The sequence below is a fragment of the Onychomys torridus genome, chromosome 12, assembly GCF_903995425.1.
Source record: "Onychomys torridus chromosome 12, mOncTor1.1, whole genome shotgun sequence".
NCBI classification, from domain to species: Eukaryota; Metazoa; Chordata; class Mammalia; order Rodentia; family Cricetidae; genus Onychomys; species Onychomys torridus.
Window position 1 is genome coordinate 15,941,946 of NC_050454.1, and position 260,773 is coordinate 16,202,718.

The window sequence follows — 260,773 nt, forward strand, 5'->3', positions numbered from 1 at the left end:
TTTTTTCCTTGGCAACATTTATTGAGAGGTCTGGAAACAATTTAGAGATCCCTAAAAAGTTAAGCATAGATTACCATATGATTCACTTATTATTCCTTAGGCATAAGCTCAAAAGAATTGAAAAGGGTACTCAAACAGTACTTTTACACACCAATGTTCCTAACAGCACTGTTTACATTAGCCAAAAGGTAGAAACAACCCAAATAACCTCAGTGAACAAGTGGAGAAAATGTGGTATACGCCCACACAAAGGAATACTTTTTGGCCAATAAAAAGAAGGAAGTGCCATCACGTCAACAAATATCAAAATATAATGCTGATTTTTAAAAAGACAGATACAAAGGTCTTACACTGTATGGTTACATTCATATGAAATATCCAAAGTTTGTAAAAGATATGTAGAGTTAGCAGATTATTGGTTGACCTGGGGAAAGGGAGGAATGGAGAGTGACTATTTAATGGATTCAGGGAATATAGAGGGAGGAGGGACTGTTCAACATTGTGAGTACATTAAAAGTCACCGAACTGTGTACTTTAAAATGGCAGGTGAACGTTAGTTACCTGAGTACAAATTGTAAAATGGGGGCTGGAGAGACGGCTCTGTGGTTAAGAGCCCTTGCTGCTCTTACAATCCACAGTTTGGTTCCCAACGTTCATAAGACAACACACAACCATCTGTAGCCCCAGTTCCAGAGGCTCTGATGCCCTCTTCTGACCTCCAAGGGCACTTGGCATGCATGCAGTACCCCTACATACATGTAGGCAAAACATCTATACACATGAAACATTTTTTAATGTAAAAAAGAAGAAGAAGAAGAAGGAGGAGGAGGAGGAGGAGGAGGAGAAGTCCTCTTTTGGATCCACTTTGCCATGCATGCCTTCAGCTAGTCATTCATTTAGGAATGTTTGTTGGACACCTACTCTGTCCTGAGGATGCAGATGGACAGAAGTAAAATGGACAGTGAAAGTGTACCATCAGGAGTTTGGAGATGATCTCTGAATAAACCTTGCCTGCTGTCTGCAGGTTCAAGGCCACATCTAGAAGTCACCCTTGCCTCACCCCTTCTCAAGAGACCCATCTAATTCCTTGCCATGTCCTGTCGATCCTACCTCCAAAACACAGGTATTCTGCCACCTCCTCCTGTCACTGGTGTGTCCCACCTCCACAAGGGTTGCAGCAGTCTCTAGTGTGTGCCTGCTATTCCCAATAATCCATGTGGTAATGTCACTCGAGTCTTGCTAGTCACTTCCAAAAGCCCTTTCAATGGTCTCCTGTTGCCCTTCAAACAGTGGCTCTCAACCTTCCTAATGCTGTGACCCTTTAATACAGTTCCTCATGTTGTGGTGACCCCCAACCATAAAATTATTTTCACTGCTACTTCATAACTGTAATTTTGCTAGTGTTGTGAATCGTAATGTAAATATCTGCAGTGCAGGATACCTAATATGCCACCCCTGTGTCATTTGACCGCCTACTGGGGATCTCAACCCACAGATTGAGAACCACTGCCTCAGAATAACAAACCCCTCCAGGACCTACAGCCCTGTGTCTGCCCTCTGGACCTCATCCAGATCCTCATCCCTCTCTGGCCAGCTCAGCTTCTGTCACTCATACCATTATTTCCTGGGACCCACCCCCAGAGCAGCTCCTACTTCCTGTTCTTTCCAGGCCTCTGGTTGGCACATTCTAATCCTCCTGGAGCTCTCCTGTGTCCCCATCCACAGCGAACCATAAGACAATGTCCCCCTCCCCTCCCTGAGCCCTCTAATTCCCTAGTTCTCTATCCCTGCTTTGCCTGCACTGACCACAGTCTGCACTTTTCATTCTGGCTGTTCACGGGTTCTGCATTCATAAGTTCAACCAACTGTGAGTTTAGAACGTGCTGTAAAAAGATCACCAACTATACTGACTGGGCATAGGATCAGTTACTCCTTGTTATTGTTCCCTAAAGATGACAGTGTAGCAAAGCATTTGCATTGCATTAGGAATCATTAGTAATGTAGTGCTGACGTGAAGAAGATAAGAGGTACACACAGGTTCTGTGCAAATGCAAAGCTATTTTACATGAGGCACTTGAACAACCCTGCAGTTTGTTGTTTGTGAGGACCATGGGGGTGTTCTGGGAACCAATCCCCAAGGATACTGAAGGACAACTGTATTTTGTTGTATTTGTTATCTGTTGCTCCACCACGAATATGTTTCCCTTTTTCTTACCATTTCCAGAGCCTGAGGCAGGACCTGAACCACGGGAGTTTCCAAGTGCTGCGTGGGTGAACAGCCCTATGAAGTCCTGTTGAGGCACTTTAGAAATTTCTAAAGCAGGTGGGGAACATGGCTTCCTCAAAGCACTGGGCAACTTCAAGCTCACAACCCACATAGGGGAAGGTGAGCCATGTACCTCTTCTCTGTGAGTCTATTTCCTATCTGCAAAACAAAGTTTGTGAGGAAAACTGAGCTTCTCTCTGTTATAAGCATTGCAGTCCTTGGGATTCTGAAGTCCAGAGCCAAAGAATACCACAAGTCACTGTAAGTGTAGCAGCTTACAACCATGCTCCAGGGAAAGGTTTCCCCAATGTAACAACTCTGCTGAGGCAGGGGAGGTTTCCCCCAATGAAATTGTTACAGTTCTGTTCAGTTCCTCCCGGAATACAACAACTCAACCAAAGTGTTACAGCCTTGCTCCACTCTACCCGGGCTCCGTCTCTGCTCTGGTGAAAGAAGGTCGACACCCAAACCTCATTCAAGAGATGTATTGAAAGGAAAGAATCCACCACGATAGTTGCCTCTGTCAGGGTAGAAAAAGGCAGAAGCTCTGGCTTATATGGGGCTTCTTAGGGGCGAAGTTTTTCTAGGGAGATTTTCAGGGTGGGAATTGGTCAGATTTCAATCGCTTAAGCTTGGACAAGCTCAGATTGGCTACAGTTCCTGATCAGGGAATTGGCTGGTTTTCTGCTCAGTTGGTCAGGGGCATATTTGGCTCTGGTTTCAGGGTCAAACTGTTTCTTTCACTGGCCCTTTTTTAACCTTTTGGCTCTAATTTCAGGGCCAGGGCATATTTCTTTCACTGGCTTTGATTTTAGGGCTAAAGTGTGTTTCTTTGGCACTGGTTTCAGGGTCAGGGTGTTTCTTTGGTTCTGGGTTCAGGGCTAAAGTGTTTCTTTCACTGGCTCGGGCCTCAGGGCCAGGGTGGATTTCTTTCACTAGCTCTGATTTCAGGGCCAGGGTGGGTTTCCTTAGCTGGCCATTTTACCATACACCTGTGTTAGTGTTATGTCCTTGTGACAAAATGCCCGCAGAATCGTCTTAAGGAAGGGATTGTTTGTGTCAGCTCAGTGTTTCTGGTGGGGAGGGCACAGAGAAGCACAATAATTCTCACCACATTGACCAGGAAGCAGAGATGCCCGAACTAGCTGACTTGTTTCCTTTCTTTCCTTATTCAATCTGGATCCTCAGTCTTTGGGAAGCCTATATTCAAGGTGAGTCTCTCCCAGACCCCCTTACTTAACCATCTCTGGAAACATCTTCACAGATGTGCCCACAAAGATGCTTTCCTAATTACCCAGTTAGCTTTAACTATCAGCTTGTCACAATCTACAATTATCTAGGAAGAGAATCTTTACTGAGTTGTCTATATGATATTGGCCGACGGGCATGTCTGTGGGAGATTGTCTTCATTGTTAATTGGCGCAGGAGGGCCCAGCCCTTTACTGAGTTGTCTATATGATATTGGCCGACGGGCATGTCTGTGGGAGATTGTCTTCATTGTTAATTGGCGCAGGAGGGCCCAGCCCACCACGAAAGACACCATTCCCTAGGCAGATGGTCCTTGTCTTAGTGAGGGTTCCTAGTGCTGTGGTAAAACACCATGACCAAAAGCAACTTGGAGAGGAAAGACTTTATTTCCTTTGTCAGAAGTAATACCACGTGGAATAGCAACCAGGCTTACCTTCAGGTTTTCTGCCTTGACTTTTCTCCATGGTGGACTGTAACCTGGAACTGTAAGCTGTCTTAGTTAGGGTTTCTGTTCCGTGACCACAGCAACTCTCATAAGGAAAGCATTTCATTGAGGTGGCTTCATTACCGTTTCAGAGGTCCAGTCAGTCCGTTGTCATCACGACTGGGAGCATGGTGATTTGCAGGCAGATGTGGTGCTGGAGTAGTAGCTCAGAGTCCTACATCTTACAGGCAGCCAGCAGTCAACTGAGACACTGGGTGATATGCTGAGCATAGGAAATCTCAAAGCCCACCCCCCAAAGTAACACACTTCCTCTCAAAAGGCCATATCCACTCCACCAAAGCCACACCTCCTAATAGTGCCACTCCCCATGAGCTTATGGGCACCAGTTCCCTTCAAATTACCCTAAGCCAAATAAATCCTTGGGAATTTATCAGAGTAACAGAAATGAAACTAGAACACTAAATTTCTAGGTACTTCTCGAGTCAATCAAGTTGACATTCAAGATTGACCATCAGATCTGGGAATATAGCTCAGTAATATAACAAGCTTTGGGTTTTGATCCCCAGCACCACAGGAAACTGGCCATAGCAGTATACACTTACAATCCCAGCCCTCAGGTGGAGGAAGGAGGATCAGAAGTTCAAGGTCATCCACGGCTATGGATGAGTTTAAGACTATGAATGAGACTGTCCTGTCAGAAAAAAATAAATCATCAATCTCACCTTGGTGGTGGGAATGTAGTGTGGTCCCACTGCTTTGGACAACTGTGTATATCAACTATGCTTTAAAGTGTTTGCTGCAGATTTTTTTTTTCCTTAGTAGCTATTATGGGCTGAAATGTGTCCCCTCTCCAATTCATATGTGGAATTCCTATCTCAATATCTCAAAATATGACTGCCTTTGGAGGCTTTAAAGAAATAATTAATAAAGGTTAAATAAGGTTATTGGGGTAGGCCCTGCCTATATAAATGGGGTGCTTTTAAAAAAAAAAAAGTAGAACACAAATACACACAGAAGAAAGGCCATGTGGAGACAATGAGAGAAGATAGTATTGATAAGGGGGAAGAGAGAGAGAGAGAGAGAGAGAGAGAGAGAGCCTCAGAAGAGCTCAACCCTGTCAGCATCTTGATTTTGAACTTGTAGACTTCTAAGCCATGTAGTCCCAGGTTCTCTGTTATGGGAGTTCTGGTGAACTAAGAATAGCCTAACTGTCCTTGAATAGAGGATGGATAAATAAATGGTAGCATATTCTGAAATTTAAAAACAAACAAACAAACAAAAAACCAAAACCAAACCAAAAAACCCCCCAAAAAAAAACAAAAACAAAGTACTGTTTCATGCCAGAACATGGATGAATCTCAGAACTCTGATGCTGAGAGGAAGCAAGCAGACCCAAGGGAATTCTAACTGTTAACCTGAAGTTCAAGAGGCAAGGGAGATCTGTGATGATAGAATAAAAGCAAGTGGGATGGAGCAGAGAGGGAGGCATTGTGGGAGAGATCGTGATTAAATGATGGTTGCCTGCTGACTTATTGCATAAAAAGTCATTTATTAATTGAGCTGAATTAATTGCCTGGGCTGTTATAGTAGCATTTGTACAGTGACATTTTAAAAGTCTAAGCAAGAAAAGGCTTGGTGAATCTTCTAATCATTAGGACACCTTGTAACTTAAGTGTCTTCTAAGACTGGATCAAGTTCCTGGTCTATGAAGCCTTGAAATTCAATTGTCAGAAATGAGAAAGAGAAAGGGAGGAGGGAGTGTTATATTGCATTTTCCTCTAAACTGAAGCATATCACTCTGGGGGGAGGGAAGCTCACCAAGACTCAGAAAGTTCTAAAGGGAGGCCCTTTAAGACTCAGGAAGTAAACTCAGAAGTATCAGGAAGTCCCTAAAACCTAGCAGTTGCACAAGGTCCCTCTTTTGCCAAAGTTACATAAGCCATAAAGACAGCTGAGGAGAGGAGAGTCCAGCCTGTGGAGTTGCCTGCAGGTGTGCAGAAAGCTCCAGGCTTCCATGAATCATCACCCACACTGGAGTGGGCTTTCAGTGAGATGCAGCTGTCTGTAAGTGATCCCACATTCTTATAAGTAACCCCAATAAACTCATTGGCTCACCAAGTTAAACTTTGGCAGTATCCTTGCTTTGGTTTGTTGTCAATTACCTATCTAGAGTGAGTACACATTAATACATGTCTCCCCAGGAATAATGTCACACAACAGGGAGGGAGGATAAGAGAGAGGGAGGGAGGGAGGTAAGGAGGGAGGGAGGGGAGAAGGAGGGAAGAAAGAAAGGAAGAAAGGAGGGGAGGAGAGGGAAGGAAGAAGGGAAGGGAGGGAAGGAAGGAGGGGAGGGAAGAAAGGAAAGAAGGAGGGAGGGAGGGAAAGAGGGAAGGAAGGAGGGGAGGAGGGGAGGAAGGGAGGAGGAAGGAAAGGAGGGAGGGAGGGAAGAAAGGAGGGAGGGAGACAACCATCCAGCCCTATGCCTGAGAGCTGAGAGCCAGGTAACCAGAGGGCAAGGGACTGAGAAGAAAGAATAAAAATCTCCAAGAAAACAGACCATTTCATTCTGCAATTGAAACAAGCTAAAATGCAATGTATGGCTCTTCCGGGAATGTTTAGCAATTCTAAGCTTCACTCTCCTTGAAATATTAGGAGGCGAGCACAGGGCAAGTGCGCCCCTCCTCCATTAGGGCCTGCAATGGGAACCATTCATTTGTCAGCACCAGCCCCTTCGGGCCCAGTTAGAGAAACTCCTATCCTGTGCTGGATTGTGAATCTGACCCCACCTTACATTCATGTAGCTAAGCCCCTCCATCATGTCGGCTGGCATGAAGACCAACACAGTGACCATTTTGTGACAGTCAGCATGATGGGAATTGGCTCAGATAAAAAGAAGTGTGTGTGTGTGTGGGGGGGGGGGGGGTCAGGGAGAAATACTATCTAGACACAAAGGAATGTGTTCTGCCTGCTTCTGTGTATATAAGGCCCATGAGCCAAAAGGAACGGACTTTTAATGGAAGAGCATGAGGATCACTGAAAGGGGTCCCTTGGAAGGCTGGTGAAGTTCTCTTCTGCTGTCTGCATTTAGATGCATGGGTGTGCTCATACTGTGCAAATGCCTCACACCCACCCACAGACTATACTGAACAAATACTCTATTTCAATAAAGTTCACAATTTGAAAGAAAAAAGGAATAAGATGGAGGTGAGAAAAAAAAATCAGTTCTGAATAGAGAAATGTAAAAAGGCACCAGGTCTCAAAAGAGAAACAGCTAAGACATTTTTTTTTGGTAACATGTAGGCCTGGGTGAGAGGGCCAACCAAAAGAAATTGGGCCATCTGACATTGCGTAGTAACCACAGTTTCAGGGGCTGCTTTATAAGGCTTTGATCCCACCCATCACATTTACCTTGACTGGCTGATAGCAGACCCTCACTCACTATCGTTTTATATCCCACCACCTCAGGACTCAGTTTCCCCTCTCTATAATCCCACAACTTTCTGTATAGACCGTGGACCTTAACAAGGACAGTGATAAAGTCACAGAGACAGAAAGGATAACAGTGTATTCCAGGGGCTGGAAGGACAGACAAACAGGGATTTGTTTAATACATAGTTTCCAAATGAGCATTGTGTTACTGTACCCGGGACAACAATCACTTATGCACTCCAGATACAGCACCAAGGACAGACCAGAGTAACAATTTTAGCCACAGATGAAAGGTTTGGGGATTTAGTTTTTCTGGGGAGGGGTTACTCAGCTGCATCACCAAAAGCTTTATCCAGCAGATGTAATGACTCAAAAAAGCCACATCATCGAGGTCCTCATGCCCAGTCAACCCTCCACCTTCTATGTAGTGTAGTGCTTCCCAAGATCAAGTGCAGGTGGATCAGAATTGCATGCAGCCATGGCTGCAGGTGTGAGGCCGGACTCTGAGGCGTGGATCTGCTGACCCACATACACCACACACACACACACTTCCTTCTACCATGGAATGTTTGTGGGACCCATATCATGAAGGTCTCCTTTTGGGAACCATAGAAGCTGTGGTTTCAAAACACAAAGCATACCTCTAGGTGACGCAACTCCACAAGGAGGGTGTCTCCGTTTCTTTCCTGAGTACTGCGATGAAATACTCCTGAGGAACGAAACTTAAGAGAGAACTGGGCTTACAGTTCCAAGTTACAATTTGGAGCTGAAAAGAACCGGTCATATTATATCCACAGTCAAGAGCAGAGCACAAAGGGTCAGAGTGCCTGCTAGTGCTCTGTTCTCTCTTTCCCATTCAGTCCGTGAAATGGTGCCACCTACATTCTGGGTGGAGCTTTTCACCTCAATTAACTCAATTAAGAAAATCCTTCAGAGGCACACCCTCAGGCCAACCTAAGCTTGACAACTTCTCACTGAAACTCCCTTCCCAGGTGATTTTACCTTGTGTCAACAAGCAAACTAATCACCACGATAAGACCCTCTGGAGATGACTAGCCGTGATGATTGCCCAACCACGTGGGTATTCCTCATGCCGCTAGATTGTGTGCCTAGAAATGGCTGCTGAAAATGGAGAGGTAACTTTTCAATAGAACCGGGAAAACTGAGTATCTGCACAAACGCATGAGATTGGACACCTGTTTTATAGCATCGATGAAGATGAACTCAAAATGGATCAAAGCCTAAATAAAGGCCAGCAAGATGGCTCAGCAAGTAAAGGAGACCAAGCCAGACAACCTGTGTTCAGTTCCTGAGACCCACATAGTTGAAGGAGAGAACTGACCTCCCACACCACTGTGGCACATGTGCATTTCCATGTACCCAAGAAAGCAAGAATACACACACAGACACACACACAGACACACACACACACACACACACACACACACACACACACTATATATATATATATAAATGTAATTTTTAAAAACTTAAGGGAAAGCTTCATAACATTAAATTGATTTCTTAGATACAAAGTAAAAAGTTCAGGAAATAAAAGAGACATTAGACTATGTCAGAATTTGAAACTTATATGCATTAAAGGACTCAGTCAACAAAGTGATCATCTTCAGAATATGAGAAAATGCTTGTAAATGATGTGTTTAATAATGAAGTGTTATCTGGGACATAAAAATAACCCAGCCACAAATAAATAAATAACTAAATAACTAAATAAATAACTAACTAAATAAAAATAAACCCTATGGAGGCCAGCAAGTTGGCTCAGTGAGTAGGGCACTATCCTCGCAGCCTAGTGACCTGAGTTAGCTCACACAGTGGAGAGACCAGACTCCTGCAAGTTGTCACTCTGACCTTTACACAGACTGTGCTCGGGCTCTAAAAGCAATGGAAACAGTGGCATAGATTGACCTGAGAGTACTGAGATCTCTCTTGCAGTTCCTTCCTCCCCGCCCCTTCAGAACCCCACCCTAAAATAGCCACTGAAAGGATACGTTACCTTGTATGGATTGACAAAGAAACAGTTCCTGTAAAGGGCTCTGGCTCCCTGTAGTCAGCGCTCAGTTTTTGTTGTTGTTTTCCTAAATAGAAGTGTGGCCAAAATTGCCAGCACTGTCACAAAGCGGTTTTCCTGAAGCAGTTTCTGTGTTGTATCTTTGTTCAGAATTCCAGAACACAACTAAATAATAAATAAAGAAATAATAAAATCAAACCTGGCTTTCAAATGAGTGAAAATCTGAGATACACATTATAAAATGCACACCAATTTTCTCACTGCTGTTAATCATGAGGAAAACACAAACTGAATCACAATGAGATACCACTTCACATCTAAGGTGGCTGCTATCACACACACACACACACACACACACACACACACACACACGAAGAGAGAGGGGGGAAGGAAGGAAGGAGGGGAAATTATTGGCAAAAATGTGAAGAAATCCATATACATGGCTGTGGTATTGTCAAATGGTATAGTTGGGATCTATATACACTTCTGTCATGTACAATGGCGGAACCCTTTTGGAAACTAGTCCTCAAACATTTAATTACCAAGGGCTGGGGGACACTTCAGTGGTGAAACATAAACCAAAAACTGAGCCTAAGACCCAGCACTGCCCAAAAATGTAATTATCATGTGACCCAGCAAGTTCTTGAAAAGGCCTGTGTAGCCCATGTTCACAGCAGCATTATGCACAATATCAGAGAGGAAGAAGCAGCCCATGGTTCTATCAACAGATGAATGGACAAAAGTGTGCACTAGTGGGGAACAGTAGCCAATTGTAAACAGGGAGAGGGTTCTGATATGCTCTCAACATAAATGAAACCTGAAGACAGTAATGACTAAAGCAAGCCAGTCTTGGGCTAGAGAGATGGCTTAGCAGTTCAGAGTATATATGCCTCTTGCAGAAAACTAGGGTTCTGTTCCCAGCACCCAGGTCAGGCAGTTCACAACCACTTTTAACTATGGTTCTAGGGGATCAGATGCCATCTTCTGGCTTCCACAGACCTCTTAACTTATGTGCACCCCCCCACAATTAATTAATTAATTAATTAAAAATAAATATTTGAAACTAAAAGAAAAACACTGTGATTCATTCTCCCTACATGAGGTACCTGGAAGAGCCGACTTCAGCAGCAGATAGTAGAATGGTACATATCAGTAGGGGAAGGAGAACTGCCTTTTGTTCAGTAAAATGTTTCAGTTGTGCAAGATGAGTCTGGAGATGGGTTGCACAGCAATGCAAATGTACTTAACACTACTAAGTGTACACCCCAAAGTGATTAAGATGAAAAATCTGATGTTATGTACACAGTACTGAAACTTTTCAATTTAAGCTAAGAAAAAAAAGTGAGAGCACTTGCCTAGCAAGCACAAGGCCCTGGGTTCGATCCTCAGCTCAAAAAAAAAAAAAAAAGAAAGAAAGAAAAGAAAAGGAAAAAAAAGTGAGAATTCAGGAGCCTTGAGCCACTGCCTGGTCTAGGATTCTGAGAGTTCTGTCATCAATAGTCATCTCTTACTCATTAGGGTGTTTCCATACCCCACCCACACTCTTTGAGGGGGTGACGGAGGAGCGACAGGGTGGGGGAACTCCTGAGAAACAAGGCCTTGGCCATTTCTGAGCTAAGAGATCTACATGGCGCTCTTTCCTGCACTGTGAATGAGGCCTGACGGTGAAGGTGACCCATTCCTCCCTTTCTCTCTCTGGGGGGCTCGGGAGAAGGGACTGATCTAACCTGGACACCTGACAGACCATGCTGGACAGAATTCTGAAGCTGCCCGCCCCCAAAGTTCAACCTAGAAGGTAGAACCTGCCAAGGCTGGATTTTTAGGCTATACATCACAAACTTCTGGCCTGGAACTGTGGATGGTAGCTTCTCACCATAGGTCCCCAGTAACCCTGACAGGAAGAAACAAAAGAGAAAAAACAAACAAATTAATTAATAAGAACCCAGTGGTGGAGGAGCATCCAGGATAGGGGTAACACATCATTGAAGCTGTCAGCAGACCTTTGCCTCAAGCTCCATGATGTCAACAAACAACACACTCCACAAACAAATAAACAAGCTTCTTCCCTTTGGCCCAGCAGAAGAGAAGAAGGTTGCTATGGCTGTGCAGGAAGAAGGTGCAGGTTTGAACATTGCTCATCTGCAGTATCGGGGAGGCCTGGAAGATTTTGAGCCAGTCTCGATCCAACGGTAAAGCTGAGCAGAGAACCCTGGCATGTTTTGCAGACTTCTCACTGGGGTCTAGAGGAACACATTCTCCCAGAGGTGTAGGAGAGTGTGTTACCAAGTTCATTCCTCAGTTTCCCAAACTTAACTCACTCCAGAAGCTCCAGCTGAATGGTGTCTACTTTCTCGTCACCTGACCTAGCTGTCCGGGTGCCCAGGGACTCCCTTTGGAGACCCTTTCACACATTCTCAACAGCTTTTACAATTAGACTTGAATTATCTGTCCTGTGCCCAAGCATCCATCTGCCCAGATACCTGAACCTGAGTGCTATCATTATCATTCACTCTATTTACATCCTAGACTCCTCCGAGTTCTGCTACAGAGAGCTGAGGCCACTCTGCAGACCCTGGAATTGGAGGGCTACAGGACTGAGAACCCCAGCCCAGTACCATCCTGCTTCTCTTGAACCGATGCTCCTAGCCCACCTCATTCATTTGCTATGAGAAACTATGTCTCTACAGTCCATCCTGAAGCACCTGCTGTACCACACTGCCAGGATGAACCCACTGACTGTGGCGCGGTACCCTGCCCTTCAAGAGAGCTGTGAGAAAATGAGCTCCATCCTCCCATGGAAATTTGCCCAGCTTTATCCTAAAGATAGACTTTGTTTCAGATACACTGAGGGTTACGAGGCAGCTGGAGACTGTCTGCTTCTCCCCTGACCTTGGATGTTAAAAGCACTTTGTGACTGGAGACTGATTCCCATCACCGTTAGCAGGAAATATGAAAAGGTTGCTTCTGGGTACTGGAACGCTGAGACACAGGGCATGTGACTTCATGCATTGCTCAGTGTTGGGGGAGGGTGACGCAAGAGGTTCAGATCAGAGAGCAGAAAGGAGACACAGGAGTCCGGGCACAGGAACAGGGGTCTTGTGGAGTCAGAAGCACAATTCTGGGGAGCTGGAGAGATGGCTCAGTAGTTAGGAGCACTTGCTGCTCTTGCAGAGGGGCCAAGTTTCCAGCAAGGTGGCTGACAACCATCTGTAACTCCAGCTCTAGGGGTTCTGAATTTTTCTGAACTCTGGGGGCACACACGCATATGTTCATAAACAGACATGCATAACTTTAAAAATATATGCATATATTTATATACAATGTAATTTTAAAAAACAAATATGATTTTGGAGGGCTGAAGAGATGACTCAGCAGTCAAGAGCAAAGACTCCTCTTGTAGAAAACCAGGATTTGGTTCCCAGCAACCATGTTGGGCAGTTCACAATCACCTGGAAGTCGGGCTTCAAGGGAGCAGATGCCCTCTTCTGGCCTCCATGAGTACCTATGCTCATGTGCACATGCCCCTACAAAGACACATGCACATATATGCGTAATTAAAATATAAAAATAAGTCCTTTTTTTGGTCTTTTTGAGACAGGGCCTCACTGTGTTGATTTGGCCAGCCTGGGAACTTGCTTTGGCCTTGGACTCATAGCTATCCACCTGCCTCTGCCTCTCGAGTGCTGGGATTAAAGGGAAGAGCCACCACCGCCTGGCTAAAAATACATCTTTTTTAAAAAGAAAAAAAATGCATTCTGGATGTCTAAAATTGGGTTCTGGCTGGACAGGAGCATAAGGGTTTTACCCTTCCTGTGGTTTGGATGTGAAATATCCCCCATGGTCCTCAACACTTGGTCCCCATCAGGTGGTGCTATTTTAGAAGACTGTGGAACCTTTAGAAGGTGGAGCCTTCTTGGAGGAAGTGGGTTGCTAGGGATGGACCTTCAGGTTTTATGTCCAGCCCTCCTCTTGTCCACGCTCTGGTTTCTGACTGCCTTAGTTAGGGTTTCTATTGCTGTGAAGAAACATCACAACCAAAGGGTTTGTTTGACTTACATATCCCCAAGCCCATTAAGAGAAGCCAAGACAGGAACCCAAACCAGGCAGGAACCTGGAGGCAGCAGCTGATGCACAGGCCAAGGAGAGGTGCTGCTTACTGGCTTGCTCAGCCTGCTTTCTTATAGCACTCAGGACCATCAGCCTAGAGAGGTGCCATCCACAATGGGCTGAGCCCTCTAACATCAATCACCAATTAAGAAAACGCCCTTCAGACCTGCCTACAGCCCTATCTGATACAGTTATTTTCTCCATGGAGGCCCCCTCCTCTCAGATGACTCCACCTTTTGTCAAGTGGACATAAAATTAGCCAGCACCCTGGCTGAAAGCGCCATGTGACCAGCTCCCTCCCACACCTGTCCCCACAGCTTCCCCATCCTGATGGATGGCATCCCTTCAAACTGTAAGGCAGTTCGTCCCCCTAAGTCATTGATTGGCAGTAACAAGAGGAGCGGCTTGTACTCCCGGCATGGTTGTTGTGACACAGTGGTCAGAACCTGGGAACCTCAATGCTAACTCTTTAGTGTGCTCTGTGAACCATCAAACTAGTTTCCGTTTAAAAGTCAGGAAAGTTCTGTGACTGTAGGAAGGCAAGGGTGCAGAGTGCTGCTCAATGACACTGACGTCAAGAACCCACGGCATCAAAATCAACTGCAGCCCCTTGAATCATCTCTTTCCATTCTCTGCTCCTGCTCGTCTGGGTGTGTTACATCCTCAGTATGTGACTGTCTAAGTGTGTTAATGAGCACAGAGGTGTCAACTGAAAGTGAGCAATGCAGACCTGCCGTCCAATAGGAAGAGCTTGCCTGAGACTAGCAGAAGGCTGCAATCCAGGAGCGCCAGGCAATGAGGAACCACAAGTACGCCATCAAAGAGGGCTGAGCGAGAGCAAGGATGAAACCGTAGAAATAAATAGGCTGCAAGCCACACTCCTGTGTAGCCCTGTGCTTGGGGGCTCCCAGTCTTTGGTCTGGCTTCCCATACACAAAGGCCTCCAATAGATGGACAAACACTCTCCCAGTCCAAATCAGGGGTTCTTAAACTTCATACACCCATGACCCTATTTTTATCAAGGAATTTTTACAAAGCCCAAGTATGCAAATATATAAAACAGGTACACAAATCAAGCACTCCCCGATAACCAAACAGTAAAAAAAAAAAAAAAAAGAAGTTTATTTTTAAGAAGTTGTTTGTTATACGTTTAATTTTACCATTTCTTAAAGATTAGTGCAACATTTCATACTAATGAGTTAGACAGGGTTATTTATTTTTACATAAACAAATCTTAGCTGAAAATTTGTCACTGCAAGACAAAGTCTTCAACATTTTTCAAGGTTGATCAATATTTTTATTTTAAGATCATCAATGCTGGGAAAGTTGCTTTGCATAAATACATAATATAAAATGGCAGAAGTATCTTTGGGGCCATTTCAGAAATGGTTGGAAATTCTGTCCTAATCCCAAGTCAAATGCATTTAATGATTTTATGAAATGTAAGTCAATAATTCAAGCAGCAATTTTAAAACAACCATTTAACACAATACAATTCGAAGAGATACCCACCTGCTACTTATATGCTGAGGAATGACAATGGGAAAATACTAGAAGTCTTGGCTTTCTGTAATTAAATCTCTATGTTTCTACAAAAATAGAAAACTTTGTATGTAAAAACACTGCTTTTTGCCTGGCAGTGGTGGCACACACTTTTAATCCCAGCACTTGAGAAGCAGAGGAAGGTGGATCTTTGTGTTCCAGGCCAGCCTGGTCTACAGAGCAAGTTCCAGGACAGCCAGGGCTACACAGAGAAACCCTGTCTGGAAGAGGGAAAAAACAAACAAACAAACAAACAAACAAACAAAAGCAGAGCAAACCGACCAAGTAATCTTCCTTCCCACCAGAAGAGAATCCTGACAGATCCTTCCAAAAACCTTCGTGCACAAAGACACCTTAGGGCATCCCTGTCAGGGTCTTGTGACTATGGCAGGCCTGAGGACAGCATGGTTGGGCATTCAGTCATTAGTGATTCACTATCGGACATTGATTGGACATTCATCATAGACCATTTGCAAGTCATCCACCTGACACTCCATTAAGGAAACATCACGTTACAGGACCCAGTGTTCGAGTTGGCAAATGCAGTTGAGAACTGTCCTTGCTGCCCTTGACCTCCCGCTCTCCTGGCCTGGTCTTCCTCTCCACCCACTCATCTTGCCTCCTGCTGGGACAGTGTTCTCAACCTTCCTAAGGCTGTGACCCTTTAATACAGTTCTTCATGTGGTGGTGACCCCCAACCATACAATTTTCATTGCTGCTTCATAACTGTCATTTTGCTACTGTTATGAATCGTACTGTACAGGTGTTTTCCGAACGCCTTAGGTGACCCCTGTGAAAGGATTGTTTGACCCCTCAAGGGGTCATGACCCACAGGTTGAGAACCACTGTGCTATGTGGCTACTTAAGCTGATGCTCCCCCCTGGACTCATTCTTTAGTTTAAGTTAGAAAATGGTCTTCCTATGTGGCTAGAGTCCCCCCAGACTTGGTCATCACCCTTGAGCCGGGGCTGTGGGACTCTTTGGAAATCTAGACCCCACGTGACAATGAGCACCTGGGAAAGTTGTCTTCCTCCTGGTTACATCTGTGTCTTGAGAACTATTTCCACAATGCGTCTGTATTCCTTCCCTTTTCCTTTTCTCAGGATTTCCCTCTTGGATGGCTTTACCTACAAGCCCACACCCCCATTCTATCTAGCTCATAAAAAATAATCACTGTCTTGATAAAACTAAATCCATAATTGACCAGTTTTCCTCCTTAATAATAACATTCACATGACTAAAGACAGTAAGGTGTGTATTTAAAGCCCTGTGTCAGAATCTAAGCTATCTATATATCCTCCACCTGTGGGGTCGCTCTGCTGTTATAGTGATATTTAATGACTGACAGTCTCTTCCTATCTGTGATGCTAAAGCCAATACCTTGCTCCCACCAAATACCTCCTCGGAGTCTTGGTATTCTGAGAGGTGGGTTCCTGGGGGCTTTCAGGATGGGATAAGTGTCTTGGCCTCTGAATTTGTGGCTGTCTTGTCTATACAGATGTAAATGCATCTCACTGGCACTTTGTGTTTCTCTCTATCCGGTGCTGACACAAGCATGATGCCACTCAACCCACAGGGTCCACACTAACTCCCAAAGTCAGTGAAATGGAACTGTTGTAGACACACAGTTGGGAATGTAGAATAAGAGACCAGCCCTGCTGATGTGGGGAATGAATGCCCTTGAAGTGTGTGTATGGGAGCATGTGTGTGTATGTGTCTTTGAGAGGTCAGCAGCTGTGTGTGTGTGTGTGTGTGTGTGTGTGTACATGTAGGTCATGGTGTGAATCAATATCTTGCCTTCTATTTGGAGAAGTCTCAAAAGTCATGTCACTGGGGTGTGGACAAAGTGACACAGATTCATCTAATCAGCCTCCTGGGTTTGTGCTTGGAGCAAGCATCACACCTGACAAGCATGTTGCCAGGTCTGGACAGCAGAGTTTCCAACATCCTGCATAACCAGGCAGTTCTTTGATTCAACCTTGGCTGGAAAGCTAGTCATGCAACTTCCTGCCCATCTTTTTTTTTTTTTTTAAGACTGGTTCTCCAACTTTCCTGTGATGCCTTTAATTTCCAGAACATGCACACAAATATACATCAACACCAAGGAGTGAGACTTAACTCACCTTCCCCATCCAATGAGCTAGACTTAGTGACTCATTCTCACGCATGAAATATGGTGACGCATTGATGTGTGACTTGGGAGACTAGATGCTAGCAGGCATTGCCCTGTCTTCCCCATTCCTCCTCTCCCTTTGGGACTCTTCACTCTGGAGGAAACGAACTGCTATATAGGATTTATAGAAAGGTTCATCTACAGGAGAATGAAGCCCCTTGCCCACCGCCAAGGGAATAATGAGATGTCCTGCTAACTAACATCCAAGTAAAAGTGGAAATACTCCTCCAGCCCCAAACTTCTGAAGGTCAAACCCACCCACCACCCCGAGAATAGTCTAATAAGAGCCCTCAAACCAGAACTACACAGCTAGCCTGCAGAAACTGGGGTTATAAACGTGTTATATTCACCCTCTAAATGTTGGGCTAATTCATTTGCTAAGAAGCATCAATAGTTAATCAACTTCTGGATTCTGTGAGCCACTGAGAGCCTTCCAGTGAATTCCCTCTCTGCTGAAGTTTGCTGCGGTTAGGCTTGTTTTCTGTTCCCTTCTCATTCTCCTCTCTCCGCTGATGAGGCTGCTGCCAGCCTCAAGTCTCACCCATAGCCCCCATCTCTCACCCCTAAACCAGGTGGGCCACCCCAGGCTTCTTACCATCCCTCCAGCTCTGGAGGCTTCACCTTTCTCATCAAGCAGACAGTCTAGATCTTCCCTTCGTTGTAAAGGCATCTTCGGCACTCTCCTGCAGCCTGCTCTGGCATTACGTCACCTCACCTGCCTCCCGAGAGACCTCACCATCTGCCCTCTTCCCTCATCATTGACTCACTGCTCCCTTGGGGGCTTCTCATAATCTCAGTGAGCTAAATCACCTTGTCTTGGTGCCCTGGGACCTGTCCTTTCTTGGTCTGTCTGTCATTCTGAGCACCGTTCCCCACAACCGCCGTCTGGAAGGTCTTCCTCCACCATTTCCTCAATAATGCCTCCTGGGTCTGTCCTCCTGGGCCGCTCTGGCTCTACTTCTCAGGTAATTCATTCTCTCACTTCCCAAATGAAGCTGCCTGCCTTCACCGCTTTTCCAGAGCTGCCTTGACCTCGGAGGCTCCAGCTCTCACTCAGGAGGTTTCCTGCACTTCCTGTCTTGAACACAGAGCCACATTTCTTTCTGCTCAGCCACTCTAATTAGCTCTGTCACTGCGGCTGGCCTTCGCTAGCTTCTCCTCTGACTCTTCTCTGTCTATTAATGGCCTCATCCTTCCGGAAGCAAGCTCAGGTTCCCAGCCATCTCTGACATTCTGCCTCCTTCACCCCTACTTTCCTCAATCGCAGAGCCCCACCAACTCCTTATCAGAACCTCCCACTTCCCTTTCCAGTCCCTTAGGCCCCATCACCTCGAATCCTGACTTCTGTAGGTACCTCTTTGTTATGGTGTCCCCCTTCTGTGCTCCCTCAGCTAATCTCCCCCACATTCAGGCTTCTGAGCAGTATTCTTAAGCAATAGTCTCCATCCTATTTACAGCCTCCCTTAAGAACCTTCCATTACAGTCAACAGTTATTGGGTTCCTACTGTGCGTGTATTATTTGTGATTCTTTGCATGCAACCTATTGAGACCAACTTGTGCCAATTTAAACTGAAAAGGAGGAGTGGATTATATGCGTGTGGGGAGGGCGCCTGGGTTTCAAGGGCAGGAAAGCAGCCAAACCTTTAGAATCCAGAGCTCTCAGACTCCATAGTGAACTATCGCTTGCTCTCTCTCTCTCTCTCTCTCTCTCTCTCTCTCTCTCTCTCTCTCTCTCCCTCTCCCTCTCCCTCTCCCTCTCCCTCTCCCTCTCCCTCTCCCTCTCCCTCTCCCTCTCTCTCCTCTCCTCTCTCTCTCTCTCCTTTTCTAGTTATTTCTGGTCTTCAGTCTCTTACAGAGAGATCACTCCTCACAGAGGCTGAGAAGTGACCACTCAGGTGGACTAGAGTCCTTCAGTCCTGGTTCCTAATGTGTACGTCCGTCCATGTTCTCCTCTGGAATCATCTATCTGTAAATGCTGCAAAGCCAAGGAAAGTGATGTGTGGGTTCTTACAAACAAGCTTTGGGATGGGTGGGGTGAGGATAAACCCTCTGGATGAGAAAGTAGCAGGGATGTCATCCATCTCTCCATCACTCATCTCCGGCTATCCTTTCTCTAAAGAGGTCTGTCCCTCCTATATACATGTCAAAGGGCGCCTGATAAATGTGGCCAGCCAGGAAGATTGCCTCTTCTCTCTCAAATTCATACTCTGAAATTTGTTTTTACATTTTATTTATTTATTTCAGGGAGCATGAGTGTGAAGGTCAGAAGATAAATTCCTTCCAGTACATAAGTCCTAGGGAGTGGAACTCAGGCTGTTGGGCTGGGCAAATCTCCCTGGTCTCCAAATTTGTATTTTGAAAAAAATCCTAGAGATCAACTCTAATCGATGTAGCTTGGGACCTGTCTTCAGCCCTTGGAATACCAGCTCTAGACAGACAACCTGGGTCTAAATCTGGACTCGGTTGCTTATTGGCCATGTGACTATTGGCACCAAGTCTCAGTGTCTGTATCTACAGGATCAGTCTCGCAGATATGGTGCCTAGCACAAAGAAAAGCTCCACAAGCATGCCAAGGGCAAAGACAATGAACATGATGGTCACAACCATGGAGAGCAGGAGGGAGAGGAGAGGAGAGGAGCACTTACTAGTATTATTATTTTTGAATTGTGTGTGGGGATCGTGTTTTGCCCATATGTGTGTCTGTGCACCACTGTGGGGGTCAGAATCTGAATCAATGGCATCAGATCCTCTGGAACTGGAGTTACAAATGGCTGCCGGCCCCCATGTGAGTGCTGGGAATTGAACTCAGGTCCTCTGGAGAAGCAGCCAGTGCTCTTAACCACTGAGCCACCTTTCCAGCCCCTGAGAGTCACATTTCTTGAACCACATGCTTGACAGATTTATTAATTTCCTAGGATTTCTGTAGCAAAACACCACAGACTGAGTGGCTCGGGGGATAAATTGACTGTCACTGTGCCTTCTAAGGTCTGCCTCTCTTCTAGCTCCTGGTAGTCTCGGGCATCCCTTGGCTTATGAATGTGTCTTCCTTACAATCTCACATCATCTTATCTTGGTCTGTGTCTATTTCAGTGTCCAGGTGTCCCCTCTTCATAAGGACACCACTCATATTGGATGAGCACCCACTCTAAATGACCTCATCTTAACTGGCCACCTGCAAAGACCAAATAAGGCTACAGTCACATGTGCTGTGATATCATCACTGTTTGGGTGGGGGACATAGCCTAGTCCAGAATAGATGGATGGGTCAGTATTGGCCAAGTCAGTAGTAAATGTCCTCTGTTTCAGTTCCCAGGACCGAACAGAATGATCGTTCTAGCTCAGTTCAGTTGCTCATCCCGAGTTCTTTCAAAGGTGGCTGAGGAGCACAAAATAATTGCAGATGACAGTGAGCATGTGTCAGAAAGTTCTGGGATACTGACTCACCCACTGGACAGACATCTTAGGCACTGTCTGCTCCAGTGCAGAGTGCCGACCGTGCCCTGGCTAGGTTATTGAAGATGAATGGGAAGGTTCTGGCCATGTGTTGAGACAGAGACATTCACCCCCATGATTTACTACAGCGGATTCTTTGGAACATGTGCTCCAGGGGAAGCCAGCCAGCCAATGCACTATGGGACCAGGAAAGAAGGTGGAGACATTCTGTATCAATGGGGAAAGGTGAAAAGAGGAAATGACAGTTGAGTCCAGTTTAGAGAAAAGAGGAATATTTGGATGCGTTAAGAAGATGTAGGAGTGAGAGGGAGGAGAAGAAGTCCCATGTCTCTGTAGTAAAATGAGAAGTGACAAGAAACTCTCTGAGAGCTGCTGGCCCCCAAGCACTGTTTTGGGAACCAGGTATATACTGTTTCTGCTCTCTTTGCCTCGTGGTTTAGTACTTAACCTTTGATAGACATAGAGGGGTTTTCGTGCTACCTGGAGGCAAGGTACCACAGGACACAGAGGTAAGAAAGATTCACACTGCCTTCCCTCATTAAGTGCTCAGGATTTATCTGGGAGAGATGGCAAGGGTGCAGTTGGAAGCCAGGTATACAAATGACCTTTAAAGATGCTCATGCAGGCAGGAGTCTGATACGGACCTCTGAAGGGGTATGAGCTCTCCTTGCACAGCTCTGAAAAAGCTCAGCTCCCTACAAGGGAGAATTCAGAATCAGACTTAGCAGTGGTTGACGATTAACCCTTTACCGCCCAGAGTCTGTGACAAGGAGTGGGCCGGGAATGGATTTCAGCTTCCTAAATGCCGAACGTGCTGCCTTTGTAGCAATCAGTTATTGCATTTCTTTCTTCCTCCTGCCTCCACATTTCCAGCAGTTTCGGCACAAGACTTCCTCTTCCCTCCCACCTGGTTGAGCCCTGGGAGGCAGACAGAGGCCATGCTTGCTGCATGGTGACTTTACCATGGGCCCCTAGAACATGAGCAAGTCGCCATTCTTTGTCTTCTCTCCTGTGGACATCCCAGGCATCTTCTGTGCTTCCCAGGCTCCAGGTGGGTAACAGCAAGTGCAAGCCAGTGTTTTCTGGGACATCAGAATCCTGCTTCACGGGGTCACTAAGAGGAGGAGGACGGCTGGAGCTGCAGAGCAGAAGCCCAGGACTCTGGCCCACCTTTTATCAGCCTGGATCCTTTGGCTATATGTTACCTCTTGGTGGTTCAGCTGCTGTTCATAAAACAGTAACAACACTGACCTGACTCACCTCAAAAGAGGCAGTACTTGGCCTGGCCGGGTGGCAGCGGCAGCGGTGGTGGTGGTGGTGGTGGTGGTGATGATGGTGATGATGGTGGTGCACGCCTTTGATCCCACCACTCGGGAGGCAGAGGCAGGCGGATCTCTGTGAGTTCAAGGCCAGTCTGGTCTACAGAGTGAGTTCCAGGAAAGGCACCAAAGCTACACAGAGAAACCTTGTCTCAAAAAACAATGCAGCTTGGTACCTTTAGATCTGCAGTGTGCTATACTAAGGGGGGATGTGCTAGATGATTTATTTATTCATTTATTTCGTTTTCAGACAGGGTCTCACTATGTAGCCCCAGGTGGCCTAGAATTTACAGAGATCTGCCTGCCTCTGTCTGTGCAGTGCTGGGATTAAATATGTGTGTCATCACAGCCAACATGATACAAAGCTACATACAAATGCTCCACTGCTTGCTGTCAGATCCTGAGCAACTAATCGTGAACTGAAATATTGTAACGTTGCTTCAGAGAGGGTGCAGTGAGCAAGAACACGCCCTATGCAAACCTGAGGACATGAGTTTGAATCCTTAGCACTTACGTCAAAAAGCCAAGCATGACTATGGGTGCCTGTAACCACAGCATTGAGGGTAGAGACGAGACAGGTGGATCCTGGGAGCTAGTGGGCCAATCAGCCTGGTCAAAACAGCAATCTTTCTATTCCGTGAGAGACCCTGACTCATGGGAATAAGCTACCAAGTGACAGAGGAAACCATCCAACATCTTCCCCTAGCCTCTGGATGAGTGTGTGTGTAGGTATTTGCATCTGCACACTCACATGCACAACACACCCATATACCTGTAACACACAGGGGGGAGGGGCAGGGAGAAAGAGAGATGCATGTAATCTACCCCCATGAATCAAACTTTGTAACTTACAACACTGTGTGGGTAGTTCCTTTCAAGACCGTGAGGCGCCACAGGCAAGCCTCACAAGAGAGTCCAATACTCCATCTTGCTCCAAAAATTCGAGTCTCCTGAATGAGTATTGCCATCATGTCACAGTAAAGTTGAAAACTTGCAGGTCAAAACATCACAAGTCAAAGCCATCTATCTGTACCACTCTTTGAAAAATAAAATAGCAAAAGCAGTACATGACCGGTGTGGTGCAACTCCGGAGGTAGAGACAAGAGAAGAGAGGGTTAACAGCCAGCCTGAACTATGGAGTGAAACCCTGTCTCAAAAACAAACACATTGAGGCTGGAGAGATGGCTCCGTGGGTCAAAACGGTTGTTATTCTTGCAGAGGACCCGGATTCAGGTCCCAACACCTACATGGTGGCTCACAATCATCCGTAATTCCAATTTCAGTGGATCTGATGTCCTCTTCTGACCTTCACACGTGCTGGCAAAACACTTATACACATACAATTTAAAAATTAAACAAACAAACAAAACAACATGCCAGAGGCACATGAGCCACAGAGAAGGATGGGGGGAAGGTATGTCAGGTCCCCTTTCTTCTTCCCAGTTGCATGCCGGCAAAGCCATGCTTCTGAAGTGGTCCCAGTTCTGTGTCCTTACAGGATTTCCAGATACCTTCTGTGTACAGAAAAGAGACTATGTAATAGGGGTCTTTTCACCCAAATGTAATGCATCTCTTTTGTGTACCTGGTCTTCTTCATTCAGCATTTCGAAGAGCTTTTCACTTTAGCACAAATAAGCTCTTTTTAATGGCTGCATGAGACTCTAGGGTATGATTCTCAGCCTATAGGTCCCAACCCCTAACCAGTCCTCGATATCCAAAAATATTTACATTATGATTCATAACAGTAGCAAAATTAGCTATGAAGTAACAACGAAAAAGAATTTTATGGTTGGAGGTTACCACAACATGAGGAACTGTATTAAGGGGTCACAGCTTTAGGAAGGTTGGGGACCACTGCTCTAGGGCATGGATGTGTTGTGATGGGTTTACCAATTCCCTCCAGTTGAACATGAGATTGCCATTATCTTACATCCCAGGTAGGAAGTGCAGAGGTTCCACAGTCAGCCCTGACAGTAAACATTTCCTCATTTGATCCTCTTAGGAATCCTTGGAACTCCAAACTCTGGGACCGTGGGAGCCGGATGTAGCCCGCATTTCTGGCCTCAGGATGGGCGGAGCAGGGAGACTTGTTGGCACCCACGGGTTGAGGTCTCCTGGAGCACAGGAAGCTTAGAAGGAAACAAAACTCGGGAAGTCATCAAGGGTCTTTGTGTCTTGAAATCGGTCTTGCTGACTGCCTCTCGACCCAGGCGGGAGCGCTCAACCTGTGTCCCATAGAATAACCTGGGAGCTGTCTCCAATTTCAGAGCCAGACCACACTCCAGGCCCATCTAATTAAACCAGGATCTCTGGGGGCAGCCCTGGGTCTCCACAGCCTGACAGTATTGCAGTTATTCTCTTAAAAAAAAAAAAAAAAAAAAAAAAAAACCACAGCATGGAACCTTGGAAGTAATAACAGCACGGTCAGCCTGCGGCCCTTTGTTTTCTTCGTTTGTTCAACCCTATGAGAGAGAGCTCTGATGTCCCCACGGCCTACAAGCCAGAATGCATTTAACCACCCCGTGTACAAGACCACGTACACGGAACGGTTCTTATTTGATTCCTGGCTAAGTTTTTATTTGGTCCCCTTTTTTGACTCTTACTCAAAATTGTTTATGTAAATTGGTAAGAAGCTTTTAGCAGGCAATTTGGCAATCTGTTTCAAGAGCCATAAAACGGCTCAGAATGGTTGGCTTAGATATTCCATTTTTGGAAGCTATCCTAAAGAAATAAGATAAATATGAAGAAAACGCTATGTGTGTGAGATGGTCATTGCACCATTATTTATGTTAATTGAAAATTGTAGAAATCCAACATCCACTGATAACAGAAGTGGGTGAGCTGTGATATATCTATTTGGTAGAATATTAAGTAATCATCAATATTACAGCCATGAAGACAAAGTAATAATGTGGAAAATGCTTGTGTTATAAAATTAAATAAAAACACAGGGCCTAAGACCATGGATATACTATAATTTGAAGTACATGCAGAGGAAACAAAATACAAAGGAAAAATTAGGAGAAAGAGCTAAATGCTCACATAGATTATTCTAGAATAATAGTTTTTTTTTTCCTTTGCCTTACTTTTAAAGTTTTTATAATATAGTGGTTCAACTATTTAGGTAGAAACAAACAGTGAAAAAAAATCACCATGTATATCTCCTCATGTGTCTAAGACTGGGGACATTGAGATGTCAATGATATTAGCTTATGATATACAGTCCTGAGGCCACTGTGTGGGTCCCAGTGTCTCAGGCTGCCCACAACAGGCCGGGTAATAATGGATCCAAGTTCAGACGGTCTCTGCCTCTGCCCCATCTTCATGGCACGAAATCAAACAACTCATTCCTCCTCAACTTGCTTCTCTAGTTTCCTTTGATGACACTGAGAACAGAATCCGGGAACCTTGTATATGTAACAAAGGTGCTCTACCGTTGAGGTACATCTCTGGCCCCTGTCATCCTTTTAACAGCAGAGGAAGGGAAAGGATTCTTGAAACACAGTCTCATACTGTAGCCTGGGGCTGGCCTGGAACTCACTATGCTAAACCGGACTGACCTCAGATTCACAGCAACCCTCTGACTGAGGCTGCTGAAGGCTGGGATTACAAGTGTGAGCCACCAGTCTAGGTGGAAATGCCAGAACCTTCCAGTACTAACATAAGAGACCACGGTATTGATGATAACACTAGTGAACTCCCTGTGTTCCGATCCACTAATTGGGAGACTGAGGCAGCCTACTGGGACATGAGTGGGGGCAGGCTGCTTTTGCTCCTCATTTCTCCGGAGCTCCAGAGCTGCTGCGTCTCCTCCTGTATATCTTGAACAGCAAAACTGAATGAGTGTGAGGCAAATCACATGCCTCTGGCGATTCCTCTCAGTGCCCCTCTCATGGAGTCCTGATAGAGCCTCCGAACTGTACAGGAGGGCCAAACAGGAAACCCGCCTCCACCCCCACCCGACTTTTCATCTTGATAAAGCGATTTTCCTCAACAGGCAGAGGATGAGGAGTCATAAATCAGTGACAACACAGCTCCTTGGGGTCTGAGCAGAACTCTGCTAGACAGAGCTGGCTCTTCTGTGGATGCTTCAGGCCCGGAGCTAGAGAATTACAGAGGAGGAAGGCCTGGGTGGTGAGAAGCAGGATAGCTCTAATGGGAAGGAAAATTGAAACCCCAGGGTTTAAAGAGCGCAATAAAGGTGATGATAGGGAGCTGAAGTCTACAGATGCACCGCACTGCCCCAGTCATCTGGCAGGAGGCACGGAGCTGCTAGGATTAGTGCATTTTCCACATGACTGAAGTTTAACTGTTGATGTGAGGGGACCTGACCTTTTAAACCTATTAAAATGCATTTTCATCTTCATAAGTGTCTATGCAGGACGTAATTCAGTCCTTCAGGGAAAGGAACCAAGAGATTTCTCATTATATATTTACTTGAGTGATTATTTGTGAGATACTGGTATTCTCCACTGCACCGTGTGTTCAGGGAGGCCGGGGATGCCGTGGGAGCCCCTCCAACTTGTCAGAGAAGGCCCTTGATGAGTGAGGAGAGGCCCTTGGCTGTAACACACTAGATTTGTCTGATCAGAAGCAATTTGCTAAGCTACACAGAAATGGAGCTGCACCCGAGGGCTGCAGTTTTGAGTGTGGGGAGTAGGAGGATTGTGGATTGACCTGCCGTGTTGGAGCCTGGGAAGCCCAGGAGGTGTCTCACGTCTGCTTTGGACCCTTCCCATCTTTATCTCATGTTTTGTTTGTTGGCTTGGTTTGTTTGTTTTTAAGACAGGGCTTCTCTGTATAACAGTACAGGAACTCGTCTTATAGACCCGGCTCGCCTCTGTCTCCTGGGATTAAAGGCATGCACCACCACTGCCCAGCAGCTCTTCTCTTCTCTTTGCCTCTCATTGCTGACTATCGTTTCTGGCTCTGCAGAACAGAGCAGACTTCATCTTTCAGCCTGCTGGTCCTCAGTTTCTGGAAAGAGGCTGCCGCTCCCCCCACCCCCACCCCGGTGGTTTCAGTCTCTGGACTTCCAGGGACTGGACTCCAGTGGGCGCAAATTGGAACCAATCAGATCCCAGCTCAGGAAACTATGGAGATGGAGTGCAAGGATTCCCTTAGACACAGACGCTTTGTTGCCTTTACATACAACTGACTGCCTTGAGAGGCAGATGCGCCCCTGCACACAGAAAGCAGGATGAGAAAGGCACATATGTGTATGGATGGCTAGGGGAGGCAGGAGCTGTGGGTGAGGTGGGCCTTGGCATGGGCATCTGCAGTGGCAGCCGTGTCTTGGCACTACAGTAATGGCATCAGACAGGACGACCCATGGGACTGAGTGATCAGTGACCCCAGGAAACGCCTGCAAATTGCTCTCTTGGAAAAGCCCCAAAGTCAGCTTTGTGTTTGCCTATGTGTTTTTCTCCAGCAGAGCTGGGTGAAGGTCATGGCCTGCCTGCTCTTGGGGGCAATGTTCTGCAGGTTGCCTTTCTGCAAAATTAATCAGCGAATCAAAGGTCAGAGCTGCCTTCTCCCCGGCAATTGCTGCTCCTCCAAAGGAGCTTTTTCTTCTCCACTGTGGCAGCGTGTCTTAACTCTCCCACAGCCTCGGAACCCACATCAGTTACTGCCGCACCTCTGCCCCTGGTGACTACCCTGGGAGCTCCCGTGCCTACAAAAACACCCCGTGTGTTCCTTTTGCTGTTGCCAAGATGGTGTACCAATGTATTTTGAGCCAATTTTATTGTGTCGTAGACGGCCTCTCTTCCTCAGCAAGGGACATGTGTCTTCATACATGCTCCCCGTCACAGATTCCTTGAGTTCTTTTTAATGTTTGACTTTGAACAACCTCTCAGGCACAAGCAATATGAAAGCCCCATCTGTAATATTGTCACAAGACTAAAAAAGATCCCCCATAGTGTCTACATGATAGAGCAGCCTGCTCATGACATTTGTTTTGTGATAATACTTCATATTCTGAATATTCCCCTGGTCCATAGGTCAGACTAGGGAAGTACTCAGAACGTGCAGGGAAGGGAGGAGGGCAGAGAGAAGGGGAAGACGCTGTGAGGCCACAGCCTTGGGGAGCAGTTTCTAATTATCTAGTAATAAGCCAGCTCTGCTTACCTAGAGAGGTCCACAGCTCTCAAATAATCATTTTGACAGGTTCAAAAAAATGTTAGACTCGTTAGGAAAAAGTATCTTTGCCACCTCATGACCAACCCTACAGATATGAAAGAGGCCCGTAGGGAAATTTCTAGAATGCATTGGAAAGGGCTTTCGGAAGACAACACAAAACATCAACCACCTCAAATGGTTGAAGAAATGAATAGACTGATCACTAATTCATATAACAAGAAGCAAAGGCCTAAGGCATTTTGCGAACTGGTCAGTTTTGGGTGTTTAACAATACCACCAAAGAGCAAGTTCTATCCTGTCTTGTTTTTTGTTGTCTTCCGTTCACTAGCCTGCATTGCTCATAGTCAGCAAACACCTCACTATCTCCAGGCATCACATCCTCAACACATAAGCTTCCATCTTGGTATTCATCTTGTCTCTTCTTTAAGACCAAAAACAAAGCAAAACTTCTTATTATGGTGTGGTGATTTGAATTAGAACAACCCCCTAACTGGTTCATATGTTTGGATGCTTGGTCTGCAGGTGGTGGAACTGTTTGGGAGGGATTAGAAGGTGTGGCCTTGTTGGAAGAGGTGTGTCCCTGAGGGTGGGCTTTGAGGTTTCAAAAGCCCAAGCCATTGCCATTTCCAGTTAGTATGATCTCTCTCTCTCTCTCTCTCTCTCTCTCTCTCTCTCTCTCTCTCTCTTTGTGTGTGTGTGTGTGTGTGTGTGTGTGTGTGTGTGTGTGTGTGTCTTTGTTTCTCTGGAACCTTTAGAGATGGGGCTTAGAAGGAGGAAGTAGGTTGCAGTGGAGTAGGTCTTGAAAATTATAGCTCACTCAGCTTCCAACTTAGCTCTCCAGGCTTCCTGAGCTATGAGAATGTGGCCAGAGCAAACCTCCCTCCCTGAGGCTGTTTCTCTCTGGCAGTTTGTCATAGCAATAAGAAAAGTTAAGTGACCCGCTTCCCTTGGAATAATCCACAAAGCAAATGGCTGTTACTGCCTCACTGAACAAGAATTTAGTCAAGTGTCTTTCCCCAAACTAATTACTAACAAATTGAGTAGTATTTTGAATAAACTAAGGTTGTTGATTAGGTGGGGGCAATCCACTCCTAAAATATAGACTGCTGTCTGAATAGTACACACATTCTACTAGCCAGGAGATAACAGAGGAGGACACTATTGGTCAGAGAAGAAATAATGCCTGGAACAGAGATAAGTACATAGGTGTGTGTGTGTGTGTGTGTGTGTGTGTGTGTGTGTGTGTGTGTGGCACAGGGAACTGAGCATAAGACCTCACACATTCCAGTTAAAAATTTATACCACCCAGTTACATTCCCACCCCTCGGTACAGAGCTCTTGATTCTAATCTATTTTATTTTGCTTAAATCCCAGGACATTTGACTCACCGACCCCTACTGAGATAATCATCGTTAAGCCACACCTAATAAAAGCCCAGATTCAATACAGAAAACTGCTGAGGAGAGACAGCAGTCAACAAAGAGTTTCTAGAAGGAGCTACATAATTGGTCCGTAGCTTCAGGATGAAGTGACTCGTTTTTATGAACTCAGTTTAATGGTCTAACTGTGTCCTACATCGAAACACCACAGCAGCTCTTCAGGAACTCAGGCTCCATCAACCACATAAGCTGGTTCCAACTCCACTCCCCTTTTCAGTTAGCACCAGGCCACAGAGAGAAAGACCATATAATATTTGAAGTCAAAATGTATGCATCTTTACCTATACATCTGACTATATCTATCTGCCCCCCTTTTGTAACTGTCTGCATTCCATGGGAGCTGCGATGTGCTCTGTGACATTTCCATTAGAGGACCGAATGACTCCCTCCCATGGGATGACGTTTGTCACATTGCCAGCTCTGTTCTGCCACATGTGTTTTCCCTCCAGTTTGACAAGCAGGATCTCTCTATTGCAAGGAGCAAAAACCAGCCATGACTAATGCATGAGGAAAGGGAATGTCTTTGGAGGACACGGGGTAACCATAGAATCAAGGTATGCTCCATAGCTCTGGATACAGGAACTAATGGGGGCTACCCGGAATAATTAACTTTGTATGAAGACACCCCTGCTGTCAGGGTTCATGAGTCAGGGAAGAAAGTCTGTTTGGCTGAGCTTAGGTTCAAGACTTTCTTTTAGCCCCCGGTGAGAGAGGATGGCTGTGACCAGCTACAAATGCAGTGAGGGCAGTTATTCCTTGGTTGAAATTGGGATCACCATCATAGTGGAGCAGATGTTAGGTAGGCAGACACTCCCATCCCACCCTCTCACCCCCACCCCTATACCACCCACTCCCATCTCCACTCTGACCCCGGCAAAGCAATGGCTCCTGGACCTGGAAGTCATACACAATTGAGCAAGCACAGTATTGGAGAATAAAATAATAAAACATTTATTTTATTTCTCACATCTTTCTAAACTTGCTTGATGGAGTCCGGCATAGTAGTACACATCTATGATCCTTAGGTATGTACCACCTCCACTTGGGAGGCTGAGGCAGGAGGATTATGAAAAGGTCTAGACTAGACTACATAGTCATACCTGGTCTCAAAAAAAAAAAATCCAGTCAGTAATAAACAAATAAATTAAAAACCTGCCCATAGGAAGAAATCTACGGTCCTGTTTCAGAATGTGAAACTCCGCTCTCTTCTCCATAACAAAACCGCCTGTAATCACTCTAAGGTGCAAACTCAAGCCTAAATTCAGTCATAGAATTATAACAGGTAATCCTGTTAGCATTTTGCTCTTCATTCAGAGATGACTCCTCCTCCATTCACCAAGTGGGATGAGCCACAGGCAAGCTGTCTGCCTTGGCTCCCTTCTCTCTTCTGCTTGCAAGCACAGAAAGAAAGAATGGGAAGGAGGAGACAGTGTTTGTTTGACTGGTACTGTCCTCAAATGGCCTTGTGTTCTCATAGCACAAGGGATACTCAAACCTGGCTCTCTTGTGGATACACCTTCATGCACTTGGAACCATTCTGTTTGTCACTGACGTGTAAAAATTGTACATATTTGTGAGACAAAGAGTGTATGCCATACACACACTATTTAATGCATAATGATCAATTCAGAGTTAATTGCCATAACCACCTCCTCAAACATTTTTCATTTCTTATTGAGAGCACTCCAGTCCTCCCTTCTAGCTGTTCCATAGACCCTTGACCATTTTGATGGCACTGGTATTAACTCACATGTAGCCTCCCCTGTCACACAGAGGATTCTCAGTACTTGGTAAGACACTGTAGCCTCTCTGTTTGGCTGTCAGCTCGTTTCAACTCCTGGCTCATTAGAATTCATTTGTTTACTCTTTTGAGAGGGTTCTATTTAGTCTTCAATTGTCATCCTCCTGCCTTAGTTTCCCAAGTGCTGGGATCACAGTACATCCAGCTCTCCCGGCTGTTTGAAATAGACAATGACTTGTGAAGCCGCCCTACTGTGCTAAAGACTACTAGAACATGCTCCATTTATTTACCTGTAACCCTGTGCCCAGTAAGCAACCTTTCTCTACTCTCTCTTTCCTCTTATCTTTCTCAGCCTATCCATTCTCTTCATGTATGCTATCAACTTTTTTAACTTTTGCACATGACCAATATCACAATGACACCGCTCTGTCTGGGGCTGGCTTGTTTCACTTAACATGGTGCCCGACAGGCTCATCCATGTTGCTGAAAATGACAGGCTTTTACTCTTCTTACAGTCACACGGTATTCCACTGAGTGTGTACATTATGTTTTCTTTTATTCACCCATTGATTGATGGTCTCTTAAGTCGCTTGTGTATCTTGGCTATTGGAGTTACGTTGCAGTGAGCATGGGAATGAGGCTGTCTTTTTGACACACCAATTTCACATTCATGGGCTGTACACCTGTGAATGTGATGGATGCATCATTGGGTTGTTTTATCTTATTTTGTTTCTTTAGGAACGTCCATACTGCTTTTTGTAACGGCTTTGCTAATTCTGCTGGTGTATGCGAGTTGTCTCTCTGCATCGTTGCTGTTGGTTTTTGGTTTTCGTCTTTTTGATGACTATCGTTCTTACTAAGGTGTCATGATATCTCACGATGGTTTTGCTTTGCTTTCCTCGGATGGTTAGTGGTGCTTAGCATTTTCCATCTACCTGTTGGCCATTTATGTGTTTTCTTTTGATGATGCCTATTCAGATCATTTGCCCATTGTTTAATTAGATTGTTTGCTTTTTAACTGCTGGGATGTTTGAGTTGCTTATATATTCTGGATATTAATCCCTTGCTGGATGAACAGTTTGCAAATATTTCCTCCTAGTTGGTGGGCTGCCTCTTCACTCTGTTGATTATTCCCTTTGCTGTGAAGAAGCTTGGTCGCTTGATGTGAGTCCATTTGTCTGTTTTGGTTTTTGCCACCTGTGCTCTTTGGGTCAAAGAACAACTTTGCTCATTCCAGTGTTTTGAAATGGCCCCTGTGTTTCCTTTTTTGAGTTTCCTCCACTATGTCTTGGACCACAAAACTGCTCCTGCCCTCCACTCCTGTTCTCCAGTTATAAGGGTGGCATATTGACTTTTCCTAAGTTGCTGGAGAGATGGTTCAGCTGTTAAGAGCACTGGCTGTTCTTCCAGAGGACCTGGGTTCAATTCCCAGCACCCACATGGTGACTCACACCTATCTGTAATTTCAGTTCTAGAGGCTCCAACACTCTCATACAGACATACATGTAGGTAAAAACACCAATACACATGAATGAAATAAAAATAAATATTTTTTTAAAAATTATCTTAAAATAATTCTTCTATTCACTTTTATATTCCATAGGATAAGAACAATTCAAGAACTGCAAATTTTTAAAAACATCTTGGCCAATAAATGACAACAGTTGTTGTTTTCATTCTTTATTTCTTTAATTATAAATGAGAATAGACATTTTTCAGATGTCCCATCAATGTGTCCAATAATAAAAAATAATTGATAGAGTTCTGAGCAGGGGATGTGGTTCAGTGGTAGAGGACCTGCCTAGCACAGGCAAGGCCCTGTGTTCTGTTCCCATCATCGCAAACAGCATCAAAGTAAATAAAAAACAAAACACAGCTAGTATGCCACGGTAGGTGCATATGCTAGCTCCTTAATCCTCCTGTGGATCCTCTGTTATAGGTATTATCATTATTCATCACCATGATTAGTGTCATCATCGTCATCTCACCTGCCAGATGAGCCCCAGAAGGATAAATTGAGGTGTCCAAGGTGACCACTAGTGGGCGTGGCTCCTACCAGCGTCTTCCTCCTGTTCTGTTCACTTGGCATTGCCTTGCTGCCTTCTCCTCCATCTTTCCTTCCTCTCCTTCCCCTCTTCCTGTAGTCTTCACTTTCCCAGGGAGCACTCCAATTTTCCCAGCTGTGGTCAACCTGTCCAGTCCGGGTCTACACACATAGCAAATGCCTAACAGACAACGGCAAGAGGCAAGGCTCAAGTGTAACTCTGCCTGAGACCCAGGAGAGGCTCGTCTGATAGAGAAATAAGGATTAACTTACCCATAGGACAAGTGATATTCCAGGCATGCTCACAGTTCTCTTGCTATAGTTCTTGATCTCAGGTTAAAATGACGTGCCCAAGTTCACGCAGCTGAGATGCCAACTCCCAAGTATGTGCTGTGTGCCCGTTTCTCTTCACCATCTTGGTTGCTGCCCCAGGTTTGAGGCATTCACAGCATGAGAAGCAGCTTTTGGCTTCTTCCAGGGGCCTCCTGAAGCTGGGTGCTCTTAGAAGACTCCTCCTCTCTGGTTAACTGAAGTGTTCCTATAGCAACAGCAACACTAAAAACCAGAATAGCAGGTACAGATTTCACACCTACAGACTCAGGTGTACAAACATATAAACTTCATTTTCTTATAACTCAAGTTAATTTCTGACCTCAGGCCTTTATTCTGCTTAATTCAAGAAATGTTATTCCAGGCGCTCTCAAGCACATTCAACAAAGTCCAGTCTTTCTCAGCCAGTTTTGACTTAAGAGTTACCAACTTTTGCTCACCTTCCCGGGGAATGGGGTTGTAAGGTGAAAGGGGATATCAGGCTGAAGTTCTTGGGGCCTTAGAGGTTGGCTGGGGTGATTATAGTGGTTTGAAAGAAAATGGCCCCCATGAGCGGCACTGTTGGGAGGGGTGTCTTTGTTGGAGGAAGTGCATCACTGTGGGGGCGGGCTTTGAGGTCTCTTTTGCTCAAGCTTTGCTCTGTGGGATACAGACCACTTCCTGTTGCCCATGAGATCAAGATGTAGCTCCTTCTCCACTCTCCGCTCCTTCTCCAGCACCACGTCTGCCTGCATGCTACCATGGCCTGCATGATAATAACGGACTAAACCTCTGAAACTGAAAGCCACCCAATTAAAAGTTTTCCTTTGTAAGAGTTTCCGTGGTCATGGTGTCTCTTCACAGCAATAGAACATTCAGACAGTGATGTACAGGTGCCTATGAATGGAGCCTTCATTGTCCTGGTGGTGGGTTATGGTCATATCCCAGCAAGACTCCCTGTGGGGACAGTCCTTGCCACGTGTCTCTTGGTTTGATCCTCTTGTCTTTCCTAACTGAACTCTGTCTTTCTTCCTCAGCATTCTTGCTCAATTCACAGGCACAAGGAGTACCTCCCAAGCCACTCCCAGGGTGGATAAAACCCGGAAGTGCTTTCTGTCTCCATGACTTTAGGCCAAAATAAGGTAGAAAAGAGGAAAATGAATAGTCAAGATCTGAAACACTGGGCCACAGAGCTGGCTCAGTGTATGAAGGTGCCTGCCACCAAGCCTGATGACCTGAATTCAGTCCCCATGACCCCCAAAGCAGAAGGAAAGAACCAGTTCCATTAAGCTGTCACATGTGTGACTCACCTCCACAAATGTGGTATGGCATAAAAATAGATAAATGATCATCATAAATCTTTTTAAAAAGATCTCAAGTATTGCTTTGTGTGATGGTTAGCGCCTTCACTAGATTGAGAGATACCTAGGGTATTAATGAAGCACACTTCTGGCTGAGTCCCTGACGGCATTGCCGCAGATAGCTTGTCTACAGAAAAGCGACCGTCAGGTAAAACCCTGATCTGAATGATGAAGGCGCGGTGATATGCGGAAGACATCTGCTAATGCGCATGCTCACTTGCTCTCTTTGCTTCCTGGCCACCACTAGGGGGCAGCTTACTCTCCCATGTCCTCCGGCTGCCAATGCTCATCACAAGCCAGTAGCGATGGGGCCAGCTGATCACAGGCTGGAACTGTACATCCAAAGAAACCCTTTTGCCTTTTCAATTGCTTCTCTCCACTCCAGCATTTTGTCACAGCAATGAAGAGCTAACCATAGATTGTATCAGTATACCTCGTCTTCCCAAAAGCAATGCTATTTCTTATTTCCAAGTTTAAATCCACCAGCACTCCTCTTTTGTTACCTTCTTGCCAGCTTTCTGCTTTATTAGCATGCCTAAAGAAACACTGAAAACTTTGTCCTCACCCGGGAACTTCGCAATGTTTGGGCTCCATCATAAACGGGCCAACAACTTTGGGCTCCATCACGAACGGGCCAACCTGTAACCAGGTCATCCAGTGCCAGCCATCTTCACCCACCTCAGCCATGGCTTACTGACACCAGGGCCTATGACTTTTGTCACAGACCACCTCAGCCTCTGGCTGGCTCCATGCTTCACTTCTTCCATTCTTGAATCCCATCAAACCCACCAATGAGCTGGCGCCTTTTTTATTTGGTTTTTTGTTTGTTTGTTTGTTTGTTTGCTTGCTTGCTTGCTTTCTGTACTTAGATGTCTGTTTGTTTTAAAAGTTGGTTGACTAGCCTTGGATCCTTTTTTGGAAATAGTGAGGCCTAGAGTAAGCTTGTAACAAAGGACTCTATTATAGTCTGTTTCCATTTCAATGGCTAGAACTACATATTATGCAAGTGGTGAATGCTCCATGGTCTCGAGATTGCCTTCATTTAGATGCCTTCCTTGTTTGAAGTCTCTGATGTCTGTCTGCCCTTCTTAGTCAGTTAGGTGAAAGAAAGAAAAAGAATAATAGTGTTTTGTTGTCTATGACATCCCAGGCTCTGTGTTGAGTGTGAGTCTACGTCATCTTATTGGGACATTGCAGATGTATAGGGTCCTAGATGGAAGCCAAGCCAGGTTTACCCTAAGACTACAAAAGAACATCCAACAAGGATATAGGGGTTGGTTTCGGCCAAATGTAGAAAGGGAAATGCTTTTCTGTACTTGAGGTGAGAATCCACCCGGAAAAGAGGAATTTTCCACTAATTCATTCAACAAATATTTGTGGAGCTTTTCCATTCCATGCAACACTGTGCTATGCACAGGAGATACAGCTGCTGCCAGGACTTGGCTGGAGCATTTCCTGGGGCTGGGAGGGATTATGGGGAGGAATTTGGAGAAAGCTTCAATTTCACCAGCTAAGAAAGTAAAGCCCAAGAAATCAGCTTTGTGACTTTTTTTAAGTCTCTCCTTTTACCCCCAAGCTAATGGGGCTGAGAGAGGGTGAAGATGTTTCCTATTGGTCCCAGGGGAGATAAGACATTGCTTTAAGTTCACTGACTCAGTAATGAGTTTTCTCCACAGACCTCTCAGCTCCAGTCCACCATATGTCGTAAAAGAGCTTTGGGATTCCCGTGCACTGCTGTCAACACTTGGGGCCTTGGTATTTATTAACTTGAGCTCCGTTTTATTTGTGTGTGTGTCTTTTAAAAGTGGTTGGGCTAAAGGGGTTACAAGCCCCTATAAATCTTGAACTACCTGCCGTCCCCCACTATTGGCTCGGAATATCTTAAAAATCTAATTTTAGCATGCATACAAATTCCCTTTCTGGAGTACCGGCTCTCGCCAAACCTGTTTCCCCTGTGTCCCTGAAGGAGACAGCACACTAAGAACATTCAGGTGTGCATCCTGCATCAGGTCTCTTCACTGGTGAGGGGACATGCCCACTGTCTCCCTCATTGCTGACCATCAAGGTGGACATATGTCAGCCCCCCTGGGTAGCCATTTCCAACTCTGACATCCTCTTTCCAGCCCCTGTGTGAATTCATTTATATTTCCCTCAGGTCCCACTCTTGAAGTAATGTGCTCCAGGAGTTTATTACCCATTTCTTTTATTTGTTCTAACTGTTCCTTGATCATCTTCCCCTCCAGCGAGTACTTGGCTAGTGTGAGTCGGTGTTCACCTTCTCCTGAGTTATTGATGAGCTTGCCGACTCCCACCCTGCCCTTGTCCAGTCTCTGAGTGTTCTGAACCTCGGCAGCTTGTCTTCTCCCAGCCACACTAGCTTGTTTTTTCTCTCCTCCTTCTCCAACATCAGGGCCATGCATGGGTGCAGTTATTTTGGGTAGTTCCCACCCCTTGCTGACAACTGGCATGTTTTCTGAGCATTTGGAACAGAGTAGAATTTCAAACTTATGTACTGGAAGTTGGAAATAATTCCAAACACTCATTCCTGGGTTTTGATAGAGACAACACAGGGTTTGGATTTTTTTTTTTTCCGGAGACAGAATTTCTCTATATAACAGCTCTGATTGTCTTGGAACTCACTTTGTAGACCAGGCTGGCCTCAAACACACAGAGATCCATCTGCCTCTCTCTTCCAAGTGTTGGGGTTAAAGATGTGAATCACCACTGGCAGATTTTTTTTTTTAAATGTGCACTGGTGTTTTGCCTTCATGAATGTCTGTATGAGGGTATTGAGTACCCTGGAACTGGAGTTATAGACAGTTGTGAGCTGCCATGTGGGTGCTAGGAATTGAACCCAGGTCTTGGAAGAACAGCCAGTTTTCTTAACCTCTGAGCCATCTCTCGAGCCCCCAGATTTAATTATTCTTAAGCATACTTTACAAACCATGTATACCATGCCCTCTTTCAGTGAAATTATACGAACTTGGTTGATAACAATAAAAATTAACATTTAGTACACTTTTAAAATGTCCCAGGTTCAGCTTGGGTATTTCTCTTAATCCTTTCTTAAGGATTAATGCTTATTAGTACCAAATTTAGGAGATGAGGAAATCGGGAAACAGAATAAGAAGCTTGACCAGCGCACGCCTGGCAAACGGTGGTGCCTAGATGGAATTCCAGGCGGGCTAGTATTCACAGCCGTGGTGTTCTGAGCACTCAACCCTGGATCGGTGTGAGAATCACCTGGAAGCTTTGGAAAAAGTGAGACTTTCCTCATCTGCACATTTAAAAAAGGATTCATTTTCCCTCTAAACCTGTAATCCAGGCACCCAGAGACACTGTGTTGGGAGGACCCAGATCTGGAGACTCACCTGGACGACATAGTGAAATCTTGTCTTTAAAAAAAAAAAAAAAGTAACAGCTGGCCAGTGGTGGTAGTGCACAAAAAGACAATACCAACAACAATCTATGAATTACATCACTCTATTTACACTAATTTCCTGCTTTGCTTAAGTTCTGGAGTCACCAACCCCATTCTAGTGTTTGGTTACAGGAGAATTTGTTTGTTATAAAATCTCTCTGTGTGTCAAGGGTGAGAAGCTCAGAGCACAGTGCCACGGCTGGCCTTGATCATGTGGCTCTCCTGACACAGCCTCCCGAGAGCTAGGATCACATGCCTGCCTCATGGTAGTGACTTCAAAGTATACAGTTTCATGTGGCATTGGACATAGTCACCTTGTGTGGCTGTCAGCCCTCCACCTTCTATCCTCTTTCTTCATTCCAAACTGAAAGCTCTATCTGTTAAACCATAGCTCCTAGAGGAGACTAAACTTGCATTGCCCTTTGTTTTTGGTCACTAAGCCTTTTTTTTTTTTTTTTTTTTTTTTTTAATTTTTTAAAATTTTTTCGAGAGGGTTTCTCTGTGTAACAGCCTTAGCTGTCCTGGAACTCGCTCTATAAACCAGGCTGGCCTCGAACTCACAGAGATCTGCCTGCCTCTGCCTCCTGAGTGCTGGGAGTAAAGGCATGCACCACTGCTGTCAGGTGAGCTATTCTTAATAAAAGAGACTTCCTTCCTCCTTCCTCCCGTTGACTCAAATGTTTAAATGACCCTCTCCTAGAAAGAAAGCTTTATCAAAAGCCTAACAGAGAGGTCTAAGTTGGTTCCGAGTACTGGCTCTTCTCTTTCCTCATGGAGCATCACCAATGTCTTTCTTCTCTCCTCTGCATCTTTTTGGTGGCCCAAGGTGACCGCACACTCCTCCAGGGAGCTTCCCCTAGGGATCCCTGAGGTCTCCCTCTCCCATGAACTTATTTAGTTTCTTGCCTGGGACAGCGACTCTGGCACTCACGTGTAGTTTAGTTCATGGATGCACCTCACATCCCCAGGGAGACGAGCATCCCTAAGTGCTACTTAGCCTCTGCCGGCATCCTCTCCAGCACAGCACAGAGCTGAGCAAATAACAGGGTTGTAGAAATTCTTATTTAATTGAAAAGAAGAAGCTTGCCCTCCTCCCACCCCACCAAAATCAGGGCTTCTTTGAGACAAAAGCTACCTGCATTGTTGCCAAGATGCCATTCTCTTTTATATCCCACCCCCATCCACTTCCCCGACTGGGGCACCCTGGAAACCAGGTGGCAGGGGCGCAAGCTCCCCCAAGCCAACCAGCCTTTCCTTATTTTTTATTTGGCTCCCACACTCCTCCTTTCTAAGTACTATGTTGAGTCTCTTATTCTTTGTTTGTTTTGTATCTGTTTTGGGAGACAGGGGTTCTCTGTGTAGCCCTGGCTATCCTGGAACTCACTCTGTAGACCAGGCTGGCCTCAAACTCACAGAGATCCACATGCCTCTGGCTCCTGAGCGCTGGGATTAAAGGCGTGCGCCACCACCGCCCAGCAAGTCTCATCCTTTTTTTCTTCTCCATCTTATTTTGGACCCATCTGTCTTCTGCAAGCTGCTGGGCAGCCACTGGGGCTGTCACACTAGCCGTATAACTGTCCCTCTTCCTCCAGTCTGTACATTGTCACCTCTCTCACATGATCAGCCTCTGTCCCAAACCTCAAGACTTCTGTCATCCCCACCACCCATGATCCAGCAGCATCCTGTCTCATCCTTTTCCGTGTATCCAGTCAATAATACTGTAGGGAAAGCTTCCTTTCCGTAGGTTGGGAACTAGGTCCCTGTATCATCATGTATGACACATTTTGTCAGTCTCTTGTTTCCCCAGTGTGAGAATCCAGGGCCATGGGACAACAGAGATAGATAGATAGATAGATAGATAGATAGATAGATAGATAGATAGATAGACAGACAGACACAGAGTCATTTGATTCTGAGAATGGAATTTCTCTGGACCTCTCAACCACTTGGGGGATGGGGTCCACCCATCCCGCAGGAGGCTCTCTTTCTGGTTCCCCCTTGTTCTCTGCTTGCAACCTCTAAGGACAGGCGCACAACCCTTCTTGATGAAAATCTTGGATCCTCTTAGTGAGATGTGCCTCTCTGTGTGACCTCCAGCAACACCTGTCCTGTCCTAACCCGGTCCTGGGAACACATCACACACACTGGAGAGCACTGGACAACTTTCTCTGGGCCCAAAGAGCCTGTGGGAGACCCCATGCCCTGGCCTGTAGTTGTGTGGTCCTCTTGGTTTGTCATGATACCAGGAAGTTTGGTGTGGCCCCTAAGCCAACCTGGCTTTCAGCCTGCCTTCTGGTCATGACATCTCTCCCGTGATTCTGACTTACACTCAGACCAAATCTACATCCAGTGCCAGGACAGTGGGAAAGAGGAAGGCAGAGAGGTGCTTGGGAGGACGTGTGAAGAGAAATGGCACCCTGGTATCAACACAAGGACAAGGCTTTGATCAACATTCCACATTTATACTGTAATGTAGATCTCTACTACAACTCACTTAAATCACCAACATAGGTGTTATCTAAGAAGGAACCAGTGATCTCACAAGGAAACATCTTGATTCAAGTCTCCGCTCTGAAAGAATCAGTTATATCACTGAGCCTCAGTTTCCCTACTTGCAAAATGGGGACAGTTAATACTTACATGCACTAAATCATTATTCCATGCTTCTTTAGCCAAGTGCTTTTCTGTGGGTGTGGACTGCAGCATTGATCGGGCAGATTCTGCCTTCACAGCGTGTAGATGGAGGTGATATGTCACATGGCAATAGTCAATGACAGACACAGAAGTGAGGAAATGACCCATGTGGGCACTTTGCAGGAGAGCTCTCCAGATGGGAAACATCAAACACAAAGAAAGGCTCTTTGGAGAGAGTCTCAGGTCTTTGAGCAACAGCAGAGAGGGTGGTGTGTGGTGAGGCTGAAGAGAAGCTGGGGGAGGGGTCATGGGGGGGTACATGGTGTTAGAAGGAGCCGCCCACTCCTGGGCCTGGTAAGAATATGGCCTAGATCCCCCTCTAGAAGGATGCGGGTCCATAGAAGGGTTTTTGAGCAGAGGAATGAGGGGGACTTAGGAGGGCTCTGGATGGAAAGTAGCCCAAGGCACAAACATGGAAACAGGAAGAACAAACATCTGGGGGTGAGGAAAATGGCTGGGACCGGGAAGCTGGTAGAGAGGGTGGTAAAAATGGTGAGAGTCAGAAATGAAGACACAGCAGAGTTTACTGATAGTTTGCATGTGGGGTACGAAGTGACTTTGACCTTGAGGAATTAGAAGAATGGGGACTTTTGTTGGTTGGTTGTTTTCTTGTGGTTGTGATGGACCCCCTGGGCTCTGCTCATGCTGAGCAAGTACTCTACCACTGAACTGCATCCTCAGCCCTAGGGAAATGGAGATTTCATTTACTACAGTGGTGTCAAAGGGAGGCACTCATCTGAAGATGTGTTGGTCAGGGTAAGTGTGGGTCGCTCAGAAGGCATTTCTGTAGAGCATTTGTTCTTAACCTTCCTAATGCTGGGACCCTTTGATAGAGTTCCTCATGTTGTGGTGACCCCCAACCATAGGATTATTTTCGCTGCTACTTCATAACTCTAATTTTGCTACTGTTATGAATCAGAATGTAAACACCTGTGTTTTCTGATGGTCTTAGGTGACCCCTGGGAAAGGGTCATTTGACCCCCCCCAAAGGGTCACACCCCACAGGTTGAGAACCACTGCTGTAGAGGCAGGAATGGCAGTCAGTTATATTTTCAGAGTGGGGTCAGAGCTGCATTCGTGAGCCTGAATGCCAGCAACACAGAGATGGTGTTTGTAGACAGGGCACTAGAAAGATGCGCTAATGGTTCCATCGTGCCTGTCTCCTGGTACACGCACGTGCAGGTCAAAGAACCAGCAGGCAGAAGATACCTTTATAAACTGTCAAGTGCTAGGCACATTGCAAGAATAAACGGTATGACTCTGACCAAAAGAGCATCTTCTAGAGCGAGATTGAAAGACATATGGGCAAATGTAGGAGAGCATCGTGGAATCCTGTGAGCCTGAGAAACCAGTTGTCAACCCTCTCCTTGTAGCCTTGAGGTCTAGGAGGATATAAAAGGCTTGTTCAAGGTCACTCAGCTCCTCAGTGACCTAGCCATCCTGGGGCGGAGGAGGAGGACTGTTGCTGTGATGCTGTTTCCATACACCACACACCTGCTCACGTTTACTGCTTCAGCTCTCTCGGAATCTGTTAACCAGGGCCAAGTAATTCTTCAAACACAAATCTAATTATATCGCCTTGTGCTTTTATACATGCTATTTCCTCTGCCTGGAATACTCTGCTTCCTCCTACTTCTCTGTCTGGCAAATTCCTGCCCCATCTTTCATTCCCAGTGAGAATGGCCCTTTTCAGGGAAGTTGTCCTTAGCTTGCCTGGTAGAGCTGGGCATTGGCCCTCCCAATGCCAGCCAGGCACTCACCCCGTGGTTTCTCTTGCAATTTCTAGAATTTTGCTCCCTTCCCTGCCTGCCTGGGAGGGTCTTCCCATAACCTCTCCACCTCATATAGTGAGTGGCACTTAAATTTAGGGGAAGGAAGGAAGGAAGATCCCTCATGGTAGTTGAGGACAATGGCAGAGCTGTCATTTAGTGACACCCCAGTTCCTCTGACCTGAGTGTGTTTTTGGTTCACAAAATGACAGTGACTTCTGAGATGGGAATTTGCTTTTTTTCCCCTTTGTCATCCCACAGCACAATGAGCAGGCAATCCTGGGACCAGGAAACAATTTGGACGTTATAAGTGATTGCTGCTTTTTTGTTTTCAATTTTCTTTTCCTATCAGTATACAGCCGGCTGTTGTTTGCCTTTTGCTGTAAGACAAGATTTGTTCTAGTGCTAAGGCTATGCACAGGCATTTACACGCGCGCGCGCGCGCGCACACACACACACACACACACACACACAGAGGCACGCACACATGCACAGTATGTGTCTCCTAGGAGAAGCTGTACTGTATGTTGTTTTTTCAGAGGGAGTTCCGTCACCCAGAAGAGAGGGAAGGGACAGCCATGGCCTCTTAACTTTGGCACCCATGAACCTGAAAATGTGTACTCTTTAATCTCTTGGAATCTTAGCTCTAGAGAACCCTGACATTTCTACATCAAGAGTGAACACTAAGAACTCCTGTCCTCCCCCCTCCATGTTCACTGCTATTTGGCTTGTTTGTTTTGGATAATTTGGTATTAATTACTGTATTTACATTCAGCTTAATTAACAGTGTTTGGGTAAGTGGAGGATGGCTCCTACCAGAAGTAATTATCGCAGAGGTTGTTGCAAAGGTCTAAGGAAGTGGCAGAAGCCGCCCATGATAGAACCAATGCTTCAGGTTGTATTCCAAGTAAATAATTCTAAGATTTTCTCCAGGCTGGGTTTGCAAATGCCAGGGGATGCCTGGAGCAGTGGTGAGCCAGGCTCATGAGGAAACTGTCCCTTCCTTAGTGTCCAGCTTCTGGAGCTCTCTGGTATTGAGAGCCCTTGAATAATCACTGATAATCAATACAGCACAGTAGGATGCAATTAGGATTAATTAGCTCAGGGTTGCAAGCAGGCTTGCTCCCCAGCCTGTGTCTCCAAGTGTCTCTCCTTGGCTCTTCCCTAAAGAGGATGGTTTCCTTTCCTGTTTCCTCAGACAAGGGTGTTGCCTCTTCTCTTCCTGTGCCACCCACCCTCAGCCCATTCCTAAGATATAGAGGGAAAGCCAAGAGGGAATTCGGGATGGTGGTGGTAAGAGAAAACAGTTCAAACAGTGGGAAGAGAGAAGGCTGGTGAGAGGCTGTGTGAAGGATGGAGGCTTTGGATGCTTTTCAAGAGAGAATTGTGGCACACAGAACCATCCAGAAGGCATTTGTCTACTCTCCCAGTCAGACAAATGAGAAGTTCTCCTCATTCTATGCAGTTTATGGAACTAAAAAAAATATTCCTTTGTGTAGTGGGTAGTTGTTCCAGCTTTGACCTGGAAGTACTGCCCTTTGTGAGGCTTGTGGTAACTGTCACGCCTACCTATGACCTGCCCCTGGGGCGGGGCCAAGACAGGATCTCTTAAGACCTGAGATCTCCATGTGCTGGCTCTCTTGGTGCCTGTGCAGGATCTCACAAATGAGAAGTTCTCCTCATTCCATGAAGTTATGGAACTAAAAAATATTCCTTCATTTTAATCAAAATATATTTCTAGGGGTTGGAGAGATGGCTCAGCAATTAAGAGCCCTTGCTGTTCTTGTAGAAGACCTGAGTATGGTTCCTAGTACCCACATCAGGTGACTCACAACCGTCTCTAACTCCAGATCCAGGGGATCCAATGCCCTCTTCTTGTCTCCATGGGCACCTGAATACACATGACATACACCCACACAGACACACAAACATACATATAACATAAAAATAAGTCTTGGGGTTGGGGATTTAGCTCAGTGGTAGAGCGCTTGCCTAGCAAGCACAAGGCCCTGGGTTCGATCCTCAGCTCTAAAGAGAGAGAGAGAGAGAGAGAGAGAGAGAGAGAGAGAGAGAGAGAGAGAGAGATGGTTTATATTCCACTTACTTGTATCTTTGCAATGGCGAAAACAATCCTCTAGATCAGTAATTCTCAACCTTCCTAAGGCTGTGACCCTTTAATGCAGGTCCTCATATTGTGGTGACCCCAACCATAAAATTATTTTCACTGTTACTTCATAACTGCAATTTTGCTACTGTTATGAATCATAATGTAAATATCTGTGTTTTCCCATGGCCCCTATGAAAGGGTCGGTTGCCCCTCACAGGTTAAGAACCCCTGCTCTAGAGATTGGGAGTGTGTGGGAGGGTTGGGGCAGGGCTTACAGTGTAGAGGAGGTCCAGATTGGGCATTAGGAGAACTGACCACCCCAGCTGGAGATTCCGCAAAGCGGCTTCCACTCTGCAGACCCTTTTGTCTTTGTGAGGTTTGATCTGTGTAACACGCATTGCTTTTTCTGAAGTGATCTCTGTATTAGACGCGTCTATGCCCAGACTAGCTTCCTCCCCTCCTCTTCTTTGCATCTCTCTTTGGGCCCAGAATAGGCTTTATCTTTGTGAGTTCCTCTTTATTCAGCACATTACGAGTTTCAGCATTTCTGTTGCCCTAGAAAGTCTTTATCTCTGCGATCTGGCACTGTTTCCCTTTTCAGAGCACCTCACAAAGGGCTTTCTTCCAGCACGCCCTTTCTCTTCCATCACCTTGGGGGTGCCGAGAGGGAGTGCTTCCCCAGACTCTACTGCCTCCATTCTTCTGCTTTTTACAGGGTTTCCTTTACCCAGCATTTTGTGACGCGAAGTGCCTCACCTGGAGCTTGTTCCAATTTTCCAGAAAGTCTTCTAATGTTTTTATTCCCCAAAAATGTTATTTCGCGGTTCTCTCTGATTCTGTCTTAGGAGCACACTTCTCTTGTTTTTTTTATTTTTCAGGTCCTTTGTCTTTCCCTCTCTTTCACTTCCTTAGGTCACCTCATTTTATAATTAAAGTACCCCTTTTGTTCAGCAGAGGGCTCTCTTTCCATCCGTGCGTGCAGCCGTGGCAGCTAAGGTTTGACGCTTGCTCTCCACGACTTTGCCTGCCGACTTCTAGCCACCAGAAACACTAGATCACTTAAACTTGGAAACAATCCCACCCTGCTTGGCGAGGTTGTGCTAAGGGTCCCTCCGCTGCGGAGATCACTCCGCCCCTCGGGGATCGTGCGTCCCTTGGATACCCTCTTAGGGTTTCTGATGCAATTTCACTCCCTAGACCCCCTGCTGGTTCTTCATTCAAGGTTCGGTGTGGTACACGATACCAACCCCAATTTACAGGCTGAGGGAACTGAGGCTTGGAGAGCCTCTCTCAAGGTCGTGTAGCGCGTGAGGTTAACCAACAACCCTCCAGTTCTGGCTTTTCGGTCCAGCTCAGCAGCCTAGCATCTCTCTGTTACTGGAGTTTATTACAGATCTCCTGGGTTTGGTACGCGGTCCTTTTCTCATTCAAATTTCAAATCCACAGGCAGGGAAATTTGTCTCCCTAGCTAAAAGGGTTGGGGAATTGGGGAGCCATGGGTATGGGGGGGGGGTTCTTCAGGCTCCAAGTTGGAGTTGGTTTGAGATGGGGGCGGCAGAGCACGGTAAGGTGGGACCTGACAAAAGATGGCAAGGGCTCAGAGACCTAGGACAGAGGCAGCTTCTGTCCACTGTTCCCAACAGCACGCAGGCCTGGGGCCGGAGCCCTGCTAGGGGGGAAATGGGGATGCAGGGCGCCCCCTCGCGCTCTCCAGAGCTCCTTGGGGCTGGCGGGTGAAGCACTAGCAGTGGCAGGTCCTCTCCATCCCCCTCCTCCTTTTCTCTCCGGCTCCCCTCCTTCTCTCCCCTTGCTCCCAACTCCTCCCCCACCGCTCCCCCTCCCCTTCTGCTCCCTCGCTCTCCTCCTCCCCTCTCTCTCCGGCGCGCGGGGTCTGGAGCTAGTTGGAGCGCGGGGGTTGGTGCTGGAGCCCAGCTCCGCCGAGCCCGGCGGGTCGGCCGCGCATCCAGCGGTTGTTGGAGCAGCCCGAGCGCAGCGGGCCCGACCGGAGACGGGGACTGCATCGGAGCTCTGAGCCCACAGCCGGGATCCTTCTTGTTCGGCCGCCCCATTCCCAGACGGGCCACCAGCTCTCGGGTTCGTCACCGTGGTCTGCACCGCCGGGAGCCCAGGGCCGCGGGGAACCCGGCACCTGCGCGTGCTGCCGGGAGGTGAGTCCGGGAGCTCCCGGCGCTTTTTCCCCCTCGCCGGCTGGGGCTGCAAGTTGCAAACTTCAGCAACTCGGATGGGTAAGGGGGTGGGAGTCCGGGGGCGCTGGTAAGTTGGAGGCAGGTTGGAGAGGCTGCAGGGGGCAGGAGAGCGGGTCCCTGGGCTTCAGCGCTTTCCAGGGCCACCTCAGCTGGGGCGCCTTCGGTACTGCTGCGCTCGTGCCACCCGCCTGCTCCGGGTTCTGGATCCACTGGGCTGCGATTCGCGCGTCTGGGCTGCAACCGCGGCGGAGACTCGGAGCCCCGGCCTGGAGGAGGAGGGGGGAGGACCGACGATGGAAAGGCTAGGAGAGAACGGGACAGAGGCGCGGAGACTGGGCGGAGATGGAGGCTGAGCCGAGGGCTGGCGGGCAAACCTGGCAGAGGGAGAGTGCGGGAGGCGAGGCGCGTGGGAACGCGTGGCCGGCTCAGAGTGTGAAATCTCCCGCGCAGGGACGTCCCCGCGCCGCCACCACTAACTCGGCCCTCACCGGATTCTTCCCAGCCCCCCCCCCCCCCCGCCGCCATAGGATACCCTAGTCTTGACTGGGCCCTACGTAGCCCAGACTCTGTCCTCCAAGGCCCTGGATGGAGCAGCCCCGGGCCCCTCGCTCCGGCCTCGGCCAGTGAAGTGGGTGCGGCGGCGGGAACCCGGGACTAGAGGGGCGATTTCCTGATTTATTTTTCTCATGGTAATTTGTCTTTGTGATTGGGGCTGCCCATTCACTTTCCGCTCACGTCGTGCGGGAGATCCAGCGCGGAGGGAGGGAGCGGGGGGCGCTTGGGCACAGCGAGGGATGCGGACTGGAAAGGGGATACCGGGACCCGAGTCCGGCGGGCGGGAGCGGAGACAGAAGTATCAGGAGGACCACCGCGGAGAAAGAAAGCGAGACTGGACAGGATCGGCCAGACGCTGTGGGCTTCCGTTGCCTGCCTCAAACTTTAAAGAACCAGACGACCACCTGAAGCGCCGATCTCGCCCCTTTTGGTCCCCTTACCCAGGCCTGGTTCTAGGTCGTCTCGCCCTGCTTGCGCCAGACAAGAGTGGGCCTTGCGTTTGGATCCAAAGCGGTGGCCTCGGGACCTTGCCCCCCAGGCCTGTGGTCCTCTCCCGGCTTTCGGTGGGAGAGGAAGAGAACCCGCAGAGCTCATCTGGGCAGCCCAACCTTCTTGGGCCGCGCGTTCTTGATCAACCAAATAGGACTGGGGTGTTTGAAGCTTACCTGTGTCTAGAACCGACAAGATCCTACTTTCTCTGGCCCCGACTCCGATCTGTTTGCTCCACCCTTTAAATAAATCCAACCTCCTTCCTCCCTTCTCAGCTCTCCCGTTGCCCACCCCCACCGTGAACCAACTTGGACCGCATTTTCTGTTCTACCATCTTCTCCATCCTCACTCTCCCCTTGTCTTTTAGCCCATCCATTTTCAGTCTTCCTAACCCTCCCCCCACCACCACCCCCCCCACTCCCCGCTTTTTTTCCTTGGCGTTTATAAGTGGTTTCTCATCTTTCCGGAGCCCACGACCTTGGGGAAGGGATGGAGGAGAACCCGAGCTTTAGAATGGGACCTCATCATTACGGGAGGGGGGTGGCCAAGGGAGCAAAGTAAGAGGCTTGGGTAAAAAAAAAACATCCTGTCTCCAATGGAGCTTCTCTTCCCAGTGTAGAGAGAAGGATAAAATGAGAGTGTGTGTGGGGGGGGTGTCGTTTCTGAGCAGCGAGAACCTTCTGACCTTCTGGGCTTTAGAGGAGGAAAGACTACCTGTACTGTAACAAATCAAGAAAGGTACCAGGTGTGTGTGTGTGTGTGTGTGTGTGTGTGTGTGTGTGTGTGTGTACACGCGCGCATCCTTTCTGCTTATCACCAGCTGCCACCACCAGTTTGGGAAGGAATGGCAGATTCTTCATCTCTATGTCTCCATCAGTGGGAGTCACAAGTATTTCTAAAGCACCTATGGTGTGCAACACTCAGTACTAGTGCTGATTCAAACCAACCAACCAGCCAGGAGGCACGGGGCAGAATTTCTGCCCAGTGAGGCTTGGTGCCCAGGGAGGCTTAGGTTTCCCTGAGAAAAACTAGCTTGGCGACTCCAGTGGAACAGAACTGGGACCCTTCCTCATCAGATGACTGTTTCCAAGGAGGATCCTATAGGGGCAGGGCCTGACAGGAGGAGGTAGTTCCCTTATTTCAAGAGCTGGACTAAAAGGCAGCGGAAACTGGGAGGCCAGCTGATGCCCCCTTCACATTGGGATTGGAAGAATCCTGGCTTGAAAGCCCTTATGTCCATCTACTGCTTCTTTTGTTTATTTGGTTAGGGTTAGGGTTTGGTTTTTTGTTTTGTTTTGTTTTTTTGTTTTTCTTTTTTTTTAGATTTATTTCTTTTACTTTATTTGTATGAGTGTTTTACCTTCATGCATGTATGTGTACCATGTGTGTGCCTGTTGGATCCCCTGGAACTAGGATTGTGGATGGTTGTGAGCCACTATGAGGGTGCTGGCAATTGAATCCAGGTTCTCTGCAAGAGCAACAAGTGACTATAACCACTGAGCCATCTCTCCAGCAACACCCCCGCCTGCCCGCCTTGAGACAACATCTTTGTAACCTAGGCTGACCTCAAACTTGGCACTCCTCCTTCCCGGCCTCCTGATGGCTGGGATTGCAGGTATGAGTCAATATGACCGACTTCATCACTTCTTACCAAGGTTCAAGATGAGAGAGAGCTTGGAGATTGTTGGTGTTGGGGAGATCAGAAACACAGACCCTGCAGAATGTAAGGTAACAACATTTTGATCAGGTAGACAATTAGAGTGGATTGGCTGAGGACCACTGGGTGTTTAAAGTCAAACTGTTTGAATGAAGTGATCCAAACAAACACAACTTACAGCTTTGGAGCTACCTGACTCCTTGTATCTATAGGCTCCCCAAAGTTAAGATTTCAAGACATGAGAAGATCTGCTCTGGAGGGGCATGCTGTTATGTTTCTCTGTACCCTGGGGATCCACTGGAATATTCCTCAGCCCTGCCCCACCTTCATCATCTTGGATCCCAGCTTCCTGTCACTTTTACCGTTCTTCTGAGAGATGATGATTCTTAGGTGAGGGGTTCTGAGCACTGTGCACCCATTGACACAAGGTTCCAAAGATGGAGCTGAGGCTGAGACTCAAGCTCCCATCCAATCTTCCCACTGTAGTCTAGTGGATGTAAACTAATTGTCTACTTTCCTTGGAGTAAAGAATCTATGGCTTTCCTTTTCCTCTAATATAGAAAAACCTTCAGAAGTATGATGAGGGAAGACTAGAGGTTCACATTAGTTCTTCAGGAATCCCAAGGAATATCCAGAAAGCCTTGAGCCCTGAGTATGGTTCTAAAAGGGGGAAGGAAATCCTTAGAAGCAGGGAAGGAATGCTGGCCATTTGTAGAAAGTCAACCCAACGAGTCTCAAGGAAGGTTGCTGTATGGAGTGTGTGAATTTGGAACGAAGATGCATTGGGTCTAGTTCTTTGGAACTCTGACTGAAACATTCCTATCCTTGGTGTTGGTTCCACACTATATCCCACAGGGACTCAATCAGATACTACGGTCAACCAATTCATTGCTGCCATGGAGCTCCGAGCTGATAGAATGGACCTCATTCTATAGATAGAAGATGAAAGTACACACTACCTTCTATAGTGTCTCAAAGGACCCCAGGGCCAGAGTCTAAAATCCACCACTCACGCCCCAGTAGCTAGTAGCCTGATGTATCTCATCATCCTCAAATGTTAACTTTGTTGTTTTCTGGGTACAGGGTAGATGAGACCAACAGAGGCGAGACATTCCTGTTGCCTAATTACCGATCACCCGCTCTGTGCCAGGCACTGTGCTAGGAGCTGTAGATAGAAGAATAAACAAGACTTGACTTTGGTCGCCCTTGTGGGTGCAACTCAGCATCCCCAGGAGAACGTGATTACCAACATTGCCTCTATGTCTGAGATAGAATTTACTGTGTCTGTGACTTCTCCCTGTACGTTTGTGTAGGTGACCTGACATTTAATGCCAATTAAGAAGACTAGGATTCCACTTCCTTAGCTGATACCACAGTCCCCTCCAGTGATTTCAGACTTTTTTTTTTTAATTTGCTGTGTGGCTGGACGTCTCCCTTCTACCTGGGGTATGGACAAAGGCCTCTGAGGATGACAGCTACTGGAAGGGAATATTGCTTGGTAATTTATACCTCAGGGTTTGAACGTCCCTGGTCCTGGCAACATCTCTGTCTTAACCAGCCATCTGATCAGTACCTCCATTTTTTTATGACATGGGGATGTATGTGTGCATGGTAGTGACTTCTATAGAAGGCATTTTCTTTGAATTCAGAGTTTTGCATTTGAATTCAAGCATCACTTGGGATGATCTTACACTTCCTACAATGCTTTAACTAACTTGGTTTTAAATGTATGGCAAGATCCCAAAGTGAATGTCCTGGCTAATACGGTTTTACTGAATTGACAATAGACGGAGCAGAGCTTATATGAGCAACACCTTTTTTTTTTTTTTTTTGGTTGTTTGGTTTTTTTTTTTTTTTTTTTTTTTTTTTTTTTTTTTTTTTTTTTTTTTTTTTTTAGAGGCATAAGGCTACTCTTCCCAACCTCCCTCTCTGTGGCTTTGGTTTGGTGACATCTTCTTAGCTGAGGATCTTTATATGTGTCATTCTCCACATCTGACAGATTTCTTCCAAGGGTTCCTTCTGAGGAAATCTTCCTTCAACCAGCTTGGATGCTAGAAGTAGCAGCTAGAGCAGTTCCAACTGGAAGCAGAGTTCTGTGGCTCTGCCATGCCCCTTCCCTTCTGCGTTAGTGTGTTTTGCCTTCCTGAGCTGAGAGATGTAAGTCAGACCTTGCAGAATGCACGCTTTAATCTTGACAGGAGCAGGGAGCTTACTGACAAGAAATTATTAGAGTTGATGACTTGAAAGTGGGGGAAAAAGATGATAATTTTCTGTCCACTTTGCTGCTGGGTGTCCTGGAGGAAGGAGGAGGGACTCAGGGCCAGCGACAGCTTGGGAGTATTTGACCTTGAGTGGAGTCCTCCCAGTTGGCCCATGTCTCATTCTCCACTGTCTGGCTTGAAACCGGAGGATGAGTATTCTCCTTGACCTTCCCAGAGTGCATGGGAGGTTTCAACGCTGCATGTGCTGAGTCCTGCCATGAAGCAGCCTCATTGATCAGTCTTTAATAAGGGTGGCTTAATCAGACTTGCACATAGAACTCGCTTGAATTTGAAGCCTTGTCGATATTATCAGACTACCTTTGCATTTGAACCAGCAACCTCCCTGACTGGCTAGCATCTTTTGTGATGGGAAAGGCTGGTTCTTGGAGGACAGCTAGTAGCCATCTGTTCTACCCATTCCCAAAGGATCACATGAGAAGAGATAGATTTCACCTAATGAGGAGCCTGGGTTAGCTTTGAGAGTTCTCTCTGACTTGTCTATAAGACTATCAGATTCCTCATCTAGAAAAAAGAGGGTGAGCCCCAAGGCCATCTCTGGCAGAGACTGCAGTTGCTTCTTGACCTCCCAGGGGTCCTGCCTTGACTCTTGTGGATTCTTTGTGGGGAATGTTTAGCTTTAAGCCAGTTTTCTAACCCTCCTCTCGGAAGCTCACCTGACTGCCAGTCTCTGCCTTCTCAGAAAGCAAGCACAGTCCCCTTTTAACCTCAGCCTAAGTCAAAAGTCCCATGGAAGTAAGTGTGCTGTTGATGCAAGCATGTGGGGGAGGGGACGTGTGTGTGTGTGTGTGTGTGTGTGTGTGTGTGTGTGTGTGTTGAATACGTGTATAGTACATTGCACAGCTATGCACTATGGTTTTGACCACTAGATTTACTTATTTGTAGATTCTCCCTCCCCTAGATGACATAGGACACCAAAGGGACAACTTTAAGGAAATTGCTTGTGGAGTGGCAACTGAGGCCCATCTCCCCTTGCTAGCCAACTGGTCTACCTGAGCCAAAGACCCCTCCTTACAGTTGTAGCGACTGTCCTAGGGGCCCTTCATGATCGCAGCTGCAGAGAAAACAAAAGAGCTGCAGTTGTCTCTTGATTATTCAGGGATGGATGGATCCTGTGTGCAAAGCACGGCCAGAGGCCTCTTCCTCTTTTTCGGGTGTCCTCAGTAATTCTATATCTGGGGTGAGAAGCTGAGAGATCTTATCACTTAGTACCAAGTTTTGTTTCTAGTGGCCTGTCTCGTCTTCTCTTTCTCCAAGGCATCTTGAGGAAACAAGGAGCCTCCAAGAGGCCTCAGCCACCTAAAGCAGACAGACTACTCTCAGGGACCACATATTTGCTCTGTTGACTGGCCAGAGTTTGTTTCTGTCCAAAAGCAGGGCAGAAGAGGAAAATACCACTGGGACCAAGTTTTGGTAGATGTCCCAGAATCCTGGCATCTTCTCATCCTTCTAGCTTTTGTAAAGCTTGTAGTTTGTTTTTGGAGTCAGTTGGTATACTGGGTCTTATCAGGAATCTGTAAGAACACTGCAGTGTCCTTGAGCAAAAGCCTCCAAACAGGCCAAGACCTGATGAGGAGTGTCTCTGCTAATGTCCCCCAAGGCTGAAGGTAATTTTCTTGCATAAGGCAGGTGCTTTAGTCTGTAGCTCTCTAGAGGTTTGATGTGCTGGGTCCAGTGGAGAGAAGGCTGCATACCACTGCATACTGTGAGCACTGGCATGGTCCAGGCCAATGCTGAATTCACTGGTTCCTATAAGAATCACCAGGAAGCTTTAAAATATATCCATGACAGGGGGTAGGAAGATGGTTCACTGGGTAAGAATGTTTATGTTACAAGACTGTCAACCTGAGTTCAGAATCCATGTAAAAGTCCAGTAGCTGGGAGGTGTACCTTTAATCCCTGCACTCTTATTGCAGATGGGACCTGAAGACAGGAGAAGCACCTGGAAGTTCATGGGGCCAGCTAGCTTTCAGTATGCTATGTGGTGGTAGATGGTGAGAACCAACTCCTTAAAGTTGGCCTCTGACCTACACACACACACACACACACACACACACACACACACACACACACACACACAACATAGCATGTGAATGCCTGCACTCACATACACATATACACAGAAAAATAAAATATTTAACTGGGCATGGTAGCACATACCTTTAATCCCAATACTAGGGAGGCAGAAGCAGGTGAATCTCTGAGTTTGAGGCCAGCCTGTCCTCTGTCTACATAACCAATTGTGGACCAGCCAAGGCTACATGGTAAAACCCTGTCTCAAAAAAACAAAACAAAAATCTGAAATATATATATATATATATATGTGTGTGTGTGTGTGTGTGTGTGTGTGTGTGTGTGTGTGTGTATTTGACCATGTATATAATTATACATGACTGTCCTATCCTAGACCTCAATTAAGTTAGAATTCCTGAAGGTAGAGCCTGGCACTGGTTGTGTGTGTGTGTGTGTGTGTGTGTGTGTGTGTGTGTGTGTGTGTCCCCGTCCCATATGCAGCCCTGGTTGGGAGCCACTGACCTAAATCTTTCCTAGATTCCACCTGGCCTCATGCCAATGGCATGCAGCATCTCTTAGCCCTCACTCTTCTAAACAGTCCGTTCCTTTTGCTCCTGGCGTTCAGATCACAGCCACTGCTAATGTTCTTGCATTCTGAATTTAATGACTTTTTATTACAAACTGATTATGGGAGCTCTTCCTAATATAATTTTTGGCCATTTTTTGTCTTGAAAAGCGTTTATAAAAATAACGCATCTATTCAACACATTAGCATATTTTCTTGAAGAGAGGTGTGTACTCAATTGTGGTCATATGTCTGGGGTATTTTGCACTCAGCTCTTTTCACTTAGCAACATATTGTGATAATTTTCCCGTGTCTTCAGTATTTTTCTAAAATGGACTTCTTAATGCCTGCCTGTATTCCATCATATGGATGCACCATAATTTATTTAGCAAATGCTCTGTGGTTGGACATTTAGACTGTAAGCCATTTTTCACCATTATAAATAATGCTGCAGTGAACGTCCTTGGACATAAATCTTCAGGCCATTGATGATTATTTCCTCAGAACAGATTTCCTGACGTGGGATATTTATACTTCTTTTTGACGTGGTCCATTAAGACCATTTCTGACTGATTTCCTCATAGCAGTAAGAAGTTCTTGAATTCAGACCTAAAAAAGCAGAGTTTTTCAGTGAATTCTGGGGCTGCAGAAGGACTACTTTGCTCTTCCTCACACATAGGCTCGCTCCCAGATCAATTTCATGTAATGCTGCCTTGGCCTTTAGATGAACACTCAGTGTAGTAACTTTTGACTTGTGTTCCACCAGCATCCCATGGGTATATATTGTGCCTTTCTTTAGCAGAAGAGGGGAAACTGGTCACATGTGAATCGTAGGAAAGTAGGTATGTTAGACATTATTCTTTCCTTTATTCATTTACGTGTTTTTGAGATAATCTCACTATTTACCTCAGGCTGACCTTGAACTTGTGATCCTCTTGGTCTGCCTCCCCAGTGCAAGGATTGCAGATGTATATACCCGCTCCCTTCCTGTTTACTTCCTTGATAATGTCTTTGCTCCCTCTCCCCAAATAGTCTGCAATAGGAAATACTCCTTACCTCCTCACCAACCAACTGCCAAGATCCCAGCATACCTTGCAGCCGAGCAGGTCCAGGTATGACACATCTCTGTTACAGCTTCCCCAGCAAGTTGGAAGAAGTGGGCTACCACTTTCTCAGAATGGACCACAAAGCTGTCAGGGATGTATGCTCTGGCATTATGGAGGAGAGGAAGCCTAATTTTGTTGGAAGTCAAATATTGTTTCAAGTACAAGATTGGGTATATTCTTGTATTCTTACATCTATAGCATGTCATTGCTGAGGAGACTGAGAAGTGGTAATCAAGCCTGTCCATTCTGATTGCATTCTGGCTATGACCAAGAACCAGGTGGACATGTGACTCAGATGAAAGAGAACATATCAGCTTGTGGTTACAATGTCCAAAGAAAGAAATGACATGCCAAGAGACCTTTCTTGGGTTGTAGGAAATCTGATTTGGGGAAGAATGATCTTATGATTGGGGATTCCAAAAGGGAAGACACTTTGTGACAAGTGAGCTTCCAGAAAATGAAGCTTCTCATTTTTATCCAGTACTTGGATAAGACTAGAGTAATCGAGCTTATCAAATTTGTTGATGACAAGGCCATAATGGGCAGCTTCTATAAAAGACAGAATAAAGATTCAAAAATGATCTCAACAGACTGGAATGCCGGGTTTAAATTAACAGAATGAAATTTAACAGGGGCAGATGGAAAGTCGCATTTAGATTGCAGAAATTAATTACTGAAGTTCTTGAGGGAGCTGGGAGTGGGGGCAGACCTGATTTGGCTGAGAGCCTGAGAAACAGATCTGAGGGGTTTGATGCTGCACAGACTTCAAAGCAACCCCATAAGGTGATGAGGTCGCTCAAAACAATATTATCTTAAATGGCACAAAGAGATGCAAGACCCAGTGAGTGTTCTCCCTGGTCATCTGGGCTCGTTTCTGGATGTGGATTCTCAAGGAAACCTCAGCTGACTCAAGGTTGGTCAGTGGAAGGCACTTGGCATGGGGTGGGTCTTGGAATACTCAGTCATGGAAGCACCGGTGAACGAAGCTACTGTGTTCAGAGAGGGGGAAATGCCTGTGATCACAGTCATGGCGGCTGACCACAGAAACAACAGGGTGTCTGCTGGAAGAGAACATAGAGCTCTTCAACCTTGGGGAAGCAGAGGACTGTTGTGAGAGATATTTGATCACACTGTGTGAAGATGTGTCTCTGTCCTTCCTTGCCTGCCTAAGGCATCTTATGGTCGGTTTAATAAAGAGCTAAGTGGCCAATAGCTAGGCAGGAGAGGATAGGTGGGACTTCCGGGGAGAGAGAGGAACTCAGGGAGGAGTCTGAGAGACCAGGGATTTGCCACCTAGATAGGGAGGAAGTTGGTACTGAGGAGAGCTAATGAGCCACATGGCAGAATATAGATTAATATAAACGGGTTAATTTAGGTTTTAGGAGCTAGTTGGGAACAAGCCTAAGCTAAGGCCAAGCTTTCACACTTAATAAGAAGTCTCTGTGTCATTATTCGGGAGCTGGCAGTCCAAAGAAAGTCTGACTGCAGAAGATTCTGGAATGGAAAGTCCCAGAAGTTGGGATTTTCAGAAGGCACCAGATGAGTTTAGTGAGGTAACTGTCTGTTCAGTCCTACTGCCTGGGGGAACTCCTGCCCTGAAGACAGATGCTGGCCAAGTCTCAGGCTGGAGTGCTCAATTCCTTTCTGCTACTGGAAAGCAGTGGTTGTTCAGGTGAGTTCCCTGGTCAGCAGCGGCAGCAGCGCCATCTTGGGTTTGTCAGGACATTGTACTTCTCGCTGGAATTGGAGCCCTGCTTTGGATCATAGCTTCTTCTATTGCTGGATGCTTGAGACACTTACTTCAAACTCCTCCTACAACCAGTTGTTAGGGAAGCTGGGGAGAGCCTTGGAATGAATATGGACTGAGGGGAAGCGTCAGACTTGGGTTCAAATTCAGGGCGCCGTGTGTGTGTGTGTGTGTGTGTGTGTGTGTGTGTGTGTGTGCGTGCTGGGTTTTATACAAATTCTTTTCTATCTCTTAGCCCACTTTCCTGCCCAGCACTATATGATTGAGGAATATGGGTTTAATGGTTTAATAGACAATAACAGGATGTAGTGGGAACTACTGCAATACCCAAGATAATCATTTTATAAAGACAAAAGGTCTGTTTTGGTTCACTGTTTCTGAGGTTTCAACCCATGATTGATTGAACCCTTGCTTTTGAGCCTACACCGAGGCAATATATGTCGGCAGCAGCATCAGACAAAACCATCCACCTCACAGCCAGGATACAAGAAAGGAAAAAGAATGAGGCCAGGATTCCACAGTCCCTTTCATGGGCACACCCCCAAAGACCCAAAGACCTAAGCTCCATCTTTTAAAGGTTCCATCCCTTGGCAGTAGTACCATGCTGGGGAACAAGAGTCCACTGCACAGGCCTCTTGGGGACACTGCAGATCCAAACTCTATCTGATGCACTTGTGGATGTTCATCATTAGAACCAGATCATGCTGGAAGGTTTTCTCCCCATTGACATCATGATTACCCATCCCTGTGAGTGATCCTGGAGACCTGAACAGAGAAACCTTGGGCATGGGATCCCCTACTACCCTCACGGCCCACACTAATATGGGGCTCCCTCAAGTTGAATTGATTAATTTCTTTTTACGTTGAAGTCCTGGGCCTTGTGCACATTAGGCAAGTGCTCTACCACAGAACTCTGTCTGCAGCCTCTCACTTGACTCTAAAGTACCAACTCCCAACTCTGCAAAGAGAGAGCCAGGGCTGCATCCTTCTTATCTCCCCCCTTCACCCCGGACCGCCCGGGAGCACAGGCACTTTCCTCCTTCCAGTCCCACCAAACCTCATCTGAATCTTGACTGCTTGCCCTTAGTGCACAGTTCAACCTGCTAACACCAACTAGAACAAGTCTTGGGGGCAAAATATCTATCTCATGGTGGCCTCAGTTTAAATAGGTAAGAAGCCGTGGCACACCAGGCAGGAATGTGAACAGCCCCTTTGTGGAGTTATCAAAAGGTGTGACTCTTGAGTCCTTCAGAAATAGAAAGCTCATTTCTCCTAATAGGCACAAGGTATTTGATTTATGTATATACTTATTGATTTGCGATAATGCCTAGTACGAAGGTCCCAAGACTGTTTCTCTCCCCACATGCTGCAAACTGCCTCTGTGTGATTGATCCTAGCAAGCTCAGACCTTCTCCTCTGCTTCTCATCTCTTCTAAACTACTTTAATCTTCTGGTGTGTCTCTTGATATCTGGGACCAGGACTCTGAGATCCCCCCATCTTATCTCAAAGCAAGGGGGGTGGGGAGTGAGAGAGGGCGCTGATCAGTCCAGGTACCACACCTCCCATTAAGGTAGCTTCAGTTTTGACCGGGATGCTTTGGGCAGCCACACAGTACTGCTGGATTTTGATTGACTTTACAGCCAACCATCAGACGCTTCCAGGTCCCTTTAACATAAGCTGTTACAGCTCCATCTTCCTGATTTAGTCTTTGTGCATCAGGAACTTGCTAGGCCAGCCATAACAAAGTACCATCAGTGTGGTGGACCGAACATCCAATACTTGCTGTCTCATAGGCTGGCAAGTCCAATATGGGCTGGGTTGGTTCCCTCTGATGGATATGACGGAGGATTATACTGGTGCTTCTGGTATTAACTGGCAGTCTTGGGTGTTTCTTCACTTATAGATTTAATCTATTTCTGCCTGCATCTCCACTTGTATGCATCAGTCTCCAGATGTCCCCTCTTTACAAAGACACCATTCGTGTTGGGTGAGGGGTTCACCCTTCTCTGGTATGACTCCATCTAATTCAATCTACAATTAATCCTATTTCCAAATAAGGGGACATTCTGAGATATTGGGGAACTAACATATTGGTGTATGATTTTGTGGGGGATATGATTCCCCCCCTGTGTGTGTGCTGAAGCTTTTTGGTGTCTTGGTTGGGACTTTACATTTTTCCCTAATTCATTTTCTCGAGTTAAGTTGTATCTGTCTCTCCAGCCGATTGGGATCTTGCAGGCCCTGTTTCTGGCATCCAGTACTTCTGCTGTTGCTCCTGGCTTGCTGTGTTTCCTGTGTGTTGATCCAAGAGACTGATAAGACATTTGAAGGCGGTTGGAGCCCTACAGCAGGTCTCCTCTTTCCTTCCAAGGCCAGTTGGGAAGCACTCCCAGGGTATGATCATGTAGCAGGGACACGTTCTGCTCACTTCTTCCCTTCCAGCTTCCTTGTCTAGCTTGTACACATCATTTTGTGAAGAGCTCAGATGTTTTGCTCAAGATCAGCGCTGTGAGTAAACCCCATTCCCCTCGCCTGCAGCATGGTGACCCCGTCAATGGAGAGATGAGCTCTGCCTGACAGAACTGTATTACAGCACGCGAGCTGTCTGCCTGTGATCTCAGCGTCCGGCCCAAGTGCCCACCATCCTCCATTAACAGTCTCCACAGGAATTTTTCTCAGGCAGCACACTGGCTTTGCTACTCTGTGGTTTGCACAAACAACTTCAGACCCTTCTGAAAATGAGAGCTGCAGTGGCCTGTCAGAGCCCCCACGCACCCCTGGGGTTTGCCAAGATCCTGTCAGGACTCCTGTAGGACCCCCACAGCTGTTTGGAACCTCGTTTGCACGTTCCCTCTTCTTGGGGCCAACTGGCTTTGACTGCATTCAGAGCAGTTCAGGCTCTGGCATTCCTGCCGCCTCTGGCGGCCCTCTGGTGCCTGCCCTGCTCTCTTAGTCTCCTTCCTGGAGAGTCTCATAGCCTTCCAGAGGAGATGAAGCAAAGGGTAACTCAGGTCTGGACAGAGAAGCCACTGGATCTGCCACTGCCTCTCAGCCTTTGTGACTCCCTGGTCTTCTCAGGTGGTTCCTGCTCCCTGGCTTTGTGAAGTTTGGGCATCTACCAAGGTGTGCACTTCAAAAGCCGGGTTGAGGCAGGGAGGGGGTGCTAGTGTGAAGACCTCATGCTCTGCTGAGGAGGCGAAACGAAAAGCAGCTTGGAGTGGCAGAAAGAGCCAGCAGCCATGCAAACCTGGGTTTGAATCCCCCTTCAGCCATTTACCCCTAGGGGGATTTAAGTCAAAACATTTCTCTCCCCCAAGGCTGGGTTTCCTCACCTGCAAAATGGCCATGATTCTTGCTTCAGGATTGCTGTGGGACTGATGGAAATATGTTCCTTTTTGTGAAGCAGGTCACCCGGAAGACAGCCTAGTGAATCTCAGTTGGCTGAATAAACCAGTGTTTCTGCGGCATGCAGGACGGAGCCGTAGTCTGGCATGGTTGGGGAGGGGAGGCTCTGTAAAGCAGGGTCCAGTGTGAGGGACTGAGTGTCTGTGTCTGCCTTGAGGCCACTGGCAGAGAAAGTGTGATGTTGAGAAAGGCCAGGAAGACTGAGCATTTCCCAGAAGGGGTACACAAGCGTGAGGGTTTCTTAGTTTTCTGAGAGCTTGTACTGAAGGAAGCCCAGCTCTTAAAAAGCTGTCTTTCAGTCCATAAAAAGCCCTAAGGGTAGATGCGGTTTTATCACCCCATCTTATAGATGGGGCTACTGAGGCACGCCAAGCTAGGAGATGTGAGGCTATCTATGATAGAGCGCTGGGCTCGCCCCTGTGCCTCAGCTGCCTCCAGCTCTCTCCTCCTTCTGTTTGATTGATGTGCTTTCTTGCCGGCTTTCCCTATCATCTGTCATGTTTCCTGCCTCCTTGGTTCCACCTCCAGGATTTTGTATTGAAACAAATCCTCAGACTGTCTCTCCTTCTTGGCTCACAGCTCTGCTCCTCTCTAAGGACCAGGACCCCTACGGGGCCTCACTCTGACCTCCCTCTTCCCCTACTCTTCAGTAGGCTTGAGGGGAGGATTTGAGGCCACTCTGTCGATTCTGGTGTGGCTTAACAGGAACTCTTTAGCGTTGGGGTGGTGGGTGGAGAAGGAAGGACAGGGAGGTGATCCATGTTGGCTCCCACAGCCCCAAGATCTCAGGGACTCCTAGGATGAGAGTGGGAGGCAGCAAGATGGCTGCTACTACTAATTAACCCGCGGCTTTAATTACACTTCACTGCCCTGTCCTGCTGTGAGAGAGGATTACTCAGAGGCTGTCACACTGGGCTAAATGTCTGGAGCTCTTCCACTTCGGAAACTTTTCCTGGAGAGGGCAGGCCTAGGTCTGAGGTGGGGTAGAGATGGGGGGGACGTGCTGGTGACTTACCCCCACCCTGGTCATCTTTGGGGAAGACCTTGCTGATGGCCACTGAAGCTCTGTGGCCACATCCAGGGGTCCTAATAGGAGGAAAATGGGCCAGGGGGATACAGAGGGAGAAGAGAAAGGTAGCCTTAGCGTGGATGAAAGCCTCCAGCTGCAGGGACTAACTCTGGTGAGACCCGAATTATATTCCCCAAATAAAAGCTACCTTGTGTGAGAATCTACTGTGAGCTAATCTCAACTTCTCATAAAAGCCTGGAAGAGAGAGAGAGAGAGAGAGAGAGAGAGTTCTTTCAGTTGCTTGTCTTGTAAGTATAAGGACCTGAGTTCTATTCCGAGCACCTGATAAAAAAAGCCGGTCATGGTGGTATGGTGGTATGCACTTGTTTGTTTGTTTGGTTTTTTTTTTTGTTTGTTTGTTTGGTTTTTGGTTTTTCGAGACAGGGTTTCTCTGTGCAGCTTTGTGCCTTTCCTGGAACTCACTATGGAGATCAGGCTGGCCTTGAACTCATAGAGATCCGCCTGGCTCTGCCTCCCGAGTGCTGGGATTAAAGGCATGTGCCACCACCGCCCAGCGGTGGTATGCACTTGTAATACCCACACTGGGAAGCAGAAGACAGGAAGATCTCTGGGGTTTGTTGTCCAGCTAGTCTAACCTACTTGATGAGCTCAAGGCTCATGAGAAACCCTACCTCAAAGAAGGTAGACATTTTCTTGGGGGATGATCCTCAGGGTTGTCCTCTTGTCTCCATATCCGCACACGCACACACACAGCTGTGCACTTACATGAGCATGCACACACACACAAGTACATATAAGAGATTGCCTGCCTTCCCAGGACCAGGCCACAGTGAACCTAAGCTGGTCTTTTTCCTCTGGTTGCTGGGCCTCCTGGGAGGAGGACACAGCCTGCAGTCTCCTGGTGAGCGAGGTTGGAATGAGATACTGAAGTGATGCTCTAGAGGTGGAGGAGAGATTGAGAGCCTCTTTTGACAGGGGAGAGGTCCAAGTATTTACGGGATGTGGTGTTTTTCAACGAGGATTTGTTACTGGGAATCAGGGGGACTGGGGAATTCTCTAGGTCATTCCGTGTCTCGGGAGGTGACGGGTTTTCATAGAAGCCACTCTGTCCTTTCCTCCACAGGAAATGCTTCTCAGCCAGTGCAGACCCAGCCTCTTCTCTCCCACCCTTGTCTCTCACTTCTCAATCTCTGTCTCCTCTCTCTCACACTCCAGAACTAGGTCCCAGGCTGTCCCTCCCGATAGCCTCCCCAAGGCAGCATCTTTGGCTTCATCCTGAACCCTCTAGCAACCTTGACCACCTGTACCTGTCAGGATCCTGGTGGTCCTGAGCGGTCCTGATACAGATGTTAACCTTGAATCAGACTTGGGTTAGGAACTTCATTCACACAGGTCTCAGGTAGTCTAATATCCTAAAGAGATCTCAGTCCCCTAAGGATTTTCTCTGTTCGTTCTCTATGACAGGAGATCTGGGCAGTTGGGTCCTCTACAGTGAGTCAGCATGAGTATAGGCTTGCTCCTGCTCCTGTGTGACAGGAGATGGGTGAGGGTGACCATTTTAGATGGCTTTGTACATCAGGTACTCTGTCTGATAACGACATGCTTCCTAATCTCCAGGAGACCATCCCACAGGAGCTCTCCCATCTTACAGATGGGAAAACTAAGGCCCAGTAGTTCAGTAACTGGCCCCGGATTCTACTCTGCCTCCTTGGATCCCTCTGCTCCCTCACTGACAGGTGAGGACAAGGAAGAAGCTTACAGTTAGACGATAGGGCTTTCTTTTTTTTTTTTCCAGACAGGGTTTTTCCATGTAGTTTTGGTGCCTGTCCTGGATCTTGCTCTGTAGACCAGGCTGGCCTCGAACTCACAGAGATCCGCCTGGCTCTGCCTCCCGAGTGCTGGGATTAAAGGTGTGTGCCACCACCACCCAGCTACGACAGGGCTTTCTAATACCCACCTTTTATTTGTGTTCAAGATTGACCTTTGAGTCTGTCCACTAGACAAGAAGATCCCAGGACAGGTTGTGTGTCCCCATATGCAAGGAAATCCTTGGTCTCAGTGACAGAGTCCCATGGTTGTCCAACCTACACACTCAGCTCAGTTCATAGCCCATATTTGTTTAGGGCTCAGCATTGAGGTTCACGTGCTGGTGAGTTTTATGCTAATTGACACAAGCTAGAGCCATCAGAGAGGAGGAAGCCTCAGTTGAAAAAAATGCCTCCATAAGATGGAGCTACAGGTAAGCCTATAGGGCATTTTCTTGATTAGTGATTGACGTGGGAGGACCCAGCCCATGGAGGGTGGTGCCATCCCTGGGCTGGTGGTCCTGGGTTCTATAAGAAAGAAGGCTGAGCAAGCCATGAAGAGCAAGCCAATAAGCAGCACCCTCCATGGCCTCTGCATCAGCTCCTGCCTCCAGGTTCCTGCCCTGCTTGAGCTCCTGTCCTGACTTCCTTTGATGATGAACTGTGATGTGGAAGTGTAAGCTGAATAAATCCTTTCCTCCCTAAGATGCCTTGGTCACAGAGTTCATGGCAGCAATAGTCACCCTAATTAAGACAGCTGGTGAGGAGATTTTGTGGGGTTCCTTTAATAGGGTGTGAAGGTGGGTGAGGTCAGAGGAGTAGGTTTTAGATTGCTGGGTGGCATGTGTGTGCCATTCTTTGAGGCACCAGGTAAACTCTCTGGTTCTCTTTGGGGTGCTTGTTCTGTTGGGGCTTTTGTCAAAATTCCAGCTGGTTTTCAATTTAAACTCTGAAGTGATCGCAGTGTGCCTGGAAATGTTTTGGGGGACCTGGTGGCTCCCGGGGCTCAGGAGACATGAGATCACACCTAGTGCAGGCTGAGGAGATGCCATATGGAGGCACAGTCGCTTTGATAAAGGCCATGCCAACTGTGACTTTGGCTTCAGTGGACACTGACGGAAGCTGGTGTGAAGAGGCCATGGGCATTCTCGAGGTTTGCTGAGAGAGCTTGTGGGCTTCCAGTGTTGTCCTTGTTTGCTGGTAGTATTGACATTTCCACATGAGTAGTCAGAAATCTGGGTCTCTGGCCTCAGTGAGGTGTGTTGGGGAAGGAGGTTGAAATGTGAAGAAATGGGCACATTTCTGTATCATCACCGCAGCCTCCAACCCCCCATGGATGTGAAGGAGCCCCCATGGGGAAGAGGGCAGACACTGCTGTCTGGGATTGTGGTTGGCTGTAGGGCTCAGGCAGCTCTCAGCCAGCACAGTGCTCCACAGGATGTCATTGTTTGTGGTTAATATATTGTGCACTTCAATAAACTTATCTGGAGGCCAGAGAAGAGAACAGCCACTATATGAAACATAGGTTTAGGCAGTGGTCACACACGCCTTTAATCCTAGCATTCTGGAAGCAGAGATCCGTCTGGATCTCTGTGAGTTCAAAGACACACTGGAAACAACCAGGCATGGTGACACACACCTTTAATCCCAGCACTTGAGATCTCCTGTCTTGCTTGGGAAAGACACACGCCTTTAATCCCAGGAAGTGATGGCAGGAAGCAGAAAGGTAAATAAGGCGTGAGGACCAGAAACTAGAGCCTTTTAAGCTTTTAGCTTTTAGCAGCAGTTCAGCTGAGATCTGTTGGGATGAGGATTCAGAGGCTTCCAGTCTGAGGAAACAGGATCGGCTGAGAAGTTGGCAAGGTGAGGGTAGCTGTGGCTTGTTCCATCTCTCTGATCATTCAGCGTTGACCCCAATATCTGGCTCTGGGTTTGTTTTTATTAATAAGACCTTCTAAGAGTCGTGTTACAACTGTTTACTGAAGACCCCTAGGCCGTCCTTTCTCCAAGTGCCCCTCCAATGCCTGGTGCACACTCCTCACTCTCTTGTTAGCCAGATACTGACTTGAGCACCAGCATGTCCCAGGGCTGGTGGGCGCCTGAGAGGTGGGTTGAATATAGTGCAGCCCTATCCTCAGTGCCCCTTTGCTCAGCCCACTGCTAGCAGAGAGGCCTCCATCACTATGTGCTGTATTGTTAGCACTAAGGCCATAAGCACCCAATCCCCACTGCCCCAGGAACCTTTCGGTACATGCTCAGAGCATGTTTTCTTCCCAGAGGCCCCTGATTTTATATTTCCAGTGTAGGCCTAGGGGTAGAGGCCCTGCAACCCCTAGGACCTTAAGGTGACTTTGTGATTCTTTTTCTTTGTATCTCTTTGTTTTGAGACAGGATCTCTCTACATGGCTCTAACTGTCCTGGAACTCACTGTATAGACCAGGCTAGCCTCAAACTTGTAGATCTGCCTGTTTTCATCTCTTAAAGGCCTGTGCTGCTGGCCCAGCTTCAACTTTGTGATTCTTAATTCTCAGTACCAGGAGGCAGAGGAAGAAACCCAGAGCCCTGTCCTTTGTGGGGGCAGCCATGGAACTCTCTCTCTCTCTCTCTCTCTCTCTTCCCCCTCCTTCCCTCCCCCTTCCTCGCCAGTGCCCTCCCCCTTCCGCTCACAACTACACCATGGAGACAGTAAGTAAATCAATCTCTAAATGCAGAGCTGGGACAGGTGGTGTAAGGATTCAGAGAACACCTTTTGCACTGCGCACTTAGGCATAATGTCCGTGGGACTTGCAAGGGAGGTTGGTAATTAGAACCTGCAGAAAGAATATAGACTTTTCCTCAGCCTCGGTCCCCTCTCTTTAACACACCACTTGGAGGTGGGGAAGGGGGAAGGGAGTCTCTAACTGGGCTCCCCAGAGCGTGGAGCAGTGCGTGTGGGTGCACTTGATAGGGTGGGGGGAGACGCGAGGGGGGGGGATGCCCTTTCATCTTCAGCTGAACCACTGAGCCTTGATTTGCTGCCAGCGGCTCTGCCCGCAAAGCAATGGCCCTGCCCCGGGCCCACCGGCTCAGTCTTTCCGCAGCCTCACTGAAAAGTGGGTGGCATTGAGGGGGCAGGCTGGCCAGGGCTCCCCTCTGTGCAGCAGCCAGAGCTACATCAAAGGCGCACCTGCAGAGGACCTAAGGTGCTGCCCTAGTGACTGTTCTTGGGTGTCATCCAACCCTGGGCAACTGCAGTCCTCCCAACCCCGGCCTGCTGAAGCCTGGGCCCCGACCCTGCAATATGAAACGAGGGCCACATTCTGCTGCTTGAATGACCACCAGTCTCTCCTACCTCTAGCCAGACCCCGCTGGCCCTTCTCTACAAGCCTTCCCCTGTCCCTCTGGCCCGGGAGGCTCAAGCTTCTTTTGTCTGCCAGGTTTTTCGGGGTGTGGCATGCGCCACCACAGTTCTACTCGGAGTCCACACTGCTGGTGACCACCCCTCAAAAACCATTCCTAGTGCAAGGTAGTGGAGGTCGGTGCTTAGCACCTGAGGGGCCCTGGGTTCGAGTCCTAGCATCAAAAAGAACGGAAGAAAAACCCAGTCCTACCTGGTATCCTTTATACCTTGTCTTCATGGACCACCCCTGCTTTGGGTCCCCGTCCCCCCCATCCTGTCCCTGTCAAGGCAGATACAGTGGCCCTTTTTGTGGGGTGCAGCCACACACCTACTGTGCACTCACGGGAAACAGCTGCTCCCCCAGTGCTGGGGAGGGGAAAATTGTGACAAGAAGCCCTGCCCCATGGAGTTCGTTTTCTGTGCAAAGAAGACAGAATTAGCAGTGAACTCAGTAAATCATAGGATGAACCCCATAAATCCTGTCAGCGTGTGAGAAGTTGATAAACACATGATAAGGCATTGTCTTGGTTTGGCCATTATTATGAAAGCAGAAATGGACATTCCCATTCCCATATAACCCTCACGCTACTTCAACCCTTACTGGGCCCATTTTCTCTATTTTCCCCACAGTGGGTTTTTTCCCTCTATCATTTTTTTTTTTTTTTTTAAGATTTTAAAATTACAGTTGTGTCCTTGTTGAGTGCATGTGTGTGTGTGCATGTGGGCCACAGCTCAGGAGTAGAGGCCAGAAGAGAACCTGTTCCTCTCCTTACATCCCGTGGGTCCCAGGGACTGAACTCAGTCGGTGAGGCTTGGTGGCAGGTGCCGCCATCTCTCCAGCCCCTCTCTATTTTAAAGTAAATTTCAGATATCACGAAATTTTGTCTGTCAGTACAGTGTGTATCTCAATTGATAAGGATAAATTCCTCTCAATTGTCACATCTAACAAAAGGGACAAAATGGGGAGGAGATGGCTTAATTCTACCATATTAAAAAATAAAGAAATAACGGGCTTGCCTCACCCCACGTATTAAAAGCACCCTGAGGGTAAAGACAAGGGGTTGAGAAAAAGACATCCAGTGCTTGGGGCCGAAGCAAAGGGATGATTGTATATCTAACAACACTTCCAGGTCCACTCGAGGTTTATTTAATTTGAGAGGAATGCTCCTTGGGTACTCAGTTTGTTACTGATTAAAACCAGACCTTACGAAGTGAGATGTTAGCTTATAGACTGATAGTTTTCAAGGCTCAGAATGTACAATAAGTGTGTGTTTTCTCTAATAGAGACATGGATGGTTTCTATGCCAAGGGAAAGATAACTCATACATCATGATTTCACGGCCCTGAAGCACGTTGGCCAGTTCTGCCTCTGCCTCAGACTAATTTCTGCATACTTTTTCTGCATGATTGTCCAGACAAGAAACATCATTCTTAGAATCCCCTTTCAAATCAGCTCTCCCCTTCCTCATCAATGAGTTGGATGGTTTTGCCCACGGGCTTGTACATGGCCCATGTCTTTCTTTAGTCAGCTGCCTACCTGGACAGTGTGTTGGTAGACTAGGGTTGGACTTGACTTGCCATCTATGAGGGAGGAGTCCAAGTTTGGATGGGAAATGCTACTTGCTTGAGCTAAGTGGAGGTTGAAACTTCCCCCTCTAGTCACCCAAAGAGAGGTCCTGGCTCTGCCACATGGTGTCTCATTGTAGTGAGGGGGGACTGGGGTAGGACAGAGATGTTCTAAGAGGCTACACAGAGAGCCCTTGACCTTCCTCAGCTCCTGAGAGAAGAAGATGGGAAGGAAGGGGACAAGAGTAAGACATACATGTGTGTGTGTGTGTGTGTGTGTGTGTGTGTGTGTGTGTGTGTGTGTGTATGTATGCGAGCATGTGTATAGAGGTCGGGAGAGATGTGCCCAAGAGGGCGTACTGGTTTGCCAATTTGTCCCGTGCTTAGAGGGCAAGGGTGACATTGTGGGAGTGTTCTTTTATGTCTAAAAATTACCAGCCTCTCATTCCTCACGCTCCTCTGGGTGGGAAGTTCTCTTTTATATCTTATTCCAATTATTCCATTATAGTTCAGGCCCTGGGATGCAGAGAGAGGCGGGGAATATCTGGAAATGCAGCTGCGGCTGGGCTGTCGTGGGAGGGCTTGTTTGTGGCTCTGAGCAGCTGCCCTTTTCATCCTGAGAGGCAGTGTTTCTGTGCGGAGAGCCCATTGGGGGAGGGGCCGAGTCTGACATGGAACCGTGCTAACTATGGTTGGGGCATCCCTGGGTTTCCAAGCCTGGGATGCTCGATGTAGAGGCTGCAACGTCCCTTTGTTTAAAGACATATAGTTTCGATCCCAGCCTTCTCAACCTTTCAGGAACCTGTAGGTTAAAAGTAGGTTACCCTCAATGGTCCTTGCCCTAAGCAGAAAAGCCAGTCTTCAGTTTTCAGTCTCAGCCTCAGAGGTACAGCAGCAGTCACGCCAGGCTAATACCTTATTAGCTTGTTAAAGGGAAATGCGACTGTGTGTAAAGGCTGACTGTTTTTCGATATTTCATTTAAAACGATATTTAATGACATCCTTTTCTATGGAGTGAGGACGACTTTTGAGAGTCACCCAATCAGACACTGGGAAACTGACTCAGCCAAGCACTTGGCCTGAGTTTGGATCCCCAGCTCCCACATAAAACATTGGGCGTGATAGCTAGCCATTTGGTGGGCTCTGGGCTCGGTCTTATAAGACAAAGTAGAAGGTCTGGAGAGATGGTGCAGCAGTTGAGAGCACTTACTGTTCATGCAGAGGACCTGAATTTGGTTCCCAGTATCCATACCAGACAGCTCATGACTGTCTGTACTCTAGCTCCAGGGATCCAATGCCCTCTTCTAGTCTACATGACACAAACATACTAGACACACATGCACATAAATAAAAACAATAAGTCTTTTTGTTTGTTTGTATTTTCGAGACGCGGTTGGCCTCGAACTCACTGCCAAGTGCTGGAATTAAAGGCATGAGTCACCATCGCCTGGCATAAAAACAATAAGTCTTTAAAAGAAGAGGAGGAGGAGGAGGAGGAGGAGGAGGAAGAAGGTGGAAAATCTTTGACCTCCGAATGCATGTGTGTGACACACACACACACACACACACACACACACACACACACACACACACACACACCACAGAGTAACAATGTGTATGCATGCCCAAACACACACAAACATGAACACATACACTCACACAACTCTCACACAGTGTTTGAAAATATTTATTTGTTTTTATTTTTTGTGTATGAGTGCTTTGCCCATATGTATATTTGTGGACCACACATGTGCCTGGTGCCAGTGGGAGTCAGAAAGGACATTGGATCACCTGGAACTGGAGTTACAGATGGTTGTGAGCCACCATGTGGGTGCTGGGGCCCCAACTCAAGTCCTCTGCATGAGTAGCAAATGCTCTTAACCACTAAGCCATCTCTCCGGTGCTGCTACCCCCTCCACGAATTTCTAAAAAAAAATCTGAAAATGAGTTGCCTCGTCAGCAGTGGGGGTAATGCTCGTTAGGATCTGAGCACGGTTGGGAGATAGAAAGGGGACTTCCTTTTCTTCTCCTTGACTGTCATCAATCCATCATCTTGGCTCCTGTCAATCACTGCTCGCTCCTTTATCTCTTCCCATCTCTAGCCATCCCCTGGGACACCAGGCAATGGAGACATCAAAATGGATGACCCATTTTCTCGACTGCACCCAGTGCATGGTGATCCTTGGGGAGTGATAGTACCGTCCGGCTGATGGAGCAGTCGCGTTTGTTGTGAGCCTGGGACGAGCTGAGGTGCTGAGCTGATGAGGAGTGTCTCAGGGGCAAGCATGCTTTCTCCCTTGCCTAGAAAAAAGGGAAGGATATAGTCTTCCCTCAAGGCCAACCTCCATTTTGTCCCTGGGACAGCTGTTGTTCCCCCATGGAGTCCTGTGTCCTAACTCATTCTCTCTTCTCACCTCTCTGACTCCCAACATTAGGGCTAAATATAAAGTGAGCAACTTATTAAAGATGGAGTCGGGATGGCATGGGAAATCAATTGTGAAAGGAACCAGTGAAGCGGAAATTGGAACGATGCCATTTAATAAGTAGCTGTGCCTTTCTTGGCTGCTGTGGGACCGGGTCTGTCACCCCTGGTTTCCCCAATGACCTGGATGCTGTCACAAGTGGAAGAGGTCTCCAGGTAGGGAGAACGTGGGAAGGGGAGCAGTGGGGACTGTCTGCAGGTGAGTGATGCTTTTGAGCATGAGGCACTTAATGGATGGGCTGTGTCAGACTCTAGAGCCCGAACTGTGTATGTCTCCCAGAGCCCCCACATTTTATACCGACCTTCCCAAAGACAAAAGAGACGGCCTCCTACAACAAGTTCCACGAGGCCCTGGCTCTCCCTTCCAGAGAGCTTTTCCTACAGAATAGTCTGGATCTTCAGGGAGGTAATGGTAGGGCTGATCATCAGATTTACTAGGGAAACATTCATAAAAGATGGACTTCTGGTGCTACCATGCTATTTGTATCTGCTAGGTCTAGGTAGGACTGGGAGTCTGTACATTATGAAAGAGCAGCAATGTGATAGACATGCCTACTCTTCCCATGGCATCTGTAATCAGCCAACTGACCCAGCAAGGAGATGCAATCCATTTCCTTCACAGGATGGAGCCTGTGGGAAGTCCAGTAGTTGACATATTGTTGCCCTGGGTATCATATTTGCAGTCTGCACCAAATCCCAGCTCTCTGGAGAGGCTGGGCTAGGTCCTTCCTGATTTTGAAGTTGTCTAGCCCTACATTTACCCCTTAAAGCAGCAACATTTTAAGATTATTAGCCACCGTGTCTGTGCTTTATAAAATAGATTGCGTGTATCCCTGCCTTTTTAAATAGAGTAATGCAAGCATAAACATAACCTTTTCTGGATGCCCCAAGGGATGTTCAAAACCTTAATTAATGTACTAGGCTATAATTCACTGGGGCGTGTGGGACAATTTGCTTATACCAAATGGCCCCCTGAGGTTCGGGGATTTTGTTCCTGCTTTTTAGTTTTTAGTTGTACTTCTTACTGATGGATGTCCCTTCCTGCTAGAGATGGTGTAGCTGCCTAAAGCCAGTTTGTCTTCATTTTTAATTTGCATTTATTAAACAGGTTTAGAAAGCGGATAACTGGGACCAAGAAGATGGCTCAGTAGGTAAATGGTTTTGGTTGGAAAGCATGACAGCTTGAGCTTGATCTGTGGAACCCACATAGAAAGCCAGATGTGCGCTGGGCGGTGGTGGCGCATGCCTTTAATCCCAGCACTCGGGAGGCAGAGGCAGGAGGAGCTCTGAGTTCGAGCTCAGAGCACTCTGGTAGACAGAGCAAGTTTCAGGCAGCCAAGAACACACAGAAAAACCCAGTCTCAAACAACAACAACAAAAGGGATATGGGGGTGTGCATCTATGATCCCAACGCCCCTATGGCAACCCGGCAACTGGAGACAGGGGACCAGCTACCTTGAAGCATGCAGCACAGAGGCAGAACAGTGAGGCCCTGCCCCAACAAGAGGGAAGGAGAGAACCGATTCCCAAAAGCCGTCCTCTGACCTTCATACACGCACCATGGCACTTGCATAGGCCCCTAAAAACAAATGATTTTTAAAAGTAGACGGATAACCAAAAGCTCTCGTGAGTAAGTAGGGCAAGGTTTGTGCTTAACTCCCCTCACTTATGCGTCAGCCGTGCTGAATGCAGTGTGACCTCAGCCTAAGGAGTCGGCCCTCATGGGGTAGAGGTACGTACGCTGCTTTGCTTGAGAGTGGGGATTGCTGGAAGATCGATGTAATTTTAACTAAAGAGATATGAGGAGAGATTATGGACCAGTTTCTAGAAACGGTTTTCCTCTCTGACAGCGGAACCACCGGAAGTTGCTCTCCGGGGAGACTCAAATCATTCAGATTGCCTTGATTGCTCCTGGGAATCAAATGATCTCCTCGAGAGCTTCCAAGGGAAAAGAGACCTACTGAGGACCTCAGAAGGGCAGGGTGTGGAGTTCCAGCAGCTGGCAGAGGGGAGTGATAGAGAACCTGAACTCAGGGATTTTTTGAGCCTCTGAACTCCTGGCTTGTGAATTGCTCTATGTGCTTTGGTTCAAGGCACTTTGCAGAGAACTGGGTTTTTGGTTATGAGTTTGAAAGCACACTCAGTGGTGGATGGTGAGTCCTGAGGCTTTATTCCCTGCTAACTGTTATTGTGTGTGTGCATGTGTACACATGTGTGTGAGTTTGGAGGCCAGAGACTGACACTAGGTGTATTCCTCAGTTATTCCACCTTATTTGTTGAGACAGAGTCTATCATTGAACCTGGAGACTGCCTGAGTTGGCTAGACCAGCCGACCAGCAAGCCCTGAGGTTTCTTCCCAGGGCTGGGGTTACAGACTCCATCACCACATTAGCACATGTGGTGCTTTTGCATGGGTGTTGGTGGCCCAAACTCAGGTCCCTGTGCCCACATGACAAGCACTCTACAGACGGGGCCATCTCCCTCATCCCAGGTTTTACATTTTTGATCGTGCAGTGAGGCTCATCTCTTCATGAGATTTTCCAGGTGAGAAGTGATCCTCCCTCTGATCACCCCCCTAGTCCTCTCTCTAGCCCTCCAGTCCTTTCACAGCACCCAGTGCTCTCTGGACAGCCACAGGACAGCGGGGTTTGAATTCAGCCATCTGCATTTATCTGCGGTCTGCTTTTTCCCGGGTTGCTCGCTGCTCTTTACCAAGACAGGTTTATTAGGATGTTAAAGACGTACTACAAGCTATCAGGGCTAGCAGGAATCTCTCAGGGGTGCTGGGGACTGTGTTCACTGGTCCATTGCTCTACACTGGGAATGACGGTGGCTGGATCCAGCCCTAACTTTCTGTTGGGTGTTGGTTTAGAGTGCCATGTCATCCTCTTCATAGGGCTGGAGTTATTACCACTTTGCAGATAAAAGGCCAGAGGCCGTCGGATTTACATTTCATAACTGGTTAAAACACATTCAATTTTAAACTGACATCCCAAATCCTTTCTTTTGGAATAAATAATCCCGTGTTCAAAGAGAAGCCTTTCTTTTAATACTTCTGAAACAAATGTTCCAATGTTCTCTCGGAGAGACGTAAATAACTCTCTCAGATGGCTGCTGCAGGTCAGGGCGGCGGGAGGCCCCTCCCACTGGGGGGCTGCAGGTCTGGGCGGCAGGAGACCCCTCATACTGGGGGCTGCAGGTCTGGGCGGCGGGAGGCCTCTTCCACTGAGGCTGCTTCTGCCCCCCAATGTTGCTCCCTTCTCCTCCTAGGAACTGCAATTTGCCAACAGGTTAAGGCTCTTCAGGATTCACAGCCAGTGCTTCTCACTTAGCTAATTGGTGCTTGTTCTTCCAATCGGGTGAAAGCAGGAGTTTGCCTGTCTGTCTGCTAAGGCAAAGCTTTGCAGCTAAAAATGAACTGTGAAACCAGGGAGTTTCTGCCTTCAGATGTGTCCACATGATGGTTAGCTGCACAGCAGGACTCCGGGTAGGACTGTTTCTGAGGAGACACAGCCTCCTGACTCTGTGAAGAGTGTAAGGAGCTCCTTGGCAATGCCGTGTGCCTGATTAATGAGGAAATTAACTCTTGCGTTCCTTTGTCTGTGCACCATACCAATGCACCTGACCCCTGCATACAGCTCCGAGCCCTGCTCTTAGCCTATTGCCTTGCTCTCTCTCTCCATGGCCCATTGGTGGGATTCATTCACATTTCCTTGCTCTTGGGTGTCTCCAACCCTCTGACCCATCAGTGTCTGGATAGCTGGACAGCTCAGCTGCACACCCTATTCAGCATCCAGTGCCTCCGGTTACCAGGCTGATCTTTCTCACTTTAAAACATATAGGAAAACTATCGTGTGGAACACTTTGACATTGTTCTGAAAAGGGCATTGCATGTCTATTTGACCCTTGGAGTGCAAGGATTGTGTTCCCTATTGCTTTTGTAGACTGCATCCCATCTAGCATTCACTTCAAGCAGAGTTCTAGAATCATCACAGATTTGTTTCCCCATAAATACCTGAGGATGTCATCACTTTTCTCTGCTTTATAGATTCTCAATGCTCACTCCTCCTGCCACTAAGTACCTTGCCTGGCTACTCAGTGTGAAGCTGAGAGCAGCGTGTGTTGTCAGAGTAGGACTTTCAAGGGAAGGAGTGGGTGTGGACTTAGCTCATATTGTCTGAATGTGTTCTTCAGTGTGTTGGGAATACATTGTGGGTTTGCTTGCTGGGTGTTCTGAAGGGAGACAAGTGGGAAGAGAAGAGCTAGAGTGGTTGGTACAGTTGAGGACGAAGAGAGAAAGGTTTGAAGGCTCCTCCACAGGCCTGCCAGCACATCAGATGAGGGATGGAGGGGTTTCCCCATGCCGGGGACAGGGGCTCTCCTAGCCTAGGTGCAGCTCTGGGGCTCTGTGAATTTTCTGCTGCTACCCAAGGTTTAAAAACATGATGTGGGCAGTTTCTTCCTCCAAGCCCATGGACCGTGGTTCACTGGCTTCATTCTCATCTTCTCTATAAGGTTCTGGTTGCTGCCCAGCCTTGCTGAAAAGCCCACGCTCAGAGATTCTGAGCTGTGGCCAGGCTTGGCTTCCCACTGAGCACGAGATGCAAAAGTGTGGGGCAGTTGATATGAGGGAAACCCCCACATTCATAGTCATCTGAGGTCACCCTCGCAAACCCTGAGCACTCAAGCTTCTCATCCTTCCCCCCACTTCAATCTCTTCCTGCTGTAGCTCAGTACCCTGGGATCTGAGGGGCTCTTGAACACAAAATATACCTTATTCCTCCCTGATGTGCCTTCCAAGGACCCAGCCAGCTCATTTCCAGCTGCTAGCCCCCTGGGACTCAGTGTGCCAGTCAGTCTATCCTTACTTCTCACCTCAGACTGTTCTCCTCCATTGTATCCAGAAGTTACGGGAATCAAAATGGAGTCGCTGCGTCAAGCCCAGACCAAACAATATATGGATAAATGAAACTGGGAAGTGATGGGGGAAATCTCATACGTGTTATATGAGATAACAAGAACTGTTCATAGAGACTCTGCCAGAGCCCCAGCCTTCCGCTGCAAAGTTACACGAAGGATGCTCGCTCCTGCAAAAATCTGTTCAATAACTGTGTGACCTTGGCCTGGTGCCACCCTGGCTATTGAACCTGAGCAACCTTGAATTTAATCCTGGTGGCTAGGGATTATTACAAACTATTTTACGTAATCCTCCTCCTTGTTTCACTTAAAAACAAAAATGGCAAAACCTCTCCCTTGCATTCACCTCTTTGAATATGCACACTGCAGTGGTCTCCACAAAGAAACACCATCAGTCTTTAGAGAAACTATTCGTCAATTAGTTTGACAGTGTCAAGGTGACTGGAGAACTCTGGCTGTAGTCAGTCTGGTGGCCAGGAATACTAAGGCCATCCCTTGACCAGTACCACCCTGTCCCCTGTCCAGCAACACCTCAGAAGCTCAGATGAGTGATAGGCTTAGTGTGGGGACAGCTGGGGAAAGCTCACAGTAGGTCTGAGAATGGTCTCCTGCTCTGCCCCTTCCTGGCTCTGTGACTTTGGTTCGCTCACTCCTGTGTCCTCATTTTTCACAGGGTTAGATTTGCTTGGAGGTGTAAAGCACTGGGGACAGTGCCTGGTGTGTGCTAAGAGCCCTAAAGTGTTTTTTTTTAAATGATTTTATTTGTGTGTGTGTGTGTGTGTGTGTGTGTGTGTGTGTGTGTGCGCGTGCGCACGCGTATGCACATGCAAACACATAGGTGCCCTCAAGGGCCCAAAGGGGACATTGGATCTCCTGGAGCTGGAGTTACAGGCAATTGTGAGCAGCCTAATCTGGGAAACCTAACTCAGGCACTCTGCAAGCAATATCAGTATGTGCTTTGGGCCGCTGGGCCATCAGTCCCTCTAAAACATTTCCTTCCTTCCTTCCTTCCTTCCTTCCTTCCTTCCTTCCTTCCTTCCTTTCTCTCTCTTCCTTCCTTTCTTCCTTCCTCTCTCTCTTCCTCCCTCCCTCCCTCCCTCCCTTCTTCCCTTCCTTGTTCTCTTGACAGGGTTTCTCTATGTAGCCCTGGCTGTCCTGGAACTCACTTTGTAGACCAAGCTGACCTCGAACTCACAGAGATCTGCTTGCCTCTGCTTCCCAAGTGCTGGGATTAACGGCATGCGCCGCCATGCCCAGCTAAGCATTTTCTATTATTCACTGGCTTTGTAAGGACTAATTCTGCCTAAGGCCTCCCATTAGCCTCAGGTGGAACTTGTGACAGACACTTGCCTCATGAGCAGAAGGTCCTTTGCCAAGAGACAGAACCTTGGTCCAGACTCCTGCCACCACTACATGCTCCTGCCCTTCCTGGCCTCTCCCCTCAGCCCAGCTCCTCCTTCCTGCCCTTACCCCTATAGGTCTTCTGGAAGGCCGCTCATCCGTTTCTTCTTTAGCCCATTCTTCCTCTGTCCTCAGAGCTAGTGAATGTTTGGTGCCTTCTTTTAGACAACAGTATGTAAAAGCCAGATTCTAGGGGCCATTCCAGAGATCCTGCTCCAGGCTGTCCAGGTGGGGGAGGGGGGGCAGGCAAGAGCCTGCATGCCACCTGATGCTGGTGGCATTGCCCAGTCATTAGTTCCATGGGTCCTATCTGACTGCTCAGCCTCGGGAAGGGAAGGGTAAGGACTTGCTGACCTTACTCTCGGGAGGCCAGAGGCTCATTAGCTTGTTATACAGCTGGGCACCATCTGGCTCAGGTACACATGGCATCGTCCGTGGTGGATTCTTAGAAATCTGCTTAAAGTTTCACTCGCGTTTTCTTGCATGCCTCAGCTTAGAAAGGCTCCTGCGGAGCATGGTTGGTTACAGAAGCTGGGGCTGGCGTTGCCTTCCTTTGGGAAAGTAGAGAAACAGGAAGAGGCTCCGGGCTAGATCTCCCGGGCCTCTGTTGTGAGTTTCAAGCCCAGACCGTGCTGCCGGCTGCTGTGTGACCTCGGCCGAGTCACTCGCCATCTTTTGACTTTACTTTTCTGGTTTGTAGCAAGGGGTTGGACAGGTTGCCTTTCTTCTGGGAGTCTGCAAGTCCATGAGCCTATTTAATTGTGCTGACAGCTTTAGAACAGCTAATTAATGAGAGTTTAGTGGAAACACAATTAAGTGATAATGAAGGCCTTAGAAGTACATCTCTACTTCTTGTAATGAGTTGAGCCGATGAGACCACGAGCGTGTCTTCGCCGAATGAGCCCCCGAGAAGAGGAACAAAGAGCCACAGGCTCCTACCCTCCTACCTGGGGACTGAAGAAGGCCAGGAGTCAGGAACAAAGTCACACACCCGAGGAAGTAAAGAGACAGACTGTCCTACATTAATGAATCTGACAGGAAAGGGCTAGCAACCACATGTGTGAACCAAATCTCTGCGGGGATGGATGAGGGCGACTCCACTATACTCCCCTAACATTTGTAGCATCCTATTCTGGGCTCTTCCATCCAAAGAGATAGATAAGCCTAGAAGTGTGTGTGTGTGTGTGTGTGTGTGTGTGTGTGTGTGTGTGTGTGTGTGTGTGTTTTACTGGAACTGAATGCAAGGCCTTGTTCATATTAGGCAAGCACTCTACCTACCACTGAGACACACCTCTAGTTCTCTTTTGTTTTGAAAGAGGATCTCACCAAGTTGCCCAGTTTGGCCTTAAACTTAATGGTGTAGCCTATGATGGTCCTGACCTCTGCATCTTCATGCCCCAGGCTCTCAAGTTTCTGGGATTATAGGCCTGTGCCACCAGGCTGAACTTGGAACTTTCTGGCCAGTTTCTTGAAATGGAGATTTGAAGCAGTGTCCATCCTGAGTCAATAATAGTAAGAACTGTGATGCACTTGGGCTTCTGAATTCTGCATGGTGTCAGGGAAGGGCAAGGTCTCCTACTCCAGCATTGGAGACTCTAAGCCCATGAACTTCTCAAAGATTCTGAAAGACAGCTCGTAACTTTGACTGCAAGGACCTTCTCTGGGAAATGGGGCATAAGCATTATGCAGAAATACTGTCTCTTTGCTGCGGAGGGAGGGAGGGAGGAGGAAAGAGCATTTGTCTGGGTCCTGCCCTAGAAATGCTTCAAGTAATAAAATCAGGATGGCTTAAGAAATCCATTACCCCTCTGGGCCTCCCACAGCCACCACGAGCCCTGGAGGAGAAGAGGCCTGGGGACTAGCCAGGTCATGTGGCTCCAGACTCCTTACCTGTACTGCAGAGGGTGAGGTGAGGTGATCCTGAGGCTCCACCAGCTCTGTCTTCGGATGGGTCTTGGAGGACATTGTTGGTGGAGGTGGGGGCAGAGCAGTGGTTGAGAAGAGATGCCAGAAAGTCAGTGGGGAAGGATACAGACAGACAGGAGCTAGGAGATAAAGGGAAGAGCCTGGCGGGAAGTGAGAACCCATGAGGCCCCTGGGCTAGCCCTGTCACTTACCTGGCTGTGACCTTGGGCCACTTAGGCCCTATGGACCCTGGCTCCTACTGTTAGGATCCTGCTCTCACTTGTGTCTTACATCAGCTGGGCACGGGTATGTACCCGCTGCATGGTCATGCAGTCCCCGCCTTAAAAAGCCGGACTTGGACCCCCACCCCTCTTTTCCTGTGTTTCCTCTCTCTGTTCCCGCACTGTTCCCTCCGCCAGACCTGGCTCTCTCTCCCCTGCCCTTTCCCTCCAACAGAGCTCTAAAAACTAACATTGAGTTCTTCCGTGGCCCGTGACTCTTCCATTGACCGTTCATCCTTTCACCTACGCCTGAAAATGGAGATGCTAACACCTCCCTTGGTGAAGGTACATGAGCGGGCTACAAACCATAGAGTACCATACAAAGTTATATAGGGGATTTACAAGGGGCCGGGGCTTGTTAGAGGGGAAATACCGCTGTCTCTGAAACGTAAATAAAGGAAACGGTTGGAGTAGAGAATAAATGACCTGAAGGTAGACCGAGGAAAAAATGAAACCCTCCCTTGGTGAGGCTTTTACCTGTCCTCAAAGAGTCAGAGGATTCGGGGCCTGCCTGGGTAGCCTGCTTCTGCATCTCTGGCTGAGGGCGCTTTACCCGGCAAGCATGGAGCCAGGGAAGGCTGGATGCCACTCAGATCTCCTCCCATTAGCCCACATCAGGCAAAGAGCAGTCTTGATGTATTAGAGTTCTCTAGAAGAAGACACGCAGAATGAAAATGTATCTTAAAGGGATTTCTTAAATCAGCTGATGTCAAAATAGTACCAAGGGCTGCCTCATGCCTGAGTGGCAAGGACCCTGTGGTGGCTGCTGCTGCATCCTCAAGGCTGGTGCCTCAGTCACTCCAAGAGGCTCCTGGAGGGGCCGTTGGTCCTTAGTCCGCAATGGAAAATGGGGATGCTGCCTCTGACGTGCTTGAAGGAGTCAGCAGCCACAGAGTACATCAAGAGGGAATGCTAAGCGAGCAACTTTTCCTTCCTCCACACCCGTTCAAAATCTGAACTGCTACGGCAGGTGCTGCCCACGTTTGGGGTGTTCCAGCTTTGACCTGGAAGTACTACCCCTAGTGAGGCTTCTGGTAACTGCCATGCCTACCTATGACCTGCCCCTGGGGCGGGGCTTAGCTGGGGGCCCTTAAGACCCGAGATCTAGACGTGCAGGGCTCTTGGTTCCTCGTGATCCTGGATGCTGGATGGCAGAGCGGGTCAGAGTTCTCCAGAGAACCCCACTGGACTGCACCTCACCTCTCCCAGATCCTGTAACCAACCCCTTTACTGACTGTAAGTTACCCCAAAATGAACCTTTTTAACTATGTGGAGTTGCCTTGTTAAATCCCCACGTTAGGGATGGGTCTCCCCACATCGCTTAAGGCAACCCCGACAATGCCGCAGGTGAGGCTCCCTACTTAGGCAATTCTAAGTTGCTTGACAGTAAAACCAATCATCACCTTTGGGCTTCTAGTTCCCAGAGAATTCCTCAATTTCTGTCAGACCTAAAACACTTAACCAGCTGAGAAAGCTGGTATAAGGGGCTGGGGGAGGGGTGTTAGTCATTTTTAGTGCTACGACAAAAATACCGGGCGCACACAACCTAAGGAAGGAGGAAGGGCTTATTTGGCTCACAGTTTGAGGGTACAGACCACCACAGTGGCGAAATCATGGCAGCGGAAGCTTGAGGCGGCTGGTCACGTGGCATCTGCGGTCAGCACCCAGAGAGAGAGGAATGCTGGTTCCTAGCTCACTTTCTCCTTTTTATTCAGTGCAGGACTCCAGGTCATGGGATGGTGCCTTCTCACATCCGCGGTCGGTCTTCCCTGGTCCATGAAACCTTTCTAGAAACACTCAGGAAGAGGTGTGTTCCCATGGTGATTCTAAATCCTGTCAAGTTCACCCTTAAGACTGACCATCACCGGGGCCGCAGTAAAACCCCATAACAGAATCTCAGACCAAGGGAAGAAAGATTGAGAAGTCAAAGAGAGAAATCTGGATGAGGAACGTTCTGAAAAGCCTAGACAGGCCCCTAGTCCAGACAGGTCTGGCCTCACAGGCCTCCCTTGTGCTGCTCGGGCCTGCACCCCATCTTGGCATAAGGCAAGGCCTAGGTGGGGAGGCACAGGGCTGGGGTCAGGGCAGCCGGCTCCCCTGGCAGACTAGATTTATGATTTGGCTGAGCTGGGGAGAGACGGAGCCTGCAGCCATCCAGGCCATGAAAAGCAGCCCAGTGTTTCTTGGAGGAGCCTCAGTGCCAAAGGCGGGGGCATCCATCTGGCCTCTCTGTGTAGTCCATTTGTCACCCTGGAGCTCAGGGCCTGGCTGGCCTCCCCGTTCTGCCTTCTAAAACCATTGAGGCCAGCTCCCTCCTTCAGGATGGATCCACACATGGGCCAGGCTTGAGGTCAGCCTCTGTCTGTGGTCACCTGCCCGGGAACCACCTCTATGCCCAGGCCCTTGGGTGGTGGCTGCTCTTCTTTCCCAGGCCCTTTGGGGGCTCCGGAGAGTTTCTTTTTTCTTTCTTTCTTCTTTTTTTTTTTTTTTTTGGTTTTTTGAGACAGGGTTTCTCTGTGTAGCTTTGTGCCTTTCCTGGAACTCACTTGGTAGCCCAGGCTGGCCTCAAACTTGCAGAGATCCATCTGCCTATGCCTCCCAAGTGTTGGGATTAAAGGTGTGTGCCACCACCGCCCAGCAACAGAGAGTTTCTTGAAGACTACAAGCTGTTTCTTCCTTTTCTCCACTTTAGTCTCAGAAGCCCAGCCCTGGTCTCTTGAGGCCATAGTCTGTCCATGTTGGTTCTGGTTGTATATGCTGCGTCAGCTGCCCTCTTGGCACCTGGTCTGTGTTCCAGAAAAATCAAGACTGATGTGTCTTAGGGTAAGGGGCTCCCTCCACCCCCAGAACTCCATGCCCTTGCTCTCAGAGCCCCCAGACCCTCGGGTTCTCTTTCCCAGCTTCGCCTGCCTGGTTTTACTTTCTACCCTTGGCTCTGCACGTAGTCTGTTCTCTCCCTGGATGTATAAACAGTGGCTCTGCTTTCCTTAAATACCTTGACTTCCTAGAGCTGGCTCCTTGTGCGTTGGTTTGTTTAAGACAGTTTCATGTAGCCCAGGCTGGCCTGGAGCGCCCTATGTAGTTAAGGATGATTTTGAACTTCCCGATCCCCCTACCTCCAGCCGCCAAGTGCTGGGATAACAGACATGTGACACCATGCCTGGTCTTATGTGGTGCTGGGGAGTTAAGCTCGGGGCTTTGTGTATGCCAGACCACACCCTGCCATCTGAGCTGCATCTATAGCCTCGCTACTCTTTTTGCCTGTAGCCTCGCTGGAGGCCTCCTTCCCACAGCCTGGCTAGCCACTAGCCACGTGTGGGCTCCAGCATTTTCTGAGGCCAGACCTGCTGGGTAGGTAGCACCTTGATTCTTTTATCGCACTTGATCATTCTACAAACTAGATACTTAATAATCTATGCAGTTAGCTTTCTGTTTACTTGACACAAACTGGGTCATCTGGGAAGAGGGAACCTCAGTGGAGAAAAAAATGCCTTCATCGAATTGGCCAGTAGGCAAAAACCTACAGGGTGTTTTCTTGATTAATGATTGATGTGGGAGAGTCCAGTCCACTGTGGGTGGTGCCATCCCTAGGCAAGTAGTCTTGAGTTGTATTTTTAAAAAAGCACACTGAGCAAGCCATGGGGAGCAAGCTAGTAGTAAGCAGCACTCCTCCTTGGCCTCTGCATCAGCTCCTGCCTCTAGGTTCAAGTTCCTGCTCTGACTTCCTTCATAAAGAACTGTAAACTGAATTAAGCCCTTCCCCCTTCTCTCCTACACCCCCTTCACCACCACCCACCCAAAGTTGCTTTTGGTCTTGGTCTTTACCACAGCAACAAACAAGCTAGGACAGATTCCCACTCTCCACATAGAAAAACCAATGAGAGACTTAGCACCTCATTCAAGTTCATGCACTAAGTATGCTCATTCTGCCTAGTCAGTGAGCCTAGGGAGTTCCCCGGTACAGAGCTACCCGGCATAGCTCATGATCTTTAGACCCTTGCTGGCACTGATGGTGGGGGTGATCTGTCCTAGGACACTCATGCCAAAATCAAAGATGTCACTCCATCGCTACCTCCTTGTCCATTTCTCACTGCGAATCCACCAACACAAACCAGGCATGGGGGCGAAAGAGAAGGAAGATAGGCAGGAACATGCTGCCGATTTCCAGGCCAAGAGGGGCTAAGTAGGTCTTGCCTTATTGAGGCAAGCCATGGTCATTACCCACCGAGCGGGATGTTAGAGCCAGGATAGAGTTCTGAGCTTTTCCATGCTGGCCAAATAGGAAGGTGTCTATTCTCACAGGAGAGGGTGAGAGCATCTCCTCTGTGGTTTTCCCCAGGCCTGCCTCTTTCTGTGCATTGTGTGCACAGTTGGGGTCTCCATTCACCCCTTCCTGGGGTTAGCGGGGATAGGGGTGGAGGGTCTGGGGCCAGGTAAGGCAGGTGGAAGAAGCCCAGAGGCAATGTTCCTCCTCTGGCCCAGAACACTCAGCAACTGGAGAAGAGGCCTATGGCTCTGGGTAGGAGCAGGTACTGAGACACTCTGGACTGTTCCAGAATGGGCACGGGGTGAGGGGCAGCATGTGTCAAATGCTAACAGAAAAGGACCAGACTAGAGCAAGGAGGGTCTGAGCTGCTAGTTTCCTGGAAATGCTGCTTCTTCCTAAGTTATTCCCTGAGAGTGTTCGGCAGAGGGGCTGACTGATGACAGCGTCCACTGTGGGGGAGACAGGAGCAGACCAGTGGCTTTGTCACCCTCTAGACCAGGCAGGCAGAGGATGAGGAGGAAGACATAGCATCGGCTGCTTGTTCTGGAATCTGGGTATCTAAGGGAGCCTTTCACTGGGCTCAAAACCAGGAGAGAGGGCTGGGGTGGAGATTAGAGATGGGCCACAGACATACTCTGCTTCTCATCTTCTTCTCTAGTACACACACAGTCATACACAGACACACACATACAGATATACACAGACATACAAGACACAGACACACAGACCAACACATATATACACACACAGAGGCATACACAGACACACACACACACAAATTCACACAAAGACACACACACAAACATACACACAGACACACACAGACATGCACACATAAACTCACATACACATACTCACAGACATACACAGACACACACACAAACTCACACGCAGACACACACTGACATATATACACACATACATATATACATACACAGACACACACAGACACAGACATACACACACACACACACACACACACACACACACACACGGCCCTGGGTCACACTCTCTCTGCCTGTGCATTCCACCACTGCTTGCTTGCTGGCAGAGCTAAATCCTCGATCTTTTCTGGGATGAGCAAAAGAGTCTGAGAGGATAAATCATCTTTACCCACCCCTGGGCTGCCTTTGAGGAAACTCTGAAGAGGAGGCCAGCCCTTGGTGGCGTGGCCCCGGGCCCAGCCAGCTGGGAGGACGGTCCAGGCGCTGGAGATTGGTGTCCCACCATTGAGATTTGGGAGCTGTTTGCTGCGCTTTTGTCTAGTGCTGGGAGCGAGGCCCGGCAGTGCCAGAGACAATTGGGGCTGATTAGGACTGGCTCCAGGGCTGTGCCTCACTTTCCCTGGGGCTGGACTCATCCACCGGGAGCTGCCAGGCAGGATGGAGATGTTTTCTGGCTGATCCCACTTGAGTGCAGCAACCGGGATCAGTTTTTACAGGCAAAAGTTTTCTGATCAGCAGACGGGACCCGTCCTAGCTCCCCGGGGCTGAGGCACACTGGTGGGTTCTGAAGTTCTGGTCCCTCATCTGCTGCTCTCTGGGACCTGGGAGCCTACATGGTCACAGCCCTAGTCTGCCTCGTTTACTTCTGAGGGTGGGTGGCAGAAGTGCGTCTCTTGCCTGCTTTCTCTTATCCCCACGCCAAGTCCCAGCTGCTCATGGTGGGTACTGGCCTGGATGTACCTGAATCACACAGAGAAGCTCTGAGGCGTCAGAGACTGCACTGTGCCTTGGCTTTGTGCTACCTGCATGGGTGGAAACCTAGGGAGGAGAGCCCACATGGGATGAGGAGGTAGGATGCTGGAGGGGTGAGGTCTGCAGCTAGTTATCACAGGAGTAAGGGTGTGGAAGGAGAAGTTTCTTCTCTCTCTCCTGGTTGTATAAAAACACATCTTAAGAGTGTGTGGAGGGGGCTGGGGAGATGGCTCAGCAGTTAAGAGCACTTGACTGCTTTCCCAGAGGACCTGGATTCAGTTCCCAGCACCTGCATGGATGCTCATATCTGTCAGTAGCTCCGGTTCTGCATGGACCCAGGCAGGCACGTGGTGCACATCCATACGCCAAGGCAGTACACTCACACACACCAAGTAACTACATTTAAATAAAAGTGCACAGAAGGGTGGCTGCACCAACATGCCTGGCCTCACAGGTGCTCCAGGTTTCAGAGCCAACGTGGGTCTTTTTCAACAACATGGTGCTGGTTGAAAGGAGGGCAGAGTGAGATTTAGCACTTTCCCAGGCTCTGGCTCTCCACCCTCCACCGTGACATCCCCACCCTTGGAGCCTTTGAGAAGGTTCCTGCCCTTCTGCTCACTTCCTCAGCCTGTCCCCTAGGCTGCTTTCTGCTTCCCATCAGGCCGCAAGGATGGGCATCAAAATAATCATTTTTTTTTCTAACAATGACAAATCCCATCTGGAATGTGTATAAAATAAGACAAAATATGGCTGGGGGGGGGTCCTACAGCTTTGGGACTTGGGGACCCTTTTACAACTGTGCCCTTACCCTCATCCATGGTGGGATCGCTGCCTCCTGGTTGGGTTTCCTCCTGACAGAGGCGGCAAGGTTGCTATGCTGAGTGAACTGAGCTGCCTGCCTCCCTGCATGGGCTCTCCTGACTTTCAGCTCCACAGTGCTAGAAGGACAGGCGGTCTAGTTCTCCATGTGTACCTGTGACCCTGTCTGTCCCCTGACTGTGCTGGCTTTGACTGGTATCACTGGCAGTTTCATATGATGAGTGTTTCGGACAAGATAACCTCAGGGTCCCACTGGGAACATCTCCAACTTCCCAGAGTGTTGTTGAGGGGTCAAAGCTGAAGCATACTTTGACCCCCGTTCTCGATATATCTCAATCTCCGTGTCTGAAAATCTGAGGCAGGACTGGAGGATCACGATTCTGACTCCCTGGATGACCTTCTCCTTGCTGTTCAACACCGATGGCAGAGACACTGTTGTGGGCAGCATTTCTCAAAGCCATTGCTATGCCTGGAACAGGTGCTTCTCGATGGAAGAGGAACATCCTGTGCCTTGTAGGAGATCTAGCAATATCCCCTGCCTCTGTCTACTGCATGCCAATAGCATCTTGATATGTGGCAACCAAGTTGACTCTAGATATTGTGGAAGGACCTCCTAAGGCAAAAGTACCCCTAGATGAGAAGGGTGGGTCCAAATTTACCCTGCTGCTGGACACCTATTTCCCCTGGGTCTATGGGAGACAGGTGAAGCATCTGTGTGACAGGTGGGACATCTGGGCTCTGGGTTTTGGGGATCTTATTCATGATCTTACCCATTCTAGGCTGAAGGGTTGTTTCCGGTCCTCCCTGTGGTCACTAGGATGCAGATTTCTGAGTGGAAATGTGGAGGAGAGGCTTTGGGCACTGCCTGGGATTCTCTGAGGAGAAGGTGTGAAGTCTGGCAAGGAAAGGCCTACTCAAGGCTATCACTGTTCCTGCCTGTCACTTTGGTGAGCCAAAGTGTCCTCAAGGCCAGGACAGGTACAGAGCCGACCGTATAAATGCTGCAGAGCTCTGCCTACACAGTTGGCTGAATGAGCCAGACATCCTCTTATGCACAACAGGGAAGTAAACCAATTGAGCCAGGGGTGGAGGCACATGCCTGTAAATACCAGCATGGGGGAGGTAGAGGCAGTAGAGTTGGGAGTTCAAAGCTAGCACTGGCTACAAGAGACCTTGTCTCAAAAAATAATGGACAAAAAGAAGAATAAGAGGAGGAAGAAGGAGAAAGAGAAAGAGGATGAGGGATAGAAGTAGAAGAAGCAGAGGAGGATGGGACGATGGCGGTCACCAATCAAGGGTTTCTGTGCCTTCCTCGGATTGTGTCATCCTTTCATACAAAATACTTCTGAGGAAGTGTCAACAAGGGCCAAAACAACCTTGACTCTCCAGGAGTGCTCCATGGAGGAGATGTTTCAAATGCTGTAATCCAAGCACAGGGAGCAGTGCCGTATGTGTGCACACGTGTGCACAACTCAAGCTCACCGTGAGGAGCCTGGGTCTTTTTTTTTCTCTTATTTGGTAGTGCATTTGAGAAGCAGGATGAGTAGGTAACTCAGGGGTGCCTTTCCTTCTTTGGAAGATAGGTGCCTCCCTCTTTCCTGCCTTCCATCTACTGTGCTCAAATGTGTCTCCAGAGCTGAAGGAGTGCTCCCCACCCCCTTAGCACAGAGGAAGGAGTTACAGGCAGCCCCCCCCCCCCCCCCGATTGCAGGAAACTTACGACCAGACTCCCATGTGTGGAATGGAGCCGAGAGATGCTTCAGGTGCCTCAGAGGAGCAAATCGTCCGCTAATCAGCCTGCTGGGCTTTTCAGTACCCATGGGGTCCACTTGGGCACATTCGATTGCGAGGATGCCTGATTCTGGCAGGTGAGAATCCGAACCAAACAGCTACTGAAGAACGGAAGTGATGGGACGGTGCTTCTGAAAGTCTAAACCCAGACGAGCCCAGCACACTGTGCTTTCAGCTCAGGTCTGCACGGCCCGTGCCCAACTACACGGACTCTGTTCTCCCAGCCTCTCCCTGTTCTCTGGCTTTTTTCTCCCTCAATGAACTGGTTTTCTCCAGACACCTTAATGGGAATGGGAACAAGGAAAGACATCTCACCAGATGGACAGCTTGAGAGCCATATATATAGCTCCATGGCTCACCACTTTCAGCCTGTGGGGTGAAGGATGCTCTGAGGTTTACTAACCCCTGACCCAGGGACAGAGCTGTCTTCAACTGGGGCCATGATTACTTCGGGGCTGCTCTTTGTATCTTCTTGTACTGGTGTAAGACTTGCTCAGACCGATCCAAGGATCAAAAGGTTTCCTCGAGTCCCACAAGCCCAGCGTGCTCCCACAGAGAGTAGAGCCCAGACACAGGACCATACAGTGCCCTCAGAACTCTGATAGGCCAGTCTAGAGCTCACCCGGGTTCCAAGTCAGGACTATGCTTCTGCAGTACAGTGCAGCGTTGTGTGTGGTCCTTATTCTCAGCACTAAGTTTGGATGACACCAGCAGCAGATCCCAAACTCCAAGTCCTTCCTGGTGCCCATAGGGCAGGTCTATGTGGCTTCTGGGAGGCAGCAGGGAAATGAAACCCTCCATCTGAAACTAGATGGGACTGAAGAACCACGGAGCAGGCAGTTAGAATGTGTTCTGGTCAGATGCAGAAGGGTTTCTTCCTTGAGTAGAACAGGGAAAGAGATGTGCAAAGGGTGACATGGGGCAGAGGGATTTGGGCCCCTACTACACCACTTAGTAACAGGCCCTCAGTCTTTCCCAAGGCGGGGGATGGGGGATGGGGTGGGACGGGGATGGGGATGCTGAAATCTCACACAGGTGTAATTCCTGTGTCATTTAGGAGGTACTGACAGGAAGGCCTGTTGCCCAGGGGCAGGGTGCTGTCTTCGTTGCTGAATTCATTTCTTTCTCCAATTTGCAGTGAGTGCTTCTAGCCCTATGCTGGGTGATGTTGTCCCCAACTTCCTGTAGCTCATGGGCATTGAAGACAAAGACAGAGCCTGGAAGAAATGTGGGTGCCCTTACATCACAAATCTGGCTGTGAGATAAATTGGTTTGCTGGCTCTTCTCTAAACAGAGCTCTCTGGGGCCTACCCCAAGGCCTCCAGGAGATAACAGATGGGGGGGGGGGGGGAGCAAGTCACAGCTGGAAGCAATATTGCCCCTGACTTCCAAGTGCTATGGAGGTTGGCTAATCTCTGCCCCACTGCCCTGATTGTTTACTCTGGATTAATTGCTTCCCATAATCCGTTAACTCCCCATCTTCCTCTTCTACTGCTTAGCGTAGGGGCAAACCTTTCCTAGGTGTCCTCTGGGGCCCTCCAGTGAGACCCCTGGGGTACTTAGCTCTCACAAGGATTTGTCCTTGCCTGTTCCCTTCACCCTACAACTGGGGTTTCATGCTAGAGCTGGGGGCCACCCCTTCCCGTGTCCCAGGGAAAGAGGCTACCGGGGCCCGGGTCTGCCATCATAGTCCCATCACTTCGGCTTCTCGGTGTTCTAGAGTGGCCTATCTCACAGCAGGAACCATGGAGCTGCAGGAGCAGCGGGGGGTGGGGGGGGTGGGGGGGATGGGGGGTAGGGGGGGGGGGGTGAGGGGGGGAGATTTTTTAGAAAGTTCAGGGTCCAAGTGGGAGTGGGGGTACCGGCCTGTACTCCTTAGCCCTCAGGAGGCTGAGACAGGAGGATTGTCCCAAGCTACCCTAGAGCTACATAGCAAAACCCTAGCTCATAAAAAGATAGATAGATAGATAGATAGATAGATAGATAGATAGATAGATAGATATCTGGGCTCAGGGCCCAGCAAGCAGGTTGTCACGTCCCTCTGGTGACACAGGTGCAGCTGGGGTTGGGCTGCTTGCTGCTCTAGGTCACCTCTGGGGTCCCCTGCCATTTTAGGTCCACTATTTCTCTCATTCTTTCCAACTTGCAACCCTGGTGACTCGCAGAAGTCCCGTGACTATATCCTAGGCCACTGACTAGTTAAGGGAGCCATTAAATTCTCAAAATGTTGTACAACACCCCACCACACTCTTCTTGCCCATGTCTCCCACCCACTCAGCTCTTGAGGCCTGGCCTGCTCCCTGGATGCCCTCCCAAACTCATGTTTTATATGAGAATGTTCCCGTTCCCCTAGACAGTGCAGCCAAGTTTGGGGGAAGAATGTCAAAAGGCTTTTGAAGAGGGTGGAGGAATGCAAGGGTTAACCCGGCCTGAGAGTTTTTCTGGGAGTCAGGCTAATTTATGTCTCTGCCAGTCTTTCTCTGGAGGAGGTTGCTGAGGTGCCACTGCCCTCCCACTTGCAACCAAATGAGCAATTGGGGGTATCCAGCACTCACAACCCCCTGAGAAGAACTGTGTGGCCTCGCAGGATGCTGTAGCATAAACACTCTTGCCCTTTCAGTACCTCTGGTGAGAGCTGGACAGGGATTTTCATGCTGCCTCACCTGGGTCCCCAGAGGGACAGAATGCCCTAACATCTTTCTCCAGCTGCTGGCATTTAGCCCGTTGCTGGGTTAATTCAAGCAATACTAATAACCAGTTTGCAGGGAGGAGACCTCTTGCAGACCCTTAAATCCTGCTCTCTGGGGCGCTGATAACAGACTAAAAATCCTGTCTGGCCCCCTGCAGCCATTCAAACACAGTATGTCCAAGCCAGTGTAGCTGAATTCTGCAAAGACACCAAAAGAAACAGAACATTTGTGTGCATCCCCTGAGAACAGGCACTCAGGAGGAGGAACCGGGCTGTGAGTTCAGCATTTAGAAGAGTTCCTCTCTCCTACTGCCCACTCCCATGGCTTCCCCTTCCTGGGTCTTTGGTCTCTTTCCTTCCATGTTAGGTGGAGGGCCTCAATCTCCCGCAGGTCGTCAAATGCCAGTCCAGCTGGCTCTATAAGATCAGGCTCCCTATTTCTTTTTGGTGGCTTCTGTGAGGGCCTGGGCCCCAGTGGAGACCTCTCAGGGCCTCTGTGTGGTCTCCAAGGAGCCTGGAAGAAATGCAGTGTGAGAAAACAGCCTCTCTGCCCTTCCCCCACCGCGCTCTTCTTGCCCATGTCTCCCACCCACTCAGCTCCTTGAGGCCTGGCCTGCTCCCTGTGGCCCTCCCAGACTCATGTTTATGCAGAACGTTCCCATTCTCATGGAAAGTGCATCAAAGTTTGGGAAAGAATGTCAAACTGCTTTTGAAGAGGGTAGAGCGAAGGCAGGGTTATAGGGTTAACTTCAGCTGAGAGATTTTCCTGCCTGAGTGGGTGCCTCTCGTGTGTGTGTGTGTGTGTGTGTGTGTGTGTGTGTGTGTGTGTGTGTGTGTGTGTGTGTTCCTTAAACTCGGGAAGAGAGGGAAAGCAAACACTCAAGACTCACTCCCACACTCCATCTACCCCTTGGGAGCTTGCCTCAGCTCCCATGACCTTTATACCTTGTCTGGGACACCAGAAGGGGCTTACATTAGATTTAAACATTCTTTGGTGCATGAGGGGGAAAAAGCATTTATTTTGTTTTGTTTTCATATATTAGAAGAAAAAAATGAAAATATATGTGAGACTCTGGTCTGGGGAATTTTCACAAGCTTGGGGATCCCTATGTTTTTGAAACATAAAAGTGGGTGAATGTCATTGATTTAAAACCCAGAGTCAAAGTTATTGGCTATGTCAAATTGCATGCCACAGGATGTTCTACTAGTAATTCCAAGTTTCCGGTTGTAAAAGCACCTGTCCCTTCAGAAACCTGGCGGGCCTCTCCCTTCTAACAGTTTGTGAGAAGTGGGCAAAACCTTGAAGAGAAAAATCCCTCTGCAGCACACTCCGGTGTAAGACAAAAGACAGCCTTATGTTTTCTGGTGAAGACAGACAAGGGCTTGTTGTCGGCTCGGAACTCTGAGAAGGGAGGGATACCTTCTGATGGCGGCGCACACAATGTGCTCACTAAAACTTCCTCTAATCAGATTCTTTCCCTCAGCCCTCACCTGGACTCCGTTCTGATTCTTCTTTTTCTTTTTCGTCCCGAAGACTGAAGATTTGCCTACACCAAGGCAAGCATCACTCTCTTTTCACATGTTAATTTATATCCCTTGATTTGTAGCATGTTTTTCCAAATGTGAGCCTGTGCCTTTCACAAGTAGTAGAGGTCTGAGGAGACAGAATGGAACCCTAGAGTTCCACCATGGGTGGGGGTCAGCTTGAGAGACTCCTTAGCTTCCTCTGGGCCCAAACCACTGTCTGCAGCTTTGAAATGCTGGCCGGTCTGGGGCCTTGGGGAGGGTGATCTCCCAAATGCTGCAGCTACCCCCCCTCCTCCCCCTCCAGTGATCTCCATTCCCTGAACCGGTACTTTCACAGTAATTTCAGTTGCTGAGGACAAAATTTTCCCATTTTTTTTCATTGAAGTAATCACTTTATTTTCTTCTATACTTATGAGTGGAAATGTACTATGATTCCCAGGAACAATCGATTTTTTTCTGTAGGTCGTTTAGAAAGGAGTGTCAAACAAGTTGCATCCTTATGTGCACACAGGAAGATTGATGGAGCTTGTCTGCTTTTAAATCTTAGGGCATGCTTTTTAGAAATAGTTTGGGCTCATTAAAACTCTCTATTCTAAGCAGTGCATTCATTCTAAAAAAGTTTTAGAAACCAGAATTGTAATCAAAATCATATATTGCAAAGAAATCTTTAGGACCAAACAGGAGGAAATTTTACACATATATTCTCCTTCTGTATTTTTCCTAGGCCTTCTTCACATTTTCAGCCTTGTCCCTGGGGAATCCTGCACTGGACAAATTTAGAATAAAATCTACTTTGCACTCTAATCCTCAGTGGCTTCCTTTGTCGTTAATCTTGAAGAAAAACATGTATGATGTGCCTGGAATCCCACCATGGGTTTCTGTTGGAGGAGAGATGCCCAGGAGCTCCAGAGGATAGAGAGGACAGGTCTAGCCATGTGCCCAAACCAATCATGGACACTGACAAAAGGGGAGGAAATAATAACAAGCTAACAATAATAAGGACCTAATAAAGGTCCTTTGAACAATGACTCCGCCCCTCCCAGCCACAGTGGGAATCGTTGGGGTGGGTGGTGATGCTTCCAAGCACTTTGCCTTAATTAGCTACAGAGATGGAGAGGTTGAGCACATAGGAGCTGGGGGGGGGGGTCTTCCCTGAGCCTTTAGACCATGTCTGCAGCCCCCAACCCTGGGGATTGGCCCTACAGGGGTGGGTTTACAAGGCTACTTGAGAGAGTCAGTAACAGAAGAGAAAGTCCCTCTGGCAGTGCATGGAGGAGAGAGAGGGTGGCCTAGTTCAGCCCTGTCTGTTGTTTCTTTGGTGCTTTCCACAGCAGGCCAGAGTATGAGGCTGAGGAATTAATTTCCTACCAAAGCCAAACTGCGGCGACCTTCCCTCCTTCTCTGCCCTTCCTTCTCACCCTGATGCTTCCCTTTCTTGCCTCCAAAGCAAGTAACAGAAAGCCAAGAGAGGAGTCTATTGCACAGTTAGTGCTAGGCTAAGAAACTGGGCTGGCAACAGCACCTGTGTGACCCCATTGTTGTCTGGGTAACATCAGGAGCCTCCAGCCTTTAGCAGTAGGTGAGGCCTGGAGACCACCTCCTTACCTGGCCAATGATTGCTGTAAAAGGCAATCGCAAGCCAAATCCTCTACATATCCAGCACAGCACAAACATGCAAGCTGGTGTTCTGGAAGCCCCAGCTCCTTGTCCTTCCATGTGCTCCAGACATACCTAAAAGGTAGTCTAAAAAGTTCCCTTGAGCATGGGCCAGGACCACAGGCTTTGGCCAGCCATGCACGGCAGGGTTCGGAGTTTCACAAAGGGCACTGAAGGAGTGGGGTTGTTCACCCCAAAGAAGAACTCCATGGAGGAGGGACCATAGAGACAACAGGAGCAAGTAGATGCTGTTAATGCTTGGATTTAATTTTCTTTACATTTTTAAGCTTTAAGATATTGTTAAGACCCAAACAGAAAACCTCCCAAAGCAGATGGTGATGAAGTATATACAAACTTGACCTCCCTTCACCCATGCCCTGGTCAAGTCAAGAGAGAATTCTGGCAGCCAGTTCTAGAAATTTCTCTGAGCTTTTTTCTGTACCTTCTCCCACCCCAAGGTTGCTAGACCTCCATGTGTGTCTTTCCAGGTTGGTTTTTACCCTAATGATGTATTATGAGGAGGAGGCAAGACTTCAGTCCCCACAGCTCAGAGCAGTACACCTGCAACAAAAAGGTTCAAGTTAGACCATAAAAAGAATTTCTAGAAATTTCTAGAAGTTGGTAACCTAGAGTCAGAAAGAAAAAAAAAAAATGAAGGTGTAGATGTAACTGTCTTGTTAAATAAGAAACACAGAGCCAATTGCAGAATTAACAGCCAAGAGGTCAGAGCAATAGCTGAGGGCTGAAAACCTTACCCTTCACTGCTTCTGCTGCCCTTCCTCTCTGCAAGAGACCTACTTCCTGTGTCCTGTCTATTTATAGACTTTCTGTTCTGTTTACTCATTGGTTGTAAACCCAGCCACATGACCTCCTCGTCACTGCCTGTTTGTACAGACCTCCAGGTCTTCTATGGTTGGTATTGAGATTAAAGGCGTGTGCCACCACTGCCCAGCTTCTGCTATGGCTTGCTCTGACCCCAAGGCAACTTTATTAATATACAAATAAAATCACATTTCAGTACAAATAAAATATCACCATATGAAGGGAGACTGCCATATCCTTGAGATGACTCAGGTGTGGTTTTAATGGGAGTAAGGTAAAGGAAGGCCCCTCAAAGATCATCCAGGGCCAGGGGCTGCCTTCCGAGGATGAGCCTGGCTGTGCAGCTGAGGGGTCTGTAATTGAGTGGGGGATGGAGACCCATGGTCACTTCATCGTGCAGTTGTTCTGCCTGGCCAGCCTTAGCCTGCCTGGGTGTGGATCCCCTCCTTCTGTGCTTGGAGGCATGCTCTCGCTCCCGAAACCTTTAATTCTGCCTGAGACTCTCAGAGAGAGTGATTCTCCAGAGAGAGAATGACCGGCTGGTGGACAGGCCTGGGATCCAAGCCCACCCCATTCCCGGGTGACCAGGGCAGCCGAACAAACACAGTCTGGCCTCAGTCCCAATAGACACCAGGCAAGGTGCCTGGAGGAAATGGGGCAGTGGAATATGAAGAAAGTGAATGGTCTCCCCGCTTTCTTTCCATTCAGTGTGTGGTTTCCATGGGGGCTCCAAGTGTGTTTATAGGCAGGAGACCTGGGTGTGGGGGGCACTGGGGGGATCTGGGCTGCAAGGGGACAGAAAAGGCCAGGCTGGGAAGGGGAGGGAGAAGCCTAGGACACTTGAAAAAAAAAAAAAACAAATAAAAAGTTGGCTGTTGAATGCTTTTTGCTAACCATAGTCAATTCTTAATTACCCCTGTAATGGGAGGCAGCAGCGGCAAGAATGATTCAAAGCACCAAATAATCCCAAACCATTTAAATGACATGATTTTTAAAAGAAAGGGAAGGAGGTTTCCCTTCCTAATGATGTCTGGCTCAGGCTCATGTTCAATGAGGGAAGTATTAACAGCGAGCTCCCTGGGGATCAGGGCTTATTTAACATGTTTATAAATTATTTAGGGTTCACATTTCCTGATTTTGTGAACGGGTGCTGGGATGGAGGCGTTTAGGCCTCTCCAGGACTGGGTACTCCCTGGAGGAAGTCCATGAGGAAATAGAGGAGACATAGATCTGTGAGACTAACCAGTGTTGCACTGGGGCGGAGCAAGAGGTCCCAACCTGTGCCCCCAAACCTGTGACTTGAAGAAACTGTGATCTCTGCTCTAAGGTGTCTCATGGACCATAGTATCTCCTGAATTAAGTGCACGCAAGGCCCCTGCCTCCATACCTGTCACTCCAGCCATGCTCCTGACGTCACCTGTCACACTCTACAGCTGAGACAAAAGCCTGAGAGCAGGTTCTGGCTTGAGTTCCTCTATCTGTTTATGTCACACTGGATCATGGCTGCCACCCAAACCTGCCTCTTGCTGGCTTCTGCAATATGACTTCTACAGCGTCTCATGGCCATGGCCAGGATTCTGTGATTTCCAGCGGGTCCTCTCCCTTCTCCCGGGGAGCCTTCCCTACTCACTGCTAGAGCATCCTGACTGTGAGCCTCTCCGGTGTGGATCCAGCTCTGCTGTGCAACAGCAGAGGTGTTCCTGTCTCCCTCAGGCCCAGATGCCCCCAGAGCTCCCAGGAACAGCCTGTCTGTGGTGTGGGCTGTCCGGGTGTTAGCTGAGAAAAAACAGGAACTTCCTCTGGAAAAGGTGCTTCAGCTTGGATCTGACTCTCAGGGTCATTCAGGCATGGTGGTGCACACCTGCAAACCCCAGCATTTGAAAGCAGACCGTAATGGCTGCAGACTCGGGGTCAGCCTGCCTTAAAGACACAACGGTAATTAATAATCATAGCAGCAACAGTTTAGTGACTAGTGCTACAACATGGGCAAATCATTCTAAAAGGCATTTATTTATTTTAAGTTGTTATGAATGTAGGTGTGCATATGTGAGTATTTGCCTTATGTGTGGCTGCCCACAGAAGCCAGAGTGACATGGTCAGTTTTGTGTTCTGTGTATTTTACCACAATAAAAACAAGAACGAGCGGGGTGTGGTGGCGCATGCCTTTAATCCCAGCACTTGGGAGGCAGAGCCAGGCAGATCTCTGTGAGTTCGAGGCCAGCCTGGGCTACCAAGTGAGTTCCAGGAAAGGCACAAAGCTACACAGAGAAACCCTGTCTCAAAAAAACAAAAATAAAAACAAAACAAAAAGACAATAACGGTAATTTGGGCCATTGCCCTGCTTCTGGGAAGACACTGCTGGTGGGAATGATGACCTTGACGCTAAGCAGAGAAGGTGGATTACAGTTGCCTAGCCCAGAATCCTGAACACGCAAGATCAGGGAAAGCATCCTTAGCCTTGAGCACCACACCATAGTAAGTCTCTCTGGGCTTGAGATGGGCTTTGTGTCATGAGTCAAAGATTGACTTAAGAAGGTAGAAGTCACTGGGAAGAAGACACAGTGGATAAACACAAGGACCTGAGTTCAGATTCCAGAACTCATGTAAAGCTGGGCACAAAAGCAAGCATCTGTAATCTCAGCGTGAGAGGGGAGGCAGAGGCAGAGGCAGGAGAATCCCTAGAAGTTCACAGGCCCCTAGTCTGATATAGACAGCAGTAAACAGCAAAGAGATTCTCTCTCAAATAAGGTAGGAGGCTAGGTTTTCCTATGACCTCCATACACATGCATGCTGTAAATGTAAAAGAAAAAGAATTCAAAGCAATAGGGCAGAGCTGGCTTCCATTAGAGACTTCTCTGGAAATCCACCTGACAGGCTGCATCTAACAGGATGGCAGATACCGACCACACAGCCCAGCATCCCTGACCACCCATCATGGCCGCCATCCCTTACTGCATTCGCAGCATCCCTGAACCTATTCCTATATTTAGCTTGCACCAGCTCTGGGGGTTACAAGTTCCATATAAGTTAACTACCTGCTGTGTAAATAGCATTGGCTTTCATTTGTGCTAATGCTGCCTTTTGCCGGCTTCTGGGACTGCCCTCCCCACTTGCTCTGATTGCAAGCGCTTGGAAGTCAAAGCCACAGCTTCAATGGCAGGATTCACAGTTGGGATGTCCCCCTCATGTGTCCTTCCTGAATGGAATCAAGATGGTCCCTCTTGCCCCAGAGATGCAATCCCTTGAAGGAAGAACAGACCGTACACATAACCTGGAGAGAACCATGTTTCACAGCATTCAGCTACCTGACTGGTCAGGGGGTGAGGCCAGAGCTTTAAGGAGGACATTCTGGACTCCTAGCCATGGTTATGACTTCATTTATTTCTCCCCCAAATGTGTGAGCTCACATAGACAGTGTACTGCCAAGCTGACACTGATATTTTGGGGGTGGGGAGTTGCTTACTATATACAACAATGATGACTGATCATTTGGAAGGTTTTGATATCATTCCCATATTCTACCAGACCCTGATAGCTCCCACCAGTCAAAAAAGGCTATTTTATTATTTCCTTCTTTTTTGGGGTATGTGTATGTGTCCTTGGGTTTCTCTGCATACCTTTGGCTGTCCTGGAACTCACTCTGTAGACCAGGCTGGCTTTGAACTCACAGAGATTTCCTTCTTTAGAGGAAAAAATATCCATCAAAACAAAGAAAACAATAGGAGGGGACACTCTTGCCATGTCTTCTAATTGGCCTTTACCCTCCACTGGTCTTCCCCTTTATTGTGTAGGTCCTTGGGATTGAACTCAGATCCTCAGGCTTGGTAGCAAGTATCCTTACCTGCTGAGCCATCTCATTGACCCCAATCTGTTGCTTTGGCTCTGGTATTTCTTCTTGGTGGGCTTGTCTTACTTTGTCCTCAGAGTGACAAGGAGTCTCTGCTTGTGCCCTCAATTTATAGTTCTTCAAAGACCTGGGGATGTGAGTTCTTCCTGGGGGGGGGGGGGGGGGTTGTCCGCATATACGTCTATGCGTCATGTGTGTGCAGTACACTTGGATGTCAGAAGATGGCGTCACATCCCCTGGAACTGGAGTTACAGGCAGCCATGAGACACCATGCCACTCTATCCTTTGTTTTCAGAGTCTTTGCCTCTGACCACCTGCTCTCCAAAGGCCCTTTCTTGCTGCTGTGGAGTCCCTTTAAGGGCAAGCTGATGAAGGTTGGGCAGCATTGGGTGAAGAAAGTCTAGGGGGTGTTCAAGGTCACTTGGGAGCACGGCTACAGAGCATTTTGGAGCTCTGGACCCATCATCAAGTGTTAGGAGCTGCAAGAAGGTGCCACCTGCCACCACTTCTTACTTGACTATCCCCCTATGCTCAGCTGAACAGAGCACACATTTATTGAGCACCTTCACCCTGCATCAGGTGTGGTGATATTGTGTTCCCCAAAATATTGTACACCCTAATAAACTTGTCTGGGCTCAGAGAACAGAACAGCCACTAAATATAGAGGCCAGAAAATGGTGGCACATACACCTTGAATCCTAGCATTCCAAAGGCAGAGATCTGTCTGGATCTCTGTGAGTTCAAAGCCACACTGGAAACAGCCAGGCATAGTGACACATGCCTTTAATCTCAGGAAGTGATGGCAGGAAGCAGAAAGGTATTTAAGGTGTGAGGACCAGGAACTAGCCTGGTTAAGATTTTAAGCTTTTAGCAGCAGTTCAGCTGACATCCATTCAGATGAGGACACAGAGGTTTCCAGTTTGAGGAAATGAGATCAGCTGAGGAATTGGCGAGGTGAGGTTAGCTGTGGCCTGTTCTGTTTCTCTGATCTTTCAGCGTTCACCCCCCAAACCTAGCTCCGGGTTTGTTTTTATTAATAAGACCTTTTAAGAGTCATGCTACAATCAGGTGCTAAAGGTAACATGTCCCTGTAGGATGCTTGCTTTTCTGGCCTCTGCCCTGTGGAGGGCTTGGCAGGGATCTCCCTGGCTGATGCCTCTGTCCCCTGCTGCCCTTGATCTTTCCAAGTGATTCACCATGCTGGTGCTGGGACCTTAACAATGGCCCAGTTTCTGGTTGAGCCAGCCCCCTCCACTCCCATGTGGTACTCATGCAGCTGTTAGGATTTCTTTTTTTCTTGTTGTTTTTTGTTTTTTTCAAATGGTGACATAACTTTGACCCATGAACCACAAGCAATACATTACAAATTAAACTATGTCGTAACAGGCTTCTACTGCCTAGGATCGATTTTTCTTCCTTTTAGAAGGTGCTTGGGATGCAGTGTGGGTCCCCCACAACCCTGTGCCCTGCCTCCCCAGGCAGCCTGTGTGCATTCAGCTGCTAGCATCCCTTTCCCAGCTGAGCGAGCACTTCTTTTCAGGAGCAGCGGAGTGCACATGGATTCCCAAGCCATGATCTCATCAGTGTGTGAGAGGCCAAGCACGTCCACTCCATCACCCCACCGACTCACACACAAGAGTGCCTGGGGGTTGGTTTGGGGCGGTTTTAGGGGGCTGTCCTTTGGAGTCTTGCCCTCTACCTGTAACTCTGGTTGCTCTTCGGCTGCAAACTCACCTATGGATCCACACCTGGGACCAGACTGTGAGGGAGTTCCCCACTAGCCATTACTCTACCTGCATCAGAGCCCCGGGGACACAGTCTGGCTGGAGGGGCCTTCCTGCCTACACTCTTACCTCCAACGTTCCTTTGGTGAGTGCAATTGCACAGCTTCCCAAAGAGGGCCCATGGAGCCCTCAGACTGGAACCATCTGGAGTGAAGCAAAGAGTGCCGGGCTGCTGGGCTCTGTGCCAGACCCGAGGCATCAGAATCGGTGGGAGGTGGGGGGGGGGGCGCGGGAAGGGATCTGCATTTTAATGAGTTCTCCCAAGTGATAATCTTGGGGTCTTAATGTTGAGACACGATGATTGTCATTGCTAATTTTATATGTCTACTAGGCTGGACCACCAAGCCTGGGTGTTTCGGTGTTTCTGTGAAGGTATTTTATTGAGATGAAGTTTAGCATTTAAATCCTAGGAACATGAGAGGCTACTTTACCCAGGCGCCCTTCGTGGCTTTTCTCTGGGTGAAGGGTTTCAAACCCGCTGACCGTCTCAGAACAAGACTTCATTTTAGGATCACCAGGCTTTGCAAGCACAAATATAGAATGTCCGACTAGCTGGATGTGGGGGCACATGCTTTGAACCCCAGCCCTTGGAAGGCAGAGACAGGAGGATCTCTGTGAGTAGCAGGCCAGCCAAGACTACAAAATAAAAAATAAAATTAAAAAAAGAAAGAAGAAAAAAAAGAAAGAAACGGATAGATTTCAGATAGCAATGATAATAATTCAGTGTAAGTATGTCTCATTCAATACTTCGAATATACTTACCACTAAAAAGTTGTCATTTACCTATGACTTAAATTTTATCCGGTCGTTATAGCTCTGGCTACTTGCTCTGTAGCCTGGAATCAGAGCTTGCTTCCTGACTATCAGATGGCCTTTGTCAAAAGGTTTTCTCCGTGTGATTTCATCACATCCTTTTGTGGAAGGGATGGGGAGGCGGAGCATCATCGTCTTCATCATCACCTTCATCCCCATCCCCATCCCCATCCCCATCCCCAGTGCACAGCGGGAGCTGAGGCTTGGAGGCTGTCAGAGCTTCCCAGCTGGGATCAGAGCAGCCCTGGCTGCTCAGTGTAACCACCTGGGGGGCGTTTAAATCACTCACATGTTTGTGTGATGTGTGTGATGTCTGCAACCTGCTTTGAAATGCATCAAAAAATGAAATGGATGAATGCACGGGTAGAGGGATGATGGATAGATATGATAGAGGAAACATAGCAAAGTGTTGATGATAGAATCTAGGTGGTGACTGTACGGGCCTCACTCTGCTATCTTTTAACTGCTTTGGGGACTTAGAAATATTTCTAATAAAATTTTAGAAGGAAGAAAGGAATGGGGAGGAAACACCAAAAAGCAAAGGAATTTGTATGCATGACTCCCTTCCCAGGCCAATTAAATCCAAATCTCCATAGGTCAGGCTGGGGCAGCCATATTACTTTTCAGCTGTCCAGGTGATCTGATTAAGCTTGCCACTGCTCTCTGTATACCCAATGCCACTTGTAGGGTATAAGTACCTTTCATCAATGATCCCCCTCAAATGATAGTGAGGTTGGTTGAGGCAGATTCTGCAACCCTACCTTGAGTTCTGGATGCCATAGGTCTGGGTGTGGGGCTAATTTGCATTTTAAACAGTTGCCAGGGATTGCAAATGTTGGTGGTACTAGTACCACACTTTGAGAAGAGCTGCCCACCTGTGCTGGGAGCAGGTAAGCCACACGCTGCACCTGTTGGCAGAGGGAGCCAGATTCTGAGAGAGACTGGCATCTGTCAGAGCCTTGGAGGGCAGGGGTTCTCATTGGAGGAGAGCCATTCTAGTCGGACAGCTAGATTTGTTTGTGACAGGGAGGTAAGAACAGAGGGAGGTGAGGAGGCAGAAGAGGTGGTTTGTGCCAGATGGAAAGGGCCTTGCTATTCAGGGCATTTGGATTTGATGGTGTCAGCAGTGGGGAGCGGGTGGGGGGGGGGGGTTCAGCAGCCGAGTAATGTGACTGAATTATAACTGGATTGTTGTGCTGGCAGCTCTGTGTGCAATGGAATGGAGAGGAGAAATGAAAGATAGAAAGTGTACGGAGGAGGCTATTGTGGACGTCTGGAGTGAAAGAAGGAGGGTCCACGTAGTCACAACACTAATAAGGATGATAAAATAATAGCTGACATTTATTGAGTGCTCTCTGGATGCCAGACAGTGCTGTGTGCTTTTGCAAACATTATCTTTGCATCTTTGAACCCCCCCCCACCCCCCGTGTTCTCTTCCCAATGAGGAAACTAACTCAGAGAAGCAAACAGATAGCTGGGCTAGGATTCGGGCCCAGTGTATCCTGAGTCTTCAGCAATAATCCAAGCTGAGCCTGGGAAGAGAGAGGGGTGGTGAGAATGAGGTCTCTGCATCCGTAGAGAGGCCTGGGTGCCCCTGGCTCAGGGTTGATGTCCTTCCTTTCCCTATCCAGGCTGAGGCCTGATCTGAGAGAGGTGTGACTGACAGAGAGCATCTCCTGCCTTCTCCGTTCACCCACAATGGCAGTGGCTGCCTCCCACCCTGCCTGACCCCAGCTGGAACCCTCTCTTCACCCCTTCCGTCGGCCAGCACTTCCCAGGGCTGCTCACACACCACACCTGCAAGCACTTGCCTACAGCTTCCAGGAGGATGGGACAGGGCTTCTCTTCCAGCTTCCACGTCCCTGCTTTCCTGGGGACCAAGCAGAGGCCATTTGCAGGCCCCTTTCCTCAGGACTCTCACACTATGGACTTCCTTCCAGCAGATCTCCCTGAAGGCTACTCTGTCCCCAGGCTGTCCCAGCAAGGCAAACGTAGGATCTGAGTGAGCCAGGGATGCAGGCCTGCACACAGTGAGCCTGTTTGCTTTCCTAGAACTGAGTTTCATCAGGGTGGCACCAACAGCCATGTTGAAAGAGGCATTCATTAAGTACTGGGAGGGCTTTGTCAGCCCTTGCCCATCTTTCCGTCTCTAAGAAGGGCTGCTTTGACACCCGGTCAGAAAGAGTTCACTGTACTTACTGCTCTTAATCCCCTTCTGCTAATTCCAGTTCCCTTGGCTGGGCTTAGAGGTCCCTACTCGGCCCGTACCAAGCCTCATAACCTGCTGGCCTTCTAGACACTTCCACCTGAGGGGTTTGTGGGCTGGAGCTTGGTCAAATGCATACCTATGTGTTTAGGAGTGTGTTTGGGACAGTGGTGGGGGTGCAGCCCCAGACTTAGCCTTCATTCAAACCTGTCTCTTACCTCTCCATGCAGGACAGAAGGGGTCCCCTTGGATAAGAGACCTGGGCTGGGAGCCATTCCCAGAAAGGCTGCTTGCTAAGGCTGGACAATGGGCTGGACTGGGCTCTGTTCTCGTTCCCAGGCTGTCCTCGTGAGCCAGCCACCTGCAGCCTCCCCACTCCCAGGCTTGTGGCACGTGGCATGTGTTGGAAACAGATGGGGAGGGTGCATGGGCTCTTTCTTCCAGCTGCCCTCAGCCAACCATTTGCTCTCCAGATGGACTGGGCACTGTGGGGGTGGAAACCCATCCCCAGCCAGCCCGAAGCCTTGCCCTGATGAGTTGGGACACAATTATGTTTTAGAAGTTCAGGAATCTAAGTTTACAGCCTCACCCCCACCCTTAGACCAGGAATTCTGCTCTGCAAAGGAAATCCCCTGGCCTCCAGGAGGAGATCTCCGCTGCATTTTGCCTTCTATTCCCACACCTCCACCTCTCCATCCTGGGCTCCACATTGTCTCCCTGCCCAGGACTCAGCTGCTCAGGATGTTCAAGCATCGCCCAGCTCCATCGCAGGTGGAAGACCCTCATAACATCTCTGCCGTTTTGTTGATTGCAGCCAACACCATCCCAAGAGCAATAACATACAGCCAAAAGGAAGAAGCTCCATTTCACACCCTTCACAGATGACATGGTTTCAGTTCATCCTGATTTCTGGTCCCTGCCCTTATTCCGCTCACGTCCAAGTCTCTACAGCCATCCATGTCCCCACTCATGTCCATGTCCATGCCCTTAGCCCCAAGTAGCCCAGATCTAATCCAAGGTGTACTCTCAAAGTGAGACTTGGAGTACAGAAAGGGGACAGGAGGCCAAGGGCAGACCAGAGAGTCTGGATCTGTGGCCTCCAACTTCCCATCTGTCAAATGGGAACCAGGTAGACCCACCTGCAGATTTCCCAGGCCCCTGGTGGCATGATGACTGTGAAGATGTGTGACATCCCATGCAGGTGAGAGACCTTACTGCTGGGTCACCTATGCTCTACCCACACAGCATGCCAGTCATTCTTACCATTCAGATGGCATTTCTTCACAGTAATAGAAGACTGACTACGACACCATGGCTGTAATCTGCACTGGTTTGGACATACCAAAAGTCAGAACACATCCTTTAACATTAGTGTGGGACCTCAGAGAGTCTATTGCTGGATTCCTGGAAAGGCGGAAGAAACAAGGGTAAATCCACTCCATACTTAGAGAAGCACCATCAGTGGCTAGCCTATCTGTGGGCACCATGGACAGTGGGGTCAGAGGCCTTCTGCTGTAGTAGGAGAAAAGCAGGCAATGGGAGACCTTCCAGCTAAAGAAGATGAGGGTTCTCCATCCTGCCCAGCTAGAAGTGACTGGGCTGTGGAGGAGCTAGTGGGGAGCACCTGCTGAGTGATGCTTCTATTCACAACTATTTCATCTCCACTGCCTGTCTGGGAGGTCTTCATCCTGACTACGTGACTGCAAAGAGAAGTGAGGCATCCGGCCCAGCTAGTTCAGAGTATCATGCAAGGCTGGAGAGATGGCTCAGTGGTTAATAGCACTTGCTGCTCTTTTAAAGACCCTAGTTCAATTCCCAGCATCTGCCTGTAACTCCAGCTCCAGGGTATGTGATGCCCTCTTCTGGCCTCCAGGGGCACCTGCATATACCTGGCACACACACCCACAGGAACTCATACATATACAAAAAAGAAAAAAAATAAATAAAGTGCATGAAAGAGCACCATGGCCGGCCAGTATTGTTCCCATCAGGTCAATGTCTTTTGACTGGTTTAGGGTGGCTGGCCTCAGGTCTCAGGGCTTCCTGCTCACAGTCATGCTTTTCCTCTCAAACCTCATCTTTCTTCTTGAAAGTTCCTTGGATGGCTTCCTGTGTAGAGGCACACGACCACCCACACAGCGCCTGTGACACCTTTTCTGTTGGGCATTCAGAGTGAGAGACACATTCATTCACTCAACAGGCGTGGGGCTGGGGATCCCAAGATGAATAAGACAAAATTCTTGCCAGCTTTCTGCGGGTCTATTAATATCCTGGCTTCTCAGTCCATGATAGATTTGCAAAACATTTCTGATCAATTATCTTGAACAGAATATCACCTGCCACATCTTCCTTCTCGAGGCTGCCTACTTTATGAGTGTCCACACTTTCAATCATGAGTGGCCATGTCTTCCAGAGTCCCTTTGGCTGGCAGCAGATTCCTTTCTCTCTGTCCTGCCTTCCTCTCATCTCTCATTCAACAAATATCTCAGGGGGGATATGAAACATCAGGTGCTGGGTCAGCGGCCATTCAGGCAGCTCCCCCCCCCCCCCGCTGCCCATAGAGACTCCACAGACTGTTCTCTCTCCCACTCTAATGTGGGCCCTGTGACTCAGGGGTTGTCATCAGGTATGGTATTTTGTGTGGTGATGCTGCCCCAAGGCTAGGCAACCTGTTTTCTGAGAATCACAGGCCAAAGGCTAGCACTCAGGGATAGCATACCTTGGCTGAGCCTTCTCTTTAGAAGGAGGCAAAGGACTCTCCCCTAAGTCTCTCCTGGCCATCCACCCACTCTTCCTGTGAGAGTGGCTGCTAATGAATGTATCTGGAAAGGCCCCTAAATAGAAAGCCGTTCTGCTCAGAACCAGAAGCCGGCATTGCTTCTCTGTCATTGAATTTGATACCTGGGAGAAGGCAAACCACCAGAGTTACGCTGATGATGATCTTAGTTCCACAACTGGTGAGTTCTTTTTTTTTTTTTTTTTTTTTTTTTTGAGCTGAGGATCGAACCCAGGGCCTTGTGCTTGCTAGGCAAGCGCTCTACCACTGAGCTAAGTCCCCAACCCTAACTGGTAAGTTCTTTGCTCTGCAACTTTAATTGAACAAGTCATGAATGTCTCTGGGCCTTGGATCATCTGGGGTAAAGCATGGAGCAATGGTCCCACCTTGCAATGGTGCTGTGTTAGTTCAATAAGATGTTGTGATGTTCCCTTATCCTACAGCCAGCTTCCAAAGCATGGCCCCAGCCCACCCTGACGAGCATGACTTGGGAACTCACTGCTATCCCAGACCTGCCCAATGAGAAAACAGGAAGGGTCCCAGTGATGCGTAGACAAGAACTCCTGTGGATTCGGATGTCCACAGCAGGCAGGAACCACCAGGCGGGAGACTGCAGAGCAGTTGGCAGTGGGCCAAACCCTCCACAGATGTGTTTTCTTGGCTTCTGTCATCAGCTGGAGCAGAGGAGCAGCTGTCCCAGGGACTGCCATGCCTCCTGAAGAAGCGCACAGTTATCACCCTGTGCCTGCTCTGGGTTTCACCAGCTGGTCTCGCTCACTGGCCCTCCTGTCACTTTGGACATCTGTGTCTGCAGCCTGGGCTCCACGTCAGGGCCCCAGGTGATCCATCCCCAGGCAAGGAAAAGCTCTGTGTCTGCTGGTCCCGACACAGGTCTACAGGACCAGGGTGGACAGCTTCCAACACTCAGGTCCTCCAGTTTCCCTTCAGTGTTTTGTTTGAAGTGTTGTGAAAACCCAGGCCATCACACACACACCCACATTCAACTGTAAGTCCAAAAATACCCTCCCTAGCCAAACAGATGATTTTTTTACATTCCCGCTACCTCGGATTATCTGCCTGGCTGATCTCGGCCACCCCCGCTGCTGGCACCACTAATGAGCAGTGACGTTCCCTGTGTTGGCAATGGTGAAGGAGCAGAAGGGGCTGATGACTCCAGAGCTCACAGTAGTGAGCCGCTCAACAGGGTGCCAGGGATTCTGAAGGACCTGGGGACTGTGATGTCTGAGAGGCCAGACCGGATGGGAGCTGCCTGTGGTCTCGTTGGAGAAGCTAGAACAGGGAAGACTGATTAAAGGCCCCAGCAGCAGCAGGAAATTCTGCCCAGGTGAACAATGTGGGTCCAGATGCCAGCATGGGATAGGACATGGCGGCGGCACGGGACTCTGGGTGGAGGGAGTGGAGCTTAGCTGGGCCCAGCCCCAGATCCCAGAGGAGGGAGACACCTGAGCAGCAAGCAGCTCCTCTCCAGTCCTCCAGGCTGAAAAGAGCTCTGGCCTTCCTTGCCTTCGTCCCCTGGGGAGATCCTGTGAAGAGCCTCCCTGAGAACAAGTGGAAAGCAGAGTAAGTCTAGACCTTGCATCCAACAAAGCCTCACTTCGCCACTCCTGTGTGAGCCCTGGCAAGCCACCCAGCTGCTCTGAGCCTCAGCTCCCCCTCATCTTCAGAAACCACACACACACACACACACACACACACACACACACACACACACACACCAAAACAAACAAACAAACAAACAAAAAAACACCTTTTTTTGAGACAAGGTTTCTCTGCTTAGTCCTAGAACTCTCTCTGTAGACCAGGCTGTCCTCAAACTCAGGAATCCACCTGCCTCTGCCTCCTGAGTGCTGGGATTAAAGGCTTGTGCCATCCACACCTGGCTAGAAAAATCCATTTTATTGGCACATGGAAAGAATAAAGAGAGGCTCCATTTGTAGACCAATTGCCACATCGTTTTCCAAAGAACAAAGGACACAATAAAACCCAGATGTAATTATAGTTTTTAGGGAGCACAAACTGCGTGTTTTTGTCAGAAGACCTAGTGTCTGGGATTTGATGAATCAAGGATCACTGGTGAGGAAAAATGGAATTAAATATAAGCATTAATTAGGACCAGAAGGTCATAGAATGATCAAAAGAATGGTTCCCCTGGGAACCTATAATCCCAGCTACTCGAAATACTGAAAGACGGGAGGATTGCAACTTCAAGGTCAGGCTGTGCAACTTTGTGAGACCCTGTCTCAAAATAGAAAGTTTAAAAAAAACAAAAAACACAGACTTTTGGGTGTAGCTCAGAGTCAAGAGCAATTACTTAGTACATGTGAGGTGCTAGGGTCATCCCTAGTGTCTGTCTCTCTCTCTCTCTCTCTCTCTCTCTCTCTCTCTCTCTCTCTCACACACACACACACACACACACACACACACACACACACACACACGCACACACACACACAGCACGGTTTCCCTAAAAGACCCACTAAGACACACAGCATTCATTAGGGTCCTTCACAAATGTTCCAATAGCAGAGAAACATGCAAAGCCACTTTGAGAGTGGTGGGGGTGCCATACACCACTGAGGTCATCCAAGTGTGGCTGCAGTGAGGTGCTCATTCCCTTCCTTAATCCAGCTACTTTGGAGAGAAGGAAGAGCTGTCTTACCTGGAGGAAGAACGGAATGACCTCAGATCATGCCCACACAAAGCATATTGTAAGGAGATGCATACAGGAGGGAGATCAGAACTGAACTGAGGTCCCCTGCCCTTACCAAGAGATGCATTTCCATCTGTGTCAGGGGTTGGGTTGAGCTTCATTACAGCAGACAGCCTTGCCTTCCACTTTTCAATCAAAGAGGCACAGCAATCAGGGTGGGACCCTCTTATCGCATCCCACTGCTAGGGATAGGGACTACCTTCCCTTTTCTGCCTCAGGTTCATCGTCCCTGGGGCAACCAAACCCTAAAAAATTGGGCCTTGGGTGAGAGACTGACATTCTTGCCTGACTCTTTCCAACCATGTAAATGGCTTAGAAGAGAACAGAGCAGACCCCCACGATCAGAGTTATGATGAAAAGGGAGAGGCATGGATGAAGCCAAATGAAATGTAGAGGGCTGCTCCATCCCTTCCTAAGGCCCTTTCTACGTTAATACTTAGGAGTCTATAAACATTAATGTTGCTGGGGCTGGTCTGGGTGATCTGGTAACTTGGAGACCAATTGATTTTGCATTTTCAGCTTTCTGGAGAAATGTTTCTATGCCTTGGAGAAGATCTGTAGTTTTCCTGGAGAGAAAGGATTCGGAAGGCAAGAGTACAGGATGAATGCTTGGCAATGGGATGGGTGCCTGGACCAGGGATGGGAGCGAGGCTCAGCACCAGCCCTTTTCACATTTCTGAGTGTGGTTTAGAGGCCATCAATGAGGTGACTGGGAGGGAGAAATATTCTTTTTTTTTAATCACACGGCAGTCCACAGGATCATACTCAAAAGTGAATAATTGCTGAGATAAATCTTCCTACACAAATCATGTTTAAACACTTTGGTTGTATTGTCTTATTATAATAAACATCTTTAATTGAACTTCACGCTGACTTGATTCTCATAATGGTACATGAAATACAGCTCACTGTGGCTTCTATTCAAAATGGTTGCTCATAGTGGTGGAGTGTTTGCAGTTCACCTAGTCAAAGTAATCCACGGCTAGTAGTAAACTTTCAAACAGGACTCCTGACACCTGGGGGGGGGCACTACATTTAGGGGAGCTACTCTGTTATCAGCCTTTCAGTATTCATTCTAAACGTGAATCTCAAATGAAAATATTTCTCATTTGTCTTTGGTTTTGGTGCTGGGAGCTTAAAAAGGATGTTGCTATCTATCTCAGTGGGCTTGGAATCCAACCACAGAGCCAGACTTGGAGAAAGTGGGGAGATCTGATTAATTACCAGTTTAAAAGGTAGATAAGCACCTTTGGGACCAGACGGGGCGGGCGGGGGGGGGGGGGACTTCTACAGGGAAGACAGTCCAGGTCCAGGTTGGCCTTCTTGGAAGAAAAGAATGGATCTTGAATCAGCTGGAGTCGGGCTAGCTGCTAGAGCCCTTCTTGCCAGCTGGTTGTGATTGGGGCAGCCGTGCCAAGAAGTGGTACATCCATCCATTCATGAATTCAGTTACAGAGAAACCCACGTTGGCTGAACTCCCTCTGCATGGCAGGCTCTGTACTTGGCTCTTGGGAGACCGAGAGGAAAGGGCTCCTCAGAATTCACATCCGAGGCAGACATGGCTCTCATTAATGTCTACTCTAGTTCCTAAACCCAAAGTTTAGGCAGTCCAGGGTAGGAATACAAGATGTCTGATGGTGACTTCACCCTTATTAAATGATGCTCGCTTATCTTTTTGGAAAGAAGAAGTTTTGGGGAATGGAGTGTACTGCTTAGGAATGCTATGGGCTTCCACTAATAGGAAAACACCCACAATAACTTTAAATATAGGTATTTAAAATTCCTTCACAGGAGGTTTAGGTCTTTGCTCAGTGGCTCATCACATTACCAGAATATTCTGTTACCCGCTCAGATTTTCTCCTGCCTTATCTCAGTTAAACCCTGGCTGCTGTAGAAGCCACCACACTCATGTGCTAGACAGAGAGGGTAGAGGCAGGAAAGAGGCTGACGCCCACTATCTTTTCTCTTCTTAAGAAATTCACATTGCCCCAGGATCTGTAGCAGGCTTCTGCTTAGACTCCCCAAGCCAGATGCATGCCCCTCACTGAAAGGCAAGCATCTCATCTGGGCTAGGAGCATCACCAATCTAGTAACAAAGGGCACAAGATGTTGGGGGGTGGGGAGTAAACATCAGGCCAAAGTGTTCTTCAAGCAATGAGGTCGTGTGTGTGTGTGTGTGTGTGTGTGTGTGTGTGTGTGTACAAATGTGTGTGATATCAGATGTCCTAGGAGGCCAGGAGCATTGGATTCTTCTTGGAGCTGGAGTTTCAGGATCTTGTGAGCCACCTGACATGGGTGCTATGAACAAAACTTGGGTCCTCTGCAAGAGCACTACATGCTAAGAACAACTGAGCCATTTCTCTGGCTCCTCTTCCTGTGTTCTGAGGATAGGATTTACACTTGACTTTTCCTCAGCCGCTAGAGAGTCCGGGACTTCGTGTTCAGTCCTATACACTGAGCTTATGCCCCCAGGTCCTGTCCAGGTCATCTGGGGACTGCTGTATTTAGGGAGCTCCTTTGAGAGTCAGTGTGTGTGGCTCTGGGCTGTGAGGTCCCTCCTGCGGGACCATAAGCCTGTTTCTTCCTCATGTGTTATCACAAGCTACAGAGCTCTGAGACTGCCCTCTGACATTCAACACTCAGGGACCAAACCCAAGCCCTTTCGGTTCCCTCTCATACTCAGCCAGGAGCTCGCTTTCCTGGTCTCTGTTCAGCTTCACCCACCACAGAGGCCCTCTGGGAAAGTTAAAGGGAAAATGATTGAAGGCAGAGAGGGTGTTAATTAAACACCAGATGTTTAACTCTGTTAATTAATGGCGCTGTCACCCTGAATGGCACCAGCCTTCTTCCCTCCGTCTCGCTCACCCTCGTGGCTCTGACCACCTCTGGAGTCAGAGTCTAAAGCTGAAGAGCTCATGCTGTCCAGTGAGGCCTGAAGACAGCAGAGGACTGTGAGACCAGGAAAGAAATGTCAGGCATTCTGGTATACCCGAGTGACAGAGTAGAAAAGCCCAGAGGTGACAGACATGTTTTGTTTGCAAATGTAGACACATCAAAAAAAAAAAAAAAAAATACAAGTGGTCGGCATCATTTAAACACAAGGGAATGGAACATACATCCAGATGTGTAGATTTTCTTTAAGATGGATAAATCTGGACCAGCATCGTCAAGGCAACACGTGGCTGAAAGACAAGGGCTGGAAGGCGGCTGTCTGCCCCACCCCATCCACTCTGCCAGACCTGCAAACATCTCAGGTGGAATCTGCTGTCAAAGTTTAAGACCTAGACTTGATAATGAGTTCCATATGGTAGATCCAGGAGAGGGGAGTCTGGGATGCTGGGATAGGAGGCAAGAGGTCTGGAAGGAATGCAGGAGCATTATACAGTTGGTGAGCAGTCCGTCTGCTGGTAACACCAGCACAGTAGGAGCTGGTTAAGAAGAAAGATGGAGGTACTGGGTGATAGCGAGAGAGCTATGTCCCCGTGGTCCACAGCCCAGAAGACAGGGCCTGGAGGTTTAGGGAGTTGATGCCCTTCGGGGAGGGTCAGAGACCACCCAGGAGCAGCCATAGTGATGGAAGAGGAAATTCAGATTCCAACCTTGAGAGACACTAGAACTAGCTCTCCAGTGAGACAGAAAACCAGCCATCATGTCTTGGTGCCATTTCCTCTTTCAGGCCTTATCACTAATAACTTCAGAACCAAAGGCTTTAGCCCAAACGGAAATGTTGATGGCATTGCAGAAACGGCCCAGTAGATAAGTGATGGCTGAGTGTTCTCTGTCCAGCCTCCATGAGAAGGGTGCAGTTACAGTTCCTGACAGTCTCTGAAAAGCTTTCCCCTCTCTAGAGGCCAGCCCAGGACTTGTCACTTCCCTGCAGTGGTTTTACGCCTGTGAAAGGAAGGTCAGCTGGCCATGAGGATTAAACAGCATGACTTTAGTGGCTGGGCACAGAATGGAGGAGTCTGAGCCCATCTTCCCTACTCGGTGGTTCTTTCCATCTGCTGGTGTCACCAGCAGCACAGAAGGCAATCGGCAGATGTGCCTGGTCTCACTTCATTTCCATAGATTTACAAGCCTCCTTGTATGTGTTACTGAGAAATCGGGTGTAAATCCTATTTTAAGACTATAGACAAGCTTGTTACTTGAAGAACGCTTAGGAAAGTCCTTCGGGGAAGTGAATAGCAACCATCCTTTCTGTAACTCCTGTGCCAGTGTTTATTCATTTTCTGTGATAATGCATTTCACCTATGCTGGCCCTCTCATAGCCTCCTGTGTGCATCTTGTGGACATCTTCTTCCTCACGGACAGACATCGTCACCCTGGCCTGAGCCTCTCGCTTCTGCATTTGTGGTCCTCTCTCTCCTCGCTCTTTGCTCCACACCCATGGTCCCCAATTGTTCCCTCCACAGTGGCCTTTTCTCGCCTGACACTGTGGAGCTCTGGCTTATGGATGACATTTACTGGCAACTCCTCCTCTGTCCTAGTAGTCAGGACAGATGATTCTCTGGGAACCAGGAATGTGATGACTGGGTGGGAATACCTGTAGGGGGGTGTGGCAGGCAGATTCATGGCCATCAAAGGGGTCCCTGACTCGATCTCAGGAACCAGTGCGGTATCACTTTACCTAGCAAACAGGACTTCACAGTTAAAGCTTGGCGGTGAGGCATCTGCTGGGATTTCCCTGGCGGGATAATCTCAGGAGTCCTTGGAAGTAGAGGATATTTCCAGGCTATGACTCAAAGGAGTAGTAACAGTGGAAAAATGAGAAGGGAGATAGGAATTCCTGGCTTTGAAGCTGGAGAGTGGGTAGCTCCTGGGAGCTGGAAAAGGCATGAGACTAGATTCCCTCCTTCTCTCCAGCCTCCAGATCCGGCTATGGCTGGATTCAAGCCCTGTGGGACCCAAGATGGACTCTAACCCATAAAACTACAAGATACTAAGTTCCTAATTCTGTGATGATTCGTTATAGCAGCAATGGGAAAGGAATCCGCTGGGCAGTTGGTCTCCAACCATGGCCATGGTAGAGATGGGCTTACTTAGAATTCTCCCCTGCCTTTGCCTCTCGGCTATACTCCATCTCCTATTGTCCTGACCAGATGGCTAAATTGTGATGGGTAGTGAGGAGATTAGCTTCATTTAGCCAGGGTGAGTGTGCCCCAGGAGAGGAAGAGGGGTTGACGGTAGGTGCCAGACTGAGGGGTGAGTAGAGAAAAGAACCCACTATCCAGAGGGGAGGTCATCTACAAGCCTCCAGGAACCTCAGGCCAGTGTATTTTAGAGACCACAATCTTTTTTTAATTAAAAAGTATTATTATTTTATTTTATGTGTATGGATATTTTGCCTATGTGATGTCTGTGCGCCAGATGCATATCTGTGCACCAAGTACATGCCTGGTGCCTATGGAGGCCAGAAAGGGCATCAGATTCCCTTGAACTGAAGTTATAGATGGTTGTGAACTGACTTGTAGGTGCTAGGAATTGAATGAAACTGAGTCTTCTGGAAGAGCAGCCAGTGTTTTTAACTACTGAGCCATTCCCTCCAGAGCCAGGAGCTAATACTTTTAAGAAATGGTAGTAACATGTACAGAACATAAAATTGATTATCTTAACCATTTTGAAGCATAGGGCTCCATGGTATTAATGCCAATCATGTGGTTGTGCCCCTGCCCTCACCACCGTCCAGCTCCAGCTTACAGCACAACAGTTCTCCTTTTCTCTCAGCCCTCGGCGGCCACCTTTCTTCTTCCTGGTTCCATGAATTTGACTGTTCTAGGAACCTCATGTAAGTGGAGTCATGCGATGTCTGTCTTTTTTTTCTCAAGCTTATTTCACTTAGCATCATGTCTCAAGGCTCATTCATGTTAACACGTTTCATTCAGCACTTCCTTTCTTTTTAAGGCAGAAGACTATCCCCGTTTGTATTGCTCATATTTTGTCTATATGTTCATCTATTGATGGACACTCTAGTTGCTTCTCCATTTTGGCTATTGTGAATAATGCTGCTCTGAACATGTTGCCCCAGATAGACAGACAGAGAGACCTAGTTGTACACCCAAGGTGTACAAATACCTTTAATTCTGCTTTCAACTTTCTCTGGAGATACCCAAAAGTGAACTTGTTTGGACATATGATAATTTTATACCTAGTACTTAAAACAGTGGTTCTCACAGGGTCCCAAATCAGATATCCTACATATCAGATATTTCCATTACAATCTATAACAGTAGCAAAATTATAGTTATGAAGTAGCAACAAAATAAATTTATGGGTTGAGAGTCACTACAACATGAGGAACTGTATTAAAGGGTCGCAGCATTAGGAAGGCTGAGAACCACTGACTTAGAAGAAAGAATCTAACAATCCCTTTACATCTCCACCATAGGTAAGGGTCCAGTTTCAGTGGAATCCACATGGTTGCGCTACCACCACCACCCATCTTCTGGGGTTCTTTCAATGATAGAAGTGGGTCTTTGACCATGGAAGGAGAGCATGAGTGGGCTCCATCCACTAAGGTCTCCATTCAACTGATGAATCTGGCCTGGGGAAAGTCCAAGCTTTCCACTGGATTTGAATCTGTTTTTGAGCTGTGGACATGTTTTCAAATGCAGTTCCCATTTTCTTCAGCCTCAGAACATCTGATAGCAAAATGTTTTCACAGAGGGTGCTTGCCCATGGGGAGGAGACAGGCGGCTGCTCTAATGAGTAGATAAGCGGGATGCGTGTTTGGCAATGTCCTTAGCATTTAATTCCAGTAATTAAAGTAGGCAAGCCTCCTTTGTTTTCTTTTCCCTTGCAAAAACAATGAAATATTACAGGCTATTTGGGGAGCAGGGAATAAAACCCACATCATATTGTCACAGTGCCACCATCACCACCCCATTTGTGATACTGACTGATCTGTGCAAGGTACAAACCGAACCCACTCTTCACCTGATTCCTTGAAACCTCGCTTCAGCCCCATGAGGTGCCCTGACCCATGACCTTCTCCCACCTGCATCCACCCATCCACTTGGCTTTCCCCACAGGGCTTCCTCAAGATGGTCACACTTGCAGCATGGTGGTACACGCTGGCAATCCTAACACTTGGGAGGTAGGAGCAGAAGGATAAGGGATTCTAGGTCATCCTTGGCTACACAGCACGTTAAAGGACAGCCTGGGCTAGGCAAGTCTGTCTCCAAACAAAGAAGCTTCTCATTCTTTTGTTTTCCTAAACGATGTGGACACTCCCTGTGGGCTCTGGTTTTCAGGTCTGACCTGTAGTTGACTCCTTCCAAGGAGGAAGTCCAGGCTCCATGCTCAGACCATGTTGAGGAGGGTACCCCTGATAAGTAGCCTGGGCTCTGCTCACACGGCTCTGTCAAATGCCGTACCTGAATACCTGTGCAGTGTGCTGACTGCCAGCTGTAATGCCTGGCTGCCTAGGTTTGATCGACTTTCTCCTGGTTTGACCTTTTCCAAAATACTCATCCGTGCCTCTGTTTCCTCACCCAGGCAACGGAAACACACATTAGCTGCCTGATCCATAAAGTTATTGTGTGGATTTAAAGGTGTGTTATCAAGAGCATGGGTACATAATAACACTGTGGTGGTGGTGATTTATTTCTGAGTCTTGATTCAGCCACTAGCTCCCTACCCAATCTTGAGCTGGAGATGCCCTCCAAGGCCTCAGTTTCCCCAGAGCTGAAGCATGGTGTTGAAGCCAATGATCGGCGAGAGTTTCACTTATCAAATGGTGTGAACACCTGTTCCTTTTCCCTGGAGTGTTTAATCGCAGATGGAAGGTGTGGGTAAAAGCGCATGGATGACTTCTAAACTCAAATGGGACAAACAGACAAATTGGAGGTTGCTAGGACCATGTGGGAGAAATGCAGGCGCTACCTTGCAGCTCCCCATGCTGCCCAAGGCAGAGGGGAGGCTGAGGCCAGCTTGCTCTTGAGAACATGTTTGGGGCAAGGAAGGGATGTTCCCCATACCCTCACTCCCTGGTTTCAGAGATGAAAAATGCTGTGGAGCCTCCCAGCCCTCAGCAGCTGTTCTTCGCTGCCTAGCTGGACCCAGCCTTCCCTCTGGGCTGCAGTGGCCCAGGGGGTCCAATTGGGAAGAAAGGAGAAAAATCCGTATCCAATCTGTTCCATTCAGAGCAAGGGATGAAATCTACATCCCAATGTTACCTTTGTGTGAGTTTGGCCCAACTGGGCCCCCCAAGTGGTGAGTGATGTGTGGGTGGATAGATGTTTCAGATGCCTGGCAGAGAAGCACACAGCTGGGCATTCGGTGGCCTAGGCAGAGTGTGGGAGTGAGGGGCAACCTCACACCTTTGCCTACTGCCAAACCACAGGCCGAGGAGGGACCATCTTCCCTGCTCTTGTTCTCCTCATTTCCTCTTTTAGTTTCCTTCTCTTTCTCTCCTCCTTTCTCAGGCAGCCAGCCAAGTGCAGAGATTGAATGGCAGCAGAGAGGAGGGGGTGGATAGGGGGGTCTGGCCTTAGCCCCACCCAAACAGGTCTTAGTGGAGCTGAGGTGGGCAAACATCTCCTTAGCTGATCCCTTAGCTTGGCCCTTGGCCTGGGTAGCTGACAGTACTGGCTGGGGATCTGCACTCTGCCCTGTCCATCTGGAACCCCTGGCATTTGTTCCTCCGCAGACGCCAAGGACCTGGATAAACGGGTTCCTGCAGCCCAAACTTGCAGGAGGCTGATTTGTAGCAGGAATCAGCTTAATAATTTATAGCTAGAAAGTGCTCTCCTTGGGAAAAAAAAAAAGAAAGAAAGAAAGAAAGCCAACTCAGGAAACCAAATTAGACTCTGCAGAAGGCTGAGAGCACGTGGCACCAGGGCGGCAGAGCGTGCCCACAGGCCTGGGACTGTGTGTCCTGGGGGAGGCTGACCAGGACATCCCAGTTCCATTGTTAACAGTCATGGGACCTTGGGCTGGTTCCTAGGCCTGGGTGAGCTCTTTTCTTCCAGTCAGGTGGACAACTAGCATCTTGAGATTTTTTTTTACAAAGTTGCCATGAGATCTTGCAAGGCAGGAGCTTTGCACCTTCTCTGGAACACCGCCCTTGTGTTCTAGCCATTTTTACTCAGTCCCTGCTCTTTGGGTTGGGAATTGTTTTTTCCTCTTTAATTTCACAGCCACCACCAGCCCCCAGCCTCTTTCAATGAAGAAAAAAATGTTTTTGCTTGGTCTAGGAAGCCCTGCTCATCAGCAGCCATTTGAACTGTCCCAATGCTACTGTTTGGGGACAATTCTGTGGCCACTGTGGCTGTCAAGGCCTCTCTGTCCTGGGCCTCCAGCTTCGTTTCCCTTGTCTCTGGTGGGTGCAGGAGCTCCCAAGATTCAGCAGTCCTCCAGGTATGGGTCCGGGCTCTCTGGGGAGGGGGTGGTGGTGCTGATTCCATTTCTCAGAGTTGTCTGTGACAATGGCCTACCCTAATGGCCATCTGGCTTCCGGAAGCGCCAACACAACCAACCACACGCTTGCATTGCTCCCCAACCCCTGCATCTTCCTGAGAGTACAAGAGTCTCCTGAAGATTTAGGGCCACCCTCAAGAACTGTCATGAGCGGCCTCTGACTTCCTTCTCAGACTCCTCTCCGGGTTATCTGAGGATGTCTAGAAACAAGTCTTTGCCTGTGCTATCCCCGCTGGCAGCATCTTGGCTCCTGGTAACTGGGGCACTCTCCCTTACATTCTCCCCGGCTCCACTGAGCTCAACCTTCTGCTGTCGGGCATGCAGCATCCCCTACTTTCAGTTTTCCAGGGTGTCTTGCACCTTAGCAGCAGCCCAAGTCTCTGCGGCGTGCTGACCGTCTACCCATGCTGTGGCCTCCGATATTAATGGTGGATGATGATTGGGACCCCGTTTCTTCTTCACTCGCAATGGAGCCAGGAATGAATTAATGCTCCTTAGATGGTCTGGGTAGTTGACTCTGGCAAGCTGGGAAAGGCAGAAAATGCCTATTGGGGTTCCATCTGGGCCCTGTGGGGGCCCTCGTGGAAATACACTCTCTGTCCTTTTCTCTCCTCTCCTTCACCCTGTGCTAAAGACAGAGGTCCATCTAACTGTGCTCCCCATGGCTCTGACCACGGCCCTCTGCCCTTCCCTGGCATCTCTGTGAGAGACCATCTCTGTGAGAGACCATTCCTCCACTGTTACAGCTCATCTTTTGACAGTGTGTGCCAAGCGCACAGGCACTGCCCAAGTCCTGGGAGAAGTAGGTGCTTGCCTGGGTGGTATGTTCTCTCTCGTATACTCAGGCCTCTACTTACCTCCAGGTACCATCGGAAGTGACCCTACAGAGAGCACCCACAAGAAACTGGGGCAGCTGTGTGAGCAAAGGCAAGAGAGACGCTGGCTGGGATCTGGAAAAATGCTTTCTTCCTGGCTCAGGCTTTCCCAAAATAGAAGGAGTCAGATGGTGCGGTACCTCCATTCCCCTACTCCTAGAGCACCCCTCTCCTAGACACCATGCAGGTACAACAGGCAGCCTGGAGGCAGGGTGGAGGCCAGCTTCTGTGTCTCCTCCTCCATCCAGCTGTCAAGCCATAGTCACTATCTGCCTGTTGGGGACACATTTCCTTTCTCCATGAAGATAACAGGCTCCCTGCTTATGTCATGTGAGCCTCTCTCCCCTCATGATCCCACCATACAGGGCCTGGCACATAGTAGGTGCTCAGTCACACTCAGTGGAGTACCAGGTACACAAATGACAACTAGCTAAATGCTCCAGACCAGTGGTTTTGAACCACCCAAAAGCTGCAACCTCGTGCTGTGGTGACCCCCAACCATGAAATGATTTTTGTGGCCACTTCATAACTGTAATTTCCCCACTGTTGTGAATTGCAATGTAAATATCTGATGTGCAGGATATCTGATATTCGATCCCTGTAAAAGGGTCTGTTGACCCCCAAAGGGGCCATGACCCACAGGTTGAGAACCGCTGCTTCGAGAGTCTATGGACTCGTTTCATAAGCAGCTTGCCCTGGGCTAGCCTTCGTTCTTGGTGTTCTCTAAGGCAAGGCATGTCTACCCTTATTTACAAGTGACGAATTTGAGATCCACACCCAGGGCTGGCAGCTTTCCAAGGTCAGGGCTTTCCACAGTGCTGTACAACCTGCAGAAAAATTAGATGGCCTCTTGCTATATGCTCTGCTGGAAATTTTCGGTTATGGTTTTACCATCAGATCAGATGCGTGTTAGAAGTGGAAATTCCTATCTGCCCTGGAAACTTTGAGTTTTAAGCATAGGAAGCCAAACTGTATTTGGGTGATAATAGTGTTTATCTAATGCTAATTGAGACCTGGAAAGCAAGTTCTCGAGCAATCTCATCTCTAATAATAATACTAGGAAGGCTTGCCACTTAAACAGCACTTATTTTGTGGCAAGTGCTCATTAGGTGGAGCAATGTATTTAAAACATTTGCAAGAATTCTGAGGGATGGATTTCATCTTCCCCTATCGGACTGGTAAAGAAGCAGGAGGGACAGAAATGCAAGGTGAGGGCAGAGCAGGTACTGAGCATGCTCGAAGCCTTGGGGTCCACCCCCAGAACAAATAACTAAAGAAAAGGAAAGATTCAGACCTTCTGAAGCGGCCTGGAGGTCAGCTTAGGGGACTGATTCTTTGTCACCCACCTGGCTTCCTTCGACCTGTCTCCCAGCACCACCCTCCTTAGCGTGAAGCCAAAAGCTGCTTAACAGCTCAGGTGGCTCCAGGCTGGCAGAACACTAGGCATCCTGTCTACGGGCCAGGCAGGAAGAAGTGGTCCCTCCATGCCCATCAGTGACTTCCTCTTCTTCGTCATTGGAAGACTGTGACACAGCCCCACAGCCATGCAGAAGCTATGTTGGAAAGGAAGTAGACACAATGGGCCATGTCTGTGACTAGCTTAAGTGAAAAACAGAATCTTTTTTTTTTTTTTTTTTTTAGCAGGACTTAGGGCAGGAGAGATGGCTCAGTAGTTAAGAGCACTGATTGTTTTTCCAGAGGACCTGGGTTCAATTCCTAGCACCCACATAGAGGCTCACAACTGTCTGGAACTCCAGTTCCAGGAGATCGGAAGCACCAGACATGCACATGGTACACAGACCTACATGCAGGCAAAACAGCCCCACATAAAAATAAACCTTTAAAACTGGGATGTAGAGGGGCTGGCTCAAGGAAGTAGAATCTCATTAGTCTTGGCAAGGGGCTAGAACTGGGGACTGGGAGGCCACGGTCATCTCCTCAAGTCTCTACTCTCTGTGTCTCCTGTCACCTTAGTGTCTTCAGATCGTCCTCACCCACAGGTCAGGCAGAAGGTGACCACACTTTGAGAACCACAATTCGGGTCCCTCTGTCAAGACTGACTTGACCCAGTCACCAAATTGCTGTAGGAGAGTTCCTTATTGGTCTATTTTGATCATATGACATGAGCAGCTGTGGCTAGAGTGAGGATCACATGATCCATATACGGCTGCAGTGGCAGGGCTGGGGATTGGGGGCTCTGCCCTTAGCTGTTGGAGTAATTTCCAAAGATAAGACATTCGCCTCCCAAACCCAAAAGTATTTAGAACTCAGCTCCAAAGGTCTGGCAGGGGAGCACTCTGAGATGTGCTCATTACTTACCCCATTTTGGTATGGCACCCCATTCTGCTGCAACTTGCAGAGCTGAAGCCCTTGCTTGTCACACTCTGCTTTGGCTATCAGCACCCCATATTCCAGCCCTTTCCTCCTTGCTCCTCAGATCCTGAGTTGCGTCGCTCTCAAGCTCTACAGGCTCCCTAAAACAAGCAAAGAAGGCGAAGGTAGACCGGGCTCATACAGGAGCTCCTGTGAGCCCCAAGTCGGTCCCAGGCTTTTCCTCCTGCTGTGTTTCTGTATTGTCTGGATGACCTGGGTATGTGCTGTGTGAGTGGCCTCAGGCCTCCCTTTCTGTCTCCTCCTTCTCATGGAGGCCCAGACTCTGCCCTTCCCTACCCCCATTGTGTCCTGCATCTGGATTGCAGAGGACTGTGCTGGGCCCGGTAGACCATGTGACATTGACCTAGTAGTTATTAATTCAGGAAAGACTTGGAGAATGGAACTTCTGCTATAGAATTTGGGGACTTTAGGGCCTCGAGACTAGGGCAGAGAAGAACTCAGTTTCTATCCTAGACCCCTTGGACACAGGATCTAGCCACAGAGAATGTCAGGCCTGGGCCTGAGGCAGAGGCATATAGGAGGGTGGGATGGGGAAGGGTGACTGTGTTGCTTCCATTCCTCATTTTGCCCAAATACCCAAAAAAGGCAACTTCAAGAAAAGACTTCTGCCCCCATAGTTCACGTGCTACAGTGCGTCATGGCAGAGGAGACACGGGCACCTCAAGCTTGAGAAGGCTGGCCTCCTGCTTTGGCAGTGAGGGAACAAGAGGTGAGCTGTGCTGTAAGCTTTAAGTCCTCCGCCTATGCCCTACATGGGTCACCTAGGCCCCACGTCCAGTGGTCCCTGCAATCTCCCAGAAGAATGCCACCAGCTGGGGACTAAGTCTGATGGAGATGGAAGATTTCACATTCAAACCCTAACAGTGGGGGATGAGGACAGGCCTGGTCATGCTGTCTTGGACAATCTTACGAGCTGATGGAAGAAAACATGTGTGGGCTGTGGACTGGGTATCCCTAATTAGTCAGGGTCTCTCCCCACCCCACCCCATCCCGAAAACAGGTGATACCATCAAATGGGAGAAAGTGACGGTATCTTAGTAAAGCCACTGTTTGCAGAGGTGTGGAAAGAGGTTTAGGGGGCCGGGGTGCAGCACCCTGTGACCTGTAACCGAGGCACTTTGGTTCTGATGGGAGGGGACAGCCATGTTTCAGAAACCCAGAGGTGGGGGAACAGAGCTGGTGCCCTGACCTGGGTGGCAGGAATGGATGAGAGGGAGGGAAAGGAGGTTGCAGACACACCCGCTGCTTTCTCCTTCTCTCACCTTGGCCAGGCACACAGAGGAAGGGAAGTGGGGCCCTGGATGGAGTCCCTGCAGTGCCCAGTCTGGACGTTGGAGAGAAAGTGTAGTAGGGAGGAAGAGAGTAGGTTTGGAGATGCCAGCCAATGGTATCACGACAGCATCAGAGGGCAAGAAGGGTTCTCCGGTGCCGCCTCCTCCTCCAGACACCAGAATATCTCATCACGCTGGTTGATGGCTAGCTGTCGGCTCTGTTCCAGTCAGGCCTGGCTCGTTAATCCTCACAATTGCTGGTAAAGTTGGTATTGTCACCGCTATTACCAATCTGGGGAAACCAAGGCAGGGAGGGGTTAATCTGTTGTTTCTCCACACATCCTGGTATTTGATCCCAGTCTTTCCTTCCTGAGAGTGGGCCCCACACCTTGATAACTGTTCCCAGACTCTGTGACCTCTTGGAAGGGCTGGGGACCGGTGTCGGGGGATGGATACAGCAGGTACCAATGATGGGATGGCGCTGAGCTGCACACAGCAGGAAACTACCTAGCTTAGCACTGAGGAGAACACATGTGACTGCATGAGGAAAGATGGAGAACATCTTCCCTCCCCCAGGGTCTCTACTGGAAGCTGAGAAGATGCATGTGGTCGGGTGAGGGGATCTAGAAGGGTTATGAGAGCCAACTCTCCCTGGGGTATGAAATGGGCCGTGCCAGCGGGCACCTCCTGGGTCTGTCAACATGCTTCCCTCAAGCCTTAGAGCAGTTCAGCCATGATGTGCTCTATTCATCTGTGTCTGCAAATAGGCAAAAAGGATATCCTACCTGGGCTGGAAGCAAAGGTCCCAGGGCAGAAGGAGCCCCAGGAACCTCTCTCCTCTGACTCCTACCTATCCCAACAGAGTTACCTTTGGGATCCCTCTCCCAGAGTCCTAGCTCTGCCCAGGGGAAGTGATTCTACCCCACTGCCCTCCGGGTCATCAGTCCAAACTAATTCATTTCACTTTCTTTCATTTCATTTCGCTCTTTTCTACAGCTTTATAGTACTCCACGGCAGACACACAAACAACTTGTTTAAGCGGCTCCTAGGTGTAGCTATTTGCGTGTTTTTCTTTTTTTCCTTTTGTTGTTTCTCAGAATGCCACAGAGAATTATCTTGTACACAGTTCACTTTATGCTCACACATATGCCTCTGTGGTCTATTTTCGCGTCTCAACTACATGTTGTGAGGAAGCAGGTTTGACTTCTCAATTTACAATCTGTTGCAGATGGATGCTTACCTACAATTCAATAACAGTAAATTACTAGAGAAATGAATTGAAAAGCAACATGCAAAATACAAGCCTAAATGTCTTTGTCTTTTCTCTTTGTTTTATGGTGCTAGGGCCTTGTACGTGAATGCAATAACTCTACCACAGAGCCACACTCCCAGACACAGACATTTGATTATTAGAGTCAATGTCCAGAAAAATTACTCAGACTAGCATCTGGGATTTGAAACACTGACTTCTAAATGTCTGCATCTGTCTTACCATGGAGTAGTTGCTATGTGACACTCGATACTGGATCTCACTTGGAGGACCACAAGCCTAGAGTCCCATGTGAGGTCAGTGGGTCAAAGGATAAATGTGGAAGCTCTTTTGCTGTTTACACAAGTTATCCTCCAGAGAGGTTGTGCCATTTGACACACACCAGTACACTAGGACAGGGTGCTCCATTTCTTCCACTCCACGAGGGAGAGCTGCCTGACTTGGATCTTTGCTGATGGAGAGAAATGCTATGCCAAGCTAAGTGTTCATTTGCATTGCTTTGGGGTCGTGAGAAAGTCGTGAGATAGTTGTGAGATTTTTAAGCCCTGTTTGGATTTATTTCCTTCACTCATTTTTCTACCGGATTTTTTGGTCATTTTCTTCTTGATTTCTAGGAGTTCTTTGCATATTTGGGTCTATTATCTCCTTGTCTGAACATGACAAGGTATTTTTTGTTCAAGTTTGTCAGTTGCCTTGTGTGTGTTCATCTGTGTGCATGAGCACTCATGAACATCTGTGTGCATAGAGGCCTTGTGTGTGTTCATCTGTGTGCATGAGCACTCATGCTCGTCTATGTGTATAGAGGCTACAGATTGACCTTGGTGTCATTTCTAAAAAGCTGTCCACCTTGCCTTTTCAAACAGTTTCTCATTTGGCCTAGAACTTTCCAAGTAGATTATGTTGGCTAGCAAGCAAGCCCCCACCCCAGGGATCTGCCTGTCTCTGCCACCCCAGCATGAGGAATACAAGCCCTCACCTTTTTTTGGGGGGGAGGGTCTTAGGATCCATCTCAGGTCTGCAAGCACTTTACAGACTGAGCTACCCCAACCGCCCCCACTCCACCCTTAGAAGATTACACTGTATAGCCCAGCCTGACCACAAATCTTTAATCCTCCTGCCTCAGCCTGCTGGGATGGCAGATGTGTACCACCATGGCTACCTTTTGTCATCTGCCTTTTGATGTTATTTTTAGTAGCAAGGGGTTTACACTTTCATGCAGATATTTATATTTTCAGTGGCATCAAATTTGTCAAGATTTTCTTTGATGATGTCTGGATTTTGTTGTAGTTTTTCACTCCAAGGTCTGAAGGATTCCGTTCAAATTTTCTTCTAGTATTTTCATGATTTTACCCTTAACATTCAAATCTCGAATTCAGTTTGAAATATTCTTGGCATAAAATGTGAGCTCAGAATTGGACTTGAGGGGAAAGATGGCTCAGCAGTTAAGAGCACTGGCCGCTTTTCCAGAGGACCCAGGTTCAATTCCCAGCACCCACATGGCAGCTCACAAATGTCTGTAACTCCAGTTCCAGGGGATCTGACACCTTCACACCAATGCACATAAAATAAATTTAAGTACATTATTTAAAAAATTGGACTTGAATCTGAGCTTTTCTTTCTACACATGACTGCCCATTGCCCCAGTTCCATTTATTAAATGGATCCCACCTTTATCATTAAAGCTAATTTTAAAGCATTTGGAACCATAATAGAAAAGGCTCTATAATTTGTCAATTTTGTCCAGAATACCATTACAAGGGAAATTAGCTTTCAAGATATGATCTATAACTTTGCGTTATTAGAGCAGAGTAACATAAATACAATATAAATTTATTTTTAAAAAACCCTCTGGGGCCGCTGAGGGCCCCAAGGAAACAGAGAGAAGTGGGCATTGATGGAAGGCGCACTTGATGAGATTGAATGTTTCATTGCAGGTTTCCCCGGCCTGCCTCCAGGAGCTAGGCGGCAGAGGGGCCCACCATGGTTGGCCCAGGACCCCTGGCTGTCTCCATGTTGCTGCCCAGCCTCACCCTGCTGGTGTCCCACCTCTCCAGCTCCCAGGACATCTCCAGTGAGCTCAGCAGTGAGCAGCAGCTGTGTGCCCGGCAGGAGCACCCTATCGTAGCCTTTGAAGGTGAGAGCGCCCCGCATTGTCCTGACGGACGTGGGTCATTCCTTAGGAGGGCCTTCCAGGTTGTCTGAAGCCCTCCCTGTAGGCCCTGAGACCCTTCCTCTCATAGCTGTTTTAAGACTAGGCAACAGTGGGTGGGGGAACTCTGGTTACTCCAGATAAAGTAGATAATTGTACCGGGGCTCCTCACCCACACCCACGCTAGAGCAGTTATTGTCTTTCAGTGGAATCTTTGGGTGGACGATGAAGTTAATGGATGCCCCAGTGGGAGTGACTCGGATTTAGTTGGTGGTCTCAGCTCTGGAGGTTCTCAAAGTGCAGGCTTCTTTTCTTGGCTTCTCTAAGGGCAGGAGGGAGATGACTCACTCACCCAAGAGGAAGAGCCTAGAGGATCTCTGGAAGGCGTCCTTCTTGCTCTACGTTGGCTGCAGGGATGCCTGTCTTTGGAGTCCTGGGAACCCCCATCAGAAGGGGCCCTGGTGACTCATAACTCCTCTGCCTGTCAAGGGAGAGCGTGGGAGTGTCCTATTAAAGGGTTTCCCAATCTTGGATGTGCACATCCCTGGATGTATTCCAGGGGGTCCATAAGTTCTCCAGAATTTCTAAAATTAGGACAGCCATTAGATAGATGATAACCAAAAAAAATAAAACACAAATCTCAGAGAGGCCTAGATCATCTCCCATGACCCGTTAAGCCATCTGAATGTCCCTGGTCACATTCATACTCTGGAAACTGCCTACGTGGCAGCTCATACTCAGATCTGCAGAGGAGTTGACAGGGTCCCCTGGCTCTTAATACTGACCAACACTGGCTTTGTCACTCTCTGTACTAACCCTTATGGGGGAGGGCGGGTAGGAAGACCCAGGCCTGGGGACTGAAGGGACTTGTCAAAGCCAGCCCTCAAGGTCAGTCTGCTGATGTCACTACCATTGACAAGCCATCAGACACTCAGCCTCCCAAGACCTGTCCTGCCATGTGAAGGAAGCAGTATGGAAACCAGAGTGGAAAATCAATCACTGAGTCCGAGGCTGGGGTGGGACTTGAGGATGGGGCTCATGGATGGGAGGAGAGGCTGGGGCCTTCTAGATGTTCAGGCTCCCAGCTGTGTGCTGGCTCCTTTCTCTGAGAGGAAAACTTCCAGCTGTCTTCTCCACGCTGACTTGTTGGAGCTGGGATCCTGGCTTTGAAGGCTTAAGTGGATTATAGTAAATTAGCAATGTCTTCAGTGTACAAAACGTGCGCACACTCTCAGACTTCTGATGGCTTCTGGTGGCTCTGAAGGGAGGGACCAAGTCAGGCTGCAGGCACTGAAGGAGCAGTATTCCCAGGGCTGTCATCATGCCAGGAGATGCCTGTGACAACTCGTACTGCAACATTCCCTGTCTGGGACTTTGCATGGTTGCTGGGGGTCCAGCTGACCCAGAGGGATCTCACCCTTGTCAGGGGGTCTGTATGGGCTACTGGGCTGAAGGGGAGCTAGGAAAAGTCAAATTGGGTTCCGAGTTCCTGGGTTTCCAACGAGCAATTTTAATCATTATGTGGGAACTGAATGCACCTGACTGTCCACCCCACCCTTTTACAGAATGAGTGACTCAGTCACATCATCACTGTCCTGACAGCTTTGGGTTGTCACATCCATTCACAAAATTGTGTGTGTGTGTGTGTGTGTGTGTGTGTGTGTGTGTGTGTGTGCACATTTGTATGTATGTTTTCCTGGGGACTGGGCCAAGGATTCATGCATGGTAGGCACACCATATTTGAATTATTTGAATGACCCTGCTCGGTACCAGGCATGGACCAGTTGCTATGGGGCCTCAGAGGCAAGCATGTGTTTCCTTTGGTGCTCAGTCATTTTCTATTGCTCCTCAAAGGTCTGAGCCCTTAGCAGCTCTGTTTCCTCGTCTCCTCACATCTGTAGTACACTAAGCACACAGTAGGTCCCATGGGTGAGGAGCTGTTCCAGGGAAGTCGTTCTAATCCAGCTCAACACCAACCACTTCCAAGACCCCAGACCTTATGCTCCGCATCTGAGTGAGCCACAGGCCTCCCACCTTGCAGCTTCAAGCTGCCCTCTCTTCCCCAGACACCTAACAGATCTGTGAATAACCCCCAAGCATCCACAAGCATCGGGCAGTTGCAGAAGCAGACTGGCGGCTTTTTGTTTTACACGGTTCAATTTCCTCCTGTGGGTTCCTTTTAAGGAGGCCCACCTGGGTTTCTCTTTGGCCTGTGTATTATTCGTTTGCCACAGCATGCCCTTTCTAGATGGCAGGGAGAAGCCAGCCCGGAGTTAACACTGGCAGTGGTTAATCCACAAAGTAGGTAATTGAATTGACTATAATTAAAATCACAGGCGCGTCATGGAGAATGTCATTTTTCTCTTAAAGTCGCCATCCAAAGCCTCTGCTGCACACGGAGCTCAGAACGTGCTTGGTGTTTTAAAGCCTTCCCTCTGGTCCCCTTTGCCTGTTTAATAAGAGGAGGCTGGCTCTCTTCCCAAGGCCTCCCCAGGATTGCGGCACCGTGCCCAGCCATGGCCCCCTCCGCTTGACTGTGTGAGTTCTTTCAGAGCTGGGGGAGAGGGACACCAAGGGAAAGAGACCCCCACTTCCTCCTCCTCACTGTCCTCGAAGCCCAGACTGTTTCCTCCTTGCCTCTCCCCACGGAGAACAGACCTGAAAGGAGACCCTGCTAGCTGCTGCCTTCACCTGAAATGCCCCTGAGCACTGAGAAGTGCTACCCTAGGGACCACCTGGTCAAAGGAGGCACATGCTGCAGTTACAGTAAAACCCAACGTGAATTGCACAGGGAGGGCGGAGAGGATGTGGAGACCGTCTAATCAAGGAGGTCTTCCAGGAGGAGATGAGCACTCCATTCAGTCTCTACCAGGATGTCCTGTGGCCCTGGCTCAGCTGAAAACCAGCCCACTGGACTTCAGACTCTTCTCCTTGCCCAGATGCCGTGAGACTGTATGACGATTCTTGCCAACACACAGCCACCTGCTGGGGCTTACAGAATTTGCTTCATTTTGTTGTAGGATGTTTCTCCCTCACCCCTTTTTTCTTTCTTTCTTTCTTTTTCTTTTTCTTTTTTTTTTTATCGTGCATATCACAGTTTTCTGAAAAAACATCCAACTCGCAAAACCTCCAGCTCTCCCGGGAGTGATTAAGTGTTTGCCTGTCGTGCAGAAATGAAGGGCCGCTTTCACTCTGTAGTGGAGGGATAATGAGCAATGATTTATATCTCTTGGGTCACACACACACACACACACACACACACACACACCCTTCTAGACGTTGTGTAACAGTTGCTCACAGTGGGGACAAAGCATGGGGCTTCCCCATCAGCATCCTCCCCTCCCCCCAAGCACGGGACCTGCAAGAGAAGTTCCGGTACTATGGATCAACCTGGGAGAAGTGGGTCTCCAGGAGAGGGATCGAGGAGAAGTCAGTAAGCTTCCACCCATCAATTAGACCGTGAGGCCTTTTCTTTGCCCACCCAGTCCTCATGAAAGGCTTTGGCTTTGACTAGAAGAGTGCACCCAAAGACAGAGGTAGATACTGACCACCCAACCTCTGCTCTGCCCACCTCCGTGGTCTTTTTTTTTTTTTTTTTAATAAGATTTTAAAATTTATTTTACATACCACCTACAGTTTCTCCTCCCTCCTCTCCTCCCATTCTCACCCCCCATCCACTCCTCAGAAAGGGTAAGGCCTCCCATGGGAGTCAACATGGCATATCAAGTCGAGGCAGGATCAAGCTCCTCCCCACCGCATCAAGGCTGAGCGAGGCATCCCACCATAGGGAATAGGTTCAAAAAGCCAGCTCATGCACCAGGGACAGATCCTGGTCCCACTACTAGGGACCCCACAAACAGACCAAGCTACACAAATGTCACCCACATGCAGAAGGCCTAGGTCGGTCCTATGCAGGCTCCCTAGCCGTCAGTCCAGAGTCCACCTGCTATCTTATCAGAAAGCCTGATCCTCTTTCTGGGAGTTGAGGGGCGTTCATTCATGAATTCAAACACTGTTTTAAGGGTGGGGCCTGGAGGTATCTGGAGCCAGGGCAAACCGCCAGGCTGAACACACACTGTGGTAGAACAAGGATGTCAGGTAGCAGAAGCCTGTGGGGGTCTCTTCAATCCTACTGGGTGGAGTCAGAGAAGTCTTGGGAGAGGTGGGGATGGGGCTGGCAGACTGTATTATTAAAGGGATCATGGAGTACAAAGGTTTGTGGGCTCTCTGGAACGGATTAGCAAAGTATAAAATGTTCTAGATTAGCGTGGGTGGAGTGAAGAGCTTGAGTGAACGTCAACAGGTCCGTCAATAAGTAAATAACAAATGCCAGGCAGTTAGTTGGGGAAGTCAGTGGGGCCAGAACCCAAAGGTCACGGGAGTTGAGACAGGTTTGAGGTTGCTTCAAAGGGATCTAAACCCTGAGACTGGCGTAGCTACGCTAAAATATCACTCTAGTTGCCTGTGGGAAGTGAACCGGAGGGACAGACATGGAGGGCAGGGCAGTTAGGAGGTTGTTGGCACCAGTCTAGGCAAAAAAGGACAGTGGCTTGCACTGGGGTGAGGTCTGGGGTGAAAGAAGTGAGCGGAGCCTGGAACCTGGAGGAAAAGCAAACCGGGTCTGTATTGAGGTGGCTGCACAGGGTCCCTGGGGGAACCAAGGGTGATTATAGGTTTTCCTTTGTGTGAGGCAGAGTCCTCCCCCAGAGACAGAGATGGTGACAATACTCTAGTCCTTGACAGAGGTCACAAGGCTGGCTGTTCACAGAGGTGGACAGGTGAAACCTAGGTCTCCTGGGGCTTCAGCCCTACTCCTCCCCAGTTGTCACTGACCTTCTCTGGGTTGATGCCAGCGAAGCTGGAAGCTTCCAACAGTAACAGAAGGTCTCTCTCACCAGATCTGAAGCCGTGGGTCTCCAACTTCACCTATCCTGGAGTCCGGGATTTCTCCCAGCTTGCTCTTGATCCCTCCAGGAACCAGCTCATCGTGGGAGCTAGGTAACGGGGTACAGAAGACAGGGGGAGAGAATAGGGGCACTTGGAATGGGGTAGAGGGGACTGTCTTAGTTAGGGGTTCTATTGCTGTGATGAAACATCATGACCAAAAAGCAAGTTGGGGAGGAAAGGGTTTATTAGGCTTATGCTTCAGCATTGCTGTTCATCACTGAAGGAAGTCAGGACAGGAACTCAAACAGGGCAGGATCTTGGAAGCCGGAGCTGATGCAGAGGCCATGGAGGAGTGCTCTTACTGGCTTGCTTCCCATGGTTTACCTTCTTATAGAACCCAGGACCAGCAGCCTAGAGATGGCACCACCCACCATGGGCTGGGCCCTCCCTCAATGATCAATCACTAAATGAGAAAATACCTTCCAGCTATCGGATCTATGGAGGCATTTTCTCAGCTGAGGCTCCTTCCTCTCTGATGACTCCAGCTTATGTCACATTGACAGATGAAACCAGCCGGTACAGGGACACTATTGGGATGAGTGCACTATGGACACATTGGTCTCCTAGGTCCCTGTCCTCCGTGCCAGGCCCTGTCTATGTTAATGACTGTCTATCATCTAGGGAAGTTATGAGTGCTAAGAAGGAAGGGAGTGACCCTCAACCTCACTATCTCAGCTAGATTCATTCATCAAAAGTTGTTAGGGCAGTAAGAGCAAGGACCTCCGCCCTGATGCCAGGACCAACCGGGTTAGAGGTGCCCAGGAGCCCCCTGCTGGCCAACTGGCTGCCTGCACTTTAGGGTGCTGGCATAGGTCATATGCTTCTTTTATAAAGGGCCTCATTTTCTGTAGCCTGCCCACCTCTGTCCCCCACTGTCCAGATCCAGATTCAGAAGCAAAACCACAGCTTCCAGGCTTCTGGGCAGAATGGGAGGAACTAACTACCATGAATCATTCATTGCCAGCAAGGAGCTTAGAGATAAGGCAGGGGGTCCCTAGGCCAGCTTCCCCCATAGTCCCTGGGAACTTAAGGAAAGGTAATACTTGAGTCTTACCCAGTCTCTTGGGTCAGAAACTGTAAGAATAGGCCCCAACTTTGCTTCAACAAGGCCTCCCATCTTGAAATGGTCTGACCCAACACCACACAGCAAGAAAAAAACGCAGGCTTAGGACTAGAACTCAGGCCTAACTCCAGGGCTGTGGGTCTGTACTGAGACAGCTGAAAGCAAGACATTTTGGCTCAGCTTGTGTAGATGGGAAGGACACTCCAGGTGATGCCATGGAACTGGCCATGCCTGCTCTTTCATCCTCCCCCTTTGTTTGCTGTGTGAAAAGGAGGTGAGTCACACACAAAGCTCTTGTCTGCAGTCAGCTGCTGAGCTGGGTCCTTAGTCTGGGCAAACTTGACCTTGAAGTCTCAGTTTCTCTTCTATGGCCAACCTCCCAGGGATACTGGAACTGAAAGCTTTTAAAATTTTTCTGAATAAAGTATCATTTTATAGCAGCATTGTATATATTACAGCGTAACATGCCAGCTACATATAACATTCAGTAAGAACCAAGCCACCCCCTCCCACAAGCAGGCCTCTCTAGGTGCTCCCAGCATCCTCTGAGAGGTGGTGTGTATAGATGCAGACAAACCAGAGTATGAGCTTTCTTTCCCAGTAAAAATAGCATGTGTTTTGCTTTCGATTTTGAGAAGGTTGCCCATTCATTCAAAAGAGATCTCACATCCCTTACTCCCAGGTCTTGCCTGTGGCAACATTGTATATATAATATATGTATGTATTACAAAAATATAATCTGGAAACTGATATTCATGTCATCCTTTCTCCTGACTAAGGTTTTACCAACCACCACTTTCAGTAGAGTATGTCCACTCACATCTGTAACCCTAGCATTGGGGATGCTGAGGCAGGAGGATCACCCTGAGTTTAGGACAAGCCCAAACTACATAGTGAGGCCTTGTCTCCAAGAATGAAAAAGCAAAGCAAACAAACAGGGCTAGTGAGATGGCCAATAAAGGAGCTTGCTGCCAGACCTGACGATCTGAATTCAATCCCCAAGACCTACATGCATGCACGGCACTCACATGCTCCTGCATATACACACCCATACACATTCGCATACACACACCGTTAATTAAAATATAATAAACACTAAAACCAAACAAACCTACAAACATACATAGACACCTTTTATACCCAAAGAGTAGCATCCCAAGACTGTGCTCTGAACCTTAAGAGAGTATTTGGAAAAAAAAACCCAAATGTTTGTTTTGGGACTGCCACACGCACGATTTTATGCGGCAGCTGCGTGATAAATCAGATAACACATGTAGTACACCACACAACAGGTAATCTAGTGTGTATAGTAAACCAGGCATGTAGAAAATAATCCAGGCTTCACTGTCAGCCCTGGGGGCACATGCTGTGTGATGGCTTGCATTTTGTAGATAGAGAAACAGTGGCAGAGAGGTTGCCGCCTGCCTGTGGTCACCACTGTCCCCCAGATCCACTCTGGGTCTCCCGTGAAGAAGGTGGTTATGTTTTCCATCTGCAGGTTTCCTTCATGTATGTAGCTAGAGACACAGCTTCTCCTGGGCCTTTGAGCCTAGCTCTGCCTTTAGAAAGGGAGGCATTCTATCCTGGACTGGTTCCTTCTGCCCCTAGAGCCAGTGTCCTGGACCCTGGGCTCTTTCTGATGCTCCACCCTTGTTTTTTTCTGAGCGCCCTCCTCCCCCCTCCCAACTCTGCCTGATTTTCCCCCTTCTCTTCTCAACACCCCTGGACCTCTGGAATCCAGGCTGGGGAAATGTTTTTATCCATCGATAGCCTGCCTTATTCCCTATGGGATCGAGAACTGGGCGGGATGCAGCGGTTTCCTGCTCACATCTCCCAGCTCTCTAAGAGCTGACTGAGATGTTATGATGAATGATTTTTGATGGGATAAAAATGAATCTAGTGATGTGATGCTTCCCCTAATTTGTTAAAGCTGTGAGCAGATGCCGACATTACCTGAGCACACAGCTGGGGGAGAGTCACAAGCTAGAGTCCATCTGTCCCTGGGCCAGGAGTACGGAGGCCAGGAAGCTCTGCCAAGGACCTGGAGAGGGGGCTGGGGAGGGACAGCAGAGGCTTGGAGCCAAGGTCATGGGCAAGGCCACCCCGCCCTAGGCCAGTGGAGAAGCAGCACGAATCTTCTTCTGGGCCAGCAGCCAAATCATGAGAGGAATCTCCCAGCCTGAAGTGTCCCGTTCCCACCCCTGCCTTCCTTCAGCAGGGCCCCTCCTTCTCTTTCTGGCTCAGTCTCTCCTCGTTTCTTCTCAGCCCAGCTGAGGTGGCCAGAAGTTCCTAGATTAATTATTCCTAAAAAGTTCAGGAACCTGAAGAGGGATGGCCAAAGGCAGATCGAAAAAGAAAAGAAGATTCTTTGGGGAAAAAAAAAAAAAAAAAAAAAAACCAAGCTACATCTGCTTTTCATTAATAAAACCTTTTAATGTGTCTCCATGGGACCATGAAGAAGTCAGGCATGAACTAGTTCTCCATTTTACAGACACAGACACCGAGGCCCACCAGGCCCCATTAAACAGTGGAGCTGGGAATTCTACCTCTTTCTGCTACAGGGTCTATTCTCAAAGCCTGAACTCATTGTGATGGCACACTCTGACCCTCCCCACCACCCTCGTGTCTCCCAAATTCTAAGTCTTGGTCATCTGGCATCCAGAGCTCAAACACAACATGATCAGTGGTGGTGCTGAATTAGATGATGTTAGCATCATCACCATCATCATCATCATCATCACATTTAAGGCTTGCAAGCCACCAGCTGTCACATGAGTGTAGTGTAGAGGCTGGCTGGGCTGGGGAGACAGTAGTCCAGGGAGAGGCTGTGGAAAAGGCAAATCTAGAGTCACTGGGTATAGATGAGGCTTCACACAGGACCCCAGGGGAGGAAAGGATTTATTTGACTTACACTCTCAGGTTACAGTCCATCATCAACAGAAGTCAGGGCGAAGAACTCCAGCAAGAATGTGATGCAGAAACCATGGATGAACTCTGCTTGCTAGCTGGCTCATGAATGGGCTTTATGCTTACGTAGTGTTCTTCTACAGCCCAGGCCCACAAGCCTGGGTAGTGGGGCCACCTCTGACATTAGTAAATAATCAAAACCTACCAGATGTGCTCACCGGCCAATCGGATCTGGGCAATTCCTAAAGTAAGACATCTTCTCAGGTGACTCTGGGAGCCTATCTGCCTCTCTGCAAGAGGTCTTGAGGATTCAGTTGAACAGAAACAGGCTCCATGGTTAGGAAAGGGGAGGTCACAAACTAAACAAAGCCATTTAGTTTGCAGATCTTAACTGACCTTATCTTGATTCTAGAATATGGTGGACATGGCCGAAGAGGTTGGCTTTAGAGACAGAGAAGGGAAGCAGGAGGTGGGGGTGGGAACAGAACAAAGTAGACTAGTCACTTCAAAATTACCTTATAAAGTGGACACAGGGATAGAAAATAGAAGACTAATCATTGTTAGCTCCGGGTGATGTCACATAACTCAGGGCAGAGAGCACTTTGCTAACGTGGCAACAGAAACTAGCCTGGCTGGGAACGTGGTCGTTCTTTTTTTCCTAATTTCTCAGAAGGTCAGTTTTGCTTTCTTGATGACCATTTAACATGAGCATAAGTGACTCCATTTTGATTTTTCAGTTTGGTCCATCGGAGCCCCTTATGAATACTTAGTCCAAAACAATGGCATTCTGTTAGTTTTATTTAACAGTGGATTCGGGCAGTTCCTTCCTGTGCTTGCTGGGTCAGCCAGGAGCAGATACACCACGAAGTCTACAGGTTTATCTGCCCGTTACTCCCAACTCTTCAATTTACCGTCTCTGTGACTTGGACCATTATGCACCCTGCCTCCTGTAAAATGGAGTTTCTTGTAGCTACTACCAGGCTGGGTGAAGTTTCAATGAACTATCCAAGGTGAAGCTCTTCCTTGGGTTTGACTCACTCTAAGTCCTGCAGAGGACATCTTCCTGGCACCCCATGAGACCTGGGCTGGGAGATTGCCTGCCAGGGTCCTACCTACAGAGCCAATGACTTGTGATTTTTATTCTGTTTATTTTATTTTCACAGGAACTACCTCTTCAGACTCAGCCTTGCCAATGTTTCCCTTCTTCAGGTACATTCACTTTTCTTCCCTTTCTGGGCTTTTTCTGTATTTGGAAGCTGGGAGCTGAGCAGTGTGAGTAGCGGATTACCTAATCATCCTCTAGGATCAACTGCAGGAACCCCCTATTTTTTTCCTGGTCACCAACTAAAACCCTGCTTATCAAAGCCACCTTTGGGAAGACATGTGGAAATGGGGTGCAGAGCACTCTCCCGTGGAGGCACAACAGGTCTCATGCATTGTGCTGAGGAGCTTGACAAGGGAAGGAAAAGGGGGCACCAGGCTGAGGTTCCCTTACCCTGTTGGGTGGGACTGAGGGCTTTGCCAAGATGCAGAACTTTTGGGCTAAAAATGGGACTCTACAGGGCAAACGAGGCCAGTGACTCACACTGAGTACAAAGCCCAACCCAGAGTTTGGGCCTCAGGGGAAATGGTGTCTCTGGCTCCTTTCTTAGCTTGGCCTGAGAGATCCTGGTCTATCTCGGCATTTTCATTGAACTGTGATTGATTTATTATCTGCTGCCAAGCAAGGCTCCCCAAGCATAATTCCCTAAGTGCTCTGAGAGGCTTTTTAATGGGACTCCTTGATCCAGAACAGTTATCCCAGATTGAGAAACAGATGCCAAACCATCTCTGCTGAGGCTGAACATTATAGAGAAAGGACAGTCATTCTTCTTCAAGGAGGGGAAAGCTTCCATTGGCCTGTCCAGGAGCTGTCTTAACAGCCTAGCATTCATTGGGGACTTACTGAATACCAGCACTGAGCTGGGAGCTTGGGGGTATCAGACAAGCAGAATCTCTGACTCCAGGGAAAGATGATGATGGATGCAAACAGTCTAGTTAGAACTCAGGCATTAGTCAAGTGTTGGGCTGTTTGGTGTATGGCTTTGCAGCAGCAAGCATTTAAAGAAGGGGAAACCTCCTTGATAAACTAGTTTGACCTTCTGGTCTCCTTCCATCCAACCTGGTCCACACTCTCAGTGACGATTGTACCTCTTGACTGGATACCAGAGGAAATATCTAAGGGTATAAGGGATGTGCCCTTTGGAAAGGAGGGGTCAGAGGAACCTGGGGGGAAGAGGAGGGTGAAAGGAGATGCCATGTATCCATTAATGCATACTTTCCCTAATCCAACCTGCCATCCCTCTGATAAACATCTAATGAATATCCATAAAGGCCAAGTCTAGGCCTATGTATACTATGGACACCGTTTGGGGAGGTTGTAGAACCTTTAGGATATGGAGGAGCCTAGCTAGTAGATATAGGTCACTTGGGGATGGACAGCAATAACCTAGTCCTGATTCTGGCCCCGTCTCTATTTCCTGATCCATCAAGATGTGAAGAGCCTCAGACATAGCTCCATGTACTCGGCCATGCCTTTCTCACTGTAAGGGACTGTATTCCCTCTGGTAATGGACCAGGAGCCACATAAACTCCTTCTTCCCTTAAGTTACTTCTGCCAGGGGTACGATCACAGGGATGAGAAGAGTTACTACAGCATGATGCTCGGCATTTATGTTCTAAAGGTGAGGCCCATTTCTTTGCCTCAAGGAGCGCACACAAAACGGTATAGGATTCCTTTTCCTGTAAGGGGACCATGTGTCTTGTCCCTGCAGGCCAGGCTTACAGCATGCCAAGTTCCCAAAATCAGCAATCCATGCTCACAGTGGACAGCCCAGAGACTAGCTTCTAATCGGCATCCGTAGGCAACAAAGCCAAACATGACTTTGGTCAGGACCTGGGAGAGGCAGCCCAGAGGTTCCAAACAAAGGTGAAGCAGGTGATCCAGGGGGCCTGCCCTGAGCACCTGGCAGTTGCTTTCTATTGGTTTCCCATGGTCGTCTGGCCCTGGAGAGTGGGAAAAGGCCTAAGAGTGAGATGTAAAGAAATAATGGCAGAGCTGTGAGAAGCTGCAAGGGACAGTGGCCCCGAGGCAGGAGGAACCCTCCAGGCCCAGCAGGGTCTGCAAAGCTATTGAGAGGGGTCACCTTTGAGCTGGAGCTCAAAGGCTGTGTTTGCCTGGAAGCTAAGGGGAGAACAGAGGAAAGAGATAACACATAGCACTGTGGGGGGGGGGGTAGGTGTGACACGGTGGGTTGTAGGATCAGAGAGTAGGAGGTGGGAGGTGGAGCCCTGGGAGAGCGGGGTCTTCACGGCTGATCTGTGGAGGGGTCCACATATTATTTGGAAGGCAATAGAGATCCATTAATGAGTTTAAGCAGAGACATGACAGAAATAGACCTGTCATTTAGGTCACCGGACCCAGAGCAGGTACTGGAGTCATGGAAGCAGCCAGGAAACAATTGTGATTGTCCAGCTGAGTGATAGAAAGGCTTGAAGTGGGCAATGGAGGAGGGATGGAGGACAGGAAGGAAATCTTAATGTGATAGGGTCATACAGGGCCGTAGCCTCACATAACCCAAGGATCATCAGGCATGCTGACTTCTATATAACAGAGTTAGTCATGCTTGGACCACAGGGGTGACATCTAGGTTTCTGGCTTACACAGCTGGCTACCATAAATTAGGATGGGAATGAGGCTGACTGTAGACCATTGGCTCCCTTGCCTGTGCCCTACACCGCCTAGGGGAGCTTTGACAGGCACTGATACCTCAGAGGTTCTCATTTGATCATTCGGGGGATCAGCCTGGACACTGGGGTTTTCAGAAGCTCACAAGTAATTGCAATGGGTAGCTAAATTTAGGGACCATTGCTGTGGGATGTCGAGAAAGCCTTATCTGGGGTGCTGCCCTGCTGGCTGGGCCTCCCCTGGCCTCCTCTCTAGCTGGTCCACAGGACATAAGTCATGTACCTTTCTGGATGTTCAGACTGGGGCCTGGGGTTTGGTTCATCCACTTCGGTCTTGATGTGGTTTTAGCATAGACGGACACCAATGGCACCCCTTCATGCATGGAGTCGGGGTTCAGCTTCAGTGGGGTTATCTAAAGCACCCTGCAAACCAACTCCAAGGGCACCAAGAACTCACCTTCACTAGCATGGGTCCTAGGGGTTTAACCTTAAAATTCAGGCTGGGTTCTTCTGACAGAACCAAGGAGGGAGATTAATACACTGATGCCACTGTTAACTATTCTAGAAGGTGGCGGTTGAGCAAGTAAGAGGTTGTGGCAGGCCTCCATCCTTGAAGTGGGTGGCAGACCTGGGGCTCTGGTCAGTTGTCTGGCCTGAGTAGAAAATCTTGGCTTTGGGCTCTAAGTACCCACTTTGTCATGTGACCTGGCACACCCTCTTTGGAGAACCGCACTCCCTGCCCTGGGTGTTGACCATGACAAGTTGCTCAGCAGCACCCAAAGGCTGGAAATGGGCTGTACAATTGCACTGACAGGGGAGGGGAGTGTGATTTACGTCAATTTAAACCTCAAGTGTTTTATTGATGCTTTAAATAATTGACATCTGTTTAAAAAGGAATCTAAGTGCAAACAGTTTATACAAACCAATTCCATTAAAGGGACCTCTAAGAACCTAAGCACTATTAAACAGTTGATGTAAGCTATTGTTCCTTAAGGAGAATTGAAATCCTCAGCTCCTTCCCAATCCTCAAGTACTACAGAGTGGGGAGTGTGTGCGTGTATGAGTGTGCAAGTGTGTGCGTGTGTGGTGTGTATAGGGTAAAGTGAGGGCCGGGGATGAGACAGGGGAGGAAATCAAGTTAGTTCATCTGCTGTCATTATTACCAGCATAACTCAACCAATGGTCATAAGAATCTTCAAAAAGGAGGTGTGTGATCTGCCATGCTGGGAGCTAGGGGGACCAGCATGATGCTAGCTTGAATTTGTCAAGTAGATACTCATGAATGACCTTCGTCATGGCAGTTCCAGGGCCTAATTGCTACCAGATGTTATGTTATGATCTTAGGGTACCAGAGGCCTGTAAGAACAGAAATGATTATGTTGGCATACATACACATCAAAACATGTAATGGGACTTTTGGGGGGGGGGATTGGGAAGACATTGGGAATGATCCCAGTTCTCTTCTAGCCTACCTCTCATCCTCCACATTTGGGCCCAGCAGCCTGGGGCTGTTGGTAGTTTAGACTCTGCTCAGTGGTGAACTCAATGATCAGATAGTGCTGATGCTAAGTGGTCATCTCTGATGTGTCTAGGGGAGCTGCCATGTCCACACAGCGACCATTCTGTTTGTATCCTGGTGGCTTACCTGCTCTTCCTTATAGATGAATTTCTAAACAGTCCTATTAAATAAGAAACACAGAGCCAAATACAGGGGTAATAGCCAAAGAGATCAGAGTGAATAGCCATGACTAGCCCGAGCTTACCACCAGCAGTAGCTTCCACAGAGAGAGCTTCTTCTCATCTAACCTGTGTTTTTATTGCCTTCCTGTTCTGCCTTCTCATTGGCTCTAAACCCAGCCACATGACTTCCTCATCACTGCCTGTCTATACAGACCTCCAGGTCTCTATGGTCGGTACTGGGATTAAAGGCATGTGTCACCACGCTTAGCTGTGTCCTTGACCACACTTAGACTCTGCCTGCCATGTGATTGGATTAAGGGTGTGGGCTACCACTGCCTGACTTCTGTTTATGGCTCACCGACCTCTGATCTCCAGGCAAACTTTATTTATTAACATACAAATAAAATATCACCACACTTCCTCATAGCACAGAAACCACAGGTAAGCTGTACTCTTACCTGAGATCATCACCTGGAATTTCTGAGACAGTCCAAGTAGAAAGCATTCTTCTTGCTGCTGACAACACAATCTCCGCCCATCTCCACTCCCTCACAGGAACCACCAAAGGCATGTGGGGAGTTGTGATAGGTACACATGCACACAACAGAGAGAATGAGAGGGAACACATCTGTGGAGAAGAAAGTCTATCTCTGGGGGATGGAAGTGGATGGAAGAATCATCCTGACTTAACAGAACTGAGTAGCTTACAGAGGGGCAGTGGCAGGAAAGCAAGCCGGTCTCCAGAAAATCTCAGACTTGAGGTGCTGGGTATTATAGAAGAAAGAGAACTAAAATAGGCCACTTTCTAAACAGAAAGACTGGAACCAGGTCTCCTCATCAATCACCTTCACCCAATAACAGAGGCTGAGACCTCTTCTGCAGAGTCCCAATGGAGAGTTCATGTTTAGCGTCTATAGGAAGGGTGGAGGGCACTCATGGGATATGGGTCTAGAATGAAGAACTCAAGTTTAAATCTTTCTCTCTTCTCTGCTCCCAGGCCAGGGAACGAAGGAATCTTTGCTGGAGAAACTCAGTGAGTTCAGAGACCAGACTTCTGGAGTATGACAGAGATGGGGTTCCTGTGGGGAAGCTTAAGAGAGAGACAATCCCCCCCCCATAAGCACCTAAGAAGTCTACCTACAGAGTTCCCAGTGTGATGTTTGGTACTTAAAAGCAATTGTTCATGGTGTAAAATAGCACACACATGAGAAAATAATAACACAATAAACCAGAGCACTCCGTATTAGCTCAGGGTGACACTTGTTACATCTAGGGTCCCCACCTCCCTGTCAGGAGTCATTTGAAGCCAATCTCAGACATATCACGCCAATCGTGATTTCAGTACACAGAGCTTGAGATGGAGTGCAGTGGGAAAGCCCTGGCCTAGCATGGGGAAGGTTCTAGATTCCATCCCCAGCATTATAAAACACTTAAGTTGATGCCGGGCGGTGGTGGCGCAAGCCTTTAATCCCAGCACCTGGGAGGCAGAGCCAGACGGATCTTTGTGAGTTCGAGGCCAGCCTGGTCTACAGAACAAGATCCAGGAAAGGCGCAAAGCTACACAGAGAAACCCTGTCTCTAAAATAAAAACAAACAAACAAAAAAAAAAAACTTAAGTTGAAATAATTAAAACAGGGAAGACGTAAGTGTGGAAGGAAGGGAGGGAGAAAGGAGAGAAAGAGAAGTCTGGATGGGATGGTTTATACTCATAATCTTAGCAGACTGAGGCAAGTTCAAGGTTAACCTGGGCTATGATATCATATCTCAACAACAAATAAAAAAAAGAGAGAGAGAGAAGACTTCACTATACATTTCTTAAAGATAAGGGTTACTTTTAAGTGACTTAGAAATATTTTCATATCACTAAATTCTAAAGTTTTCCTAATCATATCATAAAATGTCAATATAGAGCTGGGGACATAGCTCAGTGGTAGAGCTATTGCCTAGCATGTGTGAAGCTATCCCCAGGACAGTAAAAGGAAAAAAAGTCAAAATACTTTTGGATCCAAATACATTACAGCTTGTAAAATGTCTCTTAAGTTCCTCAAAGAATGTTTCTTCATTTTCTTTCTTTGTGTAATTTTTTATTGAAGAAACCTGCTCATGTGTCTAATAGTTTCCTGATTCTTTTGACTACAATCTGGGTGGCATAATTTATGCTCTGTCCCTGCATCAGATGTTCATTGATTGTTACAGCCTTCATCAATTTGGACTCTGGCAAGATTACTGCATAGGTGCTGGATATTTTCCTCAGGAGGTACATAGAATCTCTGTCTGTGGTATTGATGACCATTTCCTAGCTCCATCTACTCTTTGGTGTTACAGTATATTGACTAGATTGCTTCTAAAAAGCAAATTTCTTTGTTATTTCACTACCTAACAATACATTTGTGTACCAAAGGCAAGCTAAGGGTTTGCTAAATGTTTCCCACAGGTTCACATTCGAATGTTTTGTCCTTGGGTAGTGGCACTGTTTCAGCAAGTTGTGGGACATCTAAGAGGTGGATCCTTGTCGGAAGTATGAGTCACCGGGGGCAGGCCTTGCTGTTTGCAGGCCTGCTGTCTGGTTCTTGGTCCTTCCAGACATGAGCAAGCTTCCGCTGCTGCAGCCTCAAGACATAAAGCACTGTGCCTTACCTGCCGTGATCGACCATATTCATTGACAGTTGAAGACAAGTAAAACTTTCCGCCACAAAGTTGCTTTAGTTGGGCAAGAAAAGCGACTGAATAGCATACGCTAATATAGAAAAGAAAGGCACCCCCTTGCCACTCCCTGACTTCTTCTGAGGAGGGTTCTAGCTGGATGGGAACCAAAAGTACAGGACTGGTTAACCAGAGAAAACCATACATGTTTTCATGATTCACACATAACGGGAGATCTCAACACAATGATGAAATCCAAAGAAATGACCAAAGCAAGAAGCTTTTATATTTTTGAACAATGAACAATGGGTTTATAGGGTCTAAATTCTTAGGAATGGCTCTAAGATACATTGGGGGGGGGGCGGTGTAAAAGTTAGTTGGAGAAACGTTACTCCAGTGAGTTATTTTAATTACTGTTCTAGCTTCCACCAGTCTCTGGTAATGAAAGCTATTGTCCTATTCTGGTACAGAGAGGATTCCTCTGCCACAAGACATTTCATGGTTTGCCACCTGTGGGAAAAGTAAAGTAAAATGGTCCTTTCTAAAGTTTTAATTCCTCTGGTGATTTCAACTTGAAACAATCAATACACCACCTTGACACACTGTTGCAGGACATGTCCCATACCCTTTCAGTATTCTGCTGTTGTGTGCTGGTTTTCAGTGAAGAGCTGGCTGGCTAGTACCTTTCAATAGTGGGCTATCTATCTATCTATCTATCTATCCATCCATCCATCTATCTATCCTCTTTTGAGACAGGGTCTTGTGTATTCCAGGCTAGCCTCGAACTCACTTATGTAGCCACGGATGATAATGAAGTGCTGATCCTCCTGCCTCCATCACCCAAGTGCACCTCCATGCCAGTGTGATGCAGTGCTAGGTAGGGATCTAAACCAGGGCTTTGTGGATGCTAAGCAAGCCCTCTCCCCAGTCAGCTGCATCCCAGTCTCTTTCATTTGTTATTATTTTAGAGTCCAGAGTTTACACTTGTTGACATGTTTCCATCCATGGCTGCTGTTATCTTTCTTAGCTACCCCATCTGTCACAGTGAGAGGCCTCTTCAAGCTGTCTTCCAGTTCCTCTCTGTCTAATTCTATCTAGTTAGTTCGGCGTCCTAGCATTCTGGAACGACAAGATGTTCTTAGCTTACCTTGTACATTTACTTCCCTGGATGGAACCAGCCATTTCTTTAAGAAGCCTTGGTTCTTTTCAGTGGAAAATACCCAGTGGCTTTTAAAAAGTGCACACAAATAGCCAAAAACCATCAACTTGAGGAAAGCCTTAAAATAAAAGGGAAGACCAAAATAAACTTGAAACGACACAAGCTGCAAGCAGCAGCGAATGGACAAGAAACAGAAAGCGTTTTAAATCCAATTACAAACTAACTAGTATCTCCTTACATATGAAAAATGTTTTTATAAAACAATAAGTTGAAAGTATGACAGCTAGCATTGCAATTAGGAAAATAAGAATCGAAGGACTCAAAGATGAAAGTTGGAGACAAGTCTACCAAAATCAGAACAGTAGGCTCAAGGGGTGAAAAGTAGGGAATGCCAGAGAGCTAGAGACTGTACCAAGGCATGTGGGCCAACCATGGGTTGGATTAATACGCTTTCCAAAACAAAGACAGGGGAGGCTGAGGAAGGAAGGGCAAAATAATTTAAGAAAATTTGCTAAGACCAAGGCGCCAAGTCTTCAAGTCAAAAGTGACCCAAACTTACATCAAATTAAAAGCCCTATTTTTAAGGGGAGCACAGGGAGCATAAAGCTTCCAGAGTGTTAGCATTCACACTTGCCAATAAGCAGGCAATACCTTGGTGGGCCCAGCGTCCTGACATCATCTTATGTAAAGTCCTCTTTAAGAGAAAATCCCGCCCCCTCCCTTTCTCTTTTGCCACGAGATAGGGTAGCATGCACCTCTACTTCATCTCTTCCCTTTTCTCTATCCCTTCTTTCCACTTTCCCTCTCTTCCCTTCTCTGTTTCCGCCAATAAAACTTTCCACATGACTGCTATCACATGGCGCATGGCGTTGAGTGCGTGCCCCTTGACCCCAACCCACCAAGGCTGCCTCTGCACCGGTTTTAAAATACAACACAGAGTCTAAAGAAAACAAAATGGGATTCTCCTGAGACATGAGAAGGAAGAATTACACCAGATTCTTCAGGTGATCCTGGAATAGAGAAGACAATGGCTAGATGTTTATAAAACTGGGTGGAGGCTATAGTCACTTAGAATTCTGTATGAAAACCATCAGTATGAAGAAAGAATCAATGAGACACAAGTGAACTCTAAAAACTGAGCCACATTCCTTATTAGGAAGATACTAGAGTTGTATGCCACCAAAGTAAGCAAGCCAATCAAGAACCAAAGCAATGTGGCTTCAGGAGGCAGAAGAGAGGCAAGCCCCTGGTTTCAGCCAGCAGGAGGCCTCCCAAGCAATGGGTTCACCAGGAGGTTGGGATATGAAGATGAGGAGGGGAACTAATAGATTATCAGAATCACTTGTGCACACAGAAATGATATGGAAAGGCATTTCTTTTGGAACATTTGGGAAAAGTCAAGGGAGAAAGGTTGTTTGAGAAAGGATACCGCCTCTGACTATGAGTATTTGATTGACTTTTGGATAACCGTCTTCACAGTTTAATGAGTCTGAAGTCAGGTGTGTCTCCCAGTGGACAGCATCTTGCAGTCATGCTAGCCACTGTTACGCTTCGGTCCTGATGTAGTTGTTGTAGCCTGAACAGGTGTCATTATTCATGCCGTCTGATTGGTCATCAGCAGTCCCTTTTGTATGACAGTCATTGGAAGAGCCTACAAGAAAGACAAATCTGGACTAGTCAGAGACCTGTGGACACCTCTGGTGAGATCAAGAGAGGATTGCATCCAGACTTGCAGACAAGTCAGTGGCTCAGAAGGAAGTCCTGCAGACCAGAATGAAGCGCTCTGAGAATCCCTGCCTTGCTGACACCGGGGTAGTTGGACGAATGATGTTCTAGATAAAAGGAAAGCAACAATATGGAATGTGACAGTTCCAAATAGAAAGGAATTCAGAAGAGGTGTGCACTGAATGTAAGAGGGGTAAAGACACTTAGATTTACTGATGTCTCCTTCTCTTTTAATGTGTAAGATCAATATGTGATAGAAATACGTCTCAATAAGAGCACGTCCAATAAGTTTACATTAAAATGTTAGATGATGAAAATGTTGACTGGCAGCATATTTTCTTTCAACGTGATTTGAGTCACCGATCAGTGGCTTACACTCAGGGGACTCTGAGGCACTAGCTGGTTGAAGGGAAGAGTTTTTATGTATTTACAATAATGTGAATACCAACGTTGGATCTTAATTAAAGTATGAATTGTTGAGGAAGGATAGATACAAGGGGTGTGCTCTGGGCTGGGGTAAAAATGGAGACAGACAAGCAGGAGAGCTTTTTCCTGTCTAAAGCTGAGTGTGAGATGGATTTACATATTTAGGACTTGTGTGTGTGTGTGTGTGTGTGTGTGTGTGTGTGTGTGTGTGTGTGTGTGTGCAGGTGCTCAGAGAGGCCAAAAGAGGGTATCAGATGCTCTGGAGCTGCATTTACAGGTGAATGTGAGCCACTCAGTGTGGGTGCTGGGCACCGAACCCCATCTGCTGCAAGAGCAGCAAATGTTAACTGCTGAGCAGTCTCTCCAGCCTTGGGGTGTAGGTTTTTAACAGCTGCAGCTGGGAAGTGGTTGCTGTAGGGCAAAGCCACTGCGGCATGGAAGGAGCGGGTCACTAGGGGAGTTGTTAATAATTTTTTATGTTTTTAAAAATTGCACATCGTTACGTTGATAAAAATAATTTTCAAATAAAAATGACTCTGGAAAGCCCTTTCTGTGCTGTTACCGTTATAAACACGCATGTTCTTGTTGGGCCATATGGTCTAACTTTTGCTTCATAGAATCTGCTGATGTGACAGGAGGCAGAAGGCTCCTGGGTGCCTGGATTGGTGGTCTGCTTTGCGGCTTGTTCCTTACCAGCTTTGTGACCTTGATCAGATCGTTCAGCCCCACTGGCTTTAGTTTTCTCCCTTACACTGAAGGTCAAAGAGAGAACGCCAAGTCCCTGGCATGTGTGTGTACCATTGCTGAGTTCCGTACGACCTTAACTTCCCCCTTAAGAACAGGCTGGCCCCTTCAATGTGCCCCATGCAGGAAACCCAAGGCTCTGTACAGTTCCCCATCAGCCACTATTGTGTGTGTTTCAGTGTGTGTTGGGGGCGGGGGTCATTGACCCTTCCTGCCCCCAGAAACCCCAAGAACTCTTCTCTTCTGTGGGGCTTAACCTGGGACCTGATGGGTCCTGAGGGTAACAATGCTTTATCATTTCCGTCCAGATGAACCCTGACCCTAGAGGGGCAGACCCAGCCTGCCTGGTGGAGACCAGCTCCTGGGTGCAGGTTCTTGCGGGGGGTGGGACGGGGTTGGTGGTGTCAGCCTCTCTCTGCTTTAAGCAGCCATGCTTCTCTAGAGGTGTATGGGCCAGACTGGAAGGCAAGGAACAGCTCTGTGGCTCCCTCTTTGTCCACAGCTTCCCGTTGTCTAAAAAAGCAGCTTTGTGAGGAATTAGAGCTGAGTATTTGTGTGTGTGTGTGTGTGTGTGTGTGTGTGTGTGTGTGTGTGTGGAGAGAGAGAGAGAGAGAGAGAGAGAGAGAGAGAGAGAGGTCTGCTTACGCAGGCCTTCTAGGACAGGTTGTGTGGTTCATGTTTATACATCAGCACTCTTGACAGTTGCCTGTGTGAGAAGTATCACCTTTCCTTTCAGTGCTCTTCAGAGATGGGGAGAGAATAAACGGGGGGCGGGGGATCCTGGGTGGAGACAGCCCTCTCCTAACGCTCTGAGCATGAGGAAGCTGTGTCTCCAGCCCCTAAGCCCACAGCAGTGTGAATGATGCCGGAGTGAAGGAGCGGGTTGGACAAAAGCTTGGGTTTCATTCCCAGCACTCTTTAAAGTGGGAATCATGAAGATGCTTGTGACCCCAGAACTCAGAGGCTGGAGGATCCGAGTTCAAGGTCCTCCTCAGCTTGTGTTTCCAAAAAGCAAACTAAATGGCAGAAGGGAAGGGAGACTTCATGAGAGGAGTACCTGAGGCGAGAGGAAGTCCTCATTTCCTGGAGCCAGCAGGGCAGAGGGCACAAACACACATAGCCTATGAAGACCCCCACCCATGGCCTACCACGCGCCTTCAACTGTCGCCAAGAACTCAGTGTCTACAGGGATTGAGGGGGAAACATAACGTGTTGCAGGGCTTTAGTGGGAAATTTACAACTACTATTTCTAAGATTTCCAAAGTCTAACCTTTGGAAGAGACCCAGGTTCATTCCTTTGAGGGACTTCTGGAAGGCACATTTCCTGTCCCCCACCAAGTCCTGGGTGGTACTGAAAACCCTTCTTGGTCACTTGAAGCTTCAGAGCTGTCCCGGGGAGGGGTTCCCAGAAAGGTATGTGGGGCTAATGGAGCCCATGAAGTTGAAAGCAGGTCCCTAGGTGTCCCCACCGCAATCAAGCAGAGGTGTTTGACTCAGGGACCACCCTCCAGTAAAAGACCTCAGGATGAGAGTCTCTAACACCCCCCCCCCCACACACACACACACACAAATACTTCAGATGCTCAGAGAGAAAGCCTTAACCTTCAGGCTGCCATCTACCCTAATGAGCAGGTGATGTCCTCGTTCCTTCCACAGGCTACAGAGTGGGCCTCCAGTGAGGACACACGTCGCTCCTGCCAGAGCAAAGGGAAGACTGAGGTACATGTGGGAGGCAGCAGGGACTCTTCTGGAAGCTTATGGTCAGATGTTGGGGGTCTTTGTGAGCATGAGGTCACTTGTCCGAGAAGCCTGACTGGGATGAGGGTGAAGGGAGACAATGGATTCCCACAGACACAAGCTGGATCTCAGAGCAGCGTGGATCCAGGGCAGGGGTGTGGTAGGACATCCTTGGCATTGATGATGCAGCTGTATGAAGTAAGTATGCCCAGAATTACACACACAGAGCTGTGGCTCTCTGTTGTTTTTTCCTTCCTACCTCAGGAGGAGTGTCAGAACTATGTTCGAGTCCTGATTGTTTCCGGTCGGAAGGTGTTCATGTGTGGCACCAATGCCTTTTCCCCAGTGTGCTCCAGCAGACAGGTGGGCCATTGGGAGGGGCAGGCAAAGCGGAGTATCGGGGGATGGTGTCTTACCCAGGCACACAGACTTGGAGTAGGGGGACTGAAAAATGTAGCAGGGTGGGCAGAGAACGTATGTCCATGAAACATTAGGACAAACGTAAAAAAGTTCATTCTTCACCTGAAATTCAAATGGAACCTCTCTTCAGTATTTTCTTTGTTAGTCTTACTTGAAATGGCCATCTGGTGTCCAGTGGACACTCGTGAAGGACCTCACCCTTTGTGATGGCTATGAGATCACAGAATGGAAGTGATGAGGGTACTTGAGACATGGGAGTGGGGGGGACAATGACAAAAACCAAGGGTCCCAGAGGAGACAGCGCTAAGGTGGAAACAACAGGACAACAGGTGGTCTCGGGACCCCATGGAAAAGCTCTCTTCTCCCATGGTCTCCAGGTGGAGAACCTCAGCCGGACTATCGAGAAGATCAATGGTGTGGCCCGATGCCCCTACGATCCACGACACAACTCTACAGCCGTCATCTCCTCCCAGGGGGAGCTCTATGCCGCTACCGTCATTGACTTCTCAGGTCGGGACCCAGCCATCTACCGCAGCCTGGGCAATGGGCCACCGCTTCGCACTGCCCAGTATAACTCCAAATGGCTCAATGGTAAGGTGGCCCAGGCCTGGGGCAGGTCCGTCCTGCCTTCAAAACTCCATTGGCCCTGTCTCAGTTGCTTCATCAATAAAGTGGATAGGAAGGGAGAGGTGTTTCTCCAAAGACCAAGAAACACTGGAGCTGAGTCCCAGATGCCCCGAGGACCCAGAACGGACAAAGGGCAGGCTATTAGGAGAGAGAGTTAGAAATTGAATAGAGAAGGGCTCAAGGGAAGGAAGAAATTAGGAAGGAAATAAGGAGACGGTACTTCCTGTCCCTTGAGGTTGAATACATTTCTTTACTAACTAGCTGTATGGCCTTGAGCAAGGACCAAGCTGCTCTCTGCTGTGATGTTCTCATCTGTAATGCACTTGCCTTATATATTGTAGCGAGGATCAAATGGAGGAACCCATGAAGTTCTTATGATAGAGTATTTTAGCGAGGATCAAATGGAGGAACCCATGAAGTTCTTATGATAGAATATTGTAGCAAGGATCAAATGGAGGAACCCATGAAGTTCTTATGATAGAATATTGTAGCAAGGATCAAATGGAGGAACCCATGAAGTTCTTATGATAGAATATTGTAGCAAGGATCAAATGGAGGAACCCATGAAGTTCTTATGATAGAGTATTGTAGCGAGGATCAAATGGAGGAACCAATGAAGTTCTTATGATAGCGTATTTTACCCAGTGAAGAAACACCATTAACAATAGCACAAGTAACAAGTAGGAGGGCTTCGCTTTGCGTGGCAATGGGACCAGGCTTCCTTGGAGCCCCTGGGTGAGCAAGGAGGGATTCAAGATGGCCACCCGAGAATACTGACACAGCCAAGACCTTCCTACTCTGCCTTCTTCTTTCCATCCCCACAGAGCCAAATTTTGTGGCATCCTTTGACATTGGGCTGTTTGCATATTTCTTCCTCCGGGAGAATGCAGTGGAACATGACTGTGGGCGCACTGTGTACTCTCGGGTAGCTCGAGTGTGCAAGAATGATGTGGGGGGCCGTTTCCTGCTGGAGGACACATGGACCACGTTCATGAAGGCCCGGCTCAACTGCTCCCGCCCAGGAGAGGTCCCCTTCTACTATAACGAGCTGCAGAGTGCCTTCCACCTGCCCGAGCAGGACCTCATCTATGGCGTCTTCACCACCAATGTGTGAGTCCCCCACTCTCTGCTGCCCATCTTCCCTATCATTCCAGGGCTTGCCCTGCCTAACCTGGTGGGCTCAGCAGACCCTTTCTCAGAGTCTGGTATCTACATCCACAAAGCAGAGGTCTCCTGGCTCCCACAGCTGGTCGTTTGTGGCTTACCACCTCTGGAGTGGTAAGTACCTGCTCTGAGTCGCAGGGAAGGGCAGGCCCAGGCCAGATGTGCAGAAAGGGAAGGGAGCTGCCTGATGCCTCCTAAAGGGAAAGCATGCTGGTGAGGACAGTGGTGAAGCCTGCATGAGGTAAATGAGCGGCAGCCCCAGGAACTGATTCTCTATGGTCCCTTCTAACCTATGTGCAGCAGCATTCCAAGAATCCTGCTGCCTCCTCCCTCTTGGCTACACCAGAACCTGCAAGCTGGCATCTGGCACCCCCATTGTTTCCTTGAATGTGAGGAAAGGCAATCTTTCCAGGGATGTCAGACTCGACTCTCCTCTCCTGCTCCTCCATGGGGAGGCTAACAAATCAAGTGATCTTCAGGTTAAGAGTGATGAATGGGCCCCACCGAGGCTGAGGAAGGCCTTTGTAGCAGGGAATGCTGTGCAGGGTATTTTGTAAGGACATCAGGAGCTTGGTGAGCCACAGAGTGATGCCAGACAGCAGGCGCTGGATGCCCCAAGTTGTCTACAGAAAGGACAGTCTGAGGCAGCAGGCGAGGACATGGGTGAGACTGACAAGCAGCCGCAGAGAGGCTATCCTGGCCAGGGGACAGATACTCAGTACAGCTCACACAAGCCATGAGCTGAAAACCTGCTGACCATGACTAAGTATGGCTGACTGTCAGTGTAGGAGAGTGGGTGACTGTGAGCAGGGGCCAAAAAGGGCTGGAGAGACATCAAGGAAAAATAAACAGTTTATTGTATAACCCCTCCATGCCAGGTGCTTGTCCTGGGGGGGGGGGGGGGGAGGTGGACAGCAGTGAGCAAAAGCAGCCACGGCGATGCCATGAAGGGGGTGGCAGTCTAGAGTGGGCAAGGCTGTTTTGAGCAAACTGTTTTAACCTTGCTAACTCCTACAAAGGGAAAAAGTGGGGTACAGGGTGGAGATCACAGGAGGCTTCCTATGGGAAGTGAAATTCGTGGGATCTGAAGGGCATTCCAACCCCCATGCAATAAATTGTTCGAAGCTTTGAATGGACAGAAAAAAAAAAAAGGTTCATGCACCGAGAAGAAACCAGTGTGACATGAGCACTGAAGGCATAGAAGGAAAGTGGGAGAGAATAAGGTGGGGGGGGGGGGAGTCCCAGGGGCCTCGAAGAGTGCTCTCGGGGTTTTGGTCTTTACCCTGTGGACAAGCAGACATTACTGAGGGTTTTGGAACAGGCTCACTGAGCGGCCAGGTGTAAATTTGAGGGTTTTCATGCTGGCTGCTCTGTGCAGAACGGATTAGGAGCCTTTCCAGGCTGAGGGGAGACCAGCAGAAGGATAGGTCAGGACTCAGGGGCATGGGGAGGGGGATCAGGAGCCAGGATAATGGACACATTTGGGAAGGAAACCAGTGCAGAGAGTAGAACTGGACAGGTGGATGTGACAACGTCATCCGTGACCTGGTCACTTCACATTCGTAAACACCTATGATTCGTAGAGATTATCTAATTCTGAGGAGTTGCAGGATGCAACATAAACCAGTGGCGTGCTGCCCGTCTATTTAAAACATACATGCATACAGCAGAATAGATCAGAATCAAATATCAAAGTATAACATATTTAGCTTGGATAGTATTGTTTCACAAGACTTCAATATAGATGTAATATCAAATGGTTTTTGTTTTGTTTTGTTTTGTTTTTGAGACAGTGTTTCTCTGTGTAGCCCTAGCTGTCCTGGAACTCGCTCTACAGACCAGGCTGGTCTCAAACTCACAGTTCTGCCTCTGCCTCCCGAGCGCTGGGATTAAAGGCATGCACCACCACCACCCAGCTAAAATGTATTTCTTAATGTGGGACACTGACTGTGTTCCACACCCCACTGAATAAGGGAAGGGGACAAGAAGTAGCATGGAGGGATGGACACTCCCCCCCACCCCCCCACCCCCCCCCCCACCCCCCCGTGCTTCTTGCCAATGGGATCCTCCTGTGGTAGGGTGGGAGAGTGTGAGGATTACCTACCCTTCACTGTGCAGAAGGTGCTAACCGAGGAGGGTGGTGGACTGAGGGGCCTCCGAGGAGGATGCTTGGCCCACAGAGAGGGCTGAACCCCAAAGGAAGGACCACATTCCACCACCTCTTGCCTTTTAGAAACAGCATCGCCGCTTCTGCCGTCTGCGCCTTCAACCTTAGTGCCATCTCCAGGGCTTTCAACGGCCCGTTTCGTTACCAGGAGAACCCCAGGGCTGCCTGGCTCCCTATAGCCAACCCCATCCCCAATTTCCAGGTACGGCTTTCTTCCTTTGCCTCTCACCAGCCACAAATGGACTCTGAACTGCTCAGCACAGCCCTATTGCTCTAGGCTTTGGGGTCTGTGATGGGTCCCAAAGAGGGTGGTGACTCCTCGGACTGCTGTTAAGGAGATAGAGAGGCAGAGTTAGGGATCCCACTCTTGTGGAATTGACTCCACAAGTCCAGAGACACAGGGACCTCAACTCTACAAAGTAGGAGAGACCAGGAGGGCACTACACAGGTAGATTGTGGCCAGACTTCAGGATATTTATCCAAGATCCTTCACAGAATGTGCACTAAGGAAACTAATGCTTATAGGATCTCTGAATCCCGGCAGTGGTTGGGGCCAGCATGGTTGGTACATGCATCCCCTATTCTGTGATGGGAAAGCATAAGGGGACTAATGGCAGAATATTTTATTTATTTCTTTATTTTTGAGGAAGGTCTCACTGTGTTGCCCTGGCTGGCCTGGAACTCACTTTGTAGCCAAGGCTGACCCTGAACTCACAGAGTCCTCTTGCCACTGCCTCCTGTATGATAGGGTTGATGTGGACTTGGGAAAGGCTAGGGCCAGATCCAGCCCAGTGATGTTGGGCAGGTCACCCAACTCCCTCAAGCCTCTTATTCCTTTGATGGAACCAGGGACAGGACTATACTATGTCATCCCTTCTGGGTCTGTGCAAAGGTTCTTGTGGTGCGCACTAAGAGGTGGCTGTCTTCCCGCTTTAAACTAGAAAACACGAAGTGTAGAGGACAAAACATCTTGGCCACTGTGGGGGATGGGCGCTTATGAAGCAGTTTAAAATTACAGGATACCATTCACATTCAAATGATTTGTCTGGACATACCCCTTTGCGCTCCTATCCTCTCCCCCAACCCCTGCAGGTCTCTCCTCCATCTTTCCAACCTCAGTTTTTCCTAGTTTTAAAGAAAACGCATCCTTTCTTGAAAGATTCAGGGGCCCAGAAAGAATGTTGGGGACCAGGAGTGTTGGAGAATTAGTGTCTACCCAAGGTCTTCATGGGTGGGGAAGATTCCATGGCAGTCCCTGCCTGTGAGGACTGGGCTCCAGTGACTGGGTTCTTTGTGGCAGTGTGGCACCCTGCCTGAGACTGGCCCCAACGAGAACCTCACGGAGCGCAGCCTGCAGGACGCACAGCGGCTCTTCCTGATGAGCGAAGCCGTGCAGCCGGTGACACCTGAACCCTGTGTCACCCAGGACAGCGTCCGCTTCTCACATCTCGTGGTAGACCTTGTGCAAGCTAAGGACACGCTCTACCATGTACTCTACATAGGCACAGGTGAGCCGGCCCTGGCCCATCTGCGCGGCAGATGGGGAAGTGGTTGTTGCCGGGTGGGGTATCAGCTGTAAGCTGCCACTGGTTTCAAAGGCCACTTTCCTCTGACCCCCAGAGTCAGGCACCATCCTGAAAGCGCTGTCCACTGCCAGCCGCAACCTGCGGGGCTGCTACCTAGAGGAGCTGCACGTGCTGCCCCCTGCGCGCCTTGAACCTCTTCGGAGCCTGCGCATCCTGCACAGTGCGCGTGCGCTCTTCGTGGGATTGAGCGACCGGGTGTTGCGGGTCCCGCTGGAGAGGTGTTTGACCTACCATAGTCAGGGGTAAGCCAAGGCAAGAGGACAAAAGAAGGGCCCCGGGCGGTCTGCGGTGGTGGTGGTGGTGGTGGTGGTGGTAGTGGTGGTGGTGGTGGTAATCACATGCCGTGCCTCGGAGGGAGGGAGGTGGTGCTTAATTGGCTTTCCAGTGAGCTGCTTGCCCTCACATCCCTGTGGATCTCCAGTGGGGTGGTGTCTTTGAACAAGTCATTTAACCTCTCCAAACGTTGGTGGCCTGCTCCTGAAACATCTTAGAAGGATTTTGTTAGTGTTAATCAGCCTTGTCACTGCCTAAGGGAACCACGCACTCAGCGAATTGTGGTGACTGTTACTTTTTTGTGGGCAACCCCATAGTTCTGGCCTGCCAGCCATCTCTAGCTCACTTGATTTGCTCTCGGGACCTTTAGCTCATTCAGAAAGAGAGATCTTGGCCTTGGAAACCACAGCACTTCTTGCCCAGATGTGGGATGGCGGGGAGATGATACCTGGGTCAGCCCCAAGTCTTCAACTTGCTTGAAGGCAGACAAGCCAGATGGGGCAGCCATGTGGAAGAACTGTAATGTCCCATTGCTTTTGGTCACACTAGCTTTAAGTAGAGTCACAGATTTGGCAGCAATGACACTAGTATTTAAGGGAGGAAGCCAAGGCCAAATGGAGCTGTGTCCCAGACTCCCGACCCATGAAGCCACCCTGGCTGCCTCCCTTCTCTGTATAATCATCAAAACAGCCACGTGACTTCATGGCCTTTGCAACAGAGTCCTCCTGGCTGTGCCATCTGTCCTTGGGATTTGGGAGACAAATGGGCTCCATGCTGCCAAGGGTTGCTCTCTGAGAGCATCAGGAGCTTGGACAGAGGCCTGCAGATGGGAAAGGAGGAAGGAGGATGGACAGGTGTAGGAGGCTGCTGGTGAAGGGCAGTCGCTGGAGCTCCTCTCGGCCTCCATGCGTGGTTCCATCAGAGTGGCACACATTTGCAAAGCCCTGCTGGGCACAGAGCGTCTTGCTAAGCTGTTAGTGTGAGGGGAGGCCTGTGTGACTCTATATCTGTAGCCTTCCACACTCTGCCAATCCAGTTAAGGAGAGAACCCCTGGCCTGGGTCTACCACGTGGGGAAAGGCAGAAGGGTGTCTTGGGAAGGATGCGGATGGTAGAATTAGACACAGGTGGGAACCCACCTCAGCTCCACTCTCCATGAGCTGCATGATCTTAAGCAAACTGGGGAACCCCTTTGAGCTTCACTTCTCTTGCCAGGAAAATGAGAGATTTGACGGCACAGTGATGTTTTATTTGGGCAGAATTGTGAAGACCGGGCCTGGTACTTATGGTACTTACTTGCCTAGGCTAGCAAGTCATAAAGGATAGACAGTATTTTTTATTCATTTTTATTTTCTGCTTTTAGGAGGCTCCAGCCTCCTGGGCTCTCTGGCCTCGGAATCTATGATACCAAACACCAAATACACACAGCTCTGTTTGGCCAGAAAGCAGCGGCTACCTGCTGAGAGCATTTCCCTTGTTTCTTGGTCTCTTTAAATACGGTGTTGTTGTTAAATTTTTAACACATGCCTTATTCTCCAAGAGGTTATAAATCCTTGATGGAAAGCCCAGTAGTCCAGTATTTTTTATTCTTCACTAGGCAGCCCTGCCCAGCACAGGGTGACCTTCCTCCCAGGGCTGATGCTTCAGTCAACCGATTATTTGACCTCAGAAGAGGCTGGTGCAGGGGAGTGGACCTGGACAGTGGATTGAGGCCAACTGAGAATGTCACAGGAGGATTTTGACCTGAATCATGGTGGTGACGCAATGTGGGTAGAGTCTCAGACTATCCGGAGAGGTACTCTAGAGGACAGGTCAGACTGTGGCCAGTAACCTTGTCGTGAGTCAGATGAGTCAGATGGACATCCGTGATGGGTTAGTGTGGCTCCAGCCCACTGCAGACCCATGGCTTTGCAGTGGGATGAGAGGATGGTGAGGGACAGGGACAATTCCCCACTCGCAGGATCTTGCAGAGGAAGCCAAGAGCTTGTATAGTGTCCCCAACATGCTACCATTCTGCAACAAGTTGCCAGAAGGTCAGTTCCAAGTCTTGTTTCCTGAGTTTGGTTTACAAGCTGCTACAGTGTACAATGAAAATCCTTACATAAAGCTAGAGGTGGGGGGCCCTCCACACATGTGCCATGACAAGAGCATGTCTGTCCCCTACATAACATAAATAAATAAATATAATTTTTTAAAAAGGTAAATCTAAAACCTAGAAACTGCAAAATCCTATTATTGCAAAGCTAATAAAATGAGACAAGCAAGCATGTGCAGTCAACAAGCTGTGCTCTGTATGTCAGGGAGCCAAGTACCAATCACAGCAGATCAGAATTAGTGCTGTCAAGTTGGGGGGGGCTTTATTATGTTCTAGGCATTTCATGTCTGCCCCTGTTCCTTCCAAAGTTGTCAGGAAGATCAAAGTGGGTAAGCAGAGACACTCCCCAGCCTCCTCCTCTACCCAGAATCTAGGAGCTTGCCTCGACCTCCTTTAATTAAAGCAATCTCTGCTCCACATAACCAATGCTCTGGCTTGGCCAGAGAGGAGCTAAGATGCTCAATCCATGAGTCAGCCCTTTCCTCCTTCCTGTAGACCTTTTACCTCAACCCTGGCTCACTCACAGATATCCTCTGTCTGCCATGTGGGTTCAGGGTTAGGCCCAGGCTCAATGGTGTCTCTTCCCAACCAGGTTCTTGTTCTGGGCAGTCTTGACTAAACTTACTCAAAAGCTCCATGATGCTCTTGCTACCCTGGACAGCTCCCCCCCCCACCCCCCACCCCACTCTTGCTGCAGGGAGCTAGGATTCTCCGGCTTACAATGCCCACCATCCATCTCTGTCCTACTTGTGAGCCAGTGGAATAAACCTGTTCCCCTCTGTAATGGCTGCTTGAGACACTGCAGTTAAAAAGACACAGTGATGTATTATTGGCCTGATGGCTCTTTTCATGAAAGAACTCTAAATTCCCACCACTTCCTTCAGTGACAGGCACGTCCATGCTCTTTACCATGGAGCTTTCATTTTCTAAAGCACATTTCTTGTTCTGTCGACTTTGAAGTACCCTTTAGCCCAAAGACAGTGAGTGTGGACTCACCTGAGCCACAGGAGTAGCCATCCCCTTTAGTTATTAGCAGGAGGAGGAGGAGGAGGAGGAGGAGGAGGAGGAGGAGGAGGCAGCGGCGGCACTGGTCCTGGAGAGAAGTCTCAAAGGCCTCTCAGACCAATGGGGTGGACTCTCTGTACAGCGTCTGATCTCTTCTTTTTCTCAAGACCTTAACTGGAAAGAGAGCGAATGAGTGAGTGGACTTGAGGTGAGAAAAGTGTGTCTTTCTCCCCTGTCCCCCTATTCTGTCAGGACCTGGGGGGAAACAAGATCTTGACTTGGGACCTTGACAAACATGGTCCTGGAACAAAAGTTTTCGACCCTAACTCTTCACTGGAGATTCTAACACCATAACTATTCACTGATGTTTAAAGATTCTAACCCTGGACTTCTAGGCCCAGATGCAGGGAGGCGTTTTGTTCTGTTTGCTCAAGTGTTTCAAAAGATGCCTGGGGAATTGGGATCTGCACTCAAGACTAGAAACAACTGCTTTAGACCCAGCAAGGCTCTAGGGGAAGAAGTAACATGAGGCACACTTGGTTCCTTCAGAATCTTTTGCTTTAGTCTTATAAAAGCTGGTTCAAATTTTCCATCCTTAACCAATCTCTCTGCTAGCATACACTTGTTCTTGTTGGGTAAGAATCTTACTTTGGGGTTTGAAGGGTGGTCTTGTCAACGAAACACTTGCCTTGCAAACATGGGGACCCAAGTTCAACCCCCAACACCCACATAAGAATGCCTGGTGTGGTGGCTCCCGCTTGGAAACTCATCATTGCAGTGGAGATGGGCTTGGTGGCCAGCAATCCAGCTTAACTGGTGAGCTCTGCATCCTAGTGACAGACCCTGTCATAAAGGAAATGGGTGTGTGTCCCCAAGACTCTACACTCAAGTGTGCACCTGTGACTGCACATCAATGTGAGCATGCACACTGCACACACAGAATCTTAGTTGTTATCTATAACAAGTCATGGGCTCTATTGAGTTCTGACTGGCTGGATTTGCTTCTTCTGATCCAACTCTCAGTCAGCAAGCAGGGTCTCAAAGCCATAGGTACCAATATTCTTTGTGCACTTGGATTGTTTTGAGCCCCACAACATCCAGTTAGGTAAAATTCTGCCATTGAAAAATGCTCAAATCAAACTGTAGGTCTCAGAGGCAAAATATGAGCATGCTTATGCTATAAAATGTATTGTTATCTTTGAATGAGTAAAGAGGAAACATTCACAAGCCATAGACAAGGGAGTGCTCTGGATTCCCAGGTAGGCCACGGTGTGCTCAATGGGGTCCAATCAAGGCCTCTTCCACAGATGCCCAAAGCACTACTTGGATTATACAAGAACATGGACCAGCCTGGAACACAGGCTAACACTACTAAAAAGCTACAGGTGGGGGCCCTCTGCACACAAGGCATAGCAAGAGCATGCCTGCCCCCTACATAAAATAAACAAATAAAACAGGTAGATCTAAAACCTAGAAACTGCAAAATCCTGTTATTGCAAAGCTAATAAAATGAGACAAGCAAGCATGTACAGCCAACAAGCTGTGTATATGTCAGGGAGCCAAGTACCAATCACAGTATATCAGAATTAGTGCTGTCAGGGTGGGGAAGGAGTCTTCAATTATTCCTTCTGTATTTGCATCTCTCTCTCTCTCTCTCTCTCTCTCTCTCTCTCTCTCTCTCTCTCTCTCTCTCTCTCCCCTCAAGGCCCCTTCTTTTCCCTCTCTCTCTCCCCCTCAAGGCCCCTTCTTTTCCCTCCAGTTCATGACCTGACCTATTGAATTTGCTAAATGTACAGAACTTACAGGGGCCTGGCATGGTGGCCTATGGTTCTAATCAGAACACTTGAGAGGATGAGAAAGAGGATTACTGTGAGTTCGAAGCCACCCTGGGCTACCTAGTAAGATCCAGGCCAGTCTGGACAATAGAATGAGACATTATCTATTAATTAACTAATTTATTAGTGAATCAATTAAACCATGGCTGACAAGTGACTGTCCCTGAAGCTTCAAGAGAAAAGAAGAATCCCATCCTGAGGACAGCAAAAGCTGCAAGCTCTTGACTCTTATGTGTATCCCGTTGGCTCTCAGCATCTTCGGGAAAAATTCTTTTGTAAGCTTGTGTGACGCTGCTAACTCATCTGCCCAACTTCTTACAGCCTTTGTTCCTTCTCAAGGCATCTCTCCTTTCCTCACCTTCATTTCTGCCCCCCCCCCCCCGCCTTTGTGATCTCTCGACGTTCCCCAGCTGATCTCATCAGAGCGGGGTGAAGGTGTGCCCTGGGGTGGCAGTGAGTTCACCGTGGGACTGGAGGGCTCCCCACCCTCTGCCTCCAGGGTCTGGTACTCTTTGGTTAGCAGTAGACAGCACTTCTTGACTCCGTAACCTCCACAGAGACTCTCTTCCTCTTCCTTGAAGTCCTTCTTGTGGAAATTTAACTTCCTTATTTAAAAAATGTAAGGGCCGTGTTACCTGAATAAATCAGAGGAAAAGGAAGAAAGGAGCCTTGGAGTATAAGTGGAGGCACACTGGTGTGTGAACCATTGTCTTTTCTGGGACATTGCAGAAAGGCCAGCCCTGTGGCCAGGGAAGGGTGGGGTGGCATCCCATCCTATCGGCTCAGCTCGTTCTCCCAATGCTAAAGTGTTAGCTACTGCTCTCTGTCCCCAAATAGCTCAAGCATGGGGGAACACACAGGACCCTAGACTGTACCAGGCATCCTGAGTTTTGAGAAATGAGCCCACACACTAGTCAGGGTGTGAAGTGCATGCAATAGGACTTCCAACTGGATGGAGGATGGAAAGTCAGTGGGATGACAGTTGGGAAGCCTAGGTCTGGGTCCAGTTCCACAAGATACAATTTGTGTGATTGCTGGGAAACCTCCTCTCCCCTCTCCTTGGCTCCACGAAAAGATGGTTAGCCATCCTGCTGATTCACAACAGGACCTCCTTTAGCCTTGTCTTGGACCACACTCCCACAGAGACTCGTGTTGGGGAGCACTTGGGTACCACTGTTTCTTCAAGCTCCTCGGGATTTTCAGAGGAGCCAGGCTTAAGAATAACTTTATGCTCTGAGGGTCTGACAGGGAAGGGCTATCTCTTTGCATTTCTGCAAACCTCATCTCCTCCAGTGGTCCCAGGTGAGGAGCAATGGGTCCCTGCAGCTCAGGAGAAAACAGTCTAGTCTCTTGACTAAGTCTGAGTCCTTGCCGAGCTTTCTGAGTTCCCTCCTACCTAATGGAACAGTAACAGCCTACCTCACTGGGTTATTGCATCAAACTCATTCATGCTTCCAAACCTGCTTTAAATGATTCCAGGCACAGAGCAAGGGCACAGTGAACTTAGCGGTTTCTTTTCCATCTTTCTGGTGCTGGGGATGGAACCCAGGGCCTTGTACTTGCTAAGCAAGCGCTCCACCGCTAAGCTAAATCCCTCACTTTGAACTTAACCTTTTTCATAGAGGAAAACCAGGATAGAAAGAGGTGCCCAAAGTGGGGTTGCCAGGCGCTTTCTAGAGACAAAGCTGAGACTGGGAAGCCAGTAAGCTTGAGTCTCAGGACCTCCATCTGGCAGGGCATGCCTGGGAGCACGGGACCCATACTGCGGCTGGGACAGGAAACGGCAACATTGCAGCACCCTGGAGGACAGTTCCAACATGAGCCTCTGGATCCAGAACATCACAGCCTGTCCTGTGAGAACCCTTGTGTGCCCTCCCCTAGCCCTTCCCCTCCATGCCAGCCATGACTCCCCATCAGTATATGCCCTCCCCTGCCTTTGCCTTGTGTGACAGAAGTCTTGTCCCTTATATGAGTCTGCAGGTGCGGAATGTGACACGGGATGGGGGATTTGGCCCATGGTCACCATGGAAACCATGTGAGCACTTAGATGGAGACAACTCGGGTTCTTGCCTGTGCCGGGCCAGATCCTGTGACTCCCCAAGGCCTCGCTGTGGGGGCCTGGAATGCCTGGGGCCATCCATCCATATCGCCAATTGCTCCAGGTATGTGAGCGCGGACAGGGTTTGTCTAGTGTCTGCTTAGGACTCATGGAGAGAACTGGGGACATGGGGCATCTCACCCAGGTGTTTACACTTCAGTGCAGTACTGGGGACTGGACAGGAAGCTATTGGTTGTCTGAGGCAGGAAATATAAGCACTAGGAGAGTTTTCACATCAATGGAAGACGAATCTCTGCCTCATGGCAGGAATTCGGAAAGAAAGACTGCACAGGCATGGGAGTCGCTGCCAAAAGCTAGCTGCATTAAGCTTTGCTGTTCCAAACTTGAGGGACAGCAGGAGAGGGTGACCCTCCCAGGCTACACTGTCTAGAGGCCTGACCTCGGACAGACCTCCAGCTACTCTTTTTAAAATAAGGAATGCAATACCCACCTGAGAGTTGCTGAGAAGGTTAAAGGAGATAATGTATGTTAGGAACTATATATACTGCTGGTACTTGGGAACTGCATAAAATGGTTATTATCACAACTAACCCATAATTTTAGAGTCTCTTAAAATAATTATTTTATCTGCATTCACTAATTTAACCCTCACAGCAACCTCAAGGGATCAGAATTCAGCCATTAGTCTTATTTTAAGGATAAGGGTACCAGTACACAGGGGAGTCCAACTTTGGTCATTAAGGTCAACTTGGGCGTGGATGTCTGAAGCCGGGGAACGCTAATGCAGGGGAGAAGCGGGGAGAGTGAGGTCTAAGAGGAGGCTTGGGTATCTGAGAAGGGGGAAAGGAAGGTTTCAGGATGGAATGGTAACTGAGACCTCTAAAGAGTGTGTCCTTTTGCCTGTCTGTGTAGGGGCCCGGCCCTATCACTGTGTCCTTGGCCCTGAGCACAGCCTGATAAATGGAAGAAGGCTCTCAATACATATTTGAGGCATGAATGAGCAAACGGATGAATGCACGAATCTGCCTGAGCCAGCCTGGTTAGGAGCTGATATTTTCTGTCACTGTCTCGCCAGTCCTGACAACAATATAAAATCCATCTGCCCCAGATGCAGCCCAGATCTATGAAGCTAGGGCTCAGAGGGGCATGTGTCTCTGTCCCCTCCCACTCCACCAGGAATGGGGCGTGGACCACTTGGTCATCGTGGGCACAGTGCAGCACGTCCTGTGGGATCGGCTTCCAGGTCCGTCAGCGAACTTGCAGCAACCCCGCTCCCCGCCACGGGGGCCGCATCTGCGTGGGCAAGAGCCGGGAGGAGCGGTGAGCTAGCTGTGGCTGCGGCAGGGAGGCGGGGATCTGGGCATCCTCCAGCCTGGGGATGACAGTACATCTCCCTAGGGTTTCACACTTACCTTCTCCTCAGGTTCTGTAATGAAAATACACCTTGCCCGGTGCCTATTTTCTGGGCTTCCTGGGGCTCCTGGAGCAAGTGCAGTAGCAACTGTGGAGGCGGCGTGCAGTCGCGCCGTCGGACCTGCGAGAATGGCAACTCCTGCCCGGGCTGCGGCGTGGTGAGGGCACCGGGGAGCCAGTCCAGGGCGCGGGGTGCGGGAAAGCCTGCAGGCTCTGAAATCACCACCCCCGCCTTCAGGAGTTCAAGACGTGCAACCCGGAGGCCTGCCCGGAAGTGCGGCGCAACACACCCTGGACGCCCTGGCTACCCGTGAACGTGACCCAAGGTGGCGCACGACAGGAGCAGCGCTTCCGCTTCACGTGCCGCGCGCCGCTGCCGGACCCGCACGGCCTGCAGTTCGGCAAGAGGAGGACGGAGACCAGGACCTGCCCGGCCGACGGCAGCGGAGCCTGCGACACCGACGGTACGGCCTGGGGCGGTGGGGAGGGAGGCCGGAAGCGGTGGTTCCGGGGTCGCTTGGGGCGGTGCAAGCCGCCCAGCACCGAGATCGCTGAGCCCTCCGGCCCTCTGCAGCCCTGGTGGAGGATCTCCTGCGCAGCGGGAGCACGTCCCCGCACTCTCTGAGCGGTGGCTGGGCCGCCTGGGCCCCCTGGTCATCCTGCTCCCGAGACTGCGAGCTGGGCTTCCGGGTCCGCAAGAGAACGTGTACCAACCCGGAGCCCCGCAACGGAGGACTGCTCTGCGTGGGAGATGCTGCGGAGTACCAAGACTGCAATCCGCAGGCTTGCCCAGGTAAGGTTGTGGAAGGAAACTTTAGCCTCGGGCAACCCCATCTCTCCAGGAACTCTCAAGCCTGAGGAGGTGATCTCTCTCTGCCAATTCTGCAAGGGGTCCCAGATTTTATTTATTTATTTGTTTACTTATTGTTTATTTAAGACAGAGTCCCAATAGGCCTGGCTAGCCTAGAACTCGTTATCTAGAACAGCTTCAACTCACTGCGATCTGAGTTCTGCCCTCTCCATGGACTCAGTGGCTACTGGAGTGGAGCAGGAGCGAGGACTTTCTCCATTATTGCTGCGCTTTTTCTTTCCTCTACCCAGCTAGCCAAATATGGAACTTGATTTGAGATGAAACTCATACGGAGTTTGGGGAGACATCCTTTAATACTTTGATCTGTTGATTTGGGGTGGGGTGGATGTTGAGGGAATGAGGCCCAGGGCAGCCTCTCTCTCTCTCACACACACACACACATACACACACCCGACCCACGCTTACAGTGCGGGGTGCCTGGTCCTGTTGGACCGCGTGGTCCCAGTGCTCAGCATCCTGCGGCGGTGGCCACTATCAACGCACCCGTTCCTGTACCAACCCTGCACCATCCCCGGGTGAGGACATCTGCCTCGGGCTGCACACGGAGGAGGCACTATGTGCCACGCAGGCCTGCCCAGGTACTGGGTGCCTCTGACTGGGAGTGGGGAAAGTTTGGGAGCTGCTAACCTTCAACAGGGAGATTCTGAGACGTTCAACCTCATCCTAACCCACAATCCGCAGAAGGCTGGTCACTGTGGTCTGAGTGGGGTGTCTGCACCGAGGATGGGGCCCAGAGCAGGAGCCGGAGCTGTGAGGAGCTTGTCTCAGGGCCCGGTGCCTGTGCTGGCAACAGCAGCCAGAGCCGGCCCTGTCCCTACAGTGAGATTCCTGGTAAGTCCTTTGGCTAGTACTTTCCCACCATCTTGCCCTCAGTCCCCTCACACACTCTCCCATTACCCCTGTGCCCTTCCCCTTCTGAAACTTGAACCCTGTGGCGGAGATTGGAGTACAGGATGAAGCATCAGAAAGGATAGATACATTTGTCTCATGCTTGAGGCTCTCATACCAAGCACCTATTGAACGGTCCACCCGATAGAGGGAGGAGGGGGTCTACAGAGAAGCCGAGGGAGTGAAGGTCCTTGACCCGAAGGTTCTCTTAGATGACACCCAGCCCAGGCGGGAGTGTCTTCACTCTATTCCAACCGTCTCCATTTATCTCCCTGCAGTCATCCTGCCTGCCTCCAGTGTGGAAGAGACCACCAGTTGTGGAGGTAAAAAGCCACCTCATGTCGCTGCCCTCCATCCATGTCACTCATGTTACAGTCCCTCATCCACCACTGAGTCTGCATTCTTCCCAGTTGTGCTGCAGACAGCCAAGCCTGGGTGTGTGTGTGGGGGGGGGGGGGCGGGGGTCCTCACCTGGCTTCAAGGTTGTGTATGAGGAAGTCTGCACGCTCCCCTCCGAGGCCTCCCAGCTAGGAGGCCATCATCAGCCTGCCTCCAAATCCTTGGGTTGCCCCTTCTGACTCCACCTACAGGCTGTCCTGGGAGAGGGGGGGGGGGCTCTTGGGGACAGCCTCCCCCACCCTCTCTCTTTGGTTCTGGCCCCAAAGCCCTTGGCTTTCTCCACATCTGGAACCTCTTGAGGAAGTGTCTGCTCCCAGGGAGACGATCAGAAGGCCTTCTCCTTCCCAGCAGCCCTTCCGGTTCTCACCTGTCTCTCTTGCTGCAGGGTTCAATCTCATCCAGCTGGTAGCCACTGGTGTGTCCTGCTTCCTGGGCTCTGGGCTCTTGACCTTGGCGGTGTACCTGTCTTGTCAGCACTGCCGGCGCCAGTCTCAAGAATCCACGCTTGTCCATCCTGCCACCCCTAACCACTTGCACTACAAGGGTGGAGGCACCCCCAAGAATGAGAAGTACACCCCCATGGAATTCAAGGTGGGAGCCTCTGGATGAAGTGAAGAGCGGGGAGTACGGGACTATGGTCCCGGCTCTATGCGGGGCATCGCTGGGTGAGGGCTAGGGGAGCGGTGGTCACGGGAAGGAGCACTGTGTCGATAGGTAGACGTTCCCCTTAATGGCTGGCTTCCAGGACTCCTTGCCCTGGGCTGGCCCTTTCCTTATCCCTTCTCTCCTTTCTCTGATTCCTTCTCCCCGCAGACACTGAACAAGAACAACTTGATCCCTGACGACAGAGCCAACTTCTACCCACTACAGCAGACCAATGTGTACACAACCACCTACTACCCCAGCCCACTGAACAAGCCCAGCTTCCGGCCAGAGGCCTCACCTGGACAGCGCTGTTTCCCCAACAGCTGATCCCACCCTCCCGGACTTGGGCTCCTTGCCTTCCCAAGGCACAGAACAGTGGAATGGGACAGTAGAGCCATTTTGGTTTGCCCTCTGCCCTGAGCTGAGAACTTGCTTGCCTGGCCTGTGGTCCCATCGGGCTTCAGAAAGCTCTGCCTGTCATTGACCATGGGAGAGAGGGCTGGCTTCAGGCTGGCACATGGCCGCAGATCCAGTTCAGCCCAGGTTTCATGGTCTCCCATGACCCACAATCACTTTCTCCTGCCATGTCTGAGCTGTGGACCTACTGGGCGTGTGTGTGGAAATTGGAGAGTAGAGATGGCAGGAGAGGGGGCTCTTTGGTTTGGGGTTGGAAATGACCTCCAGTGGCCGCCATTAAGTCTGCCCCCTTTTGAATGGCCCTCTGAAACATCTGAGCTGCATCCAGCTTGTCATTGAAAGGAACTCATCAAATGTCCCAGCAGCTTCAGCTCTCAGCCCAGGGCTGGACCACTCAGATGTTGCTCCCTGAGTGTCACCGGGGACCAGTGCTGGCCTAGGTTGACCACCTCTGTCAGGAAGTCTGTATCTTGACCAGGGGCATCCCTCTGGTTAGGGGCAATGAGGGCTGAGAACTGGAGGCTGTGCTGTGCTGAGAGGCCCTTTGATCTGACTCGGTCGGGGCCTTAGCCTTGCCTTCAGAACGCTCACAAGGTGACCTGAAAGGAAAAAAGACTCAAGAACACAGGAGGCAGAGTCTGGCCTCCATGCTGATGGAGACTGTTGCTGCTCAAGAGTCGTTGGCTGAGAACTGCTTGGAAGTCTCTGCTGGCCCCTCGTGTATTCAGGAACACACCACACACACACACACACACACACACACACACACACACACACACACACGCCATCTGCCACAGCAATGAAAAGGATGTTAAGCTGTGGCATTATTAATTAAAGATGATATCCAGTCTCCAAATGGAACTGTCTTTGTGCATATGTGTGTGGGCCCTCTTGGCATGGAGTAGTCCATCAAGGCAATGCTCAAGCTAACAGATGGTTTCTCAAGATGGAGGAAATGACCGAGTGAAGTTTGAGTTTAATAGAGACCATCTTTCTGGGTGGGGGTTTATGTGCACACACATATTCTTCTTTCAGAAAAGAAGCTGGCTGTAAACAGACTTCACCAGTGAGGTCACTAGGTACAGCAAAGTCAACAGCAGAGAGTGGTGTGGGCCTGCCCTGAGCAGCTCCTGCATGGAGATGGGGAATTCAGCAGGAGAGCATTGATGAGGATGATTCATGGATATGCTCGAAGCTGAGTTTAACAAAACCAAATTGAGAAATGATGCCTGTGAGGGGGGGAGCCTAATGGAGTTTGTGCTTGATTAAATAAAAATCACCTCAAAGCTCCAGTCCTCCAAATCAATGTGGCCATTGTGGGTACGATTGATGGACATGTTAAATTTAGAGAACAATTTCCTGGCTTAATTGGATAGATCAATTCTCATAAGATTCTCAGTAAAAAGGAAGGTAGATGGGCTAGGAAGCCTGCACTCTGTGGTAGAGGGGTGAAGGGTCTTGGGGAGCAGAGGAAGAAATACTTGAAGCTTGAAGGTGTCTGGAAGAATCCACGAGAGACAGCTCAAATAGCAATGTCCCCTGGGCCAAGAGGAGTAGAGTACAGGCTTTTGAAGCCCTGTATGGTTCATGTCAGGCCCCTGAGCCCAGAGCTTGTGGAGGCCTGAGGGGCATTTTAGATCCTGGAGTTTCAATTGCCTTGAACCGGGTAGTGCTAATTAATAAAAGTTGAAAGTGTTCTAGGGCCAGTGTGTCTGTCTGACCAATGCCACTCAAATGTGACCAAGTGAGGGACAGCTCTATGAGTAGTACTCAAGGAGAATGGCCAAAGTGTACCTCTGTTGATTGGAATGATGTCCCTGGGACGGTACACCCCACACACACACACACACACACTCATGCACACACGCATGCACACCTGAATTATCTTATAAGAGCATGATTTTGGAGGCTAATCTCAGAATGCATGGGGGTGAGGGGGGCACCACACTGCATGCATACAGAGAAGTGGGCATGGTCGGCAAAGGCTACTTAACAAATACCCCCAGCTCAGAGCAAAGAACCCTAAAAGTCACCCTCTTCACGTGCTCTGACAGACATCAGGAGGCTGAAGTGTCAAAGGAAAGCGGGCCTTCTCCACCCCACAGGCTCAGTGAGAGTGAGGAAGAAGCTGGAGCCGGTGTTTGGGACCTTCTTGGGCCCTTTCATGTTTCACTCTGTGTGTAGGTCGACTGTCTTAAAGCCATGCATAGTCACTGCAGCAAATTTAGAGGCTATGGGAAAAAAAAAACATCTTACAATCATTATAGTAAAAACCAAGACAGAGATCTAAGGATTTTTAACTTGTTATGCGAATACAGTTCTTCCCCTTTCTCTCAGAATCAGCCTCCCAAAGCAAAGGGAATAAAAAACAAAAGCTCTGACACCATTTTCAATAAAACTAGGATGTAGTTCTAATCCCAGCTCATAATAAGTCATCCGTCTATATTCCTGGGGGACTGGTTCCTAGGCACTGCCCACTGTGGATACCCAAACCTGCGGATGCTCACAGTCCCTTATGCAAAATGGAATGGCATTTGTGTGTAGGCAAGGCACACCCTCTTGGCCCGTCTCTGGGATTATTTCTGATACCTAATGCGATGTGAATGCATTATGAATCACTGTTCCGTATTGCTGAGGGAATGACGGAGAGAAGGAAAGTTGGGGTGTGTGCAGTTCAGATGCAAATTCTTCCCCCTAAACACTTTCCACCAGTTGAATGTGGATATGGGAGCTTTGGGAGGAAGGTCTGTCTGTCTACAGTGACAGAAAGCAGGGGGAGCAACAACGGTTACCTGGGGGAGTAAGAATGGGGGCCCCAAATCCAAAGGATTTCAGAAAAGGATCAGAAATGGGGGGAGGGTGAGAAAGAAACTAAAAAGAGGGGGTTGGATGAAAATCAAAGTGTACGCTTCAGCTAGATCCTTGAGTGTTTATTTATGTTGCATGATTAAAAACTTTTTTTTAAAATAAAAGGTACAGAAAAGTCAGGCAAAGCAATGACATAGCTTAGTAACTCTGGACAAGATCCTTGCAACAAGGACTCAGATCAAGAAAGAGAATGACGATGTCCCAGGACCGCTTTTCTTTCATCCTCCTCCCACACAATGGGACAGTCATCAGCACCAGGGAAAAGGTAAGAGCACAGGAAATACAGCTGCTGCTCACCACGTGGCTAGACCGTAATTTCTATAATGGTGGCAACAGAGACAAGGTATGGTCCCACTCATACTTTGTGATGTATTTACTGCAACTTTTTGGTCATAGGAGAGGCAGTAGCAGAGGGATGAGTCTCTGAGCTCCTGATGCTAACTGAATGTTGGGGTGAATGTTAGGAGAGAAAGAAATGAAAAGCCCTTTCATTTCCCCCCACCATTACCATAGTATGTGTTCATTAAAGAAAATTCCAGGCCAGAAATACCCACCTGCACCTAGCCACAATGTGCTGCATTTAAGATGGGCCTTCGTTCTAACTGTGCTGAGCTGTTTGACCCTTGTCCTTCCAAAACCTTGAGCTAAATGAGCCTTTGTTTTTAAGTTAAAAGGAAGGAAGATAATTTGGGAAGGGGATGGGATGTGCCTTGTATCCATGAGGCCCTGGGTTTGACTCTCCAGAACAGAAAAAAAAAAAGTAGTGAATTAGGGTGGGATGTAGCTCAGTTGGCAGAGTGCTTGCCTAGCATGCAGTCCTGGGTTCAATACCAACACAGAATAAACTGGGTCTGGTGGTGCATCCCCATAATAATCTCGATCTTTGGAAAGTGGAGACAGAAGGATCCTGACTATATAGAGAATTTGAAGCCAGCCTGAGATGAAAAGGACCCTGTCTCAAAAAAGAAAAGTAATTTTGTGCTCAATCATACCACAAGGGCATTTGCTCAGCTATGTTCATATCAGCATTGTTTGTAATAGCCAGAACAGAAGAATGGATAAAGAAAATGTGGTACATATACACAATGGAGTACTACTCAGCAGAGAAAAACAATGACATCATGAGGTTTGCAGGCAAATGGATGGATATAGAAAAAAAATCATCCTGAGTGAGGTAACCCAGACTCAAAAAGACAAACATGGTATGTACTCACTCATAGGAAGATACTAGATATAAAACAAAGATGACTAGACTGCTACACAACTCCAGGGAGGTTACCTAGAAAACAGGACCCTAAGGAATTAAAAAAAAAAAAAAAACTAATAAAATACTCATATCCTAAATAGACAATCATCAATATCTTAATATGTCTTTTCCAGATGTTCTTCTGTGGTTCTGTGTGAATTTGGTGGCATTTTATAAAAGTAAGGCATACTAAGTGTGTGAGTTTTATTCTGATTTTTAACATCTAACATTATGTCATAATTTTCTTATATTGTTAGAAATTCTTCTGCAAGCCTCAGGGTCCCTTGCAGCCCCTGTGCTGGCAGTGGGTAGGGAGAGGAGAGAGGGCCTTGTTTGCAGAGTCCCACAAGTGATAAAGTTCCCTCATGCTACCACTTCAATTAGAGAAAATGCACTTTTTACACATTTCATCACACCACAGTATACTCTGAAGTGTTTGCACAACAGTTGAAAAACTTGAAACAGTCTGTCACTTAAATTTCATTTTTATTACCTAAATTTGCTCTCCCCTGCTGTATAAAAATAATCATTCTACCACATAAGTTTATCATAATTCACACTAACCACTCTGATTTGTTTCCCATTTTCTGTTCCCCATGATTACTATTTTAGGTCTCCTTGTGTGTCTTTCTTACAAGCCTTTAGGATACATTCCCAGAAGTGGAGGCAGGCAGGTAATGAGCATATCCTGTGGCTTTCTGATTTAGTCTTGGTAAAGTGGGAATACATTGCTGGCCAGAGTGCCACTGGTGGTCATCCTTTGAAGAAGATGTTGGTCACAGAAGTAGCTGTGCTGCTCAGGGCTGGAACCCTGGACAGCTGGGCACATTGAGCCCATTGTCCTCGCACTGGAACCAGGGAAAATGTTGTCGTCTCCTTTAAAAAAATGTTTATTTTATGTGTATGGATGTTTTCCCTGCATGTATATCTGTATACCACATGTGTGCCTGGTGTCTGTGGAGATCAGTAGAGGGCATCATACCCCTTTGAACAAGGGTTACAGATGGTTCTGAACCACCACTTGGGCTCTGGGAACAGAATCTTGGTCTTCTGCAAGAGGAACAAGTGCTCTTAACTGCTGATCCATCTCCCCAAAATATGTTGCGAGATGTTGGATTGTACTGTGTAAAGATATATCACTGTGACTGGTTTAATAAAAAGCTAAATAGTCAATATCTAGGCAGGAGGTGTAGCTGGGAGTTCTAGACAAAAAGAGCTCTGGGAAGGAAAAAGGGGAGCTGTCAGCTGGACACAGAGGGAGCAAGACACACAGGAGGAGAGGTAAAAGCCACAAGCCACATGGCAGCATGTAAATGAATAGAAATGGGTTAATTTAAATTATAAGAGCTAGTTAAAAACAAGCCCAAGCTATAGGCCAAGCTTTCATATTTAATAATAAGTCTCCATGTCATATTTTGTGAGCTGGGTACCCAATGAAAAAGCCTGCTATAAAAATCTCTCTACCTCTGTCTCTCTCTGTCTCCCTCTCTCTCTGTCTCTCTCTGTATCTGTCTCTGTATCTCTCTATCTCTCTCTGTGTGTCTATCTATCTCCTCTGTCTCTCTGTCTCTGTCTATCTGTTTCTCAGTCTCTCTCTTTCTCATACACACACATACACATTAACCAGTTTATTGTGTGTATTGGGGAGGTACATGCCATAATGCACATGTCAGAGCCAGAAGGTAACATTGCAGAGTCAGTTCACCTTTTGCCTTTATGGGGGTTTTGGGAATTGAACTCAGATCTCTAGGATTTTACCTACTGAGTCATCTCACTGGTTCTAAAAATGTCTTCTTGAGCCAACTAAATAGCTATTGTCTCTCCAAACTGCAGTGCTCTGAAAGGGGAGTTCAGGTGAAAAGAGAAACAAGGTTACCAGTACCAGCCAGTGGGTACTGCTGTGTGCTCAGTCTTGACCATCAACACAACTGTATCCAGGAGTGCCTAGAAGTCTAGAGAGGCCTCTGGCTGTGTCTGTGATGGCATAATCAGAGACAATTAGATCATGGGGTTAATGTCGCAATCAATGGATTAATCATTTGACGGATTCACAACACAGTGGCTGTGGTGGTGTGAATAGGCATGGCCATCATAGACTTACGCGTTTGAATGCTAGACTACAGGGAGTGGCACTATTAGGAGGTGTGGCCTTGTTGGAGGAAATGTGTCACTTTGGGGGTGGGCTTTGAGGTCTTATATGCTTAAGCTGTGCCCAGTGTTACAGACTCCTTTGGTTGTCTGATGATCAAGATGTAGAACTCTCAGCTCATTCTCCAGCACCATGTCTGCCCGCACATCACCGTGTCCCACCACGATGATAATGACTGAACCTCTGAACTGTAAGCCAGCACCTGTTCTTAGTTGTTTTACTCTTTGTTCTTTGGGGGCCTGCCACCCAGGTCCCAAATAAATCACATGGAATCTTATTATTTCTTATGAATGCCAGGCCTTAGCTTGGCTTGTTGCTAGCCAGCTTTTCTAACTTAAATTATCCCATCTACTTTTTGCCTCTGGCTTTTACCTTTCTCTATTTCTGTATATCTTTTCTTTCTTTCTTATTCCATGTCTGGCTGTGTAACTGTGTGACTGGCCCCTTCTTTTCTCATTCTTTTATCTCCCCCCTCCTCCAGATTTCTCCTCCCATTTATTCCCTGTCTGCCAGCTCTGCCTATCCTTTTTCCTGCCTAGCTATTGGCCATTCAGCTCCTTATTAGACCAATCAGGTGTTTTAGACAGGCAAAGTAACACAGCTTCACAGAGTTAAACAAATGCAACATAAAAGAATGCAGCACACATTTACATCATTAAAACAAATGTTCCACAGCATAAACAAATGTAACACACCTTAAAATAATATTTCACAACAAGCACCAATTAAATGTTTTGCTTTGTAAGAGTTGTTGTGGTCATGGTGTCTCTTCACAGCAATAGAAACACTAAGACAATGGAATATTTGGAAGGATGAAAGTTTGTTGGAGGCAGCAGATCACTGGGGATGTGTCCCTGGGTGGTGTATCTTAGCCTGGCCTCTTCTTGTATGCCCTCTCTCTCTGCTTCATATCTACCGTGAAGAAGGTCATCCATAAAACGCTTTTGTCTTGATTCTACCTAATGAACAAGCCCAGGGGACCGTGTACTGAACCTCCTCAAACTGTGAGCCAAACTCTACCCCTCTGTTGGGTAGTTTGTAGAAGATATTTGGCCACAGCCATTAGAAGGGCCTCAAGCACACTCACCTTGGTCCCAAGGATTGGAGCTCCTGAGTCTTAGTGTAATTCTGAGGAAATGAATTTTGAAATGGAAAAGCAACTAGACCATTGCTTTCTGACTCTAGGCCTTCTCACAGGACTCTGTCTCTTCTACCCCAGCCTGGTCCTCGCCTCAGATCACCTCCGATCATTCTGCAGCCTCGTTTCACAGTGAGGTCACCTCCCAAGATACACTGCACGACTGCAGGCTAGCCCACAACAGGTCCTCCAGCGAAACCTTCTCCTTGGCCCAAGCTTCCAAATGAGTTACCCTCAGTCCTCAGAGGCTGCACTTCACTCTCTGGCTGTGGATACTGGAGGGGACTGCACTCCAAAATTCACTAGAAAACTCATCCGTATTCAGAGGTACTTCCAAATACCCTCACAGGGATCTGTTTTCTCTAGGAGTGAACCCCGGTGTCCAATACTGGCAGGACACAAAGCATTCTGTATTTGGGGCATAGCTGATCAACTTCTCCCAGTACTGAACATTCTCAAACACAAGAGATCCACTTTCTCACTGTGTAACTCCCCCTCAGGAGACTGGAGGAGGGTAGGGTTCCCAGGGGCTGCCTGTGGCTTGTATTACCAGGTAGGATCTAATCTTAGTCTTGCTTGGTAAACCGCAGCCTTGAACACTGCTGTCCTTAAACAACTTTTGTTCCACTCACATTGCTTTAATAACCTCTTAAGTGATAATGACAGATATTTAGAAGGGATAAACTACTGGGATTTAAAAAACACCAGACAGTGAACTGGAGAGAAGGCTCAGTAGTTAAGAGCCTTTACTGCTCTTGCAGAGGACCAGGGTTCAGTGCCCAGCATCCACATAATGGCTGTCAACTGCTTGTCACTCCAATGCCTGGGGTTCTGATGTCCTCTTCTGGCCTCTGTGGGCATGGCATGCACGTGGTGTACATAAACTCATGCAACTCCACACACATACATATAAACAAAAATAAATAAATCCTTAAGTCAAGCATGGTAGCACACATCTTTAATCCCAGCACTTGGGGAAAGTAGAGGCTGGCAGATCTCAGTGAATTCAGGACCAGTGTGTCTGTATAGCCAGTTTTTAGCAAGCCTGGGCTGCATAGTGATACCCTGTGGTAGAGGAGGAGGGAATCAAACAGGGGATGGGCCAAGATAGCTCAGCAGGTGAAGATACTTGCTGCCAAGGCTGACCACTTGAGTTCAATCCTGGAACCCACATGGTGGAAGGAGAGAACTGAGTCCCATAGGCTGCCCTCTGACCTCTACATGTGTGCCATGGCAAATTCACAAGTGCAGGGGCATATTTGTACACACAATAAGTAAGTGTAATTTTTTTAAAATTGAATATTATGAAAGAATATACAGCTAGACATTGTGGTGTACACCTATGACCCCAAATTTCAAGAGGCAGAGACAGGAGGGTCATTGCAAGTATGAGGCCATCATGGTCTATGTAGTGAGTTCTAAGCAGCCAGAGCTACATAATGAGACTGTCCCCCCCAAACAACAAATAAACAACACAAAAACCCAAAACAGTATACAATGAAAATCGGTCTTTTTTAAACTAATTTTGATTGATAACCTCAGATGGTATAGAGTTATAAGTATTATGTAATATTTTGCTGCACACTTACCTGTGCAATGTTCAAATCGGGATAAACATACCAACCTCCTAATAATTGTCAGTTGACGTATTCTAGAACCTCTGGGAAATGGATGAGTCTCAGGCATACCTGTGAGGGATTTATCTTGATTGCTTAACTGAGGTGGGAAGATCTGCCCACTGTGGGCGGCACCATTCCCTAGCCGGAATCCTGGACTGTGTAAGTGGAGGAATGGAACTGAGCAGCAGCGTGCACTCATCCCTCCTGCTTCCTGGTTATGGATGAGATGTGACCAGTTGCTCCAAGCTGCTGCCTTGACTTCCCAATCATGCTGGACCGTATCCTCTAACTGTGAGTTGAAATAAACCCTTTCTCCCTTGAGTTGCTTGTGTCTGAGTATTTGTCACAGCCACAGAAAAAGAAAAGAACACACTCCTTAAACGTCATCTCTTTACGGGAAAAACGTTCCAAATCTTTTAGCTTTTTAATTTCCATTGTATAATACTTTACCATTATACATGTCTCCCAGTCTTAATTCTTAGCCTCCAGGGTTCTCCTCCCTGAGGAAGCTGGGGTCATAGAGATACATGCATAGTCAGGTTCATGTACAAAGATGCTTCCCCACTTATGATGGATAGCATGCTTATAAACCTAAGGTAACCCTGAAAATATAAGTCAAAATGCACCTAATATGCCTGACACACCAACCATCATAGTTTCCTTTGGCTTATGTCAAATGTACTTGAAACAGCCAGATAGCCTGTATTTGGGCAAAATCAGCTAACACAAAGCATGCTTTCTAAGGAAGTACTAAGAGCATCTCACATGGCTGTGTGGTAGCTCACTGACACTCAAGGGTATTTTGAGAGTAGGATACCACATATTGCCAGGAAGAATAAATAATACAATTAAAAATTTTGAAGTACGGTTTTAACTACACTCACTGTTTTCATACAATCCAAAAACCAGAAAGCAGATCTTTGTAAATGGGAGACTGTCTATGCTGGCTCATGAGCTTGTACAAAACGCACTGGGAGTTCAGCTCCAAATCTGCAAACTGCCCTTTTGCCTTCAGCATTTGGAGCTGAGCTTGATCGACAGCTACGGTTGCAGGAGGTCATCAGTGAATCTAAGCAGCCGGTCTACAGCAGAGACACGCACAAGGCTTGCCTTTGAGTTTGTTAGTAGGAAATACTGTAAATGTCTAGCTGTGAAGATCTCTCTCATGCATCCCATGTGAACACTCTATTAGACAGTGAAGCTACGTGTGTACACTTAGGATTGTGAGATGAAAGTGCCATGATAATTAATGCTGATTACAAAAGCAATTAATTTATGTTCCAAAACAATTTCAGCACTCGGAAAAAGCAGGTGAATTGGGGAAAATATTGAGAGTTTAAAAGAATATTAGTCAGATAAATTCAGGAAGAACATTATTATAATCTTTGTGAGCCAATATATGTTAAACAGTTTTCAATGATCGAAGGCGGAATAATAGAGATTTGATGAAATCATGAGTCTAATATTTGTCAACTGCCTTGATGGCTGTCTCACATTCATTAAATCAAATGAAATTACTTTTAAGAATTATGTTCATTTTGGCTATTTAATCCCATTTAGGTTATGAGTCTTTCAGAAATAAATTGTATTTGGGAATTCATCTTACGAAAATCTAATTTAAAAAATAATGTCAGTTTTTCTACCTCGACAATTCATAAGCAGAAAAAAAATAATAATGTGTCTAATATTCGTGACTAAATCACCTTTGATCCAGACAAATGAATATGTGGAGAAATGAGGAAAGGGAAATAGTATTGCACAGTGTAAAAGTACTCTGAAGGCTTTCGAGCTGGTGCTGTGCTGACCCAGTGAGCACTAAGCCTTGAGGTCCAGCGGGGCACAGAGGAGGTCAGAATGGGATGGCTCACATCTGTCATCCAAGTACTCAGGAGGTGGGAGGATCAGAACTTTGAGGTCTTTGGCTACAGGGCAAGGTTAAGGCCAGCCTGGGCTCCACGAGACTGTAGTTTTCACTACTGTGACATCTGTCCCTGATAAGGAAGCTGTAGTGAAGTGCCCACTGAGCAATCCCATCACTGACAGCCCTGAGCCGTGGCTTTTGCTCCACAGTAATGCCTGGCTTAAAATCTGACCCCTGCAGACCTTAGTCGCAAAGCCATGAGAAGAATTTCTTACTTCAGAGGGAAAGTTCTGATTCATCCTTGCATCCCAGAAGCTTCATTCTGAGATGGCACTGTCTGGCATCGGGTCCCCAGCTGGAACCCCAGGTTGGTTTTTAACATTTGCCCAGGTGTGTGTTCTGAGCCGCGTGCACGCATGCATCTGTGAGGCTGCTCGGAGGCTTTCCCACCTCCAGCCAGCCTCAGGATCTCTGTCTCTCTTCGCTGACAACTGGCCCACCATTTATTTAACCAAAGCCCTAATGGAAGACATCAGATGCCTTCAAACGTGTGTTACAGGCATCGAGGCAAGATTATAACGGCAGGGTGAACTCTGAAAAAGACAACAGCTCAGAGTCCATGTATGTTAAGTTTTGATAGGTTGTTCCATTCTATTGGTTTGGTTTTGTTCAGTTACTGTAATCACAGCGTGTTTTGCAGTTTATTACACACACACACACACACATACACACACACACACACACACACACACACACACACACACACACACACACCACAGCATGTATGTGGAGGCCAGAGGACAATTTGTGGGAGCTGGTTCTCTCTCTGCACTATGTGGGTTCCAGGAACCAAACTCCGGTCACCAGGCTTGGTGGCAAGTGCTTTTACTGACGAAGCCATCTTGTCAACCCAATTCTCTTCTCGGAGGGGATCCCATAGCTTTAGTGGACAGACCACTGATTCTGTGGAAACAAGAAGCAACCAAACAGCTGGGTACAAAGTCACAGGCCTACAATCCCAGGCACTCAGGCAGTTGAGGCAGGAGGATTGCAAATGTCAAGAACTGTCTGGCCAGCCCAGACAAGGAAGTGAGATGTGGCTTAAAAGCTTTAAGAAGGGTGGATAGGATACCTCAACAGATAGAACTGGTCACCAGGGAAGGTGGCTGACCTGAGTTCGATGCCTGGAACCCACATGATGAGAGAAGAGAATGGTTCTTGCAAATTATCCTTTGACTCCTAAATACATGCTGTGGCACAGGCATGGGTATGTGTGCACATTGCCCACATACACACACACACATCATCATCATCATCATCATCATCATCATCATCATCATCATCACTTTTTTCTTTTTGTTTTTTGAGACAGTGGTTCTCTGTGTAGCCCTGGATATCCTGCAACTTCCTCTGTAGACCAAGTTGGCCTTGAACTCAGAGATCCACCTGCCTCTGCCTCCTGAGTGCTGGGATTGAAGGCATGTGCCACCACTACCCAGCAATATTTTAAACTATAACTTTCTTTAAAAAATAAAACAGGGCTGGGTGGTGGTGGTGGTGGCCCACGCCTTTAATCCTAGCACTCGGGAGGCAGAGGCAGGTGGATCTCTGAGTCTGAGACCAGTTTGGTCTATAGAGCGAGTTCCAGGACAGGCTCCAAAACTACACAGAGAAATCCTGTCTCGAAAAACCAACCAACAAACAAACAAAAAACAGGGCTACAGATATAGCCCAGTGATAGAGTTCTTGCCTAGCACACATGCAGGGTCTTCCCCTCTGCAAACAGAAGAGAAAGGAAAATCAGCTAAGGCTACTTCCTCTCTCTGTCTCTTTGTCTGTCTCTGTCTATCTCTCCCTTTCTCCCTAATAGCTATTATACCAAATACCCACCTCCCTAGTTAAATGCCCCTGGAGGACCTCACCACATCTCTGTTCCCAATCAAACCTTGTTTTGATGCCCTACATTTCCTGGGTCTCTGTTTTTAAAGTACCAATTAGATAGCCAGAGTCTGACTAAGGTACAACTGGTGGACAAAGTTTTATTTAATAAAGGCTTCAAGAGTCTGACCTGAAGGAGGTGAGTCATGCTGGGTTTTTCTGAACCTAATTTGGCAGGTAAGCAAACATTCTGGATAGGATTCCCAGAGCACTTCCCTATCTCAGCCGGCAACTCTCCCCATCCCTTCCTACCTCCCCCCGGCCCTGAACTGCAGCACCCCTGACCTGGGCAAGGAGTCCAGTCCCTCCTCTGGCTTAGTCATCACTTTGTATGTAGAAAAATCTCTGTATTCCCTAAAGCTTCATCTTAACATCTGTTGGGAAACATGGTTCCAAAATGGTTAGGGAGAAGCTGTACTTGATCTGTGGGAGAGACTTGAGACAAGAAGCAGGGGGAGGGCCAGACTGTGTTTAGCCAGGAAAATTGAGCCTCACACCCCTATCTCAGTGGCCATCCTGTCATGGCCATCATTACCTCATGTTCAGTCTCAGCATCATGGCTCATCATGTCTGCTTCTGTCTGAGCCACTTTTCTATTGCTGTGAGGGAACACCACACCCAAGGCAACCTACAGAAAGAAAGCATTCAATTTGGCTTACTGATTCAGAGAGCTGGATTTCCAGCAACAACCACTAGGCAGAAAGCACTGGACATAGCAGGTCTTTTGAAACCTCAACGCCCATCCCCAATGACATGCCTTCTTCAACAAGGCCACACCTCCTAATCCTTCTCAAATAGTTCCATCAACTCTGGGACCAAGTCTTCAAATGTACAAGCCTATGAGGGCCATTCTCATTTAAACCATCAGATTAAAAAAAAAGAAAAAGAAAAAACTCACAAAGGAAGAAATTTGCCCAGGCACGCTGAAGAACTCCACTGCAAAGCCCAGGCTGAAGTATGGAGAGAAAGGGGGGAAAGAAAAAGACCCTGCATGCCTCCAGCTCATGTGTCAGTCTTCATTCACCTTAGTAAAGATGGCTGGCATGGTTCTGATGATCCCCACAGCCCCAGGAGCATTCTGTCCTCAGGATATCTACCCACCCGTATGGCTCAGAATTCACTCTCTGGTCCCTTCTTCCTCCACCCAAACGGCTGTTCAGGAGAATCTTTAACTAGAACAGGTAAAAATGGCTATGCTTAGGATTCTGACCTTCAAACTCCCCTTCAGAGGACAGAGGAGGCTGGCCCTCCCGCCTGCCTGGCCCCATTCAGAAGGAAAACAGTCCCAGGTGCAGAGGCAGAGCCACTGTCCCGAACATCTCACCTCCTTGCTCATTAGTGACTGTTTCCAGCCAACATCATGCCAACTCCTGCTCAGTTCTTCATGGGAATGCAGTGGAGGAGAGTGCTGGGTGTCTCTTTATTATTATTATTTTACCCACACGTTATCTGAAATGAGTGAAAAATTCAGTCACACTCGCTATGGTTTCTCAGTTGATATGTAGAATTTTTCATCATAGTTTAAATGCAATTTCTGGGATATTGTAAACACTGACATTTTAAAAGCAAAACTATTCTTTTAAATGTAGCCAACAGAATCTTTAAAAAAACACAACATTAAAAAAAATTCTGGAAGAATCCATCAACAACTGAGTGTTTATGCCGCTCCTTCTACTCTCCCAGCCAATATGTCATACTATTTCCCCACACAATTTTACCCAAAATAATACGTTTTTAAGCTTGAATATCTTATATCATATTTTTCTGCACCTAGAATATACATATAAGTTATAACTTATAATTTAAAAACTTCCCGTGGCTGTAAGATTTAAATTAAAAATTTATGATTACTGCTAACAGACATTATAGGGGTATTTGAGCTTGGTGAATAAAAAGACAAATTTTAGAGAGTTGGTATTTAAGTTAATAAGGTGAGGAGAGAGGGGGTGGAATATCGTTCAAGCACACAAACACGTTTAAATTCAGAACTTCAAACAGACCCTGATAACTGCTGCTAACTGACCAGCCCACAGAAGGCTTTGCTGTCCGGTAAGAGCACTGACATTGGAGTCTAAGGCAGAGGTCTGGTTTTTAACAGAGAGGCTGGTAATGAAAATGAGACCTCAGCTAAGGACTCAGTCCAGTGGCGGAGTGCTTTGTGTCACACATATGAGAGCCTGGGTTCTGCCCTCAGCACCCCAAAATAAACCAAGGAAAGATAAGTTCGAGGAAAATGCATATGTAGTGTTCAACCACTTAGTAGAAGTTCATAAAAATGATAAAACTAGAAAAGAAGAAGAGGGGCTGGAGAGATGGCTCAGCGGTTAAGAGCACTGGTGGTTCTTCCAGAGGACCCAGGTTCAATTCCCAGCACCCACAAGGCAGCTCACAACTGTCTGTAAGTCCAGTTCCAGGGTATCTGACACCTTCACACCAATGCACATAAAATAAATTATTTTAAAAAAAGAAAAGGAAAGAAGAAGAGGAGGAAGAAGAGGAGAAGGAGGAGGAGCAAGAAGAGGAGGAGGAGGAAGAGGAAGAGGGCAGAATCTTAAGACCTTGGGTTAAGCAAAGCCCTAACATAATAACAAAGCACAAATCAATATTGACAGACTGACGTAAACAAGGTCACTGCTTTTAAAAGACACACTGTTGGTAAACAGGAGAGTTCAGCTGGTAGAGGCACTTGCTACAGGAGCTTGGTGATCCCAAAACCCTGGTAGATGGGGAGAACCTGCTTCACAAGCTGTCCTCTGACCTCCACACGTGTGCCTGTACACATCCACATGCACTTAATAAAAGACCCTGAAAATAACAAACAAACAAACAAACAAAAAAAGGTAATCCACAGGCTGGAAGAAAATATTTGCAAACCCGTAATACATGCCTATTGAGATCTAAGGGGGCCTGGAGAGATGGCTCTCAGAGGGGTATTGAGTTCAATTCCCAGCTACCACATGGTGGCTCACAACCATCTGTGATGAGATCTGGCGCCCTCTTCCGGCCTGCAGGTATACATGCAGGCAGACTACTGTATACACAATAAATAAATCTTAAAAAAAGATCTAACTTTTTAAAAAAGAAAGAAAAGGATCTAAATCAAAAACAAAGAACATAACAAAACACCAGGAAAAGGTCTGAGGTCGTGAAGAATGTACGTGAAAACTACAAGATATCATGGCCTCCTGTCAAAATGACTAGCTGTGTGGGGAGAGGATCCTCAGCGCTGCGAAAACAAAAAAATAAACTCCTCATGGTGAGCATAGTGAGGATGCAGATGTGACTCTCCCACACCGCTGGTGAAAATGACGTTGTTATGGGGTCTTAGGACAAAGGCCTCAGCTTCAGGGGTCCCAAAGGACTAGGTTCTTCCAGCTGTCCTAAGGTACCAACCCAAAGAGACCCAACCAACCAAAATGACAAGCGGTAGAGAAGACAGAAAAGAAACTTTCATCCATATAACTGTGTGGAAAGACAAGGGCACCAGCATCCCCAGGCCTGCCTGCAGGGCAGTCAGGAGTGTGCACAGGCAAGCAGTCTTGGTCAAACTGTGGTCTGGCTGGTTGCTCTCCTTAGTCTGTCTTTGTGAGGTGGCTCCTCAGTCATCACTGCTTGGAAACCAGATAATCTGGTTTCTACCATGAAATGATTGCTCCAGTTCAGGGGGCAGTCTAAGCTGGTATCATTGGCTGTTCAATCTCTTTCGAAGGTAGGCTCATCATGGGTCAGTCACTGTTTTTGAAGGTCCAGGACAAGGACTGGCCACTCCTAGCACTGTTCCCAGGGTCTGGAGCAGGCTGTTGCAAAAGTTGCCAGTTGACAATGTTGGTTATTGCATCCTTGTAAATCTTTAAAGCATCCTAGCTCTTCCCTTGGCATCTTCAACCCTTGAGGGAGAGAGGAGAGGCTAGGTAGATTTAGGGCGCATCAACCTTGTGTAATCTGTTTTCAGACAGACAATTCTTCGGTGACCAACGTGCCTACTGTGCAGAACCTAGCAGGTACCCGACACAAGCACAGGGTAATTAAGGGAACAGACACACGTGAAGGCAAACATGCCAAGTTTTACTCTGTTTTCAGTTCCCCATCGGGCATCTCCGAGCCCAGGGAAAAGCCAGGGCTTCAGCAAAGCAGCCTGCGAGTTCCTATTACAGGACGAAGCAACCATTCAGGGAAGCCCTATGGCAATTACTGGACAGACAGCCACTCCACTTGTAGGCATTATGGGGAAGTTTTAAATTGATTCCTTTCCCTCTGAAGCTTCAATCATTTCAGTGTATGAACTAATTAAAATGTCAATAGACAGATTAACAGGAGGAAAGCAACAAATATTAATTTGCAGAAACACAAGGGCCAGACGTAACATATAAGACCCAAAGGAGGGCTGGAGAGTGGAGATGACATATGAGCTAAACAGAGGGTGGGGGAGGGGTTCTGGAGAGAAGGGGAATCGAGAAAGGCTTGGCAGAGCAGGTGCACAGAGAGCAAGAGGTGTCATTCAGATGGAGCCCCCAGGTGACAGCCACCTGCAGTAATTTCTGCCTGTGGTAGCTCTCAGGCATGCCCCCCTCCCCACCCACCCTCACCCACCCACCCCCGCCACAGTGTCCTTTTCCTGTGAAGAGATCTCTGCTCTGCAGAAAGGGGTCTGTCAGATGGGAAAGGTTGTGCACATATTCGCTGGCTGTTTATAAGTATGGGTTTCCTTTTTAGGTATAAATTTCTCTAAAAGGAGCCATCTTTTCAGAGTTAATGTTGTCTGCCGTTTTTCAGAATGGCCATTTTGATATATGACAAAGAAATATATTTTGGAGGTGGCACATTTTGGGGTCTCATAGTATCTACCCCAAGAGGGGAAAAAACATAATACTTACACAAACGCTCAAAATGATTTTATTTGTAAGAGTTGAAACTATGTATGGGGCAAATATCCATCAACAGGTGAATGGAAAACAAATTGTGGTCCACCCATACAATGTAATAATATGGAAGTCAACAATAGAAATGAGTGAATCACCAATACGTACAATATGGATATGAAAACATTTATATTGAGTGAAAGAAACCAGGCAAAATTAAATAGTAGTAGCATATACAATAGGAACCATTTTATATGATTCCAGGAAAATGGAGCCAGTCCATAGAAATAGAAAGCAAATCATGATTGCCTGGAGACAGAGGGGAGAAGGGAAGAAAGGAGGATGATGGGTATTTATTTCATCGTCTCATTGGGGTATACATGTATCAAAATTTACTTCACACCTTAAATATACAAAGTCATATATATATATGGTAGCACAGATCCAGAATTCCCGCTCTAGGCAGGTGAAGGCAGGTAGATCAGAAATTCAAGACCACCTCAGGCACATAGCACTTAAGACAAGCTTGAGTTACATGAGACTCTGTCTTAAAAACAAAACATACCTCAAGAGAGCTGTTAAGATGTGTGGGCTAGTGTGTAAGAGAATGCTGACTATTAACTTATGTCCAAAGGCAATGGTTCTCAACCAGTGGGTCATGACTCCTTTAGGATTTCACAGGGATTGCATCTCAGACATATCCTACATATCAGATATTTACATTATGATTCATAACAGTAGCAACATTGCAGTTACGAAGAAGCAGTGAAAATAATTGTATGGTTGGGGGGTCACCACAACATGAGGAACTGTATTACTGGGTTGCAGCATTAGGAAGGTTGAGAACCCCTGTTCTAGAAGCTGCTGTACTGGTGACCTGTCAGAAGTGGATGGGGAGCTTCCTGTCTCCCCTTCTTGGTCAGGTGTGATACAGTGCGAGGTAAAGGAGAAGATGCTGGAAAGTCTTCTTCACTGAGTGTGTGGAAGAAGCAGAGAGGACGTGCTCAAACTTGGCATGCTTTATCCCAGCCTGGACCATGGGAGATGACGCATGCAGCCTTGACATGAGTGTGTCCTGAAGAAATAAGGACCCAGGCTTCCACTGTTTCTCTAAGGCAGTCTTGCAAATCACCTCAGGAGTCTGTTGACTTTCACAGTAAGTGGAGACGGGAGACTCAAGCCACAGTTCCTGTTCCCCAGTTCTAGAACACATCTGAATTCTGGACATTCACACTGGAGTCAAGTACACTGTTGCCCATAACAGAAACATGGGAGGAAGGGAAAGATGTGCATGAGGGAGAGACAGGTGTGTGACCCTCTGCTGGCTCCGTGACAGCTTGTTCTTAGCGGCACCACAGGCATGGTTTTATTTATTCTTGTAAATTAACACTTTTTCATTTATTCTTTGGCAATTTCATAATGTAAATAATGTACTTTGATCGTATCCCCCCCCCCCATTACCCTCTCATATCCACCTCACATTGCCTCTGGACTCCTCTTCCCAACATTTCCTCCTTTTAGTCTTTTTCTAAGTGAACCACTGAGCTTAATTAGGCTGCTCGCATGAGCAAGAGTGTGGGGGTATTTACTGGAGATGGGCAATTTGTCAGTGGCTACACTGTGAAGAAAAAACCTATTCCCATTCAATAATAGCTATTAACCGCCAATGGCTCCCTTAGCCAGGGTGGGGACTCATGTGGCCCTCTTATTCATTCTGGAATGTTGGCAGCCTCAATCTATTTTTTAAAATTATATTGATTGATTGATAGATACTGTGTGTGTGTGTGTGTGTGTGTGTGTGTGTGTGTGTGTGTGTGTGTCAGAGGACAACTTACAAGACTCGGTGTTCTTCCTCTACCATGCTTCCATGTAGGTCCCAGGGATCCGCCTCAGGTTGTTCGGCTTGGTAAGCACTTTTACGCTGGGAGCCATCTCCCAGCCCTGACAGGCTCTTTCTGTGAGAGGGATTTATACTGTAGGAACTCTGTGAGAGTACTGCTGAATGTGAGCAATGCTCTGGTTTGCGGAGGAAGGGAATTAATGAAAATTGGAAGTGGCAAGCAGAACACAGCCATGGCCTCTCATCTGTGGGAGAGACTCAAGTCAGTATTAGGAAAGGAAGTCCTCAGTGTCCTCAAATCTCCCACATCTGTGAACCACATGCACTCCTGTGCTCTGCTCCAGGGCTCTGATGCAGACCCATGCAGACCCTGGACTTGGGCGTTTCGGCCGCATCATCAGTTTCATGGCCATGCGTGGGAGCTGCGACCTCTGCCTCCCTGGAGCCTGGTGAAGCATAAGTGGTGATGGAACAGGACACAGCACGACGTTTAGCCAATACACATCCCCGATCCTGGGAAAAGCCCACGCGGGTGTCACTCCTGCTTCCCCGCAACAACGAAGCCTGGGCTCCAACCTGCTATTCGACCTTGGGCAATTGGCTCCTCTTATGCAAAATGGAGCTAATAATAGAACCTGCTCTGGTTTGCTGCGAGGGCTGAAGCTAGAACAGTATGGAGGCCTCGCAAGCGCCCTAAAGGATGGGTATTGTTACTGAGCTCAGCCCTGGGCTGAAGGTGTGCTCCTGCAGCCCAGATTCCAAGGTATGTCGGACAAACGGTATCTACAGCTTCCCAAAAATGCTCTGCTGACAAAATTCCAAGACACCTTAACTTCTTTTGGAGGACAATCGATGCCCATCCAGGAATTTAGGCATGAAACTGCTTTCTAGGACTCTAGGGTGGAAAACTCGTCACTCTACAACTTCCCATCTCTACATATCCAAACTGAATTTCCCTCCCTGCCCCATCTCTTCTTACCATGACCCTCCCTGCCTTTTATTTACTAGCATTCAGAATAGATAGGATTTTATTTATTTATTTTTAATTAATCTTTTATACATTTCATGTTTCCCTCTGCCTCAACTCCTCCCAGATCTTTCTCACTTCCCTCCCTACCCAACTGTATGTTCTTCCTCCTTCCTTGACAAACAAACAAACAAACAACAAACAAACAAACCCAACCAACAAAACAAAAACAAAAGAACAAAAACCAAGGAGCTGGCCAGGGTGGTGCACACCTTTAATCTCAGCACTCAGGAAGCAAAGGATTTCTGTGAGTTTGAGATCATCCAGGTCTATATATTGAGTTCCAGGACAGCCAGGCTTTCCTACATAGAGAGACCCTGTCTCATAAAAAATAAGACAAAATAAAATAAAAAAGCAGCCAAACAAACAAACAAAAAACCCCAATAAGACAAAACAAAAAGCAAGCGCATGTGCGCACATACACACACACACACACACACACACACACACACACACACAGCAAAAACAAAAACATGGAATTAATTTTGTGTCGACCAACTATACTCCTAGGTCTGGAGCTGATATACCCAGTTACACTTCCTTGGGGAAAACGGATTTTCCTTTTGCCAGAGGGAATTAGCAAATAGCCTCTTGGTTAGGGGTGGGATTTTATGCCCATGTTCCCCTCTCCATTCTGGGATTTTGTCTGGCTTGAGTCTGTGCAGGTCTTGTGCAGGCTGCCATGGTCTCTGTATGTCTGTTAGTCCTGCTGTGTCTAGAAGAAGCTATTTTCTTGGAGTCATCCATCACTCTGACTCTTACACCTCTTCCGCATGGCTCCCTAAACCTTGAGGGGTGGGCTTTGATGAAAATATCTGAAGTCTCTCACTGTCTGGCAGAACAGACAGGGTTTTAAAGAGCATCAGGTCTGGTGTTTTTATGGGAGAAAGAGCTAAAGGGATGAGCCCTGGCTCATTCTGGGTCACGCGGCTGCTACGAGAAGGGCAGAAAGGAGAGCCTGGTGTGGCACCCCCACCCTCTCCTAATGGAGAGATCTGTCACTCAGAGCTGACTCATCTGCTGGTAGAGCCTAACAGGCCTGAGAATGAACGTGGGTATAGTGATGCTCCGAGCCTTCACAGCTGAAGTAAGCAGTTCTCCTTCTGGGTATCTCTTCAAAGGAAAGCATTAGGAGCTAGGGTAAGGATAAACACACAACCATGTATTCCCCAGAATGCATCTCCTCGGGGACAAAGTCATGCCCAGCAAGAGATTATACTATTTCAAATCACACAGTTACCTTGTCACTGGAAAAATGCTCAAGAAATACTATAAAGGCACAAGTATGGCATGTACTGTATTAAAACTGTATGGCAAGAAGGGAAGAAGAGTAAGAACACACCTGTGGTTAAAAAGTCCTCGATTCTTGTGTATTGTTTTACGATGGAAAAAAAACTGCCAAAAAGTGAGACAAGAATTCTGCTTCCTGTATGACCTTGGAGAAATGTGCCTTACGCTCGTCCAACCAAGAGTGGATGCTGAAGACTGGGAGAGGGCAGAGTGACGGGAAGATGAAACCACACAGTACCTGTGGGAGGACCGGAGTTCCCAGGTGCTTTATGTTTACCACTGTGATGAGGATCACATGCCTGACCTTGAGCAGACTCGAGGAGGTTAGGGGAAGAGGAAGCATTTGAAGGTAAACTGAGGAAGACTGCATTAATTCTTTTTGGGAAAAAAAAGTCATGCTGGCTGTGGGGACCAATGACAAGGATGGCAACTATCCAAGGCTGAACAGTTAGGTGTGGGACAGATGTCCCTGCAGGAGTACTTTGTGTGTGTGTTGTGTTTTAGAGGCCTTTGTGCAAGGCTGTGACAGAGGCAGTGTGTGTGTGTGTGTGTGTGTGTGTGTGTGTGTGTGTGTATAGTGTTTGTGTAAGTGTGCTTACATGTGTGTGGTGTGTGTGTATGTGTATATATATGTGTGTATAGTGTGTGTCTAGGTGTATATGTGTATATGTGTGTATGAATGTGTGTGTGTTTGTGTGAGTATGTATGTGTGTGTGTGTATAGTGTTTGTGTAAGTGTGCATACATGTGTGTGGTGTGTGTGTATGTGTATATATGTGTGTGTATAGTGTGTGTCTAAGTGTATATGTGTATATGTGTGTATGAATGTGTGTGTGTTTGTGTGAGTATGTATGTGTGTGTGTGTATAGTGTTTGTGTAAGTGTGCATACATGTGTGTGGTGTGTGTGTATGTATATATATGTGTGTGTACAGTGTGTGTCTAAGTGTATATGTGTATATGTGTGTATGAATGTGTGTTGTGTGAGTATGTATGCATGTGTGTGTGTGTGTGTGTGTGTGTGTGTGTGTGTGTGTGTTGCTGAGGATCCAGTCTAGGGCCTTGTAGATTTGCACTTGCTAACCACCTTTCAGGCCCCTTGGTAGCTTTCTGATAGTTCTTGTTACAAGACAATTGTATGTGAGGATCCTCTTTTTGTGGCCTTCCTTGCCATCAGTCAGGATTTGACATAAGTGGTGCCATTTTGATTTTGACAATTTGCACACCTCCGAGGTCAACATATCATCTTCCTTCTTGACTTCAATTGTAATTTCTGGTGGATGAGGAATGATGAGCTCCAGAGACAGAAAGAAAGGGATCCTCCAGTATTAGGGCTCGCCGGTGGAGGAGGAGCTGGAGCTGGCTCAGCTTCTTCCACTCCCAACCCGTGTTTTTCCCACTACATCTTGCTGCCTGGATGCTCAGAGAGCTTTGGCTCCACTTCTCCTGCCATTTGGAGTTTGATGAAAAACAAAATCCGTGGACCACGTTATCACAAATGCTTTGGGTACACGTTTATCGCAGATCCACACGCAGACAGCCATAATGTCAACATGACCATATTTCCTAAGTGAACAGGACATCGCCATCCTGAAGTGCCTTTTCCCAAAGATACGGAGGCCAGTTCGTAAGCTTGGCTTGATGAGCGGTGACTAGAACCCCTATTCTGAACTAGGCGTTCGAAACCATTAAACATTTAATTACCACTTTGGCAAAGCAATCCACATTACCATCTCCACAAAGTAACAGCGCAGGGGTTTTAAATGCACCCTTATTTTTCAGAATCGTCAGTATTCACAATGTGTAAAGTGAAGCAGCATTTTAAAGAAAACGCTCTGCCAAGGCATGGTTCCTTAAAAAGCCCAATTGAAAGGAAAAAAAATGCATGTGAACAATATTTATCAGTGCTTACAGTTGACGTTAACTCCAGTTTTCTATCGAAATACTCAAGATGTCAACATTCCCTTACAAAAGTATACTTGGCCAGAAAATGAAAATCTAGCAACCCCCAAATATTACAAAAGCAAAATGCAAAAAAAAGATGTGTTTATTAAAATGTCATACAATCTTTTCATAGTAGGAATATTTAAAAGCACACAGAACATTTCAAAGTTGTGTGCACCATCCTGGGAATGCATCACAAACACCCCATACTCTGCCACTACACAGACCCACTAGGTGCCAGGGCGAGTGTAGCTGGTCTCTGGGTACTAAGCCTCACAGGCAATGCTTGACCTCCTTCCCTGAACCCAGCCATCCCACTGCACATTTCTCACATGGATCCAGCAGTTGGCCTAGGTGTATAGGGTGTTACCATTTTAAATCAGGTCTTAGGACTGGGACCAGTTTGGAGAGATGATTCCCAAACCTCTGGGCTAGTCCTGACCCTTCTCCTTCCTCAGATCCTCTAGGTGGGGAGTCTGATATGGTTGCTACATACTGTACACTATTTCACATGGCAACAACTTCCACCAACGGCCACTGGCAGAATGGACCCAGGTCCCCAGTGGGAAAGGACTGTCCTTCCTTCCACATGGAGTCAGAGGCTCCAAGGCAGCCAGAAGTAGGCAGGGAAGGGATGAACTAGAATGTGAATCAAGGCCCATGGGAAGTTCAAAACTGAGAGAGAGAGAGAGAGAGAGAGAGAGAGAGAGAGAAAGAGAGAGAGAAAGAGAGAGAGAGGAGAGATGGGGCCCCCAAGGCCACCATTGTGGAGGGGAATGGAGGAGGATGTTACTGGCTTCCTCACAGCAGTAGCATCCTCCGTTTTTTATTAAATCTGAGGTTACCTTCTCCCTTCTTGCCGTATTTGTCCTGCTTGCCTTCCTATCCTGACTACCATAAAGCATGGAGCTATGAAAGCCAGGTAAAGAACGGCAGGGATTAGTCCAAGTATCCCCAGGTGTGAGGACAGAGAGAACAAAGTTCCTCTGGCTTCCGGAGTGCTCTCCACAGGGCAGGCTTCTCCTTTGCTGGGGGGGAGGGGGGGGACGTAACGGGAGAGGCGGGGGAGAGGGGCGGGGAGGGAGAGGTGGAGTGGCGAGATTGTCTAGCACCCCTAGACTGCTCAAGATCTCTTTGCATCCAAGAGTTGGCCTGAGAGCTAGCTAGCTGGGTGCATGGAACACAACACAGATTGAGGCAGGCCTCAGGCACAGCCTGTTCCTTTGGAGGGGGAGCTTGAGAATCACGGACCTTTGAGTAGGACTCGGTTCCTCCTAGGCAAGGCACTGTACACTGCCTTCCAGGGGTGGCTGTCTGCTTCCTTCCACTGTGCCAGTCAAGACACCTGGAGTCCCCAGATGGCTATTTCCATTCCTGAGAGACCCCCTCCCCAAAGCCTTGGAGCCCGCTGCTCACATGTAAGTGTAGGAAGAAGTGTGACTATGGAGGCTGCTCCCCACATCCAGCCACCCCTCTCCCTTCTGGAGCCCTCTGCCTTGACCAGTCTCCTCTGGTACAGTTTTTCCCCCTTTCTCCCAGGAGTCCCATTCTTTGAAGGCTCACACTTCTAAGAACAGCAGCCGATGCCAGAACGAAACATAGTATCTCCATCAAGTGAGCCGGACACGCTCAGGCAGGATGTGCTTGGAAGCAGGAGGCTGGGACAGATGATTCGGTGAGGGAAAAAAAAAAAAAAAAACCCAGCAGATTTTGGCTCTGCTTTCCAGAGCCTACTTCACACGTGCCTCTGAAAGTCCTCCTCCACTTGGGCTGGGTAGACACCCTAACAGATATGCCCACATGACCGTTTATGGTTTATTTTGTTAACTTGTGATGCTGCTGGGAATTGAACCCAGGTCCTTAGGCATGCTAAGCACATACTCTACCACTGAGCTCCTCCCTAACCCTTGGGCCTGACTTCCAGCTCAATGACTTCCCATGGGGTCTCAGGTCACAGACCTCACACAATCTCTGCTTCCTCTCGCTAGCAGGCTCGTCTGGCCTTAATCCAATGCCCGAGTGCACACTGGCACCTCTGAGATCTCTAGAAGCTTGTTAAGAGTCCCCTCAGAATGTTCCACCTCTTTCCAAACCATGGAAACAGATTTCTCTGCCTTTCCCTTCCAAGGCCACCCAGGGGCAGTTTTTACTCTATGAAGGTCGCACACATTGATTAGTAACAAGCATGGATTTTTAACGGCTTAAGAAAATGGGATTTAGAATATATTTCCCCAAGAGAGTAATATCTCCTACAGAAACCAAGACAGCGAGCTGAGATGAGCCACACAGCTTCCAATAGTCCTTCGGGGTAGCTGTTGGTTTTGAGTTACAGTTTTTTGTTTTGTTTTGTTTTGTTTTGTTAAATAGGCTTTTTGGAATGCAAATCTCTGCAAGGGCCAGGACACCAGAGCCCAGCCAGCTTCTCTGTGCATCCTCGGTGTCTAGCCCAGTAGCCAGCATACAGTAGGAGCCAAAAACATGCCAAATTCCTGGATGCAGATTCCTCCATCCTGGCGCTTTCCTCTAAACATCTTTACATGATCTGCCTCCCCCAGCATGTAACATCGGCTGCGATGAAATCCATACTTGTCTTTAGAGTGTCCTGTTCTGTCTAAATTGTGTTATCAAGTAGACGGAAAAATCATGGTCCACTTTAAGAGGAAAGTAGTTGCTGTAAGAAACACTAAAATTTGAAAACAACATGCATTGCAGGACCCAGATGATAAAGAACTCACTGGTGCAGGAATATTGATGAGCACACAACCAAGAGCGCCAGCATCGGCTTCATTAGTGCAACCTTTCCCCCAATTACACAGAAGGACAATTCCAGGTGACTGGGCGCAGCCCAGTTTCCTGTGGTTGGTGGGGAGGGTCGTCTCTATTAAACCCCAGTAAACATGGTGAGTGAGGATGGATGTCTCCATTCTGAGACAGAAGATGATGTAAGGACTAAGACAAGGATTGATTTTCGTTTTTTCCCCTTGAGAAGGACAAGTGAGGTTACTTACAAAGGAGTCTCGGGTTTGGAGTTGGGGGTTGGGCTCCTTCGGGACTCAGAGCAAGGATTCAGGAGTGGATGGCCACAGACAGTAAGACATTCAGGAGAGGGGCGGGTCCACTGGAGACTCTACATCACTTTTTTTTTTTTTTTCAGCGCTAACTCAGGAAGAGCACTGTGAATTAGTGAGTTCCGAGAGGTGCTGACCCATGCAGCACTCCAGACACTGGATTCACAGTCAGCTGGATTCATGGAGCAGCCCCCTTCTGCCAAGGCAGGGATCCTGCAGGGCCTCTCAAGGCTTCTCCCAGGCAGGTTCTCAGTCACAGATGGGGACAGATGCAGGCAGTTATGTATATAGACTAACTGAGTGACTTTGTTGGGGACTTGTGGGTGTGCTTTAGGAGGGATGCTGACAGAATTTCCCTAATGCATAATTTTCATCAGCTTCAAAAAGGATATACTCTGGTGGGAGGGAAGCAAGCCTGGAACTGGGGACAAATGTGGTAAATAATTCTCAGCAGGAACTAATGTCTTTTATTATTTATTTTTAAAACATTCTTTATGTTTTGGCAAAGGCTCAGGGGACAGGGACTTTGATAGTTATGTACCAGGGATGGAAGGTTCTCTTAATGGTGGAGATCTAAAGAGCTTCCATGGTCTCCAGTCCCAAAAGGGACCCCTTCCTATCTGGAGGTTGATATCCTAAACTCTATGGATTAAAACACTTCCTTTCAGGGTGAGCTTTGTTAAAATTCAAATTCCCCTTGGAAAGGAGACCCCGCAGCCATGAGAGCAGCTGCTCTTAGCATGTCTGCAGTTAAGCTCTGCAGGAACTTACGGTCAGTGCCAACAGCCTCCATTTCCCAAAGAAAACATCAGATTCTCCAGCTTCGGAGCGGAGACACATGGAAAGGTTGGATTCCCCAGGCCCATGTTGATTCTATGCAACCCCCAGCCCTGTGTCTTAACTCACAACAGAAATTTAGCAGAAGGGAAAAATCTTCTCTTGAAATGAACTGAAGTTCCCAGCCTAGGAGTAGCACCTCCATTGAGTATCTGTGAAAACCTCAAAGGGTTTTGAAGAGTTGGAGTGTTACAGATCCAGGGCTTAATTATCTTGAGCTATCTCGGCCTCTATAGTCATCCACTAGCTACCTCAGTACTTGGCCTAATATCTGTCTATCGGGTAAATCCTTTTGGAATGTACTAGCAAACACCTAACTAACCTAAAGACTAAGAATGTTGTCAGCTAGCATCTGAGGCCCATAGCAGGAATTTCCCCATTTTGCTGTATTTATAATCTGCCTATTTGATGTTTCTGCCAATATATTTAAAAAGTTTCTTGGGGGCTGGCGAGATAGCTCAGCAGTTAAGAGCACTTGCTGGTTTTGCAGAGGAGCTGAGTTTGGTTCTCAGCATCAACATTAGATGGCTCACAACTGCCTGTCACTCCAGCTCCAGGGGCTCCAAAACATTTTTCTGGCCTCCATGGAAACCTGCTCCTGCACGAGTGTGCATACACACACACACACACACACACACACACACACACACACATACACTATTTTTTAATAAAAGTATTTTGGATGTATCTTGATTTTGGACTTCCTTTGTTACTGTAAAGCTTTGTAAGCTTCTTGTATCTTCATAGACATGTCCTTTAGGGTGAGAAAATTTTCTTCTACTATTTTGTTGAGTATAATTTCTGTACCTTTGGACTGGGGTTCTCCTTCTTCTATTACTATTATTCTTAGGTTTGGTCTTTTCATGGTGTCCCTGATTTCCTGGATGTTTTGTGTTAGGAATTTTTCAGATTTAACATTTTCTTTGACCAGTGAATCTATTTCTTCTCTTGTATCTTCAATGACTGAGATTCTCTCTTCCATCTCTTGCATTCTGTCAGTGATGCTTGCACCTGTAGTTCCTGTTCTCTTTCCTAGATTCTGCATTTCCAGAATTCTCTCAGTTTGTGTTTTCTTATTGCCTCTATTTTGATTTTCAGGTCTTGAACAGTTTCCTCCACCTGTTTGGTTTTTCTTGGCTTTCTTGGCATTCTTTAAGTAATTTATTGATTTCCTCTATTTTTTTTTTCTTTTCCTTGATTTAAGTTGATTTTAAGGTCATTTTCTTGTGCTTCAGCTGCACTGGAATATTCAGGTCTTGCTGTTGTAGGACAGTTGGGTTCTGGTAGTGCCATATTGTCCTGTTGTTGATTATACTACAGCAGTTTTGGCATCTGGGTTTGGAGTGATTATAGGTCTAGGTGCTGATTTCTGAGTTTGTCTTTGTTGGATGGGTGTTTTGCTCCTTGGTTTCTGTTTCCTCTTTGGTGTTCTGGTCTTTGTGGTCTAGATTTCTGGCAGCTGGTGTGACCTCTGATTCAGTAGGGAGTCTCTGGGGACTGGACTTCATGTGGCTAGCTTGGCCTTTGGTGCAGCAGGCCGGGGCAGGGAGGGGAGCAGAGCAGTCTCTGCCTGAGTTTGGGGTGGAATATGGTGATGAGGAAAGGAGTGGGAATTGGGAGCACTGAGTGAGGTCTGCTGGTGGGTCACATACCTGTGGTGACAGCAGGTGTGGTCTGTGCCCAGCAGGGATTCCCTGCCTATCTGTTTTTCTGGCTTGCTCAGCCTGTACCAGTTCTTCTGATTGGCTGATTGGTGTGGCCTGCACCTAGACAGCAGAAGTCTGCTGGGGTTGGGGGTAAGGGCTCCACAGCAGGACAGGTGGTCATCAGCAGGACAAGTGAGGTGGGAGAGGGGGACAGTGGAATGGGTTTTGGGAACCGAATCTAGGGAGTGGTGCAGTTCAGCCAGCAGGTGGGTCACTCCTGTTTCTATAAAGTCACCAAAAACACTTTCTGAAACTGTCTGTATTTGACAGTATTTGTGGCAACCCAAATCCGTGCTTCTGAGCCAGTGGTTCTCAACCTGTGGGTTGCAACCCCTTTGGAGGTCACATATCAGATATTTACAATTATTAACAGACAAACCAGACACAAAATTATAGTTATGAAGTAGTAAAATTAGTTAAGAAGTAGCAAAGTGACAGTTATGAAGTTGCAAGAAAATAATTTTATGGTTGGGGGCCACCCCAACATGAGTTACTGTATTAAAGTGTCGAAGCATCAGGAAGACTGAGGACCACTGTTAGGCCATGGTCATTCATGTAGCCCCAGAATCACCTCTCTCTTATTTCTTTTGAGGTGGGAGCTGTAGTTTTTGTGTCCACAAAATTGACAAATTCAATTATGGTTGATATGAGACAATATTTGGGCTTTGCTACGAATGATCATGTGTTTGGGAAACACATTATTTCTTTGTAGATATTTTTGTTTTTCCTTTTCTGTTCTTTCCTTTTTTAGAAGCTTTCAAGAAAGACTTTTTTTTTATATTTATTTAAGCCTGCACGTTAGTATGAGCTTGTGTATGAGTGCCTGTGGAACCCAGAAGAGGGGGCCAGATGCCCTGGAGGTGGAGTTATGGGCAGTTGTGGGCTGCCAGGCATGGGTGCTGGAAACTGAACAGTTTCTCTGCAAGAGCAATACATGGTTCTGATGATCCCTCCAGCCCTCTTTCTCTTCTTTAAAAAAAAATCTTCTGGAAATGTTTCTGTGGAAACATCTTTCCCGTTCTCTACTGTCTTCCTAGCTATCTATGTACTGTATACACAAACTCACTTTGTAGACAGAATGAATGAAAGTATCAATGGGCTGGGCGCTGGTGGCGCACGCCTGTAATCCCAGCACTCGGGAGGCAGAGACAGGCAGATCTCTGTTAGTTCAAGGCCAGCCTGGGCTACAGAGCTAGTCCAGGACAGGCTCCAAAGATACAGAGAAACCCTGTCTTGAAAAACCAAAAAAAAAGTATCAATGGATAAAGGACTCTGCAGACATGCTAACACTCTGGCACTAGCTTCTGGCATCTCTAACAGGCCACAAACAGACCTCATGGAAGTGTCTGGTTTGTCTGCAAACTTATAACGTGTAAACCGGGAAAAAAGGGCATTGCACTCCACCGAGCCCTAACTGGGGCATCTGTGTCACACAGCTCCTTCAAAACTCAGCGGCCTGTGTGGAAGAGGGGGCAGGCAGCGAGACTACAAGAGCCAGAGGTGGTGGCTGACCACAAGGAAACAGTGTTTTCAGACACACGGGCCTCAGGCACATGAACTCAGAGCGACTGTGACAGAATGCACAAGACCCTCGTAAGCTCAAGCCAGGCAGAATCCCAGCTTGGAGAAAGGAGGTGGCTGTGAGGTCCCGACTCTAGCCAAGGAGCTATTGGGCATTTGATTGCTGCTGGGAGTGGGAGAGCCAGGTTTCTCCCACTGTCTTGGCGTATCCACCACCCCTCATGTGGGCCCCGCATACAGGAGTAGTCAGCCAGCACAAACTGGAATTAACGGGGGAGGGAAGGCATTGGCCATGAAGAACATGAAGTTGAGTGGGTGGGTAGGGAGGTAGAGGAGTAGGGGGATGAATATAAGCAAGAATACGCAGCTGGGTGGTGGTGGTGCACACCTTTAATCCCAGCACTCAGGAGGCAGAGCCAGGCAGATCTCTGTGAGTTCGAGGCCAGCCTGGGCTACAGAGTGAGTTCCAGGAAAGGTGCAAAGCTACACAGAGAAACCCTATCTTGAATAACCAAAAACAAAACAAAACAAACAAACAAACAAAAGGAGTATGCATTATATGAAATTCTCCAAGAATTAGTTTAAAAAAACAACTTTTAGAAAAAGGTATTACACTCCAGTCCTTTTGCCCTTTCTGTGGGTGTGACTCCTAGGTGTGGACCAGAGAATTCTACTCACTCTCCCTTTCTAGAGGTTGAGAGAGCAGCAACTCAAGAGAGACCCACATGCTCAAAGCCTCAAGGATGCTGGGCATGAAAGACCTCTTACCTCTCAGTTCACGATGCTCAATGGTCACCTTCAACAAGACTGGCACATGTCTGTGAGGGCATTTCCAGACAGGATTTGGTGAGAAGAGAAGACCTACCCTGAGTGCTGATGGTCCCAGTCCACGGCTGGGGTCCCAGAGAGAACAAAAAGTAAAGGGGGGCCAGCTGAGCACCAGCGTTCACCTCCCTCGGCTTCCTGACTGCAGATGTCATGGGATTCGCCTCCCACCACGCTGCCACACTTTCCTGCCATGATGGACTATGCCCTCAAACTCCGAGCCCAAACACACCCTTCCTTCAAGTTGCTTCCGGACAAGAGTTTTGCCGTAGAAATGAGGAAAGTAACTAACCCAGGACTCGTCTTTTCTTCCCCTCTCTCTTCTCTTACAGAAATCTTCTGGAAAAGTTCTGGAAGGCAGAAACATCTTTCCTTTTCCTCCCTTTCCTGAGTATACACCGAATACCCCAAATTTGGGTTCCTATCTGTCCCTGGCAACGTGTGTGCCCACATTAGAGTCAAAACAGGGCTCATTCGCTGACACCAGCACACGGAGCCCACTTCAACTCACTGTGCTTGGTCAGGAGATTTCAGCCTTTCAGAGAGGTCACCGCTGCCATGGACGCTAGAGACACACGTTCAAGACCAGCCTTCCTGTCAGACCTGGAGGTTTGATTTCTACAGCTGGCAGCTCAGGCCACATCACGAAGAATCAAACCACAGGACAGGAATCTGGCTTGGTCTGACTCCAGTGAGCAAAGGCAGTACCTGTCTGCCGGAATGCTATCTCAACATCATGTGGCAGATTTTTCTCTTACTGTATTTGATAAATTTAATAAATCCTGCATTCATATATAAAGTCCTCTGGAAAGATAAATAGCACCTGAAGCTTATCTCCTACCACAGACACCAGAAAGCCACCTCTTCTTGTGGAAAGTGAATGCAGCACAGTATTTCATGTGTACAGGGACAGGGTACCAGGGATAGGGGGCAAGGTGGGGAGTGGGGATGGCGCTGCTTTGCAAATGAACTTGAAAGCACCAGCGAGTTCTTTAGGATGCCTCAGTCATTTCCAACACTGCAATATGCATGGATTGGGATTTCTGAAGCAGAAGAAACCCCTGGGAACATCACTGTCTACCCCCTCATTTTAGAGATGTGCATAAATGAGAAATGGATTGCTCAAGGTCAGACAGTTTAAGTCACTAGGCCTGTTCCCTGTGTCCTCTCTAGTCTAGGCCATGAGGAAACAGCAAGGCCAGCTCTCTGCTGCTGGCCGTCTAGCTTCGCACAGCTGGCTTCTAAGCAGGGTCAGAAATAGTTTAATAATCACCAGAAAGTAGTGAGCTGGATGGGAGGGAAGACTGGAGAGAAAGTCACCCAAGTTGGACCTGGTGTCATATTTACGTCATCCAAGGTACTCCAGAGAGCTGAGGTAGGAGGATTTCAAGTTCAAGGCCAGCTTGAGCAACTTGGTGAGATGTTGGCTCAAGAAAAGGATTGGGTGTTGCTCAGTGCCACAGCCCTGGCCTAGACTGTGAAGCTCTCCGTTTGGCTTGTAGACACACACACACACACACACACACACACACACGGAAGGAAGGAAGGAAGGAAGGAAGGAAGGAAGGAAGGAAGGAAGGAAGGAAGGAAGGAAGGAAGGACCAAGTAAAACTGAGTTTTGTTTTGCTGTGGAGCATGACCCTGCTGATGCTTGAGGAGCGGGTGGCTAGGGAAGGTACCAGGAAGGATTACCAGCCATTAACTGCAATGAGCTATGACTTTAAAAACACCAGACACCACACGCTTACTCTTTCAGCGTCCCGTTCTCAGCTCTATGGCATGCCTCTGCAGAGACAAGGGAGCCTGGAAAGCCCTGTGAGGAAGATCAGTTTGGATTTGGGGAGTTGGTCGTTCTCTTTCACTGTGTAGGATCTCAGTTGAGGAGGCAATAACAGAAACTGTTTTCTCAGTAAGAAAGCAGGAGCAAATCTCAGGAAAGCTAGAGTGTGTTGGTGCAGAACCATCTGTATTGAAGGGTCTATATTAACCACTGTTTCTCTGGAGAGAGAGGCCATGAGAAACAGTTCCACAGATGACTGAATTCTATGTTTCCTTAAGTGTACATGTAATGAACAGACAAGGTCTCACTATGGATCCCTGGATGGCCTTCAACTTGCTATGTAGACCAAGTTGGCCTTGAACTCAGAGATCCACCTGCCTCTGCCTCCTCAGTGCTGGGGTCAAAGGTGTGTGCCCACTGCACCCAGCTTACAGAAATCTTTAACAGACTGGCCCAGATAAGCAAACAGACATTATCCATCTATATCCATGTTATTTGCAGTATTTATGGCAGGTATTATTTTTAAGGCTGCTCCCATCCTGCTTGGTGTTTTCAGTAAATGATTACCACACACATACATTATTCTGGGTCAGGGGCATGGAAAAGAACATAACCTAACTAAAAAGCTATGCATTAGCTTAGGCTGTAAAAGCTGATTGCTTAGAAAATACCTAAGGCGTGGTAAAGTTGGTTACAGTGTTCTCTTAGAGGCAGATTAAATTTAAAACAGGTTTATACACAGTAGGACAGCAGATTGAGTACATAGTTTTAACTAATCTTGAGGCATATTATTAATTTGATGGCAAGGTCTGCTAAAAAAAAATTGAGGGGGTCAAGACATGTTTCCAGAAAAAATTGTATCACTACAACTCTTGACTCTTGCCCTTGGGGGGGTTTATTTGTGTTTTTCTCCAAAACTTCAGAAGTGAGAGAAAATTTATTTAAAAGAATTACATATAGTCTGGTCTACAGAGCAAGTTCCAGGACAGCCAGGGCTGTTACACAGAGAAACCCTGTCTCCAAAAAAGAATTACTGCTAAGACTCTGCTCACGTGAAAAGAATCCAGGCCCCCGAGCCCAGGAGCCTGGTTAGAATCCAGCCACACCCACCATCTCCCTCGCTCCCTCTGCTGATTTGTAAACTGAGAGGTTGGATAAGATCTTTGGTGCCATTCCATAGTCCTGGGTGAATGGAAAGGAAAGCCACGCAGACAGACAATTGTTTAAAAGGAGTATTACTTTCTAAGATTAAGGTAACCCAGAGGAGTCTGTCCATTTTGACCAGTTGGCAGAAACCTTTAGAAATGAGAGGATTCAGTGCGGCAGCCGAGGAGCACCACAGTATTGGGGTTTTCTAGGAAGCCCCAGCCTTGCAATGTGTCAACCCCACGTTTGGAGCTAAAATGGTTTGTTGTGTCCACACTACGCTTTGTTTTCACCTTTGACACTTGATCTGGCTAAAAGGCTGAGAAATTATCATTCTATTTTTGCATTACACACACACACACACACACACACACACACACACACACACACACACACGTGAAGACTTGTTTAATGGAAAGTCAGCTGAGTTTGGGGCATGTGTGCTGCCATTCTGGAAGTGGCTGAGATGGACAGCTATTGTTCAAGGCCTACCTGGTTGTAAGGCAACATCCAAAGGACCAATCAAGCAATGAGCACATCATTTAAAAACACATGATAACCATGATGCCCCTTTGTAGAGCCCTGAAACTCCAGTTCATGGAGGCAGTCTACTTTTTAAGACTCTTGATATGAAAACTGATCTTCCCCTGGCTTTCCTTAAGTTCTTCCTGGGTCAATGTCCTGCTCAGGAGAGAGAGCAGTGAATGCTGCCAGCTGGCTCCTCATAGAGGAGCTTGTCCTTTCTCCTCGGGGGCTGTGGAAGGGTTCAGGTCAAGAAGCCACAGGAAGCTGTCGCAGAGAAGTGAGGCATCTTGGGCACAGAGCCGAGTGCAGTCATCCACGGCGCAGAGAGCCGTGGTGCTTCGGGCAGGCCAAACAAGCTGCAGCTCCAGAAATCCGTAGGATGAAAGGAAGCTGGCATTACTCCAGCCCTGACCCAGCAAGAGTTTAGACTAGGCGTAACTGACTGTGTGTCCTTTATCCTCAACCTCTCTCACTCCCGTCTCCCACCCAGGGCCAGCAGCACCCTTTGGGTTCCCCTGGTGTCCTGGCATTCATTCCTGAGTTTCCACTCGGGCCAGGAAGCTACTGAGTGGGGATGAGTTCTCAGGATGGCCAAGATGCCTATCTGGGCAGACATCTCCACAAGCACTGGGTACTCTGGTCCATGCTTTTGATGGTACAGCAAAACTCACTATAAACTTCTGTTCTAGAATAGTCCACCATTTTCCTGTACTATCTTCCCTAACAGACTAGCAAACCATTGTCATAGATAAGATTTATCTCATCCCCTCTATATGATTATAAAAAATTTTATCTTTCCTGTATTTCTAAGTCTGCTCAAGTGTTTTTATAGTTTTGTATTTTATTTTATTATTTTGTGTGTGTGTGTGTGTGTGTGGAGCTGAGAATCGAACCAAGGGCCTTGTGCTTGCTAGGCAAGCACTCTACCACTGAGCTAAATCCCCAACCCCTAGTTTTGTATTTTAATGTGACAGGGTTTTTGTTGTTTTGGTGCCAAGGACTGAACCCAGGTCCTTGTGCACCCTGGGCAAGAGCTCTACCATTGAGCTGTACCTGTAGCCTCATGTACATAGTTTTTTACATGGTCATAGTAATGCGTGTGCTTAGTATTTCAAGAACAAATGTGAAATTAATATGCGTTTTAGCATTAACTGAAATCACATTTGCTATGTACTTTTATTTGATCTTGACTTAAAAATAAAGCTGGATTCAGGCAGAATGCAAGATGAGTACTCAATTTTAGTAAAAATAAGAGTTTTTAAAAAACCAATTAAAAGATAAGTAGCTGGGGATTTAATCTCTTCAACTTCAAGTCCCTTAGCCTGGATCCCTTGTTAGACAGGCTTCATTAAAAACAAGCTGTAAACATTTTCAATAATTAAACATGAATACGTGATCCAGGATAAGACCTGGCCCTTAGGCCATGCACATTTAAATATGCAAAATTACATGTGTGCTCTTGTGAATTCCTTCTTCCAGGGAAATGCGTGTGAGTAATTATCTTGTCCCTACATCTCTACTGTGGATCATATTAAAAACAATTCTTCCCATGAACTGTGAAGTATTAATTGATAAGCCACAGGGAGCTTATACGATAGCATGTCCTCACCAATTAATAATGCTGTAGGCTCGCTTATGAGGACTGAATTATTCATCGGAATCTTCGCATAAAGTCCCTGTGAGCTAAGACTGGAGAGAGGCTAGAGAGCCCGTGACACCACTTCCTTTCAACTTTATGGAAGAACCAATGAATGGAGTTGAGACCCTGTACTTCCCTGGAGTGGCAGTTATGTACTCTGCAGCCCCTCCCTTCTGGACATGTGACTCTTCATGAATATCTAAGCATTTTAAATTAAGCTGTAGTGCTGTGAAATAGCACTAGGAGTTTGAGTCTCGGAAAATACAGGTCAACATTTGTCACTACAGTGCCCCCTCCCCACTTCTGCATCTATGGTCTCCACCCACCACCGATCTGAAATATTGGAAAAAAAGAACTGCAACCGACCTGAGCATGTAGAGACTCTTTCCTTACTTCCTAACAATACAGCATCGCTGTTCACACACAGACTGTACTAGGTCCTTCAAGTACTCTAGAATATGGTTTCAAACACCTTAGAGGTGTGTGGGGGCCATATGCAAAAACTGCCTCATTTCCTGCAGAGGCCTGGGACAGATCCCCACAGACACTGGATGACTCTAGTCTTCTGTTAAGGTAATTTACTCTTCTAGGGTCATTTTTAGAAATTCTACATAGAGAGTTCAGACTGGTGGAGGCTAAGACTTCTTCCAGTAGGAGACAAGGACAAAGCTAGTATGTGGTGACTACTAGAAATAATAGGATTTGCAGCACTGAGGTACATAATGCACAGTCCTCCTGTTCCCACAACCCCTCTGGCTGCCCTATGAAGTTTTCACTTTTTTTTTTTCTTCAGAAAAGTTGCGTTGTGTGAGGAGAACAATTGTTTGCTGGAGAGGGAGGCCACACAGTTGTGATGGATGACTGGCCTCACCTCAGGCGTGCTGAAGGGAAGAGCTGTTGACTGGTACAACGCATCCACTTGGCATGCATTGACGTGGTTAGCTATTTTAGGTTATATTTTTAAAGCATTATTCTGTACTTGGTGTTAAAAGTGGAATTAGCCATTAATTAAAGTGTTCCTCTTCAGAAGTCTTATTATAGCAGATTTTATATACCACCATCTAATACTTCACATCTCTTCCTCTGCCTTCTCTCGCCTCCCTAAATGGGAAGTGGTGGTGGTGGTGGTGACATTGCATGTCCACTGTGACTAGCTTCCCGTCATCCTCAGAACTGTCTTCTATTTCACTTTACAAAGGATGGGGACAAGTTAGCAGAGCTGGGCCTGGCTGAGGACGGATTGTTTTCTTCTCTTTATCAGGCTCTTCCTTCTGTTCTTGCGGCTAAGCTGCAAGACTGGTTAGAACTGGAAACGATGCCATGCGGAGGTGGCTGAAGACAGGTGTGAAAATCTGAGGGCCTCCCATTTCTCACTTCACAATTTAGGGCCCCGGAAGACACTAGGCGATAGAGAACCTTCCTCCAAGACCAAGGTAAGTAGGAGCAGAGCCTTCAACTTGAATCTGCAGTGAGAGGGCATCTGCAGGCGTGCGATGCGCGGTGCATAGGGGTGGGCGGAAGTCAGTGCGGCCAGCCTTTTCACCTGGGCTACCAGGAGCTGGCTTCTACCAGCACAGAGAAGCCGTGTGCAGAGCTGGCTGGCAATGGAGTTGCTGTTCCATGTGAGGAAAGGGGAGAGGGGAGCAGACAGCAAAGAGTGTCTGGGGAGTTTGGTTCTGTGTGAGAGGAGCTATGGAACCATGTGCAGTCAAGTATCCCAGTATCCCAGGCCCAGCACAGCAAATTTTATGACCTACTGAAAGACAGGTCCAAGAGCCGTCCAATGAGTATGTTTTTGAAAAAATCCATTATTTATAGAAAGAAATAGGTATTGGCAAAATGCTGTCCAATCGAATACAATGACTTCATTTAGAATTGAATATATTATAATCTAAATTAAAACACAAGGGTTCAGTTCAGAAATAATCACGCACAGAGCCGAAATCTTCAGTGTTACACACCGTTCTTCTCAAAGGGGGGTCATTTAAATAGTCCAGCCTGGTATACAGCGGTGCACGCTGGACTTTACACTTGTGTTCTCACAGGCTGCTGCAGACACACATGCTCCGTGCGGCTCTCACTTAATCTTTATAACAAAGCGCTAAATCGTAACGGAATTACACTCTCGCCACGACAGTTAACGCAACCCCACCAGGCATTTAGTCCCCTTGCTGCTGTGACTGACAGAAATAAGGGCTTGTGGGGATGCAGCAGTGCCTGTGCCCAGAGACAGCAAAAGGCTTCCAACCTGATTAAAAATAGGGAGTCACGTAAGAAATGGCTTTATTAGAAAAACATGTAGTGTACATGTGAATGACTTCTATCACTGGTGTACAGCTCGGCTATTTTGTAATTAAAATCTGATACAGGATTCAAACGTCTTTAGAAGTTAGTGGCGGTGCTCCTATTCTTCTGTCGTGTGCCTGGGAGGAGCCATCTTCATGGGACCAAGACCCTTGCTTCTTCTCAGAACTCCGCTCATGAGCAGGTTAGCACTGGTAGAACACACAAGGGGTTACTCACGTGGGCAGTGCACCCTGTGTGAGGTCAGAGTCTAGCACAGGTGTGCCGGCAGCACGCTGTGCTGTCCACGGAGTTTTCCAATCCCCAGACACTCGAGTCCTGCATTATTATTACCTAGTAGTCATTAAATTAATGTGAGACTCCGTAACCTAACAAAACCTCTGAAAGAAGTTTCTTCTCCTTGTCTCCCATTAGCTGTGCAATTCCAAGCCAGTGTGCGGCACTGACATCCAGTCCCTTTGGAGTCCCGAGAGTCTATGGCATTAAACTGAGACGACCACATCAAGGTAGAGTCTGTCATAGGATTCCCTGAAGCACAGAATGAGGAGAAGGCTGAGCAGACACGACCCGGGAAGGCACCAGTTGAACCAAGACAACTCTGTAAGTTAAAAAAAGAACAAAAAACAAAAAACAAAAACAGTTTTAAGTATTTTTGCATCACCTGCGCCTGCTCTACAAAGGACGCAAAACAAAGCCACTGGAAGCCACTTCACTACACATTGACAGCTTGGAGGCTAAGTGATGTGTGTGTAATATATTACTGGACTTCCATGTAGAATATTTAATCAATGTTGTTAACAACTTTTCATCAATTTAATACACCTTGACTTTGGTTGCAAAATCAATCTATAAGTTGAAAGGGAAAAAATTGATCACTTTAAGTGTTAGCTTGTTAATTGTTTTTTAAGTGCCCTCTACCACCACCATTTTTCTGTCTGTTAGAAATACCTAGTGGGTTTAGGTAAAGAGAAAAATTGCCTCATTTTATTTTATTTATATGTACACTCACACACACACACTCACACACACACACACACACACACACGTAAGTGTGCACACAGCCAGAGGACAGAGAAGGGTGTCAGTGTCCTTCTCTACCACACTCTGCCTTATTCCCTTGAGATAAGGTCTCTCACTGAACCTGGAACTCAGGAGGTTTTTGTTTTACCAGCTCCACTGGTGGTCAGCAAACCTCAGCAATCCTCCTGTCTCTGCCCTCACCAATGCAGGAGTTATAGATGCACGTGACCATGCCAAGCTTTCCACACGGGTGCAGAGAATCAAGTCAGGTCCTCGTGTTTGCACAGCAGCCCACTGAGCTATCTCCTCACCTCCTCAACTGACTTTGGAAATAACATTTTTGTATTTCTTGATGGAAATATGTATTTTCCAACAAAAATATTGAACAGTAACCATGGCAAAATGAATTAGAATATATAAAAATAAGGTAAAACATTAAAGAATTAATCATCTCTACTCTGAGAGAGACCACTGTACTTATCTCTTCTAGTTTTTCTCCCTGTTACCATGAACAGTCATGGATTATGCCAATCTTTGGGAAACCTGCAAAAGTCATCCAAGCAGGTGATTTGACTGTTATATGATGTAACGGCATCAAGAATTAGCTTAAAAAAATACTTTTGTGGGGGCTGGAGAGATGGCTCAGAGGTTAAGAGCATCGACTGCTCTTCCAGAGGACCTGAGTTCAATTCCCAGCACTCACATGGTGGCTCACAGCCATCTGTAATGAGATCTGGCGGCCTCCTCTGTATACATAATAAATAAATAAATCTTTAAAAAAATGCTTTTGTGAACCAGGACTAACGGCCATTCCCAGGCATTTGCTGTCCCTCAACTGTGACTGCCCTGGCTGTCCCTCCCCCTGCCCCCACCCACCTGCCCACCAACCCCCAGGCTTGGGAGAGAGCAGCTTTGTGGCATAAAGAACTTGTCAGTGGTGGTTGGGGACAACTGTTCTAGTCTAATATCACCAGTTCCAATTGGGGGTAAAAATGAGTGTGATTTTTTCCTTCCCTCCTCTCCACGGGTTTACACTCTCTCTTTGTCTTCCTTACAGCCTGGGGCTCAGAGTCATCCTGGAACCCTCACACCACAGCTTGAGTTTACCCACAACTCTCAGAGCCCGGGGGAGCAACCCACGCTGGACGGCATCAGGAAACCGGCAGGTAAAGCAGGTGCTACGGTGACCTTTTCTCTATTGTGCTCACAAAGCGGCTTCCGCATCTCTCAACGACTGCAGTAAAGACAGACTCGCTGTCCCACAGTGTAGACAGACGTGGACTCCTAGATCACTTTCTGCCAAGCTGTCTTCTGCGCTCGCCCTGGATTTCACGAACTAAACACTGAGAGAAAGCGGGCCCCCACCACCTGACTTCACTCTCACGGTCTGCTTTTAGATTTAACACACAGCCTGGATTTCTGGGGATGATTTTACTAGGCAAGATGAAGCAGTTAGAGGAGGGACTGAACGTCGGAGCACAGCCCGGCCAACAGCGAGCTCTCTGAATCGAAGGCCACACTGTAAGCACCAGATAAAAGGAAGCCGACACCCGACCACGTGGTTCACAAGAGCATCTTCTAAATCTTAGTGACTGTAATTCATGGGAAGTGAAGGCAACACTTGGCCTTGGCTCCCTTTGAGGCGTGGAATTTGTCCAATACTGCCAGGGTTGAACACTTATTTCACTAGCGGGTGAAAAGTGTTCCTTCTGTCGAGGTTCAGATGTTTGTGTCTCTCCGAAGAGTCAAATTCACTTGAAGGAGATTCACTTGGTTCAACAAACAGCAAGTGTTCTTTAAAAACACTTCCCTTTTCAGAAAGCAAGAGGTCAGAGGCAGGGGAGTACCTGCATCTCCCTGCTGAAGACTATTCATGGAAACCACAACTGGGGGTGTGGAGAGACCCCTTAAACATTTAATCTGTCTAAGTTGCCCAGCCAACAAACCACTGGCCTTCTGTACTTGGTATTATAGGATACAAATGAATGGTGCCCAGTCCACCAAGATGTTCACATTCTTAACTCTTTCATCTGTTTGGCTGAGCGTTTCCTGCAATTCTTCCCATTCCTCCCCTGGAACAAACAGAAATCCATGCCGGAAGGCAGGATTACACAAGATACCCCTGCATGAGCTGCTTGCCAATGTCTACCACACTGCAGCCTCATCCTCAAAGCCAATCTTCAGCTCTGCATGGTCTCTGCACAGCACCTCTGCACTGGCCCTGTGTGGCAGGCCAACCCTGCACGGCACCTCTGCACTGGCCCTGTGTGGCAGGCCAACCCTGCACAGCACCTCTGCACTGGCCCTGTGTGGCAGGCCAACCCTGCACAGCACATTTGCACTGGCCCTGTGTGGCAGGCCAACCCTGCACAGCACCTCTGCACAGGCCCTGTGCGGCAGGCCAACCCTGCACAGCACCTCTGCACAGGCCCTGTGCGGCAGGCCAACCCTGCACAGCACCTCTGCACTGGCCCTGTGTGGCAGGCCAACCCTGCACAGCACATTTGCACTGGCCCTGTGTGGCAGGCCAACCCTGCACGGCACCTCTGCACAGGCCCTGTGTGGCAGGCCAACCCTGCACGGCACCTCTGCACTGGCCCTGTGCGGCAGGCCAACCCTGCACAGGACCTCTACACTGTTTGCTCCTCCTCTCTCCTCCTTCCAAAAGCTGCTAAGCTCTTCCTTCCTCTCTTAGTGTCATCAAGCCTACAGTTTGATCACCTACATCTACCATCTCCAGAACATCTCTAGGCATCCGGTATTTAACAAAACTGTCTCCATTCTCCTGGTGAGCAGCCAGTTGGCACCCCAGATGTTGGATCAATGGCCTGCTCCCTCCAATCCACAGGGATTACCCCACAGACCCCACACTACAGCACTTTCCTGAGGTAGACCATCACTCCTCACCAGTCCATATCTGCTGGACCTCCCTTTGTTCTCCCAGTAAGCATAAGCCAACATACCCATCTCAGCTAGGTCCCGAAACCTTTTGAGTGACCGATACTGTACCCTCAAATTCAGTCAGCCACTTCAAAATCGTTATGCATTCAGACAAACTCACTGCTGAGCTAAGAAACAAAAACTAACAGAGAAAACAAACTTCAGACTAAAAGATAATGAGCTTCAGAGTCCATGGAAGACAGCAGCATCCTAAATTGATTTTTTTCTGTGATGTTATTAGAATATGGCATCACCACACTGTCACAACTCATTGAGAGTCTCAGAGCAAACATCCCCATATAGTAGGGAACAATAACTTCCTTCTCAGAAACTGACCTTGACACCCCCACATCAGAAAACTGCTAAAACATTTCTGACATGGTTCCATACACCAAAGCACAACTGAAAGAAGTCTATGGCGCAGAGCTCCACATAAGCCAGTGGCCTTGATCTGGAAGCAACCAGAGGTGGAACCCATCCTTAGGCAAGGCATTCTGATCCAAAGTGTTCATGTGGGAGGGAGTTGCACAGCCTTGAAAAATTACTCGACACAGTTGCCAGACAGCTCAGTGTGGGTGGGAAAGAACCTTGTCAAGGAAGCAGCGTACTTCCTTGGGAAGAATGCTAAAACCCACAGCTCATTACAATGTTCAAAACCCAGGCTTCAGCCAGGCATGGGGATGCTTATCTGTCAGTGTTGGTATTTGGAAGGGAGAGCAGGAGGGCGGCTAGGGTCCTGAAGTCTGAGACTAAGTCTGGGCAATACAGTGACATTGTACGTCAAAATGAATGAATGAATGAATGAATGAAACCCAGGCTTTCTTAAAACAAACAAACAAACAAACAAACAAACAGTGAACTCAGGACTTACAAGAGGACAATGACAGTTGAACCTTCACATCTACTTCCCAGATGATTTTGCATCTAAACTTTCTGGATTTCCATTTCCACACTTGCTCATCAAGTCTATTATATAAAATGTTTAGGGCACGGGCTGCAGCACTGGGGGCGATCAAAGGAAACCGTTTCATAGAATTTGTGGATTTTCAGCTTATCCTGAAGTCCTAAGCATGCAGCAGTCTGCTGCAGCATTTACAGGGTAGTGTCAGCTAACTGTATGTGAAGGATTTCAATGAGGGTCACACTAAGTAACCTGTGCTCGGGCTCTTCACATATTCACGGGGCTCACTCCTCTAGGACAGAATTGCTCATTCACACTGTAGCATCAATGAGTCAATTACCAAGAAAGAACAACACAGGCCTCTGGGGTGTGTGCACACTGTGCTCTCTTGCACCTACCCACACATCTACGACCCACACACCAGCATTTGCTCAAAGTTTCTGTCTGGAAATGATTTTGGCAGATTAAAATTAATTATTACAAAGGTTTCATTTCCTCACGGCAGCCAAGAGGTTAGGCAGAAACCCTGCACCAGCTGTTCAGATATGTGTAAGAACACATGTCAGCCAATGACTAACAAAAGGACAGTGTTTTCCACCCAGTCAGTTACATTCCTGGTAGGCCAGGGGTTTGCAGATGCCATCACTAGAGCAGGGTTCACAGGTGCTATCACTAGAACAGGGTTCACAGGTACCATCACTAGAACAGGGTTAGCAGATGCCATCACTAGAGCAGGGTTAGCAGGTACCATCACTAGAGCAGGGTTAGCAGATGCCATCACTAGAGCAGGGTTAGCAGATGCCATCACTAGAGCAGGGTTAGCAGATGCCATCACTAGAGCAGGGTTAGCAGATGCCATCACTAGAGCAGGGTTAGCAGATGCCATCACTAGAGCAGGGTTAGCAGGTGCCATCACTAGAGCAGGGTTAGCAGGTGCCATCACTAGAGCAGGGTTAGCAGAAATGGTGCTCAATGTTTTTCTGGTCACTATAAACAGGTGGAATGAGAGTTCCAGCTAAATCGTGCCAGGTGACAATTCCTGCACATATATCAAAATCTGCTGCTTGACCTAGAAGAGTAACGGACACTAAACACTCAGCACTCTTCTGCAGTAAGACAGTGCTGAGGTGTGAGCATGGACAGCAGTGAGGCAGTGCTGAGGTGTGAGCATGGACAGCAGTGAGGCAGTGCTGAGGTGTGAACATGGACTGCAGTAGACAGTGCTGAGGTGTGAACATGGACTGCAGTGAGGCAGTGCTGAGGTGTAAGAACATGGACTGCACTAGACAGTGCTGAGGTGTGAACATGGACAGCAGTGAGGCAGTGCTGAGGTGTGAACATGGACAGCAGTGAGGCAGTGCTGAGGTGTGAATATGGACTGAAGTGAGGCAGTGCTGAGGTGTGAGAACATGGTCTGCAGTAGACAGTGCTGAGGTAAGAACATGAACTACAGTGAGGCAGTGCTGAGGTGAGAAGATGGACTGCAGTGAGGCAGTGCTGAGGTGTGAATATGGACTGAAGTGAGGCAGTGCTGAGGTGAGAACATGGACTGCAGTAGACAGTGCTGAGGTAAGAACATGGACTACATAGACAGTGCTGAGGTATAAGAACATGGACTGCAGTAGACAGTGCTGAGGTGTGAACATGGACTGCAGTGAGGCAGTGCTGAGGTGTAAGAACATGGACTGCAGTGAGGCAGTGCAGAGGTGAGAACATGGGCTGCAGTAGACAGTGCTGAGGGGAGAACATGGACTGCACTAGACAGTGCTGAGGTGTGAACATGGACAGCAGTGAGGCAGTGCAGAGGTGAGAACATGGACTGCAGTAGACAGTGCAGAGGTGAGAACATGGACTGCAGTAGACAGTGCAGAAGTGTAAGAACATGGACTGCAGTAGACAGTGCTGAGGTGAGAACATGGACTGCAGCAGACAGTGCTGAGGTGAGAACATGGAGTCCAGCAGACAGTGCTGAGGTGTGAACATCGACAGCAGTGAGGCAGTGCTGAGGTGAGAACATGGACAGCAGTGAGACAGTGCTGAGGTGAGAACATGGACTGCAGTAGACAGTGAGGAGGTGTGAACATGGACTGCAGTAGACAGTGAGGAGGTGTGAGAACATGGACTGAGCCTTCAAGGGCCATCTACTGGGACCACAGCCCCAGTGTGTGTTGCACCTTTGAGAGGTGGGATAACTTCTAGTGGGAAGTTGTAACTGCCTGTCCTTTGTCCTTGTCTTGTCTTGTCATCTTGCCCTGTGATCTCTCACCCCATGCCCTATGAAATCTCATCAGTGATGCAGCATCATGCACGGACCCTCCAAAACAATGAGTCAAATAAAACTTTTTTAAACCAAGTATCCAGCCTCCAGTAGTAGTGGGAAACCGAGGAAAAGAAGCAGTTTTTAGAGTGTTGGCTGTTATCAGCTCCTTCTCTGCTTCACACTGATCAATATGTATCTGTTACATACTAGAGACCAAGGAAACAGGTTCCCTGGGGAATAACACCATGCCACATCAACGGCTGTTTTTAAACACCCGAGGAAAAACTCTATTTCTAGTTGACAGGAAAAACCATGTTCTGCTAGGCTGCACAGACCACTTAGTAAACCTGGGCCCATCAGCTGGAAAATTGTCTCTGTCATGCTAGGGGTCCATGCTGGCTCTGAGGCTTTGCCATGCAAAGAGGTGACAGCCCCTTCCTTTCCACTGTGACACTCTGAAATGAGGGAAAGCTGGAACACAGCAGTCGCAAGGCTCTGTGTGGAAAACAAATGTCCTTTCTGGTGTTCTTCTGACTGGAAATGGAAGACAGAAGGCTGCCATCTACCCAGAGTTCCTCCCCTTGACAGTATACTGAGCCCAAACTGGATGTGGTATGCCCAAACTTTTGTATGTGATACTGACTGACAGCGGCCATCTAGTCTGTGGTTAATCACATCATGAAAATCATTTTCCTAATGATTTTCCCGTTAGGAGAAGTTCAGTTGTTGTGAGTTTGCTTCGTTGCTTTGAAAATGTTGAAACTGTATTTTCTGGCTGTGGAGGTTAACATGGTTATTATTTCAATTCCAGCCTTGTCAGGAAGTTCCCTACAAACAACGTGGCCTCCTGGAGTCTCCTGTTTTCGAGAACAGCTCGGCTTATTGACTTCCTCTCATTTGTCCCCACGGCTTTGAACCATACACACACCCCTGACACTAATTTACACTCTGTGCTCAGAGAGCAGAGTCTGCATGTATTTTAAAAGTAGTATTACCGTGACTTTCAATGTGAACTGGAGGGTTGGAATCACCTGGAAGGGGTTGGGCTGGGAAACCATGGAAACAAATGACAGTCCTCCTGGCCCAAGTTAATTCAAACACTCTGGGGATGGGGTGCCTGTGGGCATGCTTAAAAAACAAACAGACCCAACTGTGGTTATCATTTCCTTGGCAGGTGAATACTTCATAAAGTAATAGGCTTTAGTGAGAATTCTCCACACAGGCCTCCTATTCATCAGTTCCACAAATCTGTCTCATAACACAGTTAGATGGCAAATAAAAAAAATCAAATTCTTACCTGTATGGTAAAATGTGAGAAAAAATAAAAGCACTCCCATGAACATATTACTTAAGAAAGTGACAACCCCACAGGTAATTCCTTCTGGAACAGGGTAGACGGTTTCCACAAAGAGCTCAAAAAATATAGGGACGCTGCTGTTCAAGAACACGCCCAGGAGGATGCAGGAGGCGTACAGTGTCACTGAAATAAAAACACAGATCTTTAGTTCACGGGAGGTGGCAGGGACAGTCGGGGCTGGGAGGCTCTGGAGATGCTTCGGTGGCTGATGGAAGTCTGACAGGCATCACACGGCCGTCGTCTCCTCACTCGGCTTTTCTGTGGTAAGAACAGGTTCCATTGCTGAATGATTACCAGTTTATCTGCTTTCTCTTTCCATTGGATTATTCCAAAGCACAAAAGCAATTTAGTATTAGAGTTGAATTAAAAATATTCTGGGCCAGCATGATGGCTCAGTGTACCCACCACCAAGCCTGATTACCTGAGTTCAACCCCCAGCACCCACAAGGTGGGAGGAGAGAACAGACTCACACAAGCTGTCCTCTGACCTCTCTACCTGTGTGGTGTGGTACATGCACCACACAATAAATAAATGTAATAAAAAATAATAAAACTCCTGATGAAAAGACTCATAAAAATATATATATACTTTTCTCCGAGTCACCGGCAAATGAGGTGAGGGAATAAAACCCAGCAAAGTAATTAACAAATCTTGTCACATTTTACAATTTTAAAGAGAACTTAAAATGCTAGAATAAATATAAGACACATAAAACGTTATTGAAAATTACTCATGCAGAGACTGGTTCACATTGGCTTCCAGGATCCACATGAGGCACTCACTGTCCTTCCAGATGTGCACTCACTGTCCTTCCAGAGAACACAGGAGGGCTAATCCTCACCCTCCTGTGAGTTCTGTGTCAGTGTCTTTTGAAATAAGGACTCTTTCCACCCCCAAACACAGACTGAGCCAGCCCTGCTGATGTGTGCCTCACATTGCAACACCGGGGGCATTGAGGCAGGAGGATTGCCAGCTCGAAGCCAGTCCAGGCTACTTAGATAGATAGATAGATAGATAGATAGATAGATAGATAGATAGATAGATAGATAGACAGACAGATAGATAGATAGATGGATGTAGGTAGGTAGGTAGGTAGGTAGGTAGGTAGGTAGGTAGATAGGTAGGCAGATAGAATTAAAAGGTGTGGAGGGTGGTAGGATCACAGATTAGCAGGTCAGCCTACTAACGTTATTCTGTAGTGAAATCTGCTGGAAAAGGGTGCATTCTAATGCTTGTACAAACGCCTAGAGGAGAGCACTCCATCCTAATGTTACCACGGCTCCTGTCTGCCTATACACTTTCACTAATTCAAGTTCAAAGATGAAACAGGGCCAGTGGAGAAGAGCTATAATATGTACCTATATTTTAATAAGGATATGTGCTGGCAATAATGCACAGAATACATTCTAAGTTTAAAGTTAAATAAAAATACTTTTGTTCTATTAAGAAAAAAATTGCTAGCCAGGCAGTAGTGGTTAGCACCTTTAATCCCAGGACTCCAGAGGCAGAGACAAGTGGATCTCTGTGAGTTTGAAGCCAGTCTGGTCTACAGAGATAACAGGACAGCCAGGGCTACACACAGAGAAACCTTGTCTTGAAAAAGCAAAATAAATAAATAAGTAAAAATTAAAAAAAAAAAAAAAGCACAGAAGCTGCAGAGAGTGAAGGCCTTAACCAAATCTCTCACACATCACTCATAGATTTTGGTGTTTCAAAGCATCAGAACTGACCACAGCTGACTCCAATCATTACCTGTCTACCACAGGACCACAGAGGTAAGAGGACAATGGTGTCCCTGGGTGAGCTTCTCTGACTGCTTCCCCAAACTATACAATAGTGTCTCCCATAAAGGGAAATAGCTGGTAACTTCTCTGGCTTCCCTTTATTTCTGTGACATAGACAGATAGGAAGCTGAGAGCAAGAGAATGACGTAGAGCTAGCCCGACTGCTGGGTAACAGTGGCCCTGTTCCAGTCACATGAGCAGTCAAGCTGCCCATTACAAACACGGCATCATTTTCAAGAGACTCTGTTTTCCTACTGAATACATCATATCATTGTGCATGTGTGTATGATGTCTGTGTGGGTGTGAGTGCCATGGAGCTCAAGTGGAGGGTAGAGGACGCTTCTTGGGAGGTGGTTCTCTCCTCCCACCTTTACATGGGTTTGGGTTTGTCAGGTTTGCATGGCAAGCTGAGCCATCCTGCTGCTCATAATAGTTTTATTTTTTTCTTCCAGCGTGTGTGTGTGTGTGTGTGTGTGTGTGTGTGTTTGTGTGTGTTACTGGATTCCTCTGGAGCTGGAGTTAGAGGTGCTGGGAACTCAACTCAGATCCTCTTAACCACTGAGCCACTTCTCTAGCTCCCCTGCACTCCCACCCAAGAGCTTCATAGAAATAAAGCACAACCTAACCCCCCATGCTCACTGTCTATTGGCTGGATGTCAATTACACGCACCTTCGGTATCCTCTCCTCACAAGTGACTCGTGTGACGCACTGGGGATGGATTACAACTGGTAGCTTTCATCGATGTACAGTCACTTAATGATTGGTCAGCGGTGATGGGGAAGAAAAGACTACTGACCCAAGAACACATTAGCTAGGGCTGAAAACAACAAGTACTGAAATAAATGGCAAAAAATTCAGCTCGCAGGGACCAGCAAATGCCACTTCTGAAACCAGGATCTCACACTGGTACAATTAGATGTTTTAGGAAACATGGTTAGAAATAATCTTCCCATCTCAACATTTTGGCCCATGTCTGTAACCCAGGCCCATGACTGTAACCCAGGACCATGTCTAACCCAGGCCCATGACTGTAGCCCAGACCCATGTCTAACCCAGGCCCATGACTGTAGCCCAGACCCATGTCTGTGCCCATGTCTGTAACCCAGGCCCATGACTGTAACCCAGGCTCATGTCTAACCCAGGCCCATGACTGTAGCCCAGACCCATGTCTGTGCCCATGTCTGTAACCCAGGCCCATGACTGTAACCCAGGCCCATGTCTAACCCAGGCCCATGACTGTAACCCAGGCCCATGACTGTAACCCAGGCCCATTTCTGTAACCCAGACCTATGACTGTAACCCAGGCCCATGTCTGTAACCCAGGCCCATAACTGTAACCCAGGCCCATGACTGTAGCCCAGGCCCATGTCTGTGCCCATGACTGTAACCCAGGCCCATGACTAACCCAGGCCCATGACTGTAACCCAGGCCCATGTCTAACCCAGGCCCATGACTGTAACCCAGGCCCATTTCTGAAACCCAGGCCCATGTCTAACCCAGGCCCATGACTGTAACCCAGGCCCATTTCTGTAACCCAGGCCCATGTCTGTAACCCAGGCCCATGTCTGTAACCCAGGCCCATGTCTGTAATCCAGGCCCATGTCTGTAACCCAGGCCCATGACTATAACCCAGGCCCATGTCTGTAACCCAGGCCCATGTCTGTAACCCAGACCCATGTCTGTAACCCAGGCCCATGACTATAATCCAGGCCCATGTCTGTAATCTAGGTCCATATCTATAACCCAGGCCCATGTCTTCAGGCCCATGTCTATAACCCAGGCTCATGTCTATAACCCAAGCCCATGTCTGTAACCCAGCCCATGTTTATAATCCAGGCCCATGGCTGTAACCCAGGCCCATGTCTGTAAACCCAGGCTCATGTCTATAAACTAAGCACTCAGGAGTTGGAGACAGAGGATTTGAGTTCAAAGCCATCCTGAACTCCAAGGAGGGTCTCAAGACAGTTTGGGATACAGTGAGATCTTGTTTCAAAACAGAACAAACCAAACTACAACAAGACAAAACAACCCCCTACCAAAAAAAAAAAAATCTATGTTTATATTTTTGAAGGAGCTCTGTCCCTACATGAGGTTATAATCAGGTAAATGAAAATATAATGACTGAAACAATCATGATCAATATAAAAGAACTGACATGGCAAACGAAAATACAATGAGAAGTACATAGTGGAAGGGACTGGGTATGGGGTCTTGAAAGGAGAGGTTAGAGTCTATTGATTTTTAACAAGCTTGCTACCCAGACACGCCTGGGATATACCTGAAGAGCAGCGTTAGGGTAAGCCAGACCTTGTCAGACAACCTCAAGGCCATGCAGCTTTCTTGGTCCACACTCACAAGGAGTCTTGAAAGAATTGTCACTGGAAAGGCATAAGTCCTATGGTGGTTAAACACTGTGGATGGCCCCGTGGTTCATCTTGTGGTGGGTGGTTTGAAATACCTAACTTAAATAAATGTGCTTACTCTTTGATTTAGCTGTTCTGCTTCTGGGACTTCATGCTCTATCTGCGTGGATACAGACACACACAGGACAGTCACTGAGATGCTGTGTGTGGTATATGCAAAGATTAAAGACAAGCTAAATGGGGCCTGAGAAATGCTCAGAGACTAAGAGCCTGTACTGTCCTTGTAAAGGACCCAAGAGCTACCAGCACTCACACTTGTAATTCCAGCTCCAGGAGATCAGAGCCCCCTACTGGACAACAGAGGCACATGCACTCACACATGCCCAAACCCACACCTATACAAACAAATACACATCGACTAAAAAGCTGTTAACCTCTGAGCCATCTCTCAGCAGTTCCTGGCAACCACATGGTGGCTCACAACCATCTGTAATGAGATCTGGTGCCCTCTTCTGGCGGGCAGGGGTACATGCAGATAGAACACTGTATACATAATACATAAACAAATTTAAAAAAAAGAAAGAGGAAGCTGTATGTCACCTTTTAACAGCATTCCAATATAAGGACCCTGGGCATGGTGACCCGTGCCTGCAACCCCAGCACTTGGTGATACAGGAAGATCAGGAATTCAGGGTCCTTCTGGGCCACACAGCAAGTTTAAGGCCAGCTGTCTCAACAAAATGAGACCAGAAAACCCAGCAATAAGCCACCACTGACAATAACAACTAAAATAAACTAAACAGTCTCCCAAGTTCTTGAAGCAAAGGTATGATCATTAAAAACAAGGGAACATATATATATATATATATATATATATATATATATATATGAATGAATATTGCTAGATATACACATGAAAAGCAGCTGAAAAAAAGATACATACACATTGTAAATGTCTAGAATGTTCCACAACACAGAAGAAACTGGTGATAGAGCTTATCTCTAGAATGGGAGACAGAGGCACAGTAGAGTGGGAATATGTCACTTTACTTTCTATTTCTATCATTTAAATTTTAGGGTTTGTTATTTTTGTTTGTTTGTTTGGTTTTTGGCTAGTTTGTTTTACTATGTGTATATCCGGTCTATTGAACAAGAGGGAAACTAAATCACAGATAAACACTGACCCCTGAGAGGACTTCACTTCCTAGAGTCTGTTGGCTCCATGACTCAGAAACCCCCAGCACTGCCAGTCACCACGTACCAGGATCCTAGCATAAAAGTCCCACCTCACGTATTAGAAACATTGTACTATGCAGGCCAGGTGGGCTACTCATGTGTAGAAGAAATGGATGGTGTAACTTCAAGGACCACTAGTGAAAAACACAGCTGACTCAGTCTCAGTTCAAATTGTTTTTACTTGTGTGTGTGTGTTTGTTTATGTGGTGTGTGTGTGTGCGCGCGCGCGCGCGCGTGCGCACGCGCAAGCCCGGGGAACCAGAAGAGGATGCTGGGGGTGCTGGGAATGGTGCCCGGGGTCTTCTGTGACAGCGGCCGGGGCTCTTACCTCTGAGCCATCTCTTCAATCTCAGCATCTGTTTCTTTCATTACCATAAAAATGATGACTAAGAGGGCTTAAAAAAAATAAACACCACTGGATGGATGGGCTGCAGAAACTAAGGAAGGAAACAATCGGCACAGGGCAGAGCGGAGTGAGCATCTTCCTAAATCAGAACAGGGGAGGACAGCTTGAGCACACTGATTCCACACATACGTTCCTTGGCGTTCTGGGGCATGCAGCATGGAAGCAGACCGTTAGAAGTCTGAATTTGATTTCCACTTGAATTTCTGCTCAGCCTTGATATCTGCAGTGAGTGAGTGTCATCTATTCAAAGTCAAGCAGACAAGATAATTTCCTGCTCATCACAGAGGGTTCAAACTACACCATCATTAAACATTTCCGTGATTTTTTATAATAGTAAGACAAAAATTAGAATAAACTGCCTTTCAATTAAAACGTCAAGGTAATTTAGCAGAACAAACACAAATGAAGCGCTGATGCCGATTTTTTCCAAAAAGCTAATAAGATTTCATGGGTCTGCAGTTTAAGCTGAAAAAAAAAAAAAATCCTGTATAATACCAAGTACAGTAAAAATGGATGAATGTTAGTCACATAAATTGAACCACAGCCCTGGAAGTAGTCATTCCTAGGACAAACCAAATAACTAAACTTTAGAGGGAGAAAACGACCTATGAATACATTTTCATCAAGTAAAATACACAAACCCCAAGGTCAGTGGTTCTCAGCCTTCCTAATGCTGCAACCCTTTAATACAGTTCCTTCTGTGGTGACCTCCAACCATAAAATCATTTTCGTTGCTACTTCATAACTGTAATTTTGCTAGTTATGAATCGTAACATAAATATCTGTGTTTTCCGATGGTCTGAGGTGACCCTTACGAAAGGGCCGTTCAGCCCAACAGGTTGAGACCCACAGATGCAGAATCATTGCACTGGTGATCAGCAGTTACAAAACACATTCCCGAGGACCGGGTGTAGCTTAGTTGGCAAAGCGCTGCCTGGCATATGCAAAGCCCTGGGTTTGATGCCAACACTGCATAAATCATGTGCAGCCATGCACACTGTAACCCCAGAGTCTAGAGGTAGAGGCTGGAGGATCAGATGTTCAAGGTCATCCCTGACTATCCAGTGCGTTTGAGGCAAGCCTGCTCTATTTGGGACCCTTTCCATAAAAGACAAAATAAATTCCCTAATCAGGAAAGAACAAGAGCTGCTGCAGTCAGCATCTAATGAGACTCCAGATAGGTTCTATACACCAGGTGTGGGAGCACACGCCTCCAATGCCAGCACTCGGGCTTGGGGATTTAGCTCAGTGGTAGAGCGCTTGCCTAGCAAGCGCAAGGCCCTGGGTTCGATCCTCAGCTCCAAAAAAAAAAAAAAAGAAAGAAAGAAAGAAAGAAAGGAAGGAAGGAAGGAAGGAAGGAAGGAAGGAGAGAGAGAGAGAGAGAGAGAGAGAGAGAAAGAAAGAAAGAAAGAAAGAAAGAAAGAAAGAAAGAAAGAAAGAAAGAAAGAAAGAAAGAAAGAAAAAGAAAAATCCCAGCACTCGGGGTTGGGGATTTAGCTCAGTGGTAGAGCGCTTGCCTAGCAAGCGCAAGGCCCTGGGTTCGATCCTCAGCTCCAAAAAAAAAAAAAAAAAGAAAGAAAGAAAAAAAAAGAAAAATCCCAGCACTGGGGTGGCAGAGGCAGGTGAATCTCTGAGCTACAGAATGAGTTCCAGGATAGCTTGGGCTACAGAGACACACCCTGTCTTGAAAAAACAAAACAAAGATACGGTCAGCAGCAACTTTGTAACTTTGGACTTAGAAGATTTTGTGGCACTTTGTGTCGGTATTCACATGTTACCAAACTCGATCATCTTATCAACTCTGTGGGGCAGGTAAATTACATGTCTTAAATTAAACTAAAGTCTTGAAAAGAAAACAGCAGAAGATTCCTCAATTTGTTTACATACAAGTTAAATTCGCAGTAAAGGGCTAATGACCTAAATGCCTCACTTTGAGACTACAGGGTACTGTCCTGCAGATGGAATCTTCCACCTGAAAGTTCCCCTCTGTGCTCTGTAAACCCCTGAGCCCCTGTGCAGTCTCCACTCTCCTGGAGGGACAGCTGCCTGTCACTGTTCTGATTAGAGGACAATTCTGCTTCTGTAGAAGATGACCTCCTCATACTCCCATGCCACCTCCCTGAATCCCCATCTAACAATGTCAATAATACTGTCCAGGCCCACAGGCTGTAGCCACCAAGCCACCAGGTCGGACTGAAAGCCACCAACAATCGGTGCTTTTTATTCAATAGTACTGATCCACATGGCCTAGGCCTCCAATCTGTATTCAATACCAAGGCTAGAAGTGATTGCACGGTGCCTGATTGACAGAAGCGAAGGCAGAGCATCCGGGGGTTACAAATGAAAAGAATTTTCACCATCTATCTGCAGAGTGGGTCAAAAATGATTGCTTAAGTATCTTTGAGGGAAAACTTAGTCCGAGCCTTCCTTCAAAACCATTGTCAGGAGCCTATTGTGTGGGCTGCGAGGCGACATCAGTAAACACACTGTTGAGACCACTCCCCTTCTGCTGGCTCCTGGCTTGGCAGGCATCTCTAGCAGTGTGGAAGGTAATTCCACGCCTGATCATAAGCAGCCATACCCGCTTGGTCTCCAGCTGTGAGCACAGCAGGAAGGCGGGTGCACCAGTTCTTGGAATATTTTGTTTTAAAATTTTAAAAAAATTTAGGAACTAGAGAGATGGCTCAGAGTGAAGAATGTGTACCACTCTCGAGTTCTGTCTCCAGCACCGGGTTCTGACGCACTTACAAAAGTTACTATTGTTAAGTCTGGAGGAGGAGAACTCTGTAGAGTCAGTTCCCTCTACCCCCTTTAGGTGGGTTATTTCCCGCCCCACCCCCACCCCCCCCCCCACAGTGCCTTTACTCACTGAACCATCTCACAGGTCCCATCCTAGCAATGTTTTAAGGAAGACCCTGATACACTAGGGAAGCTGAGACCAAAGGACCAGGTCGGTCAATGGTGTGTTGACATGCCAGACATGGTAGGTGTCTCCAGAGGCTGAGGGCCACTAACAGGAGAGGGAGGGGGGGTGGCGTGCTCTGCAGGGCTTGCTGCTGCACAGTGATTATAAGTCCTCTGGGGGACACATATACAAGTTGCCATCAGATAAAGGTACATCTGAAAAGCTACAGAAGAGATTCCACTTGAATTTTATCTTTTTTTTTTTTTTCCGAGACAGGGTGTTAAGGTGCTCAGGTGGCCTTGAACTGGCTATGCAGCTGAGGAAGACCTTGAGCTTCTGACCTTCCTGCCTCCAAGCATGAACCATCATACCCAGAACATGTGGGGCTGGAATGGATCCAGGGCTACATGTATATTAGGCAGGCATTCGGCCAACTAAGCAACATCTCCAGCACGAGGTTCATTTACTTCATTGTTTTATTTGTTTTTTTTTTTTTTTTTTTTTTTTTTTCCAAGACAGGGTTTTTCTGTGTAGCTTTGCGCCTTTCCTGAAACTCACTTGGTAGCCCAGGCTGGCCTCGAACTCACAGAGATCTGCCTGGCTCTGCCTCCTGAGTGCTGGGATTACAGGCGTGTGCTACCACCGCCCGGCTATTTTTATTATTCTTAATTGTGTGTGTGGTTATGTGCACATGCATGCAGAGTTTTGGGGTTCCCCTGGAGCAGAGTTACAGAAAAGTGTAAGATGCCCTAGGGATGCTGAGGACCCAATTCCAATCCCCTGCAAGAGCACAGTACGTTCCTAACTACTGAGCCGCCTCCTCTCCAGCCCCAAGGTTCACTTATTCAATGACACACTGTACCAGACAGGTAATCATTTAAGCAGGTCAGTGACAAATTTTTAACTCATGTGGCAAGAAGATATTTACCAGAATGTAAAAAACAAACTCTTATGGTGCTCCTAGACAGACAAGAGTAACCAAGATTTGTTTACAGTTTTATTAAGACATAAGAGAGCAGGCTGAAGAGTGGCCAGCCATTAGGAGCATTGGCTGCTCTTCCAGAGGTCCTGAGTTCAATTCCCAGCAACCACATGGTGGCTCACAACCATCTATAATGGGATCTGATGCCCTCTTCTGGCCTGCAGGCACACATGCAGACAGAGCATTCATACCTTAAAAAAAAAAAATACATAAATAAATAAAACTGAAAAAAAAAAAAAAAAAAAAGGAAAGAAGAGAGCCAGGCAGTGGTGGCGTATACCTTTAACCCCAGCACTTAGGAGGCAGAGGCGGGCAGATCTCTGTGATTTTGAGGCCAGCCTGGTTTACAAAGTGAGTTCCAGGATAGCCAGGGCTACACAGAGAAACCTTGGCCTGAAAAAAACAAAGGAAAGAAAATAAGACATAAACATGTAAAACAAAGAAAATTTATTATGAATTACCTTAACAGAGTAGAGAAATTTCTCTAAAGTGTAGGTTTAGGATATGAATACACTTTATAAATAGGTTTTTTTATGGTGCACACTGACAGAACTTTTATTTTAGGATAAAGCTGGGAAAGACAGTTGGCAATTACTAGATTACACCTTCACTAGAACTGTGCCTGTTTCCCTGTCTAAAGTAAACTTGTAAATGACAACTCCTCCTTTGGAAATAAAGACACGGGGTCCTCAGCTCGGGGGGGGGGGGGGGGGGGAGGATAAAGACACGTGGAAAAGAAACAGCGAGCAGTCTATGGGAATACTCACAATGCTATCTATCTACATACTTTTCTCCCCACAGATTTGGAGCAGGCTGAACATACAGAACAACCTCCACAGGGGTGGAGAGATAGCTCAGTGCTTAACAGCATGTACTGCTCTTGTAAGGACCTGAATTCGGTCCCCAAGACCCATGAAGGATGGCTAACAACCATCTATAATTCCAGAACCCTCTGGTCTCCGCGCGCACTTGCACTCACATGCACATACCCATATACACATAAAAATCAATCCTGAAAACGAAAAACAAAAACACATCCAGACAACAGACAGACAGACACACTTTACAGCCCAGATGAGCAATGAACTTATGACCCTCCTGCTCCAGCCTCCCAAGTAGCTGGGTTCTAGGTGTGCGTCACCAGGCCTGGCTCTCTGATTCTCCATTTCTGAGCTGCGACTCTTTCTCCCTACAAAGTAACTGCTGTAGCCCTCATAATCTCCTGAAAATTCAGCATGTGGTCCACGAGACTGGCCCAGATGAGGATGGGAATACGGGGTGCGATCTCATTAGCGACTATGATTTCCTTCAGCGCTGTTAATGTGCAGGCACCCTTGTTTAGCCTCTTTGCTGGCATACTTTAGTTCCATAAAAACTGACTGTTGGCTATGTTTACAGTTTTGTATGGCTGAAAGGCAAAGTCATTATCTTGCAGAAATGAAGCACAACAAATAATCCTTGAAAGAGTGGGCTTGGAGACTGGTCGTGAAATGATACCAGCATGTAGGTTTATCAGACACTTTCCAGATCCACCAAATTATTTACGGTTCTGAAGAAGGCAGTGTACTATTAAATCATGAGCGCTGACTGACTGCCTTCACCCGCCAGAAACACAATTCTGCCCAAGACTTATTTCTCTTGAACATTTCCACAAATAAATATTACATGATCTTCTTCAGTAGATCCTTTGAGCATTTTATTACTTAAGAAATCATTTTTAAAGCACCCTTTGTGTGTGCACACAGCACATACACATGGGTGTTTGTGTCACAGTGCACATGTGGGTGTCTGAGGACAACTTGGGGGTTAGTCCTCCCGTTCCATCTTCTGGAGACAGGTGCAGGCCAGGAGAGCTGGCCCTGAGTTTCCAGGGCTCCTCCTGCCTACGTCTCCCCTCCCGGCTGTGGAGCATGGGGTTACAGACCTACACAGCAGCTGCCCCAGGCCCCTTTACCTGGGTTCTGGGGTTTTAAATCTGGGTTCTCACACTATTGTGGCACATTTTGTACACTGAGCCACCTTCCCAGCTCTTACCATTGTTACGCCCAGAAGCTTTACAAGTCCATTCTTTTAATTCATATTCTAGCTTCCTATTTTTGACCATGAGTAAGAGTCACTTTAAGCAACAAAACTGAAAAGATTAAGTCATTCTTTTCTATCTAAGTTCCTGAAAGCTTCAAATCACCCATTTCTTTAAAAATCATATTCATTACTCTGTGAGGGGCCATGAGTATGCTTTTAATTTCTGCAGGCTATTTAAATGGGGCATAGTTGGAGGAGGCATGTGTATGCTTCTACTTTTTGTGTGTTATTTAAATGGCAATAATTATCTTAATAAAGACAAAACGCATGGAAATGAAGCAGCTTACTCCCTGGTCTCCACGTCACACGCCTTTCAACAGCTGGGAATGCTTCCGTTCTTGAGGGAAACCTGAAGCTAACCTGTGGTCTGCTACTGCTCTAGGGGGTGTCTGCCCAGCAGGACGCCTTCCCTGAAGCCCCACCCCGGAATTGCTGGGTAACACCGTCACACTCATTCTAGTAAGCTGAGATGGAATTAGATGAATAATCACTCCCAAGGCAACTCTGTCAAACAGTCGAATCATATTGTTTCAGCAAACGCAACGCAAAAGTGCTAACATTTTTCAAAATGCCATTTTCCAAGCATTCATCTGTTCAGTAAAAAATGACTGGGTGAGTTGTATCTAACAGGGCTAGACATCTCATTCTCAGGTCAGGTGAATGATGTGCTTGCATCGTTTTGTTTATAGCAAAAGCCTCAAGATTTTGAAGTTCACGTTATCTAGTCATGAAGTTATTTATTTGTCCCACTGTAAATACTTCAGTTAATTAATAATGGAATTTTAAAGTTTCCCTAAGAGGAAAAACCGCATAGTGCTGACAGCCCAGAGGATGTGTGTAAGCAAGGGCATATATCAGCCCTTGTGCCTTCAGAGACAATGCCATGACCCAGTTTTCCTGCTGCAGAGATGGCAACCCAATATTGCGAGGGGCAGACTACCCGAAGACTAATAGGGCTGTCATGAGACAGCCGTGAGGGGAACTTAACTGGCTTTTAGCTTATTATGTCCACAGTTACGTGCACACACTAGCCACTGGTTAGTGATGAGGATGCTCCGAGGAAAACGCTGTTAGATGATTCTGTTCCTCCTGGAACAGCGGAGGAGCGTACAGACACAAAGACGGTGGAGCTGCGGGTCAAACAGTCTCAGGGAACCAGTGTTCCAGATGCTGCCTGTTCTGACACAACACTGCTTTGTAGCATGACTGTTTCACATACTTCTCGTGGAGATTCTCCTGACTTAGAAAACCCGTAAGAGAGATACTAAGCATGCTAGGCAAGAGGACGACACATCTCCTGACTAAGAATGACCACTAGAAAGAAACACGAATTTGCCATTACTGACTATAAATACTGACCTCAAGGTCTAGATGGGTCCATGATTAGATTCTGTAGTAAATTCCCCTTCATGGAACCTCTCTGACTTAAAAGGAATTAGGTCAGATTTTTACAAAGGCAGAGGGAGTATCTGTGATAGATTTATTAAAATTCCCATTGTTCCATTACGACATGCCCTTTTGCTTCCCTGCAGCTTGTGTTGAATGACAAAGTGACACTCCTGCAGCTGGAAGTCCTGTCCACTGAGGCTCAGGGTGAGGTAATAGTCCCTCCCCACCTCCCTTCCCAGGTGCAAGGCTGGGGACAGAGTTTATGAGACACAAATCCGTGCTCCAGATTACCCACCTGGCAAGGAGGGCGAGATTCACTCAGAGCACAGCTAAGCGCCACTCAGTGTGAAAGCAGAAAGGATGTGGCACTGTGGCGGGGAGTCAGCACAGCTGGTTCTTAACTCGGGGTTACCTAAGTTAAAAGCCGTCTCTTAGGAATATCTAAGTGACACTGAAAAACTGACCTTCAGCTGAAAACAACGTAATATTTATATAAATATCATCACATAAGTATAGTGAGCATTCTCTTGGTTGGTTAAGATGGGTACATCAGGCTGGGCGTGGTGGTGCACGCCTTTAATCCCAGCACTCGGGAGGCAGAGCCAGGCGGATCTCTGAGTTCAAGGCCAGTCTGGGTTATAGAGTGAGTTCCAGGACAGCCAGAGCGACACAGAGAAACCCTGTCTCAAATAACAAAGACAAAACAAAATAAAAAGATGGGCATATCAAATTCAACCTTTCAATCCGGCTGTGATTAGTTTAGAAATCTGCTTCTTCACTTCCTGCCCAGCAGAATTCTTTTCAACCACAGACTGGAAAACATAGTCTTGATCAGGTCACTCACACGTGGAAGATTAAAAAGATGTACAGTTTTCAAATATATTCAGCCTGACTATGAAAGACAGATACACTCACTACACCAATCCAGTCAAAAGCAGACGTAAATTAAATCCCCCCTAACACTTCCACTCAGAGACGAAGCGGCACCTGAACTTGACAGTTGTGCTGTCTTATGAATAACCAACAGCTGTCATCAAGCATTCATGGTGATGTTTTTGTAAAATGTCACAGATACTGACTTCTATATGAGATCATAAAAAAATCTGTATGCAATCCCATGGACGAGAGAGCTGTAAACCAAAATGGTTGCATCTGAGTGCTGCCGAACTGCAAAACAACACCAGAATGAAGTAAAAGAAAAAACCTGGGCCGATGGGCTGAAGAGATGGCTCAGCAGTTAAGAGCACTGGCTGCTCTTCCAGAGGACCTGAGTTTGATTCCCAGCACTCACACGGCAACTCACAACTGTCTATAACTCCAGTTCCAGGGGATCTGATGCCCTCTTCTGTCCTCCATGGGAACTGCATGCATGTGGTGCACAGACATACAGCAAGCAAAAGAGCCATACACATACGATTAAATAAATTTAAAAAGAAAGCTGACTGGGCATACTTGCCTAATTGTTTGAAACACCACAGAGTACACTGGTACATAAACAGCCACAGATTTTTAGTCAGTGTCTAGTTATTACACTGGACAACTGGGCTTCACACTTGAGAGGGCTGGTGGAGGGTGGGCGGGAGCTGAAGTTTCCCAGCATTTTCCCTCTTAAAAAAAACACTTTAATTTTTCATCTAAAAACGAGATTGATTTATCTATTTAATGTATGTACATGGAAAAGTTAGATTTATTTATTTACTTATTTAAGAGGTATGTAGTATACATGGGTTCATGTGTACAGAGGAAACTGTTTCTCCATGTGGGTCCTGGAGCTTGAACTCAGGTTGTGAGTCTAGGCAGCAAGCATGTTCACCCATGGAGCCATCTCGCCAGCCCACTGCCTCTGTCCTTAATGCTTTCTTAGTATGGTATCAAGTTTTAATGGTGCTTCCAAGGCCAAAATAAATAGCTAACAAATGTGCTGTTCACACACTTAGGTGCAAAGAGTTCAGTAAATTTAAAGAGTAGTGTTCACAGACAAAAGAATGACTACAGGTGTGTGCATCTAATGGGCAGGTGTAGAGCTCCCAACTTCCAATCGCACTGAATATTGCCACCCTCATTTCCTGCTCCACATCAGTTTAGTGGACACTTGCTTATAACTACACCAACTGCTGAAAAACTCACTTCCCAAAGCTCCGACAGCATTAGAATGAAGCCCAGTCTACTGACAGTGGGAATGTTCCTGCACTGGAGGCTGCAGCAGAGTCCAATGGAAGTCAAGTCCCAGTGCGGCCCCTGTGAGTTTGCTGAGGCATCTATTCTGGCTGGGGCAGTCTGGCAGCCTTACACTACTGCTTATTACCTGTGTGAAAGTCTGCTGCTGCTGCTGCTGTACAGATCCTGGTTCTAATTCCAGACTGCAGAGACCCAAAGTAGGTTGTGCAGAGATTCTAAGCTGGGGTGGGGGGGGGGGGTGGGGGTGGAGAGAAACCACCGCTGCTGGGCAAGTGCCCCCCCCAAGCCTTCAGATTCTAATTTACTCTTACTCATCAAATGCTGGTATGACATTAATCCCTCAATGTACTTCACAATAAATAATCCTGTAATTGAGCACCTAATCTATGGTGGCTAAAAATTACTTGTACAATGAGTAAGAAACCTGCATCTTAAGCAATTTTATTAGAAGGGAGGAAGAAACAGTCATGGAGTCCCTTGCCTTCTCCAGTAAGCCATCACAGGAACCTGGACAAGACCCTGGGGCCGGCAGAATAATTCCTTTCTCCCCTGAAGATCGATGTTTCCCTCTCTGGAACACATTTATCAATGTGTTACCTTACAGGGCAATGAGGATTAAACCTGAGGTGGAATTAAGGTTGCTAATAAATGGCATCTGAAATTGGGAGATGATCCTGGATTATCGGAGTGGGCCTAATGTGAGACAAGGATCCCTGAAGACAGAGGAGGCGGGCCAGGAGGGCACAGACCAACTGTGAACAAAGTCAAGGGGACTGCAGCTTGCTAAAAAGCCCCCGGAGAGGGAAAGAAACTCTTCCCAAGAGTCCTCATGATGCTCTCAGCCCAGACACCTAGGGTAGCGCTTTCCATCCCATGGGATGTAAGATAATCCTTCGTGCTGTTGTGGAGCCAATACATCTATGCAACTTACTAGAGCAACAGAAAACTCAGAACTTATATTAGTAATAACAATAAGCATACCAGCAAATACAAATATTTCTGGTCAATTACACAATTGTAAGCTGGATACAATAGCTTCCAAAAGGCATTCCCAGAAATCATGCTTCTGTACAGATAATGTGATAATGCCCTATAAACTGAGGCACCAGGCCAGGTCAGAGAACTGTACTGAGGTATAGTTTAGATATAATCATGCTTTGCTCTTACTGTACTTTTTAGTAACAATTATAAACAGGATAAAAATATGTTATGCTCTGGTATGAGTTTTACATGAAAGCATTTTCACACTATATGAGCTAATGTAAAGAGGAGACTTCCCTATGCAAAATATTCAATTATTTCTTGGGTTCTTCCTATCTGGGATGTCGGTATGATGATGGGACAAGGGAAGTCTCTTCATTCGTGTGTGTGTGTGTGTGTGTGTGTGTGTGTGTGTGTGTGTGTGTGTTATGTACATGTATGTGTGCAGTTGCACATGTACACAAGTTCATATGCATGTGGAGACCTGATGTTGATTTGGGGTGTCTTTCCTTGATTCCTTTCCACTTTATTTTTTAATACAAGGTCGGCCACTGAACCTGAAGTCCCAGTAAGTTACATGGGTCTGCCCTACCTGAGCCCCCAGCCTTTAACAAAAGCCAAAACAAAACATTTTAAATGCTGTGTATAGGCATGGGTATGTGCACGAGTTCAACTACCCTTGGAGGCCAGAAGTGCTGGGTCCTTGGGAGCTGGAGTCCCATGTGAGCCATCTGACATGCCTGCCGGGAACTGATCTCGAGCTCTCTGCAAGAGCTGAGTCACGTCTCTAGCCCCTCACCCTCACCGTTTTATGCAGGTTATTGGATCTGATCTCAGGTCCTGTGCCTATCCACAGGCACTTTGCCAATGGAACCATTGCCATAGCCTGCCCCCATATACTGAACGATCAGAAACAGCAAGACGAGGGCCTACTGTCAGAGTACACATACTTCTGTAAACTGACAATATTTACCCCAAGCTCAAACACAACCTGTCCTCACCTGTCGTCAGAGGCAAGTGTGTGATGCTGTTTAGACAGGTCAGGGTGAACCACGTGGAGGACAGTGTAGCCCCAGAAAACAGGAGGAGAAGAATTAGTTTCAGCATACCCCGGATAAAATCTGCAAACCTGAACAGAAACAATATTACATTAATCCCAACTAGACTTTTCAGTATTATTTAAATTAGCAACATACTTTGTTTAAGCAACTATTACTTGAATTTTCCCTACATAGTTCTCAATGCCAGTTATAAATATGTATTTACTTCTTTCCTTGTGTCTAGGATGTTACTTAATAATAACTTATTTTCCTCCTACAAACTATAAAACATAATCTGTTTGGAGCCTACAGTTCACAGAATAGGGTTTGAATTTTTATACTTTCTAAATATCCTATAATGAATACACATTAGCCCAGTTTTACTTGACATTGATGTGCAAAGATGGCTCTTCCCAAACTCACACTCAAAGAATGCACACAAATGCCTCCATAGATTCTGTGGTCCCCATGACCTGGCCCTGCTCTGCCTTCCTGTCCCTCCACCCCACCCCATCCCCGTTTCCGGTTGGATACTGTTTTCTGTTCTCATCCATGCTAAGGCTGGTTCCCACAGCAGGGGTTAGCTTTAGTACTGGCTTGTAGCTGCCATTCTGTTGGTAATACTAACACCCTGACCCTCACACACTCACTCCCGCTCACTCCTCCATTTATCCAGGTCTTGTTCAACATGGCCCTCCATGCTCATGCAAATCCTGCCCATGGTGGCCCTGCATTCTGTTTATATCCCTATAACAACTTTCCTTGTTGGAAATTGTTTGGGTTTTGCATTTGTTTATTTCATTTTCTTCTTACTAAACTTTCTAAGAGCAAGAATACAGCCTGAGCTGTGGCAATATACGGCTGTAATCCTAGCACCCAGGAAGCCGAGGTAGGAGGAGGGAGCATTCAAGGCCAGCCTGGGCCACAAATGAGACCTGAAAATCAGTTGTGGGTGGTGGTGCACATTAACCCATTAGGCTGGGAGTTTTATAGCATTTCAGATCCTCAAAACTTACTACTCTTTTCCTCAATCTACAGGAACTAAATCTATGTCCTTCGCTCTCCCCCACATTTCCATTTGCTCCTTTTCTTCCTACCACAGCTATGGCTGTTCCTAAACACAGTTACTCCATTCTCTGGAATTATTTCTATTATAGAAATGTCCCCAATAAGACATTAACCATGTTCTTTCCCTCTGCATTCAAAACTGAGTGTAGTGTGTCTACTCCATGCAGCTGTCCTTTGTAACATTTCAATATTATCCTCTCTCTCTCTCTCTCTCTCTCTCTCTCTCTCTCTTTTTTTTTTTTTTCTCATTTATTTGCTGTGATGCGGGCACTCACGTTTGTTAGTGTTTTCTGGACTAAATGACTCTATGATGTGAGAGCTGCCACCACCTACTGGTGGGAAGAATGGGCTGCTCGGTTAGTGACAGGGTTGCTTTCTTCACAGGAGAAATTTCTATATTCTCTGGAAAGATCCTGCAGCCTAATAAAAATGTCTCCCACCCTGGGGCTGGAGAGACGGCTCAGCAGTTAAGAGCACTGACTGCTCTTCCAGAGGACCCTGGTTCAATTCCCAGCACTCACATGGCAGTTCACAACTGTTTGTAACTCCAGTGTCCAACACTCTTGTATAGACATACATGCAGGCAAAATACCAATGTACATAAAAATAAACAAATTATTTTAAAAAATAAAGAAATTATTTTTAAAAATGTCCCCAAAGAGATGCCAGATGCTTCATCTGAATCCCAAGTTCACTGATCATTATTATTTTTCAGAGAAAAACTGTGTATGATTCTTGTCAGAATTATCAGGGCAATGTGTTTCACAATCAGACAAGAGATTTCCTAGCCTAAACCTTTACCTTTTAGATTTTATTCTTCTATGCTTTTCTAACATTAAAAAAAAAAAGAACAAAACAAATAAAGTGACCTGGAAGTTATGAATTCAATTTATTCCTGCATCGCCCCAAAAACACTATGTAAAAACTGCAAGGTCTATATATATTATCCTGTGTCAATTATGTTTAATAAGGGTTTAGATACCGAGGGGATTTATATATCTTCGTGATCTCCTCAAATGTATGGTTACATTCTCTTCGTCCTGGTGAAGTGATTGGCTGGTCTTGGTGTGGTGCAATGGCTTGCAGGGCGGACGCCACTCTTTCTTTAGACACACCAATGTCACCGGAAGGAGGGACATACTCTAAGATTCCTGTTCTCAGAATAACTAAGAACCTCTTTCTTTTCTAACCCAGTCTAAGAATGTGTTGTCATAATGGACTGGGATGAGAGAGAGTCTGAGGAAATTGGAGACCTTTACAGACATTTTTGTCAAAGTCGGACACCCACAGGGACACACTTGCTAACGGGGGTTTGCCTTTCTATGAGCCCAGAGATGCTTTGATACGTGGCTCCTTCTTGCTAACTACTGCTTTACCTTTTTATTATTTTTAGAAATTATATCACTTTTGGGGGGCCCATCTGAAGATGTTGCCCTCAAATAAACAATGAGAAGAAATTTAATTATACTGGAAATACATTTCTGGTCTTCAGAAACCATTTTGGGAGGGACTGTTCCCAAACAGGCTTTTTGTGGATAGAATCCTTCCTGCCGCATGAACATCTGTAGCCCAAACAAGTGGCTATTTCCGGCCTTTTCTTGTGCTCTTTCCTAAATAATGTTTATATTGAGGAACCCACTTCTCTTCTGAATCCCCCCCCATCACTTACAAGTTTGCTACAAAATAGTCTCACCTTGCCATAGCTATCCCAACAACACAGCCTCCAACTATAGACCAAAATCCAATCCAGCCAGCATCTACCTGTTAACAAAGAAGGAGACACCTTAATGCAAGTGTGGCATGTTGCAACTGAGGAGAAATTAAATGAAATCCTCTATAGTCAATATTAACTGCATCAAGGGTAACAAATCTAGGAAATAATATTTTTTAAAAATTGGATAAAACAAAAGGAGTCATGTATAACTAATGAACACAAATGTATCTACATAATTATATCCTCCATTAATTTTTATTGGAATGTTTAAATCAACAAAATAAATACCATTGGATATTTGCAAGCATGTGCTATACACTAGCATTGTCTAGTACTGCCGAGGACTAAGAACTCAATAAGGAAGGAGAGAAAACAGTCCCTGACCTCAAAAAGTTTAAATCCAATCATCATACATAAAATTCCTAGAAAATAATTTGCTGCTACGACATCTGGCCATATCTAAGACCATATCAAGGAATGGAAGATGGGAGAGGAGGGGAGAAGAGAGGGACAGGGGGAGAGAGAGGTGTGGTATTAAGGGAAAGAGTGGTATTATAATTTGGATATGATATGTACATCTAGGCCTCAGGTGACTCAGCTTGGTCCCCAGCTGGTCGTACCACTTGAGAAGTTCCAGAAGCCTTAGGAGGTAGGGCCTACCTGGAGGAAGGAGGTTACTGGGGACATGTCCTGGGCCCCCCTCTAATTCAGTAACTCTTATGGGATTTCTACCAGAAGCACACATGGGCTCTCTGTACAAGGAAGCGCCCGATGCTTAGATTACCTCTAGTTTTCCTCAGCACTGGTACTGGGGACTAGAAGACTCAGTAATGCAGACCACTCCTCTCCCTTCAGGCTCTGTCATCTGTTACTCAACGCTCACTTAACGCGTAGGCCTCTGCACATTATTTCCTCTTTTTAAAAATGTGTGTGTGTGTGTGTGTGTGTGTGTGTGTGTGTGTGTGTGTGTGTGTGTAAAATCAGGGTGGGGGGGGTCTGTGTGCATGCACATGTGAGCACATGCCACTGGTGCCAGCATGTTCATGTCATAGTGCACAGTGGAGGGCAACTTCTGGTGTTAGTCCCACCCTGCCTTTTACTGTGTTTGAGACAGGGTCTCTTGTCCATCACAGGTAAGATGGCCTCCAAGCTTCAGTTGTCCCTATCTCTCTCCTTTCACTGCAGGAGCAGTAGGGCTGCAGTGCACGCCTCTGACCCCGGCACCGGGGCTGCAGTGCACGCCTCTGACCCCGGCACCAGGGCCTCTGACCCCGGCACTGGGGCTGCAGTGTACGCCTCTGACCCCGGCACCGGGGCTGCAGTGCGTGCCTCCGACTCTGGCACCGGGGCTGCAGTGCGTGCCTCTGACCCCGGCACCGGGGCTGCAGTGCACGCCTCTTATTTTAAATTATGCTTTAACACCTGGTGTGATCATGGACTCTGTGTCTCTCAGAGTTTATACATAGACAGATGCCTGGAAGGGCTTCTTAGGGTTTGCAACACAAGGCACAGGTACACCCAAATCAGCATCATTTAAACAGACTTGTACTTTTTCTTACTGGAACTGAGCACACTGGGAATGCCTGTCATCCAAAACATGGGTCAGGAGACTAAAGAAAGGTCTGCGTGTGGTAAAGGCTCGGCTATGGTCTAATGCTGGTGTCCCCCTCCCCAAAAAAAAACGTGCTGGAGTTGAACCCCTGATGTGAAAGTATGGAAAGGAGGTCTTTCTGGTTTTCTTTTTAAAGATTTACTTATGTATTTTACGGATATGAGTACTGCATTTGCATGCATGCTTGCATAACAGAAGAGGACCTCATTACAGATGGCTGTGAGCCACCATGTGGGTGCTGGGAATTGAACTCAGGACCTCTGGAAGAGCAGCCAGTGCTCTTAACTGTTGAGCCATCTCTCCAGCCTGAGGAGAGGTCTTTCAATGATAAAGATCTTCCCTTATGAAAGTGGGATTAGCTTTCTTTATAAAATTAGAAGGGGTTGGCCGGGCAGTGGTGGTGCATACTTTTAATCCCAGCATTCGGGAGGCAGAGGCAGGTCACAGGACAGCTGTGGGAGTGTGTGTTCTTGCACTCTAGAGTGCATGTGTGTGCATCTCTGTATGTGCACACATACACACGTGCAGGTCAGAGGACAACTTGTGGGAGTGTGTATGTGTTCATGCACTCTCAAGTGCATGTGTGTACATATGTGTATGTATGTGTTCCTTCACATGCAGGTCACCTTATGGGAATCAGGTCTCTCCTCCCACTCTGTAGGTTCTGAGCATCAAACCCAGATCATCATGGTGGCCAAAGTGCTTTTACCCACGAAGCCATTTTGCTGGCCATGGTCATGTTTGAAAAAGAGAGGATGTTCTAATTCTGAGACAAGAGAGAAAGTACTTAGAATAGCAATATATCAGGTAATAGGTTCATAATTTACTTTACAAGTATGAAACAAGGATAAATGATGAAGTTAACAAAGCTAAGACTTTTTCTCTTCTGTTTATCAGTATTAACAGCAGCCCAAGAAATGTGAAATTTATGGCTGATATCAAAGATTGAGTTTTCAACTGTCCCATAGTAATCTTGATTTTCAACAATGATTTAGGCAATATTTTACCTAATTCTTGAAGCTAAAACCAAAAGCATATCACAATTATTTATACATTAAATGAACTAAAATGCCTACCATATATACAGGCACAAATACTCACTTGGCTGACATGCACTGGTGTTAAAATTAAGTCCAGAACTCCAGACCAGCCGGCAAACACACCAAGCGGTATCGCATATGCTAAAGCAATCATCAAAAACCTCAAATTGCTGCAAAAGAAAACATTATTACAAATTTAAAATGTAGAACTTAAACTATTTATGAAACACTTAAGTCATTTTGAACCTGGAACACAGAATTGAAATAGGAAATATGTGTCCATTTTTAAATAAATTCAAGATTCTCTAACCTGTTAATCTTTTGTAAGAACCCAGCCGTAAACGGGATGATTTTTATCACAGCCCTGTGTTCAAGGCTCATTGGTGGAAAGACTGTAGGAGCCCGAGTTGGTGGATGACACCAGGGAAATGCCATTTTCTAGACACAGCAGGGCAGAAGGACATATGAACTCAGAGTCCGTGTCGGCATGCACAGGGTCTAACCAGACAAAACCCCAGCCTGGGGAAGGGGAGTGGACACAAAGTCCTATCCCTCACCAAGAAGCTATTAGCAAGTGTTCTCTGTTGGAGAGAGAGGGAAAATCCATTTTCTTTCATGGAGTGATAAGATAGTTTCAAACACACTCCAGGGCAGGCCCCAGCCGCAGAAACGGTTGGCCAATTGGACAACACAAAACCGGCTCTGAGGTTTAGTTTTGGTTTGTACTTTCTTTTATTTGGGTTTGTGTTTGGATTTTTTAAAAGAGAGAATATGAATTTGGGTAGGTAAGAATGGGGGCATGAATCTGAGGTAAGGCTGGGTGGTGGTGCTGCATGCCTTTAGTCCCAGCACTTGGGAGGCAGAGACAGGTGGATCTCTGTGAGTTCGAGGCCAGCCTGGTCTACAGAGTGAGTTCCAGGACAGACAGGACTGCTTCACAGAGTAACCCTGTTTTGAAAAGAAAAGAAAAAAGCAAGAAAGAACCAGCTCTTTATATGAAAACATCTTAGAAATCAAATAAGAAATGAGATTTCTCAAGTTCTTTGAAAAACCAAAGAAAATTATCCTGTAGGCTTGAGATATGTGGCAAGACAGGCCCACAGAATCCCCCAGAGAGCTAAGAAGTACAGCAGTCCCAAGCCGGGACACAGAGTGCAGGCTTTGGTGGGGCCTTTTCGTGAGGAAGAGGACCACACTCCACTCCACAGCAACACAGAGCAGTCTTGACTAGGGACATCCTGTCAGAGGAACAAAGTTACTCTTCTTTCCTGTCAGAACAACTTGTTTGTCACTCAGCATAAGGCCCTCCAACACTTCGCATTTCCCCGGAATGGTCGGTCACTAGCTTTGCCCACCAACATAACTTCTGCTGTTGGTGTTGCAGTGAGAAAAATGTAGACAAACAGCATTCGAAAGAACTGTTACCTTAAACTATCACCTTGCAAATGGGTGCCATAGACCACATTTAACAGTTCTTGTTACATTTATTTAATTATTGTATGAGACAGAGAGGAGTGGAGATGGGGGGGGTGGTCAACTTTCATAAGTCTGTTCTCTCCTTCCACCAAGTGGACGCTGGAGTTGGAACTCTGGGTATTGGGCTTTACCTACTGCCCCATGATGCTTTTCTTAATCTATTATGTGCAAAGTAATACACATGGTGCTACAGGGAAGTGGATTTTCAAAACCTTCTTATTGTACCTTAGAGCAAGAAACTTTATTTTATTTGGTAATGTTTCACAAAGTACATACCATTATCACATGTAAAAACACAATATTTCCTACCTTCTACACTTCATCTCACTTTGTCTAAAAAATAGTGCTCAGCCCATTAAGTTAGTTGGCCTGGGAACCATTCGAAATGGGGCTAGCACAATTGAACTTTTAATTTCTTCCTTTTAACTAGTTTAAGCCTAAACTTTAAACGACAAAAAATGCAAAGTACCTTTCCACTGAACTTTGTATTTATTCGCTAATTTATGTGCACTGCTGGAAATGCAACCCAGGGCCCACACTCGCTAGGCAGCACTCTACAAACTGTGAAACAACCCTGTCCTGAAGGCTTAGTTTTTGAAGAACTACATCTCACTTTAACAACCGCAACACATGAGACATTACTGGGGTACACTGGCCACTGGTCTGCCTGCTGTTCTTCTACACACTAACCTACTACTGTAATTCCCTCACTTGAAGAAGACATACTGTAAATATCACGAGTGGCAATATGCTGCAGCACAATCCAATGTCTGCTGTGGGAAGATGCAGGTCGCTTAAGTGGACAGTGCTAAGAGACACTTTCAGCAAACCTACGGTGAATTCTGTCCGACATTAGTCTTTAACAATCCAAACGGAATCAAGAGGCCAGAGGTGGTGGGGCCTGCCTTTAATCCTAGCACTCCTGAGGCAGAGACAAGTGAATTTCTGCATGTTTAAGGCTAGCCTGGTCTACATAACAAGTTCCAGGCCACTCAGGCCTATAGAATAGGACACTGTCTCGTAAACAAACAAAAAGAAGAAAATTAGTTACTGGAAATTAGAATTTTAAATATCCAAAGAACACCCTAAACAGTTGTTGATAGATCTGAAGTTAGGACTTAGCTATAAAACATGTTGGGTTCTTGCCCAGAAACAAAAGCAATTACAGATGAAGAGATGGGAAGATTGTTATTTCAGCTATGGAAACTTTTTTTAAATTATGAGGAAAAAACTAAAGACTGACTGTATTCTAAAGAAGTGACAGACTGTCAACTATGACCCCAATAAAACCTGTCCTTTAACATCAAGGACCTGTACAGTCAAGGTGTAAGAAAACAATGACTTATTTTTTATTTTAGATGAAAAATAAACTGTGGGAAATAATGTTCAATGAGTACTTTTCAACGATAAATTTGATGGAATCTAAATATATATCAACTGCTTCTAATAAAAACACAGAGTTCAAATTGTTATGTGTTCAAAGGTGAAAACACAGTAGATACTTTAAAAAGTAACAGTAAAATATCCTAGTAATAATTTTAATATTGACTACATGTTAAGATGTTTTAGATATATAAGGTTGAATAAAATACACTACCGAAATTAATTTTAATTATTCCCTCCTAATATTTCCTAGTTAGATACTAAAAACTTTGTGATGATGTATGTGGCTTGGGTGGGTATTAATATAGAGGATACAATGATATAGTTCTTTGCTGGAAGGAATTTGCGATGGGGAAAGAAGGGACAGAGAGGTTAAAAGAACCAACCAGAGAGAGAGCTAAGGAATTCGCAACAATTCCTGATGGCTAACTAGGAAAGGAAATTCAGACGGTAACATCACATGTCCCAAGTACAAGCCACAACCCACAGTGACACTTGACATACGGAGTCAAGCTTAAGTTCTAAGGCATTAGAGCCTCTGAGGGCAGAGTCTAACTACATCTAACTTAAACCAATAAGATAAAGTGATACATTGCATTTCCCACTCTATGAGCCGACTGGGGGTACACTGAGATGGTTCTAGATGATACAGAAAGGATATCATTTTATTACTTTGCAGTAACAAGTGCCTATGCAATGTGTGTTAACACAGAATAACAAACACAAACATTCTATACTTTCACAGATTATATGGCCTAAGTTTCTATATAACAGAAATTAAGAGATCTGATTTTTAAAATATTGAGTAATAATGTACATGGAACATGGATGAAACAAAATTTCATAACATTTTGGTGTGTGGTGAATTTTCAAGATATATTTCTGATAGAAAATTAATTAGTATTTTAATTAATTTTAACATGAATTGTTACAATCTGATTAATGCTAAAAATTACGACCTCAAATTATACTTAAACATTAAAAATTCGGGGCAGAGAGATGGCTTAGAGGGTAAAGTACTTGCCAAGCAAGGCTAATGACCTGAGTTCGATCCTTGAGACCCATGTAAAGGTAGAACAGAGAACTGACTCCACAAAGTTTTCCTCTGACCTCCATGTGTATGCTGTGGCACGTGTGCCACACACACACACACACACACACACACACACACTCAGACATACAGACACAAACACAGAGACACATACACATACAGACACACAGAGACAGACAGTCATACACACACAAACAAACACACACATACATACACACAGATATGCATATAGACACACACTGACACAGACACACACACACACACACACACACACACACACAGACACACACAGACACACACACACACACACACTGACAGCAACCACAGCCACAGTCTGCTCACCTCAGTAACCTACAAAAGCTGCGCCGGTAACTCAGCCGCTGGCTAGCCGCAGCAACACTGGGAGGAAGTGGGGGCCGGGGTGGGAAGTAAGCAAGGGTGGCGGAGAATATTAGGCAGACAACTCCAAATTCTGGAAGAAAAATAAAAGTGAAGTGTTAACCAATGATACAAAAGGTCAGTACTTACTTCTTTAATATCTAGCTCTACAGAGACCAAAATCTGGTGCCTTGAGCAGAGGCTGGGCTTGTGCCGCCCTAAATTCCACAGGCCACCAACAGGGGGCGTGCTATGAGCAAAGATACGCAGTGGTGACCGGTACACACCAGCAATCCAAACCCTGTAGGAGGGATTCTGAAGCGGTCTAAGACGATTCTGCATAGCAAGCATGGTACTCAGAAAGAAGGAAGATGGGAGGAGACTGGGAAGGATTCTGTCTGATGGAGGGCAGGACTTCTGATGCACAGATAAGACAGATTCAATGCACACACAGTGCAGCAAAGTTAAACAAGACAAGGAAGCACCTAAAAGTGAGAAACCAAGAGACCGAAATGTCAACGCAATGCTCCCGTTCTCCTCGCTCCCTGCTTTCGGTTTTATTCTCTCTATGCCAATCCCGAAATGTAAATCTCATCACGTAACTCTTGGGGATGAACTTCAGAGTGTGGTCTTGGCCCATGGAGGGGCCTTCCCTAGAAGCTCCCATGGCCTGGCTTCCCCTCTGGTTTAACGGACCCTCACTAGATCTGAACTACTCCACACTTTCAGCTAGCGGTTTGGCTGCACCAGGTTCTCTCCCTCCAGTGGGCGTTTTCTCCATGGTTCTCTCTTCATCTTCCCTTGCCCACTGGGCTTTGCTGACTCCTCTCCCCCGGGCTCCAGGCTAGATGCTACATCTCTAAGGAGCTGCACTGCATGCCCACAATCTGAGGCAAGCACACTACTGCTGCCTCATAGCTTCAGAGCCCCTGGCATGGCACCACCACTCTGTTCTATGACTGTTTACCTGCCTCTAAGCACTGCTGAGCAGGAGCCATGGCATGAAATACCCTCACCTGTTTGAACATTTGGTCATTCCTTAATTTTGTTCATCATTATGTTCTTGATAAAGCTTTCCTTAACCCCTCAATTTCTCTCTAAACCAGGCAAATTGGGTTCTTCCACCTTGTATGTCCCTGTTTGTACCACAAAGGTCTCAACACTGATCTCACCAATTCCCAGTGCTGAGCACAATGCTTACATACAGCAAAGATGTATAAAGACCCAAGGAGCAAGAAACAGGTGTATGGAGGACAACACGAAAGAGCCATAGGAGCGGAGTCTAAGGCTTGGCTAGAACTAACAAGGGGATGGCTGTAAGAGAACAGTTAGGAAGGTCAGTACCTCTGACTAGTAGACTAACATACACAGAGCAATGAAGAGAAGCATAAACTACAGGTGAGGGAGATTAATAAGGTGAGCGAACATGGCCACTAATGGAGAAACTGCAAGGGAGAAACAGGCTGAATGCTACCAACAGATGCTTGACATATGTTTATGGTCAAGCGTGACATTTAGCTTTGTGTACAGACACCACATCTAGAAGGATATGTGTTACAGAGTGCTTTACTGTAAATGGATTAAAGGCGTAAAATTAATAAAGAACTTTCCATGTAGCAAGAGCACGTTACAGTTAACAACTTCCTAGGAAAGGTTGTTTCAAGCCAGTACCTCCATATGAGACAATGAAAGCACACTCTGAGTGTGTGTATCTATCAGTCCTTCGGGGACCCTGTGATATGATCTGGCACACCAGAACTAGGGAGCAGAGATTGGAACAGAAACCAAAGTAAACCAGTTAGAAAAAGATCTCCATGGTACCTGCATATAGTACAGTCTCGATGCGGTCTTTGATATGAGCCCGGCTGCTCTCCGCAGCCAGAAGGGGCGATGTCCCATTGGGAGCAGGAACAACAAGGGGCCCAACCAGAAATGCGCATGCTCCACCAAGGTAACTCAGCATGGATGCGATTGCTGTGGCAGTGGCTCTTTCATCTGCAGAGAACCATGTTGTAGAGAGAAACGGGGCTGCATTCATGACAGTTGGACCTGCCAGGCCGTTTAATATTTGTCCTCCATGGATTAATCTGGAATTAGGAAAGTTACAAGGCTGGAAGACATTTGAAGCAAGCTTTTCCTAAATCAAAAGGATATTATTAAACAAACAGCAGTTTAACTACAGCAATAAAAATATACATGTCAAAAATAATGGCATTCTAGGAAGGTGAGCTGAACTGCTTTCAGATGGCATGATAACTCTCTGGGAGGGAGACTAAGTATGGCTAGTTACCACTTACTCACTTCACAAATATTAAACTAGGAACTTGCTAGAACCTTCGTGTGGTGGCTTGAATGGGAATGGCCCCCACAGGTTCACAGATTTGAATTCTTGTTGACCAGGGAGTGGCACTATAAGGAAGTGTGGCCTTGTTGGAGGAAGCGTGTCACTGGATGTGGGTTTCAAATGCTCAAGCCAAGCCCAGTGTCTCCCTCTGCCTGCTACCTGCAAATCCAGATGCAGAACTCTCAGCTCCTCTCCAACACCACATCTGCCTGTATGCCACCACGCCTCCCACCCTGATGACAACAGACTAAATCTCTGAACTGTAAGCATGCCCCAATTAAATGTGTTCCTTTATAAGAGTTGCCATGGTCGTGGTGTCTCTTCACAGAAATGGAACACTGACTAAAACACTTGGTTCATTTACCCCATTATTGTTCAAATTTGCTGAAAGAGGAGAGCCTAGGCTTGGAAAAAACTTGCCAAGGTGCTAACAAAGCAAGTCAAAAATAAGATTAAAAAATGCATTGTTTTTTCCTAGTAGACTGCCACTCATTAACAGTCCCTAGAAATGATACAGTTGAGATCAATATTTCATACCCACTCTATGCCAAGATTTGAATGATATCCATACACAAAATAATCATCCAGACTCTTCTAGTGTCAGACAGAAACCGCTCTGGCTTGGGTGAAGACCCAACATTCCTACTGGGCTGGTTCAGTCATTTGCCTAGGCATGCAACTAAACTGTTTAAAATCCTCCAAGTCAGCAGGGTGGTGGTGGTGCACGTCTTTAATCCCAGCACTTGGGAGGCAGAAGCAGGCAGATTTCTGAGTTCAAGGCCAGTCTAGTCTACAAATCGAGTTCCAGGACAGCCAGGGCTACACAAAGAAACCCTGTCTTGAAAACAACAACAAAACCCCAAAATAATAAAATCCTCAAGTCATCCAAATGAACACATGGGATCAATACCGTTTAAGTTTTTAGAAATTTCAATTTAGCAATACAAAAAAGGAAAGTCAGGGCCAGGAAGATGGCTCAGTAAGTTAGGGTGCTTACTACCAAGCCTGACACCAGAGTTCAATCCTTGGGAACCCTGAAGTGAAAAGAGATGATGGGCTCCCACAGGCTGACCTCTATAACCATGCCATGACACACATGTACTGTCCCCACCACACTCTCCATACTAAGAAAAAGAAAAGTCATCAGCAAATATTCTGGAGTTAATGCTGTCACAAAAGCTGTTGAGAGTGTAAAGGTCAGTCTGACATCACAGCACAGTGGCTGGGGGCAGGGCGGAGGCTACAGGCCAATAAGCCAGGTGGCCCAACAGGAGTGGTCAGGAGCCGCCCTGGGCTGTTCACGGGGCAGAACGCTTCCTCCTCAGAAACACCACCCCGATGGGGGTCATCCATTGGGCCTGTGCAGGTCGGTCAGGGGCAGCTGTGTGGTACCTTTCCTCCCAGCCTCCTCACATGCTTCCCTCAGTGTTCTCAGTCCCCAACCTCACCTCCTTTGCGTCCTTTCTCCCACAGATCTTTCCTTTTCTCCCACCTGTACAAGGCTCACTTACCCCACCAATGTGAGCCAGATGGAAGATGGATGAGACCTCACTTCTTAACTACAGGCTACATTTAGGCTTCCCATAGCAAGCAGTGAGGAGAGTCAGACAGCCCCTCTCGTACCCACAAACCTGGTGTGCAGGGACAGGAATGGGCACTGCCATGGCTTGTTAGCAAGGCCCTGGCCGGGAGAGGTCTGCCAAGTCCTGTGCCTGCTCTAAGCGCCTCTGGCCTTCAATTACTGCCCTGTACACAGAGAGGACAAGCCCTGAGGGACACACAGGGTGGCACTCATGCACTGCTGCACTCCTTTTCATATCCAACATTATTTACTTTTCAAAGAAATGCCAATGGCTCAAGTTTAGACCAAGAGCTACACTGTGTTTCCTAAGTCCTCGACGTTTCTGCTTGCATCGAATGATATTCTGGTATCTTATCCTTTTTTATCTGGCGTCGTGGGGCAAATACCTACGATTCCTAACCGGTACCTGTGTAGAGTAATGTGTCTCATGATTTCAATTTTTGTAGCTAAAAGCGATTTCAGACCTCCCTTCTTTGAGAAGTTAATAACACACTTAAAATTAATATTTATGTTGGGCGGTGGCAGCGCACCCCTTTTACAGCACTCAGGAGGCAGAGGCAGGCAGATCTCTGTGAGTTCCAAGATGGCCAGGGCTACACAGAGAAACCCTGTCTCAAAAAGAAAGATACCATTTGTAATTTGAAAACTTCCCTTTCTCTGGAAAGCATTGGGTGGAGTCTCGGTCACATAACTAACGGCTAAGGCAGGACAAGAAAGCACGACCGGAAGTGACGTCATCACCCCCCGACACCCCACCCCCCTCAACTCTCCACAGCGTCATCTGCAGGTTCTCCATTTACAATGGGGCAGTGGAAATCAGTGGCTGCTGCGATGCCCCGAGGCAGGCAGAGTGAAGGGACACAGTGCCCAGGACATTTTCATCCTGAGCTTAGTCCTACTTTACCAGCCCCTAGGGTATGACCTGTACTGCTGATGCCAGAGACTGACTTTTTTCAAACACAGCAGATACTTCCTTGGGGTAGGCCAGTGTTCTTTACTTACGGTCCATTTTTAAATATGAAATATTTTAGAATTCATAAAAAATTAGTTCCTTCTTAGGCTTAATATGCTAACAATTCAGGAACGTTCTCCCAATTCCTAACCTCCCATCAACATAAACTCACTGGATACTGAATATAGGAGAAGTGCTAGAATAGTCGGGCCTCTATGTAAAGCCCAAGAACAGTTCAGAATTAACTCGAGGAAAAAGGAAGTTAGGCCAGGAGAGACAGAGACCCTGGGAAAGTCCGAGGCTTTGGACACTTAGAGTTTTTTTTGTTTTGTTTTGTTTTGTTTTTTTGTTTTTTTTTTTTTTTTTTGGTTTTTCGAGGCAGGGTTTCTCTGAGTAGCTTTGGAGCCTTTCCTGGAACTCACTCTGTAGACCAGGCTGGCCTCGAACTCACAGAGATCCGCCTGGCTCTGCCTCCCGAGTGCTGGGATTAAAGGCGTGCGCCACCACCCAGCTTGGGATTTTTTTTTTTATTTTAGAATTTTTTTTATTCATTTTACATACCAACCATAGATTTCCTTCTCATCCCTCCTCCTGCCCCACCGCCCCATTCTCCCCTTTCTCCCCCCCCCCATTTTCTCCTCCACAAGGGTAAGGCCTCCCATGGGGAGTTGGCAAAGCCCCTCCCCCCTGCATCAAGGCTGAGCAAGGTGTTCCACCATAGACAATGGGCTCCAAAAAGCCCGCTCATGCACCAGAGATAGATCCTGATCCCACTGCCAGGGGCCCCTCAAACAGACCAAGCTACACAACTGTCTCCCATATGCAGAGCCTAGTCTGGTCCCAGGCAGGCTCCACAGCTGTCGGTCTGAAGTTTAGAGCTTCTATTTTTAAATGAAAACTTAGTGTACTTTCAAATCTTTAAACAATTTGGCCAATTACGACTGAATTACAAACACCCCAAGTACCCACACTGCTCAAGGCAGCTGCAGCCGTCACTGAAGAGAATACAAAGCCTCAGCCCTGAAGAGGCTGTTAATAGTAACTTCTCAAATACCAGTCAGAGAAAGGACCAGGAAACAGCGCAACGCACACTGGGTCAGACATGAGAAGATTCAGCCTCTGGGCTCCCTTGACTTCCTTAGCTACATAATCTTTGCTCAATCACTCATTCGCCTGTCTCGATTTCTTCAAAGACGCCTTATTACTTGAACAGGCTGTTTCACAAGGCCAAGTACAACCATCTTTTAGCAAGATACGGGAGGAAAATGGATTTAGTCCTGGCCTGAGAGATGCCTACCTACTGTCACATTGCCTCAAACCCTTTTTCATGTCACGTGACTTTTATTTCATCCTCTTAACTGAAAGTGTATGTATTCATAGCAGAAAAATTCAGAAAAAATGCACAAAAAAGAAAAGCTTCATCCATAAATTCCATACATCAGTCTAGATGGCTGTTATTACTATTTTGATTTTTCAGTGTTTTTTTTTCCCTTTCAGTTTTTTCCTGGTTGATAATCGGGCAAGACAATTAGATAGTATATTGAATATACAAGTTTTATGTAGTAAATTATTTTGACTTTTAATACCTCATGAGCATTTTCTCATTTCACTATTTCTATTATCATAATCATTAATGGTTTATAGTACCTTATGGTAGATAACAAAACGTTTGCCTAATGTTAGTTATTAAGTTTTCACTAACACACTGTTTAAAATTAATACTGTTGGTGGCACTCATCATATGTAAATATCAGCCACGATCCAAATTTCCTCTCTGGGACCAGTAAGGCAAAGCATAGGAACCATCTGAGGTGCTACAAAACACCCTCCACAGCGTTTCACTGAAGAGTCTGTAGTAATTTACATTTCCATCAATGAAAGTGTCTCCTCAAACTGCCTTGCACACTAACATTACACACACATTCATACCTCTTTTATTAGTTTTCTATTGCTGTTATCATTAATTACCTCCACTTCATTAGTATTGTATGCCTCTGAAAATCCAAAGCTTAACTTGGGTCTCAGGGTGTAGCAAGACTGTGCTTTGGGAGAAGAATCCCTTTTTCCCCCTTTTCCAGATTACAGCAGCCCCCCGAATTCCCTGGCTTTGGCCCCCACTGCTATCTTCAAAGCCAGCAACTGTCATTTGAGACCTCCCTACCCTCCTCCCTGAGCCCTGTGATCACACAGGCCCCACTTGAACAACCCAGGTTGCTCTCCCCATTCTCAGGCCAGCAGGTTAGCAAATTGTATTAGACACTCTTTGTTAAAAACAACAACAACAAAACCCCACCTGATCTAGCCTTATGATCTGACTTATGAAGCAAAGAGGGCCACTCGATTCAGAGTTTCAGGGGCTGACTGCCCAGTGTCATCTTTCAGGCTCTGTACTGAGTGCTGATGTGTGGCTGCACCATCCTATGCAAGCAGCACTGACAGAAAGATGCATGGGAGAACAGGCAATAATCTTAACCTGTGAGGCAGCGAAGACAGGAGGGCCCGGTCTTATGCCTTCTATAAGAACACTCTTGGATTACAATCTAAGGGTCACGGATGACTAACATATGCCCCAAACAAACTAAGGACCTGCTACTATGCCCTATCTCCTTAAAACATCGTATTATTCAAGGTTGCATAGGATAATCTACATGCACGTATATAATGTACTTAGAGCCCATGCTCCACTACCCTCCTCTACCCGCTCCCCGTTTGCTCTCTAGACACTTGCTTCCGCTCCCATGTCATCTGTACACATATGGCTTTATGTCTCTAAAGCGACTAGAACCCACAAATGAGGGAAAACATATGGCATGTGTCTTTCTGAGACTGACTTAATTAGCTTAATATGGTTATATCCATTTTCCTGCAAACAACTTTACTCCATTATTCTTTATGTCTGAAGAAAATCTTTGGTGGAAAGACAACGGGGTGTATCCATAACTCAGCTCTTGTGAACCGGGCTGCAGCGAACACGGAAGAGCCTGTATCTCTACCATGAGTCAACTCTGAGTCCCTCGGGTAAACACTGACAGGTGATATAACTAGGTCACGTGGTAGTTCTATTTTCGGTTTTCTGAGAGACTTCCATACTGATTCCCAAAGTGGCTGGACTAGTTTTCACTCCCACCGGCAGCGGGCAGAGAGAGTTCCCTCCGTCTGCATCTAGGGCAGAACTTGCTGTTACTTCTATTCTGAGGTGAGGGGGAATGTCAATGCAGTTTTAAATTTGCATAGCTCTGATGGCTAGTGAGGTAAACTTTTTTTTTTTTTCACGTCTCCTGACTACTGAGAACTGTCTGCTCATTTCACTGACCCATTAACTGCCCGGCTTGTTTGTCTGTTTGTTAGCTGGCATTTGGTATTATCATGTATACAGCTAGCATCACACTCGTCCATCTGCGCGCTCTCCTCACTTGATCATTTCTTTTGCTGTACAGAAGCTCTTCAGTTACATGAAATCCCATTTAATTGTTGGCTGTATTTTCTAAGCAGCTGGAGTCTTACACAAAGTCCTGTCCATGCTGCTGTCTTGAAACATTTTCGCACTCTTTCCTCTATCAGAGTTTCAGGCCTTCCATTGGCTCCACCTCCTGTCAATAGTCTCAATACCCAGTCACAGTGGACCTTCAGGAGACACCGAGCCCATATCTACCACAGCGCGGACGTCATTTCATTTCAATCATACTACTCTTCATGGATAACACAATAATCATGGCTCTGCCCACCGCCCTTGTCAAGTCAGAAGTCTGCTTTGTATTGCATTTCTTTTTGGTACTGCTGCTCTTTCTCTTAGTACGTGACAATTTTTTTACAGGTGGATACATGCATGAAGTGTCTATGGCAGGAGGCACTCTGTGGATGCGTGCGCATGTGTGCACAGATGGGGAGGCCAGAGGCCTGTGACAGGTGTCTTCTCTGATTGCTTTCCACGGTATCTTTTGAGACCTGGCACACTGACCACAGCTGGCTTTTTGGTGTGGGTTGGGTGCTGAGATCGGAACTTAGGCAATCAGCCTGTACAACGCTTCAGTGACCGAGCCATCTCCTAGCCTGTTAATCTATTTTTGAAGCATAACAGTTAATACTTTATAAACAGTCACATCTATCCATTTATCTCTTTATAATTTTCCTTAGAAAAGCACCCTCATGCAGTTCAGGCATAAATGGCCCCACATACTGTTTTGCTATTAAATATCTAACTACTTCATCTGAATTTGTTTTGATACACGGTATGAGGTGAGGATACAAAATGATCACTTCCTCCCAAGAAGGACAGACACTGAGCTATTCATCCATGTGTGTAGGGTAAGACACGGTGTCACTTACAAGGCTCCACTGCTGCCCGCTGTATCCAAGTCTGAGCTAATGCCTTTATATTGGAAGGACTTCAAGGTCAAGTCCCTGCAGACAAAACTGCCCTCCTGGGTTTCCTTCCCACTGTGAGTGAAGGCAGTGCAGATGAGCCTGGGGGCATGTGACTTCCCTGGGGAAACTTATTCCAAGGTTTCCTGTAGAGTAGAACTGCCCTGAGCCCCAGCCCACCTGCCTGTCTATCCTGGAACATCAAACAAGAAGCATTACACTGTATGAGCAGTATGTTCTGGGATCTGCTTGTTTCAGTAGGTTAACCCACTCCCTGACTGAGAAGTTAGTCAAGAACTAAGGAGCTGTACTGTCAAAGGCATGCCATGCATGGCACTGCCCTAGGGTTCAGCTGTAGGCTGGGAGGGCTGGTAACCTATAAACTTACAGTAAAGCTGTTACTTCAAATGACCAGGAACTAGGTGGGAAAAGCTGTAACATGACTCTAGGTTCCTTGCTTCTTGCTGATTACTGTGGTTTGGATCTGGATTGTGTCAGGCTTGGATGCCAACCTACGGTAAAAGTTTTGGGAGGTGGAACCTCACAGAAGGAAGCTGGTCACTTCCTACCTTGTGGTGCAGTTTCCTTTGACCTGAGGCATTACCTTATACCACAGGCCCAAGAACAACAAAGCTGACCTTTGAGTAAAACCTGTGAAGCTATAAGCCAAAATAAACCACACCTCTATTTTTTTTTTTTTTCTTTTTTTGAGACAGGGTTTCTCTGTGTAGCCTTGGCTATCCTAGAACTCATTTTGTAGACCAGGCTGGCCTTGAACTCAGAAATCATCCTGCCTCTGCCTCCTGAGTGCTAGCATCAAAGACATAGCCACCATACCAGGTCTTAGGTATTTTATCACAGTGGTAACCCAAACAGACACTGATTTCAGGATTTCATCTTCCAGTCATACAAAGTCAGGAATGTGCTAGCTGGTTTGCAAGCATTAATGTAAGGGACAAAAGCCTGCTAGAGATTCTTTCCACCCAGGAAACCTTAACTTAATGACTATCCTGGAACTGAAGCTCCTCAATTATAAAGGAAATTTATAAGGAGGCAGGAAACAGGAAGTCCTTCAAGCCTGTCTACATGTACAGATCAGGTGAAGAATACATTTTCCTATTCAGGCCGATCTTTTTAGGATAGTCTCAAGACAGTCATCATCAAACTGGGGGAGTAGAGGCTAGAGGGATGGCTCAAGACCCAGAGCAACCTCTGGGTGTTAGAATTCCTAGCCTCCCCCAGGTACATGACCCGGTGTGTACAGGCCAAGTCCTACTCATCCCAGGGCCTTACGTGCACTGCGTGAACATGTAATCTATGCACATGCATGACATAACTTAAGCCCATAAGTGTTAGGATCCTGTACATGAGCAGCTTGGGGCCTTGTGTCTTACATCATCAGTGGGCGTTGGCGACTACGTACCCACCTTAAAAAGGTGGATGAGGACCCCCACCCTCTCTTTCTGTTCCCTCTCTGCTCCCCGCTTCCCTCCCCCACCAGGCCAGTATCCAGTGCCACCAAGCAAAGCCGTTTACCTATCAATAAGTGCATGTGCTGGGGGTGGGGGTGTGTGTCTATAAAAGCAGGTTCCACTTATCCCTTCCCCCTCTTCCTGCACCGTCATTCCCCATAGGTCTATGCACAGTCCTTCTGTTCCCTTCCCCTTGATAAACTCTTACAGTGGGCTTTGTTGTACTTTGTGGCTTTTCCCGCATGGTAAACAGTGTCGCTTAATGAATAACATTGTGCCATTTAATAAATAACACTGAGTTCCCAAATCTGCTTCTTATAGAAGGTGAACTGTGAAAGCTGTGTCACCTCAAGAGGGATGCAGAGTTCAAACAATAGTCACTGAGGATAGTGGACAAAACAGTCTTCCAGAGGCCAGCCGAGGCTTACAAGTCCACAGTACAATCAAAGGAGCTGCAAAACCACCCAGACTGGGGAGTTCAACAGAACAGTCACTGGACAAGACTCTGGATGTGGGAAGTGCAGAGTGTGTTTGATGACATGCATAGGGCCATCTGCATGGGAAGTGGAGGGGTGTGTTTGATGACATGCACAGGACCATCTGCATGGGAAGTGGAGGGTGTGTTTGATGACATGCATGGGACTACCAGCATGGGAAGTGGAGGGTGTGTTTGATGACACGCATGGGACTACCTGCATGGGAAGTGGAGGGTGTGTTTGATGACATGCACAGGACTATCTGCATGGGAAGTGGAGGGTGTGTTGATGACATGCACGGGGCCATCTGCATGGGAAGTGGAGGGTGTGTTGATGACATGCACGGGGCCATCTGCATGGGAAGTGGAGGGTGTGTTGATGACATGCACAGGACCATCTGCATGGGAAATGGAGGGTGTGTTGATGACATGCACAGGACCATCTGCATGGGGAAATGGAGGGTGTGTTGATGACATGCACGGGGCCATCTGCATAGGAAGTGGAGGGTGTGTTGATGACATGCATGGGACCATCTGCATGGGAAATGGAGGGTGTGTTGATGACATGCATGGGACCATCTGCATGGGAAGTGGAGGGTATGTTGATGATAGTTTCCATTCTTTCTTTTGCTGTAGCACCCTCAAGTTTTAACTGGGTATCTGGCAGCTGAGCTACGCTTTGCCCTCTTTTGCAGATGGGTACTCCTGACCCCATGAGCCTGTACCAATGAGAAGCGAGCAGAAATGATGCGCAGCCTTTAGCCATCTAAATATGCCGTATCATTCTGGAGCCAGCTCTAGACACATGGCAGGGTGATCATCCTAGGGATGCTGGAACTGCCCACTTCTCTTTAGCAGCCCACTATCGTTTAGACTGCTTTTGAGTCTTTTCATAAATTTTAATATTTGGGGAAAATTATACTTTTATCAAACTCTATTTTTGGTCTCTTTAATACAGAGGCTAGCCTATACTTTATTAATTACAAGCATAAGCTGTTAAGTAAATATTGACTGAATTATGAATTTAAATGATGGAATATAGACATCAACATTTATTAGTATGGCTACTATTTCCATGGGACATTTTTCCCATTTTTTTCTTTTATTCTTTAAGATTATAATATAATTACATAATTTCTTCCTGCTTTTTCCTCCCTTCAAACCCTTGACTTTTGTTGTTTTTTTCAATGCTGTGAAGGCGAATCTAGGTTGTCAGCTTGGCACACCTGGGAGAGGAAATGTCAGTTAAGGAACTGCTTCCATGGTGGGCATGTCTGTGGACATTTCCTTGATGGCTGACTGATGCAGGAGGGTGGCTCATCTACTGTGGTGATGCCATCCCTGATGATGCCATCCCTGCACAGGCGGTCTGAGCTGCAGAGGAAGGGCAGAGAAGCAGGCCAGGAAGTACAGCTCCTCCACGGTCTCTGCTTCAGTTTCTGCCTCCAGCCCTGCTCTGACTTCTCCCAGTGCTGGAGCTGAAAGAAGAAATAGCCTTTCCGCTCCTACATTGCTTTTGGTCAGTGTTTTATCATGATCAAACTAGGACAAAGCTTATATAATTTACAAGCTATCTAAAACATTTCCAATATACATTCTCCCATTTTGTGCCCCCGTTCCCCCAAGACAGGGTTTCTTTGTGTAGTTTTGGTGTCTGTCCTGGATCTCACTCTGTAGACCAGGCTAGCCTCAAAGTCACAGAGATCCACTTGGCTCTGCCTTCTAAGTGCTGGGATTAAAGGTGTGCGCCACCACCGACCGGCTCCCATTTTGCACTTTATGATTTATTTTGGAGCATAAAAATCAAGATGTTGATGTCAAAATATTAACGTTAGCCATCACCCTACCCTAATCACAAGTGGTTGTTTGAAGCCCTTTTGTGATTTTCTTTACTGATTTTATGCTCAGGAAAACAAACAAGTCTTTGGGAAACAAGATTTACTTTGCTTTCTTTTTGTCTCATTTGAAATACCAATTTTTCAAACCCTGTCAGGGATGAACTTTGATGCATGCTGCAGAGTAAGGACCCTGCTTTATTCTAATAATAACAATTTCATGAACAGATACACTCTACTTGGAATGATTCAACAAGCCCCACTGACTCCCCCATTTTCAGTATGTTATTACCACCAACAGCTTTTAGCCTATTTTGTTCCTATGACTACTTTGCTGTTGGATAAAATTAATTGTTTTCTTTTTGGTATTAAGAGAAAAAATATTCAAGACAAACTCTCATTTTGAAGGGAAAAAAGAAACAGGCATTTTTCAACACCCCTTGCAACACTCTGAAAAATGTATTTCCTTCTTGGAGCAGAATGTGGCTCTAGCAATAGAGTTCTTGCCTACTTGTAGCAGGCAAGTTGGGAGCGAATCCCTGGAACTACATAAGCTGGGTGTGGTGGGTGCACCTGGGAAGTGAAGTCAGGAGAAGTTCAAGGTCATCCTCAGCTACACAGGGAACAGGAGGCTGGCCTGGGTGACACTATGAGACCCTTCCCAAGCCCCAGCACTCCCCCCCAAAGAGTCAGAGAAAAACATCTACCTGTTTTGTGTGTTGGGTGTATGTGTGTGCACATGTGCCATGGCATGTATGTGGAGGTCAGAGGACAACTTGCTGTATCTGGTTCTCTCCTTCCACCGTGTGGGTCCCAGGAGTTGAATTCAACCCGTCATTGTGGCAGCAAGTGCCTTGACCTGCTCAGCCATGGTGCTGACCCTGAAATACTTTTAGTGACTCAACTGAAGCTACTCTGAAAATCTCACCCACATGCATGATGTGCTCCTACAGGGGAGGGAGAGGAGAAAGTGGGTGATCAGTTATGCACTGGCTTTTTAGAGTTCTGACCTGGGTGATGATTCTTTTATCAAAATATGTGTCTTATATATTGGGGGGGAGGGGAGGTTAGAGACAAGGTTTCTCTGTGTAGCCCTGGCTGTCCTGGAACAAGCTCTGTAGACCAGGCTGGCCTTGAACTCCTGAGCGCAGGGATTAAAAGTGTGCATCACCATGCCTGGCTGTGTTTTATATAGTTATCTGTATATGCATGACATGTTGAACAATAACAAAATTAATATTCCTGTGTGATACTGGGGGTGTGTGTGAAAGATCAGAAATCAACATATCACAATGACAACAAGAGGGGAAAAGGACACAAATTGCCAAAGCTCTAATTTCACACCTTTCTCCTCTCCATTGAAGACTCACCTTGCGGCCCCTCCTATCACCAGTCCTGAATCTGGGCACCATGCAGAAATACTCAAAAACCTGGCCCTAGAGCTTTAAGAATCAAATGGGGCCACTGCAATTATTAGTAGAGTCTAACTCGTTGAGATTTATTTTGGTTTTATGGGTGTTTCGCCTGCATGTATGTATTTTGTACGCTTTGTGCCTGTTCCCCAAAGAGGCCAGGAGGGGGCATCAGATCCCTGAGAACTGGAGTCACAGAAGGTTCTACATGGCTCTGTGGGTGCTGGGAACTGAACCCAGGTCCTCTGCAAGAGCAGCATGTGCTCTCTTAATTGCTGAGCTAGCCCATCAGTCCCTATGATCTCATCAGTAATCTGCCTAAAAAGCATTTATGTGATTATATTGCAGAATGGACTAATGAAATGCAATTTACTTAACTGATTGTAATGTAAAGTGAAGCTACTCAGCACCTAGGCAGGTAGTTCTTGAGCCTAAATAGAATGAGATTACCTAACAACCTTGTTTAAATTGTTAGCACCGGGGTGGGGACCAAGGATCTAGAATATTAGTAAACTGGTAGTTTCTGGAATTTATTTTTAAAGACACCACTGTAGGGAAAGCTTACTTTTACACATTTTATAGAAAATTGCTCATTTTTCTGTCAAATGATTCCTAGTTCTACACTGGGAAAACTTACATATAACCTCCCCAATTATTCATAGTCCGATGGACGAAATACGGTGCTAACTGTCTGTGAATAAAAGGACCTGGGCAAAAACACCGCTTACACTGACCCTGCACAGGGCTGGTTAATTAGAACGTCAAAGACCTGAGAGAACCAATGTTTCCAGTCCAAAGACTGCTTACCTTAGGTCGCCTTTAGACCCCTAATTGCCCCTTAATTGTCCTCTTCCGTATGTGACCTTAATAGCTTTGTGACCATTAGGCAAATCCCTGGGAATGTACAGACTACTAGTTCCCACCAACCAAAAGGCTGAGAATGCTGTCCTGGGGCACCTGAGGCCCACGGTGAGATTTCTGGGAACTACCTACCTGATGTCTCCATTGATGTATGTGAAAAGTGTCTTGATACATTTTTCTGTTCCATACGTAGAGTTTGTGGCAACCTGAATTTACAATCCCAACCATGGCGGTTCATACTGGCTCCAGGAAATGTTCTCTCTTACCCTCTTTGAGGTCAGAGTTGGTTTTTCCACTGACATTTAGGAAACATTTCAGTTTCACTTAGTCAAAAAGGTAATGCGCACTGCCCTGGATTTTTGTTTTTCTTTGTCAATTTGACACAAGCTAGAGTCATTTAGGAAGAGGAACCTCAGTTTTAGATAAAATACCTCTATCAGATTGCCTACAAACAAGTCTGTGGGCCCTTTTCTTGATTAATGTGGGAGGTCCCAGCCCACTGGGGTTGGTGCCATGCCCGGGCAGATGGTCCTGGATGTTATAAGAAACCAGACTGAGCAGGCCATGGGAACAAGTCAGTAAGCAGTCTTCCTCTGTGGCCTCTGCAGCAGCTCCTGCTCCAGGTTCCTGCCTTGAGTTCTTGCCCTGACTTCCCTCAGTGATGGACCGTAAATTGTAACATGAAATCAACCCTCTCCTCCCCAAGCTGCTTTGGGTCATTGTGTTTATCACAGCAATAGAAAGCACCCTATGCACATGTGACAGAATATTCCCAGTATTAGGAAAGAACATAAAACAGGAACTGAATGTTTTCTTCTCTCCAGACTTACAGTGCCTCTGCTCCTTCCCCAGAGACAGCCAGCAGCAATGGCTTCTTCTAGGAACAGTCCTTGCCAAAGCTGTCATATGTACCTCTGCCATTGTTTTCCAAGTGGAAGCACACTAAACATACTTTTCTACAGCAGACTTCTTTGCTCAGGAGCACATTTTCCCGACAGTCCACATCAGCACCTGCAAAACCTTTCCAGAGCTGCAAACAAACCCACAAGCAACTACACAGGCTCTGTGGCTGGCAACTGGGTGAGTCCAATCTCCCGCTATCACAGGCAAAGCTGCACACACACGGTGGGCCCTGCCACTTGGTACAGCTTTGCACGTGGGCTAATTTTCTATAAACGCACGCGGTAAAGACCAGATATAGCGCCCAAATGCCCCGCAAATGGGACATCCCAAACTGCTCCAACACCAGCAATGCCAGAGAGAGAGGCGATTACTTTTTAACTCTCATTTATTTAATCATGCCGGAAAGCTGGCTTCTTTCTCTCAGGTTTGTTATTTGCATTTAATTTCTATGATTGCCTGTCATATCCATTACCGTCTTCCTGCTGGGTTGCTACTTATTTGTTGACTTGAAATAATCACTTTCAACTGAAGAAACGGCCCATTTGTCTTATTTGTTGTATTTCCGACTTTTTACCTTCTCTTTTGACCTCGGTTTACAGAGGATAATCATGAAGACATTCTCAAGTTTTATGTAGTCAAATCCCTTTCTTTGTGCTCTTTAGGATTGTGTGTCTTAGTTGGCAGGCCTTCCTCAGCCTCAGCTTCTCTAAAACAACCATTTCCTAACACCTTTATGGCTTTATTTTTATGATTAGGTCTTTAATCCAACAGGAATTATAAAGCAGGACGGCAAGAGTCCAGGTTTCTTCTCATTGCTTTTAGATAGTTCTGTAACTTCTAAAAGCCTTTTCTACTACGGCCTTTTGAAAGATAATTTTGCCGGCTGCAAAGCATTTCACGATGGAGACGATTTCTAGAAAAACCCAGGTTTGTCAGAACCACACTCCTCAACTGTCTGACACATAAAGGCCTAGTAAAGGCCGTTTGCCATCTGCATTGATGAGATGAGAACACTCAGCATGGAGAGCAATAAACACAGCAGGGGTTATGGGATGGCTGGGACATCTGTGACTGAGGACAGAAGTCACTCACTCCAACTTTCCCCTTAGGACAGCCACACAGTACTTCCCACTATGGTGGAATGCCAGTCACTACTGCAGAACATTTGCAGCTTCTTTTGGTCGTTGTTAGATTTGCTATCAGAGCTTAGGAGAAATGCTTTATAACTCATTATTTGAGCCCCCCTTTCTATCTATGATGATAATAAGAAAAAGTGGCAAAACAGTTTTTCCTGAGTTTTCACCAGGACATTTAGATAAAATACTCCTGATAGTCACAGGAGTCGAGATTAAAGAAGTCAGGGTAGCCGGGTGGTGGTGGCTCACGCCTTTGATCCCAGCATTTGCGAGTCTACTATGGAGTGAGTTACAGGACAGGCTCCAAAGCTACACAGAGAAACCCTGTCTCAAAAAACAAAACAACAACAACAACAACAAAAACAAAAACAAACAAACAACAAAAAAAAAACAGCGGGGCGGTGGTGGTGCACGCCTTTAATTCCAGCACTCGGAGGTAGAGGCAGGCGGATCTCTGGAAGTTCGAGGCCAGCCTAGTATCCAAAGCGAGTTCCAAGAAAGGTGCAAAGCTATACAGAGAAACCCTGTCTCAAAAAACAAAAACAACAACAACAACAACAAAAAAAAAACAGGGTTGGGGATTTAGCTCAGTGGTAGAGCGCTTGCCTAGCAAGCACAAGGCCCTGGGTTTGGTCCTCAGCTCAAAAAAATAAAAAATAAAAAAGAAGTCAGGGTAAAGGGCACCATTTCCCGAGGGTGGGTCTGAACTCAAAAAGCTCCATGTGAGCCAGGCCCACAAGACACAGATTGCCAAATTCTTGTTTCAGGGATGTTTAAATACATATTTTATGTCTTTATTCCTTCCATTATGTCATATAAGCTGAAAAGTAGCAATCTAGCACATTATCAGATAAAAATATAGGTTCTAATTATAGTATTTTCATTTTGACAGCTGCATTGTGTACTGTGACTACTGCTTGAAAATATGGTATGGACACAAAGTATCTCATTCCTGGGGAAAACTTCTTTACAGATGAACGCAAAACGAAAAATTAGATTTATACTTTTTTTTTTAGTAAAGTTTCAATATCTCTGAGCTGTTTCTCCTTCCTGTCCATCCAACTTTTATCCACATTTCTTTTTCTTTTTTTTAATGTGCATTGGTGTTTTGCCTGCATGTATGTTTGTGCGAGGGAGCCAGGTCCCTAGAACTGAAGTTACAGACAGTTGTAAGCTCCCATGTGGGTGCTGGGAATTGAACCTGGGTCCTCTGGAAAAACAGTGCTCTTAACCACTGAGCCATCTCTCCAGCCCAGCTATTCAGATTTTTTTTTTTTTTGTCTTTTTTCCAGAGCTGAGGATCGAACCCCGGGCCTTGCGCTTACTAGGCAAGAGCTCTACCACTGAGCTAAATCCCCAACCTCCATATTTCTTTTCTATTCTCTTTTGTTCCACTTTCTCTGCCAAAATGCAGACCCAACTCTTTATTTCTCGAATCCTAACTGGGAAGGATGAGGAGGGTGGGATGTAAGAACATAGGTGGTCCAGGGCAGGATAAAAGCCAGAGGCTGCC

General features: G+C 47.2%; 2 protein-coding genes across 2 annotated transcripts in view; one reads left to right on the top strand and one right to left on the bottom strand.

Annotated features, from left to right (window-relative positions):
- The first annotated feature begins 46,879 nt into the window (after positions 1-46,879).
- Positions 46,880-168,481, top strand: Sema5b (semaphorin 5B). Its single transcript, XM_036203720.1, has 22 exons — positions 46,880-47,208; positions 126,417-126,616; positions 131,530-131,629; positions 136,712-136,757; positions 149,308-149,370; positions 149,653-149,751; positions 150,186-150,399; positions 151,260-151,545; positions 153,833-153,968; positions 155,067-155,274; positions 155,387-155,594; positions 162,295-162,412; positions 162,540-162,721; positions 163,795-163,938; positions 164,042-164,189; positions 164,270-164,495; positions 164,606-164,824; positions 165,310-165,480; positions 165,584-165,733; positions 166,069-166,113; positions 166,575-166,780; positions 167,003-168,481. The coding sequence occupies exons 2-22, from the start codon at positions 126,463-126,465 to the stop codon at positions 167,159-167,161; spliced, it is 3,282 nt and encodes a 1,093-aa protein (XP_036059613.1). The 5' UTR covers positions 46,880-47,208; positions 126,417-126,462; the 3' UTR covers positions 167,162-168,481.
- Positions 168,482-205,914: 37,433 nt separating this feature from the next.
- The window catches only part of Slc49a4 (solute carrier family 49 member 4), an 87,801-nt gene continuing 32,942 nt past the window's right edge, over positions 205,915-260,773 (bottom strand). The window contains exons 3-9 of the mRNA XM_036203835.1: positions 243,748-244,013; positions 241,891-242,020; positions 237,700-237,808; positions 234,966-235,033; positions 232,166-232,293; positions 214,797-214,979; positions 205,915-206,976 (exon numbers count right to left, since the gene is read on the bottom strand). Of these exons, the coding sequence (XP_036059728.1) occupies positions 206,861-206,976; positions 214,797-214,979; positions 232,166-232,293; positions 234,966-235,033; positions 237,700-237,808; positions 241,891-242,020; positions 243,748-244,013 (1,000 nt within the window). The 3' untranslated portion in view covers positions 205,915-206,860. The remainder of the gene's footprint in view (positions 206,977-214,796; positions 214,980-232,165; positions 232,294-234,965; positions 235,034-237,699; positions 237,809-241,890; positions 242,021-243,747; positions 244,014-260,773) is intronic.

Excerpts from the sequence above, each read along its gene's own strand:
- Sema5b (XM_036203720.1), top strand. The coding sequence starts at position 126,463 with ATGGTTGGCCCAGGACCCCTGGCTGTCTCCATGTTGCTGCCCAGCCTC. Across the intron at positions 149,371-149,652 it reads AGAGCAAAGGGAAGACTGAG|GAGGAGTGTCAGAACTATGT; the intron begins GTACATGTGGGA and ends TTCCTACCTCAG. Across the intron at positions 162,413-162,539 it reads AGAACATCACAGCCTGTCCT|GTGCGGAATGTGACACGGGA; the intron begins GTGAGAACCCTT and ends ATGAGTCTGCAG.